Source organism: Gobius niger (assembly GCF_951799975.1).
Source record: "Gobius niger genome assembly, chromosome: 9".
Lineage (NCBI taxonomy): Eukaryota > Metazoa > Chordata > Actinopteri > Gobiiformes > Gobiidae > Gobius > Gobius niger.
In genome coordinates this window covers 4,787,459-5,075,816 of record NC_136860.1, presented here as the reverse complement: position 1 = coordinate 5,075,816, position 288,358 = coordinate 4,787,459, and the positions used below count along the sequence as shown (strand labels likewise).

At 43.0% G+C, this 288,358-nt stretch overlaps 3 protein-coding genes and 2 long non-coding RNA genes across 12 annotated transcripts; 2 read left to right on the top strand and 3 right to left on the bottom strand.

Moving 5' to 3' along the window:
- Positions 1-2,056: 2,056 nt before the first annotated feature.
- LOC306967736 (dual specificity calcium/calmodulin-dependent 3',5'-cyclic nucleotide phosphodiesterase 1A-like) lies at positions 2,057-60,105 on the top strand. Its single transcript, XM_079562896.1, has 16 exons — positions 2,057-2,639; positions 30,484-30,510; positions 35,653-35,766; positions 37,071-37,253; positions 39,105-39,171; positions 45,243-45,359; positions 48,031-48,171; positions 49,951-50,051; positions 52,701-52,826; positions 53,308-53,409; positions 54,659-54,779; positions 54,856-54,937; positions 57,431-57,551; positions 57,622-57,803; positions 59,163-59,318; positions 59,578-60,105. Exons 1-16 carry the CDS (start codon positions 2,146-2,148, stop codon positions 59,640-59,642), a joined length of 2,199 nt encoding a protein of 732 aa, XP_079419022.1. The 5' UTR covers positions 2,057-2,145; the 3' UTR covers positions 59,643-60,105.
- Positions 60,106-65,114: 5,009 nt separating this feature from the next.
- On the bottom strand, positions 65,115-68,188 carry LOC306968210. Of its 8 annotated transcripts, XR_013793242.1 has the most exons (6): positions 66,991-68,188; positions 66,379-66,630; positions 66,307-66,342; positions 66,163-66,234; positions 66,019-66,090; positions 65,115-65,910 (listed from the first exon to the last, which is right to left on the bottom strand). It is a non-coding gene; the product is annotated as an uncharacterized lncRNA (long non-coding RNA). The 8 variants fall into 8 exon arrangements; XR_013793243.1 differs by having other exon boundaries at positions 65,905-66,054; positions 66,091-66,234; XR_013793244.1 differs by having other exon boundaries at positions 65,905-66,054; positions 66,127-66,234; positions 66,991-68,187.
- Positions 68,189-80,501: 12,313 nt separating this feature from the next.
- On the top strand, positions 80,502-133,096 carry frzb (frizzled related protein). Its single transcript, XM_079562981.1, has 8 exons — positions 80,502-80,810; positions 97,652-97,900; positions 99,169-99,204; positions 99,587-99,646; positions 99,719-99,784; positions 131,913-132,117; positions 132,390-132,453; positions 132,597-133,096. Exons 1-8 carry the CDS (start codon positions 80,609-80,611, stop codon positions 132,642-132,644), a joined length of 930 nt encoding a protein of 309 aa, XP_079419107.1. The 5' UTR covers positions 80,502-80,608; the 3' UTR covers positions 132,645-133,096.
- LOC306967829 lies at positions 119,246-119,819 on the bottom strand. Its single transcript, XR_013793213.1, has 4 exons — positions 119,715-119,819; positions 119,623-119,646; positions 119,419-119,499; positions 119,246-119,342 (listed from the first exon to the last, which is right to left on the bottom strand). It is a non-coding gene; the product is annotated as an uncharacterized lncRNA (long non-coding RNA).
- Positions 133,097-146,344: 13,248 nt separating the features above from the next.
- On the bottom strand, positions 146,345-204,614 carry dnajc10 (DnaJ (Hsp40) homolog, subfamily C, member 10). Its single transcript, XM_079562886.1, has 26 exons — positions 204,364-204,614; positions 203,743-203,836; positions 201,952-202,175; positions 191,886-192,048; positions 189,483-189,533; positions 181,083-181,165; positions 176,892-177,023; positions 173,244-173,337; positions 173,100-173,177; positions 166,093-166,136; positions 163,962-164,027; positions 163,253-163,318; positions 163,079-163,168; positions 160,191-160,298; positions 159,987-160,101; positions 159,736-159,863; positions 158,473-158,589; positions 156,835-156,936; positions 153,190-153,250; positions 152,612-152,706; positions 152,407-152,540; positions 152,022-152,075; positions 151,248-151,395; positions 149,714-149,836; positions 149,535-149,642; positions 146,345-146,566 (listed from the first exon to the last, which is right to left on the bottom strand). The coding sequence occupies exons 3-26, from the start codon at positions 202,138-202,140 to the stop codon at positions 146,555-146,557; spliced, it is 2,361 nt and encodes a 786-aa protein (XP_079419012.1). The 5' UTR covers positions 202,141-202,175; positions 203,743-203,836; positions 204,364-204,614; the 3' UTR covers positions 146,345-146,554.
- Between the last annotated feature and the right edge of the window lie 83,744 nt (positions 204,615-288,358).

The window sequence follows — 288,358 nt, the reverse complement described above, 5'->3', positions numbered from 1 at the left end:
CTGGTCGGCCCCTTTAGGCCCTTTTAGGCTCCCTGAAGGTGTGAAAATGACCTTTGAAAAATATGTGGAGTTTCTGACTGCCCACTGTCTTCTATGCTACAAAAAGAAGAGCCGTGCTTTCCCGAACAAAATCATCTTAATGCATGACAACGCACCATGTCATACAGTAAAGAAAACCTCTGCATCACTGGCTGCTATGGGCATAAAAGGAGAGAAACTCATGATGTGGACCCCCTCCTCCCCTGACCTCAGCCCTATTGAGAACCCTTGAAGCCTCAACAAAAACAGCTTCTATGAGGGTGGGAGGCAGTTTTCATCCAAACAGCAGCTCTGGGAGGCTATTCTCACATCCTGCAAAGAAATCCAAACAGAAACTCTACAAAAACTCACAAGTTTAATGGATTTAAGAATTTTGAAGCTGCTATCACACAAGGGCTCCTTTGGAAAAATATAACTTGATCTGTTACGATTTTTTTGATTGAAATAGCTTTTGATTTCAGTAAATATGACCTCCTAATGCTACAAATTCAACAAATGACCATTTTCAGTTAATTACAAGCTTTAAAATGTATTGAAACGATGAGTTGCATAATAATTTGGAACAGTGGATTTTGAGGTTTTTACTATATTTATTTTTGAAAAAAAATACTGTTGTCACTAGGAAATTTTTTCAACCACATTTAAATGATCCTCTACCAGTTAAAGACCTGAAAATTATGCTGACTCTCATTTGAGTTGACAATTTAGAAAATCTTAGAAAAATGTCATTTGCATAATAATTTGGAACGTATAGATCCAGTACTGCGTCATGTCAGAGGCGCAGACGAATGCGCAAGATCTAATCCTGGCCATAATCGGACAAAAAGACAGCAGACAGTTGTCCAAGAACTGCCTCCGAGCGCTTTGGCTTTGACAGGCGTGTCCAGAGGTTAGAAAGAGTTCCGCGCTGACCTGTAAGTGCCTCGGGCACATTTTTTTTTTTCCTCCTTTCTTTCTTTCTTACATATACTTGAAATTACATAAATAATGAAAAAGCTGTTTTACAAATTAAAATCAGGCCATAAGGCATTGCATTACAGATGTCGGGCACTTCCTGTTTGACACTATGACGTAAAAAACGTCAGAGTGTCACAACTCAGTGTTTTTCCAGGAGAGAGGGCGGAGCAGCTGCTCAGAGGGCAGGATTCAGGAGGATTACTGAGAACTGCGTGAATGAAGCCAAAAAAACATTCTGGGAGTGTTTTTGATAAGGAAATAACATAACAACATGGTTAAAAGCTCCAAAAAGTCGATTTTGCATGATATAGGACCTTTAAATAGCCTTTCTCAAGATTGGATTGACCTATGTATGTCTCATATATGATATATTTAACTGACATTTCTTATCCAGACAACCAATGATTATAAAGGAAAATCATGAACATTTACAGGAGTGCCCAAACTTTGGCATACCACTGTAGTGTCTGTGTTGTCATGACGATGTGTAAACAGGCAGCAACCTCCCTTTGCGAACTGCAAAATAAAACAGATTAACTGCTAAGCTCTTCCCAGAGATGGTGAAATACTGTTGTGGAGCGGAGGGAGTGGAGCTGACCAGTGCAGGACACCATGCTCCAAAACAGGGACAAACCCAGGAGGCGTGAGCCGAGAGGATCAGGGACACTGAACCAGCCAGGTTTCCTCCAGGTGCTACGGTTTCCCCGACCTCTAAAAACATGCGGCTCAGGACTAACACGTGAACACTATTTCGTATTTTCGTATGTATTTGTCATAAAGCACTTACATATGACCCAAGACCGCATAATCATGATGAAAGTAGCCTATTACAAAAAACAAAGAAACACACCCTCAAAGACACTTGATCGTGCATTATAAGGTGGTGATTTAACGACAAAACAACATGAAACCCAGGCGAGAAAATGTCTCATAAGAGCATTCGACCTTTTGTGTGAACAGCCGTGCTCCAGCAGAAAGTCACCAGACCTTTTCATATTTCTTATCTAAACCAGTTAAAGATGAAGATCTGATGAGAGGAGTTTGGAGAGAGAGAGAAACGGGCGGGAACGAGAGGAGCCAGAATGGAGCTGCAGAGGAGGAGCACAGTCAGAGCCAGAGCGATGCAAAGTCCTGCCGTTAGGAAGGATCATGGAAGAGGAGAGAGGCAGGGACAGTGACTTTGAGGCCGGCCACAGCGCACTGCAGCCGGGATGGAAACTTTCTCCAGAATCCGGAGAGGCTGACAACATGGAAGCTCTACGAGAAAACCCCACGGCGGACTCCCCAGGCAGCGCGGATGGAGCGGGACTGAATACTGATGCCACTGAGGGAGACTTTGAAACGCACCAGCAGGAGGAAGGCGCGCACGGGGACGCGCACGGCTCCGAACCGCGCGCTACGCACTCGGAAGATGCGATGAGCGCTGCTGGAGAGGTGGACAGCGGGAGAGAGACAGAGGACTCTGAGCGCGCGAGAGAGTCCGGGGTAAACGGGGGCGCATCCTCAGCCGCGCAGCAGGGCAGCCAGGCGGACATGAGAGAGACATCGGCCCCACGGAGCACCATGGAGGGGCGGCTGGAGCGGCAGAACACCGAGGACAGAGTGGACCTGCCCGCGCACGTCCTGGCCCGGCTCAGAGGAATGTGAGTGTCCAGTTCATGTATGATGCACTGACGTTCCGTGCGCGCGCGATAACTATGCACGGAGCGGCGCGCGGTATGACAACCAGCGCGACTTCACAGCAGCGTCACGGTGTCTCCCGTCCGCGCGGATGTCTGACTCTGTGAGCGGCATGACAGAGCTCGGCAAATGTGGGAGGGATGCTTCGGTAAACAGACCGTGCGCGAGGCGCTCGTGAATGCGTCATTCTCACCAGAATGGGCTCGTGTCAGACAGAGTGAAGGGCATGCGCCTCGTTACCACATTCGATGGCATTAACGCGTGTTGCTTTGGAGCGTCGTGGTCACCCGGTTGCCATGGCGACTCGTCCTGGCCAACGGAATGTGATGGGGTCACTGGCATGAAAGCGTGCGTGTGCGCGGAATAAAGCGCGGCGGGTCGTGGCGCAGCGGAGCGTCTCACGGTGACTCAGTGCGCGCAGACATGAATTAACGATTACACGAGTGCGCAAAGTCCGCCGCGTTTAGCACCTTCCATCGAACACAGTTAAACATGGTTGTTAGAGGAATAGACTATGGCAGGCTATTTGTAAAGTGGATCCCAGTGAGTCAATATCAACACGAGTGAGTAATCCACAATGGTCCTGTTCTGCATGGGCTATAGACTCGGAGACCTGTGGGTCAGTTTAGGACACAGGACGGTGCTGTGGGACTGTCTGCCTGGGACAGAGAGACACTGCAGTTTGAAACCAGACCACATTCCATCAGGATCATATAAATGTCTCACTGAATGTCTTAGATTTTCAGTGGGTTTTGTGCTGGTTTACATATTGACGCATTGCACGCACCTTGCCCGATTCCCCTCCGCTCCCCCAGAGGGCCTCACTGATATGACGTATGAGTGTGGATGAGTGTTTGGAGGTAAACATAGAGCGAGGGCCGGTCTCTGAGACTCATTCGCCGTTTTCCGTGCTCTCCCAGTGAGTGTCCTCCAATCGTTCGGTTTTTCCAAAACAATCAGTTAAAAGATCTCGATCTGGGCTCTCCTGATAACACCCTTTTCAAGATCTGGAGATACTTGTCCAGACAGGTTGCCCCAGTGACATTGACAGATGACAAGACACAGAACTTTGTACAACTTGATTCTAAGTTATTTCATTTTATTTTTCATTTATTTATTCATCAGGGCAACGTACAATTATCATTTCCATCTGTAGTCCTAGGGTTGAGTTATGGGGTTAAACATTCTGGAATTATATTCAATTTAACAAGAAAAACACCTGAGAATTACAGGATAATTGCCAGGTTCAGAGAGGTAACACATTTAGTGCCGAGAGCAGAATCTCTAGGACCTGTTCATTTTAGAGAGCTGTTCAAAAACACTATTCATTTTTGTATAGAACTGAGGTCTTTGAAATATGAGTTTTCAAGAGAAAACTCATATGGTCTTTGATCTAATTTGTGTGAATTCGCATTCTGATTTAAATGACTAACGCTTAACTTGGGATTCATTCTAACCTTAGAAATGTGTGTCACGGAAAGAAAACTACAATTAATAAAGAGGCTGCCTTTGGCCTGTGGTCTGCTCATGATATTTCCTCTGTTTGTTCAGTTACATTTGTGCACCATAAAAAAACAAAACAAAAACAGTCATTTTAGTTGATTGCCTCCCATTTGCACTTGCGTTCTTGTGGGCAAGTCACAACCGGATGTGGGTCTCCATCTGCCATGACAAGGAGTGTCCATGTAGTCCCGTCGGTGAGGAAGGAGCCTGTATGCTTCCTATCATAGCTCCTTTAGTACAGTCCTGTCAGTGAGGAAGGAGGTAGGAAAGGAGCCTGTACGCTTCCTATCATAGCTCCTTTAGTACAGTCCTGTCAGTGAAGAAGGAGGTAGGAAAGGAGCCTGTACGCTTCCTATCATAGCTCCTTTAGTACAGTCCTGTCAGTGAGGAAGGAGGTAAAGGAGCCTGTATGCTTCCTATCATAGCTCCTTTAGTACAGTCCTGTCAGTGAGGAAGGAGGTAGGAAAGGAGCCTGTATGCTTCCTATCATAGCTCCTTTAGTACAGTCCTGTCAGTGAGGAAGGAGGTAAAGGAGCCTGTACGCTTCCTATCATAGCTCCTTTAGTACAGTCCTGTCAGTGAGGAAGGAGGTAAAGGAGCCTGTATGCTTCCTATCATAGCTCCTTTAGTACAGTCCTGTCAGTGAAGAAGGAGGTAGGAAAGGAGCCTGTACGCTTCCTATCATAGCTCCTTTAGTACAGTCCTGTCAGTGAGGAAGGAGGTAAAGGAGCCTGTATGCTTCCTATCATAGCTCCTTTAGTACAGTCCTGTCAGTGAGGAAGGAGGTAAAGGAGCCTGTATGCTTCCTATCATAGCTCCTTTAGTACAGTCCTGTCAGTGAGGAAGGAGGTAGGGAGATATTATTTTTATGAGAAAGCTGTTTGCAATGTAACTTTCATTTCATTTCGTTCATCTGGACGCAGCTGAAGCTCCGGTTCCTAACTGCGTAGGGACCTCGTGGTTGACCTCATCACATGGTAAAGGAGCGAGGATCAGGACCCAGGAGCTAAACTTCGCCGATCTCGGAAAGAACCACTGACCTTTTGGAGGCCGCACTAGCACCAATGAGGACCAATTGGAGACAGGTGCTAGGATTGTGGAAGAGAGAGAGAATCTATAACTGGTGTCAGCCATAGGAACTGACAAGTGTGGGGGACTTTCTGCTTTCTGATTGGATAATCAGCTTGAAAGCCAAAACACATGTCAAATGTGTTTGTCATAGTTTTCGTTCATGTGATGATGTCATACCCTCAGATGGAGGGCAGGGACATATATACACAGATTTTGTAAGAACATTTCAAAATGTTGTACCCCATCAGTTTGTGGCAGTGTTTGGATTCACAAACCCACCATGTTATTTTTATGGCAGAAAGGCCTTTCTACTTACTCTACCAACATCAGACTCATTTTTTTGTTCATTGATAGCTTATAGCGATAAATGAATAACGCTTGGAACAGTTTTGACTCCATACTTAAATTAATTAGTTAGATTAGTTAGTTACGCACAAACAGTTGATAATAATAAAGCCGTATAGTAAGTGATTTTTCAAACGCAGTAACGATGCCCGGGGTGTTCCTCTTAGTATTAATATCATTCTAAAAGCAACACACACAAAAAACCAAGGCCATAAAACTAAATCAGACAATTGAGGCTTTGCCCAGACTTCTCTGGTGCCTGAACGTTAAAACGTAAGTTCAGGTTAAGTCAGATCTAATAATAAACATCAGTGTCAATAATGAATGTGTTTTATCCTCAGAGCGTGAGAAAGTGCAGTGTTTATAAAGAATTGAAGCAAAGAAATCGTAACCGAGCCAGACTCAGAGTGAGCCTTGTTTATGAAATGACCCCAAAATAAGTCCCAATAAGCCAAACTCACAGACTAAGGCAGTTTTCAGAACTGCAGCAGTTTAGTAAAGAGGAATGGTCCGAGATTCATCCTGATCGTTGTGAGCGTCTGATCTGCGACTACAGGAAAACAGTTATTGCTGCAAAAGAAGGATCAGCAGATATTTAATACAGAGGTGTACTCACTTATTCACACGCTGTTGTGAAAGTGTCAGGTTTTTTCTGCAACAGTATCTTGATAAATTGTGAATTAATGTTTCTGTTGATGAGAACACGTTGTCCAGGCCCTGAGGCAACAAAACAGCCCCACACCATGATTTACCCAAACTGTTCAAAAATGGAACAGCACATCAACATCAAACCCCTCTCCTCACTGTTATCAGAAAAACCTTCACAGCCTGGAACCCCTTGTAGTAAATATCTGCTGATCCTTCTTTTGCAGCAGGCGTTCACTTACTTTTTCCACACTGTATTGTGAATGTTTACATGTTATGGCCAATAAAAAATGATGAAATGTAGATGTTTGGGTGGTATTAGTTTAAGCAGACACTGTTAATTCATTCTTATGAATTTGATGAAAATCAAACCACATTTTATCAGCAGAAATGTGAGAAATTCCAAAGCGTTCACATACTGTTCCCTCCCACTGCATGTGCTATGAGTTTGATCCAATTTCTTTCTACTTTAAGTAGCTTCTATTCTACTCATACAGGTACAAACTTCACATACATTGCGTGTGCGTGCGTGTGTGTGTGTGTGTGTAGGTGTGTGTGCGTGTATGCGTGCGTGCACGTGTGCGTGCACGTGTGTGTAAAGTGGAATATTTGACCTAAATCAGAGCCTTTTATATGTCAATAATTTGGTGCATTATTGTATATGTTTAAAAGCTTTTAGTTGCAGTTGAATTAAATTCAATGAAAATTTGCAGGAATTTATAGAGATTAACAGGACGAAATGGGAATCGAACTGAAGGTTCTGAAGACAAATGAACTGCAGCATCTGCTGATGTGTTCACTCTGCTCTTACTGACCAGTGGGGAATGGACGGGGTCTGCTGATGTGTTCGCTCTGCTCTCACTGACCAGTGGGGAGTGGACAGGATCTGCTGATGTGTTCACTCTGCTCTCACTGACCAGTGGGGAGTGGACAGGATCTGCTGATGTGTTTGCTCTGCTCTCACTGACCAGTGGGGTGTGGACTGGGTCTGCTGATGTGTTCACTCTGCTCTCACTGACCAGTGGGGAGTGGACAGGATCTGCTGATGTGTTTGCTTTGCTCTCACTGACCAGTGGGGAGTGGACGAGGTCTGCTGATGTGTTCACTCTGCTCTCACTGACCAGTGGGGAGTAGACGGGGTCTGCTGATGTGTTCACTCTGCTCTCACTGACCAGTGGGGAGTGGACGGGGTTTGTTGATGTGTTTGCTCTGCTCTCACTGACCAGTGGGGAGTGGACGGGGTCTGCTGATGTGTTTGCTCTGCTCTCACTGACCAGTGGGGAGTGGACGGGGTCTGCTGATGTGTTTGCTCTGCTCTTACCTTGGCTTTGTTAGCAGTACCGCATTGTTAGCACGATTTGATCGCTGTGGTTCTTCAAATAAGTCAGTGCTGCACAAGTCGGAATTTTGTGATAATCCGGCTTCTGGGATTGTCACAAAAAAAATAAAAATCTGGCAGAAATTAGAAATAGAAACATGAAAAAAGGTTTTAAAATGGTAACAAATGTTAAATCAGTATGAGTCGTCATATCTGATGGTGCCATTAGCTCCCTGAGTGGTGCTCCTAACAATAAGTGGCACATGCAAAAAGTTTGCCAACCCCTTTTCCAGATAGATGCAGGAGAGTCCAGTGACACTTGGGAGGAAAGACAGAAGACCCACCTGGAGATTAACCACTCCACCACTGTGACCTGCAAATGCAGATATGAATGCCCCTTTCATGTGCGTGCGAGAGCCTGGTACACTGCACCGGACTGTGAGGCGTTGTGGTCGGCTGTTACCATAGCGACAGGGGAATATGGAGGAGCGGAGTGACAGATAATGAGTGGATATTAGCGGTGGGCGTGTGACATGGCTCTATACATAACCCGCAGCCTCAAGCAGCTACATCCATGGGAAAAAAAGGAGAAAACAGCATGGTTTGGTGCTGAGCTGTTGCCATGACGACAAGCTGAGCGTGGCAATGCAGCAAAACTCAATGACAACACGAGAAGCACAGACAGGCAGAGACCAAGATGGTGGAGGAGGATGACAGCACAGCGATCTGATTCCTAATGCCACAGAAATCAAATGACTAGGTACTCCTGACACTAATCTGGACTGAAGAAGGGCCCCTAGTCCAGACATGGGGGCCCCTGGTATTCTGGAACAATCGGTAAAATGTAGAGAACATTTGCTTATGGGACAACAAAGCCAACACCTAAGGGACGGCCAAACAAGATCAAGAAAAAGGAAAAACTTTTGTTGTGTCCTTGTGCAGGACACTTCACACATCTTGCCTCTTGTGGTGTCTGAATGAGCGAGTGAGTTTGTGGATGGTGGTGAATGGTTGGAGGTCAGCAGCATCACCTCTGTCAGGCAAGGCAACTAAAGCAGGAATAGTAGTTTACCACCACCAAGTGTGGAATGAATAAGTGTGTCAACTGAAGCTTACGTATAAAGTGCATTACAAGTACAAGTTACTATTCTTGTCATTATAAAGCCTAGGCACATTGCAATTCCATATCACATATCATGGTATACAATAGATATATTATAGTTTTAATAACAAGATGTAATATTATTACAAATTAGTACAAACAGTAGCTGCTTTCACTCAACATAGTGGGATGCCATGCCTGAATCCACTGTGCCGTCACCAGGCCCTGCCTTGGTGGAGTTTGCCTTCTGTACCAGTCAGAAGACTGGAGGCTCATGGGCAAACACATCTGTCATTCAGATTATTTATTTTCTCTCTGTGTGCCAGAGCCTCCTCAGTCAGTGTTTCAGTTGCTCTTGGTGTAGCATTAGCTGTGACCTCCACCTGCTCCTGGCCACGTACTCCAGTCCAAAGGCTACGTTCACATTCTAGAACTAAACTCATGGGAGAGAAACTGTTCTGAAATACATTTTCAAACATAAAACCAACAAATGATGTTACTGCCAATGGGCGAAGAATGTGCTTCTCTGTGGTCCTCATGGCGGGGAGCTGACATTGCTGTAATACCACCCCCTTGTGGCCAGGGGCAACTCCAAGAGACACTTGCTGGACAGGATTCTAATGGGACTTCAGACCTCCGTAGAACGGCTTTAAGCCTGGCTCCAAAGAGTTTTATTTTTTCTAAAAATCGTCATGACCCATGTGACAACGCTGAGGTAGGTGAAATATGTTTGACTGAACAGCCATGTAAGTTTCACTGACGACTCCAGACCAATGAATGAGGCTGAATGGAACACCGGCCATCTCTAATTATTACATCTATGGTTAGTGACTCGGTCCTAAGATGCTAAAAAAGTCCTTTCAACGGCAAACATCAACAGTGTTCAGACTGAAGTTCAAACAGTGTTCAGACTGAAGCTTAAACAGTGTTCAGACTGAAGTTTAAACAGAGTTCAGACTGAAGCTTAAACAGTGTTCAGACTGAAGCTTAAACAGTGTTCAGACTGAAGTTTAAACAGTGTTCAGACTGAAGTTTAAACAGTGTTCAGACTGAAGCTTAAACAGTGTTCAGACTGAAGTTTAAACAGTGTTCAGACTGAAGCTTAAACAGTGTTCAGACTGAAGTTTAAACAGTGTTCAGACTGAAGTTTAAACAGTGTTCAGACTGAAGCTTAAACAGTGTTCAGGCTGAAGTTCAAACAGTGTTCAGGCTGAAGCTTAAACAGTGTTCAGACTGAAGTTTAAACAGTGTTCAGACTGAAGCTTAAACAGTGTTCAGACTGAAGTTTAAACAGTGTTCAGACTGAAGTTTAAACAGTGTTCAGACTGAAGTTCAAACAGTGTTCAGACTGAAGTTTAAACAGTGTTCAGACTGAAGCTTAAACAGTGTTCAGACTGAAGCTTAAACAGTGTTCAGACTGAAGCTTAAACAGTGTTCAGACTGAAGCTTAAACAGTGTTCAGACTGAAGCTTAAACAGTGTTCAGACTGAAGCTTAAACAGTGTTCAGACTGAAGCTTAAACAGTGTTCAGACTGAAGCTTAAACAGTGTTCAGACTGAAGTTTAAACAGTGTTCAGACTGAAGCTTAAACAGTGTTCAGACTGAAGCTTAAACAGTGTTCAGACTGAAGCTTAAACAGTGTTCAGACTGAAGTTCAAACAGTGTTCAGACTGAAGTTTAAACAGTGTTCAGACTGAAGTTTAAACAGTGTTCAGACTGAAGCTTAAACAGTGTTCAGACTGAAGTTTAAACAGTGTTCAGACTGAAGTTCAAACAGTGTTCAGACTGAAGTTTAAACAGTGTTCAGAATGAAGCTTAAACAGTGTTCAGACTGAAGTTTAAACAGTGTTCAGACTGAAGTTTAAACAGTGTTCAGACTGAAGTTTAAACAGTGTTCAGACTGAAGTTTAAACAGTGTTCAGACTGAAGCTTAAACAGTGTTCAGACTGAAGTTTAAACAGTGTTCAGACTGAAGTTTAAACAGTGTTCAGACTGAAGTTCAAACAGTGTTCAGACTGAAGTTTAAACAGTGTTCAGACTGAAGCTTAAACAGTGTTCAGGCTGAAGTTTAAACAGTGTTCAGGCTGAAGTTTAAACAGTGTTCAGACTGGAGTTTAAACAGTGTTCAGACTGAAGTTTAAACAGTGTTCAGACTGAAGTTTAAACAGTGTTCAGACTGAAGCTTAAACAGTGTTCAGACTGAAGCTTAAACAGTGTTCAGACTGAAGTTCAAACAGTGTTCAGACTGAAGTTTAAACAGTGTTCAGACTGAAGTTTAAACAGTGTTCAGACTGAAGCTTAAACAGTGTTCAGACTGAAGTTTAAACAGTGTTCAGACTGAAGTTTAAACAGTGTTCAGACTGAAGTTTAAACAGTGTTCAGACTGAAGTTTAAACAGTGTTCAGACTGAAGCTTAAACAGTGTTCAGACTGAAGTTTAAACAGTGTTCAGACTGAAGTTTAAACAGTGTTCAGACTGAAGTTTAAACCGTGTTCAGACTGAAGCTTAAACAGTGTTCAGACTGAAGTTTAAACAGTGTTCAGACTGAAGCTTAAACAGTGTTCAGACTGAAGCTTAAACAGTGTTCAGACTGAAGTTTAAACAGTGTTCAGACTGAAGTTTAAACAGTGTTCAGACTGAAGTTTAAACCGTGTTCAGACTGAAGCTTAAACAGTGTTCAGACTGAAGCTTAAACAGTGTTCGGACTGAAGTTCAAACAGTGTTCAGACTGAAGTTTAAACAGTGTTCGGACTGAAGTTCAAACAGTGTTCAGACTGAAGTTTAAACCGTGTTCAGGCTGAAGCTTAAATCGTGTTCAGACTGAAGCTTAAACAGTGTTCAGACTGAAGCTTAAACAGTGTTCAGGCTGAAGCTTAAACAGTGTTCAGGCTGAAGTTTAAACAGTGTTCAGACTGAAGCTTAAACAGTGTTCAGACTGAAGTTTAAACAGTGTTCAGACAGAAGTTTAAACAGTGTTCAGACTGAAGTTTAAACAGTGTTCAGACTGAAGCTTAAACCGTGTTCAGTCCAGTGTTTTCTTTAACAAAGGGAAACGACAGTTGTAGTAAATGAGTGTTCAGCCTGGGACGGTCCGGTCAGCTCACCTGAGTCCACGCTCTGCTGTTCCCGTCTGTGCTCCACTGGCTCATTTTCCGCTCTCCTGCTCCTGTGATGTAACAATGCTGTAATTACTCCAACACATGTCCAGTCAATGACACGCTGTTTGAAGAGCCTCCAGGAGCCTCAGTGGAAATGCTCCGGCTGCACTGTGACTTTGGGACTTGGCCACAACACGCTTTTAAATGGCACAAGAGTTCAAAGAGTCCTGGCCAATTTAGTCTTATAAGATAAACAACACTGACGACTGATTGATGTTGATAAATGTTTTATTTTCATCATTGTCCTTTATTCAATGTGCGGAGATATTAGAATCTGATTTTCAGGTCAGTCCGGGCCCCAGATCGAAGCATATTTTAGGTCTACATGAGTGTAGTGTTTGTAGTGAAATTCACATGCTGGGTTTACACATGGGCATGATGGAACATAACTTTTCCATGATTTGCTACATTTGTAACGTGACTTAACTTTTGAAGAGGGTTCTTAGAGTGCGTCGGTTTGTGGCACTCCTGATAAACATGATGCATGTTTTTGGATGACAAAATTTCTTGTTAAGATATACCATATATAATGTACATACTGTAAATAAGATATAATATATCTTATATCACAAATGTCAGGATTCACCCTTGATTCATTCAGTTTGCAACTGAGTGTGTTGTTAGTGGTAATTGGTAATAACAATCATAATAACTCAAACTTGTATAGCACTTTTCTGTAATACTTTATTTTACACTACACTTGATACATTGTACCTGTCATATTAAGTACAATATAATGTGCTATGTAACACTGTGTAATAACCTGTTAATAACAGGTTACATACATAATGGAATAATGTGTATTAGTATTCCGGTGGAACATAATGTAATAAGACATCAAACCCAAGCTCTAACCCTAACCTTAAGTCTTCACCCTAAGGGTCTTATTACATTATGTACCTCCAAAGAACTAATACACATTATTCCATAGTGTATGTGCTGCATAGGTACAGGCTATTACACATTGTTACATAGCACATTACACTGTACTACATTTAGTTGTGTACAATGTATCAGGGTAATGTAAAACAAAGTGTACAAAGTCTACTTTTCTATATGCAAAGGGACTATACGGAGTTGAAAAAGGTTAAAATCATGTATTTTCCACCCCCTACATGCTCCAGCTATGCCCTAATGCGTAGAATGAGCCCAGACCTTTTCACCACAACTGCCTCTAAAACCCTCTCCTCCTCATTGTTCTCATTAACTGCATTAATAAAGTGGTACAAATGCTGTTTAATTCCCCTCAGTCACAGCGGCCTCAGTGTGGGAACATAAAGGCAGAGGCATGAGCCATAGGCAGCAGCACTGAGTGAGGATGCCTGGTGGTTGTGCTGCCGAGACGCAGGACATAGATATTCAAAGGCTGCATCAACCCCCCACGTGCCCCCCCCACGTCTGAAACCCATGTGCTATTCCATTTTGCCTTTCGCGCAAAGTTGCTCGCTGCTGTTTCCGACTGTCCCCACTCATCGTTCCTGATAACATGTCAAACAAAGCAGTAGTAGGCTAAACAAAATATTGGAAGTTGTAGTTTACAAATGGGAAACACAATCAAACAATAATGAATTCAGTTTTTCACATTTTATTTTGAAACGGACTTACCAATTCCGTTTCTATAACCAATTCAATAACCAATGATGGAAAGGCAAACGGATTAGAATAGAGTGATATAGTGTTCAAAACCGTTTTCTTTCATGTGTGTTCAGAAATCATCTGTGTAGCCTTTAGTTCGTTCTTTGTCTTTCTGTTTTTTTTTTCTCTAAATAATAAAAATACAGAAATGAAAGTAAAAATGAAAGGGGGTGATCTCATTCAGTGTATTGAATAGAAGGCTGCATTTACAGCATGCATTGCTAAAGGAAGCATCAGCTCAGTGGAGAAATTGTTCTACCTTAAGAAATATGTTGGTGGATCTGTCAGACAAATGTTAGACGGAACCTTTTTTTTTTCCCGAAATGACTCACACTTCTCATGATGCGTAGAATCGAATCGTAGAAACTATTCAGATTTCCTAAACACCTGTTTAGAAGCAATGCCTTTTGTGAAAGGTTTAGAAATATTAAATGACTGAACAAAACCAGAGAATCATTTCTAAACTGCCAGATTGGATTATCAACAGCTGGAATAGACAAGTCACACTGATGCAGACAAATGTTCTCCCCAGTTTCAGGGATTTTGTTCTTTCATCACACTTGAAGCAACAATAGCTTGTAATCCAGTTACCTCTGTCCATGCTCTTCGTCCGGCAGGAAAAGGGACGTTCTTAGAAATAAGGCCGAGGGCTCGTGCCCTAGCTACTAACACCACCACAACTAACAGGCCGCCCACATCTGTGTGGCTTTGCTCCTATTGTAATCATAGGCTTAAAATTTACTGACAAAAAGGTTTTTTTTATTTTTATGGATGTTTAGATCGTGGACATGGAGTGGCTGACTGTCCACATCCACCTGTCTGTGACATTTGTAACGGCAGGCGCCCTACAGTACTCCATGATGGGAATGCAGTGACATTTTGGGCGCCAATTAAAGTTCTGTTCGTAGCTGTTGATTTGCTCTTGATGAACTTGCTCTATGGTAACGGTCTATTTGATTGGTAATCCCTCCTTTTTAAACTCGTGATTGGGGGGAATGTCTATAATCAGTGGAGTACTTCCTGTCTGATGATGTAATATCCTGTGTGCTGATTAAGAGGTGTTTATATTTGACTGGAAACTTGGCACCTTACTGTTGTAATTTTAGCTGCTATAGTTGGAATGGCGGAAAAGGGTAATTGTATTTATTTTATGGAATATTTCTACTGTTCATTTTGTCAATGGATGCTATATTGTAAATTGTTACATAGCTCATACGGTGGTCACTGTGTACTAAGAAGGGAAACGACTGGGATGCTACAAATGTCATTTAAAAGTAGTACATTTTATTCAAACTGGCCTTAAATTGACAATTTTTCCTGCATACGTCTGTCATAAATAAAACAAACCACAACTGCCTCTAAAATCCTGCACTGTCACTCAGAAAGTTGCAAAGGAAACATGTGTCAGCACGGCCAGCGATCGTGGCTTATGGCACATTAACGCGGTGCCACGGGTGGACCTGGGAAGGAAGAAAAGCGTGCCGCCGTCAGGCAAACGTAGTTTATGAACATTAAAACATGTGGAGTACACTTCTGTGTTCTACCTGCCACAAAAGGATGGATCAAAGCGCTTCTGCAGTAGAAAGAAAAACGACCAGTGAACAGGAATACTCAAACCTGCATCAATGAAGCAAACAAACTATTTTTGATGTAGTTACTTTGCCAACTACATCAAAAGTAGTAGTTCCCTCATCAAAACTACTACTTCTGATGAGGGAACAATGTTGTTGTTGTATGGGTGACTTAACAGTATGGTTAAACGCTCAAACTGTATCCAAGAGGCACTTCAGGTCAGTTAAAGGTGCTGGAAATGGCAGCACTGGTGGATGATGGATTCCTGGTGGCTCCGTGCTTGATTTTTTTTTTTCTTTTCTTGTCAGTTGGTCTTTGCCTTTACTTTGCCCGATCACATCAGATCTCAGAAGCTGAGCAGGAAGGGCCTGGCAGGACTTGGATGGGAGACCGTTCTGGAAACAACAGGAAGCCTGGAGAATGTAGTGAGTGAGTGGTTGGTGGCGGTCGGAGGGTCCGATGACGCAGACAGACTGGTTGCCTCACTTCTGCCAGTCTGCCCCAGGGCAGCTGTGGCTACAACAGTATCTTACCACCACCAAGTATGGAGTGAATGAATAATGCAATGCAAATGTAATGCAACAAAACGTTTGATGGTTCTATGGTCCTGAACCAATATTCTTCTAAATATCAAGAGGCTGCATCCCTCTGACCATCTCTGCACTTTGATTCAGAGCGTGGACCAACTTCGACTACACTTCCCCTAGTTACAAACATTCCCTGGGGCGCTTCAATCCAACAGCCTTTCACAGTTTGACACAGTTTGGTGTTTGAAAAAGAATGACGATGTAGTCAGAAAGCCTAGGCTGTTTTGAGTGTTCTTAATGTGGCGGGCGCTGTTGGTTCCTGTTTACCCGGGCCTTTGACGACGCGTCGGGCGATCAGCGTCTGGCCTGTGTTGTCTTGGCCTGTGTTGCGCGGGACATCTTGTGTGAGTAAGCGTTTTGGCAGCAGAGTGATAAAAGCAGCATTTACCAAGTCTGCAGCCAAGTCCAGAATAAGCCGCGAGGTGTGAGCTTCTCCCGGGTGACGAGCCACCCACGAGTGACTGGCAGAGTGGTTAGCCGGCACCGAGCCTCAGAGGGAGCAGTTCAGGAGGCATGTGTCCTCCGAGCGGTCAACGGCTGACGTGGATACAGGAGCCAATTTATTAACTTAACCTGATTGTAATTTTCGCATATCTTCTTTTGTAAGGCGCACTGAGGTGCCTTGTGTACGGAATGCGAGGTATAAATAAACATGCCATGCCTTTTATGACAGATGAGACACTGCCAGTGAATAGGGAAATCATTTACATTTTTAGCTTTTATTTTTTGCAGCCTGATATTGATGTTTGAATGATCAAATCAATCATAGGCCGCTGCATAAGAGTCATTTTCTTTGTTTCCTGGGTCTGTGCTTCACGGAGCTCCAGTGGGCAGTCAGATCTAATTTTAGACTCTGTTTGCCGTAGATGGTGCCCCTTACGTTTCCCTGGCCTGGTCAGCCATCCACATGTGCTGATCTCTTCAAAAGCAGGACAAGAATAAGAAAAGGGTTTATTCTGGCGCAGACAACTTGCACCACATGAATGCAGGTAAATAGAAAGCGGGCAAATGCAGCATATTTATTTATTTATAAAAAAAAGATCAATAATGCTTGCCGCTCGACGTAGCACATTGAAACACATTGAAGCAACAATTGAAACTTTAGTTACATGACTCAGTGTTTCGAAGCAGTCTGCTTCAGGAAGAGCAGTACGAGCCCCGAAGCACCAAACACCACAGGAGTTTTGCTCGTCCAGAGCCGGTGCTGGCCCTTCTGGGGCCCTAAGCAAATATCCACACGGGGGGCCCTACAGTACACGTCCCATGGTTATTCGATGAAGAGCGAATCCATTTACGATCAAAAACGGTTCCACTGTGCATTAGTGCAGGGCAGAAGTGGAAAATAATGACCTCAATTCAGGCCCTGCCCCTCATTGTGAGAACCACTAACCACTAAGCCACTGTGAGACTGGGATTTAGGACTACTTCTCGTCTATTTCCCAACTTTTTAAAATGGTAAATGGCAAATGGTCACATTCTCTCACCTCTGGTCTCTGACCCACAGTTTGGGAACCACTGATTTAAAACTAACACATGCACCTAACAGTTATTTCTGTCTGACCACTGAGAATTAGTCTGTGAGTAGCCCAATTCGACTTAGACTCAGAGAACCCGAGTTACTGTAAATAACTGCGTACCTGTAACGCCTTGATTAATCAGTGAAACAACATCGTAGTTTGACTGAGATGCGGGGCCCTTGCAGCTGTGGGGGCCCTATGCAACTTGCATAGTTTGCCTATAGTAAAAACTGGCTCTGTGCCCGTTTATAGTTTTAGTCAAGTTATTGTCTCGCTTTAGTTGGTTTCAGGAAAAAGGGGTAAACAAGAATTAGCAGAATTAGTTTGAGTGCCCAAATGATCCGAGGAGCTATGTTGTCTGGGGCTTTATGCCCCTGGTAGGGTCTCCCATGGCAAACAGGTCCGAGGTGACGGGTCAGACGAAGAGCAGCTCACAAGACTTCTATGGACAGTGAAATATCAAGGACCGTGACGTTGCCCGGCATGGCGCAGCCGGGTCCCCCCCCTGGAGCCAGGCCTGGGGTCGGGGCTCGAACTCGAGCGCCTGGTGGTCGGGCCTCGGCCCACCGGGCCCGGCCGGGCACAGCCCGAAGAGACGGCGTGGGCCCGCCCTCCTGTGGACTCACCACCCGCAGAGGGATCCGTAGGGGTCGGGTGCCAAGAGGACTGGGTGGCAGTCAAGGCCGGGTGTCTCGATGGCCTGGTCCGTGTGCGCAGCTACTGGCATTCGGGACATGGAACGTCACTTCGCTGGGGGGGAAGGAGCCTGAGCTTGTGCGGGAGGTTGAGAGATACCGGCTAGATATAGTCGGGCTCACCTCCACGCACAGCTTGGGTTCCGGATCCCAACTCCTGGAGAGAGGCTGGACTCTCCATTTTTCTGGAGTTGCCCGCGGGAAGAGGCGGCGGGCTGGGGTGGGTTTGCTCATAGCCCCCCAGCTCAGCCGTCACGTGTTGGAGTTCACCCCGGTGAACGAGAGGGTCGCGTCCCTACGCCTTCGGGTTGGGGACAGGTTTCTCACCGTTGTCTCGGCCTACGGGCCCAACATCAGAATACCCGGCCTTCTTGGAGTCCCTGGGAGGGGTACTAGATAGTGCTCCGACTGGGGACTGCATTGCTCTACTGGGGGACTTCAACGCCCATGTGGGTAATGACAGTGAGACCTGGACGGGAGTGATTGGGAAGAACGGCCTCCCCGATCTGAACCCGAGTGGTGTTCTGTTATTGGACTTCTGTGCAAGTCACGGTTTGTCCATAACGAACACCATGTTCGAGCACAAGGGTGTGCACACGACTGCACGTGGCACCAGGACACCCTAGGCAGGAGGTTGATGATCGACTTTGTAGTTGTGTCATCTGATCTCCGGCCGCGTGTCTCGGACACTCGGCCTGGTCGTGGCACACTGGACCAGCTCTATACCCTCCGTCGGGTGCTCGAGGGTTCATGGGAGTTAGCCACATGTGTTTGTGGAGCTGGAGAAAGCGTTCAACCATGTCCCTCGTGGTGCCCTGTGGGGGGTGCTCCGGGAGTATGGGGTCCGGGGCCCTCTGTTAAGGGCTGCCCGTTCCCTGTATGACCGCAGCAGGAGCTTGGTTCGCATTGCCGGCAGTAAGTCAGACCTGTTCCTGGTGCGAGTTGGACTCCGCCAGGGCTGCCCTTTGTCACCGGTTCTGTTCATAACCTTTATGGACAGAATTTCTAGGCGCAGCCAGGGGCCGGAGGGTGTCCGGTTTGGGAGCCTCAGGATCTCATCTCTGCTATTTGCGGACGATGTTGTTCCGTTGGCTTCAACAAATCAGGACCTTCAGCGCGCTCTGGGGCGGTTTGCAGCCGAGTGTGTAGCGGCCGGGATGAGGATCAGCACCTCCAAATCTGAGGCCATGGTTCTCCACCAGAAAAAGGTGGTTTCCCCTCTACAGGTCGGTGGGGAGTCCTTGCCTCAAGTGGAGGAGTTCAAGTATCTCGGGGTCTTGTTCACGAGTGAGGGGCGGATGGAGCGTGAGATCGACAGACGGATCGGTGCGGCGTCAGCAGTGATGCGGTCGCTGTATCGGTCTGTCGTGGTGAAGAGGGAGCTGAGTCGGGGGCAAAGCTCTCGATTTACCGATCGATCTACGTTCCCTCCCTCACCTATGGTCATGAGATTTGGGTAATGACCGAAAGGACAAGATCGCGAATACAAGCGGCCGAAATGAGTTTCCTTCGCAGGGTGGCTGGGCGCACCCTTCGAGATCGGGTGAGGAGCTCAGTTACCCAGGAGGAGCTCGGAGTAGAGTCGCTGCTCCTTCACGTCGAAAGGAGCCAGCTGATGTGGCTCGGGCATATGTTCCGGATGCCTCCTGGTCAAGTCCCGCGGGAGGTGTTCAGACAGGGCTGTGTAGCGGACCCTCCTTTTTATAGTGCGCCCTCTCGCCTCATCAGCCACTATGTGCAGGAGCACAAAGGGCTGTCCTGTCACAGTTCTTCCAAAAGTTGAAATAGCTTTTCTACCTAAAACAATATATGTTTTTACATTAAAATCAAACTCCCCTTTCATTTTACATAACTAGTAACCCCAACCCTAACCCATTTTAAAGCAAAGAGACTGGGGAATGAGAAAAGGCTCATGTGAGTGAGAGGAGGCAGGAGCAGATGCAGCAGCCCTCGCTTCAGTCTGAATGACTTAAACCCACGGAGGCGCTGGGCACGACTTCCTACGCACAAATAGTATCGTACAAGTAAAATGGATTTAACTGATCACAAACTCACTTCAGTTGTGCAGAAGTTGCGGAAAAGTTGCGGAAAAGTTGCAATGGAAAGTGCGTATGACTGGAACAGTTGAGGGAAAGTTGCAATACCGCACTGATATTGTGCAGTTTGCTTGAGTCGTGAGTGCGGCAAGATAATTCTGCAGAAATGACATGCAGCTGTCAACAGTAGTCCTCTGCATTATTGCATTTCAAATGTTGCTCCACAATAATCTAAATCCTTGATACTGATCTACCTGTGAAATCATACAGTTGTGGTGGTATTAATAGCACAGACTGAGGATGATATGAGCTCAAAGTCTCCATGTCCATCACCTCCCACAACAACTGTTCTAAATATACTTAGTCTGGTCCTCTGCACTTGCTCTGTTTTGATTTGATTTGATTGATTTCCTTTCTATTATTATCCATTGTACTTAAGATACTGCCTATCCCTCAAAGGAAGTGAATGTTAGAGAAAGACTGAGCTCCGTCTGACGGGCCGAGTGTACCCCTGGTTCAAATGGAAAACAGTGAAACACGTTAATAAACTTTACAGGAGGTGAGAACAGTTCACACTTAAACTGGCCTAAACATGAAGCTCGGTTTTGCACAGACACAGATGGTAAACACTCATTCTAACAGTGTTGCTTTCACATGATTAAAATAGAAATGTGGTTCTTCCCAAATGTGTCAATAAAGTTGCACCATTCTGGAACTAACCTTTAATGGACTAGCCTATATCATGCTAACTTTTCTATAGGCACACACATTTGAATATCTTACATTTCAATCATTGTTGTTGCTGTTGTTTTTTTTATCTAGCAGGATGTGTGGGTCTTACCTTTGGCAATATGTATGTAATGTAATGTAGTTTTCATGTGAATCATTTCATGTTCATTTGACTCATGTCCGATCCTCTTGTGTGTCCCAGGCCATGCAAGGTACTACTCTGGGTTTGTTTTGATGTTTTGAAAAGGTATTAACATTATATTGTGTTGAAAAGCTACAACAAAATAAAAATAACAAGAGTTGATTTTGCATGATAAAGGCCCTTTTTAGGAAGTCCCAAATAACCTTGAAATTCCTGGACTATAGGGAATTTCAGTCCGGTGCAGGGCGATGAGCCATGCTGCTGGTATTAATTAGTGATGTTCCAGAGGGCCATGAGGTCCTCGGGCTGTTCCAGAGGGCCATGAGGTCCTCGGGCTGTTCCAGAGGGCTATGAGGTCCTTGGCCTGTTCCAGAGGGCTATGAGGTCCTTGGCCTGTTCCAGAGGGCCATGAGGTCCTTGGCCTGTTCCAGAGGGCCATAAGGTCCTTGGCCTGTTCCAGAGGGCCATGAGGTCCTTGGCCTGTTCCAGAGGGCTATGAGGTCCTCGGCCTGTTCCAGAGGGCCATGAGGTCCTCGGGCTGTTCCAGAGGGCCATGAGGTCCTCGCCCTGCTCCAGAGGGCACTGAGGTCCTCCGCCTGTTCCAGATGGCCATGAGGTCCTCGGGTGTTTCCAGAGGGCCATGAGGTCCTCGGGCTGTTCCAGAGGGCCATAAGGTCCTTGGCCTGTTCCAGAGGGCCATAAGGTCCTTGGCCTGTTCCAGAGGGCTATGAGGTCCTTGGCCTGTTCCAGAGGGCCATGAGGTCCTTGGCCTGTTCCAGAGGGCCATGAGGTCCTTGGCCTGTTCCAGAGGGCTATGAGGTCCTTGGCCTGTTCCAGAGGGCCATGAGATCCTCGGCCTGTTCCAGAGGGCCATGAGGTCCTCGGGCTGTTCCAGAGGGCCATGAGGTCCTCGCCCTGCTCCAGAGGGCACTGAGGTCCTCGGCCTGTTCCAGATGGCCATGAGGTCCTCGGGCGTTTCCAGAGGGCCCTGAGGTCCTCGGCCTGTTCCAGAGGGCCATAAGGTCCTTGGCCTGTTCCAGAGGGCCATAAGGTCCTTGGCCTGTTCCAGAGGGCTATGAGGTCCTTGGCCTGTTCCAGAGGGCCATGAGGTCCTTGGCCTGTTCCAGAGGGCTATGAGGTCCTCGGCCTGTTCCAGAGGGCCATGAGGTCCTCGGGCTGTTCCAGAGGGCCATGAGGTCCTCGCCCTGCTCCAGAGGGCACTGAGGTCCTCGGCCTGTTCCAGATGGCCATGAGGTCCTCGGGCGTTTCCAGAGGGCCCTGAGGTCCTCGGCCTGTTCCAGAGGGCCCTGAGGTCCTTGGCCTCTTCCAGAGGGCCCTGAGGTTCTCGGCCTCTTCCAGAGGGCCATGGAGTCCTCGGCCTCTTCCAGAGGGCCATGGAGTCCTCGGCTTGTTCCAGAGGGCCATGAGGTCCTCGCCCTGAGTTCCTCGGCCTGTTCCAGAGGGCTATGAGGTCCTCGGCCTGTTCCAGAGGGCCATGAGGTCCTCGCCCTGAGTTCCTCGGCCTGTTCCAGAGGGCTATGAGGTCCTCGGCCTGTTCTAGAGGGCCATGAGGTCCTCGGCCTGTTCCAGAGGGCCATGAGGTCCTCGGCCTGTTCCAGAGGGCCCTGAGGTCTTCGGCCTGTTCCAGAGGGCCATGAGGTCCTCGGCCTGTTCCAGAGGGCCATGAGGTCCTCGGGCTGTTCTAGAGGGCCATGAGGTCCTCGGGCTGGTCCAGAGGGCCCTGAGGTCCTCGGCCTGTTCCAGAGGGCCATGAGGTCCTCGCCCTGAGGTCCTTGGCCTGTTCCAGAGGGCCATGAGGTCCTCGCCCTGAGGTCCTCGGCCTGTTCCAGAGGGCCATGAGGTCCTCGCCCTGAGGTCCTCGGCCTGTTCCAGAGGGCCCTGAGGTCCTCGGGCTGTTCCAGTGCTCCCTGAGGTCCCCAGAGACACCTGTCTCTCTCGGAGCAGCTGTATTCGACCGGCCTTAAGTGCTGCGGTTGGATTCACGCAGAGGTTCTCGAGTCTGTAGCCCCTTTAGGTGGACTTAACCAGTCCATGTGAAAACACGACCATGGACCAAACATGTGCTGCTCTACTGCGGTTTACCTGCACACTTCAGAAATTCACTGCCTTTTGATCAAATAAATATGCTCTGCGCATATGGTGGTTGCCACAGATGTGGGCAGCTGTGCTTCTGCCAGGCAGTTTTAGTCAACCACTGAGCCTGGTCATAAATACCAATATTGAGTTATCATCATTTTACCCTAAACTCGAGTTATTAAAAAAGCTGAAAACAAGTCAAATGCTGTATTTCCTACATCAATGACGCCAAGTCTTTTCTTATTTGGGGGTGAGGTAATACTGTGGATGTTTGTAGGTCCAACTGAAGTGGAGATGTTGCCACGAATCTGTGGAAAAAACAAAAGTAATTAAACATAATTTTGTGAAGATTCAGCAATTTATGTGTAAAATTTGACACATAAAAGTTTATAGTGTGTTAAGAAAGCAAACAAGTTTTATTTACACAAGTTTTATCTCCCATTCAAATACATATTACACATTTTAGGTGAAGGTCATTCGTTTAATAGAGCACAGCTAAAAGTGCTGGATATGTAGAAATGTGCTGCATTCAAATGAAGGATTGTGAACAGGACTGCACAAACAGGCTCCTCCTCTCACTGGGACAGATCAACATTAAGCGCTTGTTCCAGCTCGTAAAATTGCCTCCTCCAGTTTCCACGGCAACAGCAGCATTTGGACTGACTTCACCTGAAACAATGTCATTTCATGAGTGGGTTCACTCTGATGGTCCCTTGGGCGCTGCACATCTGTGAGCCAGGGCTGCGTCCAAGCTGTGTGCAGGCCCCGGGGACAGTGCCAGTTGGGGACCTCATGTGTCCACACAGTCTCTACAAAACATCACCTCTAATCTTTCACTCACACTTCTTGGGACAAGTTTTAAATTCAAGGTGAGACACTGCACTTGAATAAGAAAATGATCAGATTCTGGCATATGAGAAAACAATGCATTGCAAGTTTTCTTTCATATATAATAATAAAAAAATAGAACCGTAGTGTCAGACACTGAGGCGAGGAGGGGGTGGAATGGACGCTTATTTGTACAGTGCTGTTTACATGGCTCAAGTCGCCCAAAGCTTCACACAGTTTGTTCTTCAAAAGTTGATTGTTATTTGGCCTAATTCTCTTCTTCTGTTTAGGCTGTAGTTAAGTTGTATGCAAGAAAAAGTTTTTTATTGGTCAATGGGGGAAGATGGGCCAATTTAATGTGCACCGGTTGGCACCCACATGATTACCGTGGTCAATGCGGCAGAGCTAAGGAAAGCATGCAGTCTTCTCACGGTTATTCTGGCTGAGGAAAGGTTTAACCTTGACCCAATCTCACAGTCTCACAGAAAAATGTGAACTGGCAAATTGGAAGAAAGCGAGCCGTAACACTGTCGACCTGTTTGTCAAATTTCAGCCTAACCCCTAAATGTTTACCACTGTTTGAGAGAAAGGGGAAAGAGTCCATACCTTTGGACAACTTATTTGTCCTGTTCACATATAAATGCTCCCATTCTCAGTCACAATTGGTTGCCTTGGTCTGCTGACTAACATTTACTGTCGATCTGTGCACAAATGACACCGAGATTTGACTCACGGGTATCAGCAGCCCACCACTGACCACATGGGCGTCCCACTTTGGCTCTCGAGCCCCACCTTGGATCTGACTAAGATTAACCATGAATATTAAAATGTCTCTTGAATTTGGTGGGTTTTTATGGCAGCAATCCAATAATACTGAAGTTCAGCAGCATGCGAAGGGAAAATATGAACAAATCTAATCAGAGGAATAATTGGCCTTTTATGATTATGTGAAAGGAGTCACATAATCCCTTAATAAAATTGCAAACTGATTGAGAGCCAGAAGAGCCAGCTCTTCACCAAGAGCCGAGCCAAAAGAAAAAGTCACTGAAAAGAGCTGAATTTCCCATCAATCCCGGCTGGAATTATAAATGCTCCCATTCTCAGTCACAATTAAAATAATGTTTATGATAACTGTTTAAATAATAATAACATTTTCAAATAGTAAATGACACTAAGCATGTACCGCAAACACCAAAATAAGAAATAAAGAAAGAGAGGGTGACAGAGTGGTTAGCAGTCATGTGTCCTGCAGCGTAAATCCTCTGGCTCCGACATGAGTGTGTTTGGTTGATGCTCGTGTGTCTGATTTAAGTGCTCTGGGCTGTTGTGATTACTGTTTGAAAATCACTTATTCTTGGGAAAAGACAGAGACAGTCTGCTTTTTGTTATTACTGTAACTTCCAGATTTACATTGTAAATGAGTCCTTACAATTTGTAGAAGCTTAAGCTATGTGTGATTTTCAGAACTATGATGGCACAACAGACAGTGCTTTCAGCAAATCCAAAAACATATTATCTCGCACAGGTTGGAGTTAAAATGCGGCATCTGGTTGAAATTTTAAAATGTAGCTCATGTGGTTTATACTGATTTATCAATACAAAGATTGGAAGTTTCTATCGGCACCTCTCAATTTATTTTCCTTTGATTCTGCTACACACTTAATCAGAAGCATTTACTCATTTAGTCAGCAGAATTCATGCAAGTAGGTTTCACTTACTCTGAAGTCTTGCAGCACAAACCTGAACTATCACAGAGTCAATTTCCCAGAGAAGATCGTGCAGCGTCTGCATCTCGGGGCCGGGTTTGAGTTTGCCTTTAAGTTTAGTCGATTGTTGCTCTCAGATGTTCGGAGAGGCCTCCGCTGTCAGGACGGCTCCGCTGTCAGGACGGCTCCGCTGTCAGGACGCCTCCGCTGTCAGGACGCCTCCGCTGTCAGGACGCCTCCGCTGTCAGGACGCCTCCGCTGTCAGGACGCCTCCGCTGTCAGGACGCCTCCGCTGTCAGACCGCCTCCGCTGTCAGGACGCCTCCGCTGTCAGGACGCCTCCGCTGTCAGGACGCCTCCGCTGTCAGGACGCCTCCGCTGTCAGGACGCCTCCGCTGTCAGGACGCCTCCTCTGTCAGGACGCCTCCGCTGTCAGGACGCCTCCTCTGTCAGGACGCCTCCTCTGTCAGGACGCCTCCGCTGTCAGGACGCCTCCGCTGTCAGGACGCCTCCGCTGTCAGGACGCCTCCGCTGTCAGGACGCTTCCGCTGTCAGGACGGCTCCGCTGTCAGACCGCCTCTGCTGTCAGGACGCCTCCGCTGTCAGGACGCCTCCGCTGTCAGGACGCCTCCGCTGTCAGACCGCCTCCGCTGTCAGGACGCCTCCGCTGTCAGGACGCCTCCGCTGTCAGGACGCCTCCGCTGTCAGGACGCCTCCGCTGTCAGGACGGGAAGTGCAGACGTTTTTGGGTGGGAACAGGGGGAGAATTTTTTTTTGTGGATTGGAAAGGCCAGCCGCTCCCTGATTGGCCAGTTGCCGACATGGACAGCCAATGATAAGCCTGAACACTAGCCTGGCTCCACATGATGGCGATGGGTCCCCAGCTCACTGCTCCTACAAGTCGCCCCAGCGACACTGAGGATGGATCAAATGCAGAGAACTAATTTCTCTACAGAGATGAATAAAGTATAACTTAACTAACCCTAACCTTAAGGATAGTGGAGTTTACAAAAGGTGTCTTTCAGGTGTTAGTATGAATCTGACCAATCAGGGAGTCGATAGTCTCGTGCATTTCCCGTCCTGACAGTGGAGGCGGCTTGAGAGTGGAGCTTGCGGCCGTAGGGACCTCACAGTGGAGGCCTGCAGGCAGGACCTCTTGGATGTTAGCAGCAGGTAGTGAAACATTTGTTTGGGACTAGACCTGCGTCTGATTTCATCACTTCTGTTTACCTTCCTGCACGCTGAATTATTTGTGAAGTGCAATGAGTTTGCATTATTTTTTAATGACATGGTACAAGCCATTAAAAATGCTACAAACTGTTCAGTACAAATGGTAACATTGCAACCAGAGTCACGGATCGGATCATTTTTCGGATCAGCTAAAGGCATATTATCTCCTTCCTTTCAACATGGACCAATGACCATTAATAAAAAACTGTACTATTGATAATATTAAATGTATCACAGACAATTAAATAGATTATAAACCTAAACTAAAACATGCAGGAGTGCTGCTTGGATTAGATTAAAACATTGCCTACGCGTTTCAGCCGTAGTAGGCCTTCATCAGGGCAGCACTCGAGTGATGTGTAAACTGTATTAAGTGATCACATGACCCATAGGGGCTGGAACTCAATCAGCATCTATCTATCTATCAATTATTTACAGTCATATTTACAAAAAAAATAAATAAAGAAAAGGGGTAAAGTCCAGTTCCCCATTGAGACCTGGAATAATCTGTTGCGACAGACTTAAAAGTCTCCTGCAGAGGGAGTCCTGCTGGATCTACACTCTTAAAGCAATGTTAATTCTAAAGCATGTTTTAATCTAATGGCCATAAAGGCCTTTTACCAATACTTTTGTTTGAGTGCCTCAGTTTTGTATCTTTTTAAAGATTATAAACCTAAACTGTGTAGTCAATATTATTTCAATAACAAGCAATATGCCTATAGGATTCTACCTGTATTCACAGGTTGTTGCAAAATGAGGCCGTGGGACAGAAGTGAAAATTGAAATGAATAAAGCCCAGTCTGCTATACCCAACCCCACACACTCTGATCAAATCAGCTGATGTCTGGACTCGGACCTGCACACCCCCACATACACACCTCCATACGCTACCTCTTTCCTTCACAATGAAATTTGACAGGGAAGCCAAAATGTTCCCATTTAAATGACGCGGGCTGTTCAAGCTCCTCTGTTCCTCCGCTCGCCATGACCACGCTGTGTGTGGCCTGAACGTGCGCACAACTTTGTTTTTTCCACAAATCAATCCGCGGATCACGTGTGTGCCGCCCCGAAGATATTGATCCGAACGAATCACGGATCAATGATGTTCCGTTGCACCACTAGTTGACGTTGTTATTTCTGGTCTGTGTTCTAGTACATGCAGCCTTGATGAACTACCAACTAGATTTTTAAAGTCTGTGCTGAGCAGCTTGTTACCACAAGCTAACTAACTTACTAACTTAGTTAACTCCTCACTCCAGAAAAAGGTTTCCCAAAGACACCTCTGAACCCTCTCCTCATCCCCTCTGAACCCTCTCCTCCATCACCTCTGAACCCTCTCCTCCATCACCTCTGAACCCTCTCCTCCATCACCTCCTCTGAACCCTCTCCTCATCACCTCTGAACCCTCTCCCCATAACCTCCTCTAAACACTCTTTTTCATCACCTCTGAACCCTCTCCTCCATCACCTCCTCTGAACCCTCTCTTTCATCACCTCTGAACCCTCTCCTCCATCACCTCTGAACCCTCTCCTCCATCACCTCTGAACCCTCTCCTCCATCACCTCCTCTGAACCCTCTCCTCATCACCTCTGAACCCTCTCCCCACAAACCTCCTCTAAACACTCTCTTTCATCACCTCTGAACCCTCTCCTCCATCACCCCTCTGAACCCTCTCTTTCATCACCTCTGAACCCTCTCCTCCATCACCTCTGAACCCTCTCCTCCATCACCTCCTCTGAACACTCTCTTTCATCACCTCTGAACCCTCTCCTCCATCACCTCTGAACCCTCTCCTCCATCACCTCCTCTGAACACTCTCTTTCATCACCTCTGAACCCTCTCCTCCATCACCTCTGAACCCTCTCCTCCATCGCCTCCTTTGAACCATCTCCTCCATCGCCTCCTTTGAACCCTCTCCTCCATCACCTCCTCTGAACCATCTCCTCCATCGCTTCCTCTGAACCCTCTCCTCCATCACCTCCTCTGAACCCTCTCCTACATCACCTCCTCTGAACCCTCTCCTCCATCACCTCCTCTGAACCCTCTCCTCCATCACCTCCTCTGAACCCTCTCCTCCATCACCTCCTCTGAACCCTCTCCTCCATCACCTCCTCTGAACCCTCTCCTCCATCACCTCTGAACCCATCAAACAGATTAGTGTGTGGATGCAAAGCAACTTCCAGGCCTCAACCATGACTGAAAACATGCCTATTTACTGCTGCCAATGGCAAGTGACTCTATCTCATTTTAACATATAATTCTTATACAGACATTTTTTATATATTGTTATACGTTGTATTGATGGATTTGTTTTATTGTGTTTTTATTGTGTTTATGGTGTTGCTGTGAGGCACATTGAGTTGCCTTGTGCATGAAATGTGCTGTATACATAAACTTGCCTGGTCTTGCCTTGAAGTATTTGTGAGTTCACAAAGAGAATCCATTTTGAACCGCTCCAAGGAAACGATTGAAACTGAATCAGAAGTGGGTTGGGCCGGATCGACACTAATTAATAGGAGGCACAAACGTGCATAATGGTTTTCAATAGAAAATATTTCATGGATTTGCCGTGTGTTTGATCAAATCACGTGGATCCTCCCTGAATGATTCACGCCAGAGAGATTCCAGATTTACATGATTCTAGTCTCAATCTGGCTCTTGCAGGTCACACTTCGTTCCCCTCCAGTGAAAAGGTCCTTACTTTGCCAACAGTCATGTGCTATTTTGTATTTTGCTTTGAATATCTTCGTAAATACACATTACCATTTATTGTCAGAAATCCAAAAATAACCTGCAGTGAGCGGAAAGGTTTTATTTGAATTAACTTTGAAATGTGAAATTTGCTGTGTCTAGCTCTGGTTGTATATGTGAACCCTCTCCTCCATCACCTCTGAACCCTCTCCTCCATCGCCTCCTCTGAACCCTCTCCTCCATCACGTCTGAACCCTCTCCTCCATCACCTCTGAACCCCCTCCTCCATCACCTCTGAACCCTCTCCTCCATCACATCTGAACCCTCTCTTCCATCGCCTCCTCTGAACCCTCTCCTCCATCACCTCTGAACCCTCTCATCCATCACCTCTGAACCCTCTCCTCCATCACATCTGAACCCTCTCCTCCATCACCTCTGAACCCTCTCCTCCATCACATCTGAACCCTCTCCTCCATCACTTCTGAACCCTCTCCTCCATCACCTCTGAACCCCCTCCTCCATCACCTCTGAACCCTCTCCTCCATCACATCTGAACCCTCTCTTCCATCGCCTCCTCTGAACCCTCTCCTCCATCACCTCTGAACCCTCTCCTCCATCACCTCTGAACCCTCTCCACCATCACATCTGAACCCTCTCCTCCATCACCTCTGAACCCTCTCCTCCATCACATCTGAACCCTCTCCTCCATCACCTCTGAACCCTCTCCTCCATCACCTCTGAACCCTCTCCACCATCACATCTGAACCCTCTCCTCCATCACCTCTGAACCCTCTCCTCCATCACCTCTGAACCCTCTCCACCATCACATCTGAACCCTCTCTTCCATCACCTCTGAACCCTCTCCTCCATCACATCTGAACCCTCTCTTCCATCACCTCTGAACCCTCTCCTCCATCACATCTGAACCCTCTCCTCCATCACATCTGAACCCTCTCTTCCATCGCCTCCTCTGAACCCTCTCCTCCATCACGTCTGAACCCTCTCCTCCATCACCTCTGAACCCTCTCCTCCATCACCTCTGAACCCTCTCCTCCATCACCTCTGAACCCTCTCCTCCATCACCTCTGAACCCTCTCTTCCATCGCTTCCTCTGAGCACTCTCATTGATCTCCTCAGCAGGTGATATATGGTGGTCGTAGAGTCGTTTTGCTAACCCCATGTCTTTTCTTTATGTTCACAGGCAGAAGTACAAGAGCGCCTCACAGAGGTAAGAGTGCCAAACTCCACCACCAGGTCTCAAACAGGCCAAAACTAGGTAACCAAATTGACATGGGACTAAAACAGGACTAAACCAGGATCAATCCAGGAGAGGACTAAACCAGGACTAAACCAGGATCAAACCAGGCTTAAACAAGAATTGACCAGGCTAAACCACACATATCCGTGCTAACAAGCCTTGAACCAGGCTTAACAATCCCAGCACTAAAATCACTAAACCAGATATGAAGGCGACTAAAACCGGTTAAATCCTAGATTTACCAGGGCAAGCGAGACATGACATGTAATGTCAGCATCTCCATCTCCCGTATAACTGATCATCGCCTTGACGACTGGATGCCTGGAAATGCGTTTCCATGGTTACAACTGCATCCAGAAAATTGCACAACAAAAGTCACTGCAGAGGTTCACCGCATCACAATAAGCCAACGAGGAAAGTAGACAAGGGGACAGGAAAGGGAGTAAGAAAGGAACGGGGAAAGGAGGAGGAGGTAGGGAGGGAAAGGTCACTTCAGGGCATGTCCTCAGCTGCAGTTTGAGGGCTGTGTCAGAAGAGGAAGAGAGGAGAGGAGGGAGAAGACAGTTGTACGGGGAGGAGGGTCAAAATGAAGGAGGCAGCGGTCAGAACAAGGGTGCCCAAAGTGGGGGCAGTCTCCAAAGGGCAGGATTCGGCCGGGAGATAGTGCTGGATTTATAAGGAGTAGCTACTTTGGTTAATTGGTGCTCTGAATAGACTGTCAGTAGTTACTATGGACACCAGTATGTCCTCTGAAACGTAGCATCCATCCATCCAACCATCCAACCATCCATCCATCCATCCATCCATCCATCCATCCATCCATCCATCCATCTATCCATCTATCCATCTATCCATCTATCCATCCATCCATCTTCTTCCACTTGTCCGTTGCCGGGTCGTGGGGGCAGCTGTTGGAGCTGCCCAAATCACATTGCACCAGCCCCTTATGGCTCCTCCTGCAGGTGGTGGGTCAACGGGAGGACGGCCTCACGATTAACCGGGCCTGTTGGTCTCTCATAAGGGGCTTCTGAACCGCTCTTTGTCTGACCCGTCACCTAGGACCTGTTTGCCATTGGGGACCTGACCAGGGGCACGAAGCCCCCGACAAAGGGCTCCCAGGACCATTTGGGCACTCAAACCCTCCACCACGTCAAGGTGGCGGCTCCAGGAGGCGTGAAATGTAACAATCATTTAAATAAGATGATGCATTGATGTTGTTGGCTCTAAGACTTCCGGCAAGATGGTGCTCTAAACAGCAATTTCTTTCCCGGGCTCCTGTTCCTATCCCACAAAAGTCAATTAAGACAGAATTAAAAGTCTCTTCAGGTTACCTTAGAAGAAGGTAAACATTCTGTATTCACTATGTTCACTTCACTTATGTTTTCCTGGGATCACAACAGCAACCAAGCCTTGCCGAGTGAGAAATGGGAAAAGCCCCAGCGACAAATAAACAACCTCAACCTCAAGTTTTGAAAAAGAACAAATCTGAGGATAATAAATCATCTGAAGACATTGGGGCAACAACAAAGCTAATCCTTAAAGAGGTAAATAAATTATCTGAAAGATTTGATGTACAAGAAAAGTGGATGAATGAATTCTCTGCTAAGCTTGAAGCAATGGGCGAGGAATGTGCTTATGTCGGGTAGCTGGCGGGAGCTGACATTGCTGTAATACTACCCCCTGGTGGTCAGGGGCGACTCCAAGAGGCAGCTTAAAAGAGTTTTTCTTTTTCTAAATGTCGACTATGACCCATGTGACCACGTTGGGGTGGGTGAAATATTTTTAACCATGCTGTTTTTTGTTTAAAAGCCCGAACATTGTAAGCATTTTCAGTGCATTGACTGGCTCCTGTCAATTAAGCACTGGAGCTCTGTGGAGGCTCCGCCCGCCCCGCGAGTGCAGGGCTTCCCGGCTTTTTGCCCTTTTAAGGAACAGGCAGCGTAGAAGGAGATGGAGCAGCCATTAAGGTTCACACACGACTCGGGAACCTTTACAATGAATGGGGCTGAATGGGACGCCCTCATCTTTATTATATTATATCTATGTACACTAAGAACTGTAGGGGCCAGCTCTTTCTTTAACATAATCATAACCCCCCCCCCACCCCCGTTGTTGCTAGTCCCTTAAGTAAATATTTGCCTCCCGTTCTGATTTCCAGTATGATTCATTTCCAGGTATTGAATGCGTTTCTTGTAAACAAATCATTTTAACATTAAACCATGTAAATACTTTCTCTTTGTAGCATTTGCCGTTCCCATCTAACCATTACAAATTAGACGGTGCTAGATCCATTTCCATTTAGTTTCATTCACATATTTATGCTTTTTTTCTATTTAAAACATACACAAGATTATTATTAGCCATCCAACGATCCAAAAGAATATCTTTCACGTAGGCTGTAGGCTAGACATATTACGCTGAATGACTATGCTGCTTCAGTTCACTTAGAGGCTCAATAATACTGAAGAGTCAGCGAGCACGTTGTGGATATCTTCACCAGTGCGTTTTAGTTTAATAATATCCCGGGACTGTCCACTGGCGCTGATGATCTCGGGCCGATGCCAGATGTTTCTCCTCCGTAGCACAAAAACTGCTCCACTGCGGTGCCGATTAGACCACGCTCCCGTAGGCCCTGGGTAGCGGTTTGTAGGTGATCAAAGACTTGTTTGCTTGTTTGTATACTTTGTTATCCCTGTAGGGAAATTTGTGCTCTGCATTTAACCCATCCTTCGCTGCCGCTGGGACATCCCGTAAGGAGCAGTGGTCGACGGCACTCAGTGCTGCGCCCGGGGACCCCCTCTTATTTCCCTACATGGTTTGTAGCCAAAAGTCAGCTCTCAAACAGGTCAGTGCAGTTGTTTCTGACTGATTGAACTGACTAACTGCCTGGCTGGATGTTTTAAAATGTCCATCCTCCATGTATCCACTGTAGCACTATGAGAATGCTGTTAAGCTTGTGAAAAAGTACAACACAAATTCAAGGGACGGAGAGAAAGAACAGAGGAGATGGAGAGAGGGAAAAGGAGGTTGGAGAAAGGAGAGAGAGGGAAAAGAGGAGGGAGAGAGAGGGAAGATGGAGGTGGGTGATTGACAGGCGACGCGTCATGTGACCATCTGGAGGAACAGATTTGCTGCGAGCCGTGAACAGGAGACAGCTGTGAGGGGGCCGACCTGCACGTCCTCCTGTCACTCAGCCAGACGCCGAAACAACACCTCACACCAGAGCCAATCAGCACGCTCGGCCGCAGAATCACAGGCCCACGGGAGGACGGACACGAGGAGGCCAAAACACAAGCAATTTATGAATAAACCCAACGAACAGATATTCAGACGTGTAACAGTCACTGACCTCAGAGGTACTACAGAACAGTGTGAACCTCAGAGGTACTACAGAACAGTCACTGACCTCAGAGGTACTACAGAACAGTCTGAACCTCAGAGGTACTACAGAACAGTCACTGACCTCAGAGGTACTACAGAACAGTCTGAACCTCAGAGGTACTACAGAACAGTCTGAACCTCAGAGGTACTACAGAACAGTCACTGACCTCAGAGGTACTACAGAACAGTCTGAACCTCAGAGGTACTACAGAACAGTCTGAACCTCAGAGGTACTACAGAACAGTGTGAACCTCAGAGGTACTACAGAACAGTCTGAACCTCAGAGGTACTACAGAACAGTCTGAACCTCAGAGGTACTACAGAACATACATAATTGGATGCGTATGTGTGCCACTGGCTGGCACGATATGTATGTGTATTAAACCGAAAATGTTTAAATAAAGTTTTCAAAAAAAAAAAGAGGTACTACAGAACAGTGTGAACCTCAGAGGTACTACAGAACAGTCTGAACCTCAGAGGTACTACAGAACAGTGTGAACCTCAGAGGTACTACAGAACAGTCACTGACCTCAGAGGTACTACAGAACAGTGTGAACCTCAGAGGTACTACAGAACAGTCTGAACCTCAGAGGTACTACAGAACAGTGTGAACCTCAGAGGTACTACAGAACAGTGTGAACCTCAGAGGTACTACAGAATAGTCTGAACCTCAGAGGTACTACAGAACAGTGTGAACCTCAGAGGTACTACAGAACAGTGTGAACCTCAGAGGTACTACAGAACAGTCTGAACCTCAGAGGTACTACAGAACAGTGTGAACCTCAGAGGTACTACAGAACAGTCACTGACCTCAGAGGTACTACAGAACAGTGTGAACCTCAGAGGTACTACAGAACAGTCTGAACCTCAGAGGTACTACAGAACAGTGTGAACCGCAGAGGTACTACAGAACAGTCTGAACCGCAGAGGTACTACAGAACAGTGTGAACCTCAGAGGTACTACAGAACAGTCTGAACCGCAGAGGTACTACAGAACAGTCTGAACCTCAGAGGTACTACAGAACAGTCTGAACCTCATCGGAACAGTGGCTGTGTTGGTCAGAGGTGATCGGTCACAGGACCATTTGAGAGTCAATACATGAATCAACAAAACTCTCTGAGGAAAGACTGGATTTCGACATTAAGGCGAGACAAGTGGTGTGACGTTCATGACCGAGCGACTCTTTTGAACAGCTCTTTAATAAACGGGTTGCACCGGATCTTTTTTTCAGTCAGTTTTACCCAGAATTCAGCCCAACCACAGAGCAGGCCACACAAGTGAAAGCTTTCTCCTATAAAGTAAATAAAAAAATTAAAAAAACAGTTGCAGCCTCTTTATATTAGTTGTGGCGCAAGATTTTATTCAAATGGGAAACATGTATTTTGAATACTTATTCTAAGTAACTGTATTACAGTGCAGTTACTTGGTAACCTACAGTATCAGCTGCACTAAATATCGGCTTTATTTTTCTTTTTACATAAAAAGCCATATTTTCCATTCAGAAAATTCTGAAATAAAAGAAAACTGCCCATACATTTCCCCTCATGTTTATATCAATGATCTACAGGAAAAGTTTCAGATTGATATCTCTATATTATATTTCATCTTTTTCCTCATTCACCTGCACTTCCAGGCTTTCATTTCAAGATGAAATAAATATCCACACATGGGTCTGCAAAGAGATCCTGAAGCTGAATGTGTTGCTGGAGTGTTTGTTGATCTTGTTGCAGGATGAAGGGGGTGCTACAGCAGATGGACCAGGGCGTGGTGGACCTTCAGGAGCTGAGGAGGAACCTGGAGATGGCGTCAGCCATGTTGGATGCCCTCTACTCCGAGGAAACCAAGTGAGAGCCTCAGTCTGCACTCTGAAAATGCACTGTGCACTCTTTTTAAGTAAGACTCTGAGCTACAGTATCTTATCCACACTTTGGATTAATGGCACTTCTGCTCAATGGTCATTTTCAGAATAACGAGACGTTGGACTAATGGGCTGTCAGACCAACAACATGGCACTGTATGACTTATTACATATTAAACATGCTGCGCTTTGGTCTGACGTGTAGGTTCTTGCTGATATTCAGTCTTTGACAGCAAGTATGGATCAATGAAATAAACTTGAAAGTTGAAATGATTCTGTTGTCATTTCAGTTTAATAAAGCTGCTGTAGCTCAGCCTGGTCCAGACCAGCTTTTACACCCGGCTTTGGTGCTTTCCAAAGTATACTCGAGTAAGCACGATGAGATGGACAAAGCCTGGGCTCCTGTGTTTTTCTGGAGGGGCATAGACTGAAGGAGGCACCACATTGTACTCTGAAGGCCCTGATTTATTTATTTTAAGCCACCCGCTGAATGGCAAAGTACTACTTAAAATGGGCACATGCCTATTCATTGTATTTTGCACTTTATGTATGATTAGAAAACTAGTGTATATTATGAATGTCTCAAAATCGTAACTGCACCCATTTTTACACTAACTGGTTTGCTTGTTTGCACATGCTTAGTAAATCATAATGAATCTGACTTCATTTCAGCCTCTTGGTTTGTCCTGTAGGACTGATGTGACACCTGTGACTCTTGTCTTTGTTTGGCTATAGCTACAACACAATGAGACTAACAGGAAAACAGCCAGAGTTCTTCTGTGAGCAGCGACATGTTGTTGTTATGCCCCCAGACCGGCACTAGGAGGCGCTTTTTAACCCATCCTTCCCACAGTGCTTTACAAGTGAAACCAGCTCTTAGTCAGCACACACAAAGCACAAACAGAAAAAAATCAATTTAAAGATATATCTACACAAGAATGACAGCAGATGACACTACTACTCACACTAATGTGCTTCGTCCTGTTTTCTTCATACTGTGTGTGTGTTTTTGTTGTTTTTGTTGTGTTGAGCAATTTTCAAATGTACATATTGTAAGTGAAATCTGTTTAAGGAATGGTTTTCATCTGGTAGAGCTTCCTTTCCAGAAGAGAGAAATGTTTTTTGGGAAAGGGACATGGACTTACTGAAAAGACTAAACCCCCTTTTGGGTCCCGACCCCCCAGTTGAGAACCACTGCTTAAAAGGACCCCAGGAAGACAAGTCACCATTAAAATGGGATCTTACCAAAACAATAAAAGAATAACACAAAGCTTGTGTGCCTCTTGCCAGACGGCTGCTGGACACAGAGGATGAGCTGAGCGAGCTGAAGGCGGAGTCAGTACCCAGCGAGGTGCGTGATTGGTTGGCCTGCACCTTTACCAGTAAAATGGGCGTCGCCAAACGCCGTCCTGAAGAGAAGCCCAGATTCCGAAGCATCGTCCATGCCGTGCAGGCCGGGATCTTTGTGGAGAGGTGAGATTCACAACACATACACAACGATAACACATCACCTACTCAACACAAAGATGACAACCACAAAGGCACACTCCAGCACAAATACACTCCAACACAAGCACAAACACCAGCACCACAAAAACACAAAATACACTCCAGCACAAATACAAACACCAGCACCACAACCACACAAAATACACTCCAACACAAACACCAGCACCACAAAAACACAAATACACTCCAGCACAAATACACTCCAACACAAACACAAACACCAGCACCACAAAAACACAAAATACACTCCAGCACAAATACAAACACCAGGACCACAAAAACACAAATACACTCCAACACAAACACAAACACCAGCACCACAAAAACACAAAATACACTCCAGCACAAATACAAACACCAGCACCACAAAAACACAAATACACTCCAACACAAATACACTCCAACACAAGCACAAACACCGGCACCACAAAAACACAAAATACACTCCAGCACAAACACAAACACAAACACCAGCACCACAACCACACAAATACACTCCAGCACAAACACAAACATCAGCACCACAAAAACACAAAATACACTCCAGCACAAATACAAACACCAGCACCACAAAAACACAAAATACACTCCAGCACAAATACAAACACCAGCACCACAACCACACAAATACACTCCAGCACAAATACACTCCAGCACAAATACAAACACCAGCACCACAAAAACACAAAATACACTCCAGCACAAATACAAACACCAGCACCACAAAAACACTCCAACACAAACACCAGCACCACAAAAACACAAAATACACTCCAGCACAAACACCCACTGAACATAAACAAATGCAAAACAAAAGTAAACCATATCTTTTATTTCATTTCACAATGGTAATACAAAGATTGGACAGTGCAAATTAGCATAACAGCTCAACTGTAACATGCTGTGTGACAGAGTTAGTTGAAGGGGCATAACGAATTACTGATCACATGGCAAAATACAATAAACAATATTACATCTGCTGCAACAGCAGGACAAAGGCATCAGAACAAACAAACAAACAAAAGGATCCATCACAGCTGAAGTGTAAAGTACATGCAGGAAGCAGCAGTTCAGAAGGTGCAAATGTGGCAGATGATGTGAAAAGCTCCTTCTCAGCGAGTCAGCTAACTAGAAAATGTTAGAAGCAGCAACCTAACGATGATGAGAGTACATGAGAGCAAACAGTAAACAACAGTGGCCAACTGTTGCACATGAAAACATCATCGTTAGTACAGTGAAAGCTAACATGTAGCGTCACACTTGACCTCAGTGAGAAGAGAACCATTTTTCAGAACTTTATCAAAGCAGCCGTCACCCATGTATGGTGCGTGTGAGTCGGAAGTGTGGAGTTGTAAAGCTAATGCCCTACATGGTGAGCTAATTTACACTGGTAAGTGGACCGGTCTAAATAATAAAACTCCCGGAGTTAAATGAGGTCTAAACATGGCCTTGGTTCACAGACAGACCTGTCTCAGAGTGGACTCCTTTCCTTCTTGGTGCTGTTGCCTGTCTGTCCTTTCCGTGACCTCTTCGTCGCCAGTTCAGTTTACACTTTATCAACTATTTAAACCCTCCCAGACATGAAAACAACATGGAAAGGATTAGAATGAAACACAGGACAGGACCAAAACCAATGTAACAACACCACCGCACCCACAACAGCAGTGATACAGCAGAACACAGCACAACAACGCTACAATGACACAATCACACAATCACAGCAGCACGAGCGCTCTCTGACTGACTTGTATTGTGTTTGGAAAGATACATACTTTTGAATACTTTTGACAGCTCTGATCCCCTGCCTGTTTACAGAATGTACAGAAGAACCTCCAACATGGCCGGCCTCACCTACCCCCCGACGGCAATCAGCGCTCTCAAGGTATGACTCCACTAACTGAACTGAGCGGAGTTTTAGTTTGCGTCTGTTTGAGTGCATCTAACGTGTTTGTGGTTCAGATCTGGTCGCAAAGTCGTTGTTGTGCTGTAGTTTGTGACTTAAAAGTGTGCTGTTTGGGAATGGTCTGTGTGAGGCTCTCAGTCATTGTTGCCACTCCGCTGAAACAAGCAAAGTAATAAATAACCAACTTTTTTGAACACCAGAAGAAATGCAAATCCTCTGAGTAAAACTGAAAACAGTATGTTAAATTATAATGTCTGTTAATAAAGCACCAGAAATTTGCAATAATTTGAACATAACAAAACATAAAATATGATCATCAAAATATAAGTCAGTGCAAAACTAGTGTGAAGGGGAAACGCCCACCACTGCCAAAGCACCTTTAAGACGAGCAGTACGTCTGAGACGTGAGAGAGAAGCAGCTCTGAGTATGTGCTTTATATACGTGCTTTTATATAACATTTTACAAAAACAAAAATGTACATACATTTCATTAATATTTAGTAGCATTTGCCCTTGAACACTTTTATCTAATTAAAGGCCAATTTCACTGTTCCCACAGTTTTCACAAATATTAGAGAAATTGTTTGAAATCAGACTTGATGTTTTTATCAACAAATATGATTTATTGAATGACCATCAATATGGCTTTAGAAGCAACATCCCAGCAGTGATGGGACTTGTAGAACATGTTGCTCTATACAGTGGGTGTGTTTGTTGATTTGACTAAGGCCTTTGATACGATCGACCATGCACAGTTGTTGAAAAAGTGTGAATATTATGGCCTTCGTGGTAAAACAAATCAATGGTTGCAAAGCTATCTTAAACAACAGATTTCAATATGTAAAAATTGATGATATGGATTGACAGTTCAAAAGTGGAGTGCCCCAGGGCCCAACAATATTTATACTATATTTAAATTATATTTTTACTGTATCACCTATGTTTAAATCTATCATGTTCACTGATGATGCCAACTTTTTTGTTCTGATAAGAAACTGGATGAGTTATTGCAATTTGTAGAAACTGAATTTGTTTTTTTTTTATCAAAAACTGATTGATTGAAGACTAAATGTGTGATATTTGCAGGAAACAGAAAAAGTGATGGTGTAAAATGACACTTAAATGGAGTGGAAATTTAAATATTTTTGATGCTGCATCTCTTGGCGTAATAATAGATCATAAACTTTATTGAATTCATTCATTGAATAGGTCAATCGCAAATTATATAAAACAAGGAATTTATTGAATAAAAAAAGATTTTGATATATAGTTCTTTAGTAGCACCATGTGGTGTGTTTTGTGTAAGACTTATAAAGTACACAGGACAGAGAGCACAGATTAGAATGATCAACAGTGTCCTCATTAGTTTAAAAAGCATGGATATAAATCTTTCAAACATTCAAAGTTTCGATCTACAGCTAAGTAAAATTAGCCGCACATTTAATGAAAAATAATAACTGTTTCTATGCACACAGTTCACGGTTCATTTAGTCAGTGAGTTTTGACGTTTCAAATGTAATTGAATTAAAGGAGGAAACTCAGCGGTTCAGACTCAATGGTGCAATGTGATTTGTGCTGATTGGATGAACACAAGCAGATCCACAGTTCCTCCAGGAAACGCTGCTAAATCTGCCATCTAATGGACAGTCGAAGAATTACACTGCATAAGACGAGAGATATTCCTTCCACTTCTTCTTTTAGTTTCCTATAACAGTTTTCATATATAAACTGTTGTTCTCTATCGTATGGAGACCATCTCTCCCCCTTTAACATATTCCATATGTACAGGGTGTTTGGGCTGGGATTTGACTCTGTAGTGGGATTGATTCCGAGCCACAAGGCTCAGATTCAAATTTCAAATTCAAATCTTTTATTTGTCAAATGTGAATGATTTAAAATTATGTTTCTCTCATTCTTAATTGTGGAACGGGGGGAGGGAGGGAGGGAGGGCAGAGAGTTCAGCTTCCTGATTGCCTTGTGTATGAAACTGTTCTTCGGTCAACTGGAACTGACCCGTAGATTCCGCAGTTTCTCCCCTGAAAGCATTACCTTGAAGAGTCTGTGTGATGGGTGTGCCGGGTCCCTGGCGATTTTGACGGCTTTGCGGGTGAGACAGGTGGAGCACATGGAGGGGAGAGGGGAGCCGCCGATCTTCTCCGCTGCTCTCACGATGCGCTGGAGGCAGGAGGCAGGAGGCAGTGCTGGCGCCGTGCCACACAGTGATGGAGCTGGTCAGGATGCTCTATATAGTCCCTCTGTAGAAGAACCACACAGTGATGGAGCTGGTCAGGATGCTCTCTATAGTCCCTCTGTAGAAGAACCACACAGTGATGGAGCTGGCCAGGATGCTCTCTATAGTCCCTCTGTAGAAGAACCACACAGTGATGGAGCTGGCCAGGATGCTCTCTATAGTCCCTCTGTAGAAGTTGCACATACTCTGACTCTTCTCAACTTGCGGAGAAAGTAGAGACGCTGATTACTTTTCTTGACCAGTGATGTAGTGTGCATGGTCCAGGAGAGCTTCTCTGTGATGTGCACACCCAGGAACTTAGTGCTGGTCACCGCGCGGGTCCAGCACGCTCTTCAAAAGTCCACAACAATCTTTTTTGTCTTCTCCACATTTAGAGAAAGATTGTTCTGTGTGCACCACATGGCCAGACTGCTCACTCACTCCTGTAGTTTGACTCGTCTCTGTTGCTGATGAAGCCCACCACTGTTGTGTCGTCTGCAAACTTGATGAACAGGTTTGAGTCGTACTTTGGAGTGCAGTCATGGGTCAGCAGAGTGAACAGGAGGGGGCTCAGCACACAGCCTTGGGGAGCCCCCGTGTTCAGCGTAATGGAGGACTTGCCGCCGACCCATACAGCCTGTGGTCTCCACACCACAAAGCCCAGGAAGCTGCCATCCCCCGTGTTGAATGAGCTCTGACATTCATGGGAAACTGAACCCCCGTGCCCTCATAGGCTTTACGTATCGCGTCCACAAGCCAATGAGACAGACGAGCCTCAGACAAGGGCTGGCCCAACTTATCGCTTTTGAAACTGACAAACTGCTGATCCGTGGTCCTGTGTCCCCTTGTCCGAGTAAGGTATACCTCCGGGGCCCTAACCGGATAGAAAGGCTCTCGCTCCCACTCATCCCCCATCTGCTGAGAAGAGGAATCCGAGTGTGATGACCAGGTCAGAGTGCCGACCCGATATAACCTAAGGGAGAAAGGCTAGATTCGGTTGAAGACCACACCTGCCGTCTGGAGCAGGAACCTACACAGGTCCTGATGCACCGAGAGCATGGAGTTCCCCCACCCTTTAAACTGAAACCAACATTGGCAAAAGGACAGTTTTTAAAGACACCCACTTCCAGTCCATTGTCGCCAGAGACTCAAATGGAGCCCCCACCAAGGCCTGCAAAACCAGCTCTAAATCCCAAAAGGGGAGGGGAGGTGTCATACAACTGCCACCATGCCTTTGGGCCCCTTTGAGAAACCTGGAGACCAGGTTGGACACGTTCACAGGTAGCGCATATCTACCCTCCTCTTGCAGCCTTGATACCAGCCACCATCCCCATCAGCATGGACAGCGACCTGCCTGCCTGCCTTCAAAAGGTCCCACACCACTTCACAAAAGAGTTCAATCTGTGCCCCTAGAGAGCGCATGTGGATGGTGCCCGGGCCCCTTTCCAAAGTGTGCACCACAGAACCTGGAAGGCCCATAGCTAGCAACTCTGCCCTCGCAGGGGCCAGGCCCAGAGCCTCAGCCTGTGAGGAAACGAGTGATACAGAATTCCCAGACCCTGTGACAGTAAGTCCGGTCTAGAAGAGGCAGGATGTCCGAAAACCATGTCATGTGAGGCTACAGAGGAGCCACCAGGACTAGTCTCACCTCCTCCACCCGAACAATCTGCAATAGAGACGGGCGGACACTGAATGGCGGGAAGGCATAAAGCAGACTGTGAGGCCATGGGTGAGACATTGCATCAGTTCCGAGGGGAGGATCGTCCCTTCACAGGGAGAAAAGCCCAAACACCCCGTATATATGTAATACGTAACTATACTAGACTGCAGCATTCATTTGTGTTCACAGATACACAATAAACATGTTCCAATCAAGCCTCGGATTTACTGAAAAAAAGGCCAGGGTTGCCAGATCCTACACCTAAATCTCGTTGACATTCAGTAGATGCTGTGCTTTCAAATGAGGTATGGCATGTCCACATAATCTGAATAGGTCGGTATAATATAATCAAAGGGAATAAATAAATAAAATAATAACATACATTGACCATTGGTTCTGGCAATTTTGCTTTACATTTGGATAATCACATCATTAATGAAGAAAAGTTAAGAAGAAAAGTTTAATGACATAGAGAGAGGGAACGTTCCAGAGAAACGAAGAGAAATAAAAAGGATAAGCGGCGTTCGATCCAAACATATGTGGACAGTTAGCCAGTCGGCTAGTCTGGGAGTCTGCTCAATGTGCTGTATTTTTCCTATAGATGTTAGCATTAGCCATCAAACACTGCAAATTATGATTGATCCAGATGTTTTCAGCTGTTGGCAACCATCAACTATATTTCTGTCTAAGCCTCGTTAGAAAACATTAATGAATGTACAGACCTTTGGAGATTTTACTTTAGATACAAATGAATGTATAAAAGTGTCCTTTGAGCTAAATGCTAACTCAATTTCAGTTAAGTTTCTGCTTTTTGTGGGTCGGATACACATCTAGCGGCCACTAAACATCATCTTATGAAGATATTAATGATCAAGAAACCTCAGAAATGATAAAAATGAAAAGAACAAAATGCAACATCCCTTCCCATATGTTAGCATACTATACAGTCAGGTCCATAAATACTGGGACATCGACTCACTTCTTATGTTTTTGGTTCTAATAACCACCACAATGGATTTCAAATGAAACAACAAAGATTTGCTTAAACTGCAGATTTTCAGCTTTCATTTGAGGCTTACATCCAAATCAGATGAATGGTGTAGGAAGTGTTTGTATGTGAGCCTCCCACTTAAATGTACATATGTTTGAGCTGTTTTAATCGTCTGAAGAAGGGCTAAGGCCCGAAACGTCACTACTCGGTGAGCATTAAAAAAGCTTGGGAGCTACAAAGTTGTGCGGATCTTTTACTCTTTAATTACCTCCCACTTAAATGACCATAAGTATCCCATCTATAAGGAACAGATGAGACGTCCAGAGTTCATTTCAAGTTTGAGAAATGTCCCAAGAGTAATGGACCGGACTGTAGATGCCAGGCTTCCCGATTCATTTCTATGGGTCAAACGTTCAATTTCAATTTGGTCCGGTAGCCATTCGCAACAAGGCTCAGCCTTTCTGTGATTTCTATGGAAATTTCCTTAGAATTCTGACTCACTAATTTCTCATTGATATAATATGGTTGGCACGGCAACGGTATAAAATTGTCACTTCCTGCCAGTCCAATAAGGAAGTGAACCAATACACTTCACAAAAAACTCAAACTAATAAAAACCTTAAGTTTAATTGTGTTTTTGCAAAAAATGGGTCTCATGTGTCAACACTTTAAACAATAACCTACATCATATAAAATGTTCTTGTAATTATGAATCAATCATCTTTACAGTTGTCAACATTATCAGTACAGGTTTATGTAGATCTCACACCAGAATGTGGATAATTTTCTTGAAAGGCCCACAATGTCACACTTCACATCATATTCTTATTATAGTATTATATTCTTATTATATTAAATTATGCTCTGTTAAAGGTGCACTATGCAACTTTCTATGAAAAGTTGATATTTGTGCGTATTTGACCTTGAGACATAGTGACCCAGCAGCTGTATGAGTGGTCAGCACGGCGCCAATACTTTCAATCACTGTGGTCTCTACAACGCTCCAGAATTAATTGTTTTGTAGGTTTTCTGGTGTGAGGGTCCGTCGGAGGCCTTGTGTATGAAATGCGTGGTATAAATAAAGTTACCTTGCCTTGCCGTTTCGAAGCCTGAAAAGAAGCCATTTCATAACAAATTTAAATGTTGCTTCTTTTTTTTCCGTTTTGCAGGAAGTGGACCAGTGGACGTTTGATGTGTTCTCGTTCCAAACTGCCACAGGAGACCATGCCCTCAAGTTCCTGGTGTATGACCTCCTGACGCGTTACGACCTGATCAACCGTTACAGGGTAACACTTGGCCTGAGAGCACAATATTTATCCCCTTCAATAGGAGCAGAACGATGCAGGCCACGCTCACTTTCATCCTTGTGTGCCCTGTTTAAGAGTAATAAAAAAAGCCTTAAAAATAAATGTGTATATCACAACAGCAGACGCCTCCACACACCCCACTGGTCAGTAAGAGCAGTGTGAACACATCAGCAGACCATCCACACACCCCACTGGTCAGTAAGAGCAGAGTGAACACATCAGCAGACCATCCACACACCCCACTGGTCAGTAAGAGCAGTGTGAACACATCAGCAGTCCATCCACACACCCACTGGTCAGTAAGAGCAGTGTGAACACATCAGCAGACCATCCACACACCCCACTGGTCAGTAAGAGCAGTGTGAACACATCAGCAGACCATACACACACCCACTGGTCAGTAAGAGCAGTGTGAACACATCAGCAGACCATCCACACACCCCACTGGTCAGTAAGAGCAGTGTGAACACATCAGCAGACCATCCACACACCCCACTGGTCAGTAAGAGCAGTGTGAACACATCAGCAGACCATCCACACACCCCACTGGTCAGTAAGAGCAGTATGAACACATCAGCAGACCATCCACACACCCCACTGGTCAGTAAGAGCAGTGTGAACACATCAGCAGACCATCCACACACCCACTGGTCAGTAAGAGCAGAGTGAACACATCAGCAGACCATCTGCACACCCCACTGGTCAGAAAGAGCAGAGTGAACACATCAGCAGACCATCCACACACCCCACTGGTCAGTAAGAGCAGAGTGAACACATCACGTCTGTGATAGTTAATGGCGAGCGGTTCGATGTGGTTAAACAATTTTAATGACTTTAGGCAGCATATTAAGAAAATTGTACATATAATTAAATTTAGTTTGTCAAGTTTGACGACAGTCAGTGATCATCAGCCGTATAACTTACTGTTATACAATATGGCCGCTGGATGCTCTGGTGTATGACCATGACGCTAGAGGACGCCATTGCCCTCCATTGCCCTCCATTGCTGTAGTACCTCCATATAGAGGTGGCAGAACAAGCTAGTTTTCCATTAGAAAGCATTGCACTTTAGACACGTTATAGACAACTGTAAAGCCTGGTGCCTCATTATTTCAAACTTTCTACAGCGACGTTGATTGACAGGCCGTTAGCATTAGAGCTAATGCCGCGGTTACGACCGAACTACAAACCCCGCGGGGGTCGAGTCTACAGTGAAGATTCTGTCCTTTTTAGGAACATGCCCGGTCAGTAAATCCGCCATGGATTCCTTTTTGAATGTGGTCATTATGGTAAACGGGGAGGAGTGAGCAGACGATGTCTATTCTTCTTTACAGTCTATGGTTATACCACATGGTCTCATACATCAGACCAATATGAATCCCTTTCCTTTATCATTGCTGTAACAATATAAGTAGGTATAGGCTAATATATTGAATTTTGAGAGTTTTCAGAAGTTTTTGGGTGCCTGCTTAATTTATATAAAATACGTAATAAGCAACACTCGAGTAAATACCAGAACTTTGACCAGAGGAGACTGTAATGTGCATTTACGCAGGACCAATTTCAGTCAAATGGTGGTGTCTATCAGAGGCACTCAGTCATGGAACTCACTGCCTCCTCATCAGGAACTGTGTCAATGACCACACTTTTAAAAAGGTCTCACAGGTAGATTATCAATGTAACCTCTTGTTATGACCCCTGTGACTGTAGCTTGTTCCATGTACTATGTCTGTATATCTCTTCTGTCGGTTAGTGTTTTTTTTTACCTGCCTTAGGAAAATGGATAGTGATATATTATATCAATTGCGCTATTATGCTAATTCTGATACATTTACATTGAGGCTTTGTGCTGATGTGTCGATTAATGTGCACTGTCCTAATTCCAATAAATAAAAGATAAAATGAAATAAACCACCCTTGTCATAATGAAAAAATATAGAGCAGCAGAAGCAGCAGTTTTAAAAATACAAAACATAAGAATTTTTCATGGCTCTTCTTGTGTGGGGACTCAAATGCTTCCTGAAGGTTTGTGAATGACCCACCCCCATCTAAAGCACAATAACCCACCAAATGATCTAATACATTTAGGTCAGATACGCCACTTTACAGTTTTTGTTAAGAAAATATGTAATTTCCTAAAAAAAAAAAATATCATAGTGACGTCAGTGTCACTGCCAGGTGACTTCTATGACGAAAAAAACCCAGGAGATTACTATTCATTTTCCCTGTGTTCACTAAACTACATTTTAAAAGCTTTTGCTGTTGTTAGTTGCTTTCTAAATGCTTTCCAAACTAGAAATACATGAAGTGTACGTCCAACCAGAAACAGCCTTTGCTAATAAGTTTGCTTTTGGTCTTTTTTGCAGTTCCCTCTGCAGGGGTGGCCCTTGGTTGGAGTGGCTTGGACCCCCTCTGAGTGGATCAGTTCAGTTTAGTTTGTGACCTGGGGTCCTTGAAAACAAATCTTACGAGCACTATTTGTAGTACAATCAGCAAATCATGCATTACAGAAAAACAAAATGATCAGTGTGTACAAAAAGGGAAAATTAAAAAAGCCCCATTAATCTTCAATATGCACGGCATTATACTGTGTCTAACTTCTGATGGGTCCCTGGTCACTGCATCAATCTTTACACTTTGCTCTGTGCAGATCCCAGTCCAGGCGATTGTGCTGTTTGTGGAGGCTCTGGAGGCAGGTTACAGCAAACACCGTAACCCATACCACAACCTAATCCACGCGGCCGACGTCACTCAGACCGCGCACTTCCTCATGATGCACACCGGCCTCATGGTAAAGCACATACACAAAAGAATAATAGTGATGAAGTACATAGGCTGAGGCTGGGTGTGGATGAACAAGGTGAGAGAAACCCATCAGAGGAACCGTCTGCAGACCAGCCGCAGCTAAAGGCCACCACCACCAAAAGTGGCATGGCAGAGACACCCAACCTCCACTTGGGCACCCACTGGACAGCACCCACACGTTACCCACAATGAAATGGATTTAAATATCTGGAAATCAAACTAAGTCGGGAGGTGGAAGAAATGCCTATTCCACATTTTTAACCAGTTTGACACAAACAATGTATTAATTTGGGGGATAAGTGCTGCCCATTACAGGCTTTGCTATGCTTGATCCCATGAGTTCTCTAAAGCTAAGCTGGTAGGGCCTGGTTGGTACCTGGATGGGAGAAGCCTGGGTGTATGTAGTGTGTGAGTGCAGATTGGCAGCCTTGCTTCCGTCAGTCCACCCCTGGGCAGCTGTGGCTACATAGCTTACCATCACTGAGTTCATGATGTGAATGAATAATCATTATGATCTTCTCTGGAAGGGAGAAAGCCCAGAATCAAGATGCTTACTTATGTTTACTAACGTATAAAAGGAGTGTTGGTATTCTGCACCCATTGGTTGTAGATCTTTGAAATAGCACGTTGCCATCGCTGGAATGGACATGACCATTTAGATTGGGCTTGAAAAAAATCCTTGTCCTCTCCTTTCACCCCCACAAAGTATCTATCCCAGAGTCCAGCTAATATCTCCAACCCTATTCTGTTACATTGAAAGGAATCAGTATGAAAATGTATACGCTCCTTTAAAACCATGAACCATGTTCATCTTGGATCTATGCTGTGGCAACATCACTGATGACTTCCGTGCCTGTTCATATCCTGTGAACAGCAACAATAATTTGGGTTCCAAAGAAGCCTAGACCCATAGAATTAAACCACTACCGACCTGTGGCACTTTCATCCATTATAATGAAGTGTCTGGAGAAGCTGCTGCTGAACATCATCCTGCCTGTCGCCAACACTCAACTGGACCCCCTCCAAGAGGGCCACAGAGGACGCTGTGGCCTGTCTGCTACACCTTGTTCTCCAGCATTTGGACTCTCCTGGTCACTTTGCTCGGGTGCTCTTTGTGGCCTTCAGCTCAGCCTTCAACTCCATCCAGAGGCATCTGATGAGCTGGAACCTGCAACACCTCAACATCTCCACCAGCTCCTCCACAACTTCCTGAAAAACAGACATCACGTCTTACTGCTGAGATCTGCCACATCAGCTACTCTCACCATAAACACTGGGTGTGTTCTCAGCCCTTTCCTTTACACACTGTACACAGATGACAGGATCAGTGCCTCGCCAGTCGCCACGTAAATACTCAGACGACAGCTCCATTCTTGCTCTACTCTCAGACAATAACCCTAATATGGACTTGGACTACAACCACACTGTCACACACGTCACCCAATGGTGTGAAGATAATCATCTGTACCACAACATCAATAAAACAAAGGAACTCATATTCAACTCCACTTCACCACAACTCACCCCTCTGCCCTCAGGATGGAGATACAGATGCTCAGATGCGGCCCTGCTGAGTGCATCCCATAATGTTTGTGTGTTCTCTGTTGTTCTGTCTGTCCTTTTGTCAAACATGCACTGTGTATGGAAAAAAGAATTTCCCCCCGGGGACAATAAAGTCTAAAGTCTAATCTAAGTGTTGTGTTGGAATCAAACTCACGGTCCCTTGGGGGAATTTAAATTGTTCTGGTTTCTATCTTGTCTGCAGCACTGGCTGAGTGAGCTAGAGATCCTGGCTATGGTCTTCGCAGCCGCCATCCATGACTTTGAGCATACAGGAACAACCAACAACTTTCACATGCACACCAGGTAAACCACATAATCAGTAAACTCTCAAATACACAGGCATCGAACATACTAAAGTTTAGGCAGTATAAACCATGTCATTTAGACCTCTACGCGTATGTTATAAAATGCAACCGCAATTCTCATGCAGCCTCACAACAGAGCAGTTCAACGTATTATTGAACACATGACTGTGCTCGCCTAAGCACACGACAAATGACGAGTAAAACGCATGTAAGATGAATGATTGAGACAAATGTACAGCGCCGTGAAACAGTATTGTTTATATTTACCACACTTAAATGTTATTTTCATCAAGACATTTTTTTATATCACATTTATTATGGCAAAGAAAAATCCAAACCTCTGTGGTCCTGTGTGAAAAAGTAAATGCTTCCTGAACTTAATAACTGGTTGTTTCGCCCTTTGCAGGAATAACTGAAGTCAAGTGTTTGTGATAACTGGTATTGAGTTTGTCACATCGCTGAGGAGGGATTTTAGCCACTGTTCTTTACAGAATGAGTTGAACTCAGCGATATTGGAGGGTTTTTGTGCATGAACTGCCCTTTTGAGGTCACACTACAGCATAAATGGATCTAAGGCTGGACTTTGATCTGGTCACTCCAAAACTTGAATTTGGAACTGGACATTGTGGTGGTGGACAAAGAGCAGAGGAAAGCCGTTGTGGTCGACATAGCAATACCAAGCGACTTCAACATCAGGAAAAAGGAACATGAGAAACTAGAGAAATACCAGGGGCTCAGAGAAGAGCTGGAGAAAACCTGGAGGGTCAAGGCATCAGTGGTGCCCGTGGTCGTTGGGGCACTCGGGGCAGTGACCCCCAAACTGGAGGAGTGGCTCCAGCAGATCCCAGGAAATACATCAGACATCTCGGTCCAGAAAAGTGCAGTTCTAGGAACAGCAAAGATACTGCGCAGAACCCTCAAACTCCCAGGCCGGCGGTAGAGGACCCGAGCTTGGAGGATAAAGAGACCGCCGGCGGAGGGTGAGGAAGAGTTTTTTATATATATATATATATATATGAAGCAGCAAAGCCCCAGACCGTCACACTGACACCTCCATGTTTTACTGGACATGGTGGTGTATTTTTTAATTCAAATTCTGGGTTGTTTTTACACCAGATGTAGCGAGACATGACAAAAGTTCAGCTTTGGTCTCCTCAGTCCACAGATCATTTCTCTTAAAGTTTTGGAAATAATCAAAAATTTTTTTGGCAAATGAGAGACGAGCTGATGCGTTCTTATTTGTCAGCAGTGGTTTTTGACTCAGAACTCTCCGTGGAAGCCATTTTTGCCCCGTGTCTATCTTATAGTTATGGACTTTGACTGAGCCCATTGAAGCTGTAAGATAAGATAAGATGATACTTTATTGATCTCACAGATAGAGAAATTGCATTCGATGAGAGAGCATCCGGCAGCAGCACCCATTCAGTGCGCACCACTCTTTTTTTTTCTTTGGTGAAAGATCGTTGTGTCGCGGCCGCCATCTTCACTGTTTTGGTCACAGGAGGAGCACTGGTTGATGGGAAATCCGTAGACGATGACCACGGCGGTGGAGCTCTTGCGCTTGGCCACGATGTTCTTGGCCACACAGGTGTAGTTGGCCGTGTGGGACAGACGAGCCTGCTTGATGATCAGGTTGTGGTCCACGGTGATGTAGAAGTTCCTGTCCTCGGCCGGGTCGATGATCTCGTTGTCCTACAGCCACTCCACCCGCATGACCTTGGAGGATGGAGAAACTGTATCTGCCCTCTGTCTCCTCTGATCATCTGAAATGGTGCACCGCCTCCTGGGCTTGTCCCCGTCTCAGAGCGTGGTGTCCTGCACTGGTCAGCTCCACCTCGTCCTTCCTCTTCCTCCTGCACAGCTCCCTCCACAGTCTATCACCATCTCCTCGTTGGTCCCTTTTGTTGTTTCCTGTAGTTCCTCTTGTGACGCCTCCTCCGTGCTGCAGGTGTGGGGGCTCTTGGTGCCTCTTCACTGTTCAGTGTCTCAGAAGAAGATGTTTATGTGTAGATCTTCAGACGTCCTTCTGGGTTCTTTGGTGACCTCCTGGATGAGTCGTTCTGGGTTCTTTAGTGACCTCCTGGATGACTCGTTCTGGGTTCTTTGGTGACCTCCTGGATGAGTCGTTCTGGGTTCTTTGGTGACCTCCTGGATGAGTCGTTCTGGGTTCTTTGGTGACCTCCTGGATGAGTCGTTCGTGGCATTACTGGTTTTCTTATGAGATTGTGTTGCCTTCTTTATTTGTATGACCGGTCTAAATGTGTTATTTTGTTGATTCAACAAACTTGGAGATAATCAGACTTGGGAGTGGGCAAAGACACTGAACTCAGCTTTTCTAAACATCTGCTTATTCACAGCGAATCACAGAGGGGGCATTTACTTTTTCACCCAGAGCCATGGAGGTTTGGATTTTTCTTTCCCCTAATAAATGTGATAATCATTTTGAAAATGCGTTTTGTGTTCACTGATAATGTCCTGGTGTGATATAAAAATAGGTTTGGTGATCGGAAACATTTAAGTGTGGTAAATATAAACAAATGGAAGAAATATGGAAGGGGGCAAATACTTTTTCACAGCCCCATGACACATGATCAGTGACACAAGGTACAACAAGGTAAAACAAAGAAATGGACTTGTGTGCTTCCAGGTCAGAGGTGGCCATTCTTTACAATGACCGCTCGGTGCTGGAGAACCACCATGTGAGTGCTGCCTACAGGCTGATGGCAGACGAGGAAATGAACATCCTGATCAATCTGAACAAGGACGACTGGAGGTGAGCGCTGAGCAGTGATCAGGGAAAAGTCAGTTGGTACCATAAAGCAGAGGGGCATATTATGCAGAGCTGACTTTTGAGAGCTACTGTACCATGTTTCAATGTTGTTCCAACACCATAAACATACCTGGAGCTGTTAAAGGGCCACTTGCACATCTTTGATCAAATCTTTTTGTCAATCGCCATAGCTTCACAACAGCCACACGGGATGAGCAGACTTTTTTTTTTTCTTCTCTTTATTGAAAGAAAAGACATCAAAGAGGTAACATCAAACTTCCTATGTGATCATTCGATTAATTTAGATTTTGCCGTCCCAGCACAGCCAGTATTTCAGCTGCTAGCATACAGGAAACAAGAGTGGCTCTGTTGGTACTCTTGATGAGTTGAGGATGATCAAGTCTACCAGCCCTGACAGCTCCAGTCCCAGACAAGTTGGACTAACTGGTAACTGCTGGACATCCTGCATGTGTGTGTCCCACAGGGAGCTGAGGTCTCTGGTCATTGAGATGGTGATGTCCACTGACATGTCCTGCCACTTCCAGCAGATCAAGACCATGAGGAACTCCCTGTCACAGACACCCAGGTCAGAAAGTCTTTTGTGTCTAGAGTATAAATGTTGTGAACATAACAATGTTTGGGGCACATTGGTGTGTAGGACATTGAAAAAGAAGAAGAAGAGCTTTATTTCTATAGCGCCTTTCACAGACATGGTCACAAAGCGCTTCACATGAGACAATTTTACCTTCACTCCACACTCGGTGGTGTAGCTTCAGTTTCCCCTGGGGGAGACTGACAGAAGCGCTGTCGCAACTGCACACATCTGTGCCAACGGTCCCTCTGACCGCCATCAGTTATTCACACACACACACCAATCATCCTGGCCTATTGTACATGTTTTTAGTGGTAGTGGTAGGGTTTTTGAGAGCAGGGATGCTATGTAAAAATGTATTATGGTCCAAATTAGAATAGCCTTGGCTACAGTTATTGAAGAAGTTTGAAAGCCTGCTAACCCTGTTGTTCAGACCTCTACAGATATGTTTTGAAATAATCTAATTCTTCTTGTTCAGAACATTCTAAAGAGCCTATAGATCTACAGACGCATCTCTGGAATCGGCCATATATGGTCATGTTTGAAAACATTTAAGGGGAAAAACAATTTGGAGAAAAATCCAAACTTTTTCTAATTATTCAAAAGCTACTTTAACAAATGTTGAATTATGATGCTTCATGTTAGCATCTTGCTAATGCTAACGCTAGCTAACGCTAGCTACGACTGCCGTTTTTCGCTTCTACTGAACAATCCACTGTGAATGGCTAAAAAGAGTGAAAAATTGTGTTTCCCAAAAGACTCTGTTTTCCCAATTGGCGAGGCCACGCCCCCTTCTATGACACCATGTGGTCTCACAGTATAGAATGTGAGAAACACAGGTTTTGTAAGAAATCTCCAAAATGAAAATTGTCAAATGTTTTTCCTCATCAGTATTTGGTACTTATTGGATTCACAAACTATTTTTATGGTTAAAAGTCCTTTCTACTGACCAACATCACGCTCATGTTTTTGAATATTGTCTCCACGACGCCAAGACTAAGATATTAACCAAAAACTAAGACGGAAAAATCCTCAGTTACCCTCCACCTCAATTTTAAACTATAGGCTCTTTAGAATGTTGCGATATCACGTGAACACAACCTATACTTTAAAACTGAGGTGGAGGGTAACTGAAGCTCCATGGCAGTAACCATGGTAATGTTAAAAATGCAGATTTCTAGTCTTAGCTCATCGCTGATTTCCGCACAGTCTGCTGCTAAAGTGTCCCTGTGTACGTTTGCAGCCTGGAAAAGGTGAAGGTGCTGTCCCTGGTGCTCCACGCCGCAGACATCAGTCACCCAGCCAAGTCCTGGCCCCTGCACGAACACTGGACCCACAGCCTGATGGAGGAGTTCTTCAGACAGGTAGCACATCCACATGAACACAGGCGGCTTTGTCTGTGGAAGCGTCACACATTCAGACTGTGCTGTTGTGTTCCAGGGCGACAAAGAGGTGGCGCTGGGCCTGCCCTTCTCCCCGCTGTGCGACCGCAAGGCCACTATGATCGCCCAGTCCCAGATCGGTAAAACATCATTTCTGACGCGTTCTAATTGTTTTTTCTATACTTTAGCAGTTTATGGTATCGGAAAAATGTGCTGCATCATTCATTATCTAAAACAATAACATGCAAGAAGACATTTTTTATCATTTTTGACTGAACTGTGCTGGGAACACCAGGCACCATATCGTACACGTAATTTCTTTGTTACACTTACAACTTTTTTTTTTTTTTTCACTGTACCCAGTCCTGGTCACGTCATGTCCCGGAGAGCTACTTTCTTTCGGACTGTCCCTTGAAATCATATTGCACAGCTACACTCATTTAGCACATCCACCGGCCAGGCTAAGTAATGAGATTTGTCCTTTGCTTTGACCCATTCTACAAACAGTGCTGATGATGTAATCCAGTCTGGTAAGCTAGACAGTATTTACTAGAGCGTCTGGGACATTGCTCAAAGTTATTTCAATCCTTTTCATTTTAGGACTGTCGAAAAGGAGCCGCTAATTTGTAACCTTCAAACGCAGAGGACATTTCCTCTCAGAAACTAAACGATTAAACCTCTCTGATTAATGGGTAGCCTTGATTTTTGTCCGGAATCGTACAGTCGGTGATACAAGTATGAAATTTGGTTCAGATATTTTCCACTTTAGATTGTGAGATAAACATGCTAGTTACATGAGGGCCATTGTTCAAGAGGGTTTCTAAATGATTCCTGTACTGTGAATAGGCTCTCACATTGATAGAATTCTGTAGGATTTAGTAGGAAGTATACACAACATTTTCTTTGTTACAAATATTTACTTTGAGATACAGTACTTACAGTATAAAAACATACTGAAACGTCTGTGGACCAGCGGCATGCACAGAAATGATCTCCTCTCCCTTCTCTCTCCTCCTCACCCTCTCTCTCCTCCTCACCCTTCTCTCTCCTCCTCTCCCTTCTCTCTCCTCCTCACCCTTCTCTCTCCTCCTCCCCCTTCTCTCTCCTCCTCACCCTTCTCTCTCCTCCTCTCCCTTCTCTTTCCTCCTCTCCCTTCTCTCTCCTCCTCTCCCTTCTCTTTCCTCCTCTCCCTTCTCTCTCCTCCTCTCCCTTCTCTCTCCTGCTCTCCCTTCTCTCTCCTCCTCTCCCTTCTCTCTCCTCCTCACCCTTCTCTCTCCTCCTCTCCCTTCTCTCTCCTCCTCACCCTTCTCTCTCCTCCTCTCCCTTCTCTTTCCTCCTCTCCCTTCTCTCTCCTCCTCTCCCTTCTCTCTCCTCCTCTCCCTTCTCTCTCCTCCTCTCCCTTCGCTCCCCTCCTCACCCTTCTCTCTCCTCCTTATCCTTCTCTCTCCTCCTCTCCCTTCTCTCTCCTCTTCTCCCTTCGCTCCCCTCCTCACCCTTCTCTCTCCTCTTCTCCCTTCTCTCTCCTCCTCACCCTTCTCTCTCCTCCTCACCCTTCTCTCTCCTCCTCTCCCTTCTCTCTCCTCTTCTCTCTCCTCCTCTCACTTCCCTCTCCCTTCTCTCTCCTCCTCTCCCTTCTCTCTCCTCCTCTCTCTTCTCTCTCCTCCTCTCACTTCTCTCTCCTCCTCACCTTTCTCTCTCCTCCTCTCCCTTCTCTCTCCTCCTCACCCTTCTCTCTCCTCCTCTCTCTTCTCTCTCCTCCACTCACTTCTCTCTCCTCCTCTCCCTTCTCTCTCCTCCTCTCACTTCTCTCTCCTCCTCTCTCTTCTCTCTCCTCCTCTCCCTTCTCTCTCCTCTTCTCTCTCCTCCTCTCTCTTCTCTCTCCTCCACTCACTTCTCTCTCCTCCTCTCCCTTCTCTCTCCTCTTCTCTCTCCTCCTCTCACTTCTCTCTCCTCCTCTCTCTTCTCTCTCCTCCACTCACTTCTCTCTCCTCCTCTCCCTTCTTTCCCCTCCTCTATCCTCCTCTCCCTTCTCTCTCCTCCTCACCCTTCTCTCTCCTCCTTATCCTTCTCTCTCCTCCACTCACTTCTCTCTCCTCCTCTCCCTTCGCTCCCCTCCTCTATCCTCCTCTCCCTTCTCTCTCCTCCTCACCCTTCTCTCTCCTCTCCCTTCTCTCTCCTCCTCACCCTTCTCTCTCCTCCTCTCCCTTCTCTCTCCTCCTCTCACTTCTCTCTCCTCCTCACCCTTCTCTCTCCTCCTCACCCTTCTCTCTCCTCCTTCTCCTTCTCCCTTCTCCTCTCCCTTCTCTCTCCTCTTCTCCCTTCGCTCCCCTCCTCTCCTTTCTCTCTCCTCCTCTCCCTTATCTAAAAGTGGGTTATGGTAGCTGGTGCTGATATGATTGTTGCTTCTGATTAAAATGATTTTATAAACAAAATGACTTACTGGGCAGTATTACGGAAACAAATGTGTGTCAATCGCGTAGCGGTGCTACTACAGTATATTTTTCCCGTTGTTTTGCACTGGTCCTGCGGGCGTGTGCCCCTGATGTACGATGTGTCACATGGAATCAGTCTATTGGACTATCATTTAAAACACACTCTTCATACATGAACTTTCAAATCTTTGTCTTTGCTAGGGTTCATTGACTTCATCGTGGAACCCACTTTCACCGTCCTGGTGGACACTATGGAGAAGGTGATTGGCCCACTGATTGAAGAGGACCGGAAGGGCAAGGCGTCCGGAAACCGGAGGTCCAGGTAACAGTAAAAGCATGTGTCCCTGAGGAGGAGACTCCAGGCCTAAGCTCAGCTGTGATCTCTGCTGCAGTCTGACCGGCAGTGGCACAGGGACAGTGGAGGCGGCGCAGAGGCACAGCAGCGTTCGCCATGGTAGCGCGGATGCCAAGACTGACTTCTCCCTGGCAGCCATCGACCTGCCTACCCTCCGACACCACCTCAGTGGGGTCATCACCCGCAACAAGGAGCGCTGGAAGGAGCTCTCTCTGCATGGTACATCACACACACTTGGACAAATGGATAATACATTTAAAGAGATGACTGTTAATAAAGGCTGTTTCTGGTCTTTAGAAATTGCTCAATTGTTCTGATCGTACTATAAATAAACGTACACACACACAGTGGGAACAGGATGTAGGCCCTGTCAGAATGGAAAACAATTTGGCAGAACATAACGAAAATATCCAAATCAGTGAGACTTAGGATGATACAATTGAAAACACTGCATAGAGCGTGTGTAACACCAGCCAAAGTCAAACTAATAGATCCGCATGTTACTTATTTATGCTGGGGAGGTTGCAGTCAAAGGGGAACATTAATCCACATGCTATGGTATTGTCCTGAGATCAGTCATTTCTGGACACAAATAGTTAGTGCAATATCTAAGTTCTTGAACGCTAACCTACCCCTTTGCTCAGCTGCCTGTTTAGTGGGATACATGTGGGATACATGAGATGCTCAATTGGTAAACAAACAACACTATAAAGTAGTGAACTTGGGTTTCGTTGCTGCAAAAAGAATAATAATGATTAACTGGAAAAAACGCAAATTAAACTGTTGCTATAGAAAAATGGATGCAAGAATTTATGGATCTACTGGCGATGGAACAAATTATTGACTGCAATGCCGATTTGAACTTTGATTATGAGCAACTCTGCAATAGCACATAGCAGGGACAACAAAGGACCAACAATGCAATGTTTGGAAGGCTGTTAATATGTGTCATATAAGTCAGCTGTATCTGTACTCGCTGTCTTCAGTTTCGATGTCTGGGATTGGCGGAAGTTAGTGCTGTAAACCCATGATGCTGTTTAGTGAGCATAGCTCTGAGGCCCTCACAGAACAGCTGTAATTATACTGAGATTAGATTACACACAGGTGGCCTCTATTTAATGGTAAGGCCAAGCTGTGAACATTCTGCCATCATTAGGAATGTTATAAAGGCAATTTAATGCACTCAGGATAATGCTGTATGAATACTTATGCACGCCCCACTTTTCACTTTTCTATTTTTTAGGTTAGGTTACTTTATTTGTAGCTGTGGGTAAATTTGTCCTGCAATTCTGAGAACATTACAACACATTATACAAAGATAACATTTTGCTTTCACTTCACAGTTGTCTGTTACTTGTGTGTGAACTTTCAGTAAAAAAAAAACAGTTTTCAGCCTGGATTTGAACATTGTCAGAGTTGAGGCCTGTCTCACATCCTCGTGAAGACTGTTCCAGCTGCAGGAAACTGAAAGGCAGCCTCACCGTGTTTATTATTGACTCTGGGAACAAACATGAGAAGTTGAACCCTTTCTGTAAACTTCTAGGTTTTGAGTAAACTTTCTGATGTGCTGTGTATCAGAGGTGGCCAAAAAGGAAGAGGAGAAGAAAGAAGAGGCGGAGCCTAAAGTGAGTGCAGAGAGTGAGTCACATGAGTCTCCTTGCCACACAACCGACCAATCACAGAGCTCGGAGGACCAACCACCTGACCCAGAAACTGACCACACAAACTGGAACGGTGAGATGTTTTATGTAACTTACTTCACACCTATAGGACACTTTCTTAAAATGCTTGGGGAGATTTTGGCAAATAGACATAATGTTTACCTTAAATGGGCTGCTCTTGTTGCCGTGCCAACCATGTCAAAAGGAATGACTTAACACTCTGACATGATTGTGCTTGGCCCTAATACATTTAGAATCCCAATCCTTATCACAATGTGATTTTGACCATTGACGATAGACTTGTTCATTAAATATGGTGTTAACTGTTCCAGGGGCGGGGCCAGATGTGGTGCAGGAGGAGGACGAGGAGCAGGTGGAGCAGAGCCAGGATGACTGAGGACTTTGGTCATGTGACTTCACCCCCTGGAGGACACACTGACCTCCTGTGGGGCCACTCTGTCCATCTCGCCGACACACACTCAATCTAGAAACATGTTTGTTGTAACACTACGTAGAAATCTGCCTGCCAGTAGACCAGACTTCAGATTATAGACTATACGCCAAAGACAGTCATGAAATGTAAAAATAAAAAGCTGAGTCAGGTGGGGTGGCAGAGGTGCACTTGCAGGGGCAGTATACAATAAGAGGAGCACAGGTGATGTAGGGGCCTGTGCAGTGGGGGGCGCTGTGAGCTCCAGCTTTAGGTGTCGTGACCATGTTGCTTTTCGCTTCTGTGAACCCCCTGACCAATCCTGTTCTAAGCATAGGGATATATGGAACACTAGAGTGGACATCGGCATTGTAGCCCTGGTGCTGGCGGCCATGTTTATTTTGAAGGCCTGTGAGCTTGTGTAAATGAACAGGGAACTCAAGTTAGTATTATGGTGATTGGATTTTACTTTTAACTTTATAAAGTGCATGGCCGTGTCTGAATGTCCCCCTCGCCTCGAACCCTTTATTCACTATATAGTTCCACACTATATAGTAGACAATGTAGTGCATTCATTTTGTTGGTGGTTCAGACACAGCTCACAACGTTCTCCTCACTGGAGAATACGGGATTTTGGTACTCGGGTAAAAACAAAGTTCGCAAACTCGGACAAAAATGCATTTCTGCTCTAATGACAAGTGTTCATGGATAAATATTAGTCAGATATTTTTTTATGTTTTTTTTCACTAGTAGGGAAGTTGAAAAAGTTTGGTCCTTCTTCAGTTTATTATATGTGAAGTAGTTTGTAACAAAAGAGCTTACAAAACGTTTTTGTCAGCATTACTGTGACATCGTGCAACTTAGTTACAAACCCATCCCTGTGAAGAATCGGGATGCTAGAAATGTGTTAGACCAGCTGGGAGTGAGTTTGGACCACAATGTTTAAATTCCAATCCTATATTTCATAAAAACAGAAAAATCAGGTATAGGGCTACTTAGCTACTGGAGAGCTAATGGTCGCTCCTGAGCTACCGGCTGGAGAGCCCTGATTTACATCCTACATACGTACGTCCTTACGTCCAGAAACGTGTTGTCCAGCATGTAATGCTTTTATTATACCATGGTCTGGGTGAATACTTGATTCTGATTGGCTGGAGGGTGCATTATTTTCGTATAACCGCACACATAGTCTGGTCGTTGAATCACTGGGATATCACTCCGCTGCAACTATATCAACTATATGATTTATTATTATTTCTTTTTTCATTTAAATGTTCACTGTTCTGTATAATAGGAGCTTTCCATTTCTCTCTTCATTACTTTCAGTGCAGGGATATAATTATCCCTACACTTAAGCATAATTGGCTAGATGAGTAAAATCAAACTAAAGGTTTCAGTTCATGGGACCAAGGTGGCCATACGGCCTTTGCTATGCCCAACCCCGTCAGACCTCAGAAGCTATGCAGGGAAGGCCCTGGCAGGACTTGGATGTGAGACTGTTTGGGAACACTAGGAAGCCTGGAGAATGCAGTGGGTGAGTGAGTGGGTGGTGGTGGTGGTGGTGGCTGATGTGCCTCACTTTACCATCACCGAGTATGGAGCGAATGAATAATAGACCCTATAGTTTGGCATATTTAGCGAGTTTAGTAAATGAAATAAACATTTGTTATAAAATGTTCGTGCGACCTTGGTATAGGCGGCTAGCGCACAGCTCCTTGTTGTTTAATCCTTCCTTCATCTACACCTATAAAGATTCAGTTTAGGCACTTTTGGAAGCGTTTATATGACATTTCAATTAAAATTAAAACCATCATCATAAAAAGAAAAAAAAAATCACTCCGGCGTGCAGAAAGTAGGTGTCCGAAGCACCAGCAGAATGAGTGCACTATGTCTGCTAAAAGTTCTGCGACAAAGACCAACCAAACTCAAGAGACAGTGGATGGATAAATATGAGTCAGATACATTTTATTTCACATGGATTTTATATGAATGAAGAAAATGGCTTGGATTATTGCCTTTTTTGCCCGCGAGAGGAAGCTATCGATCATTTGACAGCTCGAACTAAAGGTTAGCAGCTAACGTTAGCATTTTCACCGTAGCCGTTTATATTCAAGTTGTTCATGAGAAATATGCAACATACGATTGAAACAGATGATTTCATTCAGCCGTGCTGTGTTTAGTTCAAAGACCTGTCGCTGTCGTTCTTCTCTGACTCTCACAATGCATTGTGGTCTATATTGACCCATTTAGTGACCACCGCTGCTCACTACTTTTCAGAATGCATTATGGGAAATTTTGTGTGCAATACTTTTTTCTCTGTGGACATTCAGACATCCCTACTAGATGGCGTATCCACTATATAGTGCACTATGTAGGGAGTAGTGTGCACAGCTCTGGTTAATGTGTTCTAGAGTCTGGCCATGTTGCTTGGCAACAACTGCAGACGGCAGATATTAAATAGTCCACTCAGCTGCGACTTAAAATGATTTTAACTCTAAAACACATTAAAGTTTATTCCTTTCGTCAGTGACCATGGTATAAGCGGGATAATGTCCTTTGCGGTGTCAATTATCAGAAATAAATGGACTTCGCGGAAGCAACCGTGCATTTATTTATGTTAATTGACACCGCAAATAGCATTATCCCTTACATCATGCATTATCTGAGCAAGGCTACACAAATCTCCAAAACAATTAGACTGGGACTGGAAGTTCAAGATTGGGTCGTTCCATAGAGAACAGCAAGATCCTGGTAGATTATACTTATTGATAAAAGGATGTAGGATGTAAATACTTGTCGGAGACATCTTTGTTCGTAAAGGTAGGCAAGGAAGCTTGAAAGGCTAACATGCAATACACATTTAAATACATTAAAGCTATAGACAATTGGTTTTATTGATTACTTCATGTTTGCGGCATGTTTTTTAAATGTATATGACGCCTTTTGAGACAAACTGGCCTTCTTTTATAAATGCCGATGACTGCCCCGCTGAAGCATTGAAGTATGCGGTAAATGATCATCTACGAGCTCACAGTCCACCATGGAATCTTTACAAATATAATAATTTGAAGTTGATCTCCGAAATGATTAGAATGGGAAGTACCCGTTTAGGTTCACGCAAATAGCGTTACCACACCCCGCAATGAGCCAATTCTCAGTGGACATGCCTTTATGGCCTATTGACTGTCATTGCATCTTCATTTGAAACTTTTAGTAAAACTTTTGTCCCAATTTTACACAACCTTTAATTAGATTTTTTCTCTTCCAGTAATCCCAAAATGGCTGTCACTTTTGCCATAACCTCGATTGCCATGACCACTCTAGTGTGCAATGTGTTTCCACTGTTACCTTATGCTTCTGGTAACATTACATGAGGATAAAAGACTGTTCTAATCTCGACTGCATGCCACTGCTGGATGTCCAGGCGTTGCGCCAGACGCTGCCCGTGACCGCGTACATGAGAGCAGCGAGGGGCTGAACTGACGTGCAGCCTTTAAGGACCAAATGTGATGGTTGTGTTTATGTTTTAGGCTTTGTCAGAAACTCAGACAGAGGGCAGAGTTCATGTCAAATCAAATGGGTGTAAGTGATGATCAAGTACAAGGGAAGCAAGGAACCATTCACACATTAAGGCAAGACACTGCAGGTGAATTTGGAAAAACAAAAGTCAGTTAGTGATTCTTTTTCTTTTTTTTTACACTGAAAGTTTGGGATCACTTAAAATGTCCTTATTTTTTAAAGTAAAGCACTGCCTTTTTTTAAACGAGGATAATATTAAATAAATCAGAAATGTAGTCTAGACATTGTTGATGTGATGTAATGGAATACCTACATAGGTGTGCAGAGGTTCTAATGGTACATTGTGTATGCTAATCGTGTTATAGGGTTGATGATTAGAAAACCCTTGTGCGATTATGCTAGCACTGCTGAAACTGTTGTGCTGATTAGAGAAGCTATAGAACTGGCCGGGTGACCCCAAACTTTTGAGCGGTAGTGTAAATATCATGAAATCATGAATATTTCATGTGGAAACAAGGGATTTTGAGCCAAAAATAACCAAATTGCATATACAACGGGAACCATATGTTTACATACACTGCACATTTGCATTTATTTTCTGTCTGGCATGACACCAGAATTAACTTAGAATTTTTAAAAATATTTCTATTTGTGAAATGCCAGAAGAATGAGAGACCATCCCAACAGTGAAACACCGGGGGGGGGGGGGGGGTTGTGCATTTCACAAAATAGATGACATCATGAAGAAAGAACTCTATGTGGAAATATTGGAGCAACATCTCAAGACATCAGCCAGGAAGTTAAAGCTTGGACACAGATGGGTCCAAATGGACAATTCCCAAAGCAAACTGACAGTTTACAAAGTGGCTTAAGGAAAACAAAGTCAGTGTTTTGTTGTGACCATCACAAAGTCCAGATCTCAATCTAGTTGACAATGTATGAGCAGAGCTGAACAGGCATAGGCACACAAGGTGGCTACAAATGTGTCTCAGTTACACCAGTTCTGTTTGGAGGAATGGACCAAAACTCCTGCAACTATTGTGAGAAACTTGTGGAAGAAAATACAAAAATGAAATGTATGTAAACTTTTGGTTACGTACTAAAAAGTAATAAAAAATAGTGGGCCCGATCTTGTGCATCAAAACGGAGACAATAGCGTGACATTTTGCGCTCAGTAGGAGCGCACTTTGTGATCTTGCCACTCCTTAGCACATTTAAGTGGGTGGAGACACAGATTTTCCTCCAACCAGATCGACTCCGCGTCCAGGAGAGTGGTTGTGTGGGGTGAACATGTGCTTTTGTTTTGCTTCGCGTTCACGTCAAGCGCGAGCCGATCCGCGCCACAGTAGCTCTTTTTCTCTCGAGACGTGAACATCGTTTAGCTCACGATGGGGTAAATAAAGTTTTTAGTTTGACCTGTGAGAGCCTAAGGCTTAAGAAAGAACGCAAGACAGCGCAATGTAAATGAGGAAGTGAATGTCAGCCGTGTTTCCATCAGTGCAGTCACCTCCTCTTGTGACGCCCCCTCACAGGTGGCGGAGGCGAATGGCACATATAGCGCCGCCACTCGGAAAATAATTCGCCAAGAGCCTGCGCCGCCACAAGATCTGGCCCTTTGTCTTTCAGTCTTCTGGCATTTAACAAAATTTAAAAGTGAATTCTAGTTTCATGTCAGACATTAAGAAAAAATGCAAATATGTCTTTTTATGAAGTGTATGTAAACATATGGTTCTTGCCGTATTTTGAGGAAGAAAACTGTCATCAATCTATGGGCTGTCCTAGGGTAACAACTATTTGCTGTCTGTGTTTTACTATGGGTAATTAATCACGTCTTGCTGAAATACATTCAACAGTGCATGGCAAAAAACATGCAGCTGTTGGATAATTTATGACATGTGACAACTTTACACAAGATTTAAACATTTCACTGCCATTTTTGTTTGTAAATGTAGGTGTTTTAGCCCTGAAAATAAAAGCTAAAGCTAATTTCATGCTAATTGTTTTTGAAAACTGCCATAATCTTAGATTTCAATGTGGTGTCTATAGGCCACAGAGTGTAAGAAAAATGCATTTTGTAGGACAGTCTTGGATGGAGCAAATCCCCCTATAAATGTATGAATTGAAGAGGATTCAGTGATAGTAAAACATAGTATTATCAATCAATCAATTGTTTTGTAAAGCCCAATATCACAACAGGAGTTGCCTCACAGAACGATCGTGTAAATTATCTCCTTGTTTCCAGGTGAAACCACAAACGTATTCAGAGCTAACAGGCCCGAAAAATGAAATTTAAAACACACAATCGTGTTTTGTTTCAGTGCCTCGCCTTAAATATATGTTTCATGTAGTAAATAATTAGTAACAGCATTTTCAACAAACGCCTTGTGAAGACTGAAAGTTTGATACTATTGTTTTACATATAATATAAACTCTGTATAAAATGTATGTTCTCCCACACCCATTCTGCCAGTGTGATCAATTAGCACTTTGCAACCGTCTGGTGAATGATAACGAAGATTTTGTAGTGTTTGTGATCGCTAAACACAAAAGATAATTACAATCATAATTTTTATCAGAACAAAGGTCTAAATTCACTCCACGCCCTCACCTGTCATCTCAGAGGACATTCACTCCACGCCCTCACCTGTCATCTCAGAGGACATTCACTCCACGCCCTCACCTGTCATCTCAGAGGACATTCACTCCACGCCCTCACCTGTCATCTCAGAGGACATTCACTCCACGCCCTCCCCTGTCATCTTGGAGGACATTCACTCCACGCCCTCACCTGTCATCACAGAGGACATTCACTCCACGCCCTCACCTGTCATCTTAGAGGACATTCACTCCACGCCCTCACCTGTCATCACAGAGGACATTCACTCCACACCCTCACCTGTCATCTCAGAGGACATTCACTCCATGCCCTCACCTGTCATCTTGGAGGACATTCACTCCACACCCTCACCTGTCATCTCAGAGGACATTCACTCCACGCCCTCACCTGTCATCTTAGAGGACATTCACTCCACGCCCTCACCTGTCATCTCAGAGGACATTCACTCCACACCCTCACCTGTCATCTCAGAGGACATTCACTCCACACCCTCACCTGTCATCTCAGAGGACATTCACTCCATGCCCTCACCTGTCATCTTGGAGGACATTCACTCCACACCCTCACCTGTCATCTCAGAGGACATTCACTCCACGCCCTCACCTGTCATCTCAGAGGACATTCACTCCACGCCCTCACCTGTCATCTTAGAGGACATTCACTCCACGCCCTCACCTGTCATCTCAGAGGACATTCACTCCACGCCCTCACCTGTCATCTCAGAGGACATTCACTCCACACCCTCACCTGTCATCTCAGAGGACATTCACTCCACGCCCTCACCTGTCATCTTAGAGGACATTCACTCCACGCCCTCACCTGTCATCACAGAGGACATTCACTCCACGCCCTCACCTGTCATCTCAGAGGACATTCACTCCACGCCCTCCCCTGTCATCTTGGAGGACATTCACTCCACGCCCTCACCTGTCATCTCAGAGGACATTCACTCCACACCCTCACCTGTCATCACAGAGGACATTCACTCCACACCCTCACCTGTCATCACAGAGGACATTCACTCCACACCCTCACCTGTCATCACAGAGGACATTCACTCCACGCCCTCACCTGTCATCTCGGAGGACATTCACTCCACGCCCTCCCCTGTCATCTCAGAGGACATTCACTCCACGCCCTCGCCTGTCATCTTGGAGGACATTCACTCCACGCCCTCACCTGTCATCTTGGAGGACATTCACTCCACGCCCTCACGTGTCATCTTGGAGGACATTCACTCCACGCCCTCACCTGTCATCTTGGAGGACATTCACTCCACGCCCTCACCTGTCATCACAGAAGACATTCAGACAAAGCCCTACTTTCTGTTGAGTTGGTATAACAAGGCTAATATGAAAGGGAATGAAGAGACAAAGTGGTGCAAATGAATTTGAATTTTTCTGAACAGGCAGCTCTTGGACAACCAAGTCTCAACTAGTATCTGTAGTTTTAGTGTTGAAAATACATGCATTGACGCAAAATTGATTTTTGCCTTAATAAATATATATATTATATATATATTTTGTAATTAGCATGAGCCCAAGTGTGTGTTGTGATCTGAAACTCTGCAGCCCGGTTTGCAGCGGGAACAACAGCCTAATGTGTGAAACTGCGGCCTAGTACCGACGCCTCAGTTCACTCTCAGCAATGAAAGTGCTGAAATGGTGCCAGTGAGTCACATGTCCCAATCGCCAGGATCCTTGTGGCTGGATATAGATATCTCAAATATGTGTCATTACAATGTCATTACTCAATTGGCCCATGAAAGCCCCTAAATGTGCTTAAATGTGAGGACTGCAACTAACAAATGAAGTTGAAAATAGAATTAAAGTCGTTTTAAATGGAATGCATACGCTTTCATTAAAGCTGTAATGGACACACTTAAAGTTCAGAACTGCTCAGACTGGGTCAAGTGAAAATTTATTGAGTTTCACCTACTAGGCAATAAAAGGCAGGAAATACTAAACCGTGTACTTTATACAGCAGGAAGTATGGCCCCAGCAAATTACAAAAGCATTACAAAACGGATAAGATGGCCCCAGTAAAAGGATTACAAAACAGATAAGAGTTCCTGTTCAAATGCCTCACACTGCCACTGTGTCCGTCTGACGATATTCCCTCCTCCAGCCACAGGATGCTGGCGATTGGTTTGCACCTGGGGGTAGGTCAAACTTCTCTGGATGTTCATCCTCGTAGCCTTGAGGCAGCGAGGAGGAGCACACAGAGAGTTGGAACGCGCCCCTGTGCTGTACATTTGCAGTCTGTGGAACATTACAGACAGTGTACAGCTCCTCCCGTATTGTTGTAAGAGAGACAGAGTCCATGCAGATCCTGTATTAAACTATCATGAAATGTACGCTGCCTCGTGTGGTGTGTTATTATGGGGAACTACCAGCAGAGGGGGGTAGTGCTCAGCTCAGTTCACTTTAAGGTCAGTTGTTCCACTGTGTTACTCCCAAACCCTTAGTGCAAAACAGTGCTCATTTTGACAACATCATGAATTTAATTTTTGTCTATTTTTAGTCTTTTCAGTTTTAGTGTATTTTTTTTTACGGACATTTTATGCAAGTTCAGTCGATATAATCTAAATTTCATTCAGTAAATTTTACATTTGTATTATTAAATAAAATGGCATTATTCAATCAAGGCCCACTGTTCCTGGAGCTTCTCCCACGGGGACAAAGGACTTGTTCCTTCGGCGGTATATTTTATTGATATAAGGGCCTTTCAAACTGTCAGTTTTGATGTTTTTAGACCCTTTTTTTATTTTTAGACCCTTTCAGTTTTATCTGTCAGATAATTAGTGAGCCACTCAGTGAAAGCAGGCTCCATGCCCAGATTCTCCAGTTTGCATCTGAGGATCTGAGTCCTGGTGTTGAAGGCAGACATTATCCTCACATACCCCCCGGGCCATCGACAAAAGAGTGGGCTTGGTGGAGCATGTACAGGATGGTGTCCTCCACACCCATGCTATCACAGTAGGAGCCGTTCAAGGGTTTTCATGACCACAGATTTCAGGGCCAGTGCCATGCCATTGGTCCGATAACCCATTAGTCCGATGTCTCATTATTATGAAGATATACCATTGAGCAGAGGTGCCATTAGTCCGACATCGCTTTAGTCAGAAAAAAACAGGTCTATTTGTCCGAAGTCCCGTTGATAGCATTTATTTAAATTTCAAACTTTAGAAATAAATATACCAAAGCGTGCTGGGTTCACTCATGTGTATGTTATTTTTTCACTGGGCTAATTGGGTATATGTTATTTTTTAGGCAGGTATCACGTTATTTCAAGATAATTTCATGTTATTTCAAGATAATTTCATGTTCTTACAAGGTAAGGATCACATTATTTCATGGTATCAATTTATTATGAAATAACGAGATATTTATCACGTTATTTCAGAATATGACATGATCATGTTATTTCGTGATACCAATTTATTATGAAATAACAAGATACTGCAGTAGACGCAAGACGTAGGGAGGTGCGCCAGGAGAGGAAGGTCTGCAGAATGGCTGAGGCAAAGGGTCCGCTTTACACCTTCCTATGACAACGAGGGATGTCAGAAACATGTTTATGCAAGGAGATCGAGTAAGTAATCAATGTGAATTTATGAACTGCATTCACCAAAATGTGCCAATTGCAATCAATTTGCTAATAATTAGCACAAGGAGGCTAGCGAGTTAGCTTGTTAGTCTAGCTGTGTGTCGTCTGTCGCTCATGATGGCCAAGTTAAAGGCTAACCATCTTTGCTTGTCACGAGTGTGGTGGGGATTCGACCCAAAAGCAAAAACAGCCAAAAACAGGTTCAAAGGAAATTTGATGGCAAAGGCCAAGAACAGACAAAAAATGCAAAATTCACTTAGCAGGAACACGGGACAGGACACACACACAACGCAGGTCTGGGGGCCATGGAGGTCTAGGACATGACAGAGGCGGGTCCGGGGTCTCTGGCAAAGGCGGGTCCGGAGTCTCCGGCGAAGGCAGAGGCGGGTCCGGAGTCTCCGGCGAAGGCGGGTCCGGGGTCTCCGGCAAAGGCAGAGGCGGGTCCGGGGTCTCCGGCAAAGGCGGGTCCGGGGTCTCCGGCAAAGGCAGAGGCGGGTCCGGGGTCTCCGGCAAAGGCGGGTCCGGGGTCTCCGGCAAAGGCAGAGGCGGGTCTGGGGTCTCCGGCAAAGGCAGAGGCGGGTCCGGGGTCTCCGGCAAAGGCAGAGGCGGAGGCGGGTCCGGGGTCTCCGGTGAAGGCAGAGGCGGGTCTGGAAGGCCTGCTGTGGGAAAAGGAAATTTAATGGCAAAGGCCAAGAACAGACAAAAAATGCAAAACTCACTAAGCAGGAACACGGAACAGGACACACACACAACGCACCAATAGAATACAAATGAACTGACAAGGACAAGGGAAAACACAGGGGTCTATATACAGAAGGAACAGGGAACATGTGAAACACATTAGGGCGGGACAGGTAATCAACACAAGGGAAGCAAAGCAAAACTACAAGGACAGAACAGACATGACAAAATAAAAGACTTGACACAGAACCAAACCAAAACAGGGGACAGAACACAAATAGAACCATGACATTGCTGGCTCAAACTGAAAACACTGTCAAAGAAATAATGCCCAACAAATAAGCTCAGGATAATTTTATTTATTTTATTAGCATTACATACATGAACAGTAGGCATAGGCGTGATACATGCATGACTCTAACGCTAGCTATATCTATATCTATATCTTTGCAGTTCCTAGAACTGCCCTTTTCTGGACCGAGATGTCTGATGTATTTCCTGGGATCTGCTGGAGCCACTCCTCCAGTTTGGGGGTCACTGCCCCGAGTGCCCCAATGACCACGGGCACCACTGATGCCTTCACCCTCCAGATTTTCTCCATGCTCTTCTCTGAGCCCCTGGTATTTCTCTAGTTTCTCATGTTCCTTTTTCCTGATGTTGAAGTCGCTTGGTATTGCTATGTCGACCACAACGGCTTTCCTCTGCTCTTTGTCCACCACTACAATGTCCGGTTGGTTCGCCATTACCATTCTGTCCGTCTGAATCTGGAAGTCCCACAGGATCTTGGCTCGGTCATTCTCTACCACCTTTGGAGGTGTTTCCCACTTTGACCTTGGGGTTTCCAGCCCATACTCTGTACAGATGTTCCTGTACACTATACCAGCCACTTGGTTATGGCGCTCCATGTAAGCTTTCCCTGCCAGCATCTTACACTTTGAGCTTTGTGCTCCGGGTCATTGTCCTGCTGGAAGGTAAATCTCCGCCCCAGCCTCAGTTCTCTTGCTGACTCCACCAGGTTTTCCTCCAAAATGTCCCTGTATTTGGCTCCATCCATCTTCCCAACTATTCTTACAGTCTCCCCAGTCCCCGCTGAGGAAAAGCAGCCCCACAGCATGATGCTCCCCCCCGTATATTTGACATTGGGGATGGTGCACTCAGGACGATGAGCAGTGTCAGATTTGCTCCATACATAACGTTTTGCATTTGGGCCAAAAAGTTAAATTTTTGTCTCATCTGACCAAAGCTCCTTCTTCCACATGGAGCTGTGTCCTCCATATGACTTCTAGCAAACTTCAAACGGGATTTTTTATGGCCTTTCAATAATGGCTTTCTTCTTCCACTCGTCCATGACGGCCAGATTTCTGTAGAGTACGACTTATAGTTGTCCCATGTACAGTTTCCCCCAGCTCAGCAGCAGCACTTGGCAGTTCCTCCAGAGTTATCATGGGGCACTTGGTTGCCTTTCTGACCAGTGTTCTCCTTGTTCGCTCTGATATTTTAGGTGGAGGACCACGCCTTGGTAAGTTGGCAGTGGTGCTATACTCTTTCCATTTCCGAACAATGGATTGAACAGTGCTCTGGGAGATGTTCAAATCTTGGGAAATCGTTGTATAACTTAACACGGCTTTAAACTTCTCCACAACTTTATCCCTGACCTCTCTGGTGCTCCTTGACCTTCATGATGTTGTTCAGTGACCAATACACTCCGACCACAGCTCTGAGGGCCTAAAAGAACAGCTGAAATTATACTGAGAGTAGATTACACACAGTTGGCCTCTATTTAACCGTTAGGCCAAGGTGTGAACATTCTGGAGTCATTAGAAATGTTTTAAAGGCAATTTAATGCACTCAGAAAATGCTGTATGAATACTTATGCAAGCCCCACTTTTCACTTTTCTATTTTTTAAAAATTAACAGTATCATGTATCATTTTGCTTTCACTTCACAGTTGTCGGTTACTTGTGTGTGAACGTTCAGTAAAAAAATCAAAATAAAATCTTCATGTTTAGGATTGTAAACATGACAAAATGTGCAAAAGTTCAAGGTGTATGAATACTCACGAGAGGCACTGTATAGTGGAAAGGAGGAGAGCCATCTGTGCGATTGAGTGATATGGTGACCGGTTCAGGATCAGATGTTTCCAATTAGATTCCAATGGAGTTACTACACTTTTTTACACCCCAGAAATTTTGACAAACTCGTAAAAAAAAAAAAAAAAAAAAAACTGGGGACGAATATGAGTCTGGACGGTCGCACACCTGTGGCTCCGAGTTATGGGTGAGAGCAAGACGGGGCGGTCGCGTGGGAGTGAGTTGCCCCAAAGGACGGAGGCCTCTAATGCCGCTTACGGTTTAAATTTTTTTTTCGACATCAACGATCGCATTATTGACCCACTAACCATCGACGAAAACTCAACAGATTTGGCGGAGACATTCGGGTGGCGTGAAAATGTATGGAAATGGACGAATTGGCCACACCCAAAACAAAATGGCTCCACAGCGCCCCCTCAAAGTTAAATGAAAGCACACGTTTTTTGGCGTAGGCCAAAACCGTTTGGTACAGTGAAGGGACATCAGGACAAACCAAAACCTGAATTGGAGTGCCACGCACAGGAAGTCGACCATTTTGGATTGAATTCCTGAATCCATTTTGACTAATCTTCTGTTTTAATGAACTAGTCCCTGGTTTTTCATCCAAATAAGATCATACTTGGCACAGTGTATTGTATTGAAGATCCGGCCACGGTTTGTAAAACGTGTCTCCCCGCAACGCTGTGGTGGAAAACGCGTAGATTTTGTGTATTTTGAAGGACAGGTCACGCTCACAGGCATTGGCTGACAGAGCTCATAATTAAGTCACTAATGCCTCGGGCTGGGTACCTTTTTCCCCCCGATACCACTACTTTAACGATACCTGCTTATTGGTACCGGTGCCTTAACAGTACTTTTTTTCGATACCTATGTTATTTTATTTGCATTAAAATAAAGTACAAAAAGGCATAGTTCAGGAGAAAATCCTAAAACGGCACAATAGAAAGAAAACTGGCCGAGCAGCGTCACCTGTAACATAAAGTGTTGGCAATGTAATAAAAATTCCCCAAACTGCAGTTTTCAGGCTAAAGGTAGGGGGCTCTATCCTGGGAGGAGGCTACAAATGAATGGGTGCCTTCACCCATTCAGTTCAGTTTGGGGAAGGGCATTAGTGGGGCTGGGTAGGCTACCGTTCAACGGTGCCTACTTGGTACCGACTGAAAAGCTCCAGTAGGGGGCGGTATCGAAAGCGCAAATGCAGAGGTTTTCTTAAAGTGAAGCAAAGCTATAACTTACGGTTTGTAAAACTGCACATGTCTCTCCAATGGCATATTCTCCTGTATAATTGGAACATGCAATAATCTATTGAGCTCGTATATGAGTCACTAATGCACTTCCACAAACTAAACAGAACAAACTCATTAACAGGCCCACTTCAGCACAGTACAGCGCCACCTATCCATACCTTGAAAATTGCAGTTTGGACGATTTGTTCCATTGAAAATCTTTACAAAGTAAGCAATTCATTTTCAGAATGTAATTTTCCATTAACAAAATGTATAATCTTTCTCATTTTTATTCATCTTTTTTTTCCATTCTTAATATTCCAGTGTGCGCTATTTTACCGGGGTTATAGCCCCGAGTGTTTTTGGTCTTGTCTTCACTGTTATTGAAATGAATAGAGAGCTTCTACTGTCGTCGGGCTAAGGACCAATCTAAAACCAAAGGGAATTCCAAATCTTTCATATGAAACACAGAAAAGAATCACAGCTGCAGTGTCAGCATGGTGGTGCAGCAGTTAGCGCTCGTGCTTCACAGCAAGAAAGTCCCACGTTCGATTCCCGCTAGCATGTTCTCCTGTGTCTGCGTAGATTTCCTCTAGGTACTCCGGTTTCCCCTACCACTAAAAACATGTGCAATGCCAGGTGTATCTGACCATTAGCCTGGCTCCACATCTGGAGATGTGTCCCTGATCACCAGCCTACGGAGGCTGCCCACTGCTCCTACAGTTTGCCCCAGTGGTAATGAGAATGGGTCAAATGCATTCATTACATTTCCAGTAAATCATAGTTAAATGAACATGGTCCACCGATCACAAGAGGTAAAATTAGTATCAGTGCATCTTTATGAGGTCAAACGAAAGCAGAACCCAGATTTAATGGGAAAAAACAAATATTTTATGAGTGAAATACTAGAGAAACAAAATGGGATCATAAATTACCCCAAAGAAAAAACAATGGAAGGATTTGCTCACCTTCAAAAATGACTAATTCTAAATTTTGACCCATGGGAACAGACAAGACTTACGCCTGATGTAATGTTAGCCGGCTGTTTGGCTGTCTGCTTCGTGTGGGCATGTGTGTGTGTGTGTGTGTGTGTGTGTGTGTGTGTGTGTGTGGGGGGGGGGGGGTAACATAGGAAACTCTTTGGTACGGAGCATACAAGGGTTAACCTCAGTGTTTTTCTGGTTTAGTCATGGCTCATACCCAGGTGAAATCATTTAGTCCAATTTTGGGCCATTTCAGACCCAGATTAGACCTTATATGATCTGATCTAGGCCTTGTGGGACTAAGAGGGTCAAAGATATTTGGTGACTCGTGATGTGAGACGTTTGAGTCACACTGCTTATTTGAGGGACATGTTCTGGACATATCAGTGTTTGGTTTGGCCCAGTTCAAGGGAGTTTCCTCCTGAACCACAGCACTTTACACCAGTGCACTCCACTTTCGCCAACAAACCTCAGCCGCCAGAGCCAGGAGAGAGGGAGGAGGGGAAGGAGAGAAGGGAAGAGAGGGATGGAAGGAAGAGCAAAGACGAGGAGGGGAGGCTAGAGGTGGGGAGGAGGAGAGAAAAGGAAGGAGAAGAGGAGGTAAGAGAAGGGGAGAGGAAGGAGAGGAGGAGAGAAAAGGAGGGATGAGATGAGGGAAGAGAAGGATGGAGGAGAGAGAGAGGGGGGATGGAGAGATGAAAGAGAAGGAGTGGAGCGGAGCGGAGACTAGGGAGAGAGAAGGAAGGAAGGAGGGAGGAGAGGAGGGGCAAAAGGAGAAAGGAAGAAGAGGAGAAAGGAGGGAAGAGAGAAGGGAGAGATGGAGACATGCAGAGAGAGAAGAAGGGAAACAAGGTGAGAGGGAGGAGCGAGGGCAGAGAAGGAAAGAGAAAGGAGAAAGAGGGGCTAACTATAACTCGTCTGCGAGTTCACCAAATTTGACACATATGCACAGTTTTTTTTCCTACAAATATCTACAATATAGTGAAGGAGGACTTTCAGAGAAAAGTACAAATCTGCTCAAACCAGTAAAAACAAAACAAACAAAAAAAGCTTGAAAAATATGAAGATCTCACCAGACTTGCCCTGCTGTACGGCAACACTGCCAGGACAAACCTCCTTGTTGTGAGTCAGTGGCCTTTGATTGTACATCTGCACAGCGCCACCTGCTGTCCATACATTATCATCATTATAAGACTATTCAAATGAATGAAAGCCTTTGATGAAATGTAGTGCAGTATTATTATATTACTTATCTTCCAAATGTAGTGGAGTAGGAACTGTTCTCAACAAAAATACTTCTCATGAAAACCTTGACTGAAGTGCAGTACTTGAGTAAATGGACTTGTAACTGAGCACCTCTGGGAGAGAAGAGAGGGGGAGGAGGGGGAGGAGGGGGGAGACGTGCCCGTCGGAAAGTGCTGATTCAGGTCGGCCTGTGGAGCCATGACTCACTGTGTGTTACTTGGCTTGGACTCAAACCCGACATGGGAAACCTCGGCACAATTACTGCGCGTGCGTCACAGCAGCTAGTGCGCAACCAGAGGTCAGGGGTCACAACGGGAAACTCACGGAAAACAGAGGCCGCCAGGTGTGGGTATGGCTTCCCCTCACGCCACCTCCTTCAGGGATGAATTTAGACAATACGTTTTCTCTGGTACGCAAGTGGACCGAACCGAACAGGCCGAACCGAAGCGGTTCAATACATCTCCGTGAACCGTTACACCCCTAGTTTTTACATACTGAGATATGTTCTTACCTAACCTTAGACAGGTTAATATATCCCCGTCTGGTCTTTGTCCGTGCGCTCTGTCACGCAAACGGAGCACATACGCAGCCTCTCCCACATGTCATATAGCTCCAAAAAAGCTCACGATAGAAGCTACCAAGCTCTTCCACGTGTTCCCTATTTAAATAAAGTTACGTGAAGTGTTTTCAAGCGAAGTATATTTACACAGAAATGTAACATGTCGATTTTATAAGCAGATAAAAAGGGGGACTATATTGTGAGGTGTAATGATACGAGGAGCACAACGTCCGCGCAGTAACTCCTAAAGGTTATTGACGGAAGTGAGCGGGGGGAAGTCTTTAGGAGTTACTGCGCGGACGTTGTGCTCCTCGTATCATTACGCCTGACACATAACTGTATTTAAATAGGGAACACGTGGAAGAGCTTGGTAGTAGTAGCAGTAGTCTGGTTGCCACCAATTCCACCACTCAGGGATAAGACAGGAGTCACATGATCATATCAGTGTTTACACACTTCCTCCTTAATCCCACATGGTGGTTGTTAAGGCTGGAAACAGGTGCATGCAGATTCTATAGAGAAAAAATATATTTTGATGTAAGAAAGTAAGACTTTATTTTGTTTAGTGCTTATACTATTGCACATGAAACCATATGACTTAGATTAGATTAAATTGTAGTTTCTCAAAATGTAACGCACATTTCCCCTGATAATTTCACACCATTATGCTTCTAGAGCAATGGCTGACAGGGGTGGGGATGGTTGTAACACAATCATCCCCTATATACAGTTAATAACACTTCATTGATTTTAATACATTTACACGATGCCTAGACAGTGGAAAAGAAAGACTGACAGATTTGTGCTAATGTTTCAAAAAAAGCATCTGATGAGGTCAGAGAGAAGGGCAAGTCAGATCAGTTGTGAAAGCACATGGGATTTTCCATGCAAAACTGAGCAGATACAGCCAGGCCCACCTTAATGTACCCATTAAAACATATATATTTTTTATTTTTATTTTGTAGGCCCCTGGGCCCCTGGGCTCCAGCCCAGGCAAGCCCAATGGTTAAGGCGGCCCTGGATACAGCAGAACATTACAGAAGCTGAGAGCCCGTTGTCCAGTGAGGTCACTGAAGCATCAACAGAGTTTTCTCTGAAGTGCGGGAGGAAGTGATGGCTGACGCTTTGACTCAGACACAGACCTGTATTATGGACTGACGTGAGATAAGCATATGACAGATTGGAGAGAGAGAGACATTGTTCTGGATTGTTCTTTTATTTCAATAAAGCTTTTTTTTTAAGCAAATCACATGATGTGATGTTTTTATTTCTTTTGTCTGACAGTTACAATTTACCCAACATGTGTTACAACTTACCCCGGTAGTGGGGTAGGTCGTAACAAAGGACCACCATGTATTTGACATCAACTCACGAGGTCTGTGATATTCTTGCAGAGGTTTGAATTGGTGCCCTTTGTAATCAACAAATGTGGGTACTTTGTACAAAGGTAGTTGGTTACAGGTGTTACAGGTGTTACAGGTGCTGAGGCACAAAGTGTTACAACCACTCTCCCCGTCTCAGTCTCGCCTATGCTTAGCATGGCAAGCGCAGTGTAGGCATCGAGCTTAACATCAAGCTTACATCACTTTTGTACAGCTTGCAGTACATTTACAGTCAACAATAAGTTTGTGAAAGCATGATGCCACTATGATAATGTAACTATACCATAATTTTTGTCTTTTTGGTTGTTTGAACGTTCTAAGAACGTTATGTTGTCAGGTAACCTTGTGTCAGGTAACCTTATGGGAACATTCGGAAAAAAACGTTAGTTTTAGGTTTGGTTACAAACAAACCCTCAGAGAACCACAGGCTAACGTTTTGTGTTACCTGGGTATAGGCCTATCTCAAAGCTGCCATTAAAAAAAGAAAAAAAAAGAAAAAGTGGTGTATGCTCAATTACAGTTGCACCTTAAATGGTTTGATATTGGTGAAATTTCCAATCTGGTTTTAAATCATTGCACAGCACTGAAACAGCTCTTTGAAAAGTTTTTAACAACCTTCTTTCAGCTCAGCTGTTCTTGTGCTGCTAGATTTAACTGCAGCCTTCGACACTGTCGACCGCAAGAATTTGATTTGTTTTTGGCGACCTCAGTCTCTGCAAAAGTGCCCTTGGCCTACTTGAGCCTGGTTCTCAGTCCTGAGGCAAGGCTCTTGTTTTTATTGATAGCTCTTTTGAGCTGGAAAAGCAGCTAAGCGCAGTGGCTTTTTTAATCTTAGGCTTCTTGGAAGGGGAAGCTGAACTCCCTAAACTCCCCCCCCCCACTCCACAATCAAGGATGGGGGACTTGCGCTGGTTATAAGAGTTTAATCCACTTTGGTTCTGGCCAAGGTTCACCAAGCATCCATTGGTGAAGTGACAGACAAACACTATTTTGGCTGATAGTCGCTGAATTCCGGAGAGAAATTCAAACTTCTGGCGAGTGGCCTCTTCTTTAGGAAGGTTGAATGAAGCCAAATGCGACGTGACATTATCGTTAGGTAAGAAAAAAAGAACAGGCGTGTCCAGAGTAGGTTAGAAAGAGCTCCTTCTTCACAACTTTCAGAGCAAACATGACATCTGGTCGGACGGTCAGGGGGTGTGTTTGTTTTCTCTGCAGGGGCAGCGAGACGCGGACAACTCGTGCATTTCCTTTTTGTCTATTTTTTCTTTCTTTCTTTCTTACAACAGAAATAATGAAAAAGCTGTTTTACAAATTAAAATCAAGCCGTAAGGCAGAGCCGGTTCTTCCTATACGCAAACTATGCACATTGCGTAGGGCCCCGCATCTCAGTCAAACTACGGTGTTGTTTCACTGATTAATCAACGCGTTGTTACGGGACAGGCTCTTCCAGCGCGCACTCACTCTCCGCCTACGTCGCCACATATAACACCAAAACGGAGCAGTCTGCAAGCGAATGAGCAGGAGAGACCGACCGCCGTCCCCCTGTCTCTTCCAAAGCGCGAGTGCTTCTCCGCTCGTGTCCCGCTCGTGTCCCGCTCGGTCGTCTGTCTCCCGGTGCTTCGCCTCATGTGCGGCTCCTCCGCGGCTGCATCATGTCACCCGTGTCCCGGGCGCTGCTCTCATGTTTTCTCTGCGCGGACTCTGGGCTGCAACTCTGGGCCTCACTCTTATTTAAACTCTCTTCTTATTGTGTCTGGTGAATCTAGAGCATCAGGACAGTAGTTTGGCGAGTAGACTAGAGTAAAAAGCCGTTCTCCGTGGCCTTTTTGTTGAGTTGAATCCACATGGTTCACAGTCTAAAACGGGTTGGGCGACTCACAGGCAAATTCTCAGCGGTAAGTCAGAAACAACCGTCAGGAGCAGGTTTCAGTTAGTTTTAAATCAGCGGTTCCCAATCTGTGGGTCAGGGACCAGAGGTGAGAGAATGGGACCATTTGCCATTTACTATTTTAAAAAGGGAAATAGACTAGTATTAGTCCTAAATCCCAGTCTCACAGTGGTTTAGTGGTTAGTGGTCCTCACACGGGCGGCAGGGCCTGAGTTGAGGTCTGTATGTTCCATTTCTGCCCTGGAACAGTGGAACTGTTTTGACCATAAATGGATTCTCTCTTCGTCGAATAGCCATGGGACGCTACTGTAGGGCCCCCGTGTGGATTTTTGCTTAGGGCCCCAGAAGGGCCAGCACCGGCTCTGCCGTAAGGCCAAGTCGAGCACTTCTTGGTGCTACAATCTGATGTCAGAGTGGAACAAGTCAGTGGTTTTCCAGGAGAGGGCGGAGCAGCTGCTCAGAGAGCAGGATTCAGGAGGATTGCTGAGAACTGTGTGAATGAAGTAAAAAAAAAAAACACTCTGGGGGGTGGTAGGATAAGGAAATAGCATAACTACATGGCTCGATTTTGCATGATATAGCACCTTTAAACTGATGTCAATTAGGAAAAACCCATTAACCCTCACTTTAACCGAGTTTCTCCAGTTTGTCTCTACCCAAATCTGAAAGCTTCTTGATTGCAGCTCACAGCCTATAGGCCAGAGTACCGCCTCATTTGAAAGCTAAGATCTGCAGAACTGATCTGTCTGCCACTTTTTTGTAGCCTTTTTGTGGCTTTTTCGTTATGTTTTTGTCACATTTTTCATCGCTTTTTTTTGTCACTTTGTTGCTCTTTTATGGCTTTTTTGTTGCGTTTTCGTCACTATTTTTCAAGAAGCTTTTCATGAACCCCTTTCTTTATATTCAGGCCATGTATTGCAGAATGCAAAAGTGGGACATCCTCTGAATAGGTGGACCGGGGGAAACGGCCGCAGGTGACCGGGGACAGGAGCCGTGGTGCTTTAACCACAGCGGGGCGTGTCCTCTCCACTCCCTCCTCCCCGCCCCAAACTCTCCGCTCCTTGGGCTCCACGGATAGAGTTCACCGCGCTCCCGGACTGGAACCATCCGCGCCTCAGTCTCCGCTCCTCCTCGATGGCGTCCCTCCTCGCGCTCACGGTGTTGGTCGCGTGCGCCGTCGTGCGTCCCGTGACTGTGCGCGCGGGCGCCTGCGAGCCCGTGCGCATCCCGCTGTGCCGCGCAATGCCCTGGAACATGACCAAGATGCCCAACCACCTGCACCACAGCACGCAGGACAACGCCGTGCTGGCCATCGAGCAGTTCGAGGGGCTGCTGGGTGAGTGCGGGGACAGTGGGACAGACAGCGGGACAGAGGGACAGCGGGACAGACAGAGGGGCAGACAGCGGGACAGACAGAGGGACAGACAGCGGGACAGACAGAGGGGCAGCGGGACAGTGAGACAGACAGAGGGGCAGACAGCGGGACAGACAGAGGGACAGTGAGGCCACATGGACAGACAGAGGGACAGTGAGACAGCGGGACAGACAGAGGGGCAGTGAGACAGCAGGACAGACAGAGGGACAGACAGAGGGGCAGACAGCGGGACAGTGAGACAGACAGAGGGGCAGTGAGACAGACAGCGGGACAGACAGAGGGACAGCGGGACAGACAGAGGGACAGACAGAGGGACAGAGGGACAGAGGGACAGCGGGACAGACAGAGGGACAGTGGGACAGACAGAGGGGCAGACAGTGAGACAGACAGAGGGACAGTGAGACAGACAGAGGGACAGTGAGACAGACAGAGGGACAGTGAGACAGACAGAGGGACAGCGGGACAGACAGAGGGACAGTGGGACAGACAGCATGACAGAGGGACAGCGGGACAGACAGAGGGACAGTGAGACAGACAGAGGGACAGTGGGACAGACAGAGGGACAGTGGGACAGACAGCGTGACAGAGGGGCAGTGAGACAGACAGAGGGACAGTGAGACAGACAGAGGGACAGTGAGACAGCGGGACAGACTTGGGGACAGAGGGACAGTGGGACAGACAGCGTGACAGAGGGACAGCGGGACAGACAGAGGGACAGTGAGGCCACATGGACAGACAGAGGGACAGTGGGAGAGCGGGAGAGCGGGACAGTGAGACAGTGAGAAAGACAGCGGGACAGACAGCCGGACAGCGAGACAGCGGGACAGACAGTGGGACAAAGGGACAGACAGCGGGACAGAAGGCCAGGAGAACAGCGGGACAGAGGGCCAGGAGAACAGCGGGACAGAAGGACAGTGGGACAGAGGGCCAGGAGAACAGCGAGACAGAAGGACAGAAGGACAGTGAGACAGAGGGCCAGGAGAACAGCGGGACAGAAGGACAGAAGGACAGTGAGACAGAGGGCCAGGAGAACAGCGAGACAGAAGGACAGAAGGACAGTGAGACAGAGGGCCAGGAGAACAGCGGGACAGAAGGACAGTGGGACAGAGGGCCAGGAGAACAGCGAGACAGAAGGACAGCGGGACAGAAGGACAGTGGGACAGAGGGCCAGGAGAACAGCGGGACAGAAGGACAGTGGGACAGAGGGCCAGGAGAACAGCGAGACAGAAGGACAGTGGGACAGAAGGACAGCGGGACAGAGGGCCAGGAGAACAGCGGGACAGCAGGAGAGAGGGACAGTGGGACAGAGGGCCGGGAAAACAGCGGGACAGAGGGACAGTGGGAGGCTGAGAGCTGGACGAGCCGATGCGTTCTACTAAGTTACACTGAATCAAGGATGGGGGAGGACGGGGACAGTTGTAACACTGTAACTCACGGATCTTTTGAGCTAAAGGCCTTCATTTGTCACAGACGGCACCAAATATCATTCCTGAAACATTGACACAGACAACATATAATACATGAGGGCAGTTGTAACAGTATGTGCAAAGGCGGCAAAAACAGAGACACACCTTAGAGTAGTCTTCAAAAGTGTAGTATTGTAAAAGAACAACTACAAAGAAACAAAAAAACAAAACAAAGGAATTCATAACATTGTGAGTCCCTGTGTGTGTTTTGTGTCTCGATGTGAATAAATGGGCACGTTTAAAAAGACGTTGGTGTGTGAAGGAGAGAGTGAATGGACAACCCCGCCCCTGTTTATTTGGTTTACCTGTATTGTGCTCGTTTAAAAATAGAAGGGGGAAATCCACCACATAAGTCAAATATGAGCAAACAAGCTACTTTCCGACCTCAGCCTGCAGAGATAAAACCCTGATCAGCAGCTCTCTCCTCCTGTAGGGCCAGAGCGAGAGAGAGGGAGAGAACTAAAGCACCAGGGGTACTGAATTTAATTTCACTGCGATCGAAAAAAAAATAAAAAAAATAATAGTTAGCAAGCAAAGGTCTGGAACATAATTTACAGTAAAAATAATTTGTGTGCTTTGAAAACAATGCAACAATTCGTTATTGTTTTTTTCTGAAACTACGTATTGGGTTTCTAAATAACAGAATTATGTAGGCTACACAATGTATCAATGCAGTGCTGTGTTTCTCCTCTTTGCCCTGTTTAGTCCAGATGTTGTCCTGGTTTAGTCCTGGTTTAGTCCAGGTTTAGTCTTGATTCTGCCCTGGTTAGTCGTGGTTTAGTCCAGGTTTTGTTCTGGTTTAGTCCATATTTTGTCCTGGTTTGGCCCTGGTTAGTCCTGGTTCAGTCCTGGTTTTGTCCTGGTTCAGTCCTGGTTTGGTCTTGGTTTAGTCCAGGTTTAGTCCTAGTTTAGTCCTAGTTTAGTCCTGGTCTAGTTTTGGTTTTGTCCTGGTTTTGTCCTGTTTTTTTTTGGTTTAGTCCTGTTTTTTTCCAGGTTTTGGCCTGTGGTTTTTTTCTGGCTTAGTCTTGGTGTAGTCTTGGTGTAGTCCTGGTTTAGTCCAAGTTTAGTCCTGGTTTGGTCCTGGTTTAATCCTGGTTTTGTCCAGATTTTGTCCTGGTTTTGTCCTGGTTTTGTTCTGGTTTAGTTTATATTTTTGTCCTGGTTTGGCCCTGGTTAGTCCTGGTGTAGTCCTGGTGTAGTCATGATTTTGTCCTGGTTTGGTCCTAGTTTAGTCCTGGTTTGGTCCTGGTTTGGTCCTGGTTTAGTCCTGGTTTGGTCCTGGTTTGGTCCTGGTTTGGTCCTGGTTTGGTCCTGGTTTAGTCCTGGTTTGGTCCTGGTTTGGTCCTGGTTTGGTCCTGGTTTAGTCCTGGTTTGGTCCTGGTTTGGTCCTGGTTTGGTCCTGGTTTAATCCTGGTTTAGTCCAGATGTTGTCCTGGTTTTGTTCAGGTTTTGTCCCGGTTTAGTCCAGGTTTGGTTTTGGTTTCGTTCAGATTTAGTCCTGGTTTAGTCCAGGTTTTATTCTGGTTTAGTCCTGGTTTAGTCCTGGTTTAGTCCAGGTTTAGTCCTGGTTTAGTCCAGGTTTAGTCCTGGCTGAGTCCAGGTTTTGTCCTGTTTTGGTCCTGTTTTTTTTTTCTGGTTTAGTCCTGATTTAGTCCTGGTTTGGTCCTGGTTTTGTCCTGGTTTCGGCCTGGTTTCGTCCAGATTTAGCCCTGGTTTAGTCCTGGTTTAGTCCAGGTTTACTCCATATTTTGTCCTGGTTAGTCTTGGTGTAGTCCACTCCTGGTTTAATTGTTTTGTCCTGGTTTAGTCCTGGTTTGGTCCTGGTTTAGTCAAGATTTTGTCCTGGTTTTGTTGTGGTTTAGTCTATATTTTGTCCTGGTTTGGTCCTGGTTTAGTCCTGGTTTGGTCTTGGTTTAGTCCAGGTTTAGTCCTAGTTTAGTCCTGGTTTAGTCCCTGTTTAGTCCTTGTTTGGCTCTGGTTTGGTCCTGATTTAGTCCTGTTTTAGCCCTGGTTTGGCCCTGGTTTAGTACTGGTTTAATCCTGGTTTAGTCCAGATTTTGTCCTGGTTTGGCCCTGGTTAGTCCTGGTGTAGTCCTGGCGTAGTCCTGGTTTAGTCCTGGTGTAGTCCTGGTTTAGTCCTGGTTTAGTCCTGGTTTAGTCCTGGTGTAGTCCTGGCGTAGTCCTGGTTTAGTCCTGGTGTAGTCCTGGTTTAGTCCTGGTTTAGTCCTGGCGTAGTCCTGGTTTAGTCCTGGTTTTGTCCAGATTTTGTCATGGTTTGGCCCTGGTTGGTCCTGGTTAGTCCTTGTTAGTCCTGGTGTAGTCCTGGTTTTGTCCTAGCTTAGTCCAGGTTTAGTCCTGGTTTAGTCCGGGTTTAGTCCTGGTTTAGTCCTGGTTTGGTCCTGGGATAGTCCTGGTCTAGTTTTGGTTTTGTCCTGGTTTTGTCCGTTTTTTTTTTTTTTTTTTTTTTTCCTGGTTTAGTCCAGATTTTGTCCTGGTTTAGTCCAGGTTTTGTCCTGTTTTGGTCCTGCTTTGGACCTGCTTTAGCCCTGTTTAGTCCAGGTTTTATCCTGGTTTGGTCCTGGTTTAGTCCTGGTTTCGTCCAGGGTTAGCCCTGGTTTAGCCCTGGTTTAGTCCTGGTTTAGTCCAGGTTTAATTGTTTTGTCCTGATTTAGTCCAAGTTTAGTCCTGGTTTGGCCCTTGTTTAGTGCTGGTTTAATCCTGGTTTTGTCCAGATTTTGTCCTGGTTTTGTCCTAGCTTAGTCCAGGTTTAGTCCTGGTTTAGTCCTGGTTTAGTCCTGATTTTGTCCTGGTTTTGCCCTGGTTTGGTCCTGGTTTAGGGCTGGTTTAATCCTGGTTTAGTCCAGATGTGTCCTTGTTTTGTTCTGGTCTAGTCCAGGTTTTTTCCTGGTTTGGCCCTGGTTAGTCCTGGTGTAGTCCTGGTGTAGTCCTGGTGTAGTCCTGATTTTGTCCTGGTTTGGTCCTAGTTTAGTCCTGGTTTTGTCCAGGTTTGGTCTTGGTTTAGTCCTGGTTTGGTCTTGGTTTAGTGCTGGTTTAATCCTGGTTTAGTCCAGATTTAGTCCTGGTTTAGTCCAGGTTTAGTCCAGGTTTAGTCCTGGTTTAGTCCTGGTTTTGTCCAGATTTTGTCCTGGTTTGGTCCTAGTTTAGTCCTGGTTTGGCCCTGGTTAGTCCTGGTGTAGTCCTGGTTTTGTCCTGGTTTGGTCCTGGTTTGGTCCTGGTTTAGGGCTGGTTTAATCCTGGTTTAGTCCAGATGTTGTCCTTGTTTTGTTCTGGTCTAGTCCAGGTTTGGTCCAGGTTTGGTCCAGGTTTAGTCCTGATTTAGTCCTGTTTAGTCCAGGTTTTTTCCTGGTTTGGCCCTGGTTAGTCCTGGTGTAGTCCTGGTTTAGTCCTGATTTTGTCCTGGTTTGGTCCTAGTTTAGTCCTGGTTTGGTCCTGGTTTGGTCCTGGTTTAGGGCTGGTTTAATCCTGGTTTAGTCCAGATGTTGTCCTGGTTTTGTTCTGGTTTAGATCAGGTTTTGTCCAGGTTTGGTCTTGGTTTAGTCCTGGTTTGGTCTTGGTTTAGTGCTGGTTTAATCCTGGTTTAGTCCAGATTTAGTCCCGGTTTAGTCCAGGTTTAGTCCAGGTTTAGTCCTGGTTTAATCCTGGTTTAGTCCAGATTTTGTCCTGGTTTGGCCCTGGTTAGTCCTGGTGTAGTCCTGGCGTAGTCCTGGTTTAGTCCCGGCGTAGTCTGGTTTAGTCCTGGTTTAGTCCTGTTTTTGTCCTAGCTTAGTCCAGGTTTAGTCCTGGTTTAGTCCAGGTTTAGTCCTGGTTTTGTCCAGAGTTTGCCATGGTTTGGCCCTGGTTGGTCCTGGTTAGTCCTGGTTTTGTCCTAGCTTAGTCCAGGTTTAGTCCTGGTTTAGTCCAGGTTTAGTCCTGGTTTTGTCCAGAGTTTGCCATGGTTTGGCCCTGGTTGGTCCTGGTTAGTCCAGGTTAGTCCTGGTTTGGTCCTGGTTTAGTCCTGGTCTAGTTTTGGTTTTGTCCTGGTTTTGTCCGTTTTTTCCTGGTTTAGTCCAGGTTTTGTCCTGCTTTGGTCCTGTGTTTTTTTCTGGTTTAGTTCTGGTTTTGTCCTTGTTTGGTCCTGGTTTGGACCTGCTTTAGCCCTGTTTAGTCCAGGTTTTATCCTGGTTTGGTCCTGGTTTAGTCCTGGTTTCGTCCAGGTTTAATTGTTTTGTCCTGATTTAGTCCAAGTTTAGTCCTGGTTTGGCCCTTGTTTAGTGCTGGTTTAATCCTGGTTTTGCCCTGGTTAGTCCTGGTGTAGTCCTGGTTTAGTCCTGATTTTGTCCTGGTTTGGTCCTGGTTTAATCCTGGTTTAGTCCTGGTTTTTGTCCTGGTTTGGTCCTGGTTTGGTCCTGGTTTAATCCTGGTTTAGTCCAGATGTTGTCCTGGTTTGTTCTGGTTTAGATCAGGTTTTGTCCAGGTTTGGTCTTGGTTTAGTCCTGGTTTGGTCTTGGTTTAGTGCTGGTTTAATCCTGGTTTAGTCCAGATTTAGTCCTGGTTTAGTCCAGGTTTAGTCCAGGTTAAGTCCTGGTTTAGTCCTGGTTTTGTCCAGATTTTGTCATGGTTTGGCCCTGGTTAGTCCTGGTGTAGTCCTGATTTTGTCCTGGTTTGGTCCTAGTTTAGTCCTGGTTTTGTCCTGGTTTTGTCCTGGTTTAGTCCTGGTTTGGTCCTGTTTTGGTCCTGCTTTGGTCCTGTGTTTTTTTCTGGTTTAGTTCTGGTTTTGTCCTTGTTTGGTCCTTGTTTGGACCTGCTTTAGCCCTGTTTAGTCCAGGTTTTATCCTGGTTTGGTCCTGGTTTAGTCCTGGTTTCGTCCAGGGTTAGCCCTGGTTTAGCCCTGGTTTAGTCCTTGTTTAGTCCTGGTTTAGTCCAGGTTTAATTGTTTTGTCCTGATTTAGTCCAAGTTTAGTCCTGGTTTGGCCCTGGTTCAGTGCTGGTTTAACCCTGGTTTTGTCCAGATTTTGTCCTGGTTTTGCCCTGGTTAGTCCTGGTGTAGTCCTGGTTTTGTCCTAGCTTAGTCCAGGTTTAGTCCTGGTTTAGTCCTGGTTTGGTCCTGGTTTAGGGCTGGTTTAATCCTGGTTTAGTCCAGATGTGTCCTTGTTTTGTTCTGGTCTAGTCCAGGTTTGGTCCAGGTTTGGTCCAGGTTTAGTCCTGATTTAGGCCTGTTTAGTCCAGGTTTTTTCCTGGTTTGGCCCTGGTTAGTCCTGGTGTAGTCCTGGTGTAGTCCTGGTGTAGTCCTGGTGTAGTCCTGGTTTAGTCCTGATTTTGTCCTGGTTTTGCCCTGGTTTGGTCCTGGTTTAGGGCTGGTTTAATCCTGGTTTAGTCCAGATGTTGTCCTGGTTTTGTTCTGGTTTAGTCCAGGTTTTGTCCAGATTTTGTCCTGGTTTTGCCCTGGTTAGTCCTGGTATAGTCCTGGTTTAGTCCTGATTTTGTGTGTGGGTCCGGATCCAGATCGAGGTCCTCCATTGACTCTGGTTTAGTTGCTGAGACCCAGACCGAGACCGAGACCGAGACCGAGACCGAGACCGAGACAATAGACTTTGGCGCCGCACAACTTTAATTTACCTTCCCTTTACCTTTTACATTTCACCTTAAAAGAGACATATTTTACAAAATCAACTTTGTGAGTTTTTTGGGTTTCCCGTAGTTAAAGTATTTGAAAGTATTTTCTGATTCCCGCATGAAGAATCCTGACGTCCTGCCGTCACCTAAAGGATGCTTTTAAATGTGTTGATGATGTTTTGTTATGTTTTTTTTTTTTTTTTAGTTTAGTTTATTTCGAACAATTTAAAAACAATGATAACACAAGTAATGGATACCAATACAGCAATTGTTCAAAAAGGAGTGGGTTGAAGTGTGACCTCATTTAGTCCCACCCCCTTTTCTACTTGAGGAGCAAAAGTAGCTCATATCGTTCTTCTTTTACAACGACCTGCAATTGTTTTACAAACGATGAATGTCTTTCCACAATATCCACATCACGGCCATAGAAATCCAGCAACAATAATGTTACTGATTGTTTAAATTGTTGTTTAAATTATAATGAATATCCAGCTCTATAGTTTGTGAAGACCATGTTTTTATACATAGATTTAAATTGGCAAACTGTGGTACATTTCTTGAGTGACACATTCAAGCTATTCCATAGTTTTACGCCGCAAACAGCAAGGCAGAAACTCCTCCTAGTGGATCGGACAACTGGAGTTTTGAAATTCATGTGACCCCTTAATCTATACCCTTCCTCCTGTTGTCGAAAGAAATCCTGAATACTGGCTGGTAATAGATCATTTTTAGCTTTAAACATCATTATTGCGGTGAAATAATTGATCAGATCCTTCAGTTTAAGTAGATTTGACTTTAGGAAAAGAGGGTGAGTATGATCTCTATATCCTGCATTATGAACTACACAAATTGCTCTTTTCTGGAGAAGGACAAGTGACTTTGTAGTACTGCTGTAGCCATTCCCCCAGACCTCAGTACAATATATTAGATGTGGTAGGACTAGAGTACAGTAGAGAGTACGAAGTGATTTATAATCCAGTATATGTCTGGCTTTATTTATTATTGATATGCTTTTAGAGATTTTGTTTTCAATACGTTTAATATGCGGCTTCCAGCTTAATTTGCAGTCAATTAAAATCCCAAGACATTTAATTTTGTTAATTCTTTCTATCTCTACCTCCTTGATTTGAACTTTTGCTTCATTAATTTTTCTGTTCCCAAACAACATATATTTCGTTTTACTTAGGTTGAGTGAGAGTTTGTTCTGATCAAACCATTTTTTTAATTTGCTCATTTCTGCGCTTACTGTTTCAAATAACTTGTCGACGTTCTTATCTGAATAGAAAATACTTGTGTCGTCAGCAAATAAAATACATTTGATCAGTTTAGAAACTTTGCACATGTCGTTAATGTACAAGATGAACAACACCGGGCCTAGTACCGAACCCTGAGGTACACCACAGGTTACATTTAAATAATCAGAATTCAACTCATCCATGTTCACATATTGTTTTCTATTATATAAGTAGCTCTTATGTTAGTGCGTATCTGTCTCCCATTATGTCATTTATTATTATTTTTTTAACGCTCAGAGCTGCTGGAATACTAACTTTACATTGATGGATTATTCAAATGTTTCTTTTCACTTTTTGGGGAAAATCCATTGGACCAGAATGCTCTTCTTTGTGCTCGGCATTTTACTGACGAACGCTTTGTAAACAAGGACGTACTTGACAGTTTGCCTCAAACTACCAGATATCCAGTGCTGGATATTTTCTGTTTTTCTGCGTGACGTTTGTTTAGGGCTGAGCCCGTGGGCTGTAGACCGGAAACTGGTTTCTATTTTCAGGATGTTGTTGATGTTGAAGTGTTGAATAATGTTGTGTGTGTGATACACTCAACATTTAACACTACTGCACTTTGCAGTTGCTGCTGTATTTCTTTCCCATGTCTGAAAAGTGCAGGTTGGAGCCGTGGGACACATGCCCCAGTTTGTTTTGCAAACAGTGTGGCAGGTTAACGCGCACTGGCCCCTGGCCCCGGGCCCCTGGCCTGAGCTGTTGGGATGCCTTTGGCTGCTCCAGTGTTAGTCTGGAGCCCGAACTGTCTGGGTTTAAATATTTGGTGACCTAATGCTCCATCTGGTTGTTTGTGAGTAAGAACAGCACAGAGAATGTGCGACGGCATTAACTCTCACCATCTTTCCTGCTCATGTTCTTCATGTTTTTAGTCAGAGGCAGGAAATACTTAAGGCCTCTTCATACTCCACAAGACCCGAGAACTTTGTTCTTGAGGCAAAAAGAACGAGAACAAAGTTCGTCTGAGCTCTGACATTTCATACTCCACAAGACATTTCTGCCGAACTGCCACGCCCCCTTTTTCCCGCAACCAAAACAAACAAGGAATGACCGAAATAAAACGAGCTATTTGAGTTTAAACTATTATAAAATGTATCAGCCACGGTATTGCAAACATTTTGAAGATTGACTTCATCTTTAGCCACATCTCCCGCTGGTTTATTATGTCCGTGTGTTTCTCTCCAGGACTTTGTTGCCATTTGCGTGTCCTTGTAATCCTTCAGCAAAGTATTTTACTGCCGCAAAAAACTAGCCATGTTGTCTCCGTTTTCCGCACCGGTGTTAGGACGTAAACATTGGATTCTCGCTTCCCGCTTCTCGCAGCCTTGCCGAAATAGTTCTGCTGAGCTGCTGCGTCAGCAAGACCTGCCGAACAGGAGCTGCAAGAACAAAATGACGTCATTTTGTTCTCGCAGCTCCTGGTGCGAGAATAAAGTTCTCGTGTCTTGTGGAGTATGAATAGGCCTTAAGTTTGAAGTTTAATTATTATACATTTCACTTCTACGTGAGTAGTGTTTTTTTTTCTTTTTCTGAGCAGTACATGAGTACATTTGCTTACATACATCTGCCATTGAAGGGCCTAGATGCAAATTGGCCATTTTATACTCACTACTGCCACCTCAGGTCATACGTGTAACTGCACCTTCTATATTAAGCTCGTGCATGACGGCAATTTCGGACCTGAAGTAACAACTTTCTGAGTGACAGTGCAGGATTTCAGAGGCAGTTGTGGTGAACAGGTCTGAGCTCATTCTGCACATTAGGACATGGCTGCGTGTAGGGGGAGGAAAATACATCATTTTTACATTTTTAAACTCCATTGGTCCCTTTAAGTCAGTCATGTGTTACCGTTGGCCCATAACTGTTACTCAAAAATCAAAGATTATTATAATTAAGGTTATTTTACCCCCAAAGTTACACAGTAAATCTATAATTCCTTGTAAACCATTAAGTAAAGTTAAACCTTAAATACCTTTATACAAGTTAATGAACTAATCCTGGACTAATGAACTCATTCTGAACAAAAAATACTGAGTAAAGTGGACATATCCTCCAACATTCCATGCCCTGATATTTGACTTTGTATCAAATACCAAGTCAAATATCAGTAGTGGGAGCAGTGTGAATGTCAGAGCCCATCTGCTGAGGGATGAACAGTTTTAGATACACTACAGTACTCATATTATGTATTACAAGTCATTTTACTCTCACTTGAGTAAAACTGGTAACATATAAAAGCTTCGTGTGATGAAATGGATGTAGATTTCTTCAGAATAATCTATTTTCATGAATTTTATGGCCTTTTCTTTGGAAATATTTGGATTATCACGTTGTTTTGACTTTTGTTTCTTATCATTTGTGTCGCTATTGAAATTAGACTTTGAGTCAGTCAAACAGTTACGCAGTATTCGCAGTAGTTTTCTCATTTTACTCTTTCTTGAGTAATTATATGGGTCACTACTTTTTACTTCTACGTGAGTAAAAATATTTGAAAGTATTGTTACTCTGACTCAGTTGCACTTTCAGCCTTTCCCCATTTCGCTCAAATATTGTTCTCAGATCTGTTCGTGAGCACGTCTCCTTTGTCATATCAAGATGCTGATTAGAAAACTTTTCAGGCCAGGGGCCCCAAAATCAGGGGGGCCCACTGTAAAATGTAAATAGTGTTTAAAATAATTTAAGATAATTTAAAATCTGGTTTAATTATGTTAATTTGGATTCTGATTCCTGAGATACTGATACTGACTTTGTTGTATTTAGTCTAGTTTTGCTAAACTCAGGACCCCCACTGTAAAGTTTGTATAAATAATAAATGAAGGTGCACAACATTTCTAATGTTTTATTCATGTTTGTTTTGACTTGTGGCTTGATTTCACAAAAATATATGACCTTCAATCAAAAATACAAACATTGTCTTGAACATTTTGGGAAGCCCTGCCTTCACTGTGAGGTGGGCTGGATTCTCTTAACAAGGAGACGTGCTCACTGACACCGGACACTGCACTGGCCTGCCTTAGGCCGTCTACAATAAAAGGACACTCTGAATTGTTCAGTTTTGCTTTGTTGGGGGGAGCAAAAACTAAAGCATTTACATCGTTGTATTTCATGAAAAAAAGCGAACCCGTTTCTCCCGCTGTAGGCCGAAGGTGTCATGCTGTCTTCTGTGGAATTTGTAGAAGTGTATTATCAGAGGCTGCAGGGCCTTGTGTCTGCTGATACCGAGGCCACGTTCAGCACACACACAGACATGCTCTATCTGCGGGGCCCGGGGCCACACCGGGGCCAGGACGACTGCAGAGAACACACTGCTGAAACCAGCAACACCCCGTGCCAACATTGTAAAACAATCATTTGTTCTTAATAGTTTTTTCTGATGCAGTCAATGAAATAATAATAAATGGGGCCAAGCATGTGGTGGTGCAGTAGAGCTTCACCGAGTGCATGTTCTCCTATGTGTGGTTTAAAAGTGCTCCTGTTTACCCCATTAGTCTTAAAGCAGCACTAAGTAACTTCTTTACCTCAATAAATCCTTCCCGTAGTCCCTCTGGGGGTAATACAAGTGTTGATGGGATGATTGGGGGGTCTTTCATCTCCCCCTGGTGTCTCTGGCTAGAAAACTGCAATTGCAACTTGACTGCCACCGGACCGGAGCAACCAATACACACTAATGGAATCACAAAGAAGAAGTTAACAGGCTTACGGGCAATGTAATTGGATGTACAATATCCCTTCGCCTTTTCTGTCAGCGTAGTACTTACTCACGGACAATTAATAAGTTAAAACATCGCAACTTGCTATAACACCTGCAGTTGCGCTTATGGCCTCTAGGGGCAAGAGCTACTTAGTACTGCTTTAAAGGAGACATACGTTATTATGCTTTTTGCAGGCATTTTGTGACATGCAGACATACAACATTATTCAACACTTTAAACGAGTGGTTCATCTCCATTCCAAAACCGTGGACTGGACTCAGCCCCGCACCTAAGCAAAACACACAACCAGTCACAGTGAATGACATGAAGAAAACATGACCAAAGATTTGTAGTGATCATGTTCCTGCACATGAACACATGTGCTACAACAGTAGCACTTTGAGATTATCATGTAAAGTGCATTACAAATTAAAGGTATTATTATTAAAGGTATTATGTTGTTTATGAGACATGTAACGACTATCACAGTCAGGTTTAGCGTATTTATATCATGCAAAGTGTGCATGATATAAGTGTGCTCAAGTTTTACTCACCATCTCGCCCGTGGGCAGCAGCGTCTTTTATCTTGGGACTTGACCAGGTTCAACACAGAAAATGCCATTACTGCAGTGGATAATCAAAGAATGGATTTGGATGAGGACCTATTCAACATGTTTAAATCTCAAATCTCCAGCTCGTCATGAACATGTACCTTAAGTCGGTAGAATTTGAGATTTAAACAGGTTAGGTCCTCATCCAAATCCATTTTTTGATTACCCACTGCTGCGATAGCATTGTCTGTGTGGAGCTGGTCAGTAGGAGCATGTTTTTACTGATGGCAAATGTATTGTCCAAAATGTTATGCAGTGTGCCTATAAGTATAACATTTGTCATAGTTTTTATAATCAACACTACACACCATTATTATGTTTCTCCTTGCTGTCGTTCCTATTTCCACTGTAAAAAAAAAAAAGCATTGGTTGTGATTGTTTTAGTATATTGTTGTTTGCCTTCTTTAGTGAGGTGCATTCAAAAGCTAGGGTGTAATGTGGCCAGTTGGTTGAGGGCAGTAGCCCCCCATCTGCGAGCCCTCACCCTGCTGCCCCAACATTTGCAGCGTTTAAATGACATAGTGAACTTGACTATATGAGAGACAGGCAGTTTTCGAAAGACATCCCCAAACAGGACATCAACACATTCTGAACTTTGTTCATTTGAAATGAATCTGCCAACTTGCCACCATAGATTTCTTATCTGCACCACAACAGCGCTCTAACGTCCCACCCACCTCCGGTCTCATGAGTGAGTCCTGACATAAAAAATCCCATTCATATTTACGTAGCATTGACCCCCCCCTCCCCCCCAAAAAGTTATTATTTTAAAACACGTCGCCGGTTAACTTTTAGCTATGTGCTAACTTATGGACACAAAACACAAAAGTTTAATTTGAAGATTTTTCTAAAACATTTTAAACTGAAAAGTTATAAAATAGTTTTGCTGTATTTTCAACTATTGAGTAGAAATTGGATTCTTTTCATCCGGACTCGGGTGTGTGAGACTGACTCTATAGACCACTCTCAGTCATGTGACTTTTGGTTGGCAATCAGCTGTTTGGAGCTGTGCCTACTTAAATATAGCCTAAAATGGAAGCTAAAATGAAAGGAAAATCAACCAAGTTTATGCGTTTGTTATGTGTGAACTACTTCTGGGTCCAAACTGTTGAGATCTCCTGGTGAAATAACAATAGATAAAACGCCATAAACTGTTTTACACCGAATTCGAACAATATAGCTCACCACTTCTCCAGGTGCAATGAAGATATTTTTACATTTAAAAGAAGCCTTCATTGTGTATGGAAACAATACTTTGATAATTAATGCCTTTGATATTACTAATGAAAATCCAGAGTAAATGTAATATTTCTTTGTGATCATCCGTTTATTTTCTTCCGCTTTATCCGGGGCCGGGTCGCGGGGGCAGCAGTCTCAGCAGAGATGCCCAGACTTCCCGATCCACACACACCTCCTCCAGCTGTTTTGGGGGGACCCCGAGGCGACACCAGGCCAGCTCGGAGACATAGTCCCCCCTGCATGCCCTGGGCCTTCCACGAGGTCTTGTCCCACTAGGACATGCCTGGAACACCTCCCACGGGAGGCGACCTGGAGGCATCCGGAACAGATACCCGAGCCACCTCAGCTGGCTCCTTTCAACGTGAAGGAGCAGCGACTCTACTCCGAGCTCCTCCCGGGTAACTGAGCTCCTCACCCGATCTCGAAGGGTGTGCCCAGCCACCCTCATTTATCCGCAGTCTCGTCCTTTCGGTCATTGCCCAAATCTCACGGCCATATGAGGATAAAAACGTAGATTGATCGGTAAATCGAGAGCTTGTAACAATTCACCTGTCTTTTCCAAGGTGATAAAGCTACTACCGGGTGGATCTGTTTACCAGCAGGGGTGAATAACAGACAAACAAATATAATAGTTTTGGCTTTGGTTATAGACCATGTATTTCAGTATGACGCGTAACCCAACCAAACGCTCGAGCATAAACCCATAAGGCGCGTGAAAACAATGGTTATACACTGCGTTCCAAATTATTATGCAAATGACATTTTTCTAAGATTTTCTAAATTGTCAACTCAAATGAGAGTCAGCATAATTTTTAAGTCTTTAACTGGTAGAGGATCATTTAAATGTGGTGGAAAAAATTTCCTAGTGATAACAGTATTTTTTTCAAAAATAAATATAATAAAAACCTCAAAATCCACTGTTCCAAGTTATTATGCAACTCATCGTTTTAATACATTTTAAAGCTCGTAATTAACTGAAAATGGTCATTTGTTGTATTTGTAGCATTAGGAGGTCATACTTACTGAAATCAAAAGCTATTTCAATCAAAAAAATATTAACAGGTCAAGTTATATTTTAACATAGGAGCCCTTGTGTGATAGCAGCTTCAAAATTCTTAAATCCATTAAAATTGTAAGTTTTTGGACAGTTTCTGCTTGGATTTCTTTGCAGGATGTTAGAATAACCTCCCAGAGCTGCCGTTTGGATAAAAACTGCCTCCCACCCTCATAGAAGTTTTTTTTGTTGAGGCTCCAAAGGTTCTCAACAGGGTCGAAGTCAGGGGAGGAGGGGGTCCACATCATGAGTTTCTCTCCTTTTATGCCCATTGCCCATAGCAGCCAGTGATGCAGAGGTATTATTTACAGCAGGACATGGTGCGTTGTCATGATGAAGATGATCTTGTTCGGGAAAGCACAGCTCTTCTTTTTGTAGCATAGAAGACAGTGGTCAGTCAGAAACTCCACATATTTTTCAAAGGTCATTTTCACACCTTCAGGGATCCTAAAAGGGCCTAAAGGGGCCGACCAGCTCTCTCACCATGATTCTGGCCCAAAACATGACTCTGCCACCTCTTTACTGACGTCACAGCCTTGTTGGGACATTGTGGTCATTCACCAACCATTCACTACTCCATTGTGTTGACCATCCAGGACTACACGGCGCTCATCAGTGAACAAGACTGTTTGAAAATGAGTCCTCATGTATTCCTGAGCCCGTTGCAGCCGTTTCTGTTCATCAGCATTCAATTAACCATTTAGGGGAGGCCCGGATAGAAGGTTTATGCACAACTGCAGCCTCTGGAGGGTCCTACACCTTGATGTTCGGGGGACTCCAGAGGCACCAGCAGCTTCAAATACCTGTATGCTGCTTTGCAGCATCTGTTCTCATAATCTGATGTGTTTGTCTGGCAGAAACCGTCCATATTGTGCCCTTATCGGCACAAAACGGAGTGTGCTCTGAATCATCCACAGATCTCTTATCTGTATGATGATTAAGCTTAATCTTTCATGAAATATCGAAGGTTTTCATACCTAGACCAAGGCATTCAACTATTTCACACTTTTCATCAGCAGAAAGTCCCTTTTTCTTTACCGTATTGCTTGAAAATGATGATCTGCATAATAAAGTGGAACACCCTTTTTCAGTAGTTTTTCCCTTAACTGGGCTTAACCTGACAACTAATCATCCCAGGTCTCTGAGATTTATGTCAGTGATTCATAGAGCCCCAAGACACAATACCATCCATGAGTTTCATTATTATTGTTTTTTTTTTACCTTTTTGACACAAAAATCCAATTTGCATAATAATTTGGAACGCAGTGTATAGTCCATAAACAGTTCATGTATGTGAAGTCCAGACCCCGAAGCCTCGTTCCCATTGCAGGCCCGGCTCTACAGGGTGAAATAAACATGGTTATAGTAACAGGTAGTTTTAAATGAACAGGCCACCGTTTTGAAATACTGAGATATGTTCTTACCTTAGCTTCGACGAGTTGATGTGTAGCTGTCTGGTCTTTACGCGTGCGCTCAGTCACGTAAACAGAGCACAGACGGCGTTAGCATCGCCTCTCCTCCTCTCCTCTATGAACCCAAGTGAGAGTGAAGTTACAAGCAACCGAGATAAGAACATATCTCAGTTTTTCAAAACGATCACAACCTATAGGAGCTCTTTTAGAATGTATAGATGTCAAGTGAATACAACCAATTCAGGCTATAAGTCAGACTTTATTGTCCCAGACGTGTTCTCTGCATTTAACCCAACCTTCAGGTGGGAATCCTTCTCCATATTCCTGGTCAGGGGTCCCTCGCTGGAGCTTTAGCCTGGATGGTTTAATCTGATGGTAGTTCCATGTTGACCTCTGTGTGTGTGTCTGTCGTTCCAGGGACAGGGTGCAGTCCGGACCTGCTCTTCTTCCTGTGTGCCATGTACGCTCCCATCTGCACCATCGACTTCCAGCACGAGCCCATAAAGCCATGTAAGGCAGTGTGCGAGCGCGCTAAGGCCGGCTGCGAACCCGTCATGAGGCGCTACAACCACAGCTGGCCTGACAGCCTGAGCTGCTCCGAGCTGCCGCTGTATGACCGCGGAGTCTGCATCTCCCCAGAGGCCATCGTCAAGGCCGACAACCCAGGTGCGGACGTTGGGGTACTCGCTGGGCACTTGCTGCACACAGTGTTTGGATCGTTGCACAAACTGGCTTGTAAAGTTCTGCTAACCTGAAGTTGCAAGCACCAGAAACTTGACGTCCTAACTTTCGTTCATATTACGATTAGCTTCAGACAAACCTTTCTAAACACACGTCTCCTCTGAAGTATTTACATCCGACATCCTGTTCACATGCAGTGAGTATCATCTACCAGGAACTCACTGTCCACCATGGAATCTTTACAAAATAGGATAATTCAGGTCAAGATCATCTTAATTGGAAATTGAATTTGGACAGGAAGTACTTTTGCTCACAACTTCAAGTTAGTGGCACAAGTGGAGTGTAACCATGTCACGTGAAGAGCCACCGGTCTGTGAGCAGCAAAAGCAGTGCAGAAAATGACCCAAAAAATATATAGTTTTGTGAAGGTAGCAGGTTGCATTTAATTGCTTGGTGGCCTGGCCTGGTAATTAATTAATTAATTAGGCTGAAGAATGACCTAAAGCTTAACACACACCAGAACGCAGCGAACGTGGCACGTCCTCCGACATGTGGGATTTCAACACACACTGGAGGCGCTGCGTCACAGCACTTCAGAGGCTTTTCTCAAACTATGCAGGGCTTTAAACACGTGATTCATACATTTATCATGAATAACAGAAGACACGTATGTCCGTGTTGTAAGAAAGAGAGCAAACGTGGCTCTTTTTTGCAGGTTAATAGTGAGTTGGCGACAGACATGAGTCTAACATGTTACAAGCTTGTGTTTTCCTCCGCGGTGCCGCGTCTGGATTCAACAGATCTGAATCGTCGACGCGCGTCCCTGGAACCATTGGTGTGTGTTCTCTCATAGACAATAAAGGTGGCGCTCTTTTGCCGCGCGTCAAGGCGTTTCGGTGTGCGCCGGACTTGAGAAATGAGATAAGTGTGCGTGTGTGTGAATATATATAAATTTGATTGTTTTTGCAGTCAATAAAAAAGATCTAGCCGTTAGATAATAGTTTAGTCACGTTCATTTGTTGGGGGGTAAAACCCATGCAATGCATGATTTTTTTAACGCCACTTTTTAACTATAGTGATGCAAAGTTGAGACCATATCCACTTCAAAAAATGTTTTTAATTGAAATTGGGGTAGCAACGGGTGGAAACAAATTCCAATATGAAGAATGTCAAATGATGGATTAAGATTGCCCTTGATTTTCATATAAACTTGACACTGAGAAGAAGACATGTTTACCTCTCTTTGTTTACAGACTCCTACTATCAGGACCCGGCACGCTGCAATCCAGGTTGGTCATACTCACAAACGCCATTGCACCACGGTATTCCTGAAACGGCCAGTGAATGTAGGAAATAACTATGGAATGCCTAAAGGCTTGCGGGCAAGGCAGAGAATATGTGAGCCAGGGCTAAACCAAGATTAAAACAGCGCTAAATACTCATAGCTACTCCCACTTCCATGACTAAAATGTTGTTTCCAGTGGAACCAGATGGAAATCCTCATATAAACAGACTATGAAATTTGTCTTTGTCATTACAACTTTTTAACTTTGGCCAGCACACAGCTATTTAAATGACATGAAGCTAACCATTTAAATCCACACAATGCCATTACCACAGCCACAAACTAAAGGCCTGTTTAAAGGATTTGCTCTCCTTTCTGCTGTGCAGAATCCAGTCCAGACTTCCCTCTGGATTCCAAAAACCTGCGCTGCCGAGGCCCAAGCACAGGTAATGGGCTCCCCTCGGCTTGAAGGCCCAACGGAAGATAACTCTCCGGATAACTCTGTGTTTCTGCTGCAGAGCGCTGCAAGTGCAAAAACGTGCGGATGAGCCAGAAAACATACCTGAAAAACAACTACAACTATGGTAAGGTTACCCAATACCCTTTCAAATCAGTTTTAGATCCTAAAGTGTGTTGAAACTGACCTTTGCTGATGGCATGTTCAAACGGAAAAAGTGCATTTCTGGAAAGCACACTGAAAATGGTTTTGACCAAATGTGGTCAAAGTCATTTGTTTCACTACTTTGTAAAAGTAGAAAAAGTTCAAGAGTAACTTTGAGGGGGGACAAACCGCACTCCCTGTTTTTCATTTTCATTTCATTTTATTTATTCTTTTTTCAAGGTAATGCAACCTAAAATAAAGCAACAATCCAACAAAAAACAAACAAACAATACATTCCATGAAAAGAAGAACAGGAGTTGGATGAAGAAAAAAAATCTTATAAACTCCAACCCCATTCTTGAAGAAAAACTTACAAACTAGATGGCCTAACCGATGTAAAAAACAGCAACAACAAAAAAACAACAATTACATATACACATACATACACATATACACACATATACATACATTTACACACATATACACACATATACACACAATACACACATATACATACATATACACACGCAAAAACCAGATGTAATCAACTTTCGATTTTAACTTTTTTTTTTATTTTTTTTTAATCATTATTATTACTATTATTATTAATGATTGTTTGCTAAAACAACAGTGATGCAATGGTGACAACAGTGGCAATGGAAACAACGACAAGGCCACCAGACCACACAACGCACACCCACACACGCACACAGGCAGGCATGCACGGGCACACACAGCACACACACAAAAGGAAGAAGAGGATGTATGAATGTATATGTGATGAGCCCTATGCTGTGTATTGCATTAAAAAACAAGGTTTGAGTGGGCATCTGTCAAAAGATGTTCACCCTCTCACAGCTGCCCAGCACCTGCTTGTCCTACATTTGTGATTGACTGTGATATGCCCTAAAATAGGTGGTGTGTTTAAAAAAGAGACAGGAGTTAGCAGAAGTCCAGAGGTGCTACGCCCCGGACATTCCCCCACTCCTGCTTACCCTATACTGAGGAGGATGTGTATGTTCGTGATGAGCCCTATGCTGTATGGTGTGTTAAAAAAGCGAGGTTTGTGTGGGCAGCTGTTGAGAGATGTATGACCTCCCACAGCTGCCCAGCACCTGCTTACCCTGCACTAAAGAATCTTTAATGATTTTATTATTATTGTTTTTTTTCCTCTTTATTACTTTTTTTTTTTTAAATTATACTTTTGTTTCATATACTGTAAGCATACCCGTATGCACCCATACACACACACCCATACACATGCATAGGTACACGCCACACAACCAGACAGTCCCGCCACCGCCCCCATCACCACCGCCGCACAACTACATCACCACCGTCATCATCATCATTATTGTTGTAAATTTTAACGTTTTTCACATTCGTCTTTGTACAAGTTAAGTGTCCTCTGTTTATACTTATATTTAAATTGAAGAATATTTGAACAACATTTTAGATCATTTTCTAGAGAGTTCCATTGTATCACACCAGATACTGAAACACACATTTGTTTAAGGGTTTTTCCTGCGAAAGGTTGTTTAAAGTCATTATTTCTTCTGCTTGTCTCACTGTTTACTGTAAAAAGCGCTTGCAGTCCATGCGGTAACAGGCAGTGTTTTGCCTTGTGAACAACTAATAAAGTTTGTAAAGAAACCAAGTCCTTCAATTTGAGTAGTCCTGACCTCAGAAACAGTTCTGTAGTATGTTCCCTTGAAGCAACTCCATTAATTATTCTTATAGCCCTTTTTTGTAAAATAAATAAGGGCATTAAATTTGTAACATAACAATTTCCCCATACCTCCAAACCATACATTAAGTATGGCAAAATAAAGGAGCAATATAGGATTCTCATTGCCTTATAATTCAACATAAACTTTACTTTACTCAAAACTGCAATGTTTTTACAAATTTTATTTCTTACGTAAGCTATGTGTGACTTCCACTTAAATTTATCATCAATGAGGACTCCTAAAAACCTAAATTCTGACACTCTCTCAATACTTATTCCATTTAAAGTCAAAGTAACACTTTCAGGGCATTGTTGATTTGTGAACAACATAAATTTAGTTTTGCTTAAGTTTAAGGACAATTTGTTTTTATTAAACCATTTCTGAAGTTGAACCATTTCTTGTTCAATAGTTTTCATTAATGTTCTTAAGTTCTTCCCTGATACAAAAAAATTTGTATCATCCGCAAAAAGAACAAAACGTAAAATCTTTGATTCCTCACAGAGGTCATTAATATATAAAGTAAAGAGTTTAGGCCCCAGCACAGAGCCTTGAGGGACTCCACACTGTACTGTTTCTAACTTGGATTCATGGCCTATATGCTCTACATATTGTTGTCTATTTTCTAGGTAACTACTAATCCAGTTTAACACTACACCTCTAATACCATACGTCTGTAATTTAGATATCAATATACTGTGATCGATCGTGTCAAAGGCCTTTTTAAGGTCAATAAAAACTCCAACTGTGTTATTTTTATACCCCAATTCTGTTGTAATGTCCTCCGTGATTTTCATCAAAGCCATAGCTGTTGAGCGGGTGCTTCGAAACCCAAACTGATTGTCATGTATCAAGGAATGTTTCTCAAGGAAATTGTCAAATTTATTAACAAAAAGCTTCTCCAGAATTTTGGAAAATTGAGAAAGCAAAGATATAGGCCTGTAATTTGTAAGACTATGCCTATCACCAGATTTAAAAAGGGGGACAACCTTAGCCACCTTCATTTTATCTGGAAAGAAACCTGTATTAAAAGACAAATTGATAACATATTTTAATGGTCCTACAATGCAATGTATAGTTTCTTTGACAATGTACATATCTAAGCCATCACTATCACATGAATGTTTACTTTTTAATCTGGAGACAGTAGAAATAATTTCACTCTCACTGACTTCGCCAAGAAATAGAGATTGCATGACTCTGCTTTCACCTGTACAGCTTTTATTTTCGTTATGTAGTGGTATAGATTTGGCCAGGTTTGGGCCAACACTGACGAAAAATGAATTAAATTCCTCAGCCATTTTTTCACCACTTACCTCAGTATTCTGTTGATTCATTAAGTATAGTGGCTGACTATAATTTATTTTACCGCCCATAACCTCCCTTAAGACTTTCCACATTCCTTTGATATTACTTTTGTTTTCCATTAACAAGTTTGTATAATAATCTTTCTTTGCACGTCTCATTACAGCAGTCAACTTATTTTTATAGGCTTTATATTTTTTTTCTGCATTTATTGTCTGATATTTTACAAAGTCGCGATAAAGCTTATTCTTCATTTTGCAAGACTTCAATATACCCTTTGTTATCCAAGGTTTATTTTTTTTTTTTCCTGCTATATCATACCGTATTTTTGTTGGGCAATTTTTATTATATAACCATAGATACTTTTTTAAGAATGACTCATAAGCTTCGTTTACATTATTTGTACTATAAACGTTTTCCCAGTGTTCTTTCATAAGATCATCCCTAAATTTATTTAGTCTTTCCTCAGTTCTGGACCGAATGACTTTGGGGCACTTTTCTTTGTTTGTTTTCACTTTACAAAAGTCAGTTACAAATATGGGTAAATGATCAGTTGTATCATTTATCAAAAGACCACTTTTGACAGTTTTATCAAGTATGTTAACAAAAATGTTATCAATTAATGTGGCACAGTTGGAGGTTATTCGGCTAGGCCTGGTAATAGTTGGATAAAGGCCTCTGCTATATATTAAATCTAGGAAATCTGAACTACTGGAATGATTAGACACATTCAAGAGATTTATGTTGAAGTCTCCACAAATTATAGATTGTTTGTTTTCATTCATCCCAACTAATAAATGCTCCAACTTGTTATTAAATGCTGTAATGCTAGACCCTGGAGTTCTATATATGCATGTGACAACAATATTCCTCTGTTTGTTCATTTCGATCTCAACGGTTAAACATTCCATTAAATCTTCTATTGCAGTAGTGATACACTCAATTGTTTTGCATTTCAACTCACTATTGACACAAAGAGCAACCCCCCCTCCTCTCTTCTTGATCCGATTAACATAAAACAATTCATAGCCCTCAAAATTAAATTCTGCACCTTTCGCATCCGTTAACCAAGTCTCAGACAGAGCTATAACTGTAAATTTATTTTTTAATGTGTTCAAATAATCATGTATTTTACTAAAATTTGAATACAGGCTTCTACAATTCAGATGAATAAGAGAAAATGACCCAGCCGTTTCTATGTTACTATTAAATTCTGCGTCTGTATAATATTTACATGTATCATTTGTGTTTGGAAATAAATTTGACTCGGAGTCCAGTTCATCCTGGTCATAGACACGACCTTCTGTGTATTCAGCTTGTGTAAGGATATGTTCACACACTGCGGACATTGCACTTAATGTATACAAATAAGCACTAGCCACAATGTTATATCCATACCTTACTCGTCGTCAGTCTTTTCATTTTCATAGCCATCCAAGGAAACTCGAAGAGATTCAACGCTGGCTGTTATTTCCCCAGCGGGAGCGTGTTTGCTCCTACCGCGGGGGGACTGCCATCCCGCAGCCCGCAGCGCTGAGTCCCAATCCGGTTCTTTTCTTGGGACTTCCATCGTTACGCCAAAGTCCTTTAGACCCTCTGCTGCTTCTCGTGGGTTTCCAAAAATCTTAGTCTTTCCATCCTGCAGAAACAGCATGAGTTTTGCGGGATAGAGAATGCGAGACTTGATTTTTCGCTCCTGGAGTTGTTTCCTTGCGCTCCTGTATTTTGCGCGCTCCTTAAACACTTCGGTGGTGTAATCCTCGTCAAAATATATTCGTTGATCCTTGATACGAATGTCCTTTAGAGACCATGCAGCATGTAGCACTCGTTGTTTCTCCTTAAAACTTCGAAAACAAACGATAATAGATCTGGTGAAGTCCGCAGCAGCGCGTCCCGCGGAGACACCTGTTGCTGCGACGCGATGCGCCCTTTCAATGTAAATCTCCTCCCGGATATTAAGGTGCTCACGAATTAGCTTTTCTAAGAACACAATCATATTGCTACCTTCTGTTTTCTCCGGTACTGCGTAAATTCTTAAATTATTTCTCCGTGAACGGCCTTCAAGATCCTCACACTTCTCCTCAAGGTACTTTTGTTTACGCATCAGCTGAAACAGCACTTTAGTCAGATCCATGCTACGGTCCTCGTTATCTCCAATCCTCTGTTCGGCGTCATTCACCCTTGTTTTTAATTCTTCGAAGTTCAGTTTTATGTCGCTCACCTCCTTCCGAAGCACACCAAAGTTCCCTGCCGTTTCAGTTCGAAATAGTTTGAGTTCCTTCAGTATTTCAGACGTACCATCGACGCTGCCAGCGCCCTTTTCCTCCTGGCAGGTTTGGCTTGCTGGCGTGGCATCCAACTCGACTCGTTTTGGGTTTGTTTTTGGCATTATTTGTAGTTCCTTTTTTCATTGAATGATAACTTGATGTTTCAAATTGACATACAGTTTATCTGAGTCCACAAACAGTAGTCAGTGTTTCAAGTTTTAGCTTTTGTTTGTCAAGCGTTTCACCCTGGCACCACCCTGGTTTTCAGTGACATGACCACACATCTGGACAGCGCCACCTTCTGGAGTGCACATTATAAGGCCTTCAACTGGGACAAAACATGCAGCACATTTCATTTGCTTTACTTTGGAGCCACTACATTGAATTAAAAAAATATATAAAAAAATGCTGCACTTAAATGAAGTGAGTAAATTCTCTTTGTAGTTGATACTAACTTCCTGACACGCAATAACTATGAGCTGCTAAACCATGGGTGGGTGCAAACCGGGCCTTCCTGGGGAATTGATTTGGCCCGCGAGTGGGTGCTGAGGAAGACTTGTCTACTTTGATTTACTTGTGCTCTGAATAGCACAAGTATGCACGCACGTACGCACACATGCACACACACATTTTTGTTGATTGTTACACACTAAAATGTCTGATACCTGATGCCAATGCTCCAAAAGTTTCCTTCATTAAATACTATACAGTCCCGATCAAAAGTTTAAGACCAGTTGAAAAATGTTTAAAAAATTAACATTTTGCATGGTTGGTTCTTAACAAGGTTCCAAGTAGAACTTCAATATAATAATAATAATAATAATTTATAAATAAACCTTGTTTTTGCAGTTTGTACAAAGTTTTGGACCACATGCCTTTAAAATGCCTAAAAAATGTGGGCTCAGTGTCTTTTTCTGTCAGGTTTTCACTCTGTCATGACCTGACCTGTCCTGATGCAAAGGTTCTGAACGTGTTTGGGTTGTTGAGCTGCATACGCAGGGCCATCACTGCTGTGGTGGGACGCACCTCACAGTCATTTAGAATTTCTGAAAGATCCTGCAGGTTATGGAACAAAAAGTAAAGTGGAAAAAAATGTCACTATTTCTGAGCTGAAGGATTCAATTGGCTGGACAATCCTCGACCCAAATGAAGGGTCCATTACTGGAGCCAACCGCCTTTAAAAGGCATGTGGTCCTAAACTTTCGATCAGCTTCAAAACAGCCTATTTCACTTTAATTATTGTTTTCAATAAAAACTTTCCTTTTGCCATTTTTCACCTTGTCTTAAACTTTTGATTGGGAGCTCATGTCCCTCCATTTTCCTTAGTTGGTAGCTCAGATGGTAAAGCAGGTCAGTGTATGACCTGCTTCTACCACAGGCGCATGCCGCTGTGTCCTTAGGCAAGGCCCTTCGCCCACCTTGCCTAGCTATGAATGATGTGTTGCAGCCTTTTATGATGATCACACACTGAGCCTGGCTTGTTGATTTTGAAGGTTTATTGCTCACATTTCATCTACTGTGAGTCGTAGCCGAGTGGTTTTCTCCCGGAGCTAAGGCACTATTTGCCGCAACAAGCTAACAACCAGCTCGGAACATTCATTGAAAATAAGCAACATATTATGCACAAATAACGTCAATAAAGCAGGCAACTACTTAAAGCAGCCTTTATGACGATCACACACTGAGCCTGGCTTAACACATTTGTGGTTTATTGCAGATTTTTCATCAACAATGAGCTGCAGTCGATTATAACAAGCTAACGGGGGTAACCTTGAATAACCATTGTCCACCTGCACAGTTAATGTCCGTCTTTTGAGTCATATGGGCTCCAGGAGATCCTGGTGTAGTCCATAGGGGTATAGTTAGAGATCCATAGGGCATGGCAGTAGCAAAGAGCGACTAGAGCCTCCAAACAGCAGTTATTTTTCAGGCAAAAGCTCCATAGCGTGCAGTATGGAAGGTTCGTCTCCAAAGTCACTTTCCGGGTCAGACGCTGGATCAAATCATATCCTATGTGGCCATTGTTCACAAAGTGATAAAGCGTAGCTCCTTTCCAACAATAAAAATTAAAATGCGCTGAAAATCGATGATAGTTTGAATACGTGTGGAGACAACGAGCGGAGTGTTGTGATGATGCCACAGACAGTGGCTGTTTCTCAATTGCCAGGATCCTTGGCATCTCGACCACTTGGGACGTCAATCTCGTCATCACAGCGCCGCCAAGTGGTGTTCCATTTCACCTGGACCACTCGCCCCCTCGCAGCTCGACTCCTCCGTTTGGCTCATTTATGAAAGGTACACCTGTGGATCCTCCGCTGCCTCGGAGAGCTGAAATTACCCATGATGCACTGCAACATAGTTTTTTTTTCTTTTCTCGCAAAACTTTATTATTTTGAACTCACTTTTAAAAGGTTTTGTTCCACATTTGTGCAAACAAATTATTGTAATAATAAAATCATTGGTAGAAGTGTTGTAGGCGAGTAAAGATGTAAAAAAGAGGTTTATATAAAGTTAATGCCTCATAAATAGGACTTATTGAGAAAATAGGCCTATGGTTGTTTACGTAAGTCTGCAATTGTAGCTATGACCGATAGCTGTAGCTGGACCTGCTAAATATATTTAATATTTGAATGGAATTTCATATTCTTGCAGAAATGTTATTATTTTATTCAGGCCAAAATGTTCAAAGAGTAAGACATCCAACCAAAACCAATATATAAACAGTTTCCTGGCCTCTGTTATTCATAAAACAGTTATTTTTGTAAGCATTGATTCACATTTTATTATATGATTTGACACGTGACATGAGGCAGCCGCTCGCTCCGGAGGCCGTTCCATTTGAGCTCAAATGGGGCGGTGAGAGGACACTCCGCTCCGTTTTGGAGGAGCCACCATCAAGGACGTCACCGAAGTGGCCAAACGGAGGACGGATCCTCGCAATTGAGAAACAGCCAGTGTGTGGAGGGGGCGTGTCGGAAAGGGTCAGAGGTTCTTAAAGAGACAGAGGCCTATTTCAAGACATTCGCTGCAGCCATTTTGAGAGAGCAATTTTATACAAGGCAGTTTTTTTAATTTATTGCATCTACAGACCAACAGAAGGTTTTGTCATCATTGTAGTGTGCTATAGACTGGTGCTATGTGATTGAAAAAAAGCATAATATCCCGTCTTTAAAGATTTAGATGGCACTCACCACAGGCGTGCAGAGGATTTCTCCATCTAAAATGACTCAATAGACAAAAAATAGGTGTGAGCGCGAACCGTGCCAGTTGGAAAAATGAATAAATGTTGCAATTTTGGTCCTGAATGGGACCAAGTCTCAGGTGTGAATGCGACCTTAATCTAGTTCTACTTTTTTACTTGAGTGCATTACTTTTGTACTTTTACTTAAGTAAAGACTTGTAGCAGTACTTTTACTTTTACCGAAGTATTTTTTACCCAAGTATCAGTTACTTCAGTTACCTCAGTATTGACATAAAGTACTTTTGCCATCTCTGCTAGTTTGGCCATCGCTGTTGATGTTTGACTGTGTTGAATTGGCCATATAAGGAAAGTAAAAGTCAACTCACCCAGTTCTGCCATTGTTCTAGCTGTGGGCTTTTTATAAGCTGACAGTTAAAATGACAGTTAGCTGATATGAGATTGTATGGTCCAGTTAGCTGAGATTGTAAGGCCCAGTTACCTGAGATTGTAAGGCCCAGTTAGCTGAGATCATAAGGCCCAGTTAGCTGAGATTGTAAGGCCCAGTTACCTGAGATTGTAAGGCCCAGTTAGCTGAGATCATAAGGCCCAGTTAGCTGAGATCGTATGGTCCAGTTAGCTGAGATCGTATGGTCCAGTTAGCTGAGATCGTATGGTCCAGTTAGCTGAGATCGTATGGTCCAGTTAGCTGAGATCGTATGATCCAGTTAGCTGAGATCGTATGGTCCAGTTAGCTGAGATTGTATGGCCCAGTTAGCTGAGATCGTATGGTCCAGTTAGCTGAGATCGTATGGTCCAGTTAGCTGAGATCGTATGATCCAGTTAGTTGAGATTGTATGGTCCAGTTAGCTGAGATCGTATGATCCAGTTAGCTGAGATTGTATGGTCCAGTTAGTTGAGATTGTATGGTCCAGTTAGTTGAGATTGTATGATCCAGTTAGCTGAGATTGTATGGGGCAGTTAGCTGAGATCGTATGGTCCAGTTAGCTGAGATCGTATGGTCCAGTTAGTTGAGATCGTATGGTCCAGTTAGTTGAGATTGTATGGTCCAGTTAGCTGAGATCGTATGGTCCAGTTAGTTGAGATTGTATGGTCCAGTTAGCTGAGATCGTATGGTCCAGCTAGTGGAGATTGTAGCCATGATAGCCGTGATGGTAGCCAAACAAGATAATATGTGTTTAAACCTTGAGGCCCAGGATCCACTTCAATATCACCAACCAGGAATAATATGATCACACGGCTCAAAACTCCCCGAAGAGGTTTATCTGTGTCAGATTGTGCATGTTTACTTGGAGGAGGCCGAGCATAACTATACGTGCCCCACACTGAATTTGAAAATCACCTTTTTGCCGTAACAGATCACTCTTGTGTAATTTGAATGATCCAGTGATGTAAGTAGTAATCTAACGCATCAGTATTTCCAAACCAGTAATCATATTAAAGTTACTTATTCTGCGTGTCTGTATTTTGTCATTTTCTTTTGTGAAAAGATTTTGCGTCTCGGGTAGTGTCGTAACGTATGTGCAACAAGTCACGCCTCCAGCATGAGGGCCCCTCACGACACAAATGTAAACAACAATGGAGGAGAGAGATGTGCGTTCTCACTATGTCACTATTTTTTAGTTGTGTCAGAAAGATGTCAATATTAGGGTTAGTGGTGAGTGTGCTGGCAACAAAGTGTTATTTAGCTTATATTATCTGGTAAATAAACATTCAAACCAGATTCAATTTGGAATGCATTCATTCAAAATATGCAAGTACAACAGTGGACCATTTCTCAAGCAGAAGTAGTTCTATGAGTCTTGAATTTTGAAAGGAGAAATAAATATTAAAGTAGAGTGATTTTATGGCCACTTTTCGGGTCTAAGGGTGCTGAGTGAATTTGTTTTTTAATCTCAGCTCTGGAAGGTTAATTTAATAAACTGAAATAGCCAAAATGAATGTCTTCCAAAATGACTATCCTGAGGCAAATTTGAGGAATATCCAGGAAACTCAGAAAGATGCCAATAAAAAGAAACAGAAAGTACAGAAAACCCTTGGGTGCTATCAGGGTTGACAGAACACTATGAATCGAAGGATCCTAAACTGCCCAAGTGACAGGGAAATGCCTAAAATCAATTAAATACCATAAAAATGTTGTGACATGGTTTTATTCTTGCCTTAATGGCCAGCTCGAGGTGTTTTCCTCGGCCGCTGTTGGAAGGGAAAGTGCGTAGGCGGTTGTTTGTTCTGCCGGTCTAAGGAGTGGCTCTTTCAGATTCCACTCAGCTGTGATGAGGCAAATCCCACACAGATTCCACACTGATGCTTTTGGCTCGGGCTGCCATATTTCCGCTGTTTTCCACCCGCCAGAGGTCAAGTTCCCAATATTGAGATGTAATTGAAACAAGGGAAAGTTGAGAGGCGTGATGCGTGTTCCACTCAGCCCTGCTTTACGGACCAGCGAGGCCCAAGTGCACGGAAACCAAACCGCACGCTCGCCTTCCGCCTCTCACGTCTGGAATGTGAGCGCGGCAGAGGAAAATAGATCACCAGAGTCTTATGAAGATAGAGGGGAAGCCACAGTGTGTTTCATAACGGGTTTTCTCAGTGGATTCACATGTGGCACATGTTCACAATTACAGGATTAGGAAAATTAGTTTTTGGTGACCAAAGTCTTATTTTTCTACATTTTTCCAACTCCAAGCTAACATTGAAAACCATTGGATCAAAGCATCTTAGATCTGTGGCTCTCTAGTGTAGCATCAGGACTATCACTCACACCAAGGAAAGTACTTTCTTTGATGATCATTTTTAGCCATTTTTAACACGGCTCTGATTCCTACGATCACTGTCAGTTTTATTGTGTTAGCTCAAAAGCCTCACAAAACATGACATTGACATTCAAATAAGCTTAAACCCTTGGCTTGAAGTAGGTATTGCTTCTGTCATTATCTTATTGCACCATATGCAACTTTTCTGTGAAAAAAAAAAAGATGATACAGTACGTATTTGTGTGTTTTCAAACTTGTAGTGACCCAGCGGCTGTGTGAGTGTATCGGCTTTACTTTCCATCACAGTGGTCTCTAGGACGCTCCAGGATCAATTGCTTGAAAGGTTTTCACGGCTGACGGAGCCCCTCACCAGAAAACCTACAAAACAATTGATCCTATCTATATCTATATCTATATCTATATCTATATCTCAATATCTATATCTATATCTATATCTATCTATATATATATATATATATACTATATTTTGTAGGTTTTCTGGTGAGAGGCTCCGTCAGCCGTGAAAACCTTTCAAGCAATTGATCCTGGAGCGTCCTAGAGACCACTGTGATGGAAAGTAAAGCCGATACACTCACACAGCTATCTATATCTATATATAAATATAAATAATCTCAACCATGAGATGAAATACCCACCATGGAAAAGAAGGCTGGAGGATAACATCAAGGCAGCACGGAGAGAAGTGAGTCAATTGACAGAGGCCTTGAAAGGTGCAATGAAAAAAGCAAGTACCCAAAAGGTACAGCGAGATGCCCATACCTGAAGCATTGGAAACTGCCAAACAAAGGCTCCAAATCTTGGACAGCCGCCTAAAGAGATACACGAGAGACAACACAACAAAGGGGCCTCACTCCCAGAAGGGAGCCGGAATACTGGCAGGGCGTAGCTGTTTATTGCCGGGACTTGTTCTTGCCATTGAGCTGGCTTCTTCGGACTTGCCTTACTCTTTGAAGGTATTTGGCCGTAGCCGCTTTCCTGGTCACCTCTTCGAGGTTGCCATTTGCTTTTGGGATTCCGAGGTACTTGTAACTGTCCTCAATGTCTGCTATTGTTCCTTCTGGGAGTGAGACCCCTTCTGTGTGGACTACCTTCCCTCTCTGAGTCACCATCAGACCACACTTCTATAGTCCGAATGACATCCCAATGTCTGCACTGTATATAAGATAAGATAATACTTTATTGATCTCACAATGGAGAAATTCACTTGTTACAGTTGGCATTCAAGAAGATCACTCAGATTGTGCAAAAACAGACAGGAAAATGTGCAACCAGTTAAATAGTATAAAAACGAGGTATCTTATGTACAATAAGTAAAGCAAAAATCTTACGGGGCAGAAATATAACAATAGGGGAATAATAATAAATAAAAATAGGATAAAAAAACTAGAACAGGTTATATAAGTAGAATATCAGGGTGTAAAGTTACAGTCTTAGCGCTCCTTCTTGTACTGAGGGTGTCTTAGTCTGCCGCTGAGAGAGCTGCTCAGCTCTTCTACAGTCCCGTGTAGTGGATGGGAGGTGTTGTCCATGATGGAGGTTAGCTTGGCTAACACCCTCCTGTTCCTCACCTCCTCCACAGAGTCCAGGGGGCAGCCCAGGACGGAGCTGGCCCTCCTGACCAGCTTGTTCAGTCTGTTCTTGTCCCGGTCTGTGCGGCCCGGGGCACAGCACACGGCAGCGTAGTGGAGAGCAGAGGCTACCACAGAATCATAAAAAGTCCTGAGCAGAGGCCTGCTCATTCTGAAGGGCCTCAGTCTCCTCAGAAGGTGGAGGCGACTTTGGCCCTTCTTGTACAGGGCGTTGGTGTTGTGGGACCAGTCCAGTTTGTTGTTGAGGTGAACACCCAGGTACTTGAAACTGTCCACCTCCTCAATGTCCTCCCCCTGGATGTTCAGTGGTGTGCGCGGTAGTGGCTTCCTCGTAAAGTCGATCACCATCTCCTTCGTCTTACTGGTGTTCAAGCACAGGTGGTTGCGCTCACACCAGTCCACAAAGTTCATGATGACCGACCGGTACTCCAGGTCGTTCCCCTTAGACACACAGCCCACGATGGCGGAGTCGTCAGAGAACTTCCGTGTTATATATGAAGTCCAACGTTTATATGATGAAGAGAAATGGTGAGAGGACGGTGCCCTGAGGGGCCCCGGTGCTGCAGACGACCGTCTCAGACTCACAGCCGCACATACTGTGGTCGGTCCATGAGGTAGTCGATACGGTGAGATGTTCATCCACTCCCGCGTCCTCCAGCTTCCCCCGCAGCAGCGCCGGCCTGATGGTGTTGAAGGTGCTAGAGGAAGTCCTTATGGTGGGGGCTGGAGACGTGGGTGCAGGGGGGCTAGAGGTAGGTGAAGGTGTTCGGGGGAGGGGGGCAGTGTCTACTGCCACGGTCACTTGCAGGAGAAAGTTAAACAAAGACACGCAAATGTCATGTGTTTGGATGATGTCACAGTACCTGTGCGGAGTGTCTACAGCTGCAGTTTAGCGGTGAGTGACGATTAGGGCTGAACGATTAATCGCATTTGCAATTTAATCGCGATATTACACAACGCGATTTTGAAATCGCAGAGGCACACGATTTCGGACCATGCAGCTGATGGCCGCGGCCCACAGAAGTGAATGTAGCAGCGAGAGACGCCACCGACGTCCGCTCCACCGCGTGCTCTTGTTTACTTCCCCGTCTAAGGTGCGCGGTAGATCGTGGATGTACTGAGCTGTTGAGAGTCCTTTACGGCTCATTTTTGGAGGCTTATGTTTGGGAATGTTTTGGATAAAGAACTTATCTCACAACTCACCACTGACTAATTCACAAGAGCAAATAGCAAGAAGTTTTTTAGGCTATCCATCCATCCATCCATTTTCTTCCGCTTTATCCGGGGCCGGGTCGCGGGGGCAGCAGTCTCAGCAGAGATGCCCAAACTTCCCGATCCACACACACCTCCTCCAGCTGTTCTGGGGGGACCCCGAGGCGACACCAGGCCAGCTCGGAGACATAGTCCCACCACCGTGTCCTGGGCCTTCCACGAGGCCTTGTCCCACTAGGACATGCCTGGAACACCTCCCGCGGGAGGCGACCAGGAGGCATCCGAAACAGATGCCCGAGCCACCTCAGCTGGCTCCTTTCGACGTGAAGGAGCAGCGACTCTACTCCGAGCTCCTCCCGGGTAACTGAGCTCCTCACCCGATCTCGGAGGGTGCGCCCAGCCACCCTGCGAAGGAAACTCATTTCGGCCGCTTGTATTCGCGATCTTGTCCTTTCGGTCATGACCCAAATCTCATGACCATAGGTGAGGGTGGGAACGTAGATCGATCGGTAAATCGAGAGCTTTGCCCTCCGACTCAGCTCCCTCTTCACCACGACAGACCGATACAGCGACTGCATCACTGCTGACGCCGCACCGATCCGTCTGTCGATCTCACGCTCCATCCGTCCCCCACTCGTGAACAAGACCCCGAGATACTTGAACTCCTCCACTTGAGGCAAGGACTCCCCACCGACCTGAAGAGGGGAAGCCACCTTTTTCCGGTGGAGAACCATGGCCTCGGATTTGGAGGTGCTGATCCTCATCCCGGCCGCTACACACTCGGCTGCAAACCGCCCCAGTGCGTGCTGGAGGTCCTGGTTCGTTGAAGCCATCAGAACAACATCGTCCGCAAACAGCAGAGATGAGACTCTGAGGCTCCCAAACCGGACACCCTCCGGCCCCTGGCTGCGCCTAGAAATTCTGTCCATAAAAAAATTTTTAGGCTATTTACCAAAAAATTATTCAGTATAAGTTTATTGGAATTATGTAGGCTAAATGACTACGTGGACTATTTGGAATTATATTCCATGTGATTATAAAGGACTTAAGAGTAAGTAATACTGTATTAAATCAGTTGTAAATATTTAATTGTATTGCAACAAAAAGTTATTAGTGGAAAATCGCAATAAAATCTAAATAGCAATATTGATTGAAAAAAAACGCAATATTGATTTTTGGCAAAATCGTTACGCCCTAGTGACGATGACACACATCGCCCTGTTCGGATGCGCGCACACACGCACGGCAGTCAAATCTCGTGCACTCGTGTTGTTGTGACGCCGGGTTGTCCTCGGACAGCAGCACCGCGGTCCATATGGACCTGTGGCCAATGCCCGCGGCCGGTGGGACGGTCATGTGGGGGCCGCCCGCGGATTTCTGGGAAATAAACATAGTGGCGCCCTTATGGAGTTTAAGCCCCGCCCTACTCGCGATTGCGTTTTATATTATATACAGTGGTTAAAGTGGGATTTGCGAGGTGGGGGATCTCTGACCTTCAACAAGCATTAGGATACACGCTACATTTTATATCTGACGTGTAGTCATGGGTTCTGAACAGTATATAGTATTCATACTGCACAATATAAGGTATTTCATACCTTAATTATTATAGTCTCCAATATTTTTTTAAGGGCCTTGAATTATTTTTAGATATCTTTTAGCAGGTTTTAACAATCATAAATGTTTGGGGGTCTGTGTGATTTACTAAATTAACAAATTCTGCTTTTGCCAGATCCACTCAGTTTATTTGTTTCCATAATCTATGAAGCCCCTCTGTGGGCAGGGATGTGGTCTGCAGTCCTATGTTTAAGAAGAACCCACTTCTTGACATATATGTCAGAATCCACTTAATTCAAAGGAGGCCCAACCAAAGAAATGAACCTGAGTGAACTGAAACATAACTTAACCATTTTGGCTTGTTATTATGTTGTTTATCTGAGAAAACCCTCTTTCAGTCAGTGGTGCTTACAGCAGGGCTCTTGATTTACTTATACACTGGGGGAGATGTGTGGTTTGTCATTGGCCACTGGGCCGGTCAGGGGTGAGCCTCCCACCACCAAGCATATTCATATTACAGCAGGAGTTTCCTCACAGGGCTGCACAAACCATTAAGGCAATAAAACATTAGAGAAAAGTCTCCATCACCTTAAGTCTGAATGCAGTATAATAGCAGCAGGAAGTGCGCTAAGCCACGAACGGTGTCATTTTTTTTTATCACAGTGCCGCTCAGTGGATGAAATTTTGGGAGAGCAGAACGCCCAAATTTAGATGGAAGAGCTCAGACAGCCTGGGGGAAATGTTAATGCCTAAGTATGTAATGAAAGATGTGCATATGGGAATAGGAGGTGTCAACTCAAATTAGAGTCAGCATAATTTTCAAGTCTTTAACTGGTAGAGGATCATTTAAATGTGGTTGAAAAAATCTCCCAGTGATTTTTTTCAAAAATGAATGTAGTAAAAACCTCAAAATCTACTGTTCCAATTTATTATGCAACTCATCGTTTCAATACATTTTAAAGCTTGTATTTAACTGAAAATGGTCATTTGTTGAAATCAAAAGCTATTTCAATCAAAAAAATCTTAACAGGTCAAGTTATATTTTAACATAGGAGCCCTTCTTTGAGCAGCTTCAATATTCTTAAATCTAGGGATGCACCGATACCGATACCAGTATCGGGTATCGGGCCGGTACCACATGCTTTTACTCATACTCATACTCATTCATGAGGTCCCGATACCAGAAACCGATACCATTTGACGTGCGGCCAGCGCACCTACGAGGCGCACCTCTCAGCTGAGGAGAGAAAATAGCAACAAACTGGAGAATTGTGGAAATACAATAATCCACATAGAGCTGACTTTATTACAGACTGCGCTCTCTAAATCAGAGTCGGTGCTGGATTTTACCAGAGCTACATGTTGTTAGTGCTGCAGCGTCTGCAGTGTTTACAACATACAGGCTAACGTTGCTAACTCGCGGATAGCAGTTTTGGCCATTCTGACGCCGTTTTATGCCCAGGGGTATTCATCTGAAAAACTAACCCAGCGACTAAAAAGTCCTCAGAAAATCCAAATTAAAGACATACAGCATGTCCATATTGAGCGAAAATGAGCTGCAGGAAAACAATGAAAACGCTGTAGCTACTCGCTAAGTTGCTACAAACACACGAGAAAATCTACATGGAGCTGAAGTAAAGACGAAAAGAGACCATTTAAGTATCATCTCAATACTATTGTTAAATAAAAATACATAAATAAATAAAGCACAGGCATTGGGGAGCTTTTGGACATGGGCTTTTCTGTCTATGATGGACAGTGCAATAAAAATTTAAAATTATATTGAATGAAAATAAAATAAATAAATGGCATCAGCACAATTCTAATATAACGGCTCTTAAATATGTCGCCTACTTTACTTAAAGGTGCACAACGCAAGTCTCTGAGTTTTCGCAGAACTATGCCCCCTTTGGCGAAAATCGGAACTGCACTCAGAGTTGTGCACGCTCCTGGACCACACGCACGCTTGCACGAGCACGAGCCGATCAGAACCAAAGGAGCGTCATTCGTGATTGCACAAATCTTTTGTTGAGAGTCGTAATGTCTTCAGAGGTAAGAAAGTTATTTTGAATTATGTGAAAGGATTTTGCATTTCAGTAAACAAGATTGATGTTTGAGAGGAAAAACGGGGGTAGGAGAAAGGTAAAAAAATAATAATAATAATAATCCCATTTCTACCCGTTTTGTGTGTTCACTGATGATTGGATTATAATTGTAATGCGTTCATGAATAATATAAATTATTACTTAGTATAAAATTAAATAATAATAATCAGTGAGTGACACACCAAATACCTTATTAGTTGGTCAACAAAGTAGACTGAAATATAACGCTACCATCTTAGCTAAAACAGCCTGATCCTCCGAATATTTGTGAGGGTTTAGCCTGTTTTATTGATCTGCTTAGTAGCATATTCCAACAGCAATATATCCTTATTAGACAGTAATTTGATATACATTTATCTGTGAAATGTGCTAATACTTTTCAACTACTGTACCAGGGCAGTGTATGTAACGGCCAAAAGTCACTAGTTTATACATTTAGAAGAGGAAAAAAGGCTCCCTATACACATAACATGGAATTAATTCACACAGTACAAGATCATATTAGCTGGGAAATAGAAAGTGCATGGGCCGGTAGTTATGCTGTTCAGAAGCAAACTTGATGTAGACGAATACAGTTATTTGTTTTGTAAAAAGTCAGCCTGCTGTACAATATGAGGGAAGTAAAATAAGCTCCCCTTCATCATTGTATTTCTTTCCTGCGATGTGTAGAATACAGCATGTATCTTATCACAATAACAAAATATTGTTCTCCCTTTAGAATTCCAGCTCGGGTCATTTTGATGTTCTTGTGGAGAGAAGTGGCAGCAGTGGAAGGGGCAGAGCAGACGGGGAGACCACGAGGAAGACCAGGGGGGGAGGCAGAAGTACTCGTGGCAGGTGCAATCATGAGCAAGATTGATCAGTGAGGACATTTATGTTGACTGTAAAGAAACACCATTCAGGCAATAAACAAGCTGTGAGCACATGAGAAAATATGTCCACGAATTAGGGAAGAAAAGGCTTTATTGTAAATATTTTGTTCCATGTTTGTACAAATAAATATATATGCACTGCTTATGTTTCACTTGGAGTTTGTTCAGGGAGCTGATGGCATCTAGAAAAACAAAACATGATTTTTAGCAATTAGAACAAATGTGTTTTTATGGAACAGATGACAGACATGCATTGTAAAACAATGACAAACGAACATACCTGCCCTCTGCGGACACGTGACTGCACCAGATCAGCTGTAGGAGGGGGCACAAGGCCAGACAGGGGTCATATGTTCTGAAGCTTCGTTTTCTTGGAGGAGTCCTGCAGACTGAAGTCGTATTCGTAGAATTTTTGTCTGCAGGTCAGGGATGTCACTGTTTCTTTTGCCCGGTCTGTGACCTCTTGCAGTACAGTCGTTTTGGCCTGCACAACAATTTATATGACATAAGTTCTCAAACATGCGTAACATAGGAAAGTCATAAAGCGATAACTTACGACACATGGCCTTTGTTGTTGACATGCACTGGTTGGTGGTTATGGTGGTCGTGGCCGTCGTCTGTCCCGGCTTCATATAAAGAGGCAGATCCCGGGTGTAGGACCTCTCTTTCCTAACTTTTATCACACAAAGACCCATGGACTCCACCATGTCAGTGGAGTACACCTCACCACACACCCTACAATACAAAAATGAACCTCTATAATGTCATAGTAGAAGCAACATTGACATCTATTACTACAGTACTTTACTTTACATACATTTTGAATGATCAGACTCACCATAAACTCCTCTGTTGCTTGCATGTTGACAAGCAATACAATTACAATATCTTTTATCCAGCCAAGTATTGTTTTATGTCGCGACATCACCCAGGCCTGTGGAACAAGTTAAAATCTGAAATTCATGTTTCGTTACTACACGTCACTCTCACATGAAAACCATGTCACTTACAGCATAAAGTCTCTTAGTGAGATGCTGTGCAGCATGCCAGACGTCGAGGGAATGGGAATCGTCCCTCTCGTTGATTCTCTCCTTGTTATAAAACACAAACACTGCATTAGAAAATGCCCATCACTATCTCAAATACAGAAAATATTCTGATTTACAAATGAAACAAAAAAGGCCGGAGACAAAGCACATAAACCACTGAATTACCTGGGGAGTCCATTTGTCCGTCAGCTAAAATAGAAACACAGATGCATGTCAGTTATTAGAGAATTTGCAAATATCTGCAGTTTATAACTTACCAAGGCCAACAACACTGTCTTTAGTCTGTAATGGGTTTATAATGGCAGCCCTCTTCTCTGTCCAAAACTCCCTTACAGCTGGTACGCAGTAGAAATGCTGTAACCCATAGTAGAAGATGCACCATTCTCATGTTCATTATTTGAAGAGGTTATGGCTGTTCCACATCCACATCTTGTGTCCGCGTGGGCAAACTATGCAGATATATATGCAGAAGTATTACAAATGCACCTACATTATATTACATTACATCCTGTTCATGACTTTTTAAAAAACACTACAGACATTTAGTCCTCACCAAGTCTACTATAACTGCAGTCCATGAGGCTTCCTCAAGCCCAATAATGGGAAGTTCATCCAATTGATTCTGCTCTGAACCACCAGGGCTGTGTAACAAAAACATACACACTTTATTCACTCCTTTACAAGGAAAAGACAGTAGGAACTGCATTACAAACATACCACAAAGACACAGGGCGTGTGTCTGTGGCCAGTTCTCGCTCAAACTCTGTCCTGTGCACAAGAAAACATACAATATCTTAGCCAAAAAAAATGCACATCAATAAATTATTGACCCCAAACCAAGTAAAGATTGGAAGAGATTATCATTATTACGGTATTATTATCTATTTATGTATTAGCAATTTACACACCATCTAAACCAGGACCAACTCAGGACTAACTCAGGACTACACCAGGTCTGCACTAGGTCTAGACATAAACCAGGTCTAAAGTAGGACTAAACAATGACTAACATGTATATGGGTTGCGTGTGCTCTTCACAAATAATGTATTACAATCAGTACACAGCAACAGCCACGTTTCTGGGAACAATTGACTGATTTTCCCCCAAAAGAAAACATATAAAACAAAGTTGAGTCGTAAGTCGGTGTGTTGGTCAAGGACATGAGCACCTTTAGCATTAGCATCATTGTGAAGATGTGAGCGAAACGTAAAAGGCTCCCGGTAAACCAAACACTAAAACATAGTGTTCATCTTTTATGTTATGTTTCATGTTGTACGAATGATCTGAAGAAAACTCCAAGTTTGTGAACCTGCTCATTGACAATGGCAATAAAACCAATTCTGATAGTAGATTTAGCTAACGCTACAAGCTAAAGACGTAACATTACACATGTTACGCATCGTCATTTGTTGACATAGATCTACCGTATCAGACATGTATTAGACATTAGAGACTGTGTCTTACCCTTGTAGTAAGGAGAAAGCAGCTGAGGTCCGGGTGAGCCCGAGAGCGGACCGGAGGTAGTTTGTCCGATGTTGACTCGTCTCTGCGGCGCCTGTTTGACTCCAAATTGCCCCTTTTCGGTCACACTAGACAAAGTTTTTATCTTCTTTATCGTACGTTGAGTTTGCGTTTGGGTTTGGGATGAACAAGTGTCCGGTCACTTACAATCCACCCTCTACTTTCGCAAAAGTCGCGGAGTTGTCTTCGCTGATGCGGATAATGGCGGCGAATCAACAAACTCTCCAGAGCCAGGTGCGCGTGAACGCGCATGACGTCACGCCCAGGCTCAAAACCTTAAGATTCCGTCCCGAATCTGTCTTATTTATTTTACTGCACAGGATTATAGGGGCGAGTGCAGTGATCAGAGAGGAGCTCAATCAGCACATCAGGCAATTGTTTAAACATGTATGGGTGAGAAAAACGGTTATTTTAACATTTAGAGTTGCGTATAGCACCTTTAAGGAAATGTACATGAGTAAATTAACTAATTACAAACCAATCTGCTGTGAAAAAAGTAAGAATGTTGAAGAAAATGCCTTGTACTCATATCGGAATTCGGTATCGGCGAGTACTTAAATCAAAGTACTCGTACTCGTATCGGTTTTAGAAAAAGTGGTAGCGGTGCATCCCCACTTAAATCCATTAAACTTGTGAGTTTTTGGACAGTTTTTGCTTGGATTTCTTTGCAGCTCTGGGAGGCGATTCTAACATCCTGCAGTTTGGATGAAAACTGCCTCCCACCCTCATAGAAGTTTTTTTGTTGAGGCTCCAAAGGTTCTCAATTTCTCTCCTTATACACTGCGTTCCAAATTATTATGCAAATTGGATTTTTGTGTCAAAAAGGTAAAAAAAATAATAATAATAATGAAACTCATGGATGGTATCGTGTCTTGGGGCTCTATGAATCACTGACATTAATCTCAGTGACCTGGGATTATTAGTTTTCAGGTTAAGCCCAGTTAAGGGAAAAACTGCTGAAAAAGGTGTTCCACTTTATTATGCAGATCATCATTTTCAAGCAATATGGGAAAGAAAAAGGGTCTCTCTGCTGATAAAAAGCATGAAATAGTTGAATGCCTTGGTCTAGATATGAAAACCTTCGATATTTCATGAAAGATTAAGCGTAATCATCGTACTGATAAGAGATTTGTGGATGATTCAGACACACTCCGTTTTGTGCCGATAAAGGCACAATATGGACGGTTTCTGCCAGACAAACACATCAGATTAGGAGAACAGATGCCCCAAAGCAGCATACAGGTATTTGAAGCTGCTGGTGCCTCTGGAGTCCCCCGAACATCAAGGTGTAGGACCCTCCAGAGGCTGCAGTTGTGCATAAACCTTCTATCCAGGCCTCCCCTAAACTGTTAATTGAATGCTGATGAACAGAAACGGCTGCAGTGGCTCAGAAATACACGAGGACTCATTTTCAAACAGTCTTGTTCACTGATGAGCGCCGTGTAGCCCTGGATGGTCAAATCAATGGAGTAGTGAATGGTTGGTGAATGACCACAATGTCCCAACAAGGCTGTGACGTCAGTAAAGAGGTGGCGGAGTCATGTTTTGGGCCAGAATCATGAGGAGAGAGCTGGTCGGCCCCTTTAGGCCCTTTTAGGCTCCCTGAAGGTGTGAAAATGACCTTTGAAAAATATACGGAGTTTCTGACTGACCACTGTCTTCTATGCTACAAAAAAAAGAGCCGTGCTTTCCCTAAAAAAATCCTCTTCATGCATGACAACGCACCATGTCATACTGTAAAGAATACCTCTGTATCACTGGCTGCTATGGGCATAAAAGGAGGGAAACTCATGATGTGGACCTCCTCCTTTCCTGACCTCAACCCGGTTGAGAACCTTTGGAGCCTCAACAAAAAACACTTCTATGAGGGTGGGAGGCAGTTTTCATCCAAACAGCAGCTCTGGGAGGTTATTTTAACATCCTGCAAAGAAATCCAAGCAGAAACTGTCCAAAAACTCACAATTTTAATGGATTTAAGAATTTTGAAGCTGCTATCACAGAAGGGCTCCTATGGTCAAATATAACTTGACCTGTTAAGATTTTTTTGATTGAAATAGCTTTTGATTTCAGTAAATATGACCTCCTAATGCTACAAATACAACAAATGACCTTTTTCAGTTAATTACAAGCTTTAAAATGTATTGAAACGATGAGTTGCATAATAATTTGGAACAGTGGATTTTGAGGTTTTTACTATATTTATTTTTGAAAAAAATACTGTTATCAATAGGAAATTTTTTCCACCACATTTAAATGATCCTCTATCAGTACAAGACTTGAAAATTATGCTGACTCTCATTTGAGTTGACAATTTAGAAAATCAGAGAAAAATGTCATTTGCATAATAATTTGGAACGCAGTGTATGTCCATAGCAGCCAGTGATGCAGAGGTATCCTTTACTGTATGACATGGTGCGTTGTCATGCATTAAGATGATTTTGGTCGGGAAAGCACGGCTCTTCTTTTTGTAGCATAGAAGACAGTGGTCAGTCAGAAACTCCACATATTTTTCAAAGGTCATTTTCACACCTTCAGGGATCCTAAAAGGGCCTAAAGGGGCCGACCAGCTCTCTCCATGATTCTGGCCCAAAACATGACTCTGCCCCCTCCTTACTGACGTCATAGCCTTGTTGGGACATTGTGGTCATTCACCAACTATTATATATCCACTACTCCATTGATTTGACCATCCAGGGTCACACGGCCTCATCAGTGAACAAGACTGTTTGAAAATGAGTCCTCATGTATTTCTGAGCCCATTGTAGCCGTTTTTGTTCATCAGCTTCACTGAACAGTTTAGGGGAGGCCGGATAGAAGGTTTATGCACAACTGCAGCCTCTGGAGGGTCCTACACCTTGATGTTCGGGAGACTCTAGAGGCACCAGCAGCTTCAAATGCCTGTCTGCTGTTTTGTAGCATCTGTTCTCTTAATCTGATGTGTTTGTCTGGCAGAAACCGTCCATATTGTGCCTTTATCGGCACAAACCCGAGTGTGCTCTGAATCATCCACAAATCTCTTATTACTACGATGATTAAGCTTCATCTTTCATGAAATATCGAAGGATTTCATACCAAGACCAAGGCATTCAACTATTTCAGGCTTTTCATCAGCAGAGAGACCCTTTTGCTTTACCATATTCCTTGAAAATGATGATCTGCTTAATAAAGTGGAACATCCTTTTTCAGTAGTTTTTCCCTTAACTGGGCTTAACCTGAAAACTAATCATCCCAGGTCTCTGAGATTAATGCCAGTGATTCATAGAGCCCCGAGACACGATACCATCCATGAGTTTCATTAAGTTTTTTTTTTTTTTTTTACCTTTTTGACACAAAAATACAATTTGCATAATAATTTGGAACACAGTGTAGACTCATTTTATGATGAGCCTTGGGTGTCTTTATTCCTGAAATACACGCGTTCTGGCGAATTGCTGCCGCAAGAGGTTCAATGAATATGGTGAAAAGGGAGGGAGAGAGTGGACATCTTTGTACCTCTATGTAATGTGAATGGTTGTGATATGAGTCCATTGGTTAGTACTGTGGCGGTGGGTGAAGCATGTAAAATGTGAATCCAATTTATAAATTATTCCCCAAAAGCCGAATTTTTGAAGAGTGGATGTTAGAAATGACCAATTAACTCTGTCAAAAGTTTTTTCAGTGTCTAGTGAGACAATAATAGTTGGATGCTGTTGCAATTTTGAGTGTTCCAATAAGTTGAACAATCTGCCTGTGTGTTCATTTTATGAATCTGGTTTGATCTGGGTGTATTATGGCTGGAATTACTTTTTCAAAACAATCGGGATAATGTTTTGGTAATTATTTTGAGGTCAATGTTGATAAGCGATATGGGGCGATAGCTGGATGGTATAGTTGGATCTTTATTGGGTTTAAGAAGAAGCAAAATTATGGTGGAATTCATGTGAATAGGTAATCTGGACTTTTCATTTATTTCAATTATAAGTCTTTGGAAGAGTGGAGCGAAGATAGGCCAGAAGTGTTTATAGAACTCAGCAGCGAAGCCATCCAGTCCGGGTGCTTTATTGTTTGGCATTCATTTAAGAGCATCTTCAAGTTCTTTCTCAGGTAGTGGCGATTCAAGCATCATTTGTTGGTTCTAAGTAACTTTTGGTAGTTCAATATTATTAACAAATGTGTTAAACGTAAATTCTTTAATACTGGCCTGTATTCCATTACGTGCCGGGTCTCTAACAGTGGCCGAGTTCGCGACTGGCGGAGGCAAATGAAAGCCGGTCTCTAAAACAGGTCAGGGCCATTATTAGAAACTATAGCGGTAGAAGTAATCCCCATGTTAGGAATTTGTCTCACACTCGTGTAAATGCAGGAAGTAAACAAACGGGAACCCGGGCCGAGGGGGAACGCTGCAGAGGAGCTGATCCAAGCGTAACTTTGACACAGATTTAGCCACTTTTCAAACCTCCTGTGACTATATTTGGAAACAGGGAAAGCAACAAATTGTTGTGTGACCCTCCAGGGTTTTAATAAAGTCACCATCGCGTCTTCAAAGCACGTCCAGCTGCTCCGTGTGCAGGTCAGTCCCACGGCTCAAAATAACTCCTCCGATCAGCGCGAGCGTCTCGTCTTCTCTCGGGTCAGTCTCATCATCGATCACAAACACAAACGCTCTGTCTAAACTCGCCTTTTACGCAAGATAACAACAAATAATCCGGTCCATGGTAAAAACGAAACAGAAACCTGCAGTGACATTGATGTGAATGTTCCGCTTATAGCAACGAAACACTTCCTGTTGTCCCGACAAAATAAAAGGTGTCAATATTCCAGCTGCTGTTTGCAATGTTAATTAATAAATGAACCTAATATTTTAGGTGCAAATGGACACAAATCTTGTTTTTCTTTATTATCCTGGTAGTCCGTTTTGCTCAAATAGAAATACAGGCCTGTCTCTAATTGTGGCCTGGTTCCAATAAAGGCCTGGTCAGTAAATGAAGGCCCCGGCCTATATTAGAGAATTTACGGTATGTCCATTTGGGATGGGTCATTTTCAGAAGCATATAGTTTTGTATAAAAAGCCTTGAATATACTGTTAATCTCTGCTGGTAATTGTGTTGGCGTCCCTGCTGAGTTCTTCATACTAGCAATTACTGCTTTTTCACGATTTTGTTTAAGTTGATTTGCCAGATGTTTTCCAGATTCATTGTTATGCTGAAAGTTTTCTTGACAGAGTCTTTGTATCATAAATTGTGTTTTTTTTTTATGTATTATGTCATTTATTTGCTATCTTGCCGCAGTTCTATTTCTGTTTTCTTTGTCTCCTTGAAGGTTTTAAATCCAATATCAATCATGAAAATGTATTTCATGATCTTTTTTCTGCGCTTTGAAACCTCTGATTTTATAAATGAGGTTCAGGAACTTAAAAATAACTTGAAAAATAATCAACATTTTGAGATTTCACAAAATTAAGTGGAAAAGGTCTTTAAGTCGACCAAAGTTAACAAGAGTTGGGGTCCTGATAACATCTGCGGCCACACTCTTAAAAATTGTGCTAAAAAACTGAGCTCAAATTTTCTTGCACATTTTTGATTTGTCGCTGGAAAAGCAACAGGTACCGCAAATCTGGAAAGATTCAGTGATTGTCTCAGTCCCTAAATCGAATGGACCCAAAAGGTTGGAGGACTTTCGGCCTGTAGCACTAACATCCACTGTTATGAAAAATTTCGAAAAGCTAATCAAATCAGAAATTCTTCGTAAAACTGAGCATGCACTTGACCCCATGCAGTTCGCTTACAGGCCGAAAAGAGGCGTTGAGGATGCCACTATAACTTGGCTTCATCTGCACTTGGAGGGAATGGGGACTCATGCATGCCTTCTTTTTATTGACTTCACGTCAGCTTTTAATACGATGCAACCATATGTGCTTGCCAAACGGCTTATGGAACATTTTAATCTTGACTTTAACATTGTAGGCTGGGTTCTTGACATTTCAACTAAAAGCAATCAAAGAGTAAGAGTTAATGGTGAACTCTCTGTTTCGACAGGCTCACCCCAAGGTTCTGTTCTCTCACCCATGTGTCAGAGTGACCATGAAAACAGAATCATCTTAAAATACACAGATGACTCAGTTATTGTAAGTCTACATCACAAAAATGAAAGTCAGCATGGCGCAGTTGTTGAGAATTTTGTCAAATGGTGTGATGAGTCGTATCTTCTCTTAAACGTTGCCAAAACAGAAGATATGATCATCGACTTTAGGAAGAGCTCTCCCCACATGTTGTAACATATATAAAGGGACAACCAGTGGAGTGTGTGGAGTCCTGCAGGTATCTTGGAACAATTATAGATTGTAAACTGAATTTTAATGAAAACTGTGCTGTTGTTTGTAAAAAGGGTCAGCAACGACTGTATTGTCTTGTCGGAAACTGTCCTTCTTTCATGTAGATAAAACTGTGATGGCAGTTTTTGGTAACGCTTTAGAATACAGCCCGCGTTTCAGGTGTAAGTACGGGTAACAAGAAAGTAATTACACATGTAAGTACAGGTACTCTTACATGTGTAACAAGGGGGAACAATGTGTAACAAGGCAGTACAAAGTGTAACAAGGGAGAACAAAGTGTAACAGGGGAGAACAAAGTGTAACAAGGGGGAACAATGTGTAACAAGGCAGTACAAAGTGTAACTACGTGTAACTACGTGTCAAGGTGTAGTAAAGGTATTAATTTTCATTTTTTTGTTCATTTCATTCAAAAGTGACATCATACAATCATAACAAAACCGCCACGCCAAAACTGTATGAATGAAACAGAACAATTATTGGCGCTGATCACATAGTTGTGGCAAAAGGGAATGTGGTTTGAACATACATTTTAATGTTGCAGGACAGTATTACTGTTGTGAAAGTGACCCCAGGCATTTTTATTGATTGTTCTTTTTTTTTTTTTTTATAGTGAAAGTAATCACATGTAAGTACATGTGACTGTAACAAGCAGAGGCGAGAGTGAACAGAGAAAAATAAGAACAAGTGTCCAAAAATAATCACGCTTAATTATAATTTCTAAGTCAGACAGAGCCTTTCTGTGCTGATGAGCAACCTATTTTTTGTAGTTGTCTGGGAAACAGGAGGAAGCCTATGGAACCTATGGACAAACATGCACATCTGCACAGAAAGGCTCTGTCTGACTTAGCAATTGAACCCAGGACCTTCTAGCTGTGAAGCAAAAGCGCTAACCATAGCATCATCATATCACATGTACGGTGCCTCTCGAAAGTACTAATACACCTTGAACTTTTGCACATTTTGTCATGTTTACAACCATAAACATAAAGATTTTATTTAGATTTTTTTACTGAATGTTCACACACAAAAACAGAATTTTTTTTAAAGTGAAAGCAAAATGATAAATGATTCTGTTATTTTTCAAAAAATAGAAAGGTGAAAAGTGGGGTGTGCATAAGTATTCATACAGCATTTTTCTGAGTGCATTAAATTGCCTTTATAACATTCCTAATGACGGCAGAATGTTCACACCTTGCCCTAATGGTTAGTTAGAGGCCACCTGAGCATAATCTACTCTCAGTATAATTATAGCTGTTCTGTGAGGGCCTCAGAGCCATGGTCGGAGTGTGTTGGTCACTAAACAACATCATGAAGGTCAAGGAGCACCAGAGAGGTCAGGGACAAAGTTGTGGAGAAGTTTAAAGCAGCGTTAAGTTATACAAAAGATTTCACAAGATTTGAACATCTCTGTTCAATCACTGTTCAATCCATCATTCGGAAAGGGGAAACATATTGCACCACCTAAACTCACAGACCAAACAAGGAGAGCACTGGTCAGAAATGCAACCAAGTGCCCCAAGATAACTCTGGAGGAGCTGTGAAGTACTGCCGCTGAGCTGGGGGAATCTGGACATGGGACAACTATAAGTCGCACAAATCTGGCCTTCATGGACGAGTGGCAAGAAGAAAGCCATTATTGAAAGGAGGCCATAAGAAATCCTGTTTGAAGTTTGCTAGGAGTCATATGGAGGACACAGCTCCATGTGGAAGAAGGTGCTTTGGTCAGATGAGGCAAAAATGTAACTTTTTGGCCCAAATGCAAAAAACGTTATGTCTGGAGCAAACCTAACACTGCTCATCGTCCTGAGTGCACCATCCCCAGTGTCAAATATACAGGGGGAGCATCATGCTGTGGGGCTGCTTTTCCTCAGCAGGACTGGGGAGATTGTAAGAATCGTTGGTAAGATGGATGGAGCCAAATACAGGGACATTTTGGAGGAAAACCTGCTGAGTCAGCAAGAGAACTGAGGGTGGGGTGGAGATTCACCTTCAGCAGGACAATGACCCTAAACACAAAGATAAATCTACAATGGAATGGTTTAAAAAAACAACAACAACAACATATTATTGTGTTAGAATGGCCCAGTCAAAGTCCTGACCTAAGTCCTATTAAAAATCTGTGGAAAGACCTGAAAACTGCTGTTCACAAACACTCTCCTTCTAATCTGACAGAGCTTGAGTTGTTTTGTAAAGAGGAATGGGCTAAAATGTCAGTCTCTACATGTGCTAATCTTGTAGAGTCAGACCCCAAAAGACTTGCTGCTGTTATTGCAGCAAAAGGGGGTTCCACAAAGTATTCATTCATGCTGTATGAATACTTATGCACGCCCCACTTTTCGGTTTTCTATTTTTTGAAAAAAAACAGAATCATGTATCATTTTTGCTTTCACTTCACAGTTGTTACCTGTGTGTGAACTTTCAGTAAAACATTTCACAATATATTCTTTATGTTTATGGTTGTAAACATGACAAAATGTGCAAAAGTTCAAGGTGTATTAATACTTTCGAGAGGCACTGTACTTATGGTGTACATGCACTTTGATGGTGATAATTTTTGGAGACTTCTTTGTTCTGCTTGTTTTTTCTCTGTTCACTCTTGTTTCTGCTTGTTACAGGCAATAGTGTCTCACTTCAGTTTACAGCCCGTTCTCTCCTGTGCATGTATACTGTGACACATTAGTATACATGCATGCATCGTTTCCTTGTTTGGCTTTATTTTTCTCTGTTCACTCTTGCTTCTGCTTGTTACAGGCAATACACAACAATCAATAAAAATGCCTGGAGTCATGTCTTCACTTTCACAACAGCAATACGGTTGTCCTGCAACATTACAATTAATGCACAATTTATGATACCACATTCCCTTTTGCCACAACTATGTGATAGCTCAGCACCATTAATTGCTTTTTGAATATCTGTACTACACCTTGACACGTAGTTACACATTGTTCCCCCTTGTTTCACTTTGTACTGCCTTGTTACACATTGTTCCCCCTTGTTACACTTTGTACTTCCTTGTTACATATTGTTCCCCCTTGTTACACTTTGTACTGCCTTGTTACATATTGTTGCCCCTTGTTACACTTTGTACTGCCTTGTTACATATTGTTCCCCCTTGTTACACTTTGTACTGCCTTGTTACATATTGTTCCCCCTTGTTTCACTTTGTACTGCCTTGTTACACATTGTTCCCCCGTGTTACACTTTGTACTGCCTTGTTGCATATTGTTCCCTCTTGTTACACTTTGTACTGCCTTGTTACATATTGTTCCCCCTTGTTACACATTGTTCCCCTTGTTTCACTTATCACTTCCTTGTTGCACATTGTTCCCCCTTGTTTCACTTTGTACTTCCTTGTTACATATTTCCCCCCCTTGTTGCACTTTGTACTGCATTGTTACATATTGTTCCCCCTTGTTTCACTTTGTACTTCCTTGTTACATATTTTCCCCCCTTGTTGCACTTTGTACTGCCATGTTACACATTGTTCCCCCTTGTTACACATGTAAGAGTACCTGTACTTACATGTGTAATTACTTTCTTGTTACCCGTACTTACACCTGGAATGCGGGCTGTATTCTCAAGCGCTAGGATGGCACGAAGCATCATAAAAGACACTGAGCATCCTTTGCATTCAGAGTTTGGATTGCTTCCATCTGGGCGTAGGTTTTTGATGCCAATAAGTCATCCGAACCGTTTAAAGAAAAGTTTTGTTCCCGCTGCCCTTTCCTTGATGAACAAGTAGGATCTAATCGCCCCTGACACAGCTTCTTATCTTTGTTACTGTCCAGTGGTTTAAATTTCAGTTGTATCTGTCCTTTCTAGCTGTGAAGCACGAGTGTGAACCCCTGCGCTATTTTGCTGACCTATAAACGCAAAAACAACATTTCTCCACCCTTCAGGCTCATGTGATGACCAACCTTGAGCCACCTGAGACGACCAGCCCCAGCTGACCACCTGACAACAGTTTGACCCAGCTCTCTCACATGACTTTAGCTCAAAAGCTCAATTATTGTTCAGTTCAAAACTCTGATCTATAGCTTTTTATCGATATAAGATTTTTCAGATTCTTATCACCTCCAGCTTTTAACACGAAAAACATCAGACAGTTGAACAACTTTTAATTAAGCCTTCACAGCCAGAGAATCAGGAAGTTAAACTTGATGTTAAATAACAAAATCAAGATGAGAAAAAGTGTCCGCACAACTGAGTAGCTCCCAAAAAGTATTACTTACACCGCATGTAACGTTTCGGGCATTGACCCTTCCTCAGACATGAAGGACTACGACACATACTAGTAATGAACACTTTTTGGGAGCTACTCAGTTGTGTGGACACTTTTTCTCATCTTCATAGTCTACTTTGATCCTGCACACTATTTAGATTGAATGTGTGCGTTTTTTCTTTTTCTAACAATAACAATATCAAGTCACAGCACCCCCTAGTGTGGCTGTGAAAAGCAACGTGACGACCAACCCCTGTGACAAACAGCCCCGGTCTCCCCCACTCCGCCCGCTGCTATTGGTTTACACCTTGTTTGATATTGGTTTAGTCTCGGACAACCTTTGGCGTGCGTTAAACACCCTTTTGTCTGAACACTGACGCCAGTGTTTGCCTGTGCAGTGATCCGTGCGCGGGTGAGGGAGGTGAGGAACCGCGGCCTGGAGCCCACAGCGGTGGTGGAGGTGAGGGACGTGCTCAAGTCCTCGCTTGTCAACATCCCTCGAGAGACCCAGACCCTGTACTACTCCTCCTCCTGCTTGTGCCCACCCCTCAACCCCGGGGACGAGTACCTCATCATGGGCTATGAGAGTGAGGAGCGCTCCAGGTATTGCACCCTGTTGGCTCACACATGTTAAAGGCCGTGTACCTGACGTCATCTGTTTTCTACCTTTAAATTGTCAGCTGGGCTCCAAATTTAATTAGCAATCCTTTTGCAATTCTAAAATCTTGGTTCTTTGTGGAGATGAATTTATTAGTACATTGTTTTAGAGATTTTTCCTTTATATGTTACAAATGCAAGCTGCCGTGTCACATAAGAGTTATTGACTGATAAGGGACACGTCAACATGGATTTCACTTTGTGCTTGTGTCTGGCAGGTTGCTGCTCATTGATGGCTCCATTGCTCAGAAATGGAAGGACAAAATGGCCAAAAAGATAAAGGTAAGTTAAAAAATAACTTGTTAGCTATTGTACCAGCTGATTGGCTTATTCAGATTTGTTCAATTAATTGATGTATTCATTTAGCATTCATTTAATCAGTCATTTTTAAAAGCTATTCATTTGCTCTTCGGATTCTTGTGCAGAGATGGAACCAAATCCTTCAGGACGGAAGACCAGCCCACCCCCACTGACACCGCGGCCTGGCACACTCCTTTGCACTATGAGGCTGTAGGTGAATGTAGATCCGTTCAGACCCAGACTGAAGTTGGAGGAAGTTGATATAATGAAGTTAAGTCCCTAAAAGTAACAAAAAAGAAAAGAAGCAAACATATCCAGGCAAGTCCAATGCCATGCCATTGGTCCAACTGTCTATCTAGTCTGAGGTCAGTCTTCTGTTGTCTTTGCACATTATACGCAGGTGCCTTTAGAATCACTTTATGAATGTGTCTGTGTATTTTTGCTTGTATTATTGCTTGGAACTTTTTTGTGCATCAGACAGTGAGGTCCAATAATGATGTGTTTGTGAAAGAATGCTCAGTTACAATGCGCAGGGGTCCCTAAAAGGTCATGTTAGTTTTGATGATTTTGCTGCCCAGCTCCAATAGACACATGTAGGCAAGGCTTGTACATGTACAGAGCTACTCCAACATGGATGGACCGTAAGTGCGTTCTAATTGATTCTGATGAAGCCCAGAGGACCCTATCCAGCAGCAGCAATTTGCACATTTTTAATTAGGGTTTACAGAATTTTTAAGATTTATTTTTATTATTATTGTTGTGCCTTTACCTGAATGTCATAGCGCACACCAATTGTAAAATACAAATATAATTTAGAGTTAGTTAATATTTGTACCTATTTGACCTTCCAGTGACCCAGCGGCTGTATGAGAGTTTAACCTGGCACTTGTCCTTTCCATCCCGATGGTCTCTTGGATGCTCCAAGATCAATTGTTTTTAGGGTTTCTGGTGAGATTTCTCTGGTAGGTCAGTGCTGATCAAACTGTCTCCATTTTTACAAGTGATGCACGGGTCAGATTTTCAAATCTGCGGGACCTACATTTGGAGCCGGTTCTAACCCGCCCCGCAACCATTAAAAATTACGCATTACAAATATGATCCGTCTAAATGGACCACGACTTTAATTCCATATAATTAAGTCCTTGAAATAAATGGGGTGGGTGTGTCTTATAATAATATTGCTTTACACTTGTATTGCGCTTTACAAGCCTGTATTACCAAGTTTGTTAAAGCGCTACACTGTCGCCAATATTCATTCACTCCATATTCGGCGGTGGTAAGCTACTGTTGTAGCCACAGCTGGCCTGGGGTAGACTGACGGAAGTGAGGCAGCCAGTCTGTGCCATTGGCGCCTCCGACCACCACCAACCACTCACTCTCACATTACAATCACCCAGGCTTCCTGGTGTTACCAAACGGTCTCCCATCCAAGTACTGACCAGGCCCTTCCCTGCTTAGCCCCAAGATCTGACGGGATCGGGCAGAGCAAAAGCGCTGTCCCCTAGTGCACTCTCTCCCTCCTTCGAAAAGCGCTCGGATCAGACCAAAGTGCACATACCATAGAAAACTGGAGCCATTTAGCTCCATAAACATGTTCTCTGGATCACAAGCAGCAAAACGCTGCTTACTTCATGAAAGTCCGCCACATATATACGTCACAAACTTCTGTAAAGATGATAAAATGAGTCTGAATACAATGAACATGCGCACGGCGGCAATGAGTGGTGGCGACCGGGATTTTGTGACCCAACCCGACCACGATCAAAGGAGTTTTTTATAACTGGATGCGGTCCGTGGGCGGCCTACGGGGACCGGGTAACACGCATCACTAATGGATACATATATATTTCATCCAGAAAACCTACCAGAAACCCCAAAAAGCCTGAAATAAAATTGATTCTGGAGCGTCCAAGAAGCCCGCAGGATGGAAAGCAAAGGCACCAAGCTCACCACCCATACACAAGATGGGTCACTGAAAGGTCAAATATGCATTAATGTTACCTAAATTTCCTAATGAAAAGTTACACAGTGCACTCATCCAATCAGAGCACCCCTTCAGCAGAAAGCTGAAAGCCTGGATTCAATTTAAGATCAAAGTGATTAAAATCTACTCTAGACTAGGTTGCCATAGTAACAAATTCCGACCTTAGTTTAACTCTGTGACACACTGCAAAACGTGTTTAGGTCTGACTGAGTTGGCTTCTCGGTCTGAAATACAGGATGGGGCGTGGGAACTTCCTTATTTGAAAATGAAATAAAAAACTGTACACAAAAAGTCAAAACTCTTTATCTTTATTTTTTTGTCTGTCACACACATTGGTGATTTAATTTACACAGTTTTAAAGTATGTTTTAAATGTTTGTCTCATTTGTCTCCATTGTCAATACACTAATTCAGACCATTTTGAAAGATTTGATAGTGATGGCCGAAATGCCCGGTGCTCCGGAGCTTGTACCGCTCTTCCTGAAGCAGATTTGTGTATCGTGTGTCAAAGCGGGTCATCGGCTCAGAGCTGCCTTTAGCGGCGAGGCGCTAAACACCGGAGGTTTCCTCGTCCATATAGTGATGTAATAAATAAATGTGCTGTATTTCCCCCATTTCCCATTTAACTGTGTTCATGTGGTGAAAGTGGCTGTGAGCCAGAATGCATTTTGTATTTTCTTATTCTTTACAGAGTCCTTCTTTTGATCAGATAAAGCAGGCGTGGAGCTGATCAGGCGAGGGAAACGTAAGGAGCGCCATCTACAGCAAATAGTGCTTTTTGATAGGAAAGCCTCAAAGTGTTACAAGGCTTCACTCGCCCATCACTAGTGACCGGTATATTGCCTTTCTTTTCTTTTGGATGTTATTCTGCAGGTCGTCCAGGGCCTGTGGATAATCGGGACCAGGGATTGGGGAAAACCCACAGGAAGTACTCACAGTGCTAAATGGGGCGAGTGTGCAGGCCCTCTCAAAGAGATCAGTCGTCTGGGGATGCTTCTCTCAAACAAAAATCCATTGAAATAATTTTGTGTGGGTGAAGAGGGAGTTAATTGTGAAAAACCTGGTGAACTTTGCTTTGATTGGTCGATTTTACAAAGAGGTATGATTTATAATTAAAAGAAACCGAGCATTATCACAAGTGCGGCACCACAATGTGTGAAAGGCCCTTCTAAACAGGGGAGTGTTCATTTTTGCTTTGAAAAGCAGGTCTGTAATGGCATGTAAACTCAATGAGTAATGAGTTCCAGAGTTTTGGAGCTGCCACAAGCAAAGCACCATCACCCCACTGTTTGTGGTTTGAACTGGGATCATGTGAAAGTACACATTACAGCTCGAGATGATGGAACGCAGGGGCAACATGTAAAGCTGGGCCAAGAATGGACAGAGTGACTTGAACCACTTCAGCACAGGTCCCGGAAGGCCCACCTGCTGGGTCAGGTGGTCAGGAGGTTGGAGAAAGTCAGATGGGACTTCAGCCCCATTCGCATTATCTCGGGACCCTATATATTAAAACAATAACCCCCTGACATCTGCTTTTGATGTGGCGCATTCGCACGGGATAACCAAAGCCTGAGATACTGGTTGAAATTGACAGACATCTCCTGGATATGATGACAAAGCGCTCCTTTCTGAGTTAATTTGTAAAATGAACTTTCACCTGAATGAATGTGTGAAGCCTGCCTTAGTCTTTTACCATGAACAATTGGATCCGTGGCGACCTCGATACATCCATAGGGGATCAAGGCGCCGGTTTGTTGTGTCCGAACCCGGTGACCACAGCTCCATCTCATCCCTCTGGTCTGCATCGCGTCCTGTCGCACAACTGATGCGTCACCGATTGCGTCATCAGAGCGCCGCTACTCCTGGCATAGATAGTGCTGGGTGTAGACGGTACACTGTAAAACCTGGAGTGGATCACAGTGTTCTCCGCCCTCTCAATAAAATGGTTTCTACATCTCACATTACACTTGAACAGCTAAATGTGCAGTCCCTGTCAAACAAATCTGGACTTATAAACGACCACATCCTGGATAAGGGGATAGACATTCTCTGTCTTACAGAGACATGGCAGCAACCTGGGATATACTCATCCCTCAATGAGGCCTGCCCACCCGGGTACCACTACCTCGATAAGCCTCGAACAACTGGCCGTGGTGGGGGCCTAGCTGTTTTACATCGCAGCAACATTGAAATATCTCCCGTGTCCGTGTCCAGTACTGGCTCATTTGAAAGTCTGGTTTTTCAGTTGCAAAAAACCTTTTTCAGCAACAATAGCCCTCATCTATCGCCCTCCCAAACCGCAACCAACTTTCATCTCTGACATTCACGACTTCCTAATCTCCCTCTGCACAGCACACTCAAATATTCTGGTTATTGGTGATTTTAACATACACATGGACTCCCATAACTGTAAACTGGCCTCCAAATTCAAAGAAACCCTGGACTGTCTTAACCTCCTGCAGCTCGTGGATGGCCCCACACATAATAGGGGGCACACACACTGGACCTCGTCATTACAGACTCCCTCCCAGTTTCAGGCCTTCAGGTGTATGACGTCGGTGTCTCCGATCACCTGGCGGTTACATTTAAAGTCCCAATATCGGTTCCTCTCACCAAACCAAAACGCCATATTACGTTCAGAAACATCAAGAACTTGGACTCCACCGCCCTCAGTCAACATCTCCAGCATCTCGCCCCTTCTCCTCACTCATCAGCTGACGACTTAATGGACTACTACAACACCAGCCTCACCTCCATTCTAAACTGTCTTGCTCCAATAAAAACCCGGACAGTCACATTTACCCGCTCTGCCCCCTGGTTTACAAACGAGCTGAGAGGGATGAAGAGGTCTGGCCGTGTCCTGGAGCGGGCCTGCAAAACATCTGGCCTGACGGTGCATAAGCTGGCCTACCGGGAACATCGCAGGGCTTATGCCAAAGCACTTTCCAAGGCTAGGTCAGAACACTACTCAACACTCATAAACAACAACCCAGGTAACTCCAAAAAACTGTTCTCCACAATAAACCACATCCTCAAACCACAAATCTCATCATTCTACAGTCACACAGATACAAATTGCAACCAGTTTCTTGATTTTTTCACTTCAAAAATTAACAATATCCGTTCCTCATTCCCACTTCTAAATTGCACCTCACTAGACCTGCCCGAAACACCCATCGCACAACCTCTATCACAATTCTGCCTCACAACGCAGCAGGAGGTCGAGAACGTCATCCGTAAATCCAAACCATCCACCTGCCGCCTTGACCCCCTCCCATCTCCTCTGCTTAAAACTCACAACAACTCCATCAGTCCCCTCATAACCAAAATAATAAACCTGTCCGTAGAAACAGGCCATGTTCCCACCTCCCTCAAAACTGCTCTCATCAAACCCCTCCTCAAAAAACCCACCTTGGACCCTATACCCCTGTCAAATTACAGACCAATTTCAAATCTCCCATTCATTTCCAAACTCCTCGAAAAAGTTGTTTCCACCCAGCTCCATAATCATCTCAAAACTAACAGTCTATATGAGAAATTTCAATCTGGCTTCCGTCCCTCCCACAGCACAGAAACAGCTCTCATCAGAGTCACCAGCGACCTGCTCATGGCTTCTGACTCCGGTTCCACATCCCTCCTCGTTCTTCTCGACCTCTCTGCTGCGTTTGACACTGTAGACCACCACATCCTCCTGCACCGGCTCCAACACTACACAGGTCTTTCTGGTACCGCCCTTCAATGGTTTCACTCCTACCTCACTGACAGAACCGAGTATGTAGCTCTGGGGGACGCAAAATCCAGACCCCACACTGTCACCTGTGGGGTCCCCCAGGGCTCCGTACTCGGTCCAACCCTCTTCACCATTTACATGCTTCCCCTGGGTCGTGTCGTCAGCAAGCATGGAATTAATTTCCACTGCTATGCTGACGACACACAACTCTACCTCCGAGTCACTCCCTCTAGCTCCCCCTCTGCCACGGCTGCCCGCCTCAGCTCCTGCCTGGAGGAGATAGAGGCGTGGATGAGTCAAAACTTCCTGCAGCTCAACAGCTCTAAAACAGAAGCCATTCAAACTGGAACCTCTCATCAACTCTGCTCCTCTCCAATTACCACTGTTTCACTCTTTGGACACACCATTCCCCTCTCTCCCTCTGTCACTAACCTAGGGGTTAAATTTGACCCCCACCTTTCTTTTGACAATCATGTCACCTCCATCTGCAAAACTGCCTTCTTTCACCTCCGTAATATTTCCAAACTGCGCCCCACCCTCTCCCTTCCTGCTGCAGAGAAGCTCATTCATGCTTTTGTCTCCTCCAGGCTGGACTACTGTAATGCACTCCTCATCGGGATCCCTGGCAGGAGCCTCCAAAAGCTCCAGTATGTTCAGAACAGCGCTGCCAGGATCCTGATGAGGGTGCGAAAACACGAGCACATCACCCCCATCCTCCGTACACTGCACTGGCTCCCCATTCAGTCCCGCATACAATACAAGGTCCTCTTGCACACCCATCACTGTCTGCACGGTGTGGCCCCCACTTACCTCACCGAACTGCTCACACCACACACGTCAACCAGGACCCGGTCAGGCCAACAGCACCGTCTGGTCATGCCCAGGACACGGCTCAAAACCATGGGCGACAGGGCCTTTGAAGCCGCTGCTCCCTGCCTATGGAACGCCCTCCCAGACCACCTCAGGGCCCCACAGACAGTGGACACATTTAAAAAAGGACTAAAAACCCACCTTTTTACTAAAGCTTATTTTTAACAGCTAATGCTTTCGTTTTTTAGTCCTGTCTTTTAATATATGTTGTGTTGTATTTTAGAATGTTTTGTTTTTAACTATGCTGTCCATTGTAGCACTTTGAGATTTGGTGTCAAATGTAAAGTGCATTATAAATAAAATTTATTATTATTATTATTATTATGAACAATTCTCCGTAAAAGGTGTTTAACCGTTGCTGCTTGTAAATGTGTTTTTGGAGTGACATAAACTATGAGCGCAGCCTAGCTCTCTCTGAAGCGCACCTACATGCAGAACACCGCGTGGTTTCTCTTTGCGAGGAGGAGGAGGGGGAGGAGGGGAGGAGGGAGGGAGGGAGGGGGAGGAGGGAGGGGAGAGGAGGGAGGGGGGGGAGAGGAGGGAGGGGAGAGGAGGGAGGGGGGGAGAGGAGGGAGAGGAGAGAGAGGAGAGAGAGGAGGGAGAGGAGAGAGGGGAGAGAGGGGAGGGAGGGGAGAGAGAGGAGGGAGAGGAGAGAGAGGAGAGAGAGGAAGGAGGGGAGAGAGGGGAGGGAGGGGAGGGAGGGGAGGGAGGGGAGAGAGGGGAGGGAGAGGAGAGAGAGGAGGGAGAGGAGAGAGAGGAGGGAGAGGAGAGAGGGGAGAGAGGGGAGGGAGGGGAGAGAGGGGAGGGAGAGGAGAGAGGGGAGAGAGGGGAGGGAGGGGAGAGAGGGGAGGGAGAGGAGAGAGAGGAGAGAGAGGAGGGAGAGGAGAGAGGAGGGAGGGGAGAGAGAGGAGGGAGGGAGGGGAGAGAGGAGAGAGAGGAGGGAGGGGAGAGAGAGGCGAAGGTAAGCACCGCCTCCGGAGCATCAATGACACTGGAACCGCTGAATTTCGATATTTCACCCATTGTGTTTCTTAAACATTAAGTTGAAAATGAGGAAATGCAAACAATAAGCTCTGTTATTTCTGATATTGAAATTGACGAGCAGAAGATGCTCTCAGTCACTCGTCCTTGAGACTTTTACGCACCAGTTTTAAAATGCATGAGTTACAAAAGTCGAGCTTCATGAAGGTGTTCTGAAATGATGTTTAGTTTAGCTCAATTTATTCTGCGATCTCTGATTATTCCTTATTCAAATAACTGTCATAAATTTCAACAAAAACTAACATAATGAGAGGTGGATTAATGACAGATAACAGCTCAGGGCGTTTTTTTTTTTTTTTAACGACGCTGTTTGTCAAAATAACGGAGTAAAATTCCTAAATAAGCCACTGGTTTAAACTCTATTGCCGCCTCCATTCTTCATTAAAAGTAAATAAAATGCACACGGGAAACAAAAAAAGCCTCATCACGTGTCGGATCCTCCCTGTTTCTGTCCAAATCACAGACAGGACCTCGGAGTTCAGCAAAATATAGTGGGTCATTTGCGGGGAGTTTTTACTCGGTAAATCACTGACACAGGATTAACATCACAGATGTTCTCCGTGATTATTACAAATCTCATGTGGTCCCAGGTAAAACTAATCCCGTGCGAATAGGGCTTAAGTCAGGTTTTGTAATCAGTGACCTGACCAGAGCCTGCTTCAAAACAGCGAGGACAAATCCTGACCTCAGGTTCATGTCTCCTCTCATATTCAACAGCTGCCTGTTTGGAATGATGTCCAGAAGACGCTGGTACGTCTCAACTTCTGGACGACCTCAGTGGGCTTTTTGGAATATACCATATTCACCATATTAAAGACAGCAGAATTGGGATCATTGAGGGAAGGCACATTTGGTGCGCTGGCTGTTGATAAAATGGCTGCCGTCAGACAAAGCACAAAGAAATGGAGTAAGTCTTCACAGTTTGGTCACGTTTTTAAGAATTTAGGATCAGTGGGATTTGTGACTGACTGTGTAGAGGCCATTTTGACCTTGTGCCACTAGGTGAATAGGTGGAATAAGTTCCTGGGTCTGGTGCCCAGAGGGTGGAGCCATCCAGGTGAGTCCATCTTTATGACAGACAGTTGAAAACTGTCATAGAACTGAGGCCCTAGCTAGTTTCCCCCACCTGTCTGTTGACTGTACTTTGTGGATACAATGTGGATTATTGTGGACTTATGGAAACCTTGTGGAAACCTCAACATCCCAGTAAATCAGTTCTAACCATAGTCGTAAGTCTGGACAGTCAGCTCATTTAATTATCACCCTCTTCAAACACACGTCAAGCTACAGCAAAAGTGTCAAGTCAACTTCATGGGAAAATTACAAGTGCCAAAAATGTGCAGCTCTGGCTTTGCCATGTTCATGTTTTAGTCCATGATCCAATAAACTTCTGCTGGTGCTTTGCGGGCTTGTAGCCGGCGAAGGTGAGTGGCCCTTGGCTTTTAGCCATGGCCTGCGCGAGTCCCACTGGAGGCTGGTATGGCCGATTCCTCTGCAAGAGTTCTTCTTCTTCTTCTTCTTCTTGTGAAAGTGATGCCAAGCATCGGAAATTATATAAATGTACATACATTTACAGAAAAAAAAGAGTGGAAAAAGAGTGGTGCGCACTGAATGGGTGCTGCTGCCGGATGCCCTCTCATCAAATGCAATTTCTCCATCTGTGAGATCGATAAAGTATCATCTTATCTTATTTGCCTCAGTCAGCCATTTATGGACAAAAAAAAGCATTTATTCATGAAGTGTTTGATGAGGCGCACTAACAACATATAATAACATAGTGTCCAATGACACACTCAAAATGTTGATGTCACTCGGAGGTCTGAAATCGTAAGCCTGAACTTCTGATTGGCTGTGTCAATTAATGCTTTATTATGAAATATTAATATTTGGCCCATTTTTTTCTTTTTCATTTTAAATATGTTTATTGTTGTAATCTGTAATCTTATTTTTCTATTTTATTGTGTGCTGTGAGAATAAATGCATTTCACACTGCACATTTTTCTTGCCATTGTACATGATCAATACAAATATTCATAATATATATTTTTTATTAATTATTCTGTCATCCATTTTGCTGCTAGGCAGTTAGAGGGTGGAGTCTGTCCGTGTACATTATAGCCTTTAGTCGTTTAGGTCTGAATAAACTCCCAATTGACCAGCGGTCAGTTTCTGGCTCCAGCTGCTTTCTATGTGGCTTTGTATCGGTATTGTGGTTCATGTTTGAGTAAAGAAACAGGCAAACATTTTTCTATACTGTGATAATGTTCTTACCTGAGCTTAGATAGTTGATACACACCTGTCTTGTCTTGTGCCCGTGGAAGAGCTTGGTTGCTTTTAACTTCACCCTGTTTGGAGCCAAAGGAATATACTGGGAGAGGCCAAATGCTAACAACATCTTTGGTCTTTGTGCGTGTGCTCAGTCACGCAAAACGAGCAGACAAGTACACATCAACTCGTAAGAACATATCTCAGTATGGAAAACGGTGTCAGTGGCTGTAGTAGGAGTGTTTTTATTGTAGTCCAATACTATATGGGTGATATACTGTAGTTTCTATGAAACAGCGGTTGGTGGTAACAGTTGACCTTATCATGTAACAAGGGGATAGGAGCTATGATCAGGACATAGGAGTGATTATTGGAGGAATTAGGAAACAGCCTCAAGCTCCAGAAACACTAAAGATAAAACCTTTGAATAAGTCTGAAATAAAGGCAACAAAAACAGAGGAAATACTGGCTCTCATTTATCAAACTTCCGTATGTTAGGTCACTACCTGTTTCGGCATTTATCAATCTGGACGTGAGCGTATGGTGCGCTTAAATTATAAGTCAGGCCAGGAGTTGGTGTACACAATACACCAGTAGTAGTAGTAGTAGTAGTTTCTACATTTTGCCATACTTGCCATACAGATTTGTGCAGTGTACAACTAATAGTTCTGTGGACAGTTTCAGTTCATCCAGGGTCATCACAGGCTTCTTGGTAACAGCTGTGGTCAGTAAGTTTAGGAGGACGGCCGGGTCTCGGTAGGTTTGCAGTGATACCATACTCTTTCCGTTCCTGGATGGTCAAGAGAGAGATGTTCAAAGCTTTGGAAATCTCTTTAAAACCAAACCCAGCTTTATACTTCTCAATAACTGGATCCCGGACCTGTCTGGTGTGTTCTTGGACTTGACGATGCTTCTGCTCCACAATAGTCTCTTCACAGACCTCTGAGACCATCACAGAGCAGCCGTATTTGAACTGACATTAGATTACACACAGGTAGACTGGATTTAGTCATTAGGTCAACATGTGATCATTCAGAAATCATCAGGCAACTTCTGAAGGCAGTTGGTTGCACTAAAAGGAAAGGGGAGCCTATACTTTTGCACAACACAGTTTAGTTTTTTATTTACAAAAAAAATATCTAAATCATGTATAAATTTCATTTCACTTCACGATTGTGTGTCACTTAGTGTCTTTCACATAAAATTTCATTTCAAATATATTTGTTTCATAGTATGGCAAAATGTTGAAAGATTAAAGGGGGACGATACTTATGCAGACCACTGTAGGCCTAACTCTTATTGGTGCTTTAAACATGCAACAAGGCTAAAGCGTATTATTTATGGACAGACTTTGACTGAATTTGTTGCGTGCTGCATTGATATGCTCCATGCCATGGGTCCAAGCCCTTTTGTTCTTTTGTTACACAAAAGACTGCTGTAGACCGTAGGGCAAACTTTGTGTCGATAGCTTCCCCTCAGACAGAAACAGGCACGCGCCCCTGCAGTGGACTGGGACTCATCTGGGTCTGTGCGAGGCCCGTCTGTATCCTGGTCTGAGCACCGTGTGTGTCTGATGATCTGAAAATCTCTACTATGGCGGATGATACCTGCATGATTGAGAGCTCACAAAAACACAAGGGGTTCTAACATATAATGGAAGTTTTATGTTGTACTTAAGATCCATCCCTTCCCTGAGATTTTTTAAAACCAATATTAGGTTAGTTTGAGTGACTGTCTGGAATATAATCTTTTCTTAAAGATAGAGAAAGAGCAAAACTAAAAATACTTTCTACTACCCTCTGGGCCAAAAATGACCATCTTTGTTGCACAGCCCTGAACCCTGGACTCCTGGTCGGGTCATTGCGGCCCTTGGCGACTGCAGCGGACACAAGGTGAGGGCTGTTTCCTCAGACTGAGAGCTGCTGTTCACCCAGCTCCCACAGTTTACAAAAACAAATACACGTCCTGGCCAAAGCGTGTGTAATACTGCGCACAGCCACTAGTGGTCCTCTGGGGAGCATACAGAGTGGTTATTATGCCCGGGCTCCTGGGGGCAGTGAGGATGCAGACAGGTGGGGTTTGTTCTGGCACATTTCCAAAGCATTTGAATGGATCTGTAGTTCTCAATGAGCCTTATTTCTGACTGCGGCCCGTTCCCTTGGCTCCAGCAGCTCCAGATATTTAGGAAAGTGGTTAGAAAACACTACGCACCTTCTCGTAATGTGTTTGGTTTTACAAGTACCACCTGGACCCTAAACCATTGGATTATAGGCAACTTAAGGGTCAAATGAGTTATATAGTGCTTTCTTATCTTCTACCTTTCTTAAAGCACTCAAAGTGCACTCACTCTCTTATTAATACATCACTGTGAGACACTGTGAAGGCAAGGTGGATGAAGTGTCTTGCCCATGGACACATTGGCAGTGTGCACCTGTGGAATTCGAGCCGTCTGTGCCACTGTTGCCCCCTAAAACCATCCAGGGATAAAGATGGCTGCTTTTCTCCCCGAGTAGATATGTATGGAAACACTTCCCTTAACCTTCTCTGGACCAGGTTAAGTTCCCATAGGAAAAGTTACTCTGTAATCAACTGATTTTCACTACTTCAGGGTCAACAGAGCCTTAGCCCAATTAAATCTAATGGGATTTAGCTGATTTTAACCTGCTATAGAGCCGACTACAAGGCTCGTTTTAAAAATCTGATCACATAGAAATTTCCTCTGGATTTTCTTTAGTGATGCTTTTCTGGTATTATTTATCAAATTATCTTTTATTTTAAATATATAAATATATCTCACAGTTTCTACAGGCAAAACAAAGATTTAATTCTAATTATGTGTAAAACAGTTGTGCCTTTTATCTGCTGTTATTTCAGCAGGAGATTCAGATAAAGTTTTTTGCTGTGTTTGTCAATGGAACTGTCAACAGACCTGGAAGTAGCTTATTATTTATTATGTGTGACTTAAAGGGACAATACGGAGTTTAAAAATGTTAAAACTATGTATTTTCCTCCCCCTACATGTTCCAGCCATGTTCTAATGTGTAAAATGAGCTCAGACCTGTTCACCACAACTGCCTCTGAAATCCTGCACTGTCACTAAAAACGTGTTACTTCGGGTCTGAAGGGCATGAGCTTAATATAAAAGGTGCAGTTACACGTATGACCTGAGGTGGCAGTAGTGAGTATAACATGGTGAACTTGCATCTAGCCCCTTTAACCTCTTAACCTGTTGCCTGCCGTCCCCCCTGATCAGGGGGCTAGGGTTAGATTAGGTCATTATGATATGATGTAACTTGTCTTTTACTCACACAGATCTCACACACATTTTTAGAAACTATAAGGTCTTGGCTTTCAAATGAGCCACATAGGTTGCAAGCTCTCCAGTCAATACGCTTTGAGATTTGTATACAAAAAAATGGTTAACCCTAACCCTAATCCTAACCCTAAGGTGGCAGGTTAACAAACGTATAGGTCACATTCACGTGACATCACACATTTCTAAACAGCCAGATTCTATTTCAATTTAAGCCCCAAAGAGAAATGGGACCTAAAATGAATGGACAAATCAAGGAGTAACATTGCAGACAGTGCCATTCAATTTTACCCGATGGGAATTCCATGAGTGTGACTTTGGAAGTTGTCAAAATGCTTTTTTTTGGACTCTCGGTCACTACTGGGAGAATCCACAAGATAGTTCAATGTTTTCTCCAGGTCCAGTTATTTTCTTTGAAAGATTTCCAAATTGGTGACAATATTCAAAAACATGAGCGTGATGTTGGCCATAAAAATAATACAGCAAGTTTGTGAATCCAATCACTACCAAACAATACAACAACATTTATTCATTTTCCATTTGGAGATTTCTTAAAAAACTGTATTTCTCCCATAGAGTTGTATCGGCTCCTGTCCTTCATCCCATTCTAGAACGTGAACGCAATCTAAAAACAGTAACCATCAAAATTACAGGCGAGCACACAAGTGTTGAAAAGGAAAAACCTTTAATCGGAACGTTTCCCCGCAAACAATAAAATGTGTGTTCAGTAACAGAGTCGTAATGGCTTACATCATAGAGTAAATACAGCTCTGTCCAGTGTCCATCCGGCCACTCAGCCTCCAGGAGGGTCCACCAAACCAGTCACATTGACAGGAGTGTTCTAAACGACTAATCACATGATCCCCCTGCCCTCGCCAACATCAGAGCTCATCCTGCACAAAAGACAACAACAAAGAATCAAGACAAAGGTTTCTGTTTGTGGATCAATTGTTGGGGTGGAGTATCTGGTAAGTACTGTATAAAGCAATATCAGTAGTGAGCAGCAGCGAGTCACGTCAGTCCCTGAGTCTTGTTGTGAGGGCTGGTTTATTCAAATGGCATATGTAAGCTCACAGGCTTTTGTAGCTTTCCATTTGTCCGGTCTGTAACAATTTGGACACACTATATTCAATTATGGACTTGAAATACTGTAGGTAGGCTTCCGTCCAGTTGTAGTGTGGCATTATTATCACATGTATAAATTAATCTATTCATGTTATTTATGTTATTATTGTGCAATATTGACGCAGTCTAATCAGCATCTCAATACGGCAAACCTGTGAGGTGGGAAGGAGTAAAGGTGACAGATTTGAGAGCGGGGGTGTCACAATTTGAAACTTTTTAACAATTTTTACAATTCCTCATGATTATTGACCTAATGAAAGGAAACACCTGATATTTTTAGCTTTTGTATTTGAAATGCTTTTTAACATTCACTGTTTCCAAAAATAAAATAAAAAACATTATTATTATTATATTATAAGGCCACGATCTAGGCTAAGTTCTAAGTGATGAACTTATGGCGCTTAATCATTTGCCATTTGTTTTGATGAAGCGACTATGGAAACATGTGTCCAAGTGCACTAACGGGACTCGCGTGAACAGCAGATTATCACGTGTGTGTGTGTGCATGCTTGCAATTTATCCTTTGTGTTTACATCCTGTATCAGTTATTGAGGTTATTTCCGAACATTTGGAAAACTTCATCGGGAATTATGCATTCATTATCTTGACTTGGACATTTACAGTGAAAAATTACCTCGATGTTGTTTCATATTGGACCTATCGTTGCCTTTTGCAGCAACTTTACAACATGAGGATTTCCCTGATGGATTTCCATGATGGATGTCCATCAGCGACAACACCACCTTGGTCCTCTTTTGGATCCCCAAGAGGTCCCACACTGCTGACTTCCATGGTTTGTGGGTGGATGTAACTCTGGAGGATAGCGCCCTTCTGTCTTGCTCACCTATTGGTAAGTTTACGCGCTAAAATTCTAACAATTTACCTACGACATCCTTTTCTAATTGTGGTAAGCGTAAAATTGGCGTAAAATTGGGCTGAACTACAAGACAATTCCTTTATGATATGATATTCTGGGTTCGGGCATAAGATCGAAACTCTACGCAGTTAGCACATGAAATCTTAAATTAGCTGCATCGTCGTATAGGAAGCATGGTTCTGGGCGTGTGTAAAAGTCATGGCGTATAGTCCAAAGATTATGGTATTTGAAGTAGGCACTAGCCTGGCCAGCCAGAATACACACTATTCCTATTCTTTATATAGATGTGCATCTAGGATCAGGGGTGATGTCTCGGAGTTCCTGATGGACATGATTGAGAAGCGTATTAACCAATCAGAGAAAAGCCGGATAAGAGGCAAGCAGCATGTTGCGTACTTTGCAAACAAGGAAGGTGGTGGTTTTAGAAAATGTGAACAACCTGTCGTTTTTGCCACAAAAACTTAACTCATTGACTGCCAATGACGTCTTTAGACGTCAATTAGGTATTTTAATGGGGACGGGTGCATTCAAGCCTTGTGCAGCTGCGATAAATATTGAGTCAGCCGATGGCAGCAGTGCTCTTTGGATGTGATCACAGGTCAGAAGTAGTAACCGCGGCTACACTTGAACATGTTTTGGTTAGTGGTGGTTTCCGTAGTAATGGTGGAAAACGGGGATAAAGGAAGCAGACCTAAAAAAAAAGCCCACGTCTGGACATAGCGTCCGGACATAGTGTCCGGTGGCGCCTTTCATCACAGCGCACACGAGACAGAAACACTTTTTGCTTCTCTTGTGTGAGAGAAGAACAGGAGAGAGTGTGCTTCTGCTTTATAGATGGAAACCACTGTTCAGATATTTGAGGTGTCACTAAAAATATTAGCATCAAAGTGACTCTTCTGCTTGATTACAAAAAGCTTGTTTTCTCTGCTTTTTTTGTCAGAAACCATCATTTTGGGTGATTTTCCCCCTTTTTTTATGGACGATTACTAAAGAATGGAAAGAGGTACAGACAAACTTATTTTTTTGATGAGTCTAATCTGTTTGGGTTTGGTGTTGACATAGACCTAGAACAAAATGTTCTGTGAGTCTTGAAAAAACAGTAAAAATCCTGAAAAACCACTGGCCGTGGGGAGCTCTCCTATTTTGAAAATGGCTGGCAGTCAATGAGTTAAGGATCCAAGAAAGCAATGGCATCTGTTATACTTTTATTCTGGTACATTCTTCAGTACATTTAAGAAAAATGTTTTACTAGTGGTTATGTAGGAGCCATTTATGACTTGTCACTGTTATTTCACCCCTGCATCTATATGGCACTATGTCTCTCTTTTCCTCCCTGGGCCTATATAAGGCGTGGTCAGATGTAACCGTGTCGGGTCGGGTCATTGTGTCAAATGAGGATATTGGTTTGTGGAGCCAGATAAATACTGTAAGTCTATATACTGTATATGGAACATGTGTCATTTAAGCAGCCACAGCGTCAGTATGCTTTCCTGTGTTTGCTTCGCAGCAGGATAAATACGGCTCTCTGTCCTCTGAAAGTGTGAAAGGTTGTGACGAAAACTTGTGAGGCTGCAACGTGATGAACTTTTTGGAGAACTAGCGCGAGTTGAGGGGAGAGAGCAGACGCTCAGCGGCGCTGGTGACAGAAAGACGTTGGAGCTGTGTGTAACATATTCAGCTGCACAAGGATTTGTAGGGAGAGAAATAGGAGAAAAGGCTTTTTTTTTTTTTTTTCATTTCTCTGTGGCCCGGTAGCAAATACGTCACGGCCCGGTACCGGTCTCCGGCCCGGTGGTTGGGGACCACTGAACCTGCCCATCCGGTTTCACAAACATCCTGACCAAAACAGTAAAACTCACCTTGGCTTTGTTGTTAAAGCGTGGCGTCAGTTTCTCCAGTCTCTGCCTGATAATGTCAGTGATTAGGTTAGCTTCTCGACTGTTTATGTACTCCCCTCCATATGTGCTCTGCCAACAACAAAATGCAACATTAAATTCCCCTCATCACTTTTCAGAGTCGTGCTCTGGTTTGTACTCACTCTTTCTGGGCCTTGGTGTGGGTAGAAGTGTACAGAGGGGTAAGCATTGATCCCTGCGGACTGGCACAGCTGGGAGTGTGCCTGGCAGTCCACTTTTCCCGCCCGGACCTCTCCTTTAAGGCTCTGTTGAAGCGGATCGGATTTCAAAAAAACGATGAACAATAACCATTTGTCTCTGTAATCAGGTTTTTGGCCAAATTGGTCTTAATATACAGTGGGAGGAAAACGTATGTGAACGCTTTGGAATTTCTCACATTTCCGCCTAAATTTGTCACTAAAGGTGGTCTGATCTCCATCAAGATCATAAGAATGAATAAACAGTGTCTGCTTAAACTAATACCACCCAAACAATTCATTGTTATCATATTTTCAAAGGCCATAAGATGCAAACATTCACAGGAGAGTGTGGAAAAAGTAAATGAGTCCAGGAATCTTTAGAAATCTTCAGCAGTTTGGTAAAGAGGAATGGTCCAAGATTCATCCTGATCGTTGTGAGCGTCTAATCTACAACTACAGAAAAGCAGTTACTGCTGCAAAAGAAGGATCAGCAGATATTTAGTGCAGGGGTTCATTTACTTATTCCACGATGTTGTGAATGTGTCAGGTTTTCTGCAAAAAAAACTTGAAAACTCTTGAAAAACTTGTGAATTCCTTTTTCCATTGATGATAGCACGTTGTCTAGGCCTTGAGGCAACAAAACTGTCCCACACCATGATTCTCCTGCTCCAAACTTCAAAATGAGCACAGGGTTTTGATGTTGTAATATTTGATGGCGCACAAAGAGAAATGTCCTGTATTTCCGGCGTTAATGGCGCTTCATATGCGCAACAGCTGCTGTGCTGCCAATATGGTCATACCGTCTGCTGGAAGCTAAGCAGTGAAGAGTCTGGGTGGTACTTGGATGGGAGACCATTTGGGAAACACCAGGAAGCCTAGTGGATGGAGTGAGTGAGTGGTGGTGGTTTTCGGAGGGGCCGATGGCCGATGACTGTTTATAAGCTATATTTAACTTTTTTGAATAAGACGCAGAGATTATTTTTATCCAATTGTTTAGATCCAGTTTAGAGTTTATTTGATCTTAATCTAGGCCTTGTAGTACTTGGAAGATCAAATATGAAGTGGTACCGTTTCAGAATCACTGGTCTAAATCTAGGATTTTCAACCGGTGTTTCAACAGACTTTATGCATCTAGCCAGATTTCTGAAAATTTCTGCTTCTTATAATTATGTTGAAAGAATACAAGGGTCAGCAATTGGTATGGACCGATGGCTGTCCAATGATAGCCTGGAAAAATCCATCGCTGTTATCGAGGGGACTTCCACATCCCAAGCATGATGCTGCTTGCGAACAAGACGTGACTGCCAATAAACAAATCTGATTGCTCGTTTGAGTTTGGCAGAAGTGGCAACAGCGAGCTCCCTGTCCAGACTGATATCCCTTGTGTATGAAATATACAGAGGGGTATCAGGCCTGGATGCCAGGCTAGTCCAATGAATGGCCATTCAACAAGCATCGTATTCACAGTGGTACTTACACGCGCCAGGACCTCAAACTCTGGGGCAAAGTGCTGACATGGCCCACACCATGGGGCGTAAAAGTCCACCACCCAGTGCTGCTCCCCTTGAAGCACCAGGCTCCGGAACGAGTCTGGAGTTAGGTCCACTGAGGCCCGAGGCAGCGCACTGGGCGGACACACAAACGTTAGCAGACACACACAGGCAAGCATAAGTACACACAGAGAAAAAGTGGGATCGGTGCATCCCTAATTACAGATTTTATTCTGTACCTTTCATAATATTATTAAATCAAATGTCTGCAGCCTACAAGGGAGACAAATGTACACAGTTCATTCAGCAGCTAATGCTGCTGCTAATGCTAATGTTCATGTGCGTTTGAAAACTCACTGAATCATATACTAGGTCTTATGCTGAGCGAGTTTAATCAGGATGTATATTTATAGATTAAAGAAGTTGCAGTGGGCATGTTACATGGCCACCAGGTGGAGCTATTCCCCAAATACTGACCATTGACAGTGGCAATAAACTGACCCTTTTTTCCCATTCAAAATAGAAAACAGTTCCAAATCATCCATTGGTAGTGAACTGATTTGTGGGTGAGACTGGACATTTTCCTGTGGTTCTGACACTGGTGCGGTATATTGTAATACATGTGTGGGGACTCTGGTAAAGTGCCCGTATGTTTCTGCCATCTACAAGATATTCTGCTAACTTGACACAATTTAGCATACACACATATTATACTTTTAATAGTCTTCAAACTTTCTAAACATCACAAACGGGAGCCTGACCTGAGAACCCAGGATCGCAGGGAGTTTGCGTCCCTGTGCCAGCCGTTATATGTTCTGAAACACAAGAAAAGATCACATGCGTTCAATTCTGGAAACGTATTTTTTGTTCCATAACCGTCATGATGAATTAAGTGTTAATTAAATATTTATTAAGTCTAAATAAGGCGGTTTCACAAGTTTTATGTTTCATTTGCCCACTTGCACCAAAGAAAATTCCAAGTTTGCATTGCCATTGCCAGTGAACTAGTTCACAATCTGTTCTGATTCTGAATAAAAGAATTGTCATCATTCCGTGTCATCCTTCTGTTCATCAATTCAATGAAAAAGTCCTGTAAAAAAGTAAAAATAAGTGAATTATTGATATCGCTGATCCCCGTGTACGTACGTGAACTGGAGGCTCTTCCTAGTGCCTCCCGAGTACAGGCGCAGCTCAGGGTAGGACCTCACTCCCTGACTCTGACAGAAGGTCGGAAACCGCTGACAGTCCACGGAGCCAACCCAGACCTGACCTGACACCAGCTGAAAGACAGTGCACAGTCAGGCACACAGGAACGCAGTGTCACATGGCCAGAGGAAGAGGGAGACCTTACCCGCCCCATGCGTCTCCACTCGGGCATCAGCATCTGGCAAGGCCCACACCATGGAGCGTAGAAGTCCACCGCCCACACCTCATTCTCTGAACGTCCTAAAACATGAGCACGGACTTATATTGCATTGTGTCACTTTGTCAGGGTGCACCATCACAACAAGCAGTAATATTGTTTATTTTAGAATCTGGGCATCTCCATCATCTGTGTTGTTGTTGTAACACATTCATGTCAATGTATATGTGTCCTAGGACACATATACATTTACATGATAACAACGTTTACATGATCACAACATTAACATACTAACTGATGGGTATCCTGACGATTGTAATGAGCATCGTTTTTTTGGTTTAAATTAAGTGTATCTGTCTGATTTGTAAATATTGTGAATACCATTGTAAATATTTTTTTCCTGCATGGGTTGCGACATGCATCATGTGACTGTGACTTCTTCAATCATGCACAGTGTGTGTACTGCTGAAATTTCTGATGAAAGGCTGCAGCACTTGTGGTGTAAATAAAAATCTCAGGAGCTCTGTCAATTCTGCAAGATTAAACACTGGACACTTGTAGCGTACCTTTGACTCTTTCTGCAAAGCTGTCTGGTTCTAGAAGCACTACAGACGGCTGCACCAAGTCCTGGAGGAGCACAAGTGTTTGGTTGAGTTGAGGTGGGTAGAGTAGCCAAAGGTATCTCTCAAGTAAGAGTAACGTTACTTTGAAATAATTTCACTCAAGTACAAGTAAAAAGTAATGACCCAAACAATTACTCAAGTAAAAAGCTCTGTTTCAGCGAAAAAGTGTGATTTATTTTCAATGACGCCATAAATTGGGTGACGCAAAACTCATGTGGAGTTCATGATATTTACAAAGAAAATTCCAAGAAAGTGGCAGAAAATACAGAAAAACAAAATAATTCAAAAGAATAAGGTGCACAGAGATGATCTTCATCTATTTTACAGATCAAAATACATTTGCTGCTTAAATATTTACTCACACTGGAAAAAGAAACAATTATTTTTACTCAAGTAAGAGTACAGTACTTCATTATAAGTAAGAAAGAAATAATACAGTATATTAAACATTCTCTAAGAAGTACAATTTCTTTAGGTACTTGAGTAAATATAACTGAGTACCACCCGTCTCTGTTCAAGAGTACATCTAAATCTATACTTAAAACATTTGTTATCCCCTAAACAAAACAGTACATATTTTCCTTGTGAACAACAACAACAAACAGCAATGAGCCACCTTTCAGGATGTTTAAGTAACTAGTGGAACTTAAGCGGAGCGCACAAGTTAGTAGCCACGATTATATTTCAACACTATTTCGCAATTCATTTCATAATAAACTATAAAATTTGTTCCCTAAATACAAGCAGACAATGTTGAGACATGTTGAACAGACTCATTCAATTTAACTCATCTCAAGAGCTGTATCAACAAAACAGTCAGCTTCTGGGAAAATGTGGCAAGCCTTTGGGCTACTACCAAATTACAAAGCAGCAGTGCCCTCTGGTGGTGAGAAGACGTAATTTGATAACGGGACTTTCACAGGGATGCATGATTTGATTGCTTAATACACCTGTTCAAACCACACACTCTTTCAATAAAACTATAATTGCTCAGTAAAATCAAGTTTAAGTACAAGTATGAAGAAGTACTTCAATATTAAAAGTAGGAAGAACAAATCACTTTTCAAACAAGACAACAAAAACATTTATTTGTCAGTGGCATTGACAGTACCTCTGCACAGTACCGCCTTCTATTCCCCAGTCCCTACTGTTCCACAGTGTTCATCATACTACTTTTAAATAGGACATATGGAAAAATGTAGAGGAGAAAAAATAATGTGTCAGAGTGCAGATCCTACAATCTTGCACTTGATTACAATACAATACTGCAGTGAATCGAAGACAGGTAAGGTACCGCAGAGAAGCTAGTAGGCTAAAGCTAACTAGCCTGTCAGCAACAAGCAGTTTTATTCAAGATTAGTTTGTTTACTTCACACTACTTTTATGTTGTGCTTTGCGATAACGGGAGAGCGATTAGCTTACGGTAGAGATTTAAAATGACAGTCAGCTGATAGCCTGACACGATCTGCCTCAACTGTAGCACAAAGTAAGGCAAGGCAAGGCACCTTTATTTATACCGCGCATTTTGTACACAAGGCAACTCAATACACCCAAGCCCAAGCTAACGCAAAGTGATGACATCCCTGCGGCTTACAAATGAATACAAAGACTCACAAACCAATATATCAGTAGAAGTCCGCAGAATTAAATCTCATGTGGATCTGTGCCCTGACCCTAACGTAAAGAGCAGGATTTGACTCTGCAGAAATAAACATAACAATAAACAGGCTTGTGTAGCCTGATATTCGCAACGATAAACTTCAGTCGTCGCTACGGTTCTCTCTTTGAACCATCGCACAGTGGAGACGAGTCCACCCCATGATTTTACAAGCCCCCGTCGTGCCATGTGATGTCCAGAGGCTTGCAGTAAACTAAACTTAATTGTTGCCTAAAAATACATGAAAACTCTTTTTCAAACAGTCTTGCTCACTGATGAGGCCGTGTAACCCTGGATGGTCCAGATGGATGGAGTAGAAGATAGTTGGTGAATGGCCACCATGTCCCAACAAGGCTGTGACGTCAGCAAGGAGGGGGCGGAGTCATGTTTTGGGCTGGAATCATGGGGTTTTCTCCAAAAACTCACACGTTTAATGGATACAAGAATTTTGAAGCTGCTATCAAATAACGGCCCCCTATGTTAAAATATAACTTGACCTGTTAAGGTGTTTTTGATTGAAATAGCTGTTGATTTGCTTAAATATGACCTCCTAATGCTGCAAATTCAACAAATTACCATTTTCAGTTAATTACAATAATACGGCAATAACGGCCCAACACTGATTTTAATATAAATACAGCTACCGTATTTTCCGGACTATAAGTTGCACTTTTGTCATAGTTTGGCTGGGGGTGCGTCTGTGTATGTGTTTATTTTTACACAGTATATGACTTCACATGCCACTAGAGGGCACTGCAGGCTAATCGAGCAGCAGAAAGAAAGGTTGGAGCGAGTGAAAAGGAGGTTACTACAATGATGTAAACAAAAAAAACAGGCTAAAAGCTAGATGGCCACAGCAAGAAGAACGAGTTTACAAATGGGTGCTTAAACAACGTGCTGTTGTCATGGTGCAGTTACGCCTCCGTGTCAAGGGGATTGTTCAGCAGTGACACAGAGGATGAAGATTTCAATGGATTTAGTGGTTTGGAGTGAGATCGAGAGTCGGTATGTTCTTTATACTATAGTTATCTGAACTGTTTATGTGACGTTAACATACGAGACACCTATTTAGTTTGTTGTTATGCTTCATGTGTAATCATCAATGTGCTACGTTAGCACACCGTACGCCTATTCAGTCGTAAGACGCACTAGTCTGTTTGACTAGTGCATCTTATACTCCGGAGCGACTTATCTATGTTTTTTTCTTCTTCATTACGAATTTTTGGCATGTGCCAAAAAAAAAATCTGATCAAGAATATTAGAAAAAAAATACCATTTGCTGTTTTCTCAGTGCATCTGCCTCGATCTACGCTCTCATGAGTGTTCTACTGTTGCTAAGATGTTGCTGAAGAACAGATTCATGTTATTTCACCTGAGATTTCAAATTTTTATCATACTTTCTTCACAAGCTAATATTTTATGGGTGAAAAACTGATATTTTCTTTAACACAGGTATTATCCTTATCCTATTACCAAATCATGAAGAATTACCAAAACTTGACAACCACTTTAAAGCCCTATAACAGATATTCTAAATTCTAAGTTAAAGAGGAAGCTTCTAAAATATGTTAGTTGTGGTTAAAGTCATTCCTAATTTTCCTAACATATAACTTATGTATGCGAAGCATCCCTATTATTATTGCACATGTTGATGGTGTTTCTGGATGTACTGTTTTTATCGGGCCCCAACTGGCACTTGCACTGCAAATGAAGTTCCTAATGGATAAATAAATGAAGTTGAATTCTTCACATGGATGTGCTTATAGGCATTTCGCAACCTTCAACCTTTTCACAGAAATACTACAAAACTAGCCTTCAAGTCCATGAGTTTCCCCCCCACAAATGTCTGAGTATACAATATAGGCAGGAGGACCAACCAAAATTTGTTTCACAACTTGGGAAAATTTGCAATTAAATATTAGCAGCAGTACCTGTATGAACTCCAGAATGCCATCGGCCGAGTGCTGCCCCTCATACTCGTGCACAGTGGAGCCGTTCAAGATGACTGTGGTGGGATAAGCCTGCACCTTATACTGAAACACAGGACAGGTACACACATTATATAATAAATTCCAAACAATCACGTTTTGTGCTTGTGTTCTTAATTGGCTCGTTGCAAAATGTGGCAAAGTTGTCAGTGACAGTACATCCAAGGAAGGTCTTGGATAACCCACGACCAGTGACAGACAGCCCACAAGTCTCTTCTAAAAAAGTGTTGTAAGGAAGAACAGGCAAATATCCCAATATCTAGAATTGAAAGACTCCTTGAAAAAAAAGCATTCAAAACTGGGAAACTTTCCATATTTGGGGGCTAACATATTAACTTGTTTGCTCTGGCTTTTTTCCTTTATTGTCATTTTGAAAATGTTAAAAATGGAAATGAAGAGTTTTTCTTAATTTTATTGGAATGTCTCCTCTGTAACTTGGCCTTTTAAAGATCATTTCATCCACCTTCATTATTGCTTCATTATTCACATTAATAGAAATTTGGACCAAGTCACCAAAAACAGAGGTCACACTCCTAATATTTTGATTACAGCTTGCATTCGCTGTGGCATTGTTTCAATAAGCTTCTGCAGTGTCAAAGGATTCCGTGTTGCATTAATCTTTCATCAGGAACTTGTGTGGATGATTGAGAATCTCAAAGAACCCCAAAGATTCTCAAAGGGGTTAGATCTGGAGTCTGTGGTGGCCAATCCATCCATCCATTGGTTGTGGAGGCAGCAGTCTGAGCACAGTTGCCCAGACTTCCCTGTCCATGCTCACCCCCTCCAGCATGTCCAGGGGCTTCCCGGGGGCCTCCTCCCAATGGGACATGCCTGGAACACTTACCGATAGAGGTGACCAGGAAGCATCCAAAACAGATGCCCAAGCCACCTCAGCTGGCTCCTCTCCACATGAAGGAGCAGCGGCTCTACTCGGAGTTCCTCCCAGCGAAGAAAACTCATTTCGGCCACCTCTGCAATCTTGTCCTTCTTGGTCATTACGCAAATCTCATGACCATAGCTGAGAGTTGGAATGTAGATCAATTGGTAAATTGAGAGCTTTGCCCCCCCAACTTCCTCTTCATCACAACAGTCTGATACAGCGACCGCATCACTGCCGATGCCGCCCCGATCCGTCTATCGATCTCATGCTCCATCTGTCCCTCACAAGACCCTGCGATATATACTTGAACTCCTCCACTTGAGGCAAGGACCAAGCCACCTTTTACCGGTGGAGAACCATGGCCTCAGATATGAGGCGCTATCCCAGAAATTCTGTCCATAAATAAATGGTAAATAGTCACATTTATATAATCATTACCATATAAAGGTAATGAACCGAACCAGTGACAAAGGGCAATCAAATTAAAAGACATTTTAAGACCCCATGCTTTCACGCCCCCGTGATTTTCACCGTTAAGAGTTTGACTTGAGCACCAAATGAAAAAAATCATCAACTTCACAGCATTGGTACCCAATTTATTCTGCTGACACGATGCACTCGTTCCAGAGCGTGTCCAGAGAGTGTCATCATAAAGTCTTTAAAGTGCTGGTCAATGTAGTAGACCCTGGAGCAGTGCTTACCTGGGAGCAGAGGGGCTGGTGCAGGGTGCAGTCCAGAGTCCCAAACCTCATTTTCCCTGCCAGCTGAATGGATGCCTTCCTGAGCTCAGGCAGGAGGGCGCGGCAGGGGGGGCACCACTGCACACACATACACACAGAACAATGTTTACATTTGCCTCTACCATCTTAACCAAACAGCTACTCAGATGCTCAACTGGGTCAATAAAACAATGTGGCATGTGACATGACATTAACAATAAGCAGATTTGACATGACACAGATATGGATTATCTTGAGCGTTGTAAAGTAAATTTTTACATAGAAATACAACGTAAAAAGTGACAAAAGTGGGCGGGGCGGAATAAGGTGAATACAGTTTATGCAACATGACATTTTATGCATTTTACAAGTTTATGCAAATGAGATTATGCAAATTAAGCAATCTATGCAATTTGAACAGTTTATGCAATTTCTGCATTCGCTTCCCGCAATTCCGCAGTCAATCAAAATGCAATGGCTGCGCCATTGCATGCGCTCGCCTGCAGTGTACATGTACACGCTCTGCGCGAGAGAGCTCGGCCGCTCAGGGCGCTCGGCTCTGAAAGGCGTGTGTGGTGTATCACTGGCGTAAGTGAATATTTGAGCGCGTGTGATCAGCGCAGCAATGCAGCGGCACTGTTAAGAAGACCGTTAAGGCCGAAGCTTATCGGTCTGGGTGGACCTGCATACACGGGCCCAGGGCCGCTACGATACCAGGGTTACCGGTGTGCCAGGGCCATAAACAGCAGAGTTCACCGGCCGACCACGCAGTAGCGGAGCGGAGCTAGTGCGAGCTACACTGTGGACTCGCTAGGGTTTAGAGCGGCCGCCCGCTGGTAAACTCTGACGGTGCAGCGACGTTTATAACTATATTCACTGATCACTGTGAAATATTTTCTCATTGATTCTACACGATTCACGTAGGTCACCTATTTTGGTTTAAAAGCGGCGAATTTCGCCGAAAGGTGAGTGATTTTCATGCCTGAGTGACCCCGTTAAGAAGACCGATAAGGCGGAATCTTTCTTGCCACACACCTATTTATTTCTGTATGGTACGTCTTATGCAAGATCCTGCTTTTTCAAAGTTGGAGCTTATCGGTCCAGGTCGACCGGCACACGTGGAATCGGGGCCGTTATGATACGGGGATACCCAACCCTACTTACAAGCTCAGTGTGCGATGGAAGACCTAAATTAAAAACAGGCCCTGAGCTATGTGTCGACCCAATTGAAGGAAAAATTCACACCGGGGCGAAGAAGTCAACCAGCCAGGGCTCCTTCTGGTTGGAGGGGAAGTTCTCCGGCCTAAGTGTCGTCACATGGGCCTGCACACTGTCCCGTGCAAACGCCACAATGTTGTACAGAGCATCTTTACCTGGCAACAAATACAGAAAGTAATCCTTGAGCACAAGCAATTGGGACAGAAGATTATTTGTAAACTATAAACAGCATTATTCTATAATTATATCATCCAAGACGAGGAGGAACGGGCACTGACCATGGTGGATCTCAAAGTCGTGGACTCCCAATCCTTTGAAGACAGCAATGCAGGGTTTTCGGATGTACAGAGATTGGCACAGTGCAGAGTCCATCACACAGTCCACTCTGCCTACCTGAACACACCACATAAAACTGTTAACACACCCAACTATCTCTATATTTGAAAAAAAAGATAAGAGAAGCACAGGCGTTGTCACAACACCTGAATGTGGTCTTTGCGGAGGAAAGCCTGTAGTTTCTTGTATTCGTTGAAGGCAGAGTTGTCACCAAAGGTAAAGCTGATGAGCCAGCGGTGCCGAGCCAGTTTGCTCTGTCACAGGAGGAGGAGGCACAGTGTGAGGGCCAGACCGACAAAAGAGGCTGACCAAAAGCTTCGCAGAGTGAGGGCTATTGTACAGTGTCAGAGAAAGCTACACAACATTTTCACATGTGATTCATGTTTTTGAGTTTTTCACAGTAGTTTCTAGAGAGACAATGTACAGACATATGTTTATAATAAGAAGGGACATGGTGAGGTGGAACAGCGGAGCGGACCATGTTCTTTGTTAATTAGTAATAAGAGTAATAAAGGCTTTACTGACTTTAGTATTACCCATAACACTAGTGGTTAGTGACCAAGAACGCACAATGCCCTGCAATGTTCCGACTTTTGCTCTCTTTACGCTCTCTAGCTCAGTGACTGTGACCCAGCCTTTGAGCCTGACCAGGATTTCCTTCATTGGCCTGGCCTCAAACAAACCGTACTAACCTAGCAAATAGGCCAGGATTCAGATCCAGAAGGGACTGTGAATGCACCGTAACACTCTTATTTTCCAGATTATAAGTCACACTTTTTTCATAGTTTGGCAGGGGGTGCGTCTTATACTCCGGAGCGACCAATGTGTTTTTGTTTCCTTTTTTAAAAATCTTCAATATATTATTTCACATGCCATTAGAGGGCACTGCAGGCTAATCAAACAGCAGAAAGACAGTTTGGAGTGAGCGAGAAGCGGAGGCTACTCTTAAAGAAAACAAAACAAAGCTAGTCACGGGCTAAAAGCTAGAGCCACAGCCAGAGGAACGAGTTTGCAAACGAGAGTTCGAAAAACATGCTGTTGGGAGAGGCTTGTCAACGGTGCAGATACACCTCCGTGCCCAGGTACTTGGCAAGACGATTGTTTAGAAGTGACACAGAGGTTGAAGATTTCAATGGATTTAGTGGTTTGGAGTGAGATCGAGAGTTTGGTATGTTCTTTATGCTATAGTTATCTGAGCTGTTTATGTGAAGTTAACATATGAGACACATATGTAGTTTGTTGTTTATGCTTCATGTAGCTAGCCATCAATGTGCTACGTTAGTATACCATACGCCCATTCAGCCTGTTGTTTTTTTCTTCATTAGGCATTTTTTGGCTGGTGTGTCTTATACAGCGGTTATGTACAACATATAGAGCCACACGGGTTTGACAAGCTTTCAGCACTAAAAAGTAACAGGTGCGGATTATTATACTTTATGCAACAATTGTATACAGTGGTCCCTCGATATAACGCGGCTCAGCTTTGCTCTTTCGCAGATTTATTTTTAGCACAATTTGTATGCTTTTTTTTGCAGCGTACGAACGCCGTACGCGCATTGTGTTCTGCGTCCTGATTGGCTAGTCGCAGAGTGAGCCCTCCTCTCGTTGCATAGAGGATCTTTGTTTGTCCCGTCAACACATAAACGCACACAGCGCACGACGCAGAGTAACAGCAACACATACCGGGCATGAGCAGGTCTGACTCGAACTTTTCTTTCTCTGAACTTTTTCGCAAAAATAAACACCACTAGCATGTGAGGCTCGCCTGAGCTGAACACTCGCCTTCTGAAGCTGAGACTGTCACGATAAAGCTTTGGTCGTAGCTACGATTATCTCTTAGTTTGAACAAGCGCACAGCAGAGACGAGAGCAGCTCACGATTTTACAATCCCCACGTCTGTAATGTGAATCTGAAAACCTTATAAGACACAAAAAAAAAAAAAATCACACAATGAACACCAGGAGAATGCGTGTGAACAAGTGAGAAAAGTGTGTAAAGTGTATGGTGAGGGGTTTTACAGCCTTGTAAAAAAATAAGGCTGACTACTTTGTGGATTTCGTTTATTGCAGGTTATTTCTAGAACGTAACCCGCACGATAAACGAGAGATTACTGTCTGGGCCCTAAGGAGGACATTGCCAAAGCCTGTTTTTTTGTTAAAGAGGGGGTATGAATGGGCTAACTTTTCAATATGTAAATAATTAACTTTACAGGTTAGGCTATATGAATTGAATCATTTTGTAATTAGTGCAAATTCGCCTGGGTGCCCAAAGTTTAAGTGGATGCTGAGGTGCTCCTGCCCCTCAGCACCCAGTGGATCGCCGTCTATGAGTCATACAGTGCAATAGTCCAGGCCATTAGCAATACAATAAGCCCTTGATCTAAAACAGTATATGCGGCAATAGTTTTTTTCAATCACATAGCAACAGTCTATAGCACACTACAATGATGACCAAACCTTCTGTTGGTCTGTAAATGCAGTAAATTAAAATAACTGCCTTGAATAAAATTGCTCTCTCAAAATGGCTGTAGCGAATGTCTTGAAATAGGCCTCTGTCTCTTTAAGAACCTCTGACCCTTTCAGACACGCCCCCTCCACACGCTGTCTGTGGCATCAGTGGGGAGGGGGTTCTGCTTAGGAGCAGTGGTTGGTTACTCGGCTGGTGACGAAAGGTCGGAGGCGTCTCCAGGAGGTGGGGGCGTTCCTAGGAGGACTCAGGCAAACCTATCCCTAAAATGGCCGCCATCAGAGTTTTTACAGATTACTCAAAAAGACGTGAATGTGCCAAGGCAACACTTCAGGCATGTTTTTTAGGGGAGGGAATGACATAATAACATGATGTAAAGTCGATTTTGCATAATACCCCCCCTTTAATACATACTTATACACAACCTACATCTCAGATCAAATGCAAGGCTGGATAACCACTCCACACTTGCACTGATCCTGCAGGAGATAGGGGATCGCCTGAGCCTTGTTTGGTAAGAAAGTCAGGTAAGTCAATATTTGTGCGAATATAATATAGAGGGCTGTACCTTAAACCTGTCCGCACTTAGCAGCTCCAGCTCGGGCAGGTGCTCCAGGACCTGCTGGTAGATCTCTCTGCTGTCCAGACTGCGCAACCACTGTCATGACACATGAACAGGTCACATCTGCAATCATGTACATAGCATCTATATACAGTACAGTGTATGTGGAGTGGGACGCACCAGAACACTGCCCTCTTTGTCCAGAGCACTGCCAGGAGGAAACAAGGCAGTAGCTCCACTGGTCACCTGCAGCAAACACACATTAACGCTTGCTTTATCTTTCTCTCTTCAATCAGTTGTTGTTCTGTCATAGCGTCTAGAGCTGAGTGTCAGTAAAGTACCATGTTATGCCTAGTGGGTCTTAAAGGGGCAAGATGCAAGCTCGCTATTTTATACTCACTACTGCCACCTCAGGTCATATGTGTAACTGCACCTTCTATATTAAGCTCGTGCATGACGGCACTTCGGACCCGAATTAACACCTTTTTGAGTGACAGTGCAGGATTTCAGAGGCAGTTGTGGTGAACAGGTTTGGGCTCATTCTACACATTAGGACATTGCTGGAACATGTAGGGGGAGGAAAATACAGAATTTTAACATTTTTAAACTCTGTATAGTCCCTTTAAGACGCACTAAAGATAGATTTTAGGTTAGGTTGTTCCAATACTGGTTTTAAAACCTAACGTTTTATTGTCAATTTCCAAGCAAGTGACACTTCATTGCTCTTGTTCCCGAGGTGGATATTGGGGAAACTGTTGCTGAAGTTTTTCTTTTCCCTTCAGGTAAACTGAATACCAAAGTACTGACAGAAAACAAACAAAACAAAGAAAAAGGGAATGTATCCAGCCCTAAGGAGTCTATTGTGAAGATGTGTTGGTGTGTTTTGGACCTGGAAGCTCTCACACAGCTGCTCCTGGTTCACGCAGTCCAGCCATCCCACCTTCACCAGGCCGTCCTGCAGCAACAAGGCATCGATCAGAACAACCCCACAGACCACTACTACTGCACTACGAAACTAAAACTAAAACTAACTAAACCAGTTACATTTTTATAATACACTGGAAATATAAATGCAACACTTTTGTCATTTTTCATGAGCTGAACTCAAAGATGCAAAACATATTCTAAAAACTCAAAACCTGAGACCTATTCCTCCCAAATAATGTTCACATATCTGTCTAAATCTGTGTTAGTGAACACTTTTCCTTTGCTGAGATAATCCATTGCCCCTCACAGCTGTGGCATATATTAGCCTGGCCACAAAAAAGGACACTCTGAAATGTTCAGTTATACACACAGATGTCACAAGTTGAACTGGGTGTTCCTGTGAACCTGCCATTTTTCAGGAAAGCTCGGCTCCTTGGTCAATGTTATGGCACCAGGGATTCTGAGGAGTTGCTAAGATCAGCAAAGGAAGGGACTTGAAAAAAATTATAAATAAAAAATCTAATATTATGTTTCAGAAAATTGCAGGTCCAGGCAGCCATTACAACTAATCTGTAACATTTGTGCCTACAGCTCACTTTAAAGCTCACATTACTTTTACTGTTTTATCTGATTTATTAATTAACTGTCAAAATCTTGCGTTTCCCTGACCTCTACTACTGTGGGGCCTCACCCCCAGCTCACATTGACTCCTGATTTCCCCCAAAGTGCCACTCACAGTGACTCCGGCTGACACTGTGGCCAGCTCTGGTGCCAAACCCTGCGCCAGGCACAGATACGGCACTCGCGCGATAAGTCGCCCCGCATATAGGTAGTTTTTGTAAACAAAAGCTGTATTTGCCAGAACAACGACCCTCCCCAGTGAAGTGGATGCTTTGCAACACACCAGTGCCCCTGTGTCACTGGTAATGGAGAAATGTTTACATTTCTGACGTTACGCCAGTGTACAGGTGATAAGTGAGTCCAGATAAGTAGTGAGGAGACAGATTTTATCTTGAAATACACCAGATCTTCTTTCCTCACGAGACCCGACTACCTGTTTGGCTCATGTTTTCCATCAGCTTGATCTGCAGGGTTCCGGCCTCTGGCAAAAATAGACTGCAGCCTCGGTAACCGGACCTGGACTTTGCGGAGCAATGTGAGTGGGCGACATTGGTTTTAATGACTTTCTAAGATCGCAGAGGCCGACGTCAGTCCCACAACTGCTATGTCACAGAATTCAAGTTTGTCTAGATTTTTCTTAGTTTGTTGCTAATTCCTGGGCCAACTCACATGAAACAAAAACTGTCACAAAGTTCAGAGTCTTCTCTTCCAGCTCATATGAATTATGGTCTAATTATTTCTACTCATATAGGCATCCAAAATTGGAGACAATATTCAAAAACACGTCAGTAGAATGGACTTTCACCCAGAATAGTAATATGGCAGATTTGTGAATCCAATCACTATCAAATAATAATCAGTGAAAACATTCAGGGATATTTTCTCTTTTGGAAATTCTTTCAAGTCGTATTGGCACCTGCTCCAACTGAAATATAATTCTATAACATGAACACAACATATTGTATAATGACAATAACTCATGTGCAATAACTACTATGCAAAACTACATGAAATAATCTCTATCAGCATCACTTTATCAACCACTTGCACTAGGACTGGAAACTTTGCACTGGTGATATTTTTATTGTCGGTTCTTATTTAAAATAGTGTATTAGAGTATTGTTTATACTTTTTGCCGCTTAAAGCTTTTATTATTCATTGTACATAAGATACCTCTGTATACTATTTAATTGTTTGCACATTTCCTGTCTATTTTACATACCCTGAGTGTTTCTTGAGACCTGACGAAACAAGTACATTTCTCCATTGTGAGAATTATCTTACCTCATTATCTTATAAAGTTCTATCTTCATTCATTCAAACATTTATCCACGTGACATTAGCACGACTCCTCAGCACCGATAAGAGGACCGTTAAGGGTGGAGCTTATCGGTCCTGGGGGACAGGCTAATGCTACCCCGAGGCCGTTATACCTGGTTTTGGTACCTATCTGTATTCCAATAGACACTCACCAGCATCCCCGCCAGCTTCTGTCTGGTGCGTGGCTCCAGGCAATCTGCCACACACAGAGAAGATATGTTCACTTTGTTTCAGAAACACATAGATAGGTTTTAAAGGCACAATGTGTAACATTTTGTATTCTATTGTTGCCAATGCAAAACATGCTTCATATGAGCAGCTCAACACAGAAATGTCAACCTCTGCAGCGGGTAACTTAACCGACTTAAATATCATATTTGCCTGTCTATGGTTACGAGCTAGCTACGTTACTGCTCCCTGCCAAGTTACAGTTAGGGTTGTTCCGATGTACGATATCATCGTCCATCGTGATGGATAAGCAACATCAGGAGGGGGCGTGGCATTATGATGGTGGCTCTCCATCGTGATGCCACGCCCCTCCTGTCAGAAACACGCACTGATCTTCTGTTGGCCTTGTAAACCTTCAAACGTTGCACTGTGAATTAAATCACGAATATAACTAATATGTGCTCTAGTTTCAGTAGCCTGCCAGAAGCCAGAAGACATGATGCGTTAGCACTGCGCGGCAAATAGAGCAGCACTGCGTCGAATGATTACGGCTCTCTCTCTCTGAAAGCAGCTTTGCGTGGTCTCTTTGCTTTGCTTCGTAATATAAGGAAACTAAACAGTTTTAAAATGACGACATGGATCTCACATTGGAGCGAGCTGAGTGTGCATGGGTTTGGTTATTCTCACGAAGGAGAGAGAGGAGAGAGAGGAGAGAAAGAGGCGGTGCAGGAGGTACGAGATTACGAGCAGACGGACCGGGCGGCACGTGGAGCAGCTTCAAAAACGTAGGCTAAGACGCAAAATTGTAAATATTGTCCCGTTCACCCACTGTTACTTAAACATTACATTAAAATTGAGCAAATGCAAATAATAAGCTCCGATTTACATTTGTATTCGTGTGATAAGAGCCTTGGTATTGAGGAGCAGATGACGCCCCTAATAAGTCGTTCTCCTTTCAGACTTTAACGCACGAGTTTCAACACATTTCTTTTGCAAAATTCGTGTTCCATGACTCTGTTCAGATCAGGTTTAGTTTAGGTCAATTTATTCTGCAGTATCACATGTTTCCTAACATAAATAATATGCAGCATATACAGTGCCTCTCGAAAGTATTCATACACCTTGAACCTTTGCACATTTTGTCATGTTTACAAACCCTAACCCTAAGATTTTATTTGGATTATTTTATTGAACGTTCACACACAAGTAACCGACAACTGTGAAGTGAAAGCAAAATGATACATGATTCTGTTATTTAAAAAAAAAATAGAAAACCGAAAAGTGGGGCGTGCATAAGTATTCATGCAGCATGATTGAATACTTTGTACTGCAATAACAGCAGCAAGTCTTTTGGGACTCTACAAGATTTGCACAAGTAGAGAATGACATTTTAGCCCATTCCTCTTTACAAAACAACTCAAGCTCTGTCACATTAGAAGGAGAACGTTTGTGAACAGCAGTTTTCAGATCTTTTCACAGATTTTCAATAGGATTTAGGTCAGGACTTTTGACTGGGCCATTCTGACACATTAATATGTTTGTTTTTAAACCATTCCATTGTAGATTTATCTTTGTGTTTAGGGTCATTGTCCTGCTGAAGGTGAATCTCCGCCCCAGCCTCAGTTCTCTTGCTGACTCCGGCAGGTTTTCCTCCGAAATGTCCCTGTATTTGCCTCCATCCATCTTCCCAACTATTCTTACAATCTCCCCAGTCCCCGCTGAGGAAAAACAGCCCCACAGCATGATGCTCCCCCCACCATATTTGACACTGGGGATGGTGCACTCAGGACGATGAGCAGTGTTAGGTTTGCTCCATACATAACGTTTTGCATTTGGGCCAAAAAGTTACATTTTTGTCTCATCTGACCAAAGCTCCTTCGTCCACATGGAGCTGTGTCCTCCATATGACTTCTAGCAAACTTCAGGATTTCTTATGGCCTTCTTTCAATAATGGCTTTCTTCTTCCACTCGTTCATGAAGGCCAGATTTCTGTAGAGTACGACTTATAGTTGTCCCATGTACAGATTCCTCCAGCTCACCGGCAGGACTTCACAGCTCCTCCAGAGTTATCTTGGGGCACTTGGTTACATTTCTTACCAGTGCTCTCCTTGTTCAGTTTGTTAGATGTTTGAGAGTCCGTGAGATGTTTAAATCTTGGGAAATCTTTGTGTAACTTAACGATGCTTTAAACTCCTCCAGAACTTTATCCCTGACCTCTCTTATGTGCTCCTGGGCCTTACCGCCTTTGCTATGCCCAATCCCGTCAGACCTTGGAAGCTAAGCAGGGAAGGGCCTGGTCGGTACTTGGATGGGAGACCGTTTGGTAACACCAGGAAGCCTAGCGAATGTAGTGAGTGAGTGAGTGGTGGTGGTCGGAGGGGCCGGTGGCGCAGACTGGTTGCCTCGCTTCCGTCAGTCTACCCCAGGGCAGCTGTGGCTACAATAGTAGCTTACCGCCACCGAGTATGGAGTGCAATGTAAAGCGTCTTTGAGTGTCCAGAAAAGCGCTATATAAAAGCAATGCAGTATTATTATTATTCATGATGTTGTTTAGTCACCAATAAACTCCGACCATAGCTCTGAGGGCCTAAAAGAACAGCTGAAATTATACTGAGAGTAGATTACACACAGGTGGCCTCTATTTAATGGTTAGGCCAAGGTGTGAACATTCTGGAGTCATTTGGAATGTTATAAAGGCAATTTAATGCACTCTGAAAATGCTGTATGAATACTTATGCACGCCCCACTTTTCACTTTTATATTTTTTGAAAAATAACAGAATCATGGATCAATTTGCTTTCACTTCACAGTTGTCTGTTACTTGTGTGTGAACGTTCAGTAAAAAAAAACAAAATAAAATCTTTATGTTTAGGGTTGTAAACATGACAAAATGTGCAAAAGTTCAAGGTGTGAATACTTTCGAGAGGCACTGTATATAGGCTATGTAAATGTCTTTAAAAATGCTTATAATGAGAGATGGACGATATCATATCATCGGTTCACTGTAAACATCGTCATCGGCCAATTAAGGGGACATCGCCCAACCCTAGTTACAGTGAAGTCTTAGGACAGGTGAGCCGCTGACTCTGAACTATCCGAACAAGGAGAGCACTGAACAGAGCCGTTACCAAGAAGCCTATGATGACCCCGGATGAACTGCAGAGAGCTACAGCTCAGGTGGGGGAAACTGTCCACAGAACTACCATTCGCCGTATACTGCACAAATCTGGCCAATTGGTCGATGACACCATGGTCGACTAAGATTTTCATTGGTCGACTAAATGCACGTACTTTTGCAACAATTAAGATGCTCTCAAAACCAGAGGCCTGTGGCCTTGGGCTAATGTTTCATAATAATAACAGATATCAAAGTTTTACAGAAAGAGTTATGTTTGATTTATTTGTGTGAAATGCTTTTGCTAAAAATAAAAAAAAAAGAAGAAAAAATAAATAAAGATAAAATAACATCGAGGAGAGAAATGAGCATGGGAGAGCGCCTCTTCTGCGTACGCATAAGCAGCTGAGATCAGGTGCTCTGTGTCTTGGCGAGATATTGCCTTCAATAGGCCAGACTTCTACAGTAGTTTAAACCTCAAAGATCCTGGTTCAACAGTGAAATGCGATACGCGAGTCTGACACGGGACAACAAAAGTAATCACGTCAGGCGCAGAAGCTCATGGACCTGCTGTGTCTTTCTCCTCTTCATTCTGGCTTTTTACGAGATAAATAAGACGAGGAACTCACTCGTATTACGTGAAGCAATTCATCACTACAACGTGCAGCGAAGAAATTAAGTGGCAAATTAACAGGAAGTCTGACATGGAACCTCTTGGGCGGAGCATTTCACAATAAAGCACATGGCTCGTGTTTACATTACGGCGAAACAGAGACAAGTGGCACGGAGGACACTTGAGAAAAGGGACAAGAAGAGAACTACTGTTTTATTTGGTTTATATGGACAGTTTATTTATGGACAGCACATGCAGGAGTGAGGGAATTGGAGTCTGAGATTAAAGGTGAGATTAATGTGACTTTTTACACATAAATGTGCGTTTATGTTGCTTCTATGTATAAATGGTAGTTACAGCAAGAGCTACTGTAATTATATGTCTTATGAGGGCAGTTTGGGTCAGAAAAGTAGTTTAGTCAGCGTCATGCCACGCCCCCTTTTTGTCAACTAATCGCTCCTCAGGACATGTTTTTGGTCGACCAAGAAATTCTTGGTCATTAACAGCCCTAATGAAAACCATAAATCTTGTTTTCTGTCGCCCAGAAGCCACATGGGAGCTGTAAGTGCAGCAAAAGGCAGTTCCACAAAGTATTAACTCAGGGGGTATAGATACTTTTGCACACCCCACTTTTCAGTTTTTTATTTACAAAAAAAGTTAGATTTTGGCCTGGGAGTTACATTTAGATCAGCCACTTGGGCCCAGAGTTTTTAGCTCAGCTTTAGTTTACAAGGTTGTCAGATCACATTGCTCCCAGTAAATGAGACTTCCTCTTTTTACACAGACCGTCACATGTACAGTGCCTCTCGAAAGTATTCATACACCTTGGACTTTTGCACATTTTGTCATGTTTACAACCCTAAACATAAAGATTTTATTTTGATTTTTTTACTGAACGTTCACACACAAGAAACAGACAACTGTGAAGTGAAAGCAAAATGATACATGATTCTGTTATTTTTCAAAAAATAGAAAAGTGAAAAGTGGGGCGTGCATAAGTATTCATACTGCATTTTCTGAGTGCATTAAATTGCCTTCATAACATTCCTAATGACTCCAGAATGTTCACACCTTGGCCTAACCATTAAATAGAGGCCACCTGTGTGTAAAGAAGCACCAGAGAGGTCAGGGATGAAGTTCTGTAGAAGTGTAAAGCAGCATTAAGTTATACAAAGATTTCCCAAGATTTAAACATCTCCCGGAGCACTGTTCAATCCATCATTTGGAAATGGAAAGAGTAAAGCACCACTGCCAACTTACCAAGACACAGTCGCCCATCTAAAATATTAGATCAAACAAGGAGGACACTGGTAAGATATACAACCAAGTGCCCCTAGATAACTCTGGAGGAGCTGTGAAGTCCTGCCACTGAGCTGGGGGAATCTGTACATGGGACAACTATAAGTCGTGCTCTACACAAATCTGGCCTTCATAGACGAGTGGAAGAAGAAAGCCATTATTGAAAGGAGGCCCTAAAAAATCCCGTTTGAAGTTTGCTAGAAGTCATATGGAGGACACAGCTCCATGTGGAAGAAGGAGCTTTGGTCAGATGAGACAAAAATTTAACTTTTTGGCCCAAATGCAAAACGTTATGTATGGAGCAAACCTAACACTGGGAGCTACTTAGTTGTGCGGACTTTTTTCTTTTTCAGCTCTATAGTCCACTTTGGTCCTGCACACTATTCAGACTGGATGTGCGTGTTTTTTCTTCTTTAACGCAAACCTAACACTGCTCATCGTCCTGAGTGCACCATCCCCAGTGTCAATTATACGGGGGGGAACATCATGCTGTGGGGCTGCTTTTCCTCAGCGGGGACTGGGGAGATTGTAAGAATAGTTGGGAACATGGATGGAGCCAAATACAGGGACATTTTGGAGGAAAACCTGCTGGAGTCAGAAAGAGAACTGAGGCTGGGGCGGAGATTCACCTTCCAGCAGGACAATGACCCTAAACACAAAGATAAATCTACAATGGAATGGTTCAATAAAAACATATTAATGTGTTAGAATGGCCCAGTCAAAGTCCTGACCTAAATCCTATTGAAAATCTGTGAAATAATCTGAAAACTGCTGTTCACAAACATTCTCCTTCTTATTTGACAGAGCTTGGGTTGTTTTGTACAGAGGAATGGGCTAAAATGTCAGTCTCTACATGTGCTAATCTTGTAGAGTCAAACCCCAAGACTTGCTGCTGTTATTGCAGCAAAAGGGGGTTCCACAAAGTATTCATTCATGCTGTATGAATACTTATGCAAGCCCCTCTTTTCGGTTTTCTATTTTTGGAAAAATAACAGAATCATGTATCATTTCACTTTCACTTCACAGTTGTCTGTTACTTGTGTGTGAACGTTCAGTAAAAAAATCAAAATAAAATCTTTATGTTTAGGGTTGTAAACATGACAAAATGTGCAAACGTTCAAGGTGTATGAATACTTTCGAGAGGCACTGTATACCTCCAGTCAGCAGACCAGGTTATGCAAATTAAAATATTTTTTCCCCTTCTTTTTACCAATGGGTTGCTTTTGTCTATCTTTTGCAGTCCCACCAGGCCATATACACAAGTAACTTTATTCATGTCTCAAATGGCAGTCAGGGCTCCTGCTGCAGTCCAGTTAAAGCCTATAGGTCTATAATAGCCTGTTATTAATTAAACTAAATTCTGCACAAAAATGCTGTGGGAAAATGTCATAACTCTTCCGATTACCCAACTGGACTAAACCAGATCTAACCATTCAAATTGCGTCTCTTCACAGATAAGAACGTAATACTTTTGGAAAGGCTTGACTCTTTTAGTTCAAAAGTGTGACCCTGCCATAGAACATAAACTGTCTTCAAATCAGTCATTCTGAATACTATTCCAATTTTACTCTGGTTGAGTTAAAGCCACACAGTTGATCATTCCAGAGCCTGTGTTGCTACTAAACTCACAATCTCAACTTTACTCAACCTCAGCACTCATTATGAGTCTTTTTAATTGTAAGGTCTACATTAGCAAATAGTTTAAAATACATTAAAGATTTGGGAAAGTTATATGGATCCAAGTAGAAATACAGATGTGCTGATTGGGATCTTACAGAATAAGATGTGTAGAAAGTACTACAAACAAAATTGACCAGAATACAAGGATCGAGCTCGATCAAATTTCCCTCCAGATCCTGTTCTCAGTTGTAAAACAAATATAGTGCAACAGTAATACACAGAATAAAAACTGCATTGCTGAAAATAAATTCCCCTAAATCACCAAATTTTAAAATGTGTCTTACCCCCAGTGTTTGCACAAAAGGTGATGAGCCACCCGATCCCTTTGGAGAACTCCGCCTCGATCTCACTGAAGACATTCCCTTAAGGCACAGGAGCGTGGTTAACATGGAGTACAGTCAAAACATATCGGAGCAGGCCTGTCCTACCATGCCACAGCTGAGTGACCACAGTGGAGATGAACTGCATGGAGAAGCGGACCAGGGTGTCTTTGGAGCGCTCCCCACTGAACTTCTCTGGATTCTGCATGTGAAGAAATGCAGGTCAATTAATGATAATGAACACAACATGGAAGCCATGGGCTATTTTGCATCCGTTTTCCCCACACTTGCACACTCAAACATACTGTTATTCATCCTGGCCTATTGTAAATGTTCTTCTATTTACCACACACCATTTTTTTTTTAATATGGCCTACAGCTTATTTAATATTTTATTTTTATTATTTAATAAAGATGTCCTTTTATTATTTAAAAAAAAAAAAAAAAAAATGTAAAAAATTGTAAATGTGATCTTGGATTGGCTATAAGGTAAATGAGGGTTACTGACAGATTGTATAATCTTCCTAATGCGCAAAAACATCATATTTGTTGTGTTAAAAGAATTATTTATCATTTCCTGGTTGGAGAAATGTTATATTTTGCCGTGTTTAGTGTGTTCATACCATAAACCCTGTGGGTTAGGCCTCAACTATCTGTGCCACTGTCATGATTATTGTATTTGAAGTAGATTAGGAGTGCAGTCATAAAGCATGTAAATAAAAGTCAGGAGCTATTCATTTCTTAACCTTTCATTTGCATTCTATTGTAGGTATTTAAAGATACAGTACCTCTGGTATAAGTGGATTAAACAACTCAGAGCCATGCATTAGGCCAGTGTTTTTAAACCTTTTTTGAGCTTTGGTCGACAATGGTTGTTTTTAAATGTGCTTTATAAATAAAATTGACATTGACATTGACATTGAGCCAAGGCACATATTTTTCATTGAAAAAATCACGAGGCACACCACCAGCAGAAAATGTAAAAAAAATGTAACTCTGTAGCCTATATTCAGTCGTTCTCATCAAAGTAAGATAAGATAAGATAATCCTTTATTGATCTCATAAAGGAGAAATTCTCTTGTTACAGTCGGCATTCAAGATCACTCAGAGTTAATAAAGTGCAGCTGATACAGAGATTGTTGCACATGTTACTTTACAGTCTTATTGTACAGTCTGACAGAGGTGAGGATGAAGGCTTTGCGGTAGCGCTCCGTCCTGAATGTGCGCTCCATGGGTAGCCATCTTCTCCTCTTGCGTCCACCTCTACAACCTCTGCGTTTCCTGCGTATCGCGGCGGGGATCACCGGCCTCTCCACATGCATGAAAGCTGAGTCCTTGAGTCCAAGGAGCTGCTCCCGTGAATAAAAAAAGGGACCGCGTGTGTCGCCGTGGCAACAAGAACAACAAGAAGGAAATCCTCTTAGAGACGTGGATCCCAAAAGTGCCAAAGACATCATAAATAAAAGGGAAAAGTGCAACTAAAGCAGCTTCCCATGTGCACAAATGCTCAATGTATAGTCTACTTGAAGAAAAAAAAAAAAAACACGTCTATAAGTAAAAAATAAGAGCAAAAGTAGGAAAGAGGTAACGGAGCCGAAGTAACTAGCAGCTCAGCAGGGGCTGGCGCCATAGCAAAGTGTCTTGAATAGGAACACCGTATAGTCTTGCTAGCCACAATGCCATTGATCATCACAAATGAACTACCTGTGGCCACTTACTGATATGGAAGAGTATTACATGGTCACTCTGCCGATCACTAGAGGGCACAGACATTCAAAAACTGTGCATTATTTGCGGATAATAATGAATTTATAAGAATAAAAAAAACTGGGTGAAATTGCATAATTTACCCAAGGCATATGAGAATATCTCACGGCACACTAGTGCCACGGCACAGTGGTTGAAAAACACTGCATTAGACGGTTATAATGCACGACACGCAGTCAAGAACACCACGACGCGCAGTGGAGTGGTGTTATTCTGCAAAGTTGTTTAATCCTTACATTCCTAATGACTGCAGAATGTTCACACCTTGCTCTAACCATTAAAGAGAGGCCACCTGAGCATAATCTCTCAGTATAATTACAGCTGTTCTGTGAGGGCCTCTAGCTATGGTCACTAAACAACATCATGAAGGTCAAGGAGCACAGCAGAGAGGTCAGAGATAAAGTTGTGGAGAAGTTTAAAGCAGCGTTAAGTTATACAAAGATTTCCCAAGATTTGAACATCTCACGGAAATCCATTCGGAAATGGAAAGAGTACAGCAACACTGCGAACTTACCAAGACACGGCCGTCCACCTAAAATAACAGACTGAACAAGGAGAGCACTGGTCAGAAATGCAACCAAGTGCCCCAAGATAACTCTGGAGGAGCTGTGAAGTACTGCCGCTGAGCTGGGGGAATCTGTACATGGGACAACTATAAGTCGTACTCTACACAAATCTGACCTTCATGGACGAGTGGCAAAAAGAAAGCCATTATTGAAAGGAGGCCATAAGAAATCCCGTTTGAAGTTTGCTAGGAGTCAAATGGAGGACACAGCTCCATGTGGCAGAAGGTGCTTTGGTCAGAAGAGACAAAAATCTAACTTTTTGGCCCAAATGCAAAACGCTATGTATAGAGCAAACCTAACACTGCTCATGGAGGGGGAACATCATGCCCCACAGCATGATGTTCCCCCCCCATATTTGACACTGAGTGCACCATCCTCAGTGTCAAATATGGGGGGGGGAACATCATGCTGTGGGGCTCCTTTTCCTCAGCAGGGACTGGGGAAAAAAACACATATTAATGTGTTAGAATGGCCCAGTCAAAGTCCCTAAATCCTATTGAAAATCTGTGGAAAGATCTGAAAACTGCTGTTCACAAACACTCTCCTTCTAGTGTGACAGAGCTTGAGTTGTTTTGTAAAGAGGAATGGGCTAAAATGTCAGTCTCTACATGTGCAAATCCTGTAGAGTCAGACCCCAAAAGACTTACTGCTGTTATTGCAGCAAAAGGGGGTTCCACAAAGTATTCATTCATGCTGTATGAATACTTATGCACGCTCCACTTTTCGGTTTTCTATTTAAAAAAAGAAAAAAACTGAATCATGTATCATTTTGCTTTCACTTCACAGTTGCCTGTTACTTGTGTGTGAATGTTTATTAAAAAAATCTAAATAAAATCTTTATCTTTATTGTTTTAAACATGACAAAATGTGCAAAAGTTCAAGGTGTTTGGGTACTTTCGAGAGGCACTGTATCTATTCATGTTAGAAAATAATCTGAGATTGCACTACAAATGGACCTTAACTAAACTCATTTCTGAACACTAATTATGCAACAGAAATGTGCTAAAAGTTGTCCCACCATCTGCTCATCAATATCAAGGCTCATATTTCACTAATATACTAATGTAAATTGGAGCTTATTATTCACATTTCTTTGCATTCCTGTGAATGGGACAATGAGCAGTTCACATGGTACGTCTAAAGCCTGCTCTACACATGCTCTGTCTTACCTTCATGGTGCACCATGCTCCTTCCCTCTCACCTCTCTCGGTCGTTCACGGCTTATCCAAGACAATGCACTCTCAGCTCTAATGTGCGTAGTGTTGAAAACATCGCAGCGATAATGGCTATTTAGTTGCCGTGAAAAATACAAAGAGAAACCACGCAGCGTTCATCTGTGCTTTTGCGCGAGTCCAGAGGTGCTCAAACCCAAAAACAGGAAATCTAAGACCCTTGTTCCTTAGTCATCAGAAAGTGCATGTACCTGTCCTGCTCTGTAGATGTACAGGCTGGGGTAGCTGTTGATGCCCCTCCGGCGGCATAGCTGGTGGTTATCTCCGCAGTTGACCGCTCCAATTCGGATCACACCGTCCATCTCCTTGGCCACATCCCTCCACTGACCAAAAACACACAGAAAAGGCTCACAATAAGCTGATCAAGACTCAAGGCAGCTCATGTTAACAGCACATGCTACATTACATGCATGCATTCATATCACTATAATTGTGAATAACTCTGCCATTTTAGGATTTGCACTTAATACTGCAGCAATAACCAAATTGTAAATACAGCAATTATTTAATTCAGCTTCATTTAACCTGGAAAGTCCCACTGAAAATTCAGAATCTCTTTGACAGGGAAGTCCTGGCCCCAAAGGGGACCCTATTGTTCATGTTTTTAGTGGTAGGGGAAACCGGTAGGGGTGTGCTGTTCAGCTATCTCATGGTTTAGTTTGGTTCACGGTGCAGGACCCACAGTGTGATGTATCACGGCAAGTGCGATATAAAAAATAACTTTAAAGTGGATGTCTAAATGTATTACAAATTTTAAGAAATGTACAAAATTGACCTCCTGGCCTTATATTTTGATTTAAAGTAAGTACAAATATATATTATTCTATTGTTAAGTTCCTCCTTCCCTGATCTCAGCAACTACTCAAGAGCCCACTCGCCGTTGGCCTAAACCAACAAAATGCGAGCAAGATGATGATCGACACATCATGCACACTGTCTGCTTGCGCCCGGGTACTGAGCACGTGCAGAGAGTGCTTCTTGTACCTGGATCCCCCATTACGGCCTGAGCGCTGCTATGGAACGACAACAACCAGAAGCTACAACTGCTTGCTACTTCTCATAAGAAATTTAAACAGTTCAAAAGTCCATCTTCTAAACTAGCAGAAAAACGAATGCGGGATAGATGTGGCATTTGCTCATTCAACAGATGGACAGAACTTCGTGAGCTCAACTGCAGAACGAATGAAGAGGACGAAGTTTCTTATGGACAGGTAAATGCATAACACTTTGGAAGTATTCATGGCGACAAATTGTTGAATTTAGTGTGTCCGTCATGGTTAGCCTTTTTGAAAATTCTAAGCGCTAATATCAATGGCCGCTGGCTGCTCTGCTTTATGCCCACAACACTAGAGGCCGCCATTGCTGTAGTGCCTCCATATCACCACCGGGCCCCCATTGAAAAGCATTGGACTTTAGACACGTTAAAAACAACTTTAAAGCCTGGTCCCAATTTTTTTGGAACTATCTAGAGCTAGATATTCCTCCTGTGATAACGCTGGGTTAGTTACAATTAAAGAAACCAGGCTGGTTTTCATAAGAAGAATTTTTGAAATCTCGTACTTAATGAGGGTCGGACTGTTAGCATTGGAGCTGCGCGAGCTACAAGTCACGCAAGGGCTGGGGAGGGGAGTCTGTAAATCCACCATGAGCGTGGTCATTATGGTTAACGGGGAGGAGTGAGGAGAAGCATTTATATAAACAGTCTATGGCTAATATGCTAGCTAACTATGAACTGTTTGCATCGCATTATGAAGCTATAAGGTTAGTTAGCCTACTGTAAAAAATGGCACTGGTCACTGCGGATGTTTTTCACAACTTTACATGCACGTGACCTGACTATGTATATTTCTGCGCATACTGGCATTACATCAAATGCTGCATTGAGATTTGGAGACATGCAGACCATGCAGAATATCAATCTTATTTTTTTTATTATACCGGTATATACTAATAAAACATCGTTACCTACTATAATAATTATTCAGTGGTATGCAAAAGTTTGGGCACCCCTGTAAATTGTCATGATTTTCCTTTATAAATCATTGGTTGTCTGGATAAGATATTTCAGTTAAAGGGGCTAGATGCAAGTTGGCCATTTTATACTCACTACTGCCACCTCAGGTCATACATGTAACTGCACCTTCTATTTTAAGCTTGTGCATGACGGCACTTCGGACCCGAAGTAACAACTTTTTGAGTGACAGTGCAGGATTTCAGAGGCAGTTGTGGTGAACAGGCCTGAGCTCATTCTACACCTTAGGACACTGCTGGAACATGTAGGGGGAGGAAAATACTTAATTTGAACATTTCTAAACTCTGTATAGTCCCTTTAAATATATCATACAAGAGACAAACAGTGATATTTCAGAAGTGAAATAAAGTTTATATGATGTATGTAAAGTGTGCAAGAATTATTTAAACAAAATTAGACATGCGCAGAAATGTAAGCACCACAAAAGAAAAAATAACAAAAATTTTTGTCCATCCTCCTTCAATTTCAACTTTGTCACTGATTCCTGGACATTGCACTCCAGAATCTGCTGATATTGAGTGGAATCCATGCGACTCTCACTTTAACAAGTCCCTGCAATGGTCACACAGCCCCACAGCATGATGGAACCTCCACCAAATTTTACTGTAGGTAGCAAGTGTTTGTCTTGGAATGCTGTGTTCTTTTTCCGCCAAGCATAACACCCTAGTTTTGCCCAAATAAATGAGTCCACAGCACCATATTCCAAAACTTGTCTAAGCTCAGGCATCTTCATTGCTTTTCTGTGATTTACTTTTTGGTAGGGATGCACGATAATATCGGCCGCCGATAATTATCGGCATTTATCGGCATTTTGGCGCCATCCCCGATAAAGCCGATAAAAAAAAAAAATCATCCGATAATTAGGCCCGATAATTATAATCTCAAATTACATTGAATCTGCGGCTCCAGCTCGCTGCCTTTCTCTCGGTGGCAGCGCCGCCCCGCACGTCCTGCAGCCCGGAGCTGCTGCAGACTCAGGACAGTACATTTACAGCAGCAGATATACGCTCTCCACGGCCGACTTCTGCACGGTTTTAGCTGAAAAATACGACGAGTATTCCAGCGAAACAGCGCTGTGCAGGCGCTCTCCGCGAAGGAAGAGTTTTTCGACTTTTTACATTGAAGTCACTTCAACATTAGCACCGCAACAAAATAAGAAATAGACGAGGAAATGCTAACTGCGGATCCGCTCACGTAGGTTACTGGAACAGAGCGGGGCCTGAAAACCCATGTGTTATCTTCGCATTTCTGATAAAATAAACACGATAGCCCCGCGATTGAAGCGCTATGAACGAGAGAAGTTTTACATTGATGAAATGAGCCACGCTGCACATGTTTTTTTTTTAACACACGAAGCACAAATGCATAAATGAGCCCAATGCAGGAGAGAGCCTTGTTTTTGTGTTGTAATATCATATTATTAGTCAAAGTTGAATCTGTCACAGATTTGGCATCACTTCTCTCTCATGTCAGAGACGCCTCTAGACTCAGTGAAATACTATAATACTGTCTATATTCCAGTATTGTAAATACGAATTCATTAGTATGATGTCAACAAAAAGAAAAATACTAGGAATTAAGTAGCAGTAGTAATATTCTTCTTTCTTTTTTTTTTAATAAGATGTGACACAGATGAACAGAGACAGACCTGCTCAGATGATGGAACATTAAAAAACCAGAGCTTTAGAAAAAGGTGGAGACCCGAACCCAAAGTAAAACTCATTATTTGATTTATATTTAGACACTTGTACAGTATATTGCTTGGTAGAGTTAATACATTTTGGGCAGAACTGTGAACTGCTACATTGAGTTCTTGTCACAAATAAAGTGCAAATATATACATAATTATCGGCGTTGTTATCGGTTATCGGTATCGGGACATGCGGAATTATCGGTTATCGGTTCAAATTGGCATTATCGTGCATCACTACTTTTTGGCATTATTTTGTCTCTATTTCAGATACCGGAAAGTATTCAATAGAAAGTCTAGGCGTTGCAGGATGTATACATTGAAGATAAAATGACCAAAGATGTTGTTAGCATTTGGCCACTCCCAGCATATTCCTATAGCTCCAAACGGGGTGAAGTTAGAAGCGACCACTAAGCTCAAGTAAGAAAATATCTCTGTACGGAAAAACAGTGGCCTGTTCCTTAATCTACATATTAATAATAGAAAACAACCAGTTATAGAATGTATTGATTGAAATGCATTCACCAAAATTAAATGACCAGCATCTGTATCGATATCGACAAAAATGACCGCAAAAAAGTGTGGTATTAAATGAGGGCCACAGGGTGTGAAAACATGCACTCAAACAGGTGCAACAGGTCGAGCTGACAGAGCAGTTACCGTGGGAGCCAGCTGGTGACAGTGAGAACAGCGCGGAGAGTAGAAGTTGATAAACCAGATTTCTCCAGAGTTCACAGCTGCTTCTGAAAAACACAAGACAAGAACAGCAACTATTATCAGAATCAGAAACGGTTTTATTGTCATTGTTAATGCACAGGTTCACAAACTAGACATTTCTTCGGTTCAATCATGCAACATGCAACATACAACATAATACTTAAACATAATAAATAGATAAATAATAAACTATAACAACTTTAAAATTTTAAAACTAAAGCAACAACAGCTCATTTATAAAGGGTCCTCATTTATAAAGTTTGCTTACGCCACACAATGTAGCTGCCCTCTGCGCTACACTGTACGTGGAATTTATCAAAGTCCTACTTGGTTTGTAAATTTGCTTATCTCCACGCCAGCACTGACCCTAGCTTATGCTCTACGTAAAGACAAGAGTCGGGGAGGAAAGGCGACACTGGGGGAGAGGTGGAGAAGTGGAGATACAGTAGATGAGTGAATGTTCGATTCCGCTTTCTTTGATTTTTTTTTTTTTTTTTGTTTTTTTTTTTTTTGTCGTCACACTTTTTTTTTTTTTTTTTTTCAAAATTATTTTTTATTGAACTTTTCACAAAGTACATGTAAAGAGCTGTCAAAATACAGTACAATGTTACGTTTTGTTCCCCCCGTCCCATGAACAATAACCAAAAAAAAAAAAAAAAAAAAAAAAAAAAAAAGAAAGATTAATGTCGAATATTTGTTCGCTGGAAAAGACATAATGAAAAAATATCAAAAGCAAATCGGCAAAATTACAAAAAAGATGCATCCACACAGAATGAAAAAAAAAAAAAAAAAAAAAAACAAACAAACGAAAAAAAAAAAAATAAAAAAAAAAAAAACGTCTCCAATTTTATGACTTAAATAAATGTAAGTATAAAAGTACTGCATTAAATATAACAATATGAATGGCAATAAGTAACAGAAAAAAAGAAAAAAAAGAAAAGCAACAACAACATAATTTTAGCCAGCTTAGGAAGGAATATTACGTGAAGGCAAAGTCTGAATATAATCAAAAAAGGGTTGCCATATATGTAAAAATTTGCTCGTAGACCCACGTAAGGTAAACTTGATTTTCTCAAGTCTACTGAAATGGAGAGCATCTCTGATCCAAGTCTCATACAAAGGAGGGGATGGGGATTTCCAACACAGTAATATTCTGCATCTCGCCAATAGTGTAAGAAAAGCTACAAGGTCTTTTTTAAGCTTGGGCAATGATACAGTGTCAGGGGTCGTTCCAAATAAGGCAAGTAATGGATCCGGATGAAAAGTCAACTGAAATGTATTTGATAAGGTTGTGAAAATATGAGACCAATACTGTTGAAGGGATGGGCATGTCCAAAACATGTGTATTAAATTGGCCGGAGACTGATGGCAACGGTCACAATCAGGAGTCACATTAGGATAAATTCGAGAAAGTCTGAGTTTAGTCCAATGAGTACGGTGCAAAATCTTACACTGTATCAACCCATGCCTCGCACACAATGAAGAACTATGAACCCGACGCAGGATTTCATCCCAAGAGTCATCCTCAATGGTAAAACCCAAGTCTTGCTCCCATGATGCCTTAACTGCTGATAAGGAGGAGTCACAGAAAGAATAAATTCTTTCATATAAAAAAGAGATCGGACCTTTCGATAAAGGGGGTGACTGTAAAACTATATCAATACCATGGTTAGGTGGCATGGATGGAAATTGAGATGCCTTTTCTTTAATATAACTTCGAACCTGTAAGTAACGAAAAAAGTTACTTTTCGGGAGGTCAAATTTAGATGAAAGTTGCTGAAAAGAGGCAAACGTGTTATCAATGTAAAGGTCACTGAATGACTTTATACCAAGGGTTGCCCAGAGATTGAAAGCACCGTCGACAATAGAGGGAGGAAACGAGGGGTTTTTAGAGATGGGAGCCTGCAAGGAGAACGAGTGCAGCTTGAAATAGCGTCTAAATTGGTACCAGATTTTGAGCGTGGATTTAATAATTATATTATTATTATAAAAGTCTTTGCCTGGCAGCTGCTTAGGTGCATATATTAAAGTTGACAGGGTAGAGCAAACACATGAAGAGGCTTCCAAACCCAACCAGGCCTGATGAGCACTCAATCTACTTGCCTGCAACCAGTAACGAAAAACACGAATATTGCATGCCCAATAGTAAAACATAAGGTTTGGTAGGGCCATACCACCTGTACTTTTAGGCCTCTGAAGGTATATCTTACGGATTCTAGGTGTTTTGTTACTCCAAATAAACCCAGAGATAATCCCATCTAGTTTGCGAAAAAAAGAGACAGGAATAAAAATAGGAATACACTGGAAAAGGAAAGAGAACTTTGGAAGTATGTTCATTTTAACTGTGTTGATACGCCCTGCAATAGACAAATGAAGCAGTGACCACCTGTCTAAATCATGGCGGACCTTCTCCAAAAGGGGAATAAAATTACATTTGAAAAGGTTGCAAAATTTGCTAGTAACCTTAACTCCTAAGTACGTAAAACTGTCTGAAACTATTCTAAATGGGAAAGCCGCAAGTGGGTGTTGGCGAGCAGCGGAGTTCAAGGGAAAGAGCTCACTTTTGCCAAGATTTAGTTTATAACCAGAAATACCACCAAATTGATGTAGAATGGACAGCACAGTGGGAATTGAAATGTCTGGTTTGGAAATGTAAAGAAGCAAATCGTCTGCATAAAGACTGACTCTCTGCTCAATGCCGTTCCTCACGACCCCGATCATACGCGTATTAACTCTAAGCGCAATGGCGAGGGGTTCTATTGCCATAGCGAAGAGTAGGGGAGACATGGGACATCCCTGCCTTGTGCCTCTGAAAAGTGGAAAATAACCTGAATGCATAGTATTTGTTTTAACAGAGGCGAGCGGGGAGGTGTATAGGAGCTTAATCCAAGAAATAAATTGTCCTCCAAAACCAAATTTCTCCAACACATAAAAAAGATATCCCCACTCGACTCTGTCAAAAGCTTTCTCAGCATCCAAACTAATCACAAACTCAGAAAAAGCATATCTCCCCCTGATAAACCCGGTCTGGTCTGAATTAATGATTGATGGTAAAATAACGTCCAATCGAATAGCCAGAAGCTTAGCCAAGATTTTATAATCAACATTTAGTAACGAAATAGGGCGATATGAGCCACAGGAAAGTGGATCTTTATCCTTTTTAAGGATCAAAGATATAGAGGCCTGCATAAGAGAGGGAGGAAGGGATCCAGTCTCAAGTGAGTGTGTGAACATATTTATCATGAGAGGGGCTAATTTATTAATAAACTTTCGATAAAATTCAACCGGAAAACCGTCCGGGCCAGGACACTTTGAACATTGCATCGCACCAGCCGCTCGGATAATTTCTTCAACTGTTATCTGCTCCTCCAATTGACGACGGTTTAGTTGGTCAATCACGGGAACATTTAAATCTCTAAAGAAAGAGTCAAGGGATGAAATATCCAATGTACATTCAGAAGTATAAAGTGCCGAGTAAAAATGTTTAAATTGATGATTGATCATTTGAGGATCCGTGGAGACTCCACTAGAGGTTTGAATCTGAGGGATAAGATGAGCCACCGCTGTGCTACGGAGTTGGTGAGCAAGTAGCTTTGTGGCTTTTTCGCCATATTCGTATTGAGCATGTTGGGACTTAAGTAACATTTCCTCAACCTCCACTGAAGACAGGCGATCAAACTCGGCTTGAAGGGACAGTCTGTCGTTGTACACTCTTGGTGAAGGTGAAACTGCATATAGTTCGTCTAGCTGTTTTATTCGAGTCGTAAGTTCAGACATTTTCTTTTTCCTACATCTGTTTTCAAAACAAGTATAAGATATAATATGTCCCCGAATAAAAGCCTTAAAAGTTTCCCATAAAAGGGTAGGTGATATAGATGGTGTATTATTAGTTGCAACAAAAAGGTCAATCTTGGACAATACAAAAGCGACAAATTTGTCATCTGACAAAAGACGGGAATTGAACCGCCACACTTTAGGAGTATAGGATACACTTATCGCCAAATCCAAAATTACCGGGGCATGGTCTGAAATTACAATGGCACCATGGGAGCAGGAACGAATATAGGATGTAAGCCTTCTATCCAACAAAAAATAATCAATCCGAGTATAAGTATGATGTACCGGAGAAAAAAATGTGTATTCCCTACGTGAGGGGTTAAGAAAACGCCATGCATCTATAATTGAAAATTCCTGAGAAAATGTGTTTACGACCTTCGAAGAGTTAGATTGTCTGGCAGGTCTACTGGAAGACCGATCCAGTGGACCTAGCCAGCAGTTGAAATCCCCGCCCAGAACAAGGTTATGAGAGGACATGTCAGGAATCTTATTGAAAAAATTGCTAAAAAAATTCCGGTCATCCCAGTTGGGGGCGTAAATATTAGCTAGGACCAATTTAGTGTTAAAAATGTTTCCGCTGACTATAATATATCTACCATTAGGATCGGCAATGATATTAGATGAAACAAATGGCACAGATTTATGTATTAAAATGGCAGCTCCCCTAGCCTTGCCTTGAAAGGTAGAATGGAACAATTGACCCACCCAGCCTTTACGCAATCTAGAATGGTCTGTTACTTTTAAGTGGGTCTCCTGTAAGAATACAATCTGAGCACCCAGATGTTGTAGATGGTGAAGCACCTTGCTCCTTTTAATAGGCTGATTCAGTCCTTTACAATTCCAGCTACAAAACTTAAAATCAGCTGGCTGACTACTATTTATTTGCGATGCCATCATGTACTAAAAAAAATAAGCAAAACATGAACAATGCAGACCTTTATATTAGGAGACCAAACTTCAAAAAAAGTGCAACAAAAAACAAAACAAAGAACAATTGAACTTACCCAAAACTGCTGAAGCATCTTCCCAAACAAGATGCGTGCACCCCCCATGATACAAACCACCAGGTACCTCCTAGCAAACATAAGACGTCCTAGCAGCTGTAGGCTCCCACTATTCCAAATAGTGACAAATAAACAATAAGTAAATAAAATAAGCATGATAAAATCGACAAGTATGTGTTTAGAAAACACACATTACTCAGAAAAAACAGAAAATGTCAAGATTGATGATCATAGTTATGGAACAGGAGAGGCAGTGCCTCCCAAGTCCTTGGTGACAAAGTCAGTAGCAAGAGCCGGGTCAGTAAACTTATGGACAGTTCCATCTGGCAGTGTGATCCTCAGCTCAGAAGGGTAGAACAGGCCAAACTTGATCCCAGGGCAGGAGTGGAGAAGGCGTTTGACTTTAGTAAACTATGAGCGTTTTTTGGCTACTGCTGGAGCAAAATCAGGGAAAATGGACAGCTTCTTGCCTTGATAAAGTAGAGGGGGGGTTTTCCCTGCACAGCGCAATATTTCCTCCTTGACATGGAAGTAATGCACTCTGATAATCAATGGTCGTGGCGGGTCCCCTGCCTTGGGCTTCTCTCTGAGGGATCTATGCACTCTATCCAACAGGGGTGCTTCGTCCAGATTCAAAACATCATGCAGAAGCTGTGACACAAATTCTCTAGGGTGAGGTTGTTCCAACCCCTCAGAGACCCCTATCAGCCGGATATTGTTACGCCGTGATCTACCTTCCAGGTCTTCGCATTTAGCTTTGAGAACTTCAACTTCATCCCTTAAAACCTTTACCGTAGAATGAAGAGAAGCTACATCAGCGCTGCAAGCAGTAGCCGAATCCTCCAGATCCTGTATGGTATCGCCCTGAGCACCGACGGTAGTCTGGAGTGTTGACAGCGTAGCTTTCAGTTCAGTCTTCACCTGGGACATTTCTGACCTCAGTGCTTGTGTGACAGTGTCTATTTTAGAATCCAGTTTATCGTAGATATCTTGTCTCAAGCTTTGAAGTGCCTTGGTGAATACAGTTTCGCTGAGTAGCGCAGCTCCCGGTTCAGCCACGCCATCCCCTCCGACCACGCGAGTGTCCGGTGGCGAAGCCGAACTTTTAGAACTTGCTGGTGTCACGCTAGGACCTAGCGTAGGGTTTCTCCTTTGACGAGGTTTATCTCCCATTGTAACGATGATTACGCACCGTCAAGAGCACATAAAAAACCCACAAAAATACTCGGCCAGAGAGAGAAGCACACTATATCGCCGTAGCACTAGCAATGTAGCTAGGCTAAACACGTCAGTAGCTTCAGGCCAGAAATTATGAAAGAGACCTTGATTTCCCCTCACGTATCCAGCAAAATGTCCTTCCTGGGAGCGATACAGCAAGCGTCCTCTCCGTATGTGGAATTAGTGCTGCATATCATGAAAAATGATCTCGGAGTGCACGGTGATTCTCGCTGCTAACAATGCTAGTCAGCCAGGAAATACCGCGGCTTCGGTTGCGGCCTACCACGGTGATTGTCAGTGTCAAAGCTTGTAAATGATGTAGCTTGTCCAAAGACCCGTAATTATCCGCAGGTTGACATAAAAAAACAACTTGTCGAGTTACATAGAAGAGTTAAAAGAGTTAAAAATGCTTAAAATAAATGTTTTGTCACTATTTGGCGGAGCTCCGGGAAACACGTCTTCACCCCATGGTGTCCAACAGCGCCCCCCGCTTTCTTTGATTTTAAATCATACTCAATACAAAATATTACATTCACACTTCCTTATTTGGAATGTTAGCTTTTCATCATTTATTGACATTTCTGGCTTGTAAAGCCGTGCGCTCTCACGCATGTGTATGTGCACATCATCAGTGCACAACACAGCAGCTGACTCATTCAAGCGCTGTGAACTAAAAGAAGAGACGATCTCTGATGAATCTGTGTCTGCGTTCAAGAATTAAGACCCCTGTAAACTGCACATAAGTATTCGGTGCACTGTCAGAACTAGGGCTGAACAATAAATTGCATTTGCAATTTTATCGCAATATTACACAACGCGATCGCAGAGGCACGAAATCGCAGAGGCACGCGATTTCAGCCCATGCAGCTGAAGGCCGCGGCCCATAGAAGTGAATGTAGCGGCGAGAGACGCCACCGACGTCGCCCCGCGCTCCACCACGTGCTTTTGTTTACTTCTCCGTCTACTTCAGGTGCGCAGTAGATCGTGGATGTACTGTAAAAATATCAGCGTGTATAATGCAGCCACCGCTAAGGACTATTGCTTTTTCCTCCGTTAGCATTGCGTTAGCTGCAGCGCTACACACTCTGATGCTCTGATCACAGAAACTTTCCTACAGATTCACACGTCTCTGCCTCCACAGAGATGAAGCTGAGCCTGGGCTGCTTGTTCAGAGTCCTTTGCGGCTCACTTTTGGAGGCTTATGTTTGGGAATGTTTTGGATGAAGATAAGAACATATCTCACAAATAGCAAGAAATTATTTAGGCTATCTAAAAAATTAAAAAATTCAGTATAAGATTATTGGATATGATGTAGGCTAAATGACTATGTGGACTATTTGGAATTATGTTCCATGTGATTAAAAGGACTTAAGAGTAAGTAACACTTTATTAAATCAGTTGTAAATATTTAATTGTATTGCAACAAAAAGTTATTATATGATGACGTCATCACACGACTAGTCGACTCTACGTCAACTTTCTTGACTATAAAGTTGACTTCTAAAAATCAGTAGTCAGTCACCAAACATGGCCACAAGCCGTCCGTGTCTAACTGAAACAAAAAAGGTGAAACCAAAACTGCTGTCTGGCACATGCTCTGATGAGACGAGTGCACGCGACTGCATCGGGGAAAGAAAACAGCGCACGATTCGAAAGAAAAAGTAATGAGCCGTTTTGAAAATGTAAGGAGCAGAAAGTGCAGATACTTACTTTTAAAAGTAAGGTGTAAAAGTAAAAAGTCACCAGGAAAATAAATACTCAGGTAAAGTACAGATACCTGAAAAATCTACTTAAGTACAGTAACAAAGTACAAGTACTTTGTTGCTTCCCAACCTCTGGGTATCGGTAGCAAAAAAGCTGGAACGGTGCATCTCTAGAAAAATTGCAGAAAAAAAATGGGGCAAAAATAAGAAAAAAAGGGTAAAATATTGAGAGTAATGGGGCAAATATCGGGAAAAACGAATTAAATAATTGTATAACATAGGGAAAAAAATTAATACAAATTGGGCAAAAATGGGGGGGAAATTATTTAGGTATCTGAGCTGAAACAACCAGGTCCCTGAACCAAATATCATCTAAAGATATACGATTTTTTTCGATACTAGTATCGAAAAGTTGAGAACCAACATTATAAAGCTTATGCACCCCCATTTCAGATGACTCTAAATAAGTCACATGCATATGGTTTTTATTTGCCCTTTATTAAGGTTGTACTTTTTGAATTTAAAATAACAAATGCGACCCAGCTTTGCCGGGTACCGAGTGTGCAGTGTGTTCTTCTCACCAAAGTCTCCACTGTCCAGAGTAATGATCTCCAGGTCCTCATCGTAGATCCCTGCACAGACACAAGGTCAGAGCCTCCACCAGACAAAGAGTTACCATATAATAATCTCATCCTTATCTCACACTGACACTTGTGATCCACTGTCACTTTGACATTTCAGGGTTGGCTTCATTCATTCACTCTTTGAATCCAAATCTCAACTTGAATAAATTGAATGGCCTCAAATCAACAAATCCATGGGCGTGTAATGAATCAAACCCTTGTAAAATGTATATTTACTCTCAACTATCAACCTGGTGCTGTTTGTACTTTAAAACTACAATGGAAACTAAAAGCATGTTGTGTTAAATGGTGCTGCAGAGGAAAGCGTTAATTTGTTGTTCAAGTAAAAGCAACATTTTTGTGTATTATTTTACAAAAACAAAATGAAAGAAGTAAAACAACATGACACTGATCAACATGAGGGGGGAATTGTAAAAGCCTGCTATAATGATACACTGCTCACAAAAACTTAGGGCACACTCAAAAAACACATCCTAGATGTCAATCAATTCGATTTTTCGGATGAAAATCTTTATTCATAGTGTAGGGCAATGTGTTGAGAACAAAATAACATAAGAATGATAAATGGAAATCAAATTCTCAGCCCCTGGAGGTCTGGATCCAAAATTATAGTCAAAATCAAAGTGACAAATCAGGTCACTGGTTGATCCAGATTCTGTAGAAATTCCTCCAAACGAGTCTGTATCATCCTCAGTAGTGTGTGTGGCCTCCACGTGCCTGAATGCACTCCCTACAACGCCTGGGCATGCTCCTGGTGAGACCACGGATGTCCTCCTGAGGGATCTCCTCCCAGACCTGGATTAGAGCATCAGTCAGCTCCTGGACAGTCTGTGGTGCGACGTGGCGTTGATGGATGGACCGAGACATGATGTCCCAGATGTGCTCTATTGGATTTAAGTCTGGGGAACGGGCAGGCCAGTCCATAACATCAATACCTTCATCATGCAGGACCTGCTGACACACTCTTGCCACATGTGGCCTGGCATTATCATGCATCAGAAGGAACCCAGGGCCCACAGCACCAGCATATGGTCTTACAATAGGTCTGAGGATCTCATCCCGGTCCCCAATGCCAGTCAGGGAACCTCTGGCTAGTACATGGAGGGCTGTGCGGCCCTCCAATGAAATGCCTCCCCAGACAATCACTGACCCACCACCAAACCGGTCATGCTGGATGATGTTGCATCAGCAGAACGTTCTCCAGGGCGTCCCCAGACTCTGTCACGTCTGTCACATGTGCTCAGGGTGAACCTGCTCTCATCCGTGAAGAGCACAGGGCACCATTGGCCAATCTGCCAATCGCTGTGTTCTCGGGCAAATGCCAAACGGGCTGCACGGTGTTGGGCAGTAAGCACCGGCCCAACTTGTGGACGTCGGGCCCTCATACCACCCTCATGGAGTTGGTTTCTGACCGTTGAGTACCAACATGCACATTTGTGGCCCTCTGGAGGTCATTTTGTAGGGCTCGGGCAGTGCTTCTCCTGTTTCTCCGTGCACAAATGAGCAGATAGCGGTCCTGCTGCTGGGTTGTTGATCTCGGTCGGCCCCCCCCAGGTCTCCTGGTGTGCTGGCCTGTCTCCTGGTATGTCCTCCATGCTCTGGACACTGCGCTGGGAGACACAGCAAACCTTCTTGCTACAGCACGAATGGACGTGCCATTTTGGATGAACATCACTCCCTGAGCAACTTCTGTGGGTTGTAGATGCTCCTCATGATACGTCTAGTGGTGAGAACACTGGACAAATGCAAAAGTGTTCCAAAAATACGGTACAAAGGATGAAGACAGGGAAATGGTCTGTGGTCACCACCTGCAAAACCATTCCTCTTTTGGAGTGATCTTGCTAATTGCCTCTCATTTCCACCTGTTGTCTGTTTAATTTCCACAACACCAAGTGAAATTGATTCACAATAAGCGTGGCTTCCTAACTGGACAGTCTGATATCCCAGAAATTTGACTGACTTGGAGTTACATTGTGTTTTTTGAGTGTGCCCTAAGTTTTTGTGAGCAGTGTATAAAACAAAGTAAGGTTTTTTTTGTAAAAAACAAAACAAAAAAGCTACACCTGTAGTCCTACAAACATTTAGAACTGGACTAACATGTAAGAACTAAGAACTATTGCAATAATTAAAACACAATTACAACTGCACACAGCCCCACTGATCAGTCATAGGCTAAAACAATGGGTAACTTTGGATCACCCTGAACATTTTTTTATGCAAATCTATTCAGTCTGTGAGATATTGAATCAACTTTGTGTTTGTCTTTCATTGGTCTGTAAGAGAGGCCCAGATTAAGTGTAAGGCTGAAATGTGAACGCAGCATGACACAGAGGTACAGACCAAAGTCGTATCTGTAGTAGTTCCAGCTCTCGTATCGCCCGCCCTGCTGCTCCTCCAGGCCTTTCTCTCCGTACTTGTCGTATTTCTTGCGGAGGTCCTCGTCCTTCAGAACCTCGTAGGCGCGGTTGACCTGTAGGAACTTCTCGTGAGCAGAGGAATCTCCCTGAGGACAGCAGAAGGAGAAATTAACTTTCACTGTTCAAAAGCTTCGTATGAAAAGCGCTGGGTAGGGGATATCAAAACAACAGACAGAACTGTTTCTTTATACTCATGTCAAAGTTTTACAGTCCCATTTGATTTACATTGATTTATAGATTGTCAATCAAAAGTTTACATACCATGACAGAATTATTAGACTATTTTTCAGAGAACATGAATAATAACACAAAGTTGTTGTTTTTTACTCATAGTTAGTGTTTGTGTGAAGCCATTGATGCTAAACTGAGTTTGCTCTTTTTAAAATCATAATAACTGAAACTTCCAAAATGACCCTGACCGTGTCTGTGAGCAGGCTCTGAAAGTCCTGGACATTAAACCTTTTCGTCATCACCACTGCATTACAAGTATATTGGATAAATATAAACTACTGAACTGGGAAAACCTTTTTAAAAACAAATCTAGTTTTTAGAGGTTTGGCCCCTGCACCACTTTCTAATTTTGTAAATCTGAGCAGAAGACAAACTAAATCTGCTGCCTTAAATAACCTGTTAGTTCCCCTCAGGTAAAGTGCCTTCAGCCAGGCGGCCTTTTCAATGAGAACGGTCAAGCTCTGGAACACAATCCCTTCTCATATACGCAATGTTGATACATAAGGCCTTTTAAAAATATGTTAAAAACATCAGACTTGTGTACCATTAATGTATTTTATTTTTTGCTGCTTTTGTGTTGCCTGCCTGTTGCCACTGTAAGTCTGCCTGCGTGCAATTCACCATGTAAGAATTAAACAACTCAGAGCCATGCATTAGACGGTTATAATGCACGACGCGAAGTGCATTATAACCGTCTAATGCACAGCTCTGTCCCACAAACGTAACATTTTAGAACAAATGTCTTTTTCATTTACTAAACTATTTTTATGTGGGGTATTTTTTGCCCAAAATTTTGAAATTAACCACAAAATCCATCTCATACGTTCCTGTCAGTCACTAATTAAGTGTATCTGATTCAGCTGTGTCATGTGTTGCTATGGCGATGCCCACAGCGGAGCGATATCCCTCTGATTTAACTACCGGACTACGTGTGCAGTGATGGGAAAATAATGCACGCCAGCTAGCACCCACCAGCCAATCAGAATCGAGTATTCACCCAGACCATGGTATAAATTGTTGACAACGCACTATTTGTAGTGCCTGTGCTGAATTCTGCCATAGGTTTAGGGATGGGTACCGAACCCCAGTATCAAAACGGCGCTGGTCCACCCGGACCGAAAAGCTCCAGCCTTAACGGTCTTCTTAACGGGACACATGCTCAAATATTCACAAACAAAAGTCTCCGCTCTTATGAATGCATTCGCTGCACAGGATCTGTTCATCCTCGCTACTGCCCTGTCTCCCCTCTGCAGGTGTGCGGCGGGACAAGTGCGTGTGGGACATTCAAAACGTGCTTATTCTACTCTGAAACCCGCCGAGCTGCTGCCGCCAACCCGCTGTAAAAAGAGAAACATAACGACTTCGCATTGAACAAACAGATGAGCCACACGCACTTTTCTACTTTCACAATACTCCAACTTTAGAGTTTCGGGCGGAGTCATTTTTCGTCACACTATTCACTACAATGGAATTTAGCAGATTTTTTCCTGCTGTAGAGCCGACAACAAGGCTCTTTTTAAACATCTGATCGTCCACAAACAGCACACATGGCAGTGTATAAGTGCCCACACATGCGTGCTCCCATGTGCACGTCAGCGCGAGGCGGTGTCGACCCACTGGACACAAGCTGAGAGGCAGATGACTAGCTGTAGCTCGAGTCTAGTTCATTATTCAAACTGCACTAAGTTTTAATTTGGACTCAGTCCCCAGAACTCAAGCCAAATCAAACCAACCTTGATTAACTAGATAATAATAATGATTAAAACAAATAGTAAAGTAAGTGAAGTAGCCTATTTTAAAGGACCTATATCATCTTTTTGGAGCTTTTAGCCATGTTGTTATGCTATTTCCTTATCAATAACACCCCCAGAGTGGTTTTTGGCTTCATTCACGCAGTTCCCAGTAATCCTCCTGAATCCAGCTCTCTGCTCGAAAACCACTGAGTTGAACACACCCCCTGAGCGTCTGAACAGATGTCATGTTTGCACTGAAGGATGTGAAGATGGAGCTCTTTCTAAACTATTCTGGACACGCCTGTTCTTTTTTCTTACCTAACGATAATGTCACGGAGAAAAGTGCGTTTGGCTACGAGAGGTGCAGGACTTTTTTCAACCTTCCTAAAGAGGAGGCCACTCGCCAGGAGTTGGAATTTCTTTTCAGGGATTCAGCGACTATCAGCCAAAATAGTGTTTTTCTGTGACTGTCTCTGATGGATGTTTGGTGAACCTTCTCAAAGTGGATTAACTTTTATAACCAACACGAGTCCCCAATGTGATGGAGAGGCCAGGACAGAGCGGTGGTGAGTCAAAACGCGTGTTAGCGTGTGTGTTAGCATGTGTGTTAGCCTGTGCGTTAGCGTGCGCGTTAGCTTGTGCGTTAGCTTGTACGTTAGTGTGTGCGTTAGCGTGGGTGTGTTAGCGTGTGCGTTAGCGCGTGCGTTAGCTTGTGTGTTAGCCATTTATGAAGCTGTGTTGCAGATGTCAACTCCTTATAACTGTATTGTGAAGTAACTTCACTTATTACTGTGATATTTATATTTATTTTACTGCTAATAATGCATGGGCAGATCCGCTCGGAGAGAGGGGGCGAAGTTAACTGAATCGAAGCGTCTTGTCTTCCGGGTTTGCACAAAACCCCCAGAAAATACTTATATTTCTCACAAAAAATAGTTCTTCATAGTGGTAGAGGTACAATATATCATATAAATGCCTATACTTTACTTTGGGATGGCTAAAATAGCATGATACAGATCCTTTAGTTCCCATATATTAAGTGCATGCGCAAATTGGAAATAAAATGTAGAGTAATAAAAAATAAATGTAGGCCAAAATATAATGCCTACGTATACAGTAGCCTCTATCTAACTTCTTTTCCTTTTAAAGTACCAATAAGAGTACTGTTAAAGTACTGTTGTAAAGTTGTTGTGAGGTGTGTGAGATCATACTAATTAATAGTTTTATGATTTTGTAGGCTAATAGGTTAGGGTAGGTTGCTCTGTTACAACCTGGTACAATGCATCTCTCCTTTTCGAGGTTAATGTATATTGTACACTGTCCCTGTTCAAATAAATAAATAAACTAAACTTCATTTGTACGCGTAGTAGGGCTGAACGATTTTGGAAAATAATCAAATTGCGATTTTTTTCCTTCAATATTGCGATTAGGGATGGTTGATATATCGGCGCTAGGGATGCACCGATACCACTTTTTCTAAAACCGATACGAGTACGAGTACTTGGATTTAAGTACTCGCCGATACCGAATACCGATACGAGTACAAGGCATTTTCTTCAACATTCTTACTTTTTTCACAGCAGATTGGTTTGTAATTAGTAAATTTACTCATTTACATTTCCTCAAGTAAAGTAGGCTACGCTTTTAAGAGCAGTTATTAGAATTGTGCTGATGCCATTTATTTATTTTTATTTTCATTCAATTATTTTTTTTATTTTTATGTCTCTGTTCATCATAGACAGAAAAGCCCATGTCCAAAAGCTCCCAATGCCTGTGCTTTATTCATTTATGTTTTATATATGTATTTTTATTTAACAATAGTATTTCCGTCTTTTCTTCAGCTCCTGTAGATTTTCTCGTGTGTTTTGTAGCAACTTAGCGAGTAGCTACAGCGTTTTCATTGTTCTGCTGCAGCTCATTTTCGCTCAATATAAACATGCTGTATGTCTTTATTTTGGATTTTCTGAGGGCTTTTTAGTCGCTGGGTTAGTTTTTCAGATGAATAAACCCCTGGGCATAAAACGGCGTCAGAATGGCCAAAACTGCGCTAGCCGCGAGTTAGCAACGTTAGCCTGTATGTTGTAAACACTGCAGACGCTGCAGCACTAACAACATTAAGCTCTGGTTAAATCCAGCACAGACTCTGATTTAGAGAGCGCAGTCTGTAATAAAGTCAGCTCTATGTGGAATATTGTATTTGCACTAAAGAATTCTCCAGTTTGTTGCTTCTTCTCTCCTCAGCTGAGAGGTGCGCCTCGTAGGTGCGCTGGCCACACGTCAAATGGTATCGGTTTCTGGTATCGGGACCTCATGAATGAGTACGAGTATGAGTACAAGCCTGTGGTATCGGCCCGATACCCGATACTGGTATTGGTATCGGTGCATCCCTAATCGGCGCAGCCGATATTATCGGCCGATATTCACATATCGATATCGGTCCGATATGGAAAATATTGGCCGGAAAAAAATGTTTTCCTTTGAATTCTTTATTGCATTGTAATGTCGTAGCGCACCTGAATGCAGCAGCAGTGTAGACGGGCTGCACTGACCTGACTAGGGCAACAGTTTATTCAAATTATCTCAAATAAACAGTGGCTCCTAAAAATAAAGAACCTCCAGCATAAATTCACACGTTTCCAAAAGAAAATGTTTTTACTAAGTTTAAGAAGGTTGAAAAAAGTCCTTGTTGCCAAACGCGCTTCTTTTTCTCCGTGACATTATCGTATAGAACAAAGAACGAGCTCCATCTTCACAGCTGCAGCGCAAACATGACGTCTGTTCAGACGCTCAGGGGATGCGTTTGTTTTGGCCCCAGCTGACCTGGAAGCACCTTGGGCACATCCATTTTTCTTTTTTTTTCTCTTTGTTTCTCTCTTAAGACAGAAATAATGAAAAAGCTGTTTTACAAATAAAAATCAGGCCGTAAGGCATTACGGCGGCACGGTAATACAGCGGTTAGAGCTCGTGCTTCACAGCTAGAAGGTCCGGGTTCGATTCCCACCAAGGACGGGGCCTTTCTGTGTGGAGTTTGCATGTTCTCCCCGTGTCTGCGTAGGTTTCCTCCGGGTACTCCGGTTTCCCCTACCACTAAAAACATGTACACTAGGCCAGGATGTATGAGAGTGTGTTTGTGAGTGCGCATGGGGGACGACGGATGAAAATTAGCCTACGGCTACAATCCGGTGTGGCTTGTTCATTAACTTGCACTGTCCCTACCAAATAAACCATAAATAAATAAAAAATTACAGACGTCGAGCACTTCCGTTCCACTGTGACGACACAACTGAGCAGGTCAGTCGTTCACCAGCAGAGGGCGGAGCAGCTGCTCAGAGCAGGATTCAGGAGGATTCCTGAGAACTGTGTGAATGAAACCAAAAACCACTCTGGGGGTGTTTTTGATTAGGAAATGGTATAACAACATGGCTAAAAGCTCTAAAAAGTAGATTTTGCATGATATAGGACCTTTAATTCGGGTCCGAAGTGCCGTCATGCACAAGCTTAATATAAAAGCTGCAGTTAACACAGTCGGGTTTGTGCAGATAAAGGCACAATATGGACGGTTTCTGCCAGAAACACATCAGATTAAGAGAACAGATGCTACAAAGCAGCAGACAGGTATTTGAAGCTGCCGGTGCCTCTGGAGTCTCCCGAACATCAAGGTGTAGGACCCTCCAGAGGCCGCAGTTGTGCATAAACCTTCTATCCGGGCCTCCTCTAAACTGTTAATTGAAGCTGATGAACAGAAACGGCTGCAACGACTCAGAAATACATGAGGACTCATTTTCAAAAAGTCTTGTTCACTGATGAGGGCGTGTAACCCTGGATGGTCAGATCAATAGAGTAGTGGATAGTTGGAGAATGGCCACAACAAGGCTGTGACGTCAGTAAGATAAGATAAGATAAACCTTTATTAATCTCACAAAGGAGAAATTCACTTGTTACAGTCGGCGTTACTTCACAGTCTTATTGTACAGTCTGACAGCAGTGGGGATGAAGGCTTTGCGGTAGCGCTCCGTCCTGCACTGAGGGTGTCTCAGTCTGCCACTGAGAGAGCTGCACAGCTCTTCTACAGTCCCGTGCAGTGGGTGGGAGGTGTTGTCCATGATGGAGGTGAGCTTGGCTAACACCCTCCTGTCCCTCACCTCCTCCACAGAGTCCAGGGGGCAGCCCAGGACGGAGCTGGCCCTCCTGACCAGCTTGTTCAGTCTGTTCTTGTCCCGCTCTGTGCTGCCCGGGGCCCAGCACATGGCAGCGTAGTGGAGAGCAGAGGCCACCACAGAGTCATAAAAAGTCCTGAGCAAAGGCCTGCTCACTCCGAACGACCTCAGTCTCCTCAGAAGGTGGAGGCGACTTTGGCCCTTCTTGTACAGGGCGTTGGTGTTGTGGGACCAGTCCAGTTTATTGTTGAGGTGAACACCCAGGTACTTGAAACTGTCCACCTCCTCAATGTCCTCCCCCTGGATGTTCAGCGGTGTGTGCGGTAGTGGCTTCCTCGTGAAGTCGATCACCATCTCCTTCGTCTTACTGATGTTCAAGCACAGGTGGTTGCGCTCACACCAGTCCACAAAGTCTAGGATGACCGACCGGTACTCCAGGTCGTTCCCCTTAGACACACAGCCCACGATGGCGGAGTCGTCGGAGAACTTCTGGAGATGACAACTGTCCGTGTTGTATGTGAAGTCCGATGTATAGATGGTGAAGAGAAACGGTGAGAGGACGGTGCCCTGTGGGGCCCCGGTGCTGCAGACGACCACCTCAGACTCACAGCTGCGCAGCCGCACATACTGTGGTCGGTCCGTGAGGTAGTCGATGGTCCATGCGGTGAGATGTTCATCCACTCCCGCGTCCTCCAGCTTTCCCCGCAGCAGCGCCGGCCTGATGGTGTTGAAGGCACTGGAGAAGTCAAAGAACATGACCCTCACAGCGTTCCCGGCGTGCTCCAGGTGCGTGAGCGCCCGCTCCGACAGGTAGATGACAGCGTCCTCCACTCCGATGTTGGGTCTGTAAGCAAACTGCAGCAGGTCAAGGGTGGGGCTTACCACAGAGCGGAGGTGGGTGAGGATGAGCCGCTCCATCGTCTTCATCAGGTGGGAGGTCAGGGCGACTGGTCTGTAGTGGGCCGGTTCCCTGGCGTGCGCTGTTTTAGGAACTGGAATCAGACAGGAGGTCTTCCACAGGACGGGGACCTTCTCCAGGCTGAGGCTCAGGTTGTAGATGTGGCAGAGGACCTCGGAGAGCTGGTCTGCGCAGGTCCTCAGCAGCCTGGGACTGATGCCATCTGGTCCTGCAGCTTTCCCCCGCTTCAGTCGCCTCAGCTCCCTCCTCACCTGGTCCGGTGTGATGGAGAGGGGGGAGTGAGGGGGGGACCGGTGTGGGGGTGGACTGCCGGGGGTGGGGCAGGTGCTAGAGGAAGTCCGTATGATGGGGGCTGGAGACGTGGGTGCAGGGGGGCTGGAGGCAGGTGAAGGTGGTCGGGGGAGGGGGGCAGTGTCCACTGTGCTGGAGACGCGTGAAGAGGAGGGAGTGGGGGGAGAATTAAACCAGTTGAAATGTGCGTTGAATTCATCCGCCCCGCGCTGGTCTCCATCAGCTGTCCCTCTGGCACTCTGTCCAAAACCGGAGATGTTTTTCAGTCCCCTCCACACGTCCCGTGCGTTGCCCTGCGCCAGCTTCTGCTCCAGCTTCTCGCCATAGTCCTTCTTGGCCTTCCTGATCCTCCACTGGAGTTCGTGCTGGACTCTCCTCTGCTCCTCTCTGTCCCCTGAGTTGAAAGCCCTTTTCTTTTGGTTCAGGAGGGCTTTAAGTTCAGGGGTCACCCAGGGGTGGTTGTTGGAGAAACACCGTACCTTCCGGGTTGGTACAGTGTTTTCCACACAGAAGTTGATGTAGTCTGTGATGCAGTGGGTCAGGCCGTCGATGTCATCTCCATGAGAGCTGCAGATCATGTTCCAGTCTGTGGTCTGGAAACAGTCCCTAAGTCTCTCTTCAGCCTCTTCACTCCACACTTTCACAGACCTCTTCTGTGCTGGCTCCCTTCGCACCCTGGGTGTGTAATCCGGCCGCAGTAGGACGAGATTGTGGTCTGAGCGTCCGAGCGGGGGGAGGGGGGCAGAGGTGTAAGCGCCCTTCACGTTAGCATACAGAAGGTCCAGGGTCTTATTGTTCCTTGTGTGGCACTTAACATACTGCGTGAGTGTGGGGATAGTGGCGGAAAGAGAGGCGTGATTAAAGTCACCGGTGATGAGCAGCAGGGCGCGGGGATGACCTATCTGGGTCTGGGTCACGGTACTGTGGATGCGCTCACAGGCTGCGGCGGCGTCAGCCGAGGGGGGGATATACAAGCACAACACGACCATGTGTGAAAACTCCCTCGGTAGATACCTAGGCCTCATGCTGACGACGATCATCTCCAGGTCCCGGGTGCATATCTGTTCTTTCACGTGCACGTGGCCGGGGTGGCACCATCTCTCATTCACAAACACAGCTACTCCACCGCCTTTCTTCTTCCCGCTCCCCTCCACACACCGGTCTGCGCGCGCGAGTTTAAATCCGTCCAGGGAAACCACAGAGTCCGGTATATTCCCGTTCAGCCACGTCTCCGTAAAGCACATCAGTCCGCACTCCCGATAAGCCCTCTGATGGCGGGTCAGTGCGGCCAGCTCCTCGGTCTTGTTCACGATGGAGCGCACATTACCCAGGATGACTGAGGGTAGCCATCTTCTCCTCTTGCGTCCACCTCTGCAGCCTCTGCGTTTTCTTCGTATCTCGGCGGGGATCACCGGCCTCTCCACATGCATGAGAGGTGAGTCCTTGAGTCCGAGAAGCTGTTCCCGTGAATAAACAAGAGGACTGTGTGTGTCACCGTGGCAACGAGAACAACAAAAAGATGCAGATCCCAAAAATGCTGAAGACATCGCAAATAAAAGGGAAAGTGCAACAAAAAACAGCTTCCCCTGTGCACAAATGCACAATGTCTAGTCTACTTGATGAAAATTTAAAAAAAACACGTCTATAAATAAAGATAAAAGCAAAAAGTGTAAGAGAGGTAACAGAGCCAACGTAACTAGCTGCCAGTTAGGGCCGGCGCCATAGCAACATGGTGAGGTAAGGAGGTGGCGGAGTCACGTTTTGGGCCAGAATCATGGTGAGAGAGCTGTTCGGCCCCTTTAAGGTGTGAAAATTACCTTTGAAAAATATGTGGAGTTTCTGACTGACCACTGTCTTCTATGCTACAAAAAGAAGAGCCGTACTTTCCCGAACAAAATCATCTTAATGCATGACAACGCACCATGTCATGCTGAAGAATACCTCTGCATCACTGGCTGCTATGGGCATAAAAGGAGAGAAACTCATGATGTGGACCCCCTCCTCCTCTGACCTCAGCCCTATTGAGAACCTTTGGAGCCTAAACAAAAAAACTTCTATGAGGGTGGGAGGCAGTTTTCATCCAAACAGCAGCTCTGGGAGGCTATTCTAACATCCTGCAAAGAAATCCAAGCAGAAACTGTCCAAAAAGTCACAAGTTTAATGGATTTAAGAATTTTGAAGCTGCTATCACACAAGGGCTCCTATGGTCAAATATAACTTTACCTGTTAATATTGTTTTGGTTGAAATAGCTTTTTATTTCAGTAAATATGACCTCCTAATGCTACAAATTCAACAAATGACCATTTTCAGTTAATTAAAAGCTTTAAAATGTATTGAAACGATGAGTTGCATAATAATTTGGAACAGTGGATTTTGAGATTTTTACTACATTCATTTTTGAAAAAAATACTGTCATCACTGGAAGATTTTTTCAACCACATTTAAATGATCCTCTACCAGTTAAAGAATTGAAAATTATGCTGACTCTCATTTGAGTTGACAATTTAGAAAATCTTAGAAAAATGTCATTTGCACAATAATTTGGAACTCAGTGTACACATTAAGGGAGTTCATAGATTGTTGATGTAGAAACATATAACCGGAAATGTTCCCTAATGTGACTTTGAATACACACAAAAGAGAGTGGAGGGACTGACCGGGTTCTTGTCAGGGTGCATGGTGAGGGCCAGCTGTTTGAAGGCCTGGCGGATCTCTCTGGTTGTGGCTCCACGGCTCACTCCCAGCAGAGAGTAAAAATCTCGTCCCTCTGCCGCCACACTCTGCAGAAGCACCAGCAGCAGTAGCCCCACAACAAGTGGCCGGAGCCGAAGCACAGCCATCTGCATTGTCCACTAGTACGTATCCGCTCCTGTCCGCTGTCCTGAGCCGAAATATAGGATAAAAAACATGAACAACCAACTAATCACATGCATTTCAGAAAACATTTAGTTGAACATCAGGTTAGTGCTGCTGGATGCACAATTTTCGGGAATAAAATCTAATACTGTAGCGCAGGGCTGTCCAACTGTCCAATCAAAACTAAAATACAATAACTGCACTAATCAAGCCATGTCTTGTCCAAAGTCTAGACTCCAGGGCATCACTAACAGATTTTTTCTATGTTCTTGATTTGTCCTCTGAGGTACCCCAGGGGGGCTGGACTGCACTTTGGGATCCACGATTGATTACGAATATGCCGATGAAAAAATGCTCCTACCAAAGTGTGCACTTAGGTGCTATGGCAGTTCATCAGTGTCTAAACACTTAAATTGTACATTTACTTGGTATACTTTGCACTTTAATTGTGAAAGCATGTTTTGTGCCTTCAAAATAAATAAACCATAAACAAATAGTCTCATCGACTAAGGATTAAATTTGTCTGAGCAAAGTTGATGCTATTTGTAAAATAAGGGTCGCAGACAGATTGAGCTGCCATTGTCTAATATTTTTATTTATATCAAAATATTTGGGTTTATCTCGTAAAGGCGCCCGTTTGTCTGACTCAAGACACAACACACAAGGACACAGGCTCAAACCGAGGCGTCCCATGGTCATGAAGTGACGCACGGGACGAACGCATTTAATTTGCCAGCACAATTGCCATATCACCTGATATGACCGCAAGGTCCACTTGTAGTTAATAATGCAGTAAATCCGATAGTTCGTGTTGTGGGTTTTTTAGGTGTTGATCTGGTTGCAGATAAAACTTTCATTGCTTAATTTGATCCCCCGTTTGAGGGAAGGCATTCCCCCATCTTTCAGTTTATCAGTTCAGAGCTAGTTTGGAGGATTAGGCAAAGCTTTAAGATGATACAATGGTGTCTAATGAGAGTGTTCTGGTAACTGTTTTGGCTTACTACTACTACTACTACTACTGCGGCGCTGTGATAAAAAATGACACCGTTCGTGGATCTACGCAAGGATCTCCCTAGAATTTAAGCACATATCCAGCCCATATGTCTGAATAAAGGACTATTATCTGTGCCAGTGGACAATGGTTATTCCAGGTTCGCCCTGTTAGCTTTAATCGCCTACAGCTCATTGTTGATGAAAAGTTCACAATAAACCACAAATGCATCAAGCCCCGCTCAGTGTGTGATCATCTTAAAGGCCGCTTTATATAGTTACCGGCTTTATTTACGTTATTATTGTATAATACTTGTTTTCACCGGATCTATGTGCTGCTAAGGAGCTAGTTAGCTCCGGGCGAGCGGTTAGCAGCTCGGCTACGGACTTATTTTTTGACATGGCAGATGTTCTCACGTTGAAAACACAGACTCGATAAAGTTGTAAGTTGCGAGCAAAAACGCTCCGGAACTTGCGAAGACTATTGTTACCCATAATGCACCACAACATTCAGTCGCTCCCCCGCCCATCGGATGAAATTTTGGGAGAGCAGAACGCCCGAATCTTCCATCGGCGTTGCAGCCTGATGTTTGCCCACTTACCTTCGTACCCCAGGTGATGGAGTTCCAAATCCCCAAATGTTCAACTGTGAGGATTCAGAACCAGGCCAACGCCGCCACAATTTGAGGCAAGACACTGCCGGTGGAAAACGAGAGAAAACATAAATCATATGAATGTGACAACTTTCAACATAGATTACCTACATAAATGTAATTAGAATTTAAAACATCATTTAAAATATTACGGAAATATGACATATTACGAATTGGTTCAAACAGCATATTTTTAGGAATATTTCAACAAGAGGGAAGAATAACGTAAAAAGCCATGTTTGAATAAATAGATTTATTTATACGGCTACTTGTTTTTTCCCCCTTATTTTTACATGTTTGATCCATACATTTCAATACAATTAATTTTCGCCTTGTTTAAAACATACATTTTGAGCAATTCTTCAATAATTCTATAGAGGAGAGTTGAAATATTGAAACGTATTGGCTCTTTAGACCATTTGTTTCCAGGTGAAGTAGCCTATGTTTGGGCCCTAAACCTTGAACAAATTAATTATAATAACAACCATGGCCTGCGGTGTCTCCCCTAAAATCTCCTTACATTCTTAGGCTTAAGACGCAGAATGATCGCCTGCAAACGAGACACGTTACCTTTACAGGCTGTACTTCTCCTTGATCAGGCTCTATCCGGCATCGAGCACCAATGCTGGGCAGCAGAAAAGTCCTCTTGTATAAAACGCAGCCAAAATAAAACGCCAAAATGGCACTCGTCAGGAGGCCTGTTGCTGCAGTCAACATTGGAGTTTTAGCGCGTCGTAGAGGTAAATCCACGTAAAATAGCCATATCTTTCACCAGCACGTATTGGAAGTTCTTCCGCTGAAGTCATCAGAGCGAGAAAGCTCTGAACCGCTCTGAACGTAGGCAATAGAGGGGCACGTGATCAGTGGACTTCCTCCACTTTACCACAGGAAATGACGTCACATCTGCAGGATAACTTCTATGGTTTAAAACTAATCCAAACTAGAAATATGCAGGATTTTTTTTCCGATGAAAGTGGGCAGCTCTTTACATACGAAGCTTTTGTGAATCATCATCATTTTCCTGTTACCTCATTTATTACCTCATTATTCCCAGTGGAAGTGATGAGGTCACATCGCAGTACGGCCCGCATGCAGTTACAGATCAATTATTTATTAATGGGAATAGATATAAAAAGCTATAACAATCCTCCAACAAGCATATCCGGAACTGTCTACAAACAATAAACAAAACTATACCAGCCTGTAAAGCACAGTGGAATGCAATATTTTCCTGTATAATTTGGAAAACAACCTGGCTGATTCTGTTCAGATACTGTATTAACAATAAAGTGAGAGAGCTACACTGGAAAATATTGCATAGAATCTATCCAACACATTTGCATATCGCCAAATTCAAAGATGTGGAAACAAAATGCTCCGTCTGTAACCAAGACGAGGAATCCTTATTTCATCTTTTTTTCGAATGTACATTCACAAACAAAATATGGATTGAGCTCGAGTGACTAATACATCAGAAAATATCTCTCAGAATATACTTTTTATGTGGCAATATAATAACTTACTTTAATCACAGAAATCGCAATTTGGAGTATATTGTGAATGTGTTTATACTGATGGGCAAAAATCATATAGGCCTACATAGAGCTAAATTTGGAGATGGTAAGCCTCGTTTAACTCGCTGAGATTGGAACTCAATCAGTATTTGGTTTGCCTAAGTACACTTTCAAACAAGAAAGCTGCCAAAACAACGGACACAATACAATTACTTAATATCTCTTTTTAACGTATGTGGATTTCAATACACCCTATGGCAAAAAAAATAAAAAATAAAAATATATACTCCTCAATGTCAGTATGGAGCAGTTATGCAGGCACTACACGGAGGGCCTGGGTGCCCGCTTGGCCCGCTGCCGGGGCCCATAGCTGTGCCTCTAATTGCTGTTTACTTTCAAAATGTTATGGTTACATGGTTAAATGGTTATAAATTTGCTTCTCTACTTAATCCCTGATCATGTGCATGTAGATTCAAGGGTCGGTATCCATATGTGTATGTGAAGGAATATATCACCAATTGTAGCTCCTTATGCCTCAGTATACATGCACCGACTACATAGAATATACAATGAACCTGTGAAGAACTGATTGTGCCCGCCTCATGTTATTTTTATTTTTGTTTAATTTCTGTTTCACAATGTCTGTTAACTATGTTTGGTTATATTCTAAGTAATAACAATAACAAAAAAATAAATAAACTAATCCAAATAAACCCTAAACCTTTCTCACCAACAAAATAAGATAATAATAGTAATAATAATAATAATAATAATAATAATAATAATAATAATTATTATTATTATTATTATTATTATTATTATTATTATTATAATAATAATAATAATAATTATAATTATAATAATAATAATCCTTTACCATACCATACCAACTTTATTTATAAAGCACTTTAAAAACTGTACAGTTGGCCAAAGTGCCGCACACAGAAACAGATGCAAATATTTACAGTAAAAAAAATATGAGGTAAGAAGTACAACAACAGCAGCAATCTCAATTTGCATTAAACGCCAGAGAAAAAAGGTGCGTTTTTAGGAGAGATTTAAAAACAGGAAGGGACTGGGCCTGTCTAATCTCTAATGGCAGCTGGTTCCACAGCCGCGGGCCAGCAACAGAGAAGGCCCGATCTCCCCGAAGTTTGCGCTTGGTTTTTGGGACAACCAGTTGCAGCTGATCCGCTGACCTGAGAGCACGAGAGGGAGCGTAAGGCTGAATCAGGTCAGACAGATAGGTGGGGGCGAGGCCATTCAGACTTTTAAAAGTAAAGAGAAGAATTTTGAAATCAACTCTAAATCTGACTGGGAGCCAATGGAGAGAAGCTAAAACCGGTGAGATATGGTCATGTTTCCGTGTCCCTGTTAAAAGCCGAGCTGCAGCGTTCTGAACAAGCTGCAGTCGAGAGAGCGCCCTCTGGCTCACACCAGCATAAAGGCCGTTACAATAATCCAACCTGGTCGTTACAAAGGCATGTATTACAGTCTCAAAATGCTGCCTTGATAAAATGGACTTCAATTTCGCCAGTTTTCTCAAGTGGAAAAAACTGGACTTAACGACAGCGTTGATTTGTTTCTCAAATTTGAGTTCGGGATCCACTCTTACGCCCAAATTGGAAACAACCGGCTTGACGAAATCAGACAAAAAGCCAAGGTCAGGAGGGGTGCAATTAGGGCCACTAGGGTCAAAAACCATGACTTCAGTTTTGTCCTGATTTAGGCATAAAAAGTTAAGGGCCATCCACGCTTTGATATCACTGATGCAATCGAAAAGGGGCCTAGCAGCATGTGGGTCACCCTTCTTTAAAGGCAGGTAGATTTGACTGTCATCGGCATAACAGTGAAAAGTCATGCCATGTTTTCTCAGAATGGAACCAAGTGGGAGCATGTACAAGGAAAACAATAAAGGGCCAAGTATTGATCCTTGTGGTACCCCACATGACAAAGGGGCCTGAGAGGAAACGCATGCACCAAAATTTACACGGAAGCATCTGTCAGTCAAATATGACTGGAACCACTGCAAGGCTGAGCCACAAATTCCCACCCAGTGTTCAAGCCGTGAGAGGAGAATCGCGTGGTCCACTGTATCAAATGCAGCCGTCAGATCTAGCAGCACCAGGACAACTGAGTAGCCAGCATCAGTTGAGATAAAAATGTCATTAAAAACACGAAGAAGTGCCGACTCAGTGCTGTGAAGATTTTTAAAACCAGACTGAAAAGTTTCAAAAATGCTGTGTTCATCTAAAAATGACTTCAGCTGAACAAAAACCACTTTCTCCAGTATTTTCGAGAGAAAGGGAAGTTTAGAAATGGGCCTGTAATTAGACAGCGCAGATGAGTCAAGGCCAGGTTTTTTAAGTAAAGGTTGAACTACAGCATGTTTAAAATAAGCAGGAACAACACCAGTTGATAAACTGCAGTTTAAAATGGATAAAACTGCAGGTGCGAGTGTCTCAAAAACCTCCTTAAAAAGGCGAGGGGGAAGCGGATCATCAGGAGAACCAGACGCTTTCATCTTGGCAACCATGGCCTTCGTTTGCAAGAGAGTCACAGGCTCAAACTGCTCAAAAACAGCAGAGCAGGGGGCATGCACAGAGGGGTCATGGGAGGGGGGTGCAATAAGTGCCCTTGAACTCTCTACCTTATTGACAAAGAAGGAAAGAAAATGTTCACAAATATCAGGTGAGGACTCAAGATCTGCAGGCTCAGGTACATTCAATGCAGAATCAATTGTCTTAAACAGTACCCGAGGGTTATGACTATTATTAGTGACAATATCAGACAAATACATCGATCTGGATAGTTTCACAGCTTTCTGATAGTGACGCCAACTCTCTTTCAGAATTTGGAAAGACACCTCCAATTTGTCATTTTTCCACTTTCGCTCGGCCCGCCTGCACTCTCGCCTGGCAGCGCGAGTAGATTCATTTAACCAAGGCTCATGATTACGTCGCACAGTCTTGCTCTTCACTGGCGCTACTGTCTCCAGTACCCTTTTGCAAACCGAATTAAAGCCGGAGGATAGCGTCTCGACCTCAGTGCATGCAGACTGGTCAAAACAGCCTTCAAAAACGGCAGTAAACCGAGCGGCAGTGGAGGGGTTAATTACCCGGCAAAGGCGCACAGGAGCGCAGCACGATTTGGCTGTTACGCACGGCATATTAAGGTTAAAAATGACAGGCATATGATCAGAAAACACGGCATCAAGAATTTCAAGGTTATCAACAGACAAACCGTGAGTTAGCACTAGATCAAGCGTGTGCCCGCGCTCCTGTGTAGGACCAGAAACACACTGCACAAGATTAAAAGAGTCAATAAGGTCCAAGAAGTCTCTGGCAAGCGGTTTTTCCGGACAACAAACATGGATGTTAAAGTCCCCAACAATTACAATCTTGTCATGTTTCGGCATGATGTTAGCTAGGAACTCGGCAAAGTCAGTAATAAATTCCTTGTTGTATTTAGGAGGTCTATATACAACAGCAAACAAAACAGAGACGGGACGACATATTTCAAAGGTAGACAGTTCGAAACTACGATAACTGGCAGACATCGTTAGCTGCTTGCACTTAAACATGTCGGTATTATTGATCTCACAACAGAGAAATTCACTTGTTACAGTCGACATTCAATAAGATCACTCAGATTGTACAAAAACAGACAGGAAATGTGCAGTTAAATTGTAGAATAACGAGGTATTTTGTATGCAATAAGTAAAGCAAAAATCCTAGGGGCGGAGTTATAACAATAAGGAAACAATAATAAATAAAAATAGGATAAAAATGAGAACAGATTATATAAGTAGAATATCATGGTGTAAAGTTACAGTCCTAGTGCAGGATGTCAATAAGTGATTCTGGTACAAGGAATAAAGTGCAGCTGATGCATAGATTATTGCACGTAGTTTTGCAAGGGGGTTATTGCACATGTTACTTTACAGTCTTACAGCAGTGGGGATGAAGGCTTTGCGGTAGCGCTCCTTCTTGCACTGACGGTGTCTCAGTCTGCCACTGAAAGAGCTGCTCAGCTCCTCTACAGTCCCGTGCAGTGGGTTCGAGGTGTTGTCCATGGAGGTGAGCTTGACACCCTCCTGTCACTCACCTCCTCCAGCCCAGGACAGAGCTGGCCTTCCTGACAGGCTTGTTCAATCTGTTCTTGTCTCGCTCTGTGCTGCCCGGGGCCCAGCACACGGCAGCGTAATGGGTAGCAGAAGCTACCACAGAATCATAAAACGTCCTGAGCAGAGGCCTGCTCATTCTGAAGGACCTCAGTCTCCTCAGAAGGTGGAGGCGACTTTGGCCCTTCTTGTACAGGGAGTTGGTGTTGTGGGACCAGTCCAGTTTGTTGTTGAGGTGAACACCCAGGTACTGAAACTGTCCACCTCCTCAATGTCCTTCCCCTGGATGTTCAGCGGTGTGTACGGTAGTGGCTTCCTCGTAAAGTTGATTACCATCTCCTTCGTCTTACTGGTGTTCAAGCACAGGTGGTTGTGCAGTCCACAAAGTCCATGATGACAGACCAATACTCCAGGTCGTTCCCCTTAGACACACAGCCCACGATGGCGGAGTAGTCAGAGAACTTCTGCAGATGACAACTGTCCGTGTTGTATGTGAAGTCCAATGTGTAGATGGTGAAGAGAAACGCTGAGAGGACGATGCCCTGAGGAGCCCCGGTGCTGCAGACGACCACCTCAGACTCACAGCTGCAAAGCCGCACATACTGTGGTTGGTCCGTGAAGTAGTCGATGGTCCATGCAGTGAGATGTTCATCCACTCCCGCGTCCTCCAGCTTCCTCCGCAGCAGCGCCGGTCTGATGGTGTTGAAGGCGCTGGAGAAGTCAAAGAACATGACCCTCACAGCATTCCCGGCGAGCTCCAGGTGTTTGAGCGCCCGCTCCAGCAGGTAGATGACAGCGTCCTCTACTCCGATGTTAGGCCAGTAGGCAAACTGCAGCGGGTCCAGGGTGGAGCTCACCACAGAGCGGAGGTGGGTGAGGATGAGCCGCTCCATCGTCTTCATCAGGTGGACCTCGGAGAGCTGGTCTGCACAGGTCCTCAGCAGCCTGGGACTGATGCCGTCTGGTCCTGTAGCTATCCTCTGCTTTCGTCGCCTCAGCTGTCTCCTCACCTGGTCTGGTGTGATGGAGAGGGGGGAGTGAGGGGGGGACTAGGGTGGACTGCCGGAGGTGGGGCAGGTGCTGGAAGAGGTCCGTATGGTGGGTGCTGGAGGCCAGTGAAGGGGGAGGGGGGCAGTGTCCACTGGAAAGGAGACGTGTGAAGAGGAGGGAGCAGGGAAGGGGGCAGAAGGAGTGGGGGGAGAATCAAACCTGTTGAAATTTTCAACCTGAGATGTTCTTCAGACACCTCCACACGTCCCGTGCGTTGCCCTGCACCAGCTTCTGCTCCAAATAAAATAAAATAAATCTCCCTCAAAATTGTTCACAAGCTTTACCCTGTAAAACATCTTTTAAGACGATTAAAGAAAGACTTGGACATTAATTACACGTTTTGCGGATCCTATCCAGAAACCGTTTCTCATTTAATCAAGCTCCAGAGCTTATTACAGCAATGTCAGCTCCCCACCATCAGGAGCATACAGAAACGTGTTCCTCGCCCATTGTGTGGTCCCCAAACCGGACCCTTTTCCGGCTTGCTGGCTGGACCTTCTAGTCCAGGATTTTCTGTCATTAGTTTATGTTGTTTTCATTTTTTTTGCAGGCATGACAGTGGGGGGAGAGGTTTGAGCAGGTCAATTCCTTTTTGTCCAGAGTAGCTTTAACTACAAAATACATGACTAAAGCAGGTAAAGCAGATCATGTTTTTAAATCATATTTCAAATGATTTCTAATCACATTTTTAGCTCTACCAGACATGACAACTGTGCATGCGAGAGGATGGAATATCCATAAGAAAAATGGCCTCCTCAAATATCTGTCAAAGAGACCTTTCAAAGTAATATTGATTTTTTTTTTTTTGTCATGTAACAAAATGTTACTCTTGAAAGCACCTGTAAACAGATCTTCAGCTCACAGATCATGATTTGAAGGTCTGGGTTCAAGAAGTGAAACAATGGGCTGACGCAAGTATATTGACACCAAGAGCTTTTGAATTTTAAGAATAATGCCAGTTACATAAAACACTTAACAATAATATAACATTGACACTTTTTGTTTTATGCAGCTTCAGAGGTAAATGATGCAACAAGACTTCAGCGTCCAATGTTATCCTAGTCAACTAAATATGTATTAATTAACTACTGGTAATTGTGTTTAAATTTGAAAAACCAGAACGTCCCATTTTATTCTGTTGGAAAAATGTTAAACTCCATAATTCAACGTGTGCTTTTTCTATCTCCTCCGAGGAAAACCTGGTGAAGAAGATCTAGAGAAGTGAGGAACCAAAGGTTATCCAAAGTACTTGGATAAACTAAGTATTTTCAACCCTAAGTACAATTTAAAAATATGCTTCAGTTTGCAGATATAGTGTGATACAAATTCATACACCACATTCCAAATTATTGTGCAAATTGTATTTCAGTGTCAAAAAGGTAAAAAAAAAAAAAAAAAAGGTTCAATGAAATTTAGTTTAACGAAGTTTAATGAAACTCATGGATGGTATTGTTTCTCTGGGCTCTTTGAATCACTGACATCAATCTCAGTCTGTGATGATTAGTTTTCAGGGTAAGCCCTGTTAAGGCGAAAACTATTGAAAAAGGATGTTCCACATTATCAAGCAGATCATCATTTTCAAGCAATATGGGAAAGAAAAAGGATCTCTCTGCTGATGAAAAGCGTGAAATAGTTGAATGCCTTGGTCTAGGTATGAAAACATTCGATATCTCATGAAAGATTAAGCGTAATCATCGTACTGATAAGAGACGGTTTTCGCCAGACAAATACATCAGATGAATAGAAAAGCAGCTACAAAACAGCAGACAGGTAGCCTATTTGAAGCTTCTGGTGCCTCTAGAGTCTCCCGAACATGAAGGTGTAGAGAGAAACTCATGATGTGGACCCCATCCTCAGCCCTATTGAGAACCTTTGGAGCCTCAACTTTACCGGGCACAGGCGAGGCGACTCACTACGCGGCGGCGGTGGAAGCGCTCAACACGTATTTTGTTCCTCAAGTAAATGCAGCATATGCACAACAGACTTTTCAGAAGTTGTCCCAAAAACAAGGTGAGACTGTGCAACAATTTTGTACTCGTTTGAGACAAGCTGCAAAAGACTGTGACTTTCGGGGGGACAGAGACCATTTCTCAAAAATGTGTCGTACCAAAGGACATAAGAAACAAAATGTGAATGTTGTTGAACAAAATGATTATGCATTCATTGTAAAAGATGATGATGTACCTGAGAAACTAACATTTTATGTGGGGGGAGTTGAGTTGAAAATGCTCATAGATTCTGGTGCTAAGTAACATAATGGGTGAAAATGTATGGGTTAAAGGTGCATTCAGATGTGAAATCAATATTGGTGATAAGACTGAGGAGGCCGAGTTTATTGTGATAAAAGGCAATGGTGAACCACTCCTGGGGAAAAGACTGCTGTTAAATTAAGGGTGTTGAAAATAGGTCATGATGTGGCGGCTGTCACAGATCTAAAACACTCTGTTAGGAAATTATATCTGCCACAGCACTAACTGGAATGCAAGGGAGACAATAACAAGTAAATATGATAACAGAGAAAGCACAGGGAGTAAGAAAATGGTAACTAAGAAGTTACAGGAAGCGATTAGAAAGGAGAAAGTTAGCGCTCGCACACCTAAACACGCTCGCTGCACATACATTGTCACAATGTGGAGAACAGCTCGAACTGACCTTGGGCGATTCGAGATGAACTCTGCAGACACACAAACAGATGCCCCCTTGCATGGGAGGTGTCAGGGAGTTTATAAAAAGTGTAAGAGACAAAGCAGTGGCAGAGATCTCTCATGAGGGGCCGCAGCGCTGTGTTGTCTCAACGTGGAACGACCTACTGCTCGTGTGTATTTACATGTGATACCAATTCTCAATAATAATTGATGATTCTTATATCTGTTTAATGTTTTTATTTATCAACGGTATGATCCAAAAGAACCGGATGAATTGTTGAGGACGGGTAACACACGACTAGAAGGCTAAGAGATAATGTAACTAAAAGTCCAACAACTCTCTTAAAGAGCAGTACCCAAAAGTGTTTAAAGGCGTAGGGAAACTAAACACTAAACAGATGTGGCAGGGACAGGTGTGATCAGGTGATCACATGACGCTATAAAGGGAGGAGCTACACAGGCTTGCCTCCTCTTTCTGAGCAGGCCTGTGCACACGTTGCTTCCTGGTGAGAACTGTTTTAGGTTTTAAGGTTTTAAGGTTTTTATTGTAAAACACTAACATTGTAAATGATTTTGTATTCTTTTAAGGGTCTTAACAGTCCAGTGTTAAAGGTATGCTTTTAGTTGTAAATTGTTCTGTTATATTGTTTAATAATCGCACTGTGCTTTTATAGGCTCAGTGCTGGTTGCCGTTTATTTTTGAGTTAGTTTCAGTTTACTGTGTCATTTCATTTTAAACAAGATCTTCCCCAATTGGTGTGGACCTAATCTAGCAACAGCTGGGTGGGACAGGGGTTCACTCTAGGTGGTGATTTTATTTGTAGTTTTGGTGGTGGTGGCACATTTATATATGGGTGATTTCTGTTATGGAAATGGTGTTTATTTGTGTTTAACCTTGTGTTTGTTTTTCATAAATAGTATACCCTTCTCACCCCAGCTCGAGGCCACACCATTACCATTCCAATTCAACCATTTTAGTATTTTTGTTTAATTAGCCTTAGGGCTGTTGGACCCACACTGACTGTCTGGCTTTGTTATTGAAGCACCTGTAGTTTAACACGATTGCTAGTGTTACATTTGGCGTTGTTGCAGGATCGAGCAGTCAGTGTGTGGTCATTTTTTTTTCTTTATATTTTTTCACCTAATTTATCTTAGTTATTTTTAGATTTGTTCAGTTCATGTAAACGGCAATCAGCACAGAAGATTGGAGAGACTTGTACCTCCCGATCTACAGACGTTTTGGAAGAAATCCAACTCTACAGACCTGTTTCTACAAAGACACTGTTTAATTGAGAAACAATGCCTGAGTTTGATGAACAATTACAAAACCAACTAAAAACTTTGCAAGCTGAGAATGATCAGTTTAGAAGGTCTATGGCCTCTTCTGCAGCCACCTCTAGAGTTGACCGAGCTGTCTACATCCCTCGTGAAAGAAGGTGCCCTAAATTTTATGGTCCTCAAGACTCACCAGATAGTGTTCGTCTTGAAGACTGGATTGAAGAAGTGGAAGCTTGTTTGGAGGGCAGACACCTCTCAAACAAAGAAAAGGCCATTTTCATGTTGGACCATTTAGGCGGGGAACCACGCAATGAAATTAGACATCGACCACTCTTTGAGAGAGGGAGTCCTGGTAAAATTGTAGACATCTTGAAAAGGTTGTACAGTGGCCACAAACCTATGGTCGTGCTGTTAAAGCAGTTTTATGACAGAAAACAACAAGATGGAGAGTCTCTTAGGCACTTCTCACATGCATTAATGACTTTAATGGACTATGTGCTTGACAGTGCCCCTGATGCTGTTCCTAATCAACAGACAGTGCTCAGGGATCAGTTTGTGGAACATGTGAGAGAGGGTATGCTGCGCCGCCACCTTAAAGATGTGGTAAGACGGGACCCTAGCATGTCATTAATAGACATTCGTGAGGAAGCCATTAGATGGTCAGAAAGCATTGATGGGGACGCTCACTCTCAGTTTACCTATGGTTGTAATGTGGCCAGAAGTGATTTGAGAACTGTCCCTCCCGTGTACAAACCTACAGCTTTAGAGCTCCAGGAAATCACAGATCTCTTAAAGCTGCAACAAACTCAAATTACCACATTGACTGAACAACTTCAGTCATTACAGAGCAATTTGAAACAGACTGCTTCAAAATGGCCGACAGACAGAATATGCCTCAGATGTAACAAAATGGGCCACATAGCGCGTTACTGTCGTCAACTACTGCCTAGTGGCACTCAGCAGCAAACACCAGTAGTTCAATCAATTCTCTCAGAGGAGTCGGAAAACTAGCACCTTCTGTTGTTTTGAGCCAGACCTCAGAAGGAGCTGAAATTGGCTCCACACCAGTGCCCTCTAAACTCCTACAGCAACTGGTGGGGACATGTACCGTAGTGGATTTGATAATAAATGGTGTTAAAGTACCATCACTTTTGGACACAGGGTCAAATGTAACAACAATCACCCACAGTTTCTTTGCGGCACATTTTGACTTAACCAAGCATGTGTGGCAGTATCGCCTGCAGGCAGGCTCTGCCACGTAAATGTTTTGTTTTTATTATTTGCTTCATGCATTGCGTCGCCCTATAAATAGTGCGTGGTTTACGTTACGCGCCCTCTGACCTCTCACTTCCGCCCCTGGTCTCCGGGCCACCCGGTTCGAGCGCTCCTTCATGTCTGCGCAGGTAACGTCAACCCGCTAATTAATGCGTTTTAATGCTAAATTGGTCCTAATGCAGAGCTTCTCCGCTACTTTAGCATGTCGGTGGCGCTGGTATCTGGTGCGCTGGTTACATCGTCCAACCTTGCGACGCTCTTGTGGGAGGTAAGAGTGGCAGCTAGCCTTTTAGCGTAGCAAATCTTTCAAAACATACTCACGCCGTATTCTTGTCACAGCTGTGGTAGCTCGGCGTGGCGTCCGACTAAAGCTCCGTCCACTGTTGACCGCTTAGGTTTCCCACGTTTTGTTAGCAGGTAACTTTTATACAAGACATTTATATAACTTTGTTTGAATAGTGCCTAAGATGCGCCCTTAATTGTGCAGCTTCAGGCACGGAAACTGCTGTCTTGTCTGGTCCTCTCTTCGCTCTGGAACAAGTGCAACCGAATGACTACGAAATGTATTGAAGTAACGAAAACCTGGTACTGGATAAAGAACTGAAATTATGGACAAGTGGTACAGAACTTGCATTAAAAAGTAATTGTGCACTTCGAAATGGAACTCAACAAACACAACTGTTTTAACTTACTTAAAAATAAAGCAAACTTTTGTAAGATGGACATTGCCTGCTTGTCATTTTATATCAGAACGAACCTGTGTGCCTTGTGCTTTGTCAATCTGTATTTAGTTAAATCTCCAGGTGAAACTCCTGGGGTGGCGTTGTGGCATTTTAAAGCTAAAGTAAAATCGAAGTCAACCCTCGCCTTGCCACATTCTGGCGTTAGTTCGGGCAGGATTTGATAAATGACAGCGGCATGTTCCATATTGATACAATGTATAGCTGTTGTCAATGTGAAGTGGTAGCCTAAAGTTTTTGTGTTGGCCTTTTGAAAGCCATACTGACCAATTTTGTGTTTTTGTTTGACCTGCACATCGGTATTTTTGTTTTGCTGTGATTTGTTTAATTTTGTACCTTTTGTGCATGCATGCTTTCTGTAAATATTTCTTTGGTCATGTTAAATGGTTTGGAAAAGTGCTAATGCTAAAAGAACTGCTAACGCTATTACTCTACTGACTGTAACTGTGTACATTGCATTGGCATAACATATTATATATTTTTTTTGTTTGTGCAGAGAAAGACAAGACAGCAGTTGTCCCAGAAAGATTAGTCATGGGGTAGAAGTGTGAGGTCACTGCATCTTGGCATCGGAGCTGGGAGCTGTTCCTGGTGGCCTCCTGGTGGTGGCTTAAACCCATCCGGCAATAGTGTGTAAGTCGAGAGGTAGGAGCTGCTGGTGTGGGCAGTATCCGGGGTGGTCTCACTTATATGGGCGGTCAACGCAGCTATTGTGTCAAAGGAAAGGGCTGGGGTACGGTTCCTATGCAGGCCAAGTCTGTGTGGTTCAGCTGGCAAGCCGTCAAGGCCCCACATCCCATTTGGTTACAGGTGGAAGGTGTGGCAGCTGTTTTTAAACTGTTTGTGATGGGCCGATGGTTCACGGCGTTTCTTTAGTACAGTGGTCGGTTTAGGGGAACCCCCTTAGCCTCATAGCGCCGCCGCTGTAGTCATGGGCGTCATTGTACACCCCTTGCGTACGTGTGTCGTCCGGCATTCAACACGCCCCTCTGCGGCCGTCAAGGCACCTCTTCCAGCCTCCGAGCGGGGTGTAGGCTAAGGAAAAGTTGCAGTACCTGGTAGTTGTTTGCGGGCGTGGTATGAATGTGTTTTAGCATCGCCGGGACGACGATGCATTTTGGGGGGGGCATATGTGGCAGTATCGCCTGCAGGCAGGCTCTGCCACGTAAATGTTTTGTTTTTATTATTTGCTTCATGCATTGCGTCGCCCTATAAATAGTGCGTGGTTTACGTTACGCGCCCTCTGACCTCTCACTTCCGCCCCTGGTCTCCGGGCCACCCGGTTCGAGCGCTCCTTCATGTCTGCGCAGGTAACGTCAACCCGCTAATTAATGCGTTTTAATGCTAAATTGGTCCTAATGCAGAGCTTCTCCGCTACTTTAGCATGTTGGTGGCGCTGGTATCTGGTGCGCTGGTTACATCGTCCAACCTTGCGACGCTCTTGTGGGAGGTAAGAGTGGCAGCTAGCCTTTTAGCGTAGCAAATCTTTCAAAACATACTCACGCCGTATTCTTGTCACAGCTGTGGTAGCTCGGCGTGGCGTCCGACTAAAGCTCCGTCCACTGTTGACCGCTTAGGTTTCCCACGTTTTGTTAGCAGGTAACTTTTATACAAGACATTTATATAACTTTGTTTGAATAGTGCCTAAGATGCGCCCTTAATTGTGCAGCTTCAGGCACGGAAACTGCTGTCTTGTCTGGTCCTCTCTTCGCTCTGGAACAAGTGCAACCGAATGACTACGAAATGTATTGAAGTAACGAAAACCTGGTACTGGATAAAGAACTGAAATTATGGACAAGTGGTACAGAACTTGCATTAAAAAGTAATTGTGCACTTCGAAATGGAACTCAACAAACACAACTGTTTTAACTTACTTAAAAATAAAGCAAACTTTTGTAAGATGGACATTGCCTGCTTGTCATTTTATATCAGAACGAACCTGTGTGCCTTGTGCTTTGTCAATCTGTATTTAGTTAAATCTCCAGGTGAAACTCCTGGGGTGGCGTTGTGGCATTTTAAAGCTAAAGTAAAATCGAAGTCAACCCTCGCCTTGCCACACATGCAATTAATAATTGTGGGTGGCTTAATCTGACTGCTGCAAATGGACTGTCTATTCCTTACCATGGCTATGTGGAGGTGGACGTGACCGTTCTGGGAAGGACTTTACCAGCATGTGGAGTGCTAATCGTTCAAGATCCACAGGGGACCACTGCCTTTTCAAAGCAAAAGCAGCACATACCAGGACTTCTAGGGATGAACATTATTCAGCAACTCTATGACAACCTTTACAGGGAACATGGATCTGCAATGTTCTCTATCCCTGAAGTTGTACAAGCGCCTCCAGGCTGGAGAGAAGCCCTCCAACATTGCCATCTGGTGGAGACTGGTGATGGTATCACTGGTCAACTGCGGGTACAATCCTCTGGACCACTGCTGATCCCCGCGGGCACAACTGTTATGGTCCCAGCCACCGGTCCAAAAGGTAAAGAGTTCCGCACACAGAGACTACTTTTAGAACAAGATCATAGCACTAACCATCTTGCTGCAGGTCTTTTGATCTCTACATCTTTAGTGTCTTGTGAAAATGGATTGGCCTTTGTCCCTGTGTCTAATGTTAGCAGAGAGCCTGTTTATCTCCAACCACGAGTTACCCTAGGCCTATTGCACTCAGTAGCCCTTGTGGATCGTAACGCATCCTCTGTTGTGTTCACGGAAGCTACTGATAGTCATGGACAAGTTACTGTGACATGTTCTCAGGTTACAGTCAATAATGCCCCCCCTCCTGCTTTAGATTCTGTAGATTTGTCCAAATTGACCCCTGCTGATAAAAAGGCTGTACAGCAAATGCTCATGCAATATTCAACAGTGTTTTCCAAAAATGATGGAGATTTAGGCTGCACATCACTCATTGAGCATAACATCCCTTTAGTTGATGATGCACCGACTAAACAGCGCTATCGACGCATTCCACCTTCTCAATTCGAGCTTGTTAAAACTCATATTAGACAATTACTCGACGCACAAGTTATTAGAGAGAGCTGTAGCCCTTATGCTGCTCCACTAGTTTTGGTTCTGAAGAAGGATGGTTCTCTTAGAATGTGTGTGGACTACAGACAACTGAACGCCAAGACACGAAAAGATGCCTATCCTTTACCTCGCATAGAGGAATCGTTGGATGCCCTCTCTGGGGCTAAATGGTTTTCCACATTAGATCTGGCGAGTGGATATAACCAGGTGCCAGTCGCAGAAAGTGACAAACATAAAACTGCCTTCTGTACACCCTTTGGCCTTTTTGAATTCAACAGAATGGCCTTTGGGCTGTGCAATGCCCCAAGTACGTTTCAAAGGCTAATGGAACGATTGTTTGGTGATCAAAGCTTTCAATCTTTGTTATTGTACTTGGATGACGTAATAATTTTTTCTACATCTGTTGAACAGCATCTGCAGAGACTGGAGCTAGTCCTCAGCCGCTTACAGAAGGAAAACCTAAAGGTCAAGCTGAGTAAATGCTGTTTCTTTCAACATCAAGTGAAGTACCTCGGCCATGTGGTTTCATCGGAGGGGGTATCTACAGATCCTGCAAAGATCTCATCCGTAGCAACGTGGAAGCGTCCGGAAACTGTCAAAGAACTAAAGTCGTTCCTTGGTTTCTGCAGTTACTACAGACGCTTTGTCTCCGGTTTCTCACAAATCGCAGCACCGCTGAATAACTTGGCAGCACAACTGTCTCCAAAACACAGGAACAGTAAGAAAATTACTGTGAAACATCTCTGGACCGAGGTATGTGAAACAGCATTTCAGACACTAAAATGCACACTTACAACAGCTCCTGTGTTGGCTTATGCAAATTTTGCCAAGCCATTCATCTTGGATGTAGATGCAAGCCATCATGGCTTAGGGGCAGTGTTGTCACAGGAATGTGAAGGTCAAATTCGTCCCATTGCTTTTGCAAGCAGAGGCTTAAGAAAAACTGAGAAGAATATGCAAAACTATAGTTCAATGAAGCTGGAATTTTTAGCACTGAAGTGGGCGGTTACGGAAAAATTTCGAGAATATCTATTGGGTCACAAATGTGTGGTTCATAAAGACAATAATCCCCTCAGCCACTTACAGACAGCTAAATTGGGTGCTGTGGAACAGAGGTGGGCTTCTGAACTTGCATGTTTTGATTTGGAAATTAGATACAAACCAGGGCGCTCTAATGGAAATGCAGATGGCTTGTCAAGACAAAATGTGACTTCAGAACAAATTGTGTCAATGGCACCCTCAACAGCCTTACCAGGAGGCCTTAGAGGTGCCCTGCAAAATGACACAACCACCACTCACAACTTTATCTCTCAAGCTATGACCATCAATCCCTGGCCACCAGATATGAACCTCTCTGTTTTGCAGGCGGAGGATCCTTTAATTCAGGAGTTTCGTGTCTTTTGGGACAGACGTCAACAGCCAGATCAAGAGGAAAGGGTAAATGTGTCTTCAATGGTTCTGAAACTGGTGAGACAATGGGACAGAATTGTTGAAAAACATGGAATCCTGTACAGGCAGTTGACACCACCGGAAGGAGGACCAGCAAAACACCAGCTGTTACTTCCACAATGCCTACAGTCCGAAGTGCTTCAGTTCTCGCATGACCAACATGGCCACCAGGGGGTGGATCGCACCTTGGACCTAATCAGAAAACGTTGCTATTGGCCAGGTATGGATAAAACTGTTCAGGCCTACTGCAAAGACTGTGAACGCTGTACAGTGTCAAAACGGGGAACGTTGCATCCACGAAGCTTTATGGGTCATTGGCCATAGACTTCACTGTCTTAGATGCTTCCTCAAATGGTACAGAAAACGTCCTTATAATGACAGATGTATTCTCAAAATACACACAAGCCATCCCAACAAGAGACCAAACTGCCAACACAGTAGCTCAAGCTCTTGTTAATCATTGGTTCCATATATTTGGGGTTCCACGCCAGCTGCACTCAGACCAGGGACGTTGTTTTGAAGCTAAAGTAATACAGCAGCTTTGCAGTATGTACAAAATTACGAAAACCAGAACAACACCTTATAGACCGCAAGGCAACGGGCAGTGTGAACGTTTTAATAGGACGTTGCATGACTTGCTCTGCACCTTACCACACAATCAGAAAAAACAGTGGCCGAAACATTTGTCTCAAGTAGTGTTTGCATATAATACCACAAAACATCATTCCACTGGACATTCTCCATATTTGTTGATGTTTGGACAGGAGCCACAGCTGCCGATTGACTGCTTATTGGCCACGATGGAGGACAGTACTGATGAGTGGACCCACAACCATCGGGATGCAATACAACACATCTATCAGGATGCAAGAAAGAAAATACAACTTGCCGCTACAAGACGAGCTACACGCCATGATTCCAAGGTAAAGCCAGACTGCTTACAGCCTGGGCAGTTGGTGTACTGCCGTGACCACAGCCATAGAGGCCGCCACAAAATACAAGATTACTGGTCCCCAGTACTGTACAAAGTGCTTCAATGTCCATCAGATGGTGGACCTATCTACACTGTGACTACAGCAGATGGTAAAGGGAAACAGAGACACATTCACAGATCGGAAATTCGCCCCGCCCAAGTCAGTCACACAGACACTGCATTGACTTTAGATCCGGGGTTGCCTGAACCACTATTGGCTGAACTGGATGATGATTCTGACATCTCTTTTGTCATAGTGGAACAAGCCCCAAACCAAAGGATTCAGTTACATGGAGGACCTACTCTAGAACCCCCTGGACCTGTAGTACCAGCCGCCATTCCACCAGCCGCAGGGTTACGGCGCTCCCAAAGAACTACAGCAGGCCAGCATCACAATCCACATCATCTGCCAAGACCGCTTGTACAACAACAGCTCTCTGAAGGATATGTCAATGACTCTCGGGTGACTTTCTATAGGCCCTGGCTTTAACAAACTCATCGACGGGACGTCGATCCAAAGCCCAGGGGTAAATGTGGCAGGGACAGGTGTGATCAGGTGATCACATGACGCTATAAAGGGAGGAGCTACACAGGCTTGCTTCCTCTTTCTGAGCAGGCCTGTGCACACGTTGCTTCCTGGTGAGAACTGTTTTAGGTTTTAAGGTTTTAAGGTTTTTATTGTAAAACACTAACATTGTAAATGATTTTGTATTCTTTTAAGGGTCTTAACAGTCCAGTGTTAAAGGTATGCTTTTAGTTGTAAATTGTTCTGTTATATTGTTTAATAATCGCACTGTGCTTTTATAGGCTCAGTGCTGGTTGCCGTTTATTTTTGAGTTAGTTTCAGTTTACTGTGTCATTTCATTTTAAACAAGATCTTCCCCAATTGGTGTGGACCTAATCTAGCAACAGCTGGGTGGGACAGGGGTTCACTCTAGGTGGTGATTTTATTTGTAGTTTTGGTGGTGGTGGCACATTTATATATGGGTGATTTCTGTTATGGAAATGGTGTTTATTTGTGTTTAACCTTGTGTTTGTTTTTCATAAATAGTATACCCTTCTCACCCCAGCTCGAGGCCACACCATTACCATTCCAATTCAACCATTTTAGTATTTTTGTTTAATTGTAAATAAACTTTGCCTTAGGGCTGTTGGACCCACACTGACTGTCTGGCTTTGTTATTGAAGCACCTGTAGTTTAACACGATTGCTAGTGTTACACAGATAAGTCTGTACATTGACCCAAATGTGAAACCAGTTGCTCAACCACTGAGGCGCATACCCTACCATTTAAGGGATGCAGTGGAGAAAAAGATAAACTAACTGATTGACATGGACATTGTAGAGCGTGTAGAAGGACCTACACCTTGGGTAAATCCTGTAGTGGTACTCCCAAAGTAATGTGATAAAGATATTCGAATGTGCTTAGACAGGAGGAAAGCAAATTAGGCAATAGTCAGAGAAAGATACCCTATCTCCAGAGTGGTTGAAATACTTCAAGGACTAAACGGCTCTGCAATCTTCAGCAAGCTAGATCTCAAATGGGGCAACAATCAGTTGGAGCTAACCCCAGAGTCCAGAGAGATCACAACATTTGCAGTGCACAACGGAGTTTACAGATACAAAAGACTAATATTTGGAGTCTCGTCAGCCAGTGAGCAATACCAACACGAGATCGCTAATGCACTGTCAGGCATTGAAGGAGTTGAGAACATCTCATATGACTTGATCATACATACGCATACAGAGCTTGCGTGCTGTCATGAAGAGACTTTCTGAATGTGGATTGACACTAAACCCAGAAAAGTGCCAGTTCAACATGGACAGACTTGTATTCATGGGAATACTACTGACACAAAGAGGCATCGGACCAACAGAAGAAAGAGTGAGAGCTGTCATGGAAGCCAGAGAGCCAAAGACTGCTGCAGAGGTGAGAAGCTTTCTTGGACTGGTAGGCTTTAGCAGCAGGTTCATACCACAGTTTGCTACACTCCCAGAACCATTAAGACGTTTAACACGAAAAGAGACTTTTCGTGTTAAACGTCATCTTTTGTATGGGATGTTTTGTATGAACATCCCATACAAAAGAAGTATGGTTTTGGGTTGTTTTCATAAGTGAGACCTGAGAAAACTGATGAATATTCAGAAACTTGAAACCGACTTTGTGGAAAAAGTATGTGATCAAACTTGACCAAACCTTGGATTCTGGTACGGGCTGGGGCTCTATATAACATACTAAAGAATCAGCCATCTAGCATATATGGTTTTGGAGACACAGTATTTTTTCTGTTTTTATGGCCGCAAACGCGTTCTCTCACTGAGAACACTCACTTTGAGGAACTCGCAGCTTGTTGCATTGTCACAGCGGAAAACCATCTCATATGCAGAGTCAGTGTCAGGGATGAACATCCCGGTCAAAATAAGGATGGTTTTGGGTTGTTTTCATAAGTGAGACCTAAGAAAACTGATGAATATTCCGAAACTTGAAACCGACTTTGTGGAAAAAGTATGTGATCAAACTTGACCAAACCTTGCATTCTGGTACGAGGTGGAACCCTGTATAACATACTAAAGAATCAGCCATCTAGCATTCATGGTTTTGGAAAAACAGCAATTTTTCTGTTTTTATGGCCGCAAACGCGTTCTCTCACTTAGAATACTCACTTTTAGGAACGCGCAGATTTTTGCATTGTCACAGCGGAAAACCATCTCATATGCAGAGTCAGTGTCAAGGATGAACATCCCAGTCAAAAGAAGGATGGTTTTGGGTTGTTTTCATAAGTGAGACCTGAGAAAACTGATGAATATTCAGAAACTTGAAACCGACTTTGTGGAAAAAGTGTGTGATCAAACTTGACCAAACTTTGGATTCTGGTACGGGCTGGGGCCCTATATAACATACTAAAGAATCAGCCATCTAGCATTCATGGTTTTGGAGAAACAACAATTTCTGTTTTTATGGCCGCAAACGCGTTCTCTTACTTAAAATACTCACTTTTAGGAACTCGCAGATTTTTGCATTGTCACAGCGGAAACCCATCTCATATGCAGAGTCAGTGTCAGGGATGAACATCCCAGTCAAAAGAAGGATGGTTTTGGGTTGTTTTCATAAGTGAGACCTGAGAAAACTGATGAATATTCAGAAACTTGAAACCGACTTTGTGGAAAAAGTATGTGATCAAACTTGACCAAACCTTGGATTCTGGTACTTGGTGGGACCCTGTATAACTTACTAAATAATCAGCCATCTAGCATTCATGGTTTTGGAGAAACAACAATTTCTGTTTTTATGGCCGCAAACGCGTTCTCTCACTTAAAATACTCACTTTTAGGAACTCGCAGATTTTTGCATTGTCACAGCGGAAACCCATCTCATATGCAGAGTCAGTGTCAAGGATGAACATCCCAGTCAAAAGAAGGATGGTTTTGGGTTGTTTTTATAAATGAGACCTGAGAAAACTGATGAATATTCAGAAAATTGAAACCGACTTTGTGGAAAAAACATGTGATCAAACTTGACCAAACCTTGGATTCTGGTACGGGCTGGGCCCTATATAAAATACTAAAGAATAAGCCATCCAGCATTCATGGTTTTGGAGAAACAGCAATTTCTGTTTTTATGGCCGTAAACGCGTTCTCTCACTTGAGTACTCACTTTTAGGAACTCGCAACTTTTTGCATTGTCACAGCGGAAAACCATCTCATATGCAGAGTCAGTGTCAAGGATGAACATCCCATACAAAATAAGTGTGGTTTTGGGTTGTTTTCATAAGTGAGACCTAAGAAAACTGATGAATATACAGAAAATTGAAACCGACCTTGTGGAAAAAGTATGTGATCAAACTTGACCAAACCTTGGATTATGGTATGGGCTGGGGCTCTATATAACATATTAAAGAATCGGCCATCTAGCATTCATGGTATTGGAGAAACAGCAATTTCTGTTTTTGTGGCCGCAAACGCGTTCTCTCGCTGAGAACACTCACTTTGAGGAACTCGCAGCTTTTTGCATTGTCACAGCGGAAAACCATCTCATATGCAGAGTCAGTGTAAGGGATGAACATCCCAGTCAAAATAAGTGTGGTTTTGGGTTGTTTTCATAAGTGAAACCTGAGAAAACTGATGAATATTCGGAAAATTAAAACCGACTTTGTGGAAAAAACATGTGATCAAACTTGACCAAACCTTGGATTCTGGTACGGGCTGGGGCCCTGTATAACATACTAAAGAATCAGCCATCCATGATTTTGGAGAAACAACAATTTCTGTTTTTATGGCCGCAAACGCGTTCTCTCACTTGGAATACTCACTTTTAGGAACTCGCAGATTTTTTGCATTGTCACAGCGGAAAACCATGTCATATGCAGAGTCAGTGTCAGGGATGAACATCCCAGTCAAAAGAATTATGGTTTTGGGTTGTTTTCATAAGTGAGACCTAAAAAAACTGATGAATATTCAGAAAATTGAAACCGACCTTGTGGAAAAAGTATGTGATCAAACTTGACCAAACCTTGGATTCTGGTACGGGCTGGGGCTCAATATAACATATTAAAGAATCAGCCATCTAGCATTCATGGTTTTGGAGAAGCAACAATTTCTGTTTTTATGGCCGCAAACGCGTTCTCTCACTTAAAATACTCACTTTTGGGAACTCGCAGATTTTTGCATTGTCACATTGGAAAACCATCTCATATGCTGAGTCAGTGTCAAGGATGAACATCCCAGTCAAAAGAAGGATGGTTTTGGGTTGTTTTCATAAGCGAGACCTAAAAAAACTGATGAATATTCAGAAAATTGAAACCGACCTTGTGGAAAAAGTATGTGATCAAACTTGACCAAACCTTGGATTCTGGTACGGGCTGGGGCTCAATATAACATATTAAAGAATCAGCCATCTAGCATTCATGGTTTTGGAGAAGCAACAATTTCTGTTTTTATGGCCGCAAACGCGTTCTCTCACTTAAAATACTCACTTTTGGGAACTCGCAGATTTTTGCATTGTCACATTGGAAAACCATCTCATATGCAGAGTCAGTGTCAGGGATGAACATCCCAGTCAAAAGAAGGATGGTTTTGGGTTGTTTTCATAAGTGAGACCTAAGAAAACTGATGAATATACAGAAAATTGAAACCAACCTTGTGGAAAAAGTGTGTGATCAAACTTGACCAAACCTTGGATTCTGGTATGGGCTGGGGCTCTATATAACATATTAAAGAATCGGCCATCTAGCATTCATGGTTTTGGAGAAACAGCAATTTCTGTTTTTATGGCCGCAAACGCGTTCTCTCACTTGAGTACTCACTTTTAGGAACTCGCAGATTTTTGCATTGTCACAGCGGAAAACCATCTCATATGCAGAGTCAGTGTCAAGGATGAACATCCCATACAAAATAAGAGTGGTTTTGGGTTGTTTTCATAAGTGAGACCTGAGAAAACTGATGAATATTCAGAAACTTGAAACCGACTTTGTGGAAAAAGTATGTGATCAAACTTGACCAAACCTTGGCTTCTGGTACGGGCTGGGGCCCTGTATAACATACTAAAGAATCAGCCATCCATGATTTTGGAGAAACAACAATTTCTGTTTTTATGGCCGCAAACGCGTTCTCTCACTTGGGAATACTCACTTTTAGGAACTCGCAGATTTTTTGCATTGTCACAGCGGAAAACCATGTCATATGCAGAGTCAGTGTCAGGGATGAACATCCCAGTCAAAAGAAGTATGGTTTTGGGTTGTTTTCATAAGTGAGACCTAAAAAAAACTGATGAATATTCAGAAAATTGAAACCGACCTTGTGGAAAAAGTATGTGATCAAACTTGACCAAACCTTGGATTCCGGTACGGGCTGGGGCTCAATATAACATATTAAAGAATCAGCCATCTAGCATTCATGGTTTTGGAGAAGCAACAATTTCTGTTTTTATGGCCGCAAACGCGTTCTCTCACTTAAAATACTCACTTTTGGGAACTCGCAGATTTTTGCATTGTCACATTGGAAAACCATCTCATATGCAGAGTCAGTGTCAAGGATGAACATCCCAGTCAAAAGAAGGATGGTTTTGGGTTGTTTTCATAAGTGAGACCTGAGAAAACTGATGAATATTCAGAAAATTGAAACCGACTTTGTGGAAAAAACATGTGATCAAACTTGACCAAACCTTGGATTCTGGTACGGGCTGGGATTCTATATAACATACTAAAGAATCAGCCATCTAGCATTCATGGTTTTGGAGAAACAGCAACTTCTGTTTTTATGGCCGCAAACGCGTTCTCTCGCTGAAAACACTCACTTTGAGGAACTCGCAGCTTTTTGCATTGTCACAGCGGAAAACCATCTCATAAGCAGAGTCAGTGTCAGGGATGAACATCCCAGTCAAAAGAAGGATGGTTTTGGGTTGTTTTCATAAGTGAGACCTAAGAAAACTGATTAATATACAGAAAATTGAAACCGACCTTGTGGAAAAAGTGTGTGATCAAACTTGACCAAACCTTGGATTATGGTATGGGCTGGGGCTCTATATAACATTATAAAGAATCGGCCATCTAGCATTCATGGTTTTGGAGAAACAGCAATTTCTGTTTTTATGGCCGCAAACGCGTTCTCTCGCTGAGAACACTCACTTTGAGGAACTCGCAGCTTTTTGCATTGTCACAGCGGAAAACCAACTCATATGCAGAGTCAGTGTAAGGGATGAACATCCCAGTCAAAAGAAGGATGGTTTTGTGTTTTTTTCACAAGTGAGACCTGAGAAAACTGATGAATAGCCAGAAACTTGAAACCGACTTTGTGGAAAAAGTTTATGATCAAACTTGACCAAACTTTGGATTCTGGTACGGGCTGGTGCCCTATATAACATACTAAAGAATCAGCCATCTAGCATTCATGGTTTTGGAGAAACAGCAACTTCTGTTTTTATGGCCGCAAACGCGTTCTCTCGCTGAGAACACTCACTTTGAGGAACTCGCAGCTTTTTGAATTATCACAGCGGAAACCCATCTCATATGCAGAGTCAGTGTCACGGATGAACATCCCAGTCAAAAGAAGTATGGTTTTGGGTTGTTTTCATAAGTGAGATCTGAGAAAACTGATGAATATTCAGAAACTTGAAACCGACTTTGTGGAAAAAGTATGTGATCAAACTTGACCAAACCTTGGAATCTGGTACGGGCTGGGGCCCTATATAACATACTAAAGAATCAGCCATCTAGCATTCATGGTTTTGGAGAAACAGCAATTTCTGTTTTTATGGCCGCAAACGCGTTCTCTCGCTTAGAATACTCACTTTTAGGAACTCGCAGATTTTTGCATTGCCGTAGCAGAAAACCATCTCATATGCAGAGTCAGTGTCAGGGATGAACATCCCAGTCAAAAGAAGGATGGTTTTGGGTTGTTTTCATAAGTGAGACCTGAGAAAACTGATGAATATTCAGAAACTTGAAACCAACTTTATGGAAAAAGCATGTGATCAAACTTGACCAAACCTTGCATTCTGGTACTGGGTGGGACCTTGTATAACATACTAAAGAATCAGCCATCTAGCATTCATGGTTTTGGAGAAGCAGCGATTTCTGTTTTTATGGCCGCAAACGCGTTCTCTCACTTAGAGTACTCACTTTTAGGAACTCGTAGATTTTTGCATTGCCATAGCAGAAAACCATCTCATATGCAGAGTCAGTGTCAGGGATGAACATCCCAGTCAAAAGAAGGATGGTTTTGGGTTGTTTTCATAAGTGAGACCTGAGAAAACTGATGAATATTCAGAAAATTGAAACCGACTTTGTGGAAAAAACATGTGATCAAACTTGACCAAACCTTGGATTCTGGTACGGGCTGGGGCCCTATATAATATACTAAAGAATCAGCCATCTAGCATTAATGGTTTTGGAGAAACAACAATTTCTGTTTTTATGGCCGCAAACGCGTTCTCTCACTTAGAATACTCACTTTTAGGAACTCGCAGATTTTTGCATTGTCACAGCGGAAAACCATCTCATATGCAGAGTCAGTGTCAAGGATGAACATCCCATACAAAAGAAGTGTGGTTTTGGGTTGTTTTCATAAGTGAGACCTGAGAAAACTGATGAATATTCAGAAACTTGAAACCGACTTTGTAGAAAAAGTATGTGATCAAACTTGACCAAACTTTGTTATATAGGGCTGGTGCCCTATATAACATACTAAAGAATCAGCCATCTAGCATTCATGGTTTTGGAGAAACAGCAACTTCTGTTTTTATGGCCGCAAACGCGTACTCTCGCTGAGAACACTCACTTTGTAGTCAGGGACCCAAACTCTCAAAAGCTCGTTAAATTGGGTTGAACCTGACACGGTCTGATATATGTTTTATTTGTGTTTTTTCTGTTAACTTTGACCCTAAGGACCAATAATTGGAGGGTCTGCTCTGCTGGAAATATTGCGAAAAAAAATTGTGGCCATTTTAGTGCATGCACCCTGCATTTTTATCAGAAAAATATGAAAAACGACTTTTTTCCCTCAAATCCTCAGTGGGTTGAGTAGGCTGTCAATAAATGCATTCCAGATACACAGAACACATGTGCTGAGAACATCCACTGAAAAAAACGCTCTTAAAACACATTTCTACACATTTTTGCATCAATTTAATGCAAAAAAATGTGTTGTTTTCTCACTTTTTTCCTATATTTGTATCTTTACTTCATTGGCAATCAACTATTCCACCCAGTTATGGCATCAGTCAATATGCCATTATTTTAAACAGACTGTAGACACATTCCACAGAAAAAATGATCAAAATCCAACCAACATCATTGGATCTGTGATGATTTAAAGACCAATAAGTGATCAACAGACTCAGCACCTCAGAACTGTCAAAAGTCACTTTTGACACTGGTCCATATTTTGATTTAGGCCATTTCCAGCCCATTAGATAATGATTTACACCATTGTATTTGGTATCATTGGAAAGAAGACATTGTCATGTTTCATTTGAGCCCAAATGTACTACTCTGTAACAATTGCCGTGGTAGCTCCTCAGACTCAAATGTGAGAACATTTTTTCACAATTTTCACAAAAAAATGTTTTACTACATTAATGCTGTTTCTTCCAAGAACATCACAGATGCAAATCTCTGATACTGGGAAACTCTGTAGACTCTGAGGGTTCAGGAAATGTATAACATGTCAGAACCTTCTGAGCTTAAGGCCTCACTGTGAGCCATGAAGTAAAAGAATGTCCACCTCATATGAGCCTCTCCCATAGAAATAAGCCTATATCTGCCAGGCTGGAACAGCTGGTGGGACTTTCTGACCAGGACAGGCCCAACGTAACTTGAAATAACATTTATAAAAATTATAATTATTCTGTATCATATAAGCTGTATCTTAAATTGTAAAAGAAAAAATATATATCCGTATTCTGTAGCCTTTAACAGTACAGGTGAAACTCGGAAAATTAGAATATCGTTCAAAAGTTCATTTATTTCTGTAATTCAAGTTAAAATGTGAAACTAATATATGATATAGACTCATGACATGCAAAGTTGCATATGTCAAGCTTTTGTTTGTTATCATGATTATGGCATTTTCAAAATATTCTAATTTTAGGAGATTTTTAATTTGTGTTTTTTACAAGCTGGGCCATAATCATCCAAAGTATAATGAATAAAGGCCATACATGTCTCACTTTGCATGTAATGAGTCTATCATATATTAGTTTCACAGTTTAGTAAGTTGAATAACAGAAATGAATGCACTTTTTAACAATGTTCTATAAGAAGCTACGCTCCACAGGACGTATAAGTAAGTGCTTTGTCAGTGTATAATTGTACACTGACATTGTGTTTAGGTGTTGGGTTAGCCCTGAGTCGCTGCGACTGAGCGTGCTGCCCGACCAGCATGTTTTTGGAGATCAGGAGTACCCAGAGGAAACCTGGCTGCCTGCTTTCAGTGCTGTTCTGAAAAAAGTGCAGCGCCTCCTGGGTTTGTCCCTGTTTCAGAGCATGGTGTCCTGCACTGGTCAGCTCCTCTTCCACCTGTATTAATATATTCAGGCCAGTGCTAACAAGCTTGGTGCAACTCAGAAACATCTATAGTGACCTTCCTGGGGTACTTTGTGTACTTTGGGTCTTTCTACATCATACACTCATATCCAGACGACCCAGTCGAGGTGATCAAGTCCTGCCTTGTGTGGTTCAAATTTTCAGCCTCACTTGATCCACAACTTTTTACAATGTCTGAAATGTTCTTAATGGCGTTTGTCTTTATATTAATAATATTTAATAATAATATTTTCAATGCTCTTTGGAGTCCAGTTTCGTATTTAATGTATGCATAGATTCCCAAATTTACCCTCTGCATTTGACTCATCCTTCAAGCTTCAGAGAAACAGGAGCAGAGCCGTCACGCTGCCTGGGAAACTATCTCTAGATTTTGAGCCTAGAAGTACTGAGGTGTTTTAGAGTACTGAAACTGGATTCTACTGGATTCTCGTCTGTGCAAAGCCCTTTGACCCAGGTCTGCACCCATCCATCCATTTTCTTACAATTTACCCACGGTCTGGTCATGGATGCAGCAGTCAAAGCTGAGATTCACAGATATCACTCTTCCCAAACACTAACTCCAGCCCTTCTGAAGGGATCCCGAGGCATTCCCTGCCCACAGAGAGATATTGTCCATCCAATGTGTCCCCAAGCCACCTCATCTGGCCGCTCCTGACAGGAAGGAGCAGTGGTTCTACTCTGAGCTCCTCCCATGTAACTGCCTTACCCCAAGCCATCTTGTGAAGGTAACTAATTTCGGCCGCTTCACACTCGGCTTCAAACCAGAGCAGCTGAAGGTCCAACAGAACATCATCATCTGTAAACAGCAGAGATGAGATCCTGAGGTTCCCAAACCAGCAACCCCTGGCAGTCCCTGGCTGCGCCTAGAAACTCTGGTCATAAAAGTTACTTTTTATTTAATCATTCATAAAGCACATTTCTTGTGGGTAGTACAGATTCAATGTGCCAGCGAATAAAATAAATAAATTACACAACATTAAAGGGGCTATATCATGCAAAATCGACTTTGTTGTGCTATTTCCTAATCAAAAACACCCCCAGAGTGTTTTTTGGTTCTCAGCAATCCTCCTGAATCCTGCTCTGAGCAGCTCCGCCCTCTGCTGGATAACTCGATTTTAATTTGTAATAAAAAGTTAATTAATTTTTAAAAAAGAAAGAAAAGGAAGTGCCTGACACGTGTGCGCTGCCCATGTGGAGAAAACAAATGCACCCCCTGAGCGTCTGAACAGACTTCATGCTTGCACTGAAGGATGTGAAAACGGAACTCTTTCTAACCTACTCTGGACACACCTGTTCTTTTTTCTTACCTAACGATAATGTCAGGCAGATGTCAACTCCTTATAACTGCATTATGAAGTAACTTCACTTATTGCTGTGATATTTAGATTTATTTTACTGCTAATGTTGCATGAGCGCAGAGAGGAGGCGGAGTTAATTGAGCGCAAGTGTCTTGTCTTCCGGGTTGGAAATATAACCCCAGAAAATACTTATACAAGATACAATATATCATATAAATGTTTATAGTTTACTTTGGAATGAGTAAAATAGCATGATGCTGGTCCTTTATAAGCAAAACTGAAATACATGAATATATATATATTTTTAAAGTGTGACAATTTTAACATGTACAAAGAACTTAAAACAACTTCAGAAAAGCGAAGAGAAATGGTTTAATCCAGTAAGGACTGTTTTGTTCAGACGACTGCCACTGTGATTTAGTCCTGGACGAGCCCTAAGCTTTAGTTTTGTGGTGACTCGTCGTGCATTAGTAATGTAATAAACCAACTTTAGTGAACGGACTACATCAAACTATTTACTTTATTAATTTACTAAACAGTAAAAAGGCTGTTGTTCATTGTAAACATGTGGTTTATGGAAAATCCAGCTTCAGAGCACAGCTTTCCTCAGCAAATACATTACCAACCATATTACTATCTAATGTATAACAAATGTGTAGTATTTTAGGCATAACCATGTGGGGTCTACAAAGACACACTGTTGGAATTGTCTTGGATTCTTGAGGATTTTTTTTTACAGATTTAAAGGGATGTATATTGGAGTGAAATCAACAGATGTATATTGTGTATATGGCATAGTAAAGGATATATAAAGAGTTACATAATATAAAAACAGATGAACAGCTTTATGTAAAAATACAGAACTGTTGTTCTCCATAAATGTAATTTCAAGTTACGTTGGGCCTGTCCTGGTCAGAAAGTCCCACCAGCTGTTCCAACCTGGCAGATATAGGCTTATTTCTATGGGAGAGGCTCATGTGAGGTGGACATTCTTTTACTTCATGGCTCACAGCTGAGAAAGTTCTGACATGTTATACATTTCCTGAACCCTCAGAGTCTAGAGAGTTTCCCAGTATCAGAGATTTGTGTCTGTGATGTTCCTGGAAGAAACAGCATTAAACGTAGTAAAACATTTTTTTGTGAACATTGTGAAAAAATGTTCTCACATTTGAGTCTGAGGAGCTATGGTTACCACGACAATTGTTACAGAGTAGTACATTTGGGCTCAAATGAAACATGACAATGTCTTCTTTCCAATGATACCAAATACAATGGTGTAAATCATTATCTAATGGAATGGAAATGGCCTAAATCAAAATATGGACCAGTGTCAAAAGTGACTTTTGACAGTTCTGAGATGCTGAGTCTGTTGATCACTTTTGGTCTTTAAATCATCACAGATCCAATGATGTTGGTTGGATTTTGATCATTTTTTCTGTGGAATGTGTCTACAGTCTGTTTAAAATAATGGCATATTGACTGATGCCATAACTGGGTGGAATAGTTGATTGCCAATGAAGTAAAGATACAAATATAGGAAAAAAGTGAGAAAACAACACATTTTTTTTGCATTAAATTGATGCAAAAATGTGTAGAAATGTGTTTTAAGAGCGATTTTTTCAGTGGATGTTCTCAGCACATGTGTTCTGTGTATCTGGAATGCATTTATTGACAGCCTACTCAACCCACTGAGGATTTGAGGGAAAAAAGTCGTTTTTCACATTTTTCTGATGAAAATACAGGGTGCATGCACTAAAATGGCCACAATTTTTTTTCGCAATATTTCCAGCAGAGCAGACCCTCCAATTATTGGTCCTTAGGGTCAAAGTTAACAGAAAAAACACAAATAAAACATATATCAGGCCGTGTCAGGTTCAACCCAGTTTTGAGAGTTTGGGTCCCTGACTATTGAGGAACTCGCAACTTTTTGCACTGTCACAGCGGAAACCCATCTCATATGCAGAGTCAGTGTCAAGGATGAACATCCCAGTCAAAAGAAATATGGTTTTGGGTTGTTTTCATAAGTGAGACCTGAGAAAACTGATGAATATTCAGAAAATTGAAACCGACTTTGTGGAAAAAGTATGTGATCAAACTTGACCAAACTTTGGATTCTGGTACGGGCTGGTGCCCTATATAACATACTAAAGAATCAGCCATCTAGCATTCAATGTTTTGGAGAAACAGCAACTTCTTTTTTTATGGCCGCAAACGCGTTCTCTCGCTGAGAACACTCACTTTGAGGAACTCGCAACTTTTTGCATTGTCACAGCGGAAAACCATCTCATATGCAGAGTCAGTGTCAAGGATGAACATCCCAGTCAAAAGAAGTATGGTTTTGGGTTGTTTTCATAAGTGAGACCTGAGAAAACTGATGAATATTCAGAAACTTGAAACCGACTTTGTGGAAAAAGTATGTGATCAAACTTGACCAAACCTTGGATTCTGGTACGAGGTGGGGCCCTGTATAACATTCTAAGGAATCAGCCATCTAGCATTCATGGTTTTGGAGAAACAGCAATTTCTGTTTTTATGGCCGCAAACGCGTTCTCTCGATGAGAACACTCACTTTGAGGAACTCGCAGCTTTTTGCATTGTCACAGCGGAAAACCATCTCATATGCAGAGTCAATGTCAAGGATGAACATCCCAGTCAAAAGAAGTATGTAGTCAGGGACCCAAACTCTCAAAAGCTCTTTAAATTGGGTTGAACCTGACACGGTCTGTATTTGTGTTTTTTCTGTTAACTTTGACCCTAAGGACCAATAATTGGAGGGTGTATTCCAGATACACAGAACATCAATTTAATGCAAAAAAATGTGTCGTTTTCTTTTTTTTTCCAATATTTGTATCTTTTCTTCATTGGCAATCAACTATTCCACCCAGTTTTGGCATCAGTCAATATGCCATTATTTTAAACAGACTGTAGACACATTCCACAGAAAAAATGATCAAAATCAGACCAAAATCATTGGATCTGTGATGATTTAAAGACCAATAAGTGATCAACAGACTCAGAACATCAGAACTGTCAAAAGTCACTTTTGACACTGGTCCATAATTTTGATTTAGGACATTTCCAGCCCATTAGATAATGATTTACACCATTGTATTTGGTATCATTGAAAAGAAGACATTGTCATGTTTCATTTGAGGCCAAAGGTAACAATTACCGTGGTAACCAAAGCTCCTCAGACTCAAATGTGAGAACATTTTTTCACAATTTTCACAAAAAAATGTTTCACTGCGATTAACGCTGTTTCTTCCAGGAACATCACAGACACAAATCTCTGATACTGGGCAACTCTCTAGACTCTGAGGGTTCAGGAAATGTACAACATGTCAGAACTTTCTCAGCTTACGGCCTCACTGTGTGAATGTCCGCCTCACATGAGCCTCTCCCATAGAAATAAGCCTATATCTGCCAGGTTGGAACAGCTGGTGGGACTTTCTGACCAGGACAGGCCCAACGTAACTTGAAATTACATTTATAAAAACAATTATTATTATTTTTACAATTATTCTGTATTATATAAGCTGTATCTTAAATTGTAAAAGAAAAAATATATATCCGTATTCTGTAGCCTTTAACAGTACAGGTGAAACTCGGAAAATTAGAATATCGGTCAAAAGTTCATTTATTTCTGCAATTCAAGTTAAAATGTGAAACTAATATATGATATAGACTCATGACATGCAAAGTTGCATAAGTCAAGCTTTTGTTTGTTATCATGATTATGGTATTTTCAAAATATTCTAATTTTAGGAGATTTTTAATTTGTGTTTTTTACGAGCTGGGCCATAATCATCCAAAGTGTAATGAATAAAGGCCATACATGTCTCACTTTGCATGTATGGCCTTTAATTTTTTTCATTTTATAAGTCTATCATATATTACTTTCACAGTTTACAGTTTACAGTTTACAGTTTACAGTTTACATAAACAATTTTATGTAAAAATACAGAACTGTTGTTCTCCATAAATGAAATTTCAAGTTACGTTGGGCCTGTCCAGGTCAGAAAGTCCCACCAGCTGTTCCAACCTCAGAATGGCAGATGTTCCAGCCATTGTGTGTTGCGCTGTGGTCTGGTGTGAATCTGTGAATGAATGGTACGTCATAGTGGGCGTGTAGTGGGTGCGGTGTGGTTGAGAGTATATGGGTGGGCGCTTCAGTGCAGTTGTGAGAGTGACTGGGTGAGCACACAGTTTTTGACCGCTTTGCCATGTCATTGATATAGTTGTTTTGTCTAAATAAAGTTTATCAAAGAATGCTTGAGTGCGCGCGTCAACTCTTATCTACCCAGTCAGATTAGTCCACACATAAGTCAAAAACTAGCTCATGAAACGCGTGAGCTCCAGCTGCTGGAGAAGGAAATGGTAACTCAGCGTGGATCGAAAGAAAGTTGGAAGTTTCCCAGCCATGTCAACGAAACAAGTTTGTAAACTCTGAATGAAAACGCCAGCGAGAAGGTCAGTGTCAGCCACACACACGAAGAAGGAGTAAGATACTTGGTGCTTTGAAGCTCGTAACAATGGAAGGTGCGGAAAAGGACACAACAAATGTTGCAATGTTGCAACCAGAAAACGCAGATGCTGTTGTCTGTAAAACGGGTTGTAATCAGCAGGAAAATGCACAACATGATGACGCAAATGCGGGAGCAGCTGCGTTACGCACGCACGATGCCAAGCCGAAGCGCCCGAGGAAACTTACCGCTAAAGCTCTGCTGGACAAAATTGAAAACTTACAAACCTCCCGAAAGTCTATGTTCAATAAAACCGGAAGATTAAGGGCTGTTATTGTTGAACTGATGATGGACAGAGATTGTGGAAATGAAGTGAAATGCACCTTTGACAAATATAAAAGTGTGTGCAATGAAATCCAAAATGGAGCTGGAGTTGCTTCCCAAAGAGGAAGCTGAGAAGCATGTCATATGGTATAAAGCAAAAATGCTGGGTGTCAATGATTTTGTAAAGCAAGTGAATGTGTGGTTGACAAATACTGACGCTGATGGGGAAAATGCGGACAATGAAGAAACTGAGACACAGTTTGTTGAAGCGGATGTTCGGTCTAATCACAGTCAATCAAGTATCGGGTCCAGTGCATCTCGTAAATCATCAAAGAGCAGCAGCAATCGCAGTTCAAGAAGTGGACGCTCCTCCATTTCAACAAAACGCCTCCAAGCTGAGGCAGAGAGGGCTGCGCTCGAGACGCGCGCGGCGGCCTTAAAGAAAAAACATGATTTGGAAGAGCAAGCTGCGCAACTAAGGAGAAAGCAGGAGCAGCTGGAATTGGACACGGAGATCGCAGCTTCAACGGCCAAATTAGCTGTGTTAATGAATGAGGACGGGCGCAGTGTTGTGTCAAATGGAAAGGATTCTCATGTGAAGCTGGATGTAAAGCCGAAAGAGAAACACCTGTTGAATCCCAATGCAAAGCAATTTTACCCAGTGAAAACGGATGCCAATGAGCAAAATGAATCGACTGCAAATGATAATGCACGAGCAACAACAAGCACAAATAAAGATGGTTATAGTACAATGACTGAATCAAATATGAAAAAAATGCACACACACCAATTGAACACAAAACAAGACTCCAAAGCATGTGTTCCAGTGCTGCAAATCCAAGATGGCAATTTATACACCTTGCTACAAAAACAAAATGAAATTACAGAACTTCTTGTCCAACAGCAAAATTTAAATTCTCTACCAATGAGAGAAATTCCTATCTTTGATGGAAATCCTTTGTCCTTTCAAACCTTCATGAAAGCCTTTCAGCACTGTGTGGAGAGCAAAGTAAATAATACAGGCGATTGTTTATATTACCTCCATCAGTACACAAGAGGGCAACCACAAGAACTCGTGCGCAGTTGTCAGCACATGCCCCCTGACAGAGGATATGCAAGAGCAATGGAGCTGTTAAACGAGCATTTTGGAAGTGAATTAAAAATATCAGCTGCATATGTGGACAAGATGCTTGATTGGCCTACGGTGAGGCCTGAGGATGTCAAAGGTTTACAGGCCTATTCGTTGTTCCTCAGAGAGTGTTGCACGGCTATGGAAGACTTGGAATATCTAAAGGAGCTGGACATGCCAGCCAATATGAAAGCTGTGGTCCAAAAACTTCCTTACAAATTAAGAGAGCGGTGGCGAACCAAAGCCAGTGACATTTTGGAGTGTAACAACCACAGAGCCTGCTTCATGGACATTGTTCGTTTTGTTGAGAAGCAGGTCAGGATTGTGTGTGACCCTATTTTTGGAGATTTGCAGGATGGTAACTATGCAAAGCAAAGCAAAAATGTTCGAAGCAAGTCCCCACAAAAAACAAGAAACAGTTTTGCTACCAATGTAATCACAGCTGACCACAAGTCTGAGATAGAAGAGGAAACTACAAGGCCCAAGTTTAAATCAAACTGTTTGTACTGTTCTAACGATCACAAGGTGGAAGAGTGCCCTCTGTTGGAGAAGAAGACACACAGGCAAAAAATAAGCTTTCTGATGGAAAATGGAGTGTGCTTTGGCTGCTTATGCTCCGGGCACATTAGCAAACATTGTGAGCGGCGCATGAGTTGCAAAAAATGTGGCAACAAACATCCAACTGTTCTGCATTATGATAAAGGTCTTCAAGACACAGACATGGACACACCTCAGACCACCTCTGCTGATACACTCGTTACAACTTGTGGCCATACAGGAGCCGGCAGCAGTGATGGCATTTTGTCCATTCTACCAGTCCAAGTAAAGTCCGCAAAGGGCGATACAATCATAAGCACATACGCATTCTTAGACCCAGGAAGTACGTCCACTTTCTGCTCCGAAAGTCTCATGAAAAGATTGAAGTTAACTGGAACTAAGGCCAATATTCACCTCCGTACGATGGCTCCTGAGCAGAAAGTCTCAACATATGTTGTCAGAGATCTGGAGATTGCTGGCTACAGTGATGGTACATTCTATTCTCTGCCTGATGTGTATACGCAGAAGAAAATGCCTGTGTCTACCAGAAATATGATGTCGCAAGTCGAGTTGGAGAAGTGGGCATATCTAAAACACATACGTATTCCACAGTTCCAAGCTGAAGTTGACTTACTGATTGGAACAAACTCTGCAAAGTTAATGGAGCCTTGGGAGGTTATTAATAGTGTTGGAGAGGGACCATATGCTATTAAAACCTTACTGGGATGGGTCATTAATGGGCCACTGAGAGGAAGCAGCAGTGAGCAGAATGACTGCCCTGTGGTCAACATAAACAGGACTGCAGTTGATAAATTGGAGGAGTTGTTAATAAATCAGTACAACCACGATTTTAATGAGTGTTCAAGTGAACAAGACATGTCACTGCAAGAGAAAAAATTCATGAACATTGTAACCTGTTCTGTTAAATGGCAAGATGGGCACTATACGATGAAGCTTCCCTTCAAAACTGACATGGTGTCCTTCCCAAATAACATCAGTGTTGCCCAGCAGAGGATGTGTGGTCTAAAAAGAAGGTTTTTGAAGGATAGAGCATTTCATGATGAGTATACAGAGTTCATGGAAAATGTGATTAAGCATGGATATGCTGAGAAAGTCCCATCAAATGAACTGAACAGATCTGATGGTGGTGTGTGGTATATTCCATATCATGGAGTGAGACACCCTCAAAAGAAGAAGCTGCGTGTGGTGTTCGATTGTGGTGCAGAGTTCAAGGGTGTTTCTCTGAATAAGCAGCTCTTGCAAGGTCCCCATTTGACGAGCTCATTACTGGGAGTGCTTACAAGGTTCAGACAAGGAGCCGGTGGCTGTTATGGCTGATATAGAGGCCATGTACCATCAAGCCAGAGTGGATGAAGAACATATAGATCTGTTGCGTTTCCTGTGGTGGCCTGGGGGAGATACAGAGCAAGACGTTGTGGAGTATCGTATGAAGGTTCACCTTTTTGGTGCAACGTCCTCCCCCAGTTGTGCATGTTACGCACTCCGTAAAACAGCCGAAGATAACAGTCATGATTTTGCTTCAGAAGTGATAAGCACTGTTTGTAACAACTTCTACGTTGATGACTTGCTCAAGAGTTTGGCATCAGAAAGTGACACCATCGTCATGGTCAACAAACTGGTTGAGTTATGTCAAAGAGGAGGATTTACACTGAGCAATGGATGAGCAACAGTCGTGAAGTCTTGTGTAACATCTCACAAGAGCATCGTTCAAAAACTGTGCTTGAGCTGGATTTGGACAGGGACAAGCTGCCACTCGAAAGGGCCCTGGGTTTGTTCTGGTGTGTGGAGACAGATGTGTTCAGTTTTAAACGAGCTGTAAAGGAACAACCACATACAAGAAGAGGCATTCTATCAGTCGTGAGTTCTGTTTATGACCCCTTGGGTTTTTTGGCTCCTTTCACACTGAAAGCAAAGTTCCTTCTGCGAGAGCTGTGTCGTATGAAGTACAGCTGGGATGACCCTGTCCCTCGAGTCCTACAGTTACAGTGGGAGCAGTGGCTAGCTGACCTAAAAAGGGTGACAGACTTCAAAGTCAACAGATGTTTCAAACCAAATGATGTCAGACAGACTGGGAAGATGCAGTTACATCATTTTGCAGACGCAAGTCAGGATGGTTATGGCACTGTCAGCTATCTCAGGCAGCAAAGAACAGATGGTGTACATGTTGCCTTTGTGCTTGGCAAGGCTCGTGTGGCGTCATTAAAACAAATGACTATCCCTCGCATGGAGCTGACGGCTGCAGTTCTCGCTGTCCGTGTTGACAAAATGCTTCAGAATGAACTACAATTTGAGTTGGAAAACTCTGCGTTCTGGACAGACAGCACTTCGGTCCTCAGGTACATCAGAAACGAGGACAAGAGGTTCCATGTTTTTGTGGCCAATCGTATAGCTGCTATCCGAGAAGCATCTGAAGTGTCACAGTGGAGGCATGTACCCACTGCACAGAATCCTGCAGATGATGCTTCAAGGGGACTTCGAATGGAACAGCTACTAACCCAGGGCAGATGGTTAGAAGGACCACAGTTTTTAACCGAAGTTGAAAGTGAGTGGCCTCTTACAAATCTGGACCTCAATATTGTTGATGATGATCTAGAGGTTAAAAAAGAAGTTTTGGTGAATTCTGTCAGTGTAACTGACCAAACTCCCACTTGTCAGCTGCTTCTGCACTTTTCTGATTGGATGCGACTCAAGATTGCTGTAGCATGGTTCATGAAGTTCAAGAAGGTTCTGTTAAAGCTGAGATCCTTCAGAAAAGAATTGATGGATAAAGCCCCGATGAATGCTGAAACTGTGGATAAAGAAATAAAATTGTGGAAAGCTACAGTGCGTGGAGAAGGCCTGACAGTCGAAGATGCGAGAGAGGCAGAGACAGCCATTGTTCGTTTCATTCAGCAGCAAACCTACCAAAGTGAGATTGCAGCCTTGTCTGATGGCTCTGGAGTAAAAAAGGAGAGTTCTGTGTACAAGCTGGATCCCATCTTGCAGGATAGCTTGTTGAGAGTTGGTGGGCGTTTGAGAAGAGCGGCTATGCCAGAGACAATGAAACATCCTGTCATTTTACCAAAAAACCACCATGCATCTGCTCTGATTCTGAGAGACGTCCATCTTCAGTTGGGCCATGCAGGCAGAAATCATGTCCTGTCTACTCTGCGCAGAAAATACTGGATTATCAATGCTAATGCTGCTGTCAAGAAAGACCATCTCAAATTGTGTCACCTGCAGGCGCCAAAGAGGAAAACTTATGGAGCAAAAAATGGCAGATTTGCCTTCTGAGAGAGTTACTCCCGACCTTCCTTCTTTCTCTAACGTTGGAGTTGATTATTTTGGGCCTGTCGATGTGAAAAGAGGAAGAAGTCTGGTAAAGCGTTATGGAGTGCTTTTTACATGCATGGCGAGTAGAGCAGTCCATCTGGAGGTTGCCTACACTCTAGATACCGACTCGTGCATCAATGCCTTGAGAAGGTTCATCTGCAGACGGGGCCAAGTTACACACATGAGATCAGACAATGGGACAAACTTTACCGGTGCAGAGAAGGAGCTAAAGGATGCTGTTGCTGCATTTGATAATAGTAAAATACAAGGGACCTTTTTACAGCAGGGCATTAAGTGGAGCGTCAATCCACCTGCAGCCTCTCATCATGGCGGAGTCTGGGAACGGATCATTGGCTTGACTAGAAAGATTCTGACCTCAGTGTTACGGGAACAGACTTTGGATGACGAGGGCTTCCATACAGTGTTGTGCGAAGTGGAGACAATTTTAAATGATCGCCCAATCACAAAGCTGTCTGATGATCCGTGTGATTTGGAGGCTCTAACCCCTAACCATCTGCTGACCATGAAGGGCAAGCCAGTGTTACCTGCTGGCCTGGTTGATGCCAGAGACTGTTACTCAAAGAGAAGATGGAAACAGGCTCAGTATATTTGTGACCTTTTTTGGAAAAGATGGATACGGGAGTATCTACCATTGCTGCAGGAGAGGCATAAGTGGAATAAGGAGAAACAAAATCTCTTTCCAGGAGACATTGTGCTGATAGCGGATTCCTTGGCCCCCCGCAGCTCCTGGTTATTGGGCAGGATCGAAGAAACCTTTGTTGATAAAAAAGGATTAGTTCGTTCTGCACGTGTGAAGACAATGACTAGTATCTTAGTAAGGCGTATTACAAAATTGTGCCTTCTGCAAGCAAGACAATAAAACTATGAACTATGGACATGACTTTATTCGTTGGCCTGAACTTTTAATATGGACTTGACTATGAGAGACTATGAGATTATAATACCACCAATGAACTATTGAAAATGAACTTTTACTGAACTTTCCAAGATGGACATTGTTGATGTATTGCATGAGTTGTACATTTAACGTAGATTTTAGGATTTTAAGCGTGTCAATGGCTTGGTTAAGATGATTGAATTATGAATTGTTTTTGTCTGTCAAAATGCAATTAGGAGCCGGAGTGTTCCAGCCATTGTGTGTTGCGCTGTGGTCTGGTGTGAATCTGTGAATGAATGGTACGTCATAGTGGGCGTGTAGTGGGTGCGGTGTGGTTGAGAGTATATGGGTGGGCGCTTCAGTGCAGTTGTGAGAGTGACTGGGTGAGCACACAGTTTTTGACCGCTTTGCCATGTCATTGATATAGTTGTTTTGTCTAAATAAAGTTTATCAAAGAATGCTTGAGTGCGCGCGTCAACTCTATCTACCCAGTCAGATTAGTCCACACAGCAGATATAGGCTTATTTCTATGGGAGAGGCTCATATGAGGTGGACATTCTTTTACTTCATGGCTCACAGTGAGGCCGTAAGCTGAGAAAGTTCTGACATGTTATACATTTCCTGAACCCTCAGAGTCTAGAGAGTTGCCCGGTATCAGAGATTTGTGTCTGTGATGTTCCTGGAAGAAACAGTGTTAAACGTAGTAAAACATTTTTTTTGTGAAAATTGTGAAAAAATGCACTCACATTTGAGTCTGAGGAGCTATGGTTACCACGGTAATTGTTACAGAGTAGCACCTTTGGCCTCAAATGAAACATGACAATGTCTTCTTTCCAATGATACCAAATACAATGGTGTAAATCATTATCTAATGGGCTGCAAATGTCCTAAATTAAAATATGGACCAGTGTCAAAAGTGACTTTTGACAGTTCTGATGTTCTGAGTCTGTTGATCTGATCGGTCTTTAAATCATCACAGATCCAATGATTTTGGTCTGATTTTGATCATTTTTTCTGTGGAATGTGTCTACAGTCTGTTTAAAATAATGGCATATTGACTGATGCCATAACTGGGTGGAATAGTTGATTGCCAATGAAGTAAAGATACAAATATTGGAAAAAAGTGAGAAAACGACACATTTTTTTGCATTAAATTGATGCAAAAATGTGTAGAAATGTGTTTTAAGAGCGATTTTTTCACTGGATGTTCTCAGCACATGTGTTCTGTGTATCTGGAATGCATTTATTGACAGCCTACTCAACCCACTGAGGATTTGAGGGAAAAAAGTCGTTTTACACATTTTTCTGATAAAAATACAGGGTGCATGCACTAAAAATGGCCACAATTTTTTTTCGCAATATTTCCAGCAGAGCAGAATTATTGGTCCTTAGGGTCAAAGTTCACAGAAAAAACACAAATAAAACATATATCAGACCGTGTCAGGTTCAACCCAGTTTTGAGAGTTTGGGTCCCTGACTACTGGGATGTTCATCCTTGACATTGACTCTGCATATGAGATGATTTTCCGCTGTGACAATGCAAAAAGCTGCGAGTTCCTCAAAGTGAGAGAATGCGTTTGCGGCCATAAAAACAGAAATTGTTGTTTTTCCAAAACCATGAATGCTAGATGGCTGATTCTTTAGTATGTTATACAGGGTTCCACCTCGTACCAGAATGCAAGGTTTGGTCAAGTTTGATCACATACTTTTTTCCACAAAGTCGGTTTCAAGTTTCTGAATATTCATCAGTTTTTTTAGGTCTCACTAATGAAAACAACCCAAAACCATCCTTCTTTTGACTGGGATGTTCATCCTTGACACTGACTCTGCATATGAGATGTTTTTTTGCTGTGACAATGCAACAATCTGCGACTTCCTAAAAGTGAGTATTCTAAGCGAGAGAACGCGTTTGCGGCCATAAAAACAGAAATTACTGTTTCTCCAAAACCATGAATGCTAGATGGCTGATTCTTTAGAATGTTATACAGGTCCCACCCAGTACCGGAATGCAAGGTTTGGTCAAGTTTGATCACATACTTTTTCCACAAAATCGGTTTCAAGTTTCTGTATATTCATCAGTTTTCTTAGGTCTCACTTATGAAAATAACCCAAAACCATACTTCTTTTGACTGGGATGTTCATCCTTGACACTGACTCTGCATATGAGATGGTTTTCCGCTGTTACAATGCAAAAAGCTGCGAGTTCCTCAAAGTGAGTGTTCTAAGCGAGAGAACGCGTTTGCGGCCGTAAAAACAGAAATTGCGGTTTCTCCAAAACCATGGATGCTAAATGGCTGATTCCTTAGAATGTTATACAGGGCCCCACCCAGTACCAGAATGCAATGTGTGGTCAAGTTTGATCACATACTTTTTCCACAAAGTCAGTTTCAAGTTTCTGAATAACCATCAGTATTCTCAGGTCTCACTTATGGACACAACCCAAAACCATTAGTCAGGGACCCAAACTCTCAAAACTGGGTTGAACCTGACACGGTCTGATATATGTTTTATTTGTGTTTTTTCTGTTAACTTTGACCCTAAGGACCAATAATTGGAGGGTCTGCTCTGCTGGAAATATTGCGAAAAAAATTGTGGCCATTTTTAGTGCATGCACCCTGTATTTTTATCAGAAAAATGTGAAAAACGACTTTTTTCCCTCAAATCCTCAGTGGGTTGAGTAGGCTGTCAATAAATATATTCCAGATACACAGAACACATGTGCTGAGAACATCCACTGAAAAAATCGCTCTTAAAACACATTTCTACACATTTTTGCATCAATTTAATGCAAAAAAAATGTGTCGTTTTCTCACTTTTTTCCACCCAGTTATGGCATCAGTCAATATGCCATTATTTAAACAGAGTGTAGACACATTCCACAGAAAAAATGATCAAAATCAGACCAAAATCATTGGATCTGTGATGATTTAAAGACCAATCAGATCAACAGACTCAGAACATCAGAACTGTCAAAAGTCACTTTTGACACTGGTCCATATTTTGATTTAGGACATTTGCAGCCCATTAGATAATGATTTACACCATTGTATTTGGTATCTTTGGAAAGAAGACATTGTCATGTTTCATTTGAGGCCAAAGGTGCTACTCTGTAACAATTACCGTGGTAACCATAGCTCCTCAGACTCAAATGTGAGTACATTTTTTCACAATTTTCACAAAAAAATGTTTTACTACGTTTAACACTGTTTCTTCCAGGAACATCACAGACACAAATCTCTGATACCGGGCAACTCTCTAGACTCTGAGGGTTCAGGAAATGTATAACATGTCAGAACTTTCTCAGCTTACGGCCTCAATGTGAGCCATGAAGTAAAAGAATGTCCACCTCATATGAGCCTCTCCCATAGAAATAAGCCTATATCTGCCATTCTGAGGTTGGAACAGCTGGTGGGACTTTCTGACCTGGACAGGCCCAACGTAACTTGAAATTACATGTATTAAAATTATAATTATTCTGTATCATATAAGCTGTATCTTAAATTGTAAAAGAAAAAATATATATCCGTATTCTGTAGCCTTTAACAGTAGCAGGTGAAACTCGGAAAATTAGAATATCGTTCAAAAGTTCATTTATTTCTGTAATTCAAGTTAATATGTGAAACTAATATATGATATAGACTCATAACATGCAAAGTTCCATATGTCAAGCTTTTGTTTGTTATCATGATTATGGCATTTTCAAAATAGTCTAATTTTAGGAGATTTTTAATTTGTGTTTTTTACAAGTTGGGCCATAATCATCCAAAGTATAATGAATAAAGGCCATACATGTCTCACTTTGCATGTAGTGAGTCTATTATATATTAGTTTCACAGTTTAGTAAGTTGAATAACAGAAATGAATGCACTTTTTAACAATGTTCTAAAAGAAGCCATGCTCCACAGGACGTATAAGTAAGTGCTTTGTCAGTGTTTGTTTATTTGTTTATTTATTTATGTATTTTGGAATCCCCATTAGCTTCCACCATGGTGGTTGCTAATCTTCCTGGGGTTCCGATTAAAAAAAGAAAATTGCCAGTGAGACATTACAATGAATAAATATACAGTGTTTTACAGCAATTTTAGCAGAATATAAAAATGTACATAAGACAGTAGTTCATCGATAAAATATAAACATTCAAGAGCACATTGAAAATGCATTATTTCATTAAGCATTTTACTTTTTTCTTAAAAGATTGTGCTGTTGGGAGCACAATCAGATGTGTATAGTTGTACACTGACATTGTGTTCAGGTGTTGAGTTAGCCCTGAGTCACTGTGACTGAGCGTGCTGCCTGACCAGCATGTTTTTGGAGATCAGGAGCACCCAGAGGAAACCTGGCTGCCTGCTCTCAGTGCTGTCAGAGCATGGTGTCCTGCACTGGTCAGCTCCTCTTCCTCCTGTATTAATATATTCAGGCCAGTGCTAACAAGCTTGGTGCGACTCAGAAACATCCACAGTGACCTTCCTGGGGTCATTGTGTACTTTGGGTCTTTCTACATCATACTCTCATATCCAGACGACCCAGTCGAGGTGATCAAGTCCGGCCATGTGTGGTTCAATTTTTCAGCCTCACTTGATCCACAACTTTTTACAATGTCTGAAATGTTCTTGATGGCATTTGTCTTAATATTAATAATATTTAATAATAATATTTTCAATGCTCTTTGGAGTCCAGTTTAGTATTTAATGTATTCATAGACTCACAATAGGGAAATTTACCCTCTGCATTTGACTCATCCTTCAAGCTTCAGAGAAACCTGCAGGAGCAGAGCCATCACGCTGCCTGGGGAGCTATCTCTAGATTTTGAGCCAGAAGCTAGGTTAGAAGCACTGAGGTGTTCTACTGTACTGGAACTGGATTCTACTGGATTCGCGTCTTGACCCAGGTTTGCACCCATCCATCCATTTTCTTACAATTTACCCATGGTCTGGTCATGGATGCAGCAGTCAAAACTGAGATTCCCAGATATCACTCTTCACAAACACTCCAGCCCTTCTGAAGGGATCCCGAGGTTTCCCTGGCCACAGAGAGATATAGTCCATCCAGTGTGTCCCCAAGTCACCTCATCTGGCCGCTCCTGACAGGAAGGAGCAGTGGTTCTACTCCGAGCTCCTCCCATGTAACTGCCTTACCCCAAGCCATCTTGTGAAGGTAACTAATTTCATCCACTTCACACTCGGCTGCAAACCACAGCAGCTGAAGGTCCAACAGAACAACATCATCTGCAAACAGCAGAGATGAGATCCTGAGGTTCCCAAACCAGCAACCCTCCCGTCCCCGGCAGCGCCTAGAAACTCTGGTCAAAAAAGTAACTTTTTATTTGATCATTCATAAAGCACATTTCTTGTGGGTAGTACAGATTCAATGTGCCAGCGAATAAAATAAATAAATTACACAACATTAAAGGGGCTATATCATGCAAAATCGACTTTGTTGTGCTATTTCCTAATCAAAAACACCCCCAGAGTGTTTTTTGGCTTCATTCTCACAGTTCTCAGCAATCCTCCTGAATCCTGCTCTGAGCAGCTCCGCCCTCTGCTGGAAAACCCGATTTTAAGTTGTAAAAAAAGTTAATTAATTTAAAAAAAAGAACGAAAAGGAAGTGCCTGACACGTCCGTGCTGCCCCTGCGGAGAAAACAAACGCACCCCCTGAGCGTCTGAACAGACGTCATGCTTGCACTGAAGGATGTGAAAAAGGAGCTCTTTCTAACCTACTCTGGACACACCTGTTCTTTTTTCTTACCTAACGATAATGTCAGGCAGATGTCAACTCCTTATAACTGCATTATGAAGTAACTTCACTTATTGCTGTGATATTTATATTTATTTTACTGCTAATGTTGCATGAGCGCAGAGAGGGGGCGGAGTTAATTGAGTCCAAGTGTCTTGTCTTCCGGGTTGGAAATATAACCCCAGAAAATACTTATACAAGATACAATATATCATATAAATGTTTATAGTTTACTTTGGAATGAGTAAAATAGCATGATGCAGGTCCTTTATAACCAAAACTGAAATACTAAATATATATGTTTTAAAGTGTGCCAATTTTAACATGTACAAATAACTTAAAACAACTTCAGAAAAGCGAAGAGAAATGGTTTAATCCAGTAAGGACTGTTTTGTTCAGACGACTGCCACTGTGATTTAGTCCTGGACGAGCCCTAAGCTTTAGTTTTGTGGTGACTCGTCGTGCATTAGCAATGTAATAAACCAACTTTCGTGAACGGACTACATCAAATTATTGACTTTATTAATTTACTAAACAGTAAAAAGGCTGTTGTTCATTGTAAACATGTGGTTTATGGAAAATCCAGCTTCAGAGCACAGCTTTCCTCAGCAAATACATTACCAACCACATTACTATCTAATGTATCACAAATGTGTAGTATTTTAGGCATAACCATGTGGTGTCTACAAAGACACACTGTTGGAATTATCTTGGATTCTTGAGGATTTTTTTTTACAGATTTAAAGGGATGTATATTTGAGTGAAATCAACAGACGTATATTGTGTATATGGCATAGTAAAGGATAGATAAAGAGTTACATAATATAAAAAACAGATGAACAGCTTTATGTAAAAATACAGAACTGTGCTTCTCCATAGATGCAATTTCAAGTTACGTTGGGCCTGTCCTGGTCAGAAAGTCCCACCAGCTGTTCCAACCTGGCAGATATAGGCTTATTTCTATGGGAGAGGCTCATATGAGGTGGACATTCTTTTACTTCATGGCTCACAGTGAGGCCTTAAGCTGAGAAAGTCCTGACATGTTATACATTTCCTGAACCCTCGGAGTCTAGAGAGTTGCCCAGTATCAGAGATTTGTGTCTGTGACGTTCCTGGAAGAAACAGCATTAAACATAGTAAAACATTTTTTTGTGAACATTTTGAAAACATGTTCTCACATTTGAGTCTGAGGAGCCATGGTTACCACGGCAATTGTTACAGAGTAGTACCTTTGGGCTCAAATGAAACATGACAATGTCTTCTTTCCAATGATACCGAATACATTGGTGTAAATCATTATCTAATGGGCTGGAAATGGCCTAAATCAAAATATGGACCAGTGTCAAAAGTGACTTGTGACAGTTCTGAGGTTCTAAGTCTGTTGATCACTTATTGGTCTTTAAAACATCACAGATCCAATGATTTTGGTTGGATTTTGATCATTTTTTCTGTGGAATGTGTCTACAGTCTGTTTAAAATAATGGCATATTGACTGATGCCATAACTGGGTGGAATAGTTGATTACCAATGAATTAAAGATAAAAATATTGGAAAAAAAGTGAGAAAACAACACGTGTTTTTGGATTAAATTGATGCAAAAATGTGTAGAAATGTGTTTTTAGAGCGATTTTTTCAGTGGATGTTCTCAGCACATGTGTTCTGTGTATCTGGAATGCATTTATTGACAACCTACTCAACCCACTGAGGATTTGAGAGAAAAAAGTCGTTTTTCACATTTTTCTGATAAAAATACAGGGTGCATGCACTAAAATGGCCACAAATTTTTCTCGCAATATTTCCAGCAGAGCAGACCCTCCAATTATTGGTCCTTAGGGTCAAAGTTAACAGAAAAAACACAAATAAAACATATATCAGACGGTGTCAGGTTCAACCCAGTTTTGAGAGTTTGGGTCCCTAACTAATACTAAAGAATCAGCCATCTAGCATTCATGGTTTTGGAGAAACAGCAATTTCTGTTTTTATGGCCGCAAACGCGTTCTCTCGCTTAGAATACTCACTTTTAGGAACTCGCAGATTGTTGCATTGTCACAGCAGAAAACCATATCATATGCAGAGTCAATGTCAAGGATGAACATCCCAGTCAAAAGAAGGATGGTTTTGGGTTGTTTTCATTAGGGAGACCTAAGAAAACTGATGAATATTCAGAAACTTGAAACCGACTTTGTGGAAAAAAGTATTTGATCAAACTTGACCAAACCTTGCATTCTGGTACGAGGTGGAACCCTGTATAACATACTAAAGAATCAGCCATTTAGCATCCATGGTTTTGGAGAAACCAAAATTTCTGTTTTTATGGCCGCAAACGCGTTCTCTCGCTTAGAATACTCACTTTGAGGAACTCGCAGCTTTTTGCATTGTCACAGCGGAAAACCATCTCATATGCAGAGTCAGTGTCAGGGATGAACATCCCAGTCAAAAGAAGTATGGTTTTGGGTTGTTTTCATTAGGGAGACCTAAGAAAACTGATGAATATTCAGAAACTTGAAACCGACTTTGTGGAAAAAGTATGTGATCAAACTTGACCAAACCTTGCATTCCGGTACTGGGTGGGACCCCGTATAACATACTAAAGAATCAGCCATCTAGCATTCATGGTTTTGGAGAAACAGACATTTCTTTTTTTTATGGCCGCAAACGCATTATCTCCCTTACAATACTCACTTTTGTGAACTCGCAGGTTTTTGCATTTTAACAGCGGAAAACCATCTCATATGCAGAGTAAATGTCAAGGATGAACATCCCAGTCAAAAGAAATATGGTTTTGGGTTGTTTTCATAAGTGAGACCTGAGAAAACTGATGGTTATTCAGAAACTTGAAACTGACTTTGTGGAAAAAGTATGTGATCAAACTTGACCAAACCTTGGATTCTGGTACTGGGTGGGACCCCGTATAACATACTAAAGAATCAGCCATCTAGCATTCATGGTTTTGGAGAAACAGCAATTTCTGTTTTTATGGCCGCAAACGCGTTCTCTCGCTTAGAATACTCACTTTTAGGAACTCGCAGCTTTTTGCATTGTCACAGCGGAAAACCATCTCATATGCAGAGTCAGTGTCAGGGATGAACATCCCAGTCAAAAGAAGTATGGTTTTGGGTTGTTTTCTTAAGTGAGACATAAGAAAACTGATGAATATACAGAAACTTGAAACCGACTTTGTGGAAAAAGTGTGTGATCAAACTTGACCAAACCTTGCATTCTGGTACTGGGTGGGACCCTGTATAACATACTAAAGAATCAGCCATCTAGCATTCATGGTTTTGGAGAAACAGCAATTTCTGTTTTTATGGCCGCAAACGCGTTCTCTCGCTTAGAATACTCACTTTGAGGAACTCGCAGCTTTTTGCATTGTCACAGCGGAAAACCATCTCATATGCAGAGTCAGTGTCAGGGATGAACATCCCAGTCAAAAGAAGTATGGTTTTGGGTTGTTTTCATAAGTGAGACCTAAGGAAACTGATGAATATTCAGATACTTGAAACCGACTTTGTGGAAAAAGTATGTGATCAAACTTGACCAAACCTTGCATTCCGGTACGAGGTGGGGCCCTGTATAACATTGTAAAGAATCAGCCATCTAGCATTAATGGTTTTGGAGAAACAGACATTTCTTTTTTTTTATGGCCGCAAACGCATTATCTCCCTTAGAATACTCACTTTTGTGAACTCGCAGCTTTTTGCATTGTCACAGCGGAGAACCATATCATATGCAGAGTCAGTGTCAGGGATGAACATCCCAGTCAAAAGAAGTATGGTTTTGGGTTGTTTTCATAAGTGAGACCTGAGAAAACTGATGGTTATTCAGAAACTTGAAACTGACTTTGTGGAAAAAGTGTGTGATCACACTTGACCAAACCTTGGGACCTGGTACGAGATGGGACCCTGTATAACATACTAAAGAATCAGCCATGTAGCATTCATGGTTTTGGAGAAACAGCAACTTCTGTTTTTATGGCCGCAAACGCGTTCTCTCGCTGAGAACACTCACGTATGTGAACTCGCAGCTTTTTGCATTGTCACAGCGGAAAACCATCTCATATGCAGAGTCAGTGTCAGGGATGAACATCCCAGTCAAAAGAAGTATGGTTTTGGGTTGTTTTCATAAGTGAGACCTGAGAAAACTGATGGTTATTCAGAAACTTGAAACTGACTTTGTGGAAAAAGTATGTGATCAAACTTGACCAAACCTTGGATTCTGGTACGGGGTGGGACCCTGTATAACATACTAAAGAATCAGCCATGTAGCATTCATGGTTTTGGAGAAACAGCAACTTCTGTTTTTATGGCCGCAAACGCGTTCTCTCGCTTAGAATACTCACTTTGAGGAACTTACAGCTTTTTGCATTGTAACAGCGGAAAACCATCTCATATGCAGAGTCAGTGTCAAGGATGAACATCCCAGTCAAAAGAAGTATGATTTTGGGTTGTTTTCATAAGTGAGACCTAAGAAAACTGATGAACATTCAGAAACTTGAAACCGACTTTGTGGAAAAAGTATGTAATCAAACTTGACCAAACCTTGGATTCTGGTACGGGGGTGGGACCCTGTATAACATTCTAAAGAATCAGCCATCTAGCATTCATGGTTTTGAAGCGACAGCAATTTCTTTTTTTATGGCCGCAAACGCATTATCTCGCTTAGAATACTCACTTTTGTGAACTCGCAGCGTTTTGCATTGTCACAGCGGAAAACCATCTCATATGCAGAGTCAATGTCAAGGATGAACATCCCAGTCAAACGAAGTATGGTTTTGGGTTGTTTTCATAAGTGAGACCTAAGAAAACTGATGAATATACAGAAACTTGAAACCTACTTTGTGGAAAAAGTATGTGATCAAACTTGACCAATCCTTGCATTCTGGTACGAGGTGGAACCCTGTAAAACATACTAAAGAATCAGCCATTTAGCATCCATGGTTTTGGAGAAAAAACAATTTCTTTTTTTATGGCCGCAAACGCATTCTCTCGATGAGAACAATCACTTTGAGGAACTCGCAGCTTTTTGCATTGTCACAGCGGAAAACCATCTCATATGCAGAGTCAATGTCAAGGATGAACATCCCAGTCAAACGAAGTATGGTTTTGGGTTGTTTTCATAAGTGAGACCTAAGAAAACTGATGAATATACAGAAACTTGAAACCTACTTTGTGGAAAAAGTATGTGATCAAACTTGACCAAACCTTGCATTCTGGTACAAGGTGGAACCCTGATCCTGATTCTTTAGTATGTTTACTAAAGAATCAGCCATCTAGCAATCATGGTTTTGGAGAAACAGCAATTTCTGTTTTTATGGCCGCAAACGCATTCTCTCGATGAGAACAATCACTTTGAGGAACTCGCAGCTTTTTGCATTGTCACAGCGGAAAACCATCTCATATGCAGAGTCAATGTCAAGGATGAACATCCCAGTCAAACGAAGTATGGTTTTGGGTTGTTTTCATAAGTGAGACCTAAGAAAACTGATGAATATTCAGAAACTTGAAACCGACTTTGTGGAAAAAGTATGTGATCAAACTTGACCAAACCTTGCATTCTGGTACGGGGTGGGACCCTGTATAACATACTAAAGAATCAGCCATGTAGCATTCATGGTTTTGGAGAAACAACAATTTCTTTTTTTATGGCCGCAAACGCGTTCTCTCGCTTAGAATACTTACTTTTAGGAACTCGCAGCTTTTTGCATTGTCACAGCGGAAAACCATCTCATATGCAGAGTCAGTGTCAGGGATGAACATCCCAGTCAAAAGAAGTATGGTTTTGGGTTGTTTTCATAAGTGAGACCTGAGAAAACTGATGGTTATTCAGAAACTTGAAACTGACTTTGTGGAAAAAGTATGTGATCAAACTTGACCAAACCTTGGATTCTGGTACGGGGTGGGACCCTGTATAACATACTAAAGAATCAGCCATGTAGCATTCATGGTTTTGGAGAAACAGCAACTTCTGTTTTTATGGCCGCAAACGCGTTCTCTCGCTTAGAATACTCACTTTGAGGAACTTACAGCTTTTTGCATTGTAACAGCGGAAAACCATCTCATATGCAGAGTCAGTGTCAAAGATGAACATCCCAGTCAAAAGAAGTATGATTTTGGGTTGTTTTCATAAGTGAGACCTAAGAAAACTGATGAACATTCAGAAACTTGAAACCGACTTTGTGGAAAAAGTATGTAATCAAACTTGACCAAACCTTGGATTCTGGTACGGGGTGGGACCCTGTATAACATTCTAAAGAATCAGCCATCTAGCATTCATGGTTTTGAAGCGACAGCAATTTCTTTTTTTATGGCCGCAAACGCATTATCTCGCTTAGAATACTCACTTTTGTGAACTCGCAGCGTTTTGCATTGTCACAGCGGAAAACCATCTCATATGCAGAGTCAATGTCAAGGATGAACATCCAAGTCAAAAGAAGTATGGTTTTGGGTTGTTTTCATAAGTGAGACCTAAGAAAACTGATGAATATTCAGAAACTTGAAACCGACTTTGTGGAAAAAAGTATGTGATCAAACTTGACCAAACCTTGCATTCTGGTACGAGGTGGAACCCTGTATAACATACTAACGAATCAGCCATCTAGCATTCATGGTTTTGGAGAAACAACAATTTCTGTTTTTATGGCCACAAACGCATTCTCTCGATGAGAACACTCACTTTGAGGAACTCGCAGCTTTTTGCATTGTCACAGCGGAAAACCATCTCATATGCAGAGTCAGTGTCAGGGATGAACATCCCAGTCAAAAGAAGTATGGTTTTGGGTTGTTTTCATAAGTGAGACCTAAGAAAACTGATGGTTATTCAGAAACTTGAAACTGACTTTGTGGAAAAAGTATGTGATCAAACTTGACCAAACCTTGGATTCTGGTACTGGGTGGGACCCCGTATAACATACTAAAGAATCAGCCATCTAGCATTCATGGTTTTGGAGAAACAGCAATTTCTGTTTTTATGGCCGCAAACGCGTTCTCTCGCTTAGAATACTCACTTTTAGGAACTCGCAGCTTTTTGCATTGTCACAGCGGAAAACCATCTCATATGCAGAGTCAGTGTCAGGGATGAACATCCCAGTCAAAAGAAGTATGGTTTTGGGTTGTTTTCTTAAGTGAGACCTAAGAAAACTGATGAATATACAGAAACTTGAAACCGACTTTGTGGAAAAAGTGTGTGATCAAACTTGACCAAACCTTGCATTCTGGTACTGGGTGGGACCCTGTATAACATACTAAAGAATCAGCCATCTAGCATTCATGGTTTTGGAGAAACAGCAATTTCTGTTTTTATGGCCGCAAACGCGTTCTCTCGCTTAGAATACTCACTTTGAGGAACTCGCAGCTTTTTGCATTGTCACAGCGGAAAACCATCTCATATGCAGAGTCAGTGTCAGGGATGAACATCCCAGTCAAAAGAAGTATGGTTTTGGGTTGTTTTCATAAGTGAGACCTGAGAAAACTGATGGTTATTCAGAAACTTGAAACTGACTTGGTGGAAAAAGTGTGTGATCAAACTTGACCAAACCTTGGATTCTGGTACGGGGTCGGACCCTGTATAACATTCTAAAGAATCAGCCATCTAGCATTCATGGTTTTGAAGCGACAGCAATTTCTTTTTTTATGGCCGCAAACGCATTATCTCGCTTAGAATACTCACTTTTAGGAACTCGCAGCTTTTTGCATTGTCACAGCGGAAAACCATCTCATATCCAGAGTCATTGTGTCAAGGATGAACATCCCAGTCAAAAGAAGTATGGTTTTGGGTTGTTTTCTTAAGTGAGACCTAAGAAAACTGATGAATATACAGAAACTTGAAACCGACTTTGTGGAAAAAGTGTGTGATCAAACTTGACCAAACCTTGCATTCTGGTACTGGGTGGGACCCTGTATAACATACTAAAGAATCAGCCATCTAGCATTCATGGTTTTGGAGAAACAGCAATTTCTGTTTTTATGGCCGCAAACGCGTTCTCTCGCTTAGAATACTCACTTTGAGGAACTCGCAGCTTTTTGCATTGTCACAGCGGAAAACCATCTCATATGCAGAGTCAGTGTCAGGGATGAACATCCCAGTCAAAAGAAGTATGGTTTTGGGTTGTTTTCATAAGTGAGACCTGAGAAAACTGATGGTTATTCAGAAACTTGAAACTGACTTGGTGGAAAAAGTGTGTGATCAAACTTGACCAAACCTTGGATTCTGGTACGGGGTCGGACCCTGTATAACATTCTAAAGAATCAGCCATCTAGCATTCATGGTTTTGAAGCGACAGCAATTTCTTTTTTTATGGCCGCAAACGCATTATCTCGCTTAGAATACTCACTTTTAGGAACTCGCAGCTTTTTGCATTGTCACAGCGGAAAACCATCTCATATCCAGAGTCATTGTGTCAAGGATGAACATCCCAGTCAAAAGAAGTATGGTTTTGGGTTGTTTTCTTAAGTGAGACCTAAGAAAACTGATGAATATACAGAAACTTGAAACCGACTTTGTGGAAAAAGTGTGTGATCAAACTTGACCAAACCTTGCATTCTGGTACTGGGTGGGACCCTGTATAACATACTAAAGAATCAGCCATCTAACATTCATGGTTTTGGAGAAACAGCAATTTCTGTTTTTATGGCCGCAAACGCGTTCTCTCGCTTAGAATACTCACTTTGAGGAACTCGCAGCTTTTTGCATTGTCAGAGCGGAAAACCATCTCATATAAAGAGTCAGTGTCAAGGATGAACATCCCAGTGAAAAAAAGTATGGTTTTGGATCGTTTTCATTAGTGAGACCTAAGAAAACTGATGAATATTCAGAAACTTGAAACCGACTTTGTGGAAAAAGTATGTGATCAAACTTGACCAAACCTTGCATTCTGGTACGGGGTGGGACCCTGTATAACATACTAAAGAATCAGCCATCTAGCATTCATGGTTTTGGAGAAACAACAATTTCTTTTTTTACGGCCGCAAACGCGTTCTCTCGCTTAGAATACTTACTTTTAGGGAACTCGCAGCTTTTGCATTGTCACAGCGGAAAACCATCTCATATGCAGAGTCAGTGTCAGGGATGAACATCCCAGTCAAAAGAAGTATGGTTTTGGGTTGTTTTCATAAGTGAGACCTGAGAAAACTGATGGTTATTCAGAAACTTGAAACTGACTTTGTGGAAAAGTATGTGATCAAACTTGACCAAACCTTGGATTCTGGTACGGGGTGGGACCCTGTATAACATACTAAAGAATCAGCCATGTAGCATTCATGTTTTGGAGAAACAGCAACTTCTGTTTTTATGACCGCAAACGCGTTCTCTCGCTAGAATACTCACTTTGAGGAACTTACAGCTTTTTGCATTGTAACAGCGGAAAACCATCTCATATGCAGAGTCAGTGTCAAGGATGAACATCCCAGTCAAAAGAAGTATGATTTTGGGTTGTTTTCATAAGTGAGACCTAAGAAAACTGATGAACATTCAGAAACTTGAAACCGACTTTGTGGAAAAAGTATGTAATCAAACTTGACCAAACCTTGGATTCTGGTACGGGGGTGGGACCCTGTATAACATTCTAAAGAATCAGCCATCTAGCAATTCATGGTTTTGAAGCGACAGCAATTTCTTTTTTTATGGCCGCAAACGCATTATCTCGCTTAGAATACTCACTTTTGTGAACTCGCAGCGTTTTGCATTGTCACAGCGGAAAACCATCTCATATGCAGAGTCAATGTCAAGGATGAAACATCCCAGTCAAACGAAGTATGGTTTTGGGTTGTTTTCATAAGTGAGACCTAAGAAAACTGATGAATATACAGAAGACTTGAAACCTACTTTGTGGAAAAAGTATGTGATCAACTTGACCAATCCTTGCATTCTGGTACGAGGTGGAACCCTGTAAAACATACTAAAGAATCAGCCATTTAGCATCCATGGTTTTGGAGAAAAAACAATTTCTTTTTTTATGGCCGCAAACGCATTCTCTCGATGAGAACAATCACTTTGAGGAACTCGCAGCTTTTTGCATTGTCACAGCGGAAAACCATCTCATATGCAGAGTCAATGTCAAGGATGAACATCCCAGTCAAACGAAGTATGGTTTTGGGTTGTTTTCATAAGTGAGACCTAAGAAAACTGATGAATATACAGAAACTTGAAACCTACTTTGTGGAAAAAGTATGTGATCAAACTTGACCAAACCTTGCATTCTGTACAAGGTGGAACCTGATCCTGATTCTTTAGTATGTTTACTAAAGAATCAGCCATCTAGCAATCATGGTTTTGGAGAACAGCAATTTCTGTTTTTATGGCCGCAAACGCATTCTCTCGATGAGAACAATCACTTTGAGGAACTCGCAGCTTTTTGCATTGTCACAGCGGAAAACCATCTCATATGCAGAGTCAGATGTCAAGGATGAACATCCCAGTCGAAACGAAGTATGGTTTTGGGTTGTTTTCATAAGTGAGACCTAAGGAAATGAGATGAATATTCAGAAACTTGAAACCGACTTGTGGAAAAAGTATGTGATCAAACTTGACCAAACCTTGCATTCTGGTACGGGTGGGACCCTGTATAACATACTAAAGAATCAGCCATGTAGCATTCATGGTTTTGGAGAAACAACAATTTCTTTTTTTATGGCCGCAAACGCGTTCTCTCGCTTAGAATACTTACTTTTAGGAACTCGCAGCTTTTTGCATTGTCACAGCGGAAAACCATCTCATATGCAGAGTCAGTGTCAGGGATGAACATCCCAGTCAAAAGAAGTATGGTTTTGGGTTGTTTTCATAAGTGAGACCTGAGAAAACTGATGGTTATTCAGAAACTTGAAACTGACTTTGTGGAAAAAGTATGTGATCAAACTTGACCAAACCTTGGATTCTGGTACGGGGTGGGACCCTGTATAACATACTAAAGAATCAGCCATGTAGCATTCATGGTTTTGGAGAAACAGCAACTTCTGTTTTTATGGCCGCAAACGCGTTCTCTCGCTTAGAATACTCACTTTGAGGAACTCGCAGCTTTTTGCATTGTCACAGCGGAAAACCATCTCATATGCAGAGTCAATGTCAAGGATGAACATCCCAGTCAAACGAAGTATGGTTTTGGGTTGTTTTCATAAGTGAGACCTAAGAAAACTGATGAATATACAGAAACTTGAAACCTACTTTGTGGAAAAAGTATGTGATCAAACTTGACCAAACCTTGCATTCTGGTACAAGGTGGAACCCTGATCCTGATTCTTTAGTATGTTTACTAAAGAATCAGCCATCTAGCAATCATGGTTTTGGAGAAACAGCAATTTCTGTTTTTATGGCCGCAAACGCATTCTCTCGATGAGAACAATCACTTTGAGGAACTCGCAGCTTTTTGCATTGTCACAGCGGAAAACCATCTCATATGCAGAGTCAATGTCAAGGATGAACATCCCAGTCAAACGAAGTATGGTTTTGGGTTGTTTTCATAAGTGAGACCTAAGAAAACTGATGAATATTCAGAAACTTGAAACCGACTTTGTGGAAAAAGTATGTGATCAAACTTGACCAAACCTTGCATTCTGGTACGGGGTGGGACCCTGTATAACATACTAAAGAATCAGCCATGTAGCATTCATGGTTTTGGAGAAACAACAATTTCTTTTTTTATGGCCGCAAACGCGTTCTCTCGCTTAGAATACTTACTTTTAGGAACTCGCAGCTTTTTGCATTGTCACAGCGGAAAACCATCTCATATGCAGAGTCAGTGTCAGGGATGAACATCCCAGTCAAAAGAAGTATGGTTTTGGGTTGTTTTCATAAGTGAGACCTGAGAAAACTGATGGTTATTCAGAAACTTGAAACTGACTTTGTGGAAAAAGTATGTGATCAAACTTGACCAAACCTTGGATTCTGGTACGGGGTGGGACCCTGTATAACATACTAAAGAATCAGCCATGTAGCATTCATGGTTTTGGAGAAACAGCAACTTCTGTTTTTATGGCCGCAAACGCGTTCTCTCGCTTAGAATACTCACTTTGAGGAACTTACAGCTTTTTGCATTGTAACAGCGGAAAACCATCTCATATGCAGAGTCAGTGTCAAGGATGAACATCCCAGTCAAAAGAAGTATGATTTTGGGTTGTTTTCATAAGTGAGACCTAAGAAAACTGATGAACATTCAGAAACTTGAAACCGACTTTGTGGAAAAAGTATGTAATCAAACTTGACCAAACCTTGGATTCTGGTACGGGGTGGGACCCTGTATAACATTCTAAAGAATCAGCCATCTAGCATTCATGGTTTTGAAGCGACAGCAATTTCTTTTTTTATGGCCGCAAACGCATTATCTCGCTTAGAATACTCACTTTTGTGAACTCGCAGCGTTTTGCATTGTCACAGCGGAAAACCATCTCATATGCAGAGTCAATGTCAAGGATGAACATCCAAGTCAAAAGAAGTATGGTTTTGGGGTTGTTTTCATAAGTGAGACCTAAGAAAACTGATGAATATTCAGAAACTTGAAACCGACTTTGTGGAAAAAAGTATGTGATCAAACTTGACCAAACCTTGCATTCTGGTACGAGGTGGAACCCTGTATAACATACTAACGAATCAGCCATCTAGCATTCATGGTTTTGGAGAAACAACAATTTCTGTTTTTATGGCCACAAACGCATTCTCTCGATGAGAACACTCACTTTGAGGAACTCGCAGCTTTTTGCATTGTCACAGCGGAAAACCATCTCATATGCAGAGTCAGTGTCAGGGATGAACATCCCAGTCAAAAGAAGTATGGTTTTGGGTTGTTTTCATAAGTGAGACCTAAGAAAACTGATGGTTATTCAGAAACTTGAAACTGACTTTGTGGAAAAAGTATGTGATCAAACTTGACCAAACCTTGGATTCTGGTACTGGGTGGGACCCCGTATAACATACTAAAGAATCAGCCATCTAGCATTCATGGTTTTGGAGAAACAGCAATTTCTGTTTTTATGGCCGCAAACGCGTTCTCTCGCTTAGAATACTCACTTTTAGGAACTCGCAGCTTTTTGCATTGTCACAGCGGAAAACCATCTCATATGCAGAGTCAGTGTCAGGGATGAACATCCCAGTCAAAAGAAGTATGGTTTTGGGTTGTTTTCTTAAGTGAGACCTAAGAAAACTGATGAATATACAGAAACTTGAAACCGACTTTGTGGAAAAAGTGTGTGATCAAACTTGACCAAACCTTGCATTCTGGTACTGGGTGGGACCCTGTATAACATACTAAAGAATCAGCCATCTAGCATTCATGGTTTTGGAGAAACAGCAATTTCTGTTTTTATGGCCGCAAACGCGTTCTCTCGCTTAGAATACTCACTTTGAGGAACTCGCAGCTTTTTGCATTGTCACAGCGGAAAACCATCTCATATGCAGAGTCAGTGTCAGGGATGAACATCCCAGTCAAAAGAAGTATGGTTTTGGGTTGTTTTCATAAGTGAGACCTGAGAAAACTGATGGTTATTCAGAAACTTGAAACTGACTTGGTGGAAAAAGTGTGTGATCAAACTTGACCAAACCTTGGATTCTGGTACGGGGTCGGACCCTGTATAACATTCTAAAGAATCAGCCATCTAGCATTCATGGTTTTGAAGCGACAGCAATTTCTTTTTTTATGGCCGCAAACGCATTATCTCGCTTAGAATACTCACTTTTAGGAACTTACAGCTTTTTGCATTGTAACAGCGGAAAACCATCTCATATGCAGAGTCAGTGTCAAGGATGAACATCCCAGTCAAAAGAAGTATGATTTTGGGTTGTTTTCATAAGTGAGACCTAAGAAAACTGATGAACATTCAGAAACTTGAAACCGACTTTGTGGAAAAAGTATGTGATCAAACTTGACCAAACCTTGCATTCTGGTACGAGGTGGAACCCTGTATAACATACTAAAGAATCAGCCATTTAGCATCCATGGTTTTGGAGAAACCAAAATTTCTGTTTTTATGGCCGCAAACGCGTTCTCTCGCTTAGAATACTCACTTTTAGGAACTCGCAGCTTTTTGCATTGTCACAGCGGAAAACCATCTCATATGCAGAGTCAGTGTCAGGGATGAACATCCCAGTCAAAAGAAGTATGGTTTTGGGTTGTTTTCATAAGTGAGACCTAAGAAAACTGATGAATATACAGAAACTTGAAACCTACTTTGTGGAAAAAGTATGTGATCAAACTTGACCAAACCTTGCATTCCGGTACTGGGTGGGACCCCGTATAACATACTAAAGAATCAGCCATCTAGCATTCATGGTTTTGGAGAAACAGACATTTCTTTTTTTTTATGGCCGCAAACGCATTATCTCCCTTAGAATACTCACTTTTGTGAACTCGCAGGTTTTTGCATTTTAACAGCGGAAAACCATCTCATATGCAGAGTAAATGTCAAGGATGAACATCCCAGTCAAAAGAAGTATGGTTTTGGGTTGTTTTCATAAGTGAGACCTGAGAAAACTGATGGTTATTCAGAAACTTGAAACTGACTTTGTGGAAAAAGTATGTGATCAAACTTGACCAAACCTTGGATTCTGGTACTGGGTGGGACCCCGTATAACATACTAAAGAATCAGCCATCTAGCATTCATGGTTTTGGAGAAACAGCAATTTCTGTTTTTATGGCCGCAAACGCGTTCTCTCGCTTAGAATACTCACTTTTAGGAACTCGCAGCTTTTTGCATTGTCACAGCGGAAAACCATCTCATATGCAGAGTCAGTGTCAGGGATGAACATCCCAGTCAAAAGAAGTATGGTTTTGGGTTGTTTTCTTAAGTGAGACATAAGAAAACTGATGAATATACAGAAACTTGAAACCGACTTTGTGGGAAAAGTGTGTGATCAAACTTGACCAAACCTTGCATTCTGGTACTGGGTGGGACCCTGTATAACATACTAAAGAATCAGCCATCTAGCATTCATGGTTTTGGAGAAACAGCAATTTCTGTTTTTATGGCCGCAAACGCGTTCTCTCGCTTAGAATACTCACTTTGAGGAACTCGCAGCTTTTTGCATTGTCACAGCGGAAAACCATCTCATATGCAGAGTCAGTGTCAGGGATGAACATCCCAGTCAAAAGAAGTATGGTTTTGGGTTGTTTTCATAAGTGAGACCTAAGGAAACTGATGAATATTCAGATACTTGAAACCGACTTTGTGGAAAAAGTATGTGATCAAACTTGACCAAACCTTGCATTCTGGTACGAGGTGGGGCCCTGTATAACATTGTAAAGAATCAGCCATCTAGCATTAATGGTTTTGGAGAAACAGACATTTCTTTTTTTTTATGGCCGCAAACGCATTATCTCCCTTAGAATACTCACTTTTGTGAACTCGCAGCTTTTTGCATTGTCACAGCGGAAAACCATATCATATGCAGAGTCAGTGTCAGGGATGAACATCCCAGTCAAAAGAAGTATGGTTTTGGGTTGTTTTCATAAGTGAGACCTGAGAAAACTGATGGTTATTCAGAAACTTGAAACTGACTTTGTGGAAAAAGTATGTGATCAAACTTGACCAAACCTTGGATTCTGGTACGGGGTGGGACCCTGTATAACATACTAAAGAATCAGCCATGTAGCATTCATGGTTTTGGAGAAACAGCAACTTCTGTTTTTATGACCGCAAACGCGTTCTCTCGCTTAGAATACTCACTTTGAGGAACTTACAGCTTTTTGCATTGTAACAGCGGAAAACCATCTCATATGCAGAGTCAGTGTCAAGGATGAACATCCCAGTCAAAAGAAGTATGATTTTGGGTTGTTTTCATAAGTGAGACCTAAGAAAACTGATGAACATTCAGAAACTTGAAACCGACTTTGTGGAAAAAGTATGTAATCAAACTTGACCAAACCTTGGATTCTGGTACGGGGGTGGGACCCTGTATAACATTCTAAAGAATCAGCCATCTAGCATTCATGGTTTTGAAGCGACAGCAATTTCTTTTTTTATGGCCGCAAACGCATTATCTCGCTTAGAATACTCACTTTTGTGAACTCGCAGCGTTTTGCATTGTCACAGCGGAAAACCATCTCATATGCAGAGTCAATGTCAAGGATGAACATCCCAGTCAAACGAAGTATGGTTTTGGGTTGTTTTCATAAGTGAGACCTAAGAAAACTGATGAATATACAGAAACTTGAAACCTACTTTGTGGAAAAAGTATGTGATCAAACTTGACCAATCCTTGCATTCTGGTACGAGGTGGAACCCTGTAAAACATACTAAAGAATCAGCCATTTAGCATCCATGGTTTTGGAGAAAAAACAATTTCTTTTTTTATGGCCGCAAACGCATTCTCTCGATGAGAACAATCACTTTGAGGAACTCGCAGCTTTTTGCATTGTCACAGCGGAAAACCATCTCATATGCAGAGTCAATGTCAAGGATGAACATCCCAGTCAAACGAAGTATGGTTTTGGGTTGTTTTCATAAGTGAGACCTAAGAAAACTGATGAATATACAGAAACTTGAAACCTACTTTGTGGAAAAAGTATGTGATCAAACTTGACCAAACCTTGCATTCTGGTACAAGGTAGAACCCTGATCCTGATTCTTTAGTATGTTTACTAAAGAATCAGCCATCTAGCAATCATGGTTTTGGAGAAACAGCAATTTCTGTTTTTATGGCCGCAAACGCATTCTCTCGATGAGAACAATCACTTTGAGGAACTCGCAGCTTTTTGCATTGTCACAGCGGAAAACCATCTCATATGCAGAGTCAATGTCAAGGATGAACATCCCAGTCAAACGAAGTATGGTTTTGGGTTGTTTTCATAAGTGAGACCTAAGAAAACTGATGAATATTCAGAAACTTGAAACCGACTTTGTGGAAAAAGTATGTGATCAAACTTGACCAAACCTTGCATTCTGGTACGGGGTGGGACCCTGTATAACATACTAAAGAATCAGCCATGTAGCATTCATGGTTTTGGAGAAACAACAATTTCTTTTTTTATGGCCGCAAACGCGTTCTCTCGCTTAGAATACTTACTTTTAGGAACTCGCAGCTTTTTGCATTGTCACAGCGGAAAACCATCTCATATGCAGAGTCAGTGTCAGGGATGAACATCCCAGTCAAAAGAAGTATGGTTTTGGGTTGTTTTCATAAGTGAGACCTGAGAAAACTGATGGTTATTCAGAAACTTGAAACTGACTTTGTGGAAAAAGTATGTGATCAAACTTGACCAAACCTTGGATTCTGGTACGGGGTGGGACCCTGTATAACATACTAAAGAATCAGCCATGTAGCATTCATGGTTTTGGAGAAACAGCAACTTCTGTTTTTATGGCCGCAAACGCGTTCTCTCGCTTAGAATACTCACTTTGAGGAACTCGCAGCTTTTTGCATTGTCACAGCGGAAAACCATCTCATATGCAGAGTCAATGTCAAGGATGAACATCCCAGTCAAACGAAGTATGGTTTTGGGTTGTTTTCATAAGTGAGACCTAAGAAAACTGATGAATATACAGAAACTTGAAACCTACTTTGTGGAAAAAGTATGTGATCAAACTTGACCAAACCTTGCATTCTGGTACAAGGTGGAACCCTGATCCTGATTCTTTAGTATGTTTACTAAAGAATCAGCCATCTAGCAATCATGGTTTTGGAGAAACAGCAATTTCTGTTTTTATGGCCGCAAACGCATTCTCTCGATGAGAACAATCACTTTGAGGAACTCGCAGCTTTTTGCATTGTCACAGCGGAAAACCATCTCATATGCAGAGTCAATGTCAAGGATGAACATCCCAGTCAAACGAAGTATGGTTTTGGGTTGTTTTCATAAGTGAGACCTAAGAAAACTGATGAATATTCAGAAACTTGAAACCGACTTTGTGGAAAAAGTATGTGATCAAACTTGACCAAACCTTGCATTCTGGTACGGGGTGGGACCCTGTATAACATACTAAAGAATCAGCCATGTAGCATTCATGGTTTTGGAGAAACAACAATTTCTTTTTTTATGGCCGCAAACGCGTTCTCTCGCTTAGAATACTTACTTTTAGGAACTCGCAGCTTTTTGCATTGTCACAGCGGAAAACCATCTCATATGCAGAGTCAGTGTCAGGGATGAACATCCCAGTCAAAAGAAGTATGGTTTTGGGTTGTTTTCATAAGTGAGACCTGAGAAAACTGATGGTTATTCAGAAACTTGAAACTGACTTTGTGGAAAAAGTATGTGATCAAACTTGACCAAACCTTGGATTCTGGTACGGGGTGGGACCCTGTATAACATACTAAAGAATCAGCCATGTAGCATTCATGGTTTTGGAGAAACAGCAACTTCTGTTTTTATGGCCGCAAACGCGTTCTCTCGCTTAGAATACTCACTTTGAGGAACTTACAGCTTTTTGCATTGTAACAGCGGAAAACCATCTCATATGCAGAGTCAGTGTCAAGGATGAACATCCCAGTCAAAAGAAGTATGATTTTGGGTTGTTTTCATAAGTGAGACCTAAGAAAACTGATGAACATTCAGAAACTTGAAACCGACTTTGTGGAAAAAGTATGTAATCAAACTTGACCAAACCTTGGATTCTGGTACGGGGTGGGACCCTGTATAACATTCTAAAGAATCAGCCATCTAGCATTCATGGTTTTGAAGCGACAGCAATTTCTTTTTTTATGGCCGCAAACGCATTATCTCGCTTAGAATACTCACTTTTGTGAACTCGCAGCGTTTTGCATTGTCACAGCGGAAAACCATCTCATATGCAGAGTCAATGTCAAGGATGAACATCCAAGTCAAAAGAAGTATGGTTTTGGGTTGTTTTCATAAGTGAGACCTAAGAAAACTGATGAATATTCAGAAACTTGAAACCGACTTTGTGGAAAAAAGTATGTGATCAAACTTGACCAAACCTTGCATTCTGGTACGAGGTGGAACCCTGTATAACATACTAACGAATCAGCCATCTAGCATTCATGGTTTTGGAGAAACAACAATTTCTGTTTTTATGGCCACAAACGCATTCTCTCGATGAGAACACTCACTTTGAGGAACTCGCAGCTTTTTGCATTGTCACAGCGGAAAACCATCTCATATGCAGAGTCAGTGTCAGGGATGAACATCCCAGTCAAAAGAAGTATGGTTTTGGGTTGTTTTCATAAGTGAGACCTAAGAAAACTGATGGTTATTCAGAAACTTGAAACTGACTTTGTGGAAAAAGTATGTGATCAAACTTGACCAAACCTTGGATTCTGGTACTGGGTGGGACCCCGTATAACATACTAAAGAATCAGCCATCTAGCATTCATGGTTTTGGAGAAACAGCAATTTCTGTTTTTATGGCCGCAAACGCGTTCTCTCGCTTAGAATACTCACTTTTAGGAACTCGCAGCTTTTTGCATTGTCACAGCGGAAAACCATCTCATATGCAGAGTCAGTGTCAGGGATGAACATCCCAGTCAAAAGAAGTATGGTTTTGGGTTGTTTTCTTAAGTGAGACCTAAGAAAACTGATGAATATACAGAAACTTGAAACCGACTTTGTGGAAAAAGTGTGTGATCAAACTTGACCAAACCTTGCATTCTGGTACTGGGTGGGACCCTGTATAACATACTAAAGAATCAGCCATCTAGCATTCATGGTTTTGGAGAAACAGCAATTTCTGTTTTTATGGCCGCAAACGCGTTCTCTCGCTTAGAATACTCACTTTGAGGAACTCGCAGCTTTTTGCATTGTCACAGCGGAAAACCATCTCATATGCAGAGTCAGTGTCAGGGATGAACATCCCAGTCAAAAGAAGTATGGTTTTGGGTTGTTTTCATAAGTGAGACCTGAGAAAACTGATGGTTATTCAGAAACTTGAAACTGACTTGGTGGAAAAAGTGTGTGATCAAACTTGACCAAACCTTGGATTCTGGTACGGGGTCGGACCCTGTATAACATTCTAAAGAATCAGCCATCTAGCATTCATGGTTTTGAAGCGACAGCAATTTCTTTTTTTATGGCCGCAAACGCATTATCTCGCTTAGAATACTCACTTTTAGGAACTCGCAGCTTTTTGCATTGTCACAGCGGAAAACCATCTCATATCCAGAGTCATTGTGTCAAGGATGAACATCCCAGTCAAAAGAAGTATGGTTTTGGGTTGTTTTCTTAAGTGAGACCTAAGAAAACTGATGAATATACAGAAACTTGAAACCGACTTTGTGGAAAAAGTGTGTGATCAAACTTGACCAAACCTTGCATTCTGGTACTGGGTGGGACCCTGTATAACATACTAAAGAATCAGCCATCTAGCATTCATGGTTTTGGAGAAACAGCAATTTCTGTTTTTATGGCCGCAAACGCGTTCTCTCGCTTAGAATACTCACTTTGAGGAACTCGCAGCTTTTTGCATTGTCAGAGCGGAAAACCATCTCATATAAAGAGTCAGTGTCAAGGATGAACATCCCAGTGAAAAAAAGTATGGTTTTGGATCGTTTTCATTAGTGAGACCTAAGAAAACTGATGAATATTCAGAAACTTGAAACCGACTTTGTGGAAAAAGTATGTGATCAAACTTGACCAAACCTTGCATTCTGGTACGGGGTGGGACCCTGTATAACATACTAAAGAATCAGCCATCTAGCATTCATGGTTTTGGAGAAACAACAATTTCTTTTTTTACGGCCGCAAACGCGTTCTCTCGCTTAGAATACTTACTTTTAGGAACTCGCAGCTTTTTGCATTTTCACAGCGGAAAACAAGCCTCTTCACTCCACACTTTCACAGACCTCTTCTGTGCTGGCTCCCTTCGCACCTTGGGTGTGTATTCCGGCCGCAGTAGGACGAGATTGTGGTCAGAGCGTCCGAGCGGGGGGAGGGGGGTAGAGGTGTAAGCGCCCTTCACGTTAGCATACAGAAGGTCCAGGGTCTTATTGTTCCTTGTGTGGCATTTAACATACTGCGTGAGTGTGGGGATAGTGGCGGAAAGAGTTGAGCATATAGATGACATTGTAGGTGTTGCAGGTGATAGCTCCTTTCATTTTGTATGTTCTGCCGGTTCTTGGATGATTAAAGGTCTTAGTCTTTTGTGTAAAATTGCATTGGGTGCAATGTCCGCACCTGTAATTGCCATGAGGGATGTCTTGTAGAAAATTAGTCTGAGTGAGTGAGGGGGGGGGACAGGGGACAATGGTAGGCTTCTTTTTAGAGGTACAGGATGGAAAGAGTCACCATGTAAGATAGAGTTTCTGTCGGTGCTTTTCCTGTGAAGTTAGAAGCTACCAGTTGTTTTTGATTGAACTACTCTGTCTTGTTTTTGTCGCTGTATTAGATTTGGGTAAAGTCAAACTGCTTTCTTATGAAGTTCATCTTCACCTCAAGTCTAACATGAACCAAAAGTATCATTATAAACAAATCTATCATTTGAATAGAGCTTCTTTTTGTCTTTAAAAGTAAGTGAACCTTCTTTCTTCAGTTGACGTTGGGTGAAAAGTAACAAAGGGTTTTTAAATCAATTGTGGACGTCATTGTGTGATGCCGAAGGTAAAATCATTAAATTGGGCGGTTATGCTGGATTACGTTATTGTTTGAGTAAAAGTAGTTCATGCAGCATGTGCTCTTACAGTCTGGGTTTCCTTTGCATAACATACCTCATCTTAAAGGAACAGGCCTCGGCTTTCACATACTGACATATGTTCTTACCTGAGCTTAGATGCGTTCATGTGTACCTGTCTGGTCTTCACGCGTGCCCTCAGTCATGTAAACACAGCACAGACTGCGTTAGCATTTAGCCTCTCCTCCTCTCCTCTATAGCTCCAAACCAGGTGAAGATAGAAGCTACCAAGCTCTTCCACGTTTTCCCTATTTAAATATGGTTACGTGAAGTGTTACACGATCCAAGTATAGTTACACAAAATTAAACAATGTTCATTTTCTAAGCGGATAAAAGGGGAACTATATTGTGAGGCGTAGTAATACCAGGAGTAGTTCGAAATTTGTGCAGCAATATCTTCACTTTACTGTGCGGACGCCGAAAATTGTGTCTATTGAGAACATGAAAACATACTGAGCAACATCACATATATACAGTAATGTTTGGGAGAGCGGGAAACGTGAGACTCTTTCCTTTATTTATTTGTGAATGAATCATAGATTCAAAAACTACATTTAAATCTTCTTTAACAAACATAACTTGTTTAAACACATCGACTCAAAGTATACATGCCATCAGTCTTGAAAACACTTTTTGAAAATATGTTTTCAGACCTCTTAAACGTCACTGACCCTAAAGGCTGAGTGAAATCTGAAATACTGTTGTTTTAACTATGAAGTTGAGATGCCTTGGTCAGATTCTCATTGATCCAGATGATTCTTTTGTTTTGTCTTTATTGAAACTGACACTGACTTTGTGTCCCCACAGTTTACCTGGCCTTCAGACTCTTTGTAAGATGGTGCTCCTGAGAAGACTGAGAAACAGGCCTGAAGTGCTGCAAAAACAGAACCAGATGTTTACATACACCTCATAAAAACACACATTTGCATTTTATTCTCACTGTCTGACATAAAACCAGAATTATCTTTTATTTTTTTAGGTCAATTAGAATTTAAAAAAAATATTTATATTTATCAAATGAAGCTTCAGCACAAATTCAACCTGGAAGACCAATCTGCAGCCTTCATTATCCAGTCATCCAATCACGGGCCAGTGCAGAGACCAGAGCACTGGACTAGTATGGTCGTATTTCAAGGTTCTTGTCAGGACTCGAGCAGGAGCTTTTTGGATAAACTGCAGCTCTATCAGCTCTCATGACATTAAGCTTGGGCGCAGATGGTTCTTCCAAATTGACAATTCCCAAACCCAAAGGCCAATACTGGTCACAGGGAGGCTAAAGGAAAGCAAAGTTAATGTTTTGAAGTGGAAAAAACAATGTCCTGATTCACAATCCAGTTGAAATGTGTGGGCAGAGCTGAAAAGATGTCCTACAAATGTATCTCAGTTACACCAGTTCTGTTTGGACGAATGGAACAAAACTCATCCAACTATTGAGAGAAGCTTGTGGAAGGAAATGCAAAACGTTTGACCCAAAATATACAGTTTAAGTTAGTCGAACTTATAGTTATTATAGTTATTTTGGCAAGTCTATTATTATTATGTCTGTGGTTTCATGTCAGACGGTGAGAAAAAAATCAAATGTGTCTGTAAACATCTGGTTCCCGCTGTATGTGTCACATCTGTGTCTGAAGCCTCAGCCATAAGCTCTGTTTAATGGTCTTGGCTTTAAAACTAATAAAAACAAATGAAGCATCAATAAATAACTTGTTTTGATTTCTGTCAGTGTTTCATAATATTTGTTGTAGTTGTTGTGGTGGTACTTGTGACAAACATATAAATCATTAAATAGGTTAAGGTTTAAATAAGCTACACCAATGTTATTAATTGCGACAACGGTCGTAGCTCATAATGTTCTCTGGTTAATAATGTTTAAGAAGAGACTAGTTAAGCTTAACCAGCTCCGGTCAGTGAGGCTTTAGGTGTGTGTGTGTGTGTGTGTGTGTGTGTCCCTGTGTGTGTGTGTGTGTGTGTGTGTGTGTGTGTGTGTGTGTGTGTGTGTGTGTGTGTGTGTGTGTGTGTGTGTGTGTGTGTGTGTGTGTGTGCGTGCGTGCGTGCGTGTGCGTGTTGGTTGAAGGAAACTGATAATCATAGTGAAAGACAAATCTCAGATGACCCCAGTCCGAGAGAGAATAATCTATAGAGAAACTGTCCTTGGTTCAGCTGTGCAGAGAAAGATGTAAATAAAAAACAGAAAAGTGACAAAAAGCCATGAAAATGTGGGGGAAAAATGTGACGTTAATGCAACACAAAGAGCCAGTGGCGTGCACAGACATTTTGAGGGGCAGATGCTCCACCAAGACAAAAGGTCAACTGCTCTGGTCCTGGTCCACGCTCAGTCCTGATTTAGACTGAGTAATACATAATAATAATCTCAACACGCGGCGTTGACGTCCTCGCCCTGTCGGCCTTTTCGATTCCTTTCCCATTAAAGGTCCTATATCATGCAAAATCGACTTTTTGAAACTTTTAGGCATGTTCTTATGCTATTTCCTTCAAAAACACCCCCAGAGTGGTTTGTGGCTTCATTCACGCAGTTCTCAGCAATCCTCCTGAATCCTGATCTCTGAGCCGCTGCTCCGCCCTCTGCTGGAAAACCACTGACCTCCATAGTGGTAGAGGTACAATATATCATATAAATGCCTATACTTTACTTTGGGATGGCTAAAATAGCAGGATACAGATCCTTTAATAATCCAGTCATGTTGTGCTGGCTTGTTCATAAGGTTATCAAGTTTACTTTACTCCCGCATCTTACAGAGATGGGCTGTACCATCTTCTCCAGCGGGGGAAAGACGGGGACAGCACAGCGGCCCTTCATTGATCAGGAGCTCGTCAGCACCGCCGCGGCTCAAGAGGCAGAGGAGGAATGAAGCACAATTTGAAGTTGTTGAACATTAAAACTGTATTTTCAACACATGTTGGCTTAGTAAGGCAAATATCTAAGAACAATCACATCCATTTTAGAAGTCTAGTATACTAATGAGGGCCGGACTTTGATTGACAGGCCATTAGCATCAGCTGAACTATATGCCTCGTGAGGGCGGAGTCTCCAGTGAAGATCCCGCCCTTATGCCCTTTTTAGGTACACGCTCCGTCCCCACTTGGTTACAAAGGCAATACAAAGTGTCAGAAGTTAACCTAATAACCGAGCACATATTATCCTGTTCAGCTTTACCCAAATCTAAAAGCTTCTTGACTGGAGTTTACAGCCTCTGGGCCAGAGAAACGACTCATTTGAAAGCTAAGACCTACAAAACTGACTTTTTCATCACTTTTTTGCTGCTTTTTCCTTTATGTCTCTTTTTTCACAAGAAGCTTTTAGATTTGGGTAAGAGTGGAGAAAATCTGCCTGGTTGAGGCGGGGGTGAGGAGGTTAAACTGAAACGCTGACGTATAGCCTGAAAAAAATGAGTCTAATCCCTCAAGGTTTCTCTTCATTTCACTTTGACATTTGTTGCATTTGTTTGTTACAGTTCGTCTGTTCCTCTGATTGAGAAAATCAGTTCAATAACTTGCGATGACATTGAGCTGCACAACAAACATTTAAAGTGAAATAACAACTTTTTGTTTCCAGATTGCATTATCAGCGCGTGTGTCAGACTCAAGTGCGTCTGACATGAGATAAAGAGACTGACAAACCGCACATTCAAACATCTGAATAAGCCGTGTCTCCACTTGTGATAAAGCCTGAGAGCAAGGGCAGCGTTTGTGGATAAATACCAGCGTGTGTGAGGTCCGTGTGTGACTGCAGCAGATCAACATGGATCGCTCCGTCCTCTGCCTCCTGATCGTCGTCTTCGTGGATCTGAAGTCCGCTGAGTCAGGTAAGTGATGTTCAAACATTTACATTTGTATTTCTCATGTCCTCAGGTTCCACGAGCTGCGGAAAACTGTGTGTTAAACTATGATGACAAATGAAAAAGAAATGTAATATTTTTGACTTGTTGTACCTCATCCTATTTATTAAAGAGGGGGTATGATGCTTTTTTCAATCACATAGCACCAGTCTATAGCACACTACAATGATGACAAAACCTTCTGTTGGTCTGTAAATGCAGTAAATTAGAATAACTGCCTTGTATAAAATTGCTCTCTCAAAATGGCTTTAGCGAATGTCTTGAAATAGGCCTCTGTCTCTTTAAGAACCTCTGACCCTTTCCGACACACGCTGAGGAGCAGTGGTTGGTTACTCGGCTGGTGACGAAAGGTTGTAGGCGTCTCCAGGAGGTGGAGGCGTTCCTAGGAGGACTCAGGCAAACCTTTCCCTAAAATGGCTGCCATCAGAGGTTTTACAGATTACTCAAAAATACGTGAATGTGCCAAGGCAATACTTCAGGCATGTTTTTAATGAGGGAATGACATAATAACATGATGTGAAGCTTGAAAAAGTTGATTTTGCATTATACCCCCCCCCCCCCCTTTAACCTCTTTATTAACCTCTTCCCGCCCACAGCCTCAATCCAGCACATTTTCTCCAGTTTGACTTTACCCAGATCTAAAAGCTTTTTAACAAAACAAAAAAAGACGTCGATATAGCAACAAAAACGAGGATGAAAACGCAAAAATGTGTTGGGCCAAGTTACTTTAACTCTTTCAAATGTGTAAGCACTTACAGGACCCACTGTTTTGCTCCGGGCAGTTGGACGCCACTGGACACAAGGGGGCGCCCTTCCAACCCTCTCAGTGTAAATGAATTGACTTTCTATAAAGTTTGACTTTAGGTCAGACACCATGAGTGACAGTAACATGACACTAAATACAGTGAGCTCTTTGTTTCCAGTAAAAACACTAACCCTAACCCGATGCCTCATTGCTCTTCAGTCACAGACTGAGCAGTGAAGAAGGAAGTCATGGAGATTCTGCTTTAGACAGAACTTTATACATGCACGTGTGTAGGAGACGCATCTGTGTGAGTGTGTGCATGGTGCGCTTGTGTGTGTGTGCTTCTGAGGCGGGGTACTCACGTGGGCATGGGCGTGTGCACGCGGAAGTGTGTGTGTGTAAAAACGCGCACTCACCTGGGGTCCGGATGAGAGAGGTCTAGTCTGGGTAGCCACAATTTTTGTTGACCGCACCGCACCCATTCCATAAGTCATTTTTTGTCCGTTTATCCCTCCTGGTTTGCATCATTTCGTCATATTCATTTAATGCGCTGTTATAGCTTTGTCCTTTTTTAAATGCAATAAATGCACTAAAACGCAACTCTGGATCTCAGCGTATCTGTCACCATAGCCTCCTTGCGCGTCACAAAACTGAGCCACAGGACCCAGCCTTATATCCTCTCCGCGGCTATAAGGTTTGTTTGGAAGCCGCAATATTTGTCAACAAAAAAGGCACTGAATGAAAATCATCAGGCCGGCCAAAAGTGTCAAGGATCCAAGTCATCTCCAGCAATTAGACGGGGACAAGGGGCATCGATGGTGGCGCACTATCTCCGTGCATTATTTGATTGAGATGACTGGACCGTGCGGCAAATACGGCGCGGCTGGTGTTGTCTAAAGGCCTAAGCTTGTTGAATTGTTTGGATGGAATCCGCATTGTCAATGAATTCAAATGCAATGTCTATGGATGAATTTGGAAGCACTGTTTTAGATGAATTTTAAACGAAATGTTTATGGATGGACTTTGAACGCGCGTTTGATGAATTGTGATTGTGTCACGCCACCAAAACGAAAATATCAAGGAAATGAGTCAAATAAATGCTGATGTTGAACGTACAAACATGGAAACTGAAAAAAGAGAAATAAAACTGACCGCCAAAGCTTTGGAAAATAAACTCGAACGGCTTCAGCATGAGCGCAAAAGTGCCGTTAACAAAATCAAGGCGCTTATCCCGCAAATAAAAGCGCAAATGAAATTAAAAGAAAATGCTACTGAAATCCCCTCCCAGCTGGACAAAGTGAATGCACTGTGTAAAAAGGCAAATGAGCTGCACAATGAATTATTGCCACTGTTTCCTGATGAAGAAAAGGAAAAACAAAAGGAGTGGTTTTCCAGCATTATGGATTACAGCGACGCATTTACGCACAAAACGGAAAAATGGATACAGGAAAATCTCCATGAAAGGCCAAGTGAACCCCAACTTGAAACACAACCACAAAACAAAAACGACCAAGCAGAGCAAGCTCCTGTTGAACAAGGCAATGATTTTCCAGATGGTGACCCTCCAGAGCCCGTCCCTACTGTACAGGACCCTCAGGACGCACTTCATGCCTGCGACAGCGTCTCAAATACAAGCAAGAGATCGCGCTCACATCAAACAGGTTCCTCGGCCTCGCGTTCATCTGCTCGCTTGAAAAGTGAAGCGAATCTTGCATTTTTGGCTGTAAAACAAGGCATTGATGGAAAGACATGCATTGGAGGAAGAGGAGTTACAATTGCGCAAAAGAAAAGAGCAATTTGCATGGGAAGAAGAAGAATTAAAGCTGCGCAAAAAGAGAGAGCATTTTTTACTGAGGAACGAAATTGCTGAAGAAAAGGCTAAATTAAGCTCCTTAAAATCACAAAGCAGTGTTGGTGGGAAAACAAAGTCAAATGTTTCGGATGGCATGAATTCGTACTACACAAAGACACATTTAAAGAAACTCAATGTCAATGCCACTGAATTTGTACCATCTCAGTCAGTTAAACCAAAATACCATGCAGCTGAAACAATGCATCCAGCTGTGAAGCCTAAAGTCACTCACTTACCTGACATGAGACAGCTCCCAGGTCCTCCCTACATGCTCCAACGTTACTTAAAGGGGCTATATCATGCTATTTTAGCCATTCCAAAGTTAAGTATAGGCATTTATATGATATATTATACCTCTACCATTATGGACCACTCATTTTTGTGATAAATATAAGTGTTTTCTGGAGGTATTTTTCGAACCCGGAAGACAAAACGCTTCAATTCAGTTAACTCCGCCCCCTCTCTCCACGCATACAACTTTACCGTAATATAAATAAACAACAATAAGTGAAGTCACTTCACGATGCAGTTATACGGGGTTGACATCTGCAACACAGCTTCATAAATGGCAAACACACAAGCTAATATGCTAACACACAAGCTAACCCGCGTTTGGATTGACTCACCGCTCTGGTACATCGCTGTTTACATTATGGGACTCGCGTTGGTTATAAAAGTTAATCCACTTTGATTCTGGCGAAGGTTCACCAAACATCCATCAGTGACAGTCACAGAAAAACACCATTTTGGCTGATAGTCGCTGAATCCCGGAGAAAAAAACAGCTGAGTGGCCTCTTCCTGAAAAGGGTTGAATATAAACTCCTCGTCCTCGTAGCCAAACGCGCTTCTTTTTCTCCGTCCGTGACATTATCATTAGTTAAGAATAAAAAACAGGTGTCCAGAGTAGGTAACGAGCTCCATCTTCACAGCTGCAGCGCAAACATGACTGATCTGTTCAGACGCGATGTGTTTGTTTTTGCTGACCTGGAAGCACTTCGGGCACATCCTTTTTTTTTTTTTTTTTTTTAATTCATTTTTTACTCTTTGTTTCTCTCTTACGACAGAAATAATGAAAAAGCTGTTTTACAAATTAAAATCCGGCCGTAAGCATAGAATTAAGACATTACATTACAGACGACGAGCACTTCCGTTCCGCTGTTACGACACAACTGAACACTCAGTCGTTCACCAGGAGAGGGAGGAGCAGCTGCTCAGAGAGCAGGATTCAGGAGGATTACTGAGAGCTGCGTGAATGAAGCCACAAACCACTCTGGGGGTGTTTTTGATAAGGAAATAGCATAACAACATGGCTAAAAGCTCTAAAAAGTCGATTTTGCATGATATAGGACCTTTAATGGCTCCTGAAGACACTGTGATCAATGTGCCACAACAGGAAGATCTATTTAATAAAACTGATGGATTACAAAATGATAAAGTACTGGACATCATGAGAAAACAAAACGAAATTACAACACTGCTAATGCAACAACAAAGTCTTTCAGCACTCCCAAAAAGGGAAATACCCATTTTCGATGGAAACCCGCTCAAATATCACTCGTTCATTAAAGCCTTTGAAAATGGAGTTGAACAAAACACCAATAATAACTCTGACAGACTCTACTTCCTCGAACAATACACCAAAGGGCAAGCCCGAGAGCTGGTGAGGAGCTGTCAGCACATTGAGGCAAACCGAGGATATCTGAAAGCAAAGGCTCTACTGAGAGAGCATTATGGCAATGACCAGAAGGTGGCAGCAGCATATATGGAAAAGGCTTTATCATGGCCCACCATTAAAGCTGAAGACGTCGAGGCCCTCCAAGACTACAGCCTCTTCCTGCGTGGATGCTGCAACGCTATGGAGGATGCACAGTATTTAAGTGATTTGGATACGCCCACAAACATGTTGGACATAATCAAAAAACTGCCATACAAGCTCAGAGACCTCTGGAGAAGTCATGCATGCGATCTGCAGGAAAAGTACAACAGAAGAGCAAAGTTTATGGACATTGCTAACTTCGTGGGAAAACAGGTGAAGATTCTGACAGACCCTGTGTTTGGAAATATTCAGGACACTGCTCCATCGACGAAACCATATAAGTTCAAACCTCACCCATGCTCTAACATCCAGGGAACCAGCTTTGCTACCACCGTAAATCAAGCAGAAACACCTCTGCCCAGAAATGAAGCAGAGCCCACAAACCCACCTGTCAAGAACTGTCCCTGCTGCTCTGGAGGACACACATTGGATGTGTGTGCACGGCTGGAAGAGATGGCACACCAGGAGAAAATTGGCTTCCTGATGAAAAATGGCTTATGTTTCCGCTGCCTGTGTGCAGGACACATCAGCAGAACTTGTCAAAGGAAGATTTCTTGCTCAAAGTGTGGCCAAAAGCACTCAACGGTGCTCCATAAGGACAGTGTGGCTAATGCAGGACAGGCTGAGAGGCGCAGCCATGTGGCAGTGGATGGCACGATGGTTTCCAGTGGGCTTACAGGGGCTGGTGAGATAGATTGCAAACTTCCTATTGTACCAGTCCAAGTTAAGGCGAAGAAAGGCAATAAAATCATCTTCACTTATGCCTTTTTGGACCAAGGAAGTACGGCAGTGTTCTGTACAGAAAGCTTGATGCAGAAGCTCAATCTGTCTGGGAAAAGAGCCAACATTCTCCTCAGGACCATGGGGCAGGAGAAGGTGGTCAGCAGTTACATTGTCCCAGAGCTGGAAGTCGCGGCACTTGAAGATGACACATTTGTTGACTTGCCAAAAGCCTACACTCAGTTGTCAATGCCAGTGCACAGAGCCAACATACCGACAAATAAGGATCTGACAAAGTGGCCATATTTGAGACACATCTACTTACCGCAGATTGATGCTGGAATTGAGCTGCTGATTGGAACAAACGTCCCACGAGCCATGGAACCACTGGAAGTCATTCGCAGTGAGCATAATGGACCCTACGCTATAAGGACGGTGCTGGGCTGGACGGTAAACGGACCACTGACAGGAAACGGTGGAGAGGCCGATTGCAGTGAGCAGCCAGCAACTGTAAACCGTGTGTCCATTGTCAATCTGGATGATCTGTGGCAACAGCAGTTTAAGATGGACTTTCCAGAATCTGCAGTAGAGGAGCAAGTGGGTCTGTCCAGAGAAAACCTGAGGTTCATGGATATGGTCACAAAGTCAGCCAAACACATTGATGGCCACTACCAGGTTGCCCTTCCTTTGAAAACCCCAAACACCAGCATGCCAAACAACAGAAAAGTGGTGGAACAGCGCTTGTACCACCTGAAGAGGAGGCTGCATAGGGATCTGGCGTTTCACAAGGAGTATAACGCCTTCATTAATGATCTCCTTGTCAAAGGCTATGCTGAAAGAGTTCCCGATGCAGAGCTGGACAGGAGTGATGGCAGAGTTTGGTACATTCCGCACCATGGTGTCCACCATCCGACAAAAGGAAAACTCCGAGTCGTGTTTGATTGCGGCGCCAGTTACAAAGGACAATCTCTGAATGAGCAGCTGTTGCAAGGCCCCGATCTAACCAGCTCACTAATCGGAGTTGTGACCAGGTTCAGGAGGGAACCTGTGGTCATCATGGCAGACATAGAAGCTATGTTTCACCAAGTGCGGGTGCCTCCAGAAGATGCTGACATGCTGCGATTCCTCTGGTGGCCACAAGGAGACCTGAGTCAAGCGCCATGTGAATACAGGATGAAGGTGCATCTGTTTGGCGCTACATCCTCTCCAAGTTGTGCCAACTTCACACTCAGAAAATGTGCAGAGGATTTCGGACAGGAGTTTCAAGAAGAGACAGTAGACAAACTGCAGCACTGCTTCTATGTGGACGATTGTTTGGTGTCAGTAGCCAAAGAGGAGGAAGCGCTGACCCTACAGCACGAACTCTGGTCTCTGTGTGCTAAAGGGGGATTCTGTTTGACCAAGTGGCTCAGTAACAGATCTGAAGTGCTTGAGGCCATCCCAGAGCCCAACAGAGCTAAAAGAGTAAAACAATTGGACCTGGAGCGGGACTTGGCACCCATGGAGAGAGTGCTGGGGGTGGAATGGTGCATCAAGTCAGACACCTTTAAATTCAAACTTGTGCTGAAAGACAGACCACTCACCCGCAGAGGCATCCTTTCTATTGTCAGCTCGATTTTTGATCCTCTGGGTATGCTCAGCCCCCTGGTTCTTACAGCAAAAAAGATCTTGAGGGATTTGTGCAAAAGAGGAGTCGGATGGGATGACCTCATGCCAGAGCCAGTCTCCAAGGAGTGGCTTAAATGGGTTCAAGGACTCCATCTCCTGGAAAACTTTGAGCTGCAACGATGTCTAAAACCTCTGAAGTTTGGAGATGTTATTACTGCGCAATTACATCACTTCTGTGACGCTTGCGAGGAAGGCTATGGTACAGTAACCTACCTGTTGTTACAGAATGAGTGCCGACAAATGCACAGCGCCTTCATCATGGGGAAAGCTCGTGTCGCCCCACTGAAGACAGTTACTATCCCGAGAATGGAACTGATTGGAGCAACAATGGCCAGTCGCATGGACGTACTGTGGAAAAAGGAGCTGCACATGAGTCTGCAGGAATCTGTGTTTTGGACCGACAGTGCTTCTGTGCTGAAATATATCAAAAATGAAACCTCCAGATTCAAAGTGTTTGTTGCCAATCGTGTTTCAGAGATATTAAAATCATCTCACCCCGCTCAGTGGAGGTACGTGGATACATCTTCAAATCCAGCTGATGCAGCATCCAGAGGGGTCAAAGTAGAGACATTTCTAAAAGACAGACTCTGGTTAACAGGACCTTTGTTTCTATGCCAACCTGAAACAGAATGGCCTGTGAATCCTGAGCCTGTGAGCCATCTGTCCCAGGACGATCCAGAGGTGAAAAAAAGTGTTGTAGTAAATGCTATGCAAATTGAAGAAGATTCCACAAGTCACCTGATCCATCATTATTCTTCGTGGATCCGGTTAAAAAATCTGCATAAGTTATGTCCAAGCTTCAAAGAGGGAGTCTTGTGAGTGGGAGGTCGGCTCAGTAAAGTCAAAGCATCCCATAATTCTGTCAAAGGATCTACATATTTCTACCCTGCTGCTAAGATATGTTCATCAAGAGGTAGGACATAGTGGCCGCAACCACATGTTGTCCAAGCTCAGGGAGAAATACTGGATGACGGGAGTGAGCACTGCCATCAGGAGAGTCCTGTCAAAATGCACCATCTGCAGGAGACTCAACGCTACACCAGTTTACCAGCAGATGGCAGACTTGCCCACAGAAAGGCTCAAACCAGATGAACCTCCATTCACTTGTGTAGGAGTTGATTATTTTGGACCCTTTGAAGTGAGGAGCAGGAGAAGTACAGTGAAAAGATACGGTGTCATATTTACCTGTCTCGCATTGAGAGCTATCCACATTGAGGTGGCACCTTCTCTGGATACGGACTCCTTCATAAATGCTCTGAGGCGTTTTATATCCAGAAGAGGACAGGTCCGCGAGCTGCGTTCTGACAATGGGACCAATTTTGTGGGAGCAGAACGTGAGCTTAAAACGGCTATTGAGCACTGGAACCAGGCACAAGTGCATGATGTGTTGCTCCAAAAGGGTAGCCTGGCATCCAGACTAATCTCCGATGTTTATTAATTAATAAACAGGAGACTAGTCTGGCGACCCTGTCGTAGAAAAGCTACTGCTTGAGGCGGGACTAATGTGGGACAACCGAAGCGCATAGCAGCCAATGAGAACATAGCGGATGTGACGACAGAAACAGTCACAAGAAAGTTGTAGTCATTCGGACATTAATAATGGCGCTCCCTGCCACACAGAGTTCAGTAAATGACTTCTGTCAGCACACACTACACGACTTTTATGCCCGATTTCGCTCTTCTCGAGTCGCGTCTAGTCGAAGGCAGTCACACAGAGTCGGGTCGTGTTGTTTGGGGGGGGGGTAACGACTGGACTGTTCAAATCGTGTAGTGTGGGCGGTAGAAAGACGTGACTAGACTTCAGTCGTAGGTAATCAAACATGTTTGATTTTTAAGCCCGATTTTGGACGCACGGGAGAAACGTGGGTGATTTTACCCCAAATGTGAATGACAGAGAGATATAAAGACAAAAAAACACCGCCACGCCTCCTTTTTTCACTTCTCTGTTAAACCAGCGGCACAAACAACTCATTTCATGGCCACAGCCCCACACATGAAACAGCACGACTTTATATCACCAAAAGTTCACGACAGCCACCCTTTCCAGCTACATTTCAACCACGAACAGAGTTTAGCGGCACTTACTGTGTTTGGAGACGAACTGTTTAGCTTCACCTCCCCGCTTTCTCCTCCGTCTCCTCCGTTATCTCCTCCATCCTGAGATTGACGCCTGTCTCCTTTTCTTATTAAATCCACTGAAATACGTCTTCTTCCTCTCGCCAACTTTTATCTCCATTTGACAGGCCAAGTTGAAGGCTTCGTAGTAGCGTTAGCCTAGCGCTGCGGTGTTGTGACATTGTTGACACCGTTGACCAATCGGTACCCGCACACGTTATCCCACGCTCACAAACACAGACCTATCTTTGCGGATTTGGGGTCAGTTTTCGAAGCCGTAGAGAGGACAGACAGTGTTATAAAACATCAGCTGTTTGTCAGAATCGTGTAGTGTGTTCGCTCTTACGATTCTCTGTCGCTAAGTGTGAACCCCAGACGTTCGAAAATCGCACTGAATCCAGTCGTGTAGTGTGGACCCCCCATTCTATATAAAATCGTTTACGACTGGAAAAGTCGTGTAGTGTGTACTGACCTTAATGTCAGAAAAACTTAAAGGGGGGGTATTATGCAAAATGGACTTTTTCAAGCTTTACATCATGTTATTAAGTCATTCCCTCATTAAAAACATGCCTGAAGTGTTGCCTTAGCACATTCACGTATTTTCGAGTAATCTGTAGAAACTCTGATGGCGGCCATTTTAGGGATAAAACGCCTGATTCCTTCAGGAAACGCCCTCGACCTCCAGGATACGCCTCAGACCTTTCGTCACCAGCCGAGTAACCAACCACTGCTCCTCAGCAGAACCCCCTCCCCGCAGTGTCTAGCCCTAAGATGTAAACAGAGTCATCATGGAGGAGGATTAGCTTCATGTGTTGTGAACCGGAGCCACAGCAGACTTTTACAAAGACACACATCAGTGTTTCTGTTACCGAAACACCCAGGATTAAAACCGGTGACAAGAACACTTATTTCAGTGTCTGGTTCTGCGCTGGGCCTTGATGATGCAGAGCCTCCGGAGAAAGCTAATGCTAAGCTAAACCTCGAGTCATCACGTGAAAACGAGAAATATCCACACATAAAGTCAATAAAACCACCACACACATAAAGAACCGTTTAACAATGATCACACACGGAGCCTGGCTTGTTGATTTGGAAGTTTATTGCTCACATTTCATCTACAATGGGTCATAGCCGAGTGGTTTTCTCCCGGAGCTAACAAGCTAGCCGCGATAAGCTAACGGGAAAATTCACTGAATACAAGCAGCATATTATGCATTGAAAACGTCACTAAACCAGGCAACTGCTTGAAGCAGCCTTTATGACGATCACACACGGAGCCTGGCTTGTTGATTTCGTAGTTTATTGCTCACATTTCATCTACAGTGAGTCGTAGCCGAGTGGTTTCTCCCGGAGCTAAGGCACTATTAGCCGCGACAAGCTAACAACCTTCACCTTCACAACATTCATTGAAAACAGGCAGCATATTATGCACAAATAACGTCAATAAAGCAGCAGCTACTCGAAGCAGCCTTTACGATGATCACACAATGAGCCTGGCTTTACACATTTGTGGTTTATTGCAGACTTTTCATCAACAATGAGCTGTAGTCGATTATAACAAGCTAACGGGGTAACTTCGAAAAACCATTGTCCACCTGCACAGATAATGTCCGTCTTTTGAATCGTATGGGCTCCTGCAGATCCTGGTGTCTTCCATGGGGGTATAGTTAGAGATCCATAGAGCATGGCAGATGCCTCCAAACAGCAGTTATTTTTCAGGCAAGAGCCCCTTCCAAGCGTCCGGTGTGGAAGGTTCGTCTCCAAATAATATCCTGTGTGGCCATTGTTCCCAAAGTGATAAACAGTAGCTCCTTTCCAACAATAAAAATTAAAATGCACCGATCGTAGTTTCAATACTGTGGAGACAAGCGGAGTGTTGTGATGCCACAGACAGCGTGTGGAGGGGGCGTGTCGGAAAGGGTCAGAGGTTCTTAAAGAGACAGGGGCCTATTTCAAGTCATTTGCTACGCCATTTTGAAAGAGCAATTTTATACAAGGCAGTTATTCTAATTTACTGCATTTACAGACCAACAGAAGGTTTGGTCATCATTGTAGTGTGCTATAGACTGGTGCTATGTGGCTGAAAAAAGCATAATACCCCCTCTTTAAGAATACAAGCATACCGGAGCATAACGTGAAGTCGTTGCTTGTGTTGAAAAACTACAAAACAAAGGCGCAACAACGTGACGCCCGTTCAGGGAGCTGCTCTGATTGGTCGGTAGGCTCCATATCGCTGCGTCACTTCCTTTGAAAGCGCGCAATGGAGCGTTGCCAGACCCTCTTCTGTAAAGAAGCGGGGTCTGGTTGGCGAGACTACCTCCAGAGTTATCTTGGGGCACTTGGGTGCATTTCTTACCAGTGCTCTCCTTGTTCGCTCTGATTTTTCTGATATACACGGACGACCGTGTCTTGGTAAGTTGGCAGTGGTGCTATACTCTTTCCATTTCCGAACGATGGATTGAACAGTGCTCCGGGAAATGTTCAAATCTTGGGAAATCTTTGAATAACTTAAGGCTGCTTTAAACTTCTCCACAGCTTTATCCCTGACCTCTCTGGTGCTCCTTGACCTTCATAATGTTGTTCAGTGACCAATACACTCCGACCATAGCTCTGAGGGCCTAAAAGAACAGATGTAATTATACTGAGAGTAGATTACACACAGGTGGCCTCTATTTAACCGTTAGGCCAAGGTGTGAACATTTTGCCGTCTTTAGGAATGTTTTAAAGGCAATTTAATGCACTCCGAAAATGTTGTATGAATACTTATGCAAGCCCCACTTTTCACTTTTCTATTTTTTGAAAAATAACGGAATCATGTATCATTTTGCTTTCACTTCACAGTTGTCTGTTACTTGTGTGTGAACGTTCAGTAAAAAAATCAAAATAAAATCTTTATGTTTAAGGTTGAAAACATGACAAAATGTGCAAAAGTTCAAGGTGTATGAATACTTTCTAGAGGCGCTGTACAAAAATGTTTTCAGCTGAGATTGGAATTACATCAGTGATGCCTTCATGACAGCTATTGTTAATAGCTGTAGCTTTGGCTCGGAGGAGTTAGGAAAAGCTAAGGAACATAACATATTACTTAAACAAAATATGGAAAGATATTAGTCGTTACAATTGAAGTCTTGCAACTCAAGATCCAAGTTCATTTAAATGCACTTGGATCCGCCCAAATATAATGCAAATCAAGTTGGACTCTTGTCAGGTACGTGTTGCTAACGGTGTCAAATAAATATATATATATTGTTTAAAGCTGTAACTAATAAATAATATATTACAATTCTAACCCATTAAGCTGTGGGTTTTATTATTTTCTGTCTCAGAGCTTAGATCTTGGTGTTTGGTCCCATTTGAGCCCCGCCCACTCTGAGTCTCTGTGATCTGATTGGCTCCAGAGTTACACTGTAGGTCAGACACCATGAGTGACAGTAACATGACGCTAAATACAGTGAGCTCTTTATTTCCAGTAAAAAGGCTGAGGCCTCATTGCTCTTCAGTCACAGACTGAGAAGTGAAGAAGGAAGTCATGGAGATTCTATCATTACACTTCTGCTGGATGTAACAATAAAAGACTGAAATTCAAGTATTTCTTCATTATAAGTGTGAACAATCCTGTATAATTAGTTAATTATTAATGACTTTCATTCTACAAAAACAAACCCTTGTCATTTGTATCTGCTGTAGAGTCATGTTTGTCCCAGTTCCTCTGAGTCGTGGTGCAGCAGGACAGATGTTACAGAAGAAGCTCATGAGGTTCAGTTCTTTAACACAGTTACTATAGTAACTATTTTTTCTTCAAAGTAGATCTACCACAGTTCTGTCCACATCTGTCATGGTCCACCATGACCCACTACGACTCAGAGGAACTGGGACAAACATGCACACATCAGATAATATATATGTAGATATTTTTTCAACCTTTATAAACATCAATTCTGTGATTAAAAATATAAAAAAAAGTCGAATTTGAATTTCATTTTTTTATTTACTACACACTTAAGTTTTACAATTCACGTTATTGCGGCTTCCAAACAAACCTTATAGCCGCGGAGAGGATATAAGGCTGGGTCCTGTGGCTCAGTTTTGTGACGCGCAAGGAGGCTATGGTGACAGATACGCTGAGATCCAGAGTTGCGTTTTAGTGCATTTATTGCATTTAAAAAAGGACAAAGCTATAACAGCGCATTAAATGAATATGACGAAATGATGCAAACCAGGAGGGATAAACGGACAAAAAATGACTTATGGAATGGGTGCGGTGCGGTCAACAAAAATTGTGGCTACCCAGACTAGACCTCTCTCATCCGGACCCCAGGTGAGTGCGCGTTTTTACACACACACACTTCCGCGTGCACACGCCCATGCCCACGTGAGTACCCCGCCTCAGAAGCACACACACACAAGCGCACCATGCACACACT

Bases quoted from the DNA above. Each gene is read 5' to 3' on its own strand.
- LOC306967736 (XM_079562896.1), top strand. From the start codon at position 2,146: ATGGAAGAGGAGAGAGGCAGGGACAGTGACTTTGAGGCCGGCCACAGC. The intron at 2,640-30,483 runs GTGAGTGTCCAG...TTATGTTCACAG, and splicing joins CTGGCCCGGCTCAGAGGAAT to GCAGAAGTACAAGAGCGCCT. The intron at 37,254-39,104 runs GTGAGATTCACA...GCCTGTTTACAG, and splicing joins GCCGGGATCTTTGTGGAGAG to AATGTACAGAAGAACCTCCA.
- frzb (XM_079562981.1), top strand. From the start codon at position 80,609: ATGGCGTCCCTCCTCGCGCTCACGGTGTTGGTCGCGTGCGCCGTCGTG. The intron at 99,785-131,912 runs GTAAGGTTACCC...TTGCCTGTGCAG, and splicing joins GAAAAACAACTACAACTATG to TGATCCGTGCGCGGGTGAGG. The intron at 132,118-132,389 runs GTATTGCACCCT...TGTGTCTGGCAG, and splicing joins GAGAGTGAGGAGCGCTCCAG to GTTGCTGCTCATTGATGGCT.
- dnajc10 (XM_079562886.1), bottom strand. From the start codon at position 202,140: ATGCAGATGGCTGTGCTTCGGCTCCGGCCACTTGTTGTGGGGCTACTG. The intron at 192,049-201,951 runs GTCAGTCCCTCC...TGCTGTCCTCAG, and splicing joins TGCACCCTGACAAGAACCCG to GGAGATTCCTCTGCTCACGA. The intron at 189,534-191,885 runs GTCTGTACCTCT...GTGTCTGTGCAG, and splicing joins CTACTACAGATACGACTTTG to GGATCTACGATGAGGACCTG.